At 39.2% G+C, this 261,008-nt stretch overlaps 18 protein-coding genes across 25 annotated transcripts; 7 read left to right on the forward strand and 11 right to left on the reverse strand.

Annotated features, from left to right (window-relative positions):
* Positions 1-2,565: 2,565 nt before the first annotated feature.
* On the reverse strand, positions 2,566-14,181 carry LOC139952395 (carboxypeptidase D-like). The gene is made up of 8 exons (XM_071951509.1): positions 13,535-14,181; positions 10,062-10,162; positions 9,151-9,329; positions 8,365-8,549; positions 6,222-6,413; positions 5,016-5,168; positions 4,201-4,355; positions 2,566-2,849 (listed from the first exon to the last, which is right to left on the reverse strand). Exons 1-8 carry the CDS (start codon positions 13,710-13,712, stop codon positions 2,655-2,657), a joined length of 1,338 nt encoding a protein of 445 aa, XP_071807610.1. The 5' UTR covers positions 13,713-14,181; the 3' UTR covers positions 2,566-2,654.
* A 2,499-nt stretch (positions 14,182-16,680) lies between these two features.
* Positions 16,681-45,550, reverse strand: LOC139952118 (voltage-dependent calcium channel subunit alpha-2/delta-3-like). Its single transcript, XM_071951080.1, has 23 exons — positions 45,244-45,550; positions 42,808-43,352; positions 41,689-41,838; positions 40,895-41,031; positions 40,048-40,200; positions 39,441-39,605; positions 39,114-39,242; positions 38,393-38,521; positions 36,879-37,000; positions 35,193-35,296; positions 34,787-35,043; positions 33,514-33,658; positions 31,905-32,051; positions 31,113-31,223; positions 29,912-30,020; positions 29,316-29,541; positions 28,231-28,386; positions 27,052-27,260; positions 26,542-26,743; positions 25,075-25,285; positions 24,106-24,244; positions 23,333-23,495; positions 16,681-22,263 (listed from the first exon to the last, which is right to left on the reverse strand). The coding sequence occupies exons 2-23, from the start codon at positions 43,003-43,005 to the stop codon at positions 22,053-22,055; spliced, it is 3,573 nt and encodes a 1,190-aa protein (XP_071807181.1). The 5' UTR covers positions 43,006-43,352; positions 45,244-45,550; the 3' UTR covers positions 16,681-22,052.
* A 2,379-nt stretch (positions 45,551-47,929) lies between these two features.
* On the reverse strand, positions 47,930-57,230 carry LOC139952122 (L-threonine 3-dehydrogenase, mitochondrial-like). The gene is made up of 8 exons (XM_071951086.1): positions 57,128-57,230; positions 55,026-55,188; positions 54,407-54,520; positions 53,275-53,390; positions 52,654-52,860; positions 52,160-52,250; positions 51,288-51,554; positions 47,930-50,752 (listed from the first exon to the last, which is right to left on the reverse strand). The coding sequence occupies exons 2-8, from the start codon at positions 55,183-55,185 to the stop codon at positions 50,589-50,591; spliced, it is 1,119 nt and encodes a 372-aa protein (XP_071807187.1). The 5' UTR covers positions 55,186-55,188; positions 57,128-57,230; the 3' UTR covers positions 47,930-50,588.
* A 1,052-nt stretch (positions 57,231-58,282) lies between these two features.
* Positions 58,283-72,560, forward strand: LOC139952372 (XK-related protein 6-like). 2 transcript variants are annotated; one of them, XM_071951484.1, is made up of 5 exons: positions 58,283-58,443; positions 60,138-60,678; positions 61,094-61,310; positions 64,122-64,306; positions 65,831-72,560. In XM_071951484.1, exons 2-5 carry the CDS (start codon positions 60,186-60,188, stop codon positions 66,781-66,783), a joined length of 1,848 nt encoding a protein of 615 aa, XP_071807585.1. In that variant the 5' UTR covers positions 58,283-58,443; positions 60,138-60,185; the 3' UTR covers positions 66,784-72,560. The 2 variants fall into 2 exon arrangements, with proteins under 2 accessions (XP_071807585.1, XP_071807586.1); XM_071951485.1 differs by lacking the exon at positions 58,283-58,443 and adding an exon at positions 58,503-58,540.
* A 1,755-nt stretch (positions 72,561-74,315) lies between these two features.
* LOC139952574 (intraflagellar transport protein 172 homolog) lies at positions 74,316-113,366 on the forward strand. The gene is made up of 38 exons (XM_071951755.1): positions 74,316-74,449; positions 75,618-75,761; positions 76,178-76,290; positions 77,740-77,925; positions 79,428-79,730; positions 80,232-80,355; positions 80,653-80,811; positions 81,828-81,980; positions 82,587-82,690; positions 83,235-83,433; positions 83,933-84,100; positions 84,839-84,975; positions 85,223-85,415; positions 86,009-86,101; positions 86,683-86,760; positions 87,653-87,901; positions 88,769-88,847; positions 89,825-89,945; positions 90,244-90,388; positions 91,298-91,387; positions 92,074-92,171; positions 92,895-93,030; positions 93,789-93,905; positions 94,389-94,531; positions 95,230-95,388; positions 96,748-96,928; positions 98,169-98,278; positions 99,304-99,439; positions 100,183-100,281; positions 102,075-102,248; positions 103,079-103,282; positions 104,570-104,680; positions 105,834-105,953; positions 106,509-106,664; positions 108,109-108,207; positions 110,716-110,869; positions 111,221-111,312; positions 111,876-113,366. The coding sequence occupies exons 1-38, from the start codon at positions 74,411-74,413 to the stop codon at positions 111,963-111,965; spliced, it is 5,256 nt and encodes a 1,751-aa protein (XP_071807856.1). The 5' UTR covers positions 74,316-74,410; the 3' UTR covers positions 111,966-113,366.
* Positions 113,367-113,538: 172 nt separating this feature from the next.
* On the reverse strand, positions 113,539-123,192 carry LOC139952575 (monocarboxylate transporter 7-like). 3 transcript variants are annotated; one of them, XM_071951758.1, is made up of 8 exons: positions 122,976-123,192; positions 122,101-122,296; positions 120,411-120,707; positions 118,949-119,409; positions 118,161-118,386; positions 115,197-115,340; positions 114,564-114,744; positions 113,539-114,174 (listed from the first exon to the last, which is right to left on the reverse strand). In XM_071951758.1, the coding sequence occupies exons 2-7, from the start codon at positions 122,246-122,248 to the stop codon at positions 114,566-114,568; spliced, it is 1,455 nt and encodes a 484-aa protein (XP_071807859.1). In that variant the 5' UTR covers positions 122,249-122,296; positions 122,976-123,192; the 3' UTR covers positions 113,539-114,174; positions 114,564-114,565. The 3 variants fall into 3 exon arrangements, with proteins under 3 accessions (XP_071807859.1, XP_071807857.1, XP_071807858.1); XM_071951756.1 differs by having other exon boundaries at positions 113,539-114,744; XM_071951757.1 differs by lacking the exon at positions 122,976-123,192 and having other exon boundaries at positions 113,539-114,744; positions 122,101-122,718.
* A 755-nt stretch (positions 123,193-123,947) lies between these two features.
* On the forward strand, positions 123,948-126,501 carry LOC139952448 (uncharacterized). The gene is made up of 2 exons (XM_071951582.1): positions 123,948-125,686; positions 125,867-126,501. Exons 1-2 carry the CDS (start codon positions 125,633-125,635, stop codon positions 126,170-126,172), a joined length of 360 nt encoding a protein of 119 aa, XP_071807683.1. The 5' UTR covers positions 123,948-125,632; the 3' UTR covers positions 126,173-126,501.
* Positions 126,502-130,497: 3,996 nt separating this feature from the next.
* Positions 130,498-145,945, forward strand: LOC139952576 (stathmin-2-like). The gene is made up of 5 exons (XM_071951759.1): positions 130,498-130,603; positions 135,668-135,774; positions 139,680-139,828; positions 140,441-140,632; positions 143,431-145,945. Exons 2-5 carry the CDS (start codon positions 135,750-135,752, stop codon positions 143,527-143,529), a joined length of 465 nt encoding a protein of 154 aa, XP_071807860.1. The 5' UTR covers positions 130,498-130,603; positions 135,668-135,749; the 3' UTR covers positions 143,530-145,945.
* A 6,250-nt stretch (positions 145,946-152,195) lies between these two features.
* LOC139952328 (adenosine 5'-monophosphoramidase HINT3-like) lies at positions 152,196-158,547 on the forward strand. The gene is made up of 5 exons (XM_071951433.1): positions 152,196-152,495; positions 153,358-153,475; positions 154,742-154,808; positions 155,458-155,584; positions 157,009-158,547. Exons 1-5 carry the CDS (start codon positions 152,370-152,372, stop codon positions 157,141-157,143), a joined length of 573 nt encoding a protein of 190 aa, XP_071807534.1. The 5' UTR covers positions 152,196-152,369; the 3' UTR covers positions 157,144-158,547.
* Positions 158,548-158,899: 352 nt separating this feature from the next.
* Positions 158,900-164,429, reverse strand: LOC139952505 (NXPE family member 3-like). Its single transcript, XM_071951654.1, has 5 exons — positions 163,871-164,429; positions 162,216-162,281; positions 160,590-161,278; positions 160,131-160,183; positions 158,900-159,687 (listed from the first exon to the last, which is right to left on the reverse strand). Exons 1-5 carry the CDS (start codon positions 164,063-164,065, stop codon positions 158,900-158,902), a joined length of 1,791 nt encoding a protein of 596 aa, XP_071807755.1. The 5' UTR covers positions 164,066-164,429.
* A 2,850-nt stretch (positions 164,430-167,279) lies between these two features.
* On the reverse strand, positions 167,280-181,875 carry LOC139952383 (uncharacterized). Of its 2 annotated transcripts, none has more exons than XM_071951498.1 (9): positions 181,746-181,875; positions 179,840-179,927; positions 178,325-178,546; positions 175,832-175,909; positions 173,937-174,236; positions 172,946-173,146; positions 170,655-171,662; positions 170,163-170,247; positions 167,280-169,071 (listed from the first exon to the last, which is right to left on the reverse strand). In XM_071951498.1, exons 1-9 carry the CDS (start codon positions 181,761-181,763, stop codon positions 168,759-168,761), a joined length of 2,313 nt encoding a protein of 770 aa, XP_071807599.1. In that variant the 5' UTR covers positions 181,764-181,875; the 3' UTR covers positions 167,280-168,758. The 2 variants fall into 2 exon arrangements, with proteins under 2 accessions (XP_071807599.1, XP_071807598.1); XM_071951497.1 differs by having other exon boundaries at positions 179,831-179,927.
* Positions 181,876-186,587: 4,712 nt separating this feature from the next.
* On the reverse strand, positions 186,588-195,621 carry LOC139952327 (uncharacterized). The gene is made up of 10 exons (XM_071951432.1): positions 195,230-195,621; positions 194,488-194,581; positions 193,457-193,690; positions 192,212-192,298; positions 191,212-191,314; positions 190,537-190,757; positions 189,336-189,539; positions 188,504-188,599; positions 188,051-188,135; positions 186,588-187,477 (listed from the first exon to the last, which is right to left on the reverse strand). Exons 2-10 carry the CDS (start codon positions 194,567-194,569, stop codon positions 187,186-187,188), a joined length of 1,404 nt encoding a protein of 467 aa, XP_071807533.1. The 5' UTR covers positions 194,570-194,581; positions 195,230-195,621; the 3' UTR covers positions 186,588-187,185.
* Positions 195,622-197,878: 2,257 nt separating this feature from the next.
* LOC139952708 (snaclec 3-like) lies at positions 197,879-198,592 on the forward strand. Its single transcript, XM_071951911.1, has one exon. The coding sequence runs from the start codon at positions 197,879-197,881 to the stop codon at positions 198,590-198,592; it is 714 nt and encodes a 237-aa protein (XP_071808012.1).
* A 2,696-nt stretch (positions 198,593-201,288) lies between these two features.
* On the forward strand, positions 201,289-213,062 carry LOC139952435 (tRNA selenocysteine 1-associated protein 1-like). Its single transcript, XM_071951565.1, has 9 exons — positions 201,289-201,424; positions 202,660-202,757; positions 203,740-203,842; positions 204,891-204,964; positions 206,263-206,378; positions 206,863-207,016; positions 207,459-207,645; positions 208,342-208,408; positions 210,830-213,062. Exons 1-9 carry the CDS (start codon positions 201,380-201,382, stop codon positions 210,970-210,972), a joined length of 987 nt encoding a protein of 328 aa, XP_071807666.1. The 5' UTR covers positions 201,289-201,379; the 3' UTR covers positions 210,973-213,062.
* A 126-nt stretch (positions 213,063-213,188) lies between these two features.
* On the reverse strand, positions 213,189-222,315 carry LOC139952434 (PCNA-interacting partner-like). Of its 4 annotated transcripts, none has more exons than XM_071951562.1 (10): positions 222,206-222,315; positions 221,189-221,541; positions 220,245-220,550; positions 219,441-219,653; positions 218,387-218,551; positions 217,445-217,602; positions 216,190-216,355; positions 215,555-215,727; positions 215,165-215,237; positions 213,189-214,592 (listed from the first exon to the last, which is right to left on the reverse strand). In XM_071951562.1, the coding sequence occupies exons 2-10, from the start codon at positions 221,501-221,503 to the stop codon at positions 214,083-214,085; spliced, it is 2,079 nt and encodes a 692-aa protein (XP_071807663.1). In that variant the 5' UTR covers positions 221,504-221,541; positions 222,206-222,315; the 3' UTR covers positions 213,189-214,082. The 4 variants fall into 4 exon arrangements, with proteins under 4 accessions (XP_071807663.1, XP_071807662.1, XP_071807665.1 ...); XM_071951561.1 differs by having other exon boundaries at positions 221,189-221,546; XM_071951564.1 differs by lacking the exon at positions 222,206-222,315 and adding an exon at positions 221,975-222,104 and having other exon boundaries at positions 221,189-221,546.
* A 23,968-nt stretch (positions 222,316-246,283) lies between these two features.
* LOC139952709 (uncharacterized) lies at positions 246,284-246,934 on the reverse strand. The gene has a single exon (XM_071951912.1). It carries the CDS (start codon positions 246,932-246,934, stop codon positions 246,284-246,286), a length of 651 nt encoding a protein of 216 aa, XP_071808013.1.
* Positions 246,935-251,783: 4,849 nt separating this feature from the next.
* LOC139952745 (uncharacterized) lies at positions 251,784-252,629 on the reverse strand. Its single transcript, XM_071951967.1, has one exon. It carries the CDS (start codon positions 252,491-252,493, stop codon positions 251,840-251,842), a length of 654 nt encoding a protein of 217 aa, XP_071808068.1. The 5' UTR covers positions 252,494-252,629; the 3' UTR covers positions 251,784-251,839.
* Positions 252,630-256,183: 3,554 nt separating this feature from the next.
* Positions 256,184-256,953, reverse strand: LOC139952710 (uncharacterized). Its single transcript, XM_071951913.1, has one exon. The coding sequence runs from the start codon at positions 256,832-256,834 to the stop codon at positions 256,184-256,186; it is 651 nt and encodes a 216-aa protein (XP_071808014.1). The 5' UTR covers positions 256,835-256,953.
* Positions 256,954-261,008: the final 4,055 nt, after the last annotated feature.

A 261,008-nucleotide genomic window follows, 5' to 3' on the forward strand; every position in this document is an offset into this window, starting at 1 on the left:
GAGAAAGAAGTAATTTTCCATGAATTTGATTTCGAGACCTCACATTTAGAATTTGAGGTCTCGAAATCAAGCATCTGAAAGCACACAACTTCGTGTTACAAGGGTGTTTTTCTTTTATTATTGTCTCGCAATTTCGACGACCGATTGAGCTCAAATTTTCACAGGTTTGATGCATATGATGAGATACACCAAGTGAGAAGACTGGTCTTTGACAATTACCAATAGTGTCCACTGTCTTTAAATAAGAATGAGAAGTTCTAAGGCTTAGTTATCTGTTTTTAAGTTGAGTAACTCTGCATAGGTCAAGTTTGAAGTGGTAGCCAGCCAAATCCTTGAGCTCCCATCCATCAGGGTCTTTAAGGGGACGGTTGGAGCAAACAAGCCACTTCCCAACTTTTTACTTGCACCTTGTACAATAAAATGCACCTGCAACACTTGGCAGCAGCGGTCCTTGGCGTTTACATCACGACTGAATGAATATGCCAAGTAGCAAAGTAGAAGTAGAGGTGTGAGGTAGTAGGTTTAACCTCTTAGCCTCGTTCACCAATTTCTTCATACATCTGGGAGCGAACATAATTCCACTTAATTTTGTTCAAGGTTATTGGGGTTTTTGTCCACCGTTTGCATTTGTAAAGCTTCGTTTCGTGAACAATATTTTAAATGTAGGGCAGTGTTTGCATTTGGTCAGGGTCTGCAATGTAGAAAAAAATTAAACCAATACTTAAAGGTACTGGACACTATTGGCAATTACTCAAAATATTGTTTAGCATAAACACTTACTTGGTAACAAGCAATAGAGAGCTGTTGATAGTATAAAACATTTTGAGAAACGGCTCCCTCTGAATAACGTAGTTTTAGAGAAAGAAGTAACTTTCCATGAATTTGATTTCGAGACCTCAGCAGGGTGTTTTTTCTTCCATTATTATCTCGCAACTTCGACGACCAATTGATTTCGATTTTTCACAGGTTTTTGTTGTAATGCATATGTTGAGATACGCCAAGTGAGAAGACTGGTCTTTGACAATTACCAAAGGTGTTCTATCCCTCTAATTCAAACAGCCCCTTGGTATGTCATATTTAATCAAAGAAAAATCAAAAGGAATACACATTATGAGAAACGTAACTGACATTAACGCTTTTCATGTTCAAATTTTGGTGTGTAACAACTGATAATCTTTTTACATAGCCACATGACTTCCCAAAATGCCTTGTAAGCAAAAGCTGTCGCACTAACTTGTAACCAAGTAAGTTTTTAATATTCAAATCAAGGGTGTCCATGGAGTAGCTTTGAGCGCTGTTATTTTCTTCAAGCTCGATGGGTTTTTACATTAAAGGCAGTGGACACTATTGGTAATTACTCAAAATAATTATTAGCATAAAACCTTTCTTGGTGACGAGTAATGGGGAGAGGTTGGTAGTATAAAACATTGTGAGAAACGGCTCCCTCTGAAGTGCCATAGTTTTCGAGAAAGAAGTATTATTTTCCACGAATTTGATTTTGAGACCTCAGATTTAGAACTTGAGGTCTTGAAATCAACTATTACTAAACGCACACAACTTCGTGTGACAAGGGTGTTTTTCTTTCATTATTATCCCGCAAGTTTGATGACCGATTGAGTTCAAATTTTCACAGATTTGTTATTTTGTGCATAATTATGTTGAGATACACCAAGTGAGAACACAGGTCTTTGACAAATAGTGTCCAGTGTCTTTAAACCAAACCTGATCATTTTGTTATCCTCTGCTTTTAATTTCATGGAGTATTTTTGAGAGCTGTTATTTCCTTCAAGCTCGATGGGTTTTTACATTAAATGTTTATCAACATGTGGGAGTATAACGATCGTAATGAATCCCTTCCTGGTGACGTCATCACAGCTACTTGAATGATGGTTTTGGCACGGGAAGCCGACTCGAATCTTGGCAGCTTGGTGGAACCCATGCTGTGCAAGCAGGGATTGGTTTGGAAATGTAACAATTGGCTGCCAAGCAGTGCTACAAACCTTGATCATGCTGCCTCCATCTTGGTCATGTTCCTCGATCATATCAAATAACAATGATGAATGCTAATAACCATTTTGCAAATAGGAACCAGACTGTTTTGTTCTTCCAGCCTCGGTTTGGTTACATTGATATCAATGGAAGAAATTAAAGATGGCTACCCCATGATACAAAGGTCTAATGATGTTCACAGTCACAAACAGCATGAGGGGAGTCTGTATTAATGTGTCACATTATTCACAGTCTGGTGACGCCACCGTAGTGTCTTGCCGAAGCAGCAGTGCTCTATTTCATATCTCGGGTATACCGCGATGGTCTCAACTTTCGGTCACTAAACTCCGCTAAAACACTGCAAAAGATGATAACGCCGTGCGTTTATGTGAACCCGTTGGCAACAACATTTCGCATGTAATTTATTTAGTTCTTAAAAGATATTAAAAAATAATAATCTAATGAATAACATAAGTTGAACATATTTTTTAGTACGGAGGAGTATGACTTTAAGTTTTAATTTAATATAAAAATTCAATACTATTTAGACAAAATTCGAACTCAACTGCTTAATTTTATTACACATCGTGATTCAAAAATGTAATGCTTAAAACAAAATCACTCTATTAAAGTCAGTCTTTTTATGCAAACCAACATTGCTGTCATCATATCAACAAGTTGAGAAAATAACTTGACAAAAACAGGGTTGCCGTGGTGACTATTGATTGATGATGTAAACAAGCTGCAGATGAGGTAGATGAGGCGACTAGGGACAAGTCTACGATGACGACATCGTCTGGATTCACGCTTGCTGAAACACTGATGTTCACCGACTCGCTGACGTAGCCGTCCTTGGAAACCTTGACACGGGTATAAAAGCAATAAATGAAATGAAAATAAATCCATGAATTGTACACTGTAATAACAGTGTTCAGAATTTCAGCATTGTATCTAAAAAAATTAGCTGTGTACCCACTTTTTTCACATGTAGAACCGTAAACATCTGTGTGTGTTTGAGCAGTTGTCAAAATGATAAACATGTTTATCATTTAAAGGCAGTGGACACTATTGGTAGTTACTCAAAATAATTATTAGCAAGAAACCTTTCTTGGTGACGAGTAATGGGTAGAGGTTAATGGTATAAAACACTGTGCGAAACGGCTCCCTCTGAAGTGCCATAGTTTTGAGAAAGAAGTAATTTTCCACGAATTTGATTTCAATACGATCAGATTTAGAACTTGAGGTCTCGAAATCAACCATCTAAACGCACACAACTTCGTGTGACAAGTGTGTTTTTTCCTTTCATTATTATCTCGCAAGTTCGATGACCGATTGAGCTCAAATTTTCACAGGTTTGTTATTTTATGCATATGTTGAGAAACACCAAGTGTGAAGGCTAGTCTTTGACAATTACCAGTAGTGTCCACTGTCTTTAAAGGCAGTGGACATAATGTACATGTATCTTTATTAATATGTTAAATTTGCATTGTGTATAGAACTAGCACTGCCTATGACTAACGGTCAATCTCAGTGGTTCATTTGGAATAAACTGCTCTATAAATGCAAAGGTGGTGGGTTCAAAACCCCACGTGAGTAGCCTGGGTTTTTACCACAGAATTTGGGAAAGTACCGGGTACGGTGCCTACACACACATCGGTGTAAGGGCAAAACTAAACTATCTATATATTAAAAGTCTCATGTCCAATGGGCCTCAATAATCATTGGAGAAGAAAAGGGGATAAAGCAAGCTAATAATTCAAGACACTGAGGTCGATTTCACAAAGGTAGTCCTAACTTAGGACTAATCCTAAGCAATGCTAAGAGATAGGACTGGTCCTAACTTAGGACCAGTCCCTCATCCTAACTTAGGACTGGTCCTATCTCTTAACATTGCCTAGGACTAGTCCTAAGTTAGGACTACCTTTGTGAAATCCACCCCTGGACACTCAGATGCTTGATTTCGAGACCTCAAAATGCTAAATCTGAGATCTCGAAATCAAATTCGTGTAAAACTACATCTTTCTTGAAAACTACGTCACTTCAGAGGGAGCCGTTTCTCACAATGTTTTATACTTTCAACCTCTCCCTATTACTCGTAACCAAGTGAGGTTTTATGCTAATAACTATTTTGAGTAATTACCAATAGTGTCCGCTGCCTTTAAAGGGAGGTGGGGTCCATTTGTAAAAAGTTTTTTTTTAAGTGAAACTCACATGTAAAGTAAATGTTCCTTCAGGCAAAAGCTTCCAGTATTCTCCTAAAGAAGTAGTCGAGGAGGGGTATGGTGGAACTGGCTGCCCAGCCAGCGAAACAAGGGCGCCCTCTATTGGTTCACCCGTGTCGTTATCGGTCACAATCCCTTTCACGCCTGCAAAAACAACACACACTGATGTCATTGATATCCTAGACAAGACTATTCAAACTAAAGAGGGGATCGGGTTCTAGAGTTGTTTGGCTTTTTGTTTGTTTCTTTGTTTAGGGTATTTTAACACCTTAGAATGTGTTTGTTATCTTGATTGATGTTGAGGTGTTGGGTTGTTCGGGGTTTTGTTTGTTTCTTTGTTTGTTTGTTTTTTAGGGGCTTACAAACATTTTCACTTATATACTTTGTGCACCAAATTGTACAGATATACAGACCCAGATCAAACCCTCTGAGAAGTGGCCGGAGCCATCTGTACGGGCTTTCAGATGTCTTGCCGACAGCCGGTGCTATATTCCGAAGTTTCCAAAACTCGTCCCCTTTCAATCAAACTTTTTGGCTTATTATTATAAAACCATAACTTTTGGAACCTTCCCACATTGTGTGTAATTCCCGGACCCAATTTCATAGAGCTGCTCAATCAGGAAAAACAAATTCTGCTAAGCAGAAATGAGCAGGATACCAGTCACAAATTGTACACACGACAGTGTGGTTTAGCTGCAGGTAACCTTATTCTGGTAAGCAAGATTTTGTTGTGCTAAGCTAATTTGTTTGCTTAAGCAGCTCCGTAAGAATGGGCCCTGCTGTTACTCCCTAACAGATACTTACCTCTGTGGACTTGTTGGAGAACTGCTAGCATGGATCGGCGATTCTCATTCCAGAACTCTGGTAGACCTGAGACATTGGGGTACTTGCAGCAAGATAACTCCACTAGTATTGCCATGCAGCCATGGTAAATGTAGTTATAATCCTGCATGCTACCTAGGGTAAAAGTAATTATGAATTCGGGTAAGAACTGGTTCAATTAATTATGAATCTGAATCTGAATTATACAGTTGGAATAGCATCCCAATGGAAACATCACACCAATTTTGTTGTCATTGAAGAAATTTCATGGTTGTTGTTTTTTAGACGTGGGAGGAAACCCCCTTTAGGGAAAACTCACGCAGTCATCCAAGATGGGGACTGAAAATAAACAATCCACATGCAATACTCCAGTCCGGATATCGAACCGGGTACACAGAGGTGGAAGGCAGGGGACTGGAATTGGTTACACGGGTGGGATTCGCAACCAAGATCTTTGCAATTCTAGAGCAATGTCATACCAACTGGACCACCGAGATTGCCAAGGCCCAATTTCATAGAGCTGCTTAAGCACAAAATTTCGCTTAAAGCCATTGGACCCTTTCGGTTCAGAAAAAAAAAAAAGTTCACAGATTTACAAATAACTTACAGGGTTTACAGAAGGCAATGGTGAAAGACTTCTCTTGAAATATTAGTTCATGAAATGCTTTAATTTTTGAGAAAACAGCAAAACAATATAAATTCTCGTTAACGAGAATTACGCATTTATTTTTAACACATGTCATGACACGGCGAAACGCGCGGAAACAAGGGTGGGGTTTTCCGTTGTTTTCTCCTGACTCCGATGACCGATTAGGCCTAAATTTTCACAGGTTTGTTATTTGATATAGAAGTTGTGGTACACAAAGTGTGGGCCTTGGACAACACTGTTTACCGAAAGGGTCCAATGGCTTTAAGCAAAAAAATCCTTGCTTAGTAAAATCAGATTACCGGCCAAGACTCCACTCAATTATTGTGCTAAGTAAACAACAGCTAAATACAAGTCACAAGCAATGTATATGGCATGACATATTGGCCAGTAACATGTGTAAAATAAGCGAGCTATTTTCGTGCTTAAGCAATTTTTTGCTTAAGCAGCTCTATGAAATTGGCCACAGGTAGCTATAGATAGTTCGATTCCTATGTTTTGGCAGCGGGTACTATCTATTTGTATTATTATTCTTGTTTTACCTTTAACAATGTACCAGTCAGCTCCGTTGGTAATCCCACCTTCAAACCCTTCACCGTCCCACCCATCGCATCGGTTCTCTTGCTTGAGGTGCATTCTGGGATGGTTCTGGGCATAGGCCGAGCTCATCTCCCTGTAGAAGGCATCATCGGGGCTTATACTGTACGGGGACGAGTCTGATGGGTCACGGTCCTCTGCGAGGCAGGGGTGGGATGAACGAATGTCACGGTTAAAATTATTGGCGGCTTCGGCTTTGGACTCGGCTTCGGGCTCTGTTCTCTCGTCTGAAGCTCTACAGCACGCTCATTGCCAAAATAACCGCAGGCCAAGCTAGCCTGAGCTGAATTCAAAGCCAAAGCCGTGGTTTCGAAAAGGGCGTATGCACTGACGTCATCAATCCGCCATCTTAGAGGCCTTGTCACACGAGGCAAGTTTTATTTGCAGACCACTTTGGTAGCATGCACCCCACATGTTATTTCTCAAACAACTTCTAACGATTCCCAAGAAAATCATGAAAACATTCAAGTGTGATTGGATTTTCTTCTTTGAGATTGCCTGGAACTGTTGACCGTAAACTACCTCGTGTGACATGGCCCTTAGAGGTAAACCGATGATGTAACAAAACAAACTTGCTGATGTTTACGCGCGGCACAAAGAATTGACCAATGAACAGCCTCCTTTTGACCTCTAGTAAAATGATTTCATATGCGTATTAAAGGTCACTGATCTGCATAAACCTTTATCACGCCGTCACCATCTTGGTCATGTTCCCTGTTTCCAGTAACCGTAATGAATGCTAACATTCATTGCGCATGGCACCAGACTAGTTTCAAGTAACCGCAATGAATGCTAACATTCATTGCGCATGGCACCAGACTAATATTTCGTCCAGCCTGAGTTTGGTTACAATGAATTGGAATGGAGTTAAATCAGGATGATCACACCGTGATGACGGTCTATAGGGTATATTGCCTTAAGTCTTCGACATGCGTCACACATTACACATAACAGACTCTTTGGTTAAGAAGAGTTAAGTTCTGACGAGCAGTTATCCCCATTATATAGCTTGTCAACTGCATGGTGGCCAAAAATGGTTTTACCAGAGTTTGGTGGATCGGCCCAATTTAAAACTTACAATCTTTTTCGAGCATTATTTGGTTTGTACCTATTCTTTACTTTGTACCTAGAATGCTTGTCAGAAAATGAGCAGTTCAACAATCTCACTAAAAATGTGTGTGAGGCTCGTATTTTAATCTTCGTACAAAGTGTTGCATACGACTTGTCTTCTTCATGTCGTTCACATTAAATGCACACGGCTTAGACCTTAAGACCAAAGCATACTGTAACCTTTACAGAGGATTATCATGCTGTGATGCATTCACATGTTATGTGTTTATTATTAATATTGTGTATCTTTCGTGTTCAATGCTTGACTGCTTTGTTGGATGAACGTGATCATTGAAGCAGACGGAGAAAGTCACGAATCACGAGTAGTGTCTACGAATCCCGATGTGTTGCATGAATTATGTGACGTGGGGAGATTGAGAAAGTTCGGTGTCCCAAAGGAATATTTTCATTAAGAGCTTACATCAATTCATTAAGAGCTTACATCAATCTGTTCTGAGTATATAAGGGTATCTGACACATGTTATGCCTTGCCGGATGACTTTGGTTGTGTTCTACTACAAATAGGTACATTTTATTTCGGATTTGGTTCACTTACTTCATTGTACAGCCCTTTAATACCAAGCAGTGGTGCAATTAGCAGCCACTTCTGGCGTGTCACCCGCCCCAACCCACCAAAAAGAGAGGGGGAAATGTGCACAAATAGGTGCGAGACCAGAATAAACATTCGGGTGTTTTATTTGAATGGCGTCCAGCAACCACGTGTCAACAAATAAAACTGGTCCATTTATGTTTAAACGCCCCAAATACAAAGCTTCCAATCCCGCTGGTATGCGTTTTCGAACCACCGGTTTATTTCGGCTAAGTAAGGCAAGTCCGAATTGGCGGCTACAGTAACGGCTACGACTGTTGCCAAGAGTGTTGCTAGGGTTGTCCTATATACTTCAACGCATTATGACGCTGTAATCTAGCCGTAGCTGTAGCTGTAGCCAACAATTCGGACTCGGCCTATCCACCCACCTGGAAGCACGTTGTCGAATGGGTAGTTAGCCACAAGGGCGCCACCATGAAAGTTGACTGTGAGAGCAAACTGGATACTTTGGATCCATTCCATGATGGCAAGTGTCTCCGGCTCTCTGACGATATCGTCCGGCTCGAAGAAATCCGGGAAGTTACGGTTGAGATCGCGCCCTCTTGCGTTATTCCTACACATACAAATTAATAAGAAGACGTTGAAAATCATGCTATAAATACAGCAACATGTTATTTATCAGTCAGGGTTTCATCAAAAGTTACACTATTGCAACTGCTGGTCCCACTCATTGTTTGCTTATAGGGAAAAATTTAGCTAAACAGTATTTTGGTAGTATTTCCTTTTTGTACATTAATTATTTTCTGGACCGCAGTAACGTTTTTTAGACTGTGTATTCCATTTAGGGATTACAAAGTGTGAACTCCTGTTTTTCGGCGATATCTCAACAACGCGACCACCTTTTGAAATTAATTATTAAGATGTTAGTTATTTACATCTACAAACTATAGAATACAGGGCCACACTCGGCGAAAGCCCTAACCCTAACCCTAACCCTAATGGCCTAACCCTAATGGCCTAACCCTAACCCTAACCCTAACCCTAACCCTAAACCTAACCCCAACCCTAACCCTCGCCTAACCCTATATAACCATGCTAACCCTAACCCTGGGGTGGCCCTGTTTTCTATAATTTATTGTACCCTACAATCAAACGGCTCGAAAAACCAGGGTATCCTTTTGCCTTTTATAAAAGTCAAGTGAGGACGCTCTTACCTGCCGATACTCCCAAAGCAGCTGTCTGTTTCAGTAGCCATCTCGAGTCCGTCCGGGTTCATAGAGGGCAGTATATGGATCCTCGTATTGTCCATGAGATTCATAACTTCACTGTCCATGGCTTCATAGCTCACGAGTAGATACTCGATAAAATGAAGCAGAATCTCTTTACCAACAACCTGTAATGGGATGTTTAAAAAATAATTAAGTTATGCTCAGTGCTTAAATGCACTGGGGTGGATTTCACAAAGAGTTAGGACTAGTCTTATCTCGAGTTAGGACCAGTTACTCATCTTAACTTAGGACTATACATGCAATTTGTATATCTCCTAGGACTAGTCCTAAGTTAGGACTAGTCCTAACTCTTTGTGAAATCGACCCCACAATTGGTAAATGCTCAAGATTATTATAAGCATAACCTTACTTGGTAACGAGCAATGGAGAGTTGTTGATGGTGTACAAAATTGTGAGAAACGGCTCCCTCTGAAGTAACGTAGTTTTTGAGAAAAAGGTAATTTCTCACTAAAATATTTGAATTGAATTCGAGACCTCAGCAGCTTAGGTCACGAGTTCACGGCATCTGAAAGCACACAACTTGTGCGATAAGGGTGTTTTACCTTCCATTGTTCTCTTGAAAATTCGATGACCAATAATTTAGTCCAAATTTTCACAGAGTGTCCTCTAGCAACGGTTAATCCCCGTTCATCTTCACCTTTCACCTAGATTAATAAGCAGACGAGTGTACGCCGGGCAGCTGCCAAACGTTACCTCGGACCAATCAAGACACATAGAAAGCTTACGTAGCTGAACGGTTATCCAATGAAATTCCTGGTTCTGAAAAGCAAGTACCTGTCACAGGGGATCAGTCTATCTAGTACTAGTCAACCCAATCGTCCGTTTAAACCACTCACCTCGTTCCCATGCATGTTGCCAATGAACTTCGCGTCAGGTCTTCGGGGTACGATCGCGTCTGGTTTGTCGCCTGCGATCGCAATAACCCAAAGGTCTCTGCCTATAAGGATAACATTATAAGACCAATTATTGACTGGCACCCCAAGTAATGCGAGACTTTGGAACGCTAGGTGGTAGCAAACTTAACAGGTAAATTTCCATTGTAAACATTTTCTGTGCAGCCGCACGTGGCCCTTTTCGAAACCATGGCTTCGGTTTTGGATTCGGCTTGAGGCTCTCGCCTTAAGCCCCCAGCCCTTGGTATGCAAAGCACGCGTCAATTGTCAAGAAAACAGCCGGCGGGGCCAAGCAAGCCTGAGCCGATCCAAAGCCGAAGCCGTCGTTTTGAAAGGGCCTATAATGAGTCTGCCGGTAAGTCCGCTGCCTCCTACATACGTGTCTCCCATTGGCAGGATCAGAAAATTAACCGGTTGTCATTAACTAAAAGCAATGCGAGTCAGGTATGCTCTTCATGGAGGAAGGAAAATTCCTCATAAGGCTTAACATGAAAGTCACTCTAACAAAATAGACATGAGGGCTAACTCATTTGCATGCAGTTGGTCTCCCGTTTCTTTTAGGTAAAATAAACAGGAGGGTTATGGAGAAAGGGCAGGGAACCCGACGTCATGGGGAGGGGGGAAGTAGACCGTTCAGCGTCAAACCAATATCGGGTGGATGGTATAACTCATGATACCTCACTCATAATTGGCGGCATATTGCGCCACAGCACCGTGCAAACCATTACATGATGGTGATTATGTTGGTACTGGAATTGGTCTCAAACTTTAAGCTCAACATTAGCCTTGTCCAAGACTCTTTACGCAAGCACCGATCCGCTCTGAATTCAGCACGTGGAGTTTTCGGCTTCGTTGTACGAGGTTGAAAAACCTAGAAAAACCATGCTTCGACCCCACGGTATCAAGTACTGTATTTAGTACCGGGCCAGGGGTGGATTTCACAAAGAGTTAGGACTAGTCTTATCTTATCTCGAGTTAGGACGAGTTACACGTCCTCCCTTAGGACCAGCTATACGTTTTTATGTCTCCATAGGACTAGTCCCAACTCTTTGTGAAATCCACCCCAGTACATGTATCTCTATGCAGCGGGCCGCCGGTGCTTGCGTAAAGAGCCTTGCCCCCGATTTCACGAAGCGCTGCGACGCGTCGCAAGTGCAAGTTGCGACCGGTTACACGTCGCGTAAGTTGCGAACTCGTCGCAGCCGCGTAGTGTCTTGTAGGTCTGCGACGCATCGCAAACCCTACGATGCGTCGCTACTTGCGATGAGTTTCGTGAAATCGGGGGCTGGACAAGGATAGCTGAACACTTGCAGGGAACTACTGAACGCGAAGCGCCTTGCGTGCAACAGAGGGATTGATTATGAGCACTATTATATAAAGACACCTCTGTTTTTGATTTTTTTTAACAACCGACTTCATGTACCAGTGCTTTTCAAATTTTAATAAGAATACTATTTTAGCACCCATTTCAATAAAACAAAATAAAGGTGTTTTTGCATTTCTTCAACTCCCAAACTAAACATGGTTTGAACGAGTGTACACTTCAAGACAGTTTATCATCTAAGAGTGCACTTTTTGGTGACCTATATAAAAAACACGCTAGTAGGGAGGTCTTTGGAAATTGACCCAGATATGTTTTCAACTGATAATTACATTACAAGAAAAAAATGCGCATCCAGCTGTGAAATCATGGATCAACAGTAAAAACTTCTGTTGACCTTCAAAGCTACATGATTCGATTTAATACATGGATCAGAACTGCTTTAATTCCCTAAACACGTGTTTCAGCCCTACATGAAGTGTGGACCTCATAACAAAATCATGTCAACATAAAAGAGGGACTTCAAACACTGGACTTAAGGAACACGTTGGCTTGGATCGGTCGAGTTTGTCTTTGAAAAGAGTTTGTAACCGTTTGTTATAAAATGCATATTGTGGTTGGACAGATGTTTTTAAAAAGAATACAATGATCCACACAAATTTGCACAAACGTATGCATTACCTTTAAGGAACAAGACCAACGTCCATTTTGAAACCATGGTATGACGTCATGAATTGAAATCGACTATGCACAAGAATTGTTATGGTAATCTCGTCGGGGTGGGGATCGTGTGAATTGGTGGTTTGTGCAGATCCATAGTAGGCATGGGCGTCAATCAGGGGTGGGACAGGGGGGACATGTCCCCCTCCCCCACCTTTTGGAGGGTGGGGGACACAATATCAAATGTCCCCCCCACCTTTTTGACCACCTTTATCATGAAGCCCAAGTTTTGCACTGTGTAAGACGAAACCATGTGTCCCTGTTTGGGCATTAATCCTGTGGGCAAAGGATGACACAATTTTTCGAAGGGTGAAGGACACTATATCAAAATTGTCCCCCCTCAAAATTGGCCCTAGATTGCATCACAGAGCATCTAAAATGCAAAATTTCCCCGGGCCCTTAATCGGGCCCGCACCTCACGACGTAAAGGCTTCCCACACGCATGGTCCATCGTTGACAGATTTGCACCTCCCCCCCCCCTGAAAGAGTGGAAGGAACGTGAACCCCCATCCCATTTTCGAAGGGTGGGGGACACAGTATCAACTGTTCCCAGTGACCACCTTTATCATGAAACTCATGTTTTGCACTGTGGAACTGTGGAGCACTGGAACACAATATTCCCATTGTTCTGTTTCGTTTGCCATTTGGCCGCTAAATGGCCTAAAGATTGCACCACAGAGCATCTAAAAATTCAAAATTTTCCCGGGCCCTTGAGCGGGCCCGGACCCATGCCGTAAAGGTTTCGCATTTGCGTGCTCACTCTTTGGCAGATTTGTCCCCTAAAATTCGTGTCATAGATCAACACCTGAACATGCTGTTAACCAAAAAGATTCTACTGCTGCTCACATTTTACAAATGTTCTGTGCCATTCTGTATGCCTCTTATTGGCCTTAAATTGCACCTCAGAGCATCTAGAATGCAAAATTTTCCCGAGCCCTTAGGCCCGGACCCAAGGCCGTAAAAGGCTTCGCGTTCCGCTTTATAGCAGGCTCCATCTTTAATACCCACCAGGGATGAACTGCCGTCTGAGCATTATAATGCAGAAACAAAATGGATATTACTAAGCTATAATTGAGTTGTTTTTTAGGTACAATAACCATGATAGCAAAAATAGGTGCATCATAGCTTGAAATAGGCACTAAATCTGAGAGGGGAGAACATCACCCCTCAGACTCCATTGATTGCACCAGAGAGCATCTACGGACTACAAAATTCCCACGCCGTAAATGTTATGTCCCCCCCCCCCCACCTTTCAAGACGGATTGACGCCCCTGATAGTAGGTAAAACTAATTTGCACGGGTACCTGACCATTTTCCCCTCCAACCTCGGTTTGATTGTGTATAGCTGTTTACAATACCTGTATGCATAACTCACCCTCAACTGACTTCCCTATGCTGTAAAGATGCGTTGTATTGTTGTACGTATTCGCAAGTGACGTCATAATTGACGTCAGCTCGTCAAAGTCGTGGTACTTGTGCTGGACGAACGGAAACGCATATAATCCGGAAGTGAAAAACGCAACGACGAGTATCAAGTTGCCACAGAGGTCCATGTTGATTATTGTCCCCGTAGGCTGCTAGCAGCGCGGCTATAGATGTCGAAGCCCCGGGCTCGGTAAGCGTTTCTCTCGGTATGGGGGTTGCGGTCATCAAACCCCAATCGTCTTAGTCTCGGTGCGCACTGGTAGAGCGATAATTGACGACTGACTTATCGAATTAAATCGAGTGAACATAATAAAAACATGATATTGATAACCGGAATGCATGTCACACTGGCCCATAAATCCGCTCAAAGGTTGATCCGTATCGAACTAGTCACATAAAGTCGTTCTAAATAGAACTTATATTGCTCTATGATATAACCATGGACCATTGATGCAGGTTGACACTGGTAGAGAGCCGCATAAATGCACCCTTATGCACCATGGGCGGATCAGCTAAGCTCACCCTACTTTATATAATGGGTTCCATAACATATCAGGGCCCGTGTAATAAAAAGAACAGGCATATCACACGCAGTGCAGACCCTTGTTTATATTTCTTTCGGGATAACAATAGAAGATGTGGCGTCTAGCTGTGCGAGGCACCAACGAATCAATATGCCACGATGCATTTTATGTTGATGTTTCGTTTACCCTGATGCGCTGTTAGAAGGCAACCCGGAGTAAGACTACACAGCGGCGTAATGTACCATGTCTAATCATGGAATTTATTCCTCCATGGTCTGATCATGGTCTGATAATTATGGGGGCAGGGGTAGACCTCCCCCCCCCCCCCCCATCCCCAATATTCGCATACTTTGACACCATTTTCCTCTTGTACATAATCACCTCCTGTTCCTTGCTCTATGTACAGATCATATACAGATGTATTCCTACTAGCCATTAAAGTCCTCTCCAGAGGGCCCAATTTCATAGAGCTGCTAAGCACAAAAATTTGCTTAACACGAAATTTCTTCCTTGATAAAAACAGGATTTCCAACCAAATTTCCACCTGATTTTTCAGGATAAGCAAACAGCTGAATACCAGTAATAAGCAATATGTAACATATGGAAATTTGGTTGGTAATCCTGTTTTTATCAAGGAAGAAATTTCATGGTCAAGTTGTTAGACTGTAGGACTTGCAATCACAAGGTTGTGGGTTCGAATCCCCCAGTTAACCGATGATTTCACAATGACTAGAATAAATGTTATCGTCTAGTTACTGAATCACAATTTCTTGATTTGTGTAATTCATAATCATAGACGTTAAACCAATGTTTGTATGAGAGAGATTGGCTGTTGCCAGCTTGGTGTTTATATCCATTTGTGAGAGTTTGCCGAGTTCCCTTGATGGGAAGATCATTTTAACAAACATCAACAACAAATTTTAGTGCTTAGCAGCTCTATAAAATTGGGCCCAGATGTATCCCTACTAGCCCTTAAAATCCTCTACAGGTCCTGAAATTCTTTAAGCACACAATGCTGACACAGTAGGACTCTAATGTCATTGACTGAGCAACCAATAGGTGAATGCATGGTCACCAGAACATGCCGAACCGCACTAAAGGCCGAGTTATAGTCGGTCGCGCGATGGTCGGGCGTCGGAAATCTTGACGCGCGATCATAAAAAGACACGGTTTTTAGGCCTCAGTCTTAGGATCGCGCGCAAGATTTCTATCGCACGACCATCGCGCGACCGACTACAAACCGGCCTTAAAGCTACGTGAATTTATTTTGTGCACTTAAAGAAGCCTGGAACACGTTGCCTTGGATCGGTCGTGTTGGTCTTTGAAAAGCGTTTGTAACCGTTTGCTATAAAATGCATATTGTTATAAAGATGATTTAAAAGTAGAATATAATGATCCACACAAATTTGCCTCGAAACTGCGTGGTTTTCCTTTTACTTTGCGAACAAACACAATCGGCCGTTTACGGGAGTCCAAAATTTGCCATGCTCCCATAAATGGCCGACCGTGTTAATGGACGAGGTAAAAGGAAAACCACGCAATTTCGAGTGATACTTGTGTGGATCATTTCATCTACTTTTAAAATATCTTTCTAATCATATATGCATTTTATAACAATGAGTTACAAACACCTTTCAAAGACCAACTCGACCGATCCAAGGCAACTTGTTCCTTTAAAAAGAAATTACTTTTCATTTGAGGCCATGACACATAGAATACAGAGGGTATACCCCCCCCCCTTACTAGTCCCTTACTTTCATACAAATTTGCCATTTGTCTACAGAAGTATCCCCTCAAAATCATCTAATACTAATGCCGACACATAGGAGATCGTGCGCGTATCCTATCCAGCACCAAAATGTCATAGTTACGACCAAGTGTGTGCAGATAATTACCCACGTTCGTCCTGGTAAAAAAAAAACGCCACGCACCGGGGTCGACCCAGGGGAGCTAAACGAACGCACCCAATAAGTGAAATGGCGTTCATTCCAGTTCACTAGACCATGCAGAATCATGACTAACGTCACGTGAATTTCTTTTGTGCACTTAAAAAGAGTTACTTTCTATCAGGGGCCACATAGAATGCAGCACATTCCTTTTCCATAGAAAAACACTAAATTAGAGACGATTGATATCTAGGCCTAAGTATTAGATAGCTCGAAGCTAGACTTGACTCAAGTCCCAATCCCATGCCATCCCCAGGAAACTACTGTTTTGTGATGCTCTGCATTCCAAAACCTGTTCCACATTTTGACGGCGAGCGCGCACTGTACTGTATGCTACGGGTTGTTTCATAGTAAGATGAGGTCATACCGGTAGGTTAGAGACCTCTCACACGAGAATGGGACTTGAATCAAGTCTAGCTCGAAGCCGGCATTTGACCCCAGCGCAAGGATTCTATACGCTAAAGGTGTTTGGCCTAAAAAAAATATCACTTTTACGTTGTATTGAATCTTGAATGAATAAAGAGCTGCTAAAATATAAATATACACACGTCATAGGAAGAAACCAGAAAGTGGTAACTCTTAGTATTACTATGTAGTTAATGTTTAATGGAAAACCATTATCACAATATTGCATATTTTCTAACACATAAACTTATCTATAAGTTTAAACTTGGCAACAAATTTAATGAACTAAAAAAAGTGGACAAGAATGTGACATTTCAAAAACATTTCAGAATAAAACTCCCGAGAATTAAATCAAGTTCAAGCGGCGAAAGTTAAGCTGTCTACTGCTGACCTTAACCCAAAACGTAAATGTAAACGTAAAATGTAAGTCTAGCCAACGTAAATGATGATGTACACATTGCTACCGGTTAAATAACACAAAACGTAAGTGATCGGTAATGGTCGACTTTGTTCAAGGGCCATGTCCGAAACGGCAACTTCGACCCGGTTCATACTTCATGCGAATGCGAATGCGAGGCGAATGTTGACGTCACAAAATTCGCAACCAATATTTCGCAGCAGTTCAGCTACGGCAAGATCGCGCGTCTGCTTATTCTTCAACACTGGCATACGAGATGATCTACAATAAATCCCGGCCATTTCTCGTTGGTCCCCCTGCCCCCTTTCAATGTTGGTTCTCATTGTTGCACGATCTTCTTCTGCGTTCCAGTCAACATTGAGCGGGGAGGGGGAGAGATTATCAGGGGAAGTGGACAGGGGGTGGCCGAAGCATTTTGGCCGGGATTGTAGCCCCGATAGCTGTAGCCGAAGTCGCCGTTTCGGACACGGCCGTTTTAACGTTTTGTAAATTTATATTAGTCTAACCCATGGCATTTACGAACATTTTAGGGGCGAGAATCGTTTCTGACAAAAAGGTATACGACTCGACTAAATTTTTTGTAAATCCACTTTTGAAACCCTGGATTTGTTGATTTTAGCTTAAGGAACAATATCATCAGCTCTACCGATCTAGAAATCTTTTTATAGTTAATTCAGATCTAAACAAAAGATGTTGTTTTTTTTCGCTATATAAGCTGTTGACAAACAGTCTGAATTAATATAAAAGTTTTTTAAGACTTCAAACAAAATTCTCATCCCTGTTTAAAAACTTGGGTGCGGTGTCCTTTATTGGACGGCCATCAAAAAAACACATTTGTCTTTAAGTTGTACAAATTAATACACGCAAAAGGTGTTTTGTAAAACTGCCAACTATGGAATCTTTCACGGGTTGAATTGCGTGTTTTTCAAAACATCGGACGGGTTACACAAACTAATGACGTACCAGAAGTTGGTCTAATATATCTCATTGACGCTATATTGCGTAACAAGCAGTTTGCACCCGCGCCCTGCCGGCCCTGTAGCTAGTAATAACTGCAAACATTTTAGGTCTACTCATGAATTTTAAAAACATGGTACAAAATCGTTTAAAGAATTGCTGTATATCCATAAAACATTATGTATGGCATTTCTCCTTTTTGTGACTAGTAAATTACGGCTTTCAAAAGTATCAAACGGTATAGTACAAAACTACTACATATAATATACTCATGATATACTTAAGATTTTAAAACTATGTATGACACTGCTCTAGATGCAAAGGTCGTGGGTTCGAATCCCACCCGAGTAAAAAATGCCTGTGATTTTTTTTCACAGGACTCGGGAAAGTACTGAGTATACAGTGCTACACACATCGGTGTATATGGGTAAAAACCAGAAATTAATATAATATAACAGATTCACACAGATCCATGTTTGATTGGTAGTGTGTCATCCCATAATATTCTCATATGTACACTACCGTGACGCTCCAAATTCAATATAGGAGTCCTATAATAAATTGATAAATAAAGTACGCTTTGCAGCGCCGTTTCCAAACTTGTATCTTTGAGAGAGAAAACCACAAATGACCAAGACATCTGACTCTGGTGTACATGAAAAAAAAAAAGTAAGTATACTGCCGTCGATTTCACAAAACTCTTCCTAACTTAAGACTAATCTCAGGACTTTAGGACGAGTCCCAACCCTGCACTGTAGCAGAGTTAAGATTAATCCTAAGTTAGGACGGGTTACTCGTCCTACATCAAGATAATACGAGTCCTAACTCTTAATGAAATCGACCCCTGGATCTTTAAGTACTTAAAATTTGTTTTTGGGGGTTGAACAAAGAATCGACCAGAGTGGGATTCGAACCAACGACCACGTTAATCCGGAGGTCGTTGATTCGAATCCCACTCTAGTCAATTCTTTGTTCAACCCCAAAAATCATTTCAAAATTTACCCAGTCAGTTTCCCTTGTGGTTTATATTAATACTTAAAAATTGTTCAACTTTGAAAATGATTAGGGACTGTCTGGCACAAAAACAAAACTAGAACAGCATGATTAATTTCCCATTTCCTCATAATGATTATTTTGATAAATAGCAGGACAAGTTCTTAATTTGGTAATTACTCAAAACAAAATAATATTAATTTTCGTCTCATGACCACCGAGACGAAAATTACTTTCATGACATTGTTTTACTAATTTCTCAAAAAGTACATCACCTCAGCAAGTAATATTTTCAGGGAAGCTTTCTACTACCATTGTCTTCAAACTGTGTAAGTTTAGTGTAAATCTGTGGACATTGTGTTTTTTGTCCCTAAAAAATACATAGACCCTTTAAAAACTGACTTGGTAACGAGCATTGGAGAGTTATTTTATGCTTATGTTGGGATACACCAAGTGAGAAGACTGGCCTTTGACAATTACCAAACGTGTACCTTCCAAAAAAGGTAAGTGACTAAACAGCTGACACATATTAATTCATTTAAATAATAATGTAATGCAATGCATAATTTCTTCTCGATACAGGCATAAATAATGATATAAATACACAAGAAAACACAACAAATTATTCTACCCATGCTACTAAATCAACAAGAAACACATTTCCATATTTCAGCTATCATATATTAACATCTAAAATATACTAGTGAATGAACATCTTTGAAATACTTGTTTAACATTTTTCGTGCTATATATACAAAATACTTTCACTGTAAATCTCTTCGTCTACTTCCAAAAACATCAATTTTCTTTTATACCAAAAAAAAGAAAAAGTGCCCTAAAATACTGAAGACATGGTTATTGCAACATTCATGAAAAGTGAAACAACTTTAACATACAAATAAATATTTCACTGGCCTATAGACCTTATGCACATGATGTCATATTAATAGGGTGCCCTCACCTAGAGGTGAAACAAGCGGCCACTCATTAGCCAAACCTGTGCGCAGCGCATGCAAGAGGTGTCGTGGCCGAGTGGATAAGAGCACCGAACTCAAGCTCTGATGCTTCTGTTCAGCAGAGTGTGAATTCTGATCCCGGTCGTGATACTTGTGTCCCTGAGCAAGACACTTAACTATGGGTGCGTTCCATTAGCTTCCCTGGGTCGACCCCAGTATACCATGGGTTGAATGGGGAATCAGCTCATTCAGCACATGGTATAGTCGGGCGCTTTTGTTATTGACTTGTTCAGCCCATAGTATAGACGGTCGCTTTTGTTATTGACTAACTTACACTTGGTGGTCGGGGTACCATGCCAATGAAAAACAGCATGCTGCCATATCAGTTGATGATGTCATCATTAGCCAATCACCCGTGCAAGAAAACCATTCTGTCTAATAGTTGACTTTTTCGTAATGTGAAATTTGGATTAACGGTGGAAATCGCTGTATCCTGACTGGACTAGGTACGCTCCTGTCTCGCTTTTAACATTTCCAGGTAGAATATGAAATAATCTATCAATACATACTAATTGGGGACTGTTGCCGACATTCATAATATGAAAATGTTCTGTGTTTTTGTGACTTGTTTTCTCTGTTTTGAAAACCATTTTTTACGTACAAATTTCTCTTTTTAAAGTTTGAGTCGCACCGATTGTTTTTACACATAACGACAGATATGCTCTTCATTTCAGTGTACTTTTACATTATTTCTGTCAATACTTTTCAAATAAGGCCGAATAAGACTGAATTTTAGAAGCCCTTTTGACTAATTAGTCTTCAAACCGAGGTGACGCATGAAAAATCATGCCTACTCTCGCAGATAAATCACTAAGGAGACTTATTCAATGGAGTGTTCTGCAGGTAGACTGCAGGGAGTGCAGGGGTAAATGGGTAGGGCAGAAATGGTTCTTTTGATTGATTTAGTCGTGTAGCACATATTAATAATGCACACAGGCTGTATACTCCACAGGGAGCTGTAATGGTTTAAGGAATAATCTAAGGCTCAGCGACCAGGTGTTAAAATGTTGGAAGTGCTTTGAGACGCCCCTTGGGTGTGAAAAGCGCTATATAAAAACTGGTTATTATTTATGATTGATTTGTATCATTTTACCTCTAAGATGTTGGCTGGGTGACATCAATGCATTTAGGTCTATTGAAAGAGTTAAACAAACAGGGCAGGCAAGAATAGCTTAAGTTAATACTGGACTTGACTTTTAATGAAACTTAAAGGAACATTACAGAATTGGTTTTTGCTAACAAAACATTTGCTGGCAGTGTAAGCACTCTATGTAATCCATTATATAAACTGACAAACATGTGGAAGTTTGAGATCGATCGGCCATCTGGGTCACGAGAGAATAGTGAAAAACCGATTACAAATTTTGCATTGCATCAATGCCAAAACAAAAATGAATAAATCGTCCCTGAGCGATAAACTCAAAATGCGAAATTAGATTATTTATTTCTCATTAAGTATGACATTTCAGACAGAAATATTTCAAGCTATGTTTTCTACAATCATCATCATTAGACCGTGTAAGTTTTATGTAAATCTGTGATCTTCAAGATCTTTGTTTCTTACCAATTCTGTAACGTTCCTTTAAGTTAGTACTGAACTTGACTGTGATTTCAACTTTAAAAACTGAACATAATCATTGTGACTCAATTAAGTATCTAGTAGATCAAGGTGTTTGGTTTTTCATTTATCTGACAAAAATTTATTCATTTTTATTGCACTTAATTAAAATTGACTATAACAATGTTACCCTGTATGTGTGAACAAAAAATGAAGAATAGTTTAATTGCACACTGCATTGAGTTGATCTGATGTTTTTTAGCATTGATCTGATGTTTTTTAGCATTGATTTGGGAAACAAAATAGTCACAAAGAATGCACCACAAGACATGGCATGTTAGGCTGGTAACCGTTGCATGCTTAGCTAGATTTTTCTGTGCTGCAACAATCCTTTGAAAATGGGACTAGGAACAAATTTCATAGAACTGCTTAAGAACAATAAAACAACTAAGCGCAAGAAAATTATGCTTACCAGATCAAGATTACCAGCCAATACCACATCACATGTACAATCTCATCTGCTCATTCCTGCTTAGCAGAAAATTTCTAAGCAATATTTTCTGTTAACCAGCTCAATAAGCTACGATGGATTCAAGGTATTTTGTGCTGTTAGAAGAAAAAAAAACGGACAAACCTAAGTACCTCGGTTCATCAGCCCAACAGCCAAACCATGGTCAACACATTCACAACGAGGGCGCTCCACGCCATCTCACTGCTCCTTGGCGCCCCGGAGATGTAGGTACAGTTCGTGATCTCATAGTTGGTCGGGGTTGGGCATCTGTTCTGGCTCGCCAGTGACGCAGCGACGTCTTCGTGAGCGCAGGTTCCATTGATAATGCGGAAAGCTCCAGTGGCTGAAACTCTGCAAGGAGTAAGAAAAAAAGATCATGGAAGTTATGAGAGGGTTTACGATTGGCAGTCAACATTAATGGAAAATAAAAACTATTGGTGAGAGTAGAAGTCTACGGCGGCTTTTGATAGTAAAAGCACTTTGAGAAAAACATATCACTTTGGAGTATTGTCATTACATGCATAAATTTTAATGCCCGTAACACTGCTCAGATTGTGTGTTCCTTCTAGGAATTATTCTTCCAGCATGGACATTACTCCTGCCGACTACGCCATAATTTTTGTAGCAGTGTCGTGGCCGAGCGGTTAAGAGCACCGAATTCAAACTTTGGTGTTTCTGATCAGCAGAGTGTGGGTTCGAATCCCCAGCCGTAACACTGTGTCCTTGAGCAAGATACTTAACCATTGCTTCGTCCTTCGGATGGGACGTAAAGCCGTTGGTCCCATGTGTTGTGTAATGCATGTAAAAGAACCCAGTGCACTTATCGAAGAGAGAAGGGGTTCGCCCCTGTGTTCCTGGTTGTGGCTGCTTAATGCGCCGTAGCACCTTGTAAACCCTTATAAGGTGCTAACTAATTGGGTCTCAGAATTCATCACTGCAATTACCTATCTTTCTCAAAGTTTGTATAAACTCAGCGCCTTGAGTACTTTGTTTGGTAGATACGTGCGCTATATAAGGCTTCGATATTATATTATTATTATTATTATTATTCGCTCTGCATTTTTGCCGATATCTCAAAAGAGTGAACACCATTTGAAATTTGTACAAGTATTATATTTATTATTTAAATGTCACAAGTACAAACAAAAGGGGGACAAAAGGAGGTCCAGATTGCAGGGCCCAATTTCATGGCTCTGCTTACCGCCGAATTCTGCACTTACGATCGCAATTCCCCGCTTACGTGCAAGCGTCAAATTTCTGCGCTAGCCTTGGTAAGCGTAGAATGCCTAGTAAAGTGAAGTACGCACGCGCAGAAGCCCTGAAATACGCTTGCCGTAAGCACAGAATTCCCTGCTTCCGTAAGCGTCGATTCTGTGCTTACGGTAAGGAGAGCCATGAAATTTGGCCCAGATGAGCTCACCTGTTTGTGATTTTGCAGTTGAAGTTAAAGTACATGCTCTCTTTGTTGTTTCTCCAATTCTCCACAACAAGGAGGAAGAGGTTGGTCTTGGGAAGAGATGTGACGTAGTAGAACCCCGACTTACACGATCCCGAGATGTTGCCAATGATCATACCGCTTGGTTCTACAACACAAACAGGGAATGCCAGTTAAGCCGTGTTCGCACTGGATAACTTTTTGGGGTAACTTTTCCACGACGCCAGGTAACCCGTGTTCGCACTGGATAACTTTTTTGGGTAACTTTACCACGCCGCCAGGTAACATTCCGACGGGTTAATTTTCCCATTGTTTACTGCCTTGGATCTAATCGACACAAGTTGAAGTTCCAGAGCAATAAACAGCGCACAAAAGGTGCCATTTTAATGCGCGGGATCTAGGTCGGTGACAGTTCACTGGATTTTCTGGCCCAGTTAAACTGACCTGGTCCAATCTTCCTGGGCACCTTTGGCTCGGTTAAACTACCCACGCGGCGTGGTTATAAGTAACCTGTGAGGAAAGTTACCTGGGCTGTTCACACTGGACAAAAATCTTCTTGAGTCCTAAATGGATGATATGGGGTGGATTTCACAAAGGTAGTCCTAACTTAGGACTAGTCCGAGGCAATGCTAAGAGATAGGACCAGTCCTAAGTTAGGATGAGTTACTAGTCCTAACTTAGGACCAGTCCTATCTCTTAGCATTGCCTAGGACTAGTCCTAAGTTAGGACTACCTTTGTGAAATCCACCCCTGCTTACCTAGAACAGAGCTGTTTGCCTGGTAGCCCACCACGTCTTGAATGCAGCCGAACTTACTGGAGAAACTTGGGATAGGCCCTTTGTTCTTGTAATAATCATCCAGCTCCTCTGGGGTCTTGGCAATGCCTTTTAGATTCACCTGAGAGAGCAAAATAAGACATTGAAATAACATCCTATTCATTTTAAAAAGATGCAAATCACTGTTTCTTCCAAAATATTACGAAACAAGTCTATGTCATCCCGGAACAAGGAGTGCGTTTTGGCGACCCCAACCAAAAACTGTTTCTGACGTCACAACCAAAACGGTAACCGAGCTCACAACTTGGTTGTCGTTCAGTCTGAACAGCAGAACCAACGACCAACAACCGAAACAGTTTTTGGTTGGGGTCGCCAAAACGCACTCCTGAATTACCCTCTGCTGCCCACTGGTCTTGGCCTTAGTGCCCCTTCAAAATGTTCTCATAGACATTAGGATTTTAAAGTGGAAGTGCCCTGAGCAAATTGAAAAGGGCCTTGCCCTCACAAAGATGAAACTCCATGCCTGCATCTACCTAAGCTATCATTGCCAATGCTTAAACTGAAACTTACTCAGCAAATTATTTCTCTTTATAAGCAAAAGTTTGTACCGGTACTTATTTGCATTATCAACAATGGCCAAGTCCGAACCTTATTCCCAGTGGTGTAACAGGTATCGTCAGGCCATGTTTACCCAAGTTGCCTTGCTCAGTGGTAACCCTTAAAATTGCGTAATTTAAATATGCGTATACATATGGCAGAGTTTTACCCAGTTTGTGGTCGATGCACTCTGCTCAGACGCTCAAGCACGGCAGCGCACAAACGAGGCATATACTCATACAGCAACTGTTCCCCTCTTATTCGAATGACCCAATTCAAATAAAAAATTTACCCAGTCAATACCCTTGTGGACTATTACTTTATAATTCCACGCCACGACACTCAACCACTTACTCTGGGGGCTGATGCGGACAGACTGCAAGACCCTTGGAAATCGATGGTCTCCTTACGGATGAAGAACCGATGTTTGTAGATGAGCTCCCTCATGATCTCGCCTTCCTTCTTACCGAGCGAGACGCGGTTGTACTTGGCCGTGTCTAAATCACTGACGTTGATGAACTCTGGGTCGATCACAATGTTGGCTGCGTTGTCAAACAGGTAGCACCTGGGATGGCAATAACATCAATTAATTCTGGTTGTGAAGCCAAGGACTCTCAGAAAAGCGAACTTAATAATAATAACAATAATAATAGTAGCTAGTTTTTATATAGCGCATTTCATAACTAAAAGAAATACCAATACGCTTTACAAAAAAAACAAAAGACAAAAAAAAAAATTAAGCAACCAATAAACAATAAATACACTTACAATACGCAAACAAAAGGGTTAAACTGAACAGTAGGCAATAGAAAACAAATGTGATTTAAGCAGAGTTTTGAATTGTTCTATGCTCTGTGGAGAACGGATGTAGCCGGGAAGAGAGTTCCAAAGTTGGGGGGCGGCACTAGAGAAAGTCCTTGAACCGAAGGATTTAGTTTGAAAACCCATGCAGTCAGGTAGGGACTGAAAAACCAATCCACATATTGCCCAGCAGGATTTGAATCAGGATCCTAGAAGTGTTCAGGTTTCCATGGTCCAGTGTTTAGACTGCAGGACTTGCAATCATAAGGTTATGGGTCTGAATCCTACCAAGCTATCCGTTGATTTCACAATGAGTAGAATGAGTATTGTTACTGGATCACAATTACTTAATTTGAGCAACTCATAATCTAAATGTTACACCAACGTTTGTATGAGAGAGAATAATAATAATAATAATAATAATAAGCATTTATATAGCTCCATCTATCTAGACAACTAATCCGAGGCGCTGGAGAGGAAAAGAAACCGAAACAAAGAAGTTTATACAAAGAAAAGGATCAAAAGAGTGCCTAATTATCGTGACTTAGGAAACAAATAGGTTTTTAGTTGCAATTTAAATGTGTCTAATGAAGAAGTGGTAGAGTATTCCAGAGGGTAGAATGGCTGTTGCCAGCTTGGCGTTTATTTCCCCTTGTGGGAGTTTGCCAAGTTCCCTTGGCGGAAAGAACATTATAAACACCGTTTCAGACAGGTACAGTCCAAAGTGGTGCCGAACCAAATTCTAAAGAAAGTACATACAAAGTTTGATGTCTGGATCAATTAGGAGCGACGAAAGATCGACGGTTGCAGTTGTTCGTAGCGACTCTGGAGTGCCTTGGTTTTGAAAAGTTGATTTTGTAGTGACCCAAACCTGACCCAAAATGTTATGCTTAGTTTGCCTGTCTAAAACCAGCATTTATTTGGGTCGACCTAGAGTCGCTCCTAACAATAGTAGGTTCGGCACAACTCGTAGCGCACCTGTCTGAATTGAGTGATAGACAGACAGACAGGGACACCCACCTTGTCATGCAGCCGGATTCCCCGTCAGGACACGGGTATTCATCAAGACAGGAGAGTGGCATGTCTCGGTCCTGCATGATCTTAAAGACATTCTTGTGGAAGTCTTCATACAGGATGTCTAGGGAAGTCACAGCTTCTACCTTGACCGAGGCGCAGCGTGTGAAGTCCGACAGCCCGGGCCTCTGACTCCTGTAACATCGAACTGTCAGATGAAAGAAAACAAGATTGGTTATTTAGGTATATTGTGGAAGTGTCATGGCCGAGCGGTTAAGAGCACTGAATGCAATCTCTGGTGTTTCTGATCAGCAGTGTGTGGGTTTTGATCCCTAGCCGTGACACTTGTTAAGTCCAGTTCATACTTCATGTGAATGCTTCGTGCAAAGCAAATTTTCTTGCGTCACATTTGGAAAGAGAGCGTGTACCGGGTTTTGCGTAACCGAATTTCGCTTAGCATTCCCAATCGCAGGAAGTATGAACCGTGCTTAAGAGGAATAATACTAGTGTCTTTACCTGAGACGCAGTCATCATCCGTACTGCACTGACATCCTCCAGGTTTCTGTCCCTCTATTTTATCACATTCCTCATCGGCAATGATGGGCATTCCTTCAAAGACTGCTTGAGACACGCTGATGATTTTCCCGACGCCCGCCGAGTCCATGTAGGCCGTTGAGATTGAAGTCTTGTCCGAATTGACTATCACACGATGGTACCATGGTCTCCTGCGAAACGTGTTCAAACGCAACATGTATCAGGATTCAAACTCGAGGGTTGTTTCCATACAAGAAGCTACGATTGTTACTATTATCTTTGGTATTATTTCCTGAGACAAAAGTAGGAACACTGAGTATAAGGGCTAACCTACATAGATTTTATGGTTGTTTAATCACATTTCTTTCTGGGGTATTTTTTTAAAGACACTGGACACTATTGGTAATTGCCAAAGACCAGGGCCCAATTTCATAGCGCTGCTTAGCGGCCGATTTTGTGCTTACTGTGCAATTTCTATTTCATAGCGCTGCTAACCGTAAGCACACGAAAAGGCATGCTAACCTTCCGGTGCTTACCGCACAAAAATAAACGACTTCACAATGCAAATCCACGGTAAACACGCAATATGGCCGCCCAATTTTTCTGCTAACCTGTGAAATACGCTAAGGCTTAAGCAAATTTTTCTGCTACAGAAAGCACGCAAATTTGCTTACCGTTAAGCAGCGCTATGAAATTGGGCCCAGTCTTCTCACTTTGCATTTCTCAATATATGCATGAAATAACAAACCTGTGAAAATTTGAGCTCAATTGGTCATCACAGTTGCGAGATAATAATGAAAGAAAAAACACCCTTGTCACACGAAGTTGTGTGCGTTTAGATGGTTGATTTCGAGACCTCAAATTCTAAATCTGAGGTCTTGAAAACAAATTCGTGGAAAATTACTTCTTTCTCAAAAACTATATGTCACTTCAGTCTCACAATATGTTACATGTATATCATCAACCTCTCCCCATTACTCGTCGCCAAGTAAGGTTTTATGCTAATAATTATTTTGAGTAATAACCATAGTGTCCACTGCCTTTAAGGGCAAATCAAATGGAAATCGGACAAAACCAGGAACAATTCTACGCCTGACCAACCAACTAGATTGTTTTTTCTGCATGTACAGCAAAACCCCATTCATTTTCGTCTTAACATACTTGGTTGGGTCGTAGTAACGCTTTGACCTGTGACCTGGGTAAGTTCGAAACACTCCACTGCGGCAACCGATGTAAGTCCACTTCACATCGGCCAGCGTCTTCTTGTTTCGATTCCTCCAAATCTTCTCGATTTGAGAAGTGATGAGAACGTCAGCCCTGATGGAAACAAATTAAAAGTATTTTTAATAATTCAATATTTCAATATTAGTAATTTTGGTTTTTCCCATATACACTGATGTGAAAATCACAGAGCAATGTTTTCAGGAATGTCACATGTACACACATGTACATGTACATGTAAACCAGTACTGGGGTTCGATTTCACAAAGAGTATAGGACTCGTCTTATCTCGAGTTAGGATGAGTAACTCATTCTAACTTAGGATTAATCTTAAGGTCTGCATGCTACAGTGCAGGGTTGGGACTCGTCCTAAGTCCTAAGATTAGTCTGAAGTTAGGAAGAGTTTTTTGGAAATTGACGGCTGGTCAATTCCTTGTTCAGTGTACAGTCTAAAATAATTTTTGTCTCCCGAGACAACAATAGTTCGTGCGACATTGTTTTACTTAATTTCTCAAAAACAGAAGCTTTTAACCCCTAATTACCTTCAAACAATGTATGTTTAATGTAAATCTGTGGACATTATGCTTTGTGTAGTACAAAAGGAACCAAACCCTTTAACAGTTTAAAGGCACTGGGCACTATTGGTAATATCTCAAAATAATTATTAGCATAAAACCTTACTTGGTAACGAGTAATGGAGAGATGTTGATAGTATAAAACATTGTGAGAAATGGCTCCCTCTGAGGTTACGTACTTTTTGAGAAAGAAGTAATTTTCCACGAATTTGATTTTGAGACCTCAGATTTAGGATTCAAGGTCTTCAAATTAAACATAAGCACACAACTTCGTATGACAAGGGTGTTTTTTCTTTCATTATTATCTCTCAACTTCGACGACCAATTGAGCTCAAATTTTCACAGGTTTGTTATTTTATGAATATGCTGACAAACACCAAGTGAGAAGGCTGGTCTTTGACAATTATGAATAGTGTCCACAGTGAATTTAAACAAAACATATTGAAATACCTGATGTGTTTTTGAACGAGCGAGTTCGGACAACCGACATCTTCCTCTTTACTGTTGATGAACTCATGGGCTTTGACCGTTTTCATGGCTAGGTCATCATCAACGAGGTATGAGTTAGGATCGCAGTAACATCTCGGGGCCAAGAAGAAACTGGAGTACAGGTACGAGACTCGGAGATCCGGGTACTTGGGTTCGTCGTGAAACACTTCAATCTTCTCAAATTGACCTGAAGGCAGAGACAACCAATGTTAAAGGCAGTGGACACTATTGGTAATTACTCAAAATAATTATTAGAACGAAAACCTTACTTTGGAATGAGTAATGGAGAGTTGTTGATAGTATAAAACATTGTGAGAAACAACTCCCTCCGAAGTGACGTTGTTTTCGAGAAAGAAGTAATTTTCCACAAACTGATTTCAGGTTTTAGTTTTGTTAGAGCATTTATAAACGAGAAGAGCAATCTTAAAATGGATTCGTTCTCTAATTGGTAGCCAATGAAGTTCCCTAAGTGATGGGGTAATGGTCTCTCAAGGGTGTGGAACATACTAAACATTTTTTAATCTTAACATTTAAAAATGAAATTGTAGCTGCATTACCGGGCAGCTTCCTCCTGGCTAATGAACTGTTGTATTCTTTAAGTAAGTTGAAGATGCTAGTCCCTGGAAGGTGAGAACGATCCTCAGGCTCCCTGGCTATGCGGAATATCTGGTAAGACACAAAACATGTACATGTATATCTTTAAAGGCAGTGGACACTATTGGTAATTACTCAAAATAATTATAAGCATAAAACCTCACTTGGTAACGAGTAAGGGGGAGAGGTTGGTAGAATAAAACATTGTGAGAAACGGCTCCCTCTGAAGTGACGTAGTTTTCGAGAAAGAAGTAATTTTCCATGAATTTGATTTCGAGACCTCAGATTCAGAATGTGAGGTCTAGAAATCAACCATCTAAAAGCACACAACCTCGTGTGACAAGGGCGGTTGTTTTTTTATTATATTGCAACTTCGACGACCAATTGGGCTCAAATTTTCACTGGTTTGTTATTTATGCATATATGTTGAAATACACCAAGTGAGAAGACTGGTCTTTTACTATAACCAATAGTGTCCAGTGTCTTTAAGGCTCTATATACAATAGACTCTTCCCATGAAATGTGTTAATTGCAGATAGCGCGTGCACACTAATATTTTGGGTGGCAAAATGAAGGAACATCGCGCTGTTTTCTACACAGCTTATGGGTGCGTGTCGCAGATGCAATTGTGCGTCTGCTTAGTGCATATCTCTATGGCGTTGGCTTAGTAATAGAGTCTGTACGCATGCGTGAATGTAATAGCAAATTTCATGGGTAGGGTCCATTGGTAATGACTTAAAATTCATGGCAATACAAACTCACTGTGTAAGAAGTACAACTACATGTACAACCCACTTCGGTTGGTAAACTATGTCCAAATAAAATAAAAACATACTTATCGTCCTTCCTTTTGAAGAAAGAAGGGAGGGTTTTTTTTTCTTTTCTCTTCCAAAAATGGCCACTTGATACATTTTTTTAAGAAAACCGGCTGAGCTTTTCTCGCAACTTAACTTTTTTTGTCTAAGATCATTGATAAGTATCTACTTTTTTTTGTAAGAAAAAGGGGAAAAAAAGAGGCCCCCTCAAAATGTTTTTCATTTTATTTGGGTTACTTACTGCTTGCCCTGATACTACACACCAATTTGGTTAGTAAGCAGCTTTCAATATCTATTACTTGTAGCCGCTTTTTGTTCTCCTTTTTTTTTCAATAATGTTTTGACAAACCTCATCTGTCTTGGCCAGGCTGAAGGCAAAAGAATAATCCGTCTTGTCCAGGTGAGTGTAGAAGTACGTAGCAGGCATCACCTGTCTCTTCACACCATCCGAGAAACTCCCCTAGAGTACATGGAATAAAGGGAGGCAAGTGTAGAACACATCAACTCTAAGCAGATGTAGATTGAAATCTTGTATCAGGGCCCAGTTTCTTACAGTTAAGCAGAATTTAAGCTTTATAGGTTTATACAGCTGTTAAGCTGAAAATTTTGCTAAGCAAAATTTCTAGACTAAGCAAGAAGAGACCGAGGAACCAGTCGCAGCAGTAGTGACTGTTGACATAGTAACTGTACAGGGCCCAATTTCATGGCTCTGCTTACAGTAAGCACGGAATGGGCGCTTATAGAAGCAGGGAATTCTGTGCTTACGGCAAGCGTTTTTCACAGGTTAGCGGCAAATTTTGGCTTCTGTGCGTGCGTACTCCACGTTACTAGGCATTTTGGGCTTACAAGGCTAGCGCAGAAATTCGGCGCTTGCTTGTAAGCGGGGAATCATGATCGTAAGCGCAGAATTCGGTGGTAAGCAGAGACATGAAATTGGGCCCAGTATCAATTCTCAGATTGTGTGTATTCCAATTATGAATTATACATGTACTTCCTGCATGGACATACATTGTTACCGCTCCAATTTTCAGCAATATCTCCTAAGCGCAATCACCTTTTTAAATGAACTCTTCCCACATGTTATCTACATTTATATAATATTCAAACAACTGAACACTATGCTTTGCCATATTATAATTACCTTAGGCACACCACGCTGTGCATTTTGTATTTCAATATGGCCCGTCTCTCCCTTGAGCATAGCATCAATAACGTCGCTGAATTCCTTGGGCTCACCTTCAGGCTGCTCTAGCTGTCTGATTGGAACAAGAATGGGATCCTCAACAAGCTGTGTTGTAAAGAAAATCACAAGAAATTTGATAAAAAATATAAAAAACAGAAACGAAATTGGTGCTTTAAAGGATTTGGGTACTTTTTCAAAATGTCCATGGATTTACATTAAATTTACAGGGTTTGAAGATAATAATAGTGGAAAGCTTCCCTTCAAATATTACTCACAGAGGTGCTGTAGTTTTTGAGAATTGAGTAAAACAATGTCATGAAAGTACATTTGTACATGCTTAAAATAAATTTTGTCTCATGAGACAAAAATTATTTTCATGACATTGTTTTACTCATTTCCCAAAGAATACAGCACCTCAGCACGTAATATTTTCAGGGAAGCTTTCTACTATCATTATCTTCAAACTGTGTAAGTTTAGTGTAAATCTGTGGACATTGTGTTTTTTGTCCTACAAAAAGTACATACCCCCTTTAAGGGACTGGATACTGTTGGTAATTACTAAAAAATATGAAAAATCATACTTGGTAACGAGTAATGAAGAATTTTGGATATTATAAAACATTATAAGAAACTATTCTCTCTGATGTAATGCAGTTTTTGAGGAAGAGGTAAATTTTACTAAATTATTTGAACTGAGTCTTTTTCAGCCATCTGTAAAGCACACAAATTTTTTCAATAAGGGTGTTTATTCTTTCATGTATTCTTGCAATTTTGATGACCTATAGAGCCCAAATGTTCTTACATGTAGGTTTGTTGATTTACGCATGTTGGGATACATAAGTGAGAATACTGGTATTTGACCATTACAAAGTGTCAAGTAGAGTGTCATGGCCGAATGGTTAAGAGCATCGAATTCAAGTTCTGATGCCAAGTCACCGGAGTGTGGGTTCGAATCCCGGTCGTGACACTTGTGTCCTTGAGCAAGATACTTTACTATAATTGCTTCTCTTCACCCAGGGGTATAAATGGGTACCTGCGAGGGTAGAGGTTGATATTGTGTATGAAAAAGCCACAAGCGCCTTACAGGCAGCTCAGGGCTGTATACTCCCAAGGGAGCTGAGAAACATTACAGGGATGTTATTGGCCCCATGACTAGGGCACTAATGTAATGAGCATTGATATGGTTGTTGTAAAATGGCTATATTTATAATAAGGGCCTTTACAGGTAAAGTCATAGAATGGTAAATACTCCACAAATAAGTGACCATAAAAACTTACTTGGTAAGGAGCTATGGAGCTGATGATTGTGTAAACTATTTTGAGTCCCTACAAGCACAATTTAGCCACCAATGGATCAAGGAAACAAAAACAAGAACACATCATGAGGCTGCCTTCGATTTCACAAAACTCTTCCTAACTTAAGACTAATCTTAAGACTTAGGACGAGTCCCAACCCTGCACTGTAGCATGCAGACCTTAAGATTAATCCGAAGTTAGGACGAGCTACTCGTCCTATCATGAGATAAGACAAGTCCTAACTCTTTGTGAAATCGACCCCAGGACTCACATTACTGCTGGGTTTCAACAGCGGGTGGAAGATTGTTCCTCCGTAGTTGTCAATCAGGAAAGCGTAGACGGAGCCCCACTGTTCATTCACAATCAAGTTTTCAATCTCCTCCAGGGTACAATCAACACCGACCACGCCCAGAAGTCTGAAAAGAAATGGAATGCATTCAAAGGTTGTAGCTACGGCAAACTGAATGCCGGCTAATTTTGTCGGTCAAGGGGCAGCGTCCTCCGAAGCTGAAGGGGTAAGTTTTTGATTGATATTGAAGAGATATTGCTTTGATGATTTATGAGCTCCCAAATCTCTCTTCTGCCGATCTAGTGAAAGAGTCACTGTCGGAGGAAAATACAGTCTGAAGAAACGGAAACGGAATGCATTCAAAGGTTGTAGCTACGACAAATTGAATTTCGGCTAATTTTGTCGGTCAAGGGGCAGCGTCCTCCGAAGCTGAAGGGGTTAGTTTTTGATTGATATTGAAGAGATATTGCTTTGATGATTTATGAGCTCCCAAATCTCTCTTCTGCCTATCTAGTGAAAGAGTCACTGTGGGAGGCAAAAACAGTCTGAAGACAAACGGAATGCATTCAAGGTTGTAGCTACGGCAAATTGAATGTCGGCTAATTTTGTCGGTCAAGGGGCAGCCTCCTCCGAAGCTGAAGGGTTTAGTTTTTGATTGATATTGAAGAGATATTGCTTTGATGATTTATGAGCTCCCAAATCTCTCTTCTGCCGATCTAGTGAAAGAGTCACTGTGGGAGGCAAAAACAGTCTGAAGACAAACGGAATGCATTCAAGGTTGTAGCTACGGCAAATTGAATGCCGGCTAATTTTGTCGGTCAAGGGGCAGCGTCCTCCGAAGCTGAAGGGTTTAGTTTTTGATTGATATTGCTTTGATGATTTATGAGCTCCCAAAGCTCTCTTCTGTCCATCTAGTGAAAGAGTCATTGTCAGAGGCAAAAACATTTGCAGGAGAGAGCAATATCATATAGAGAAATATGCATTGTAATAACTGATTTAGTGGCGTGTGGTGGCCATACGGTTAAAGAAACATTACAGAATTGGTAAGAAAAAATATTGTCTAAGATCTGAGGTTTACATAAAACTTACACGGTCAAATAATGATCCTGAATGAAAACATCCCTTGAAATATTTCTGTCTGAAATGTCATAATTGATGAGAAATAAATAAAACTCCGTTTGGAGTTCATCGCTCAGTAAGTGTGTTATTAACTATTTTTTAATCGATAGCTAGATAACATTGGATGTAAACTTACTTTCCAGTTCTGTCACTCAGGACGGGAATAGCATGAGTGACCATCTGCTTCAGACCGAAGGCGTCGATGTAAGGGGCAGTCCACTTCCCCTGGGTCGTCTTCTGAGAATTGGAGGACAAGAAGTTGAAGTAGTCCCGCATCTTACCGATCAGGTTCTCTCCATCGGTCAACTTCTTAAAGTAGCCGCGATTCTTGCAGGCCAGATGTCCGGGGAAGTTTTCCCCGTCGTCGATTGTGCCGTAGCTGAAGATCCTAGCCTGGTTCACATAAAAATAGCAATTCAAAAACAGTTAATAATAACAAACAGAAATCTGTATTATAATGTGATTAATTCGTGCTGCTTTTATAATTCTGTCTACACCCTCTTTTGCACTCTTCCGAACATTTCCAACCACTTTTAACTTACCCTTGGCTCTGCAACAGCGTTTAACTCCTTGACTTTGTCCCACACTTTTGACCATTCGTATTTGCAAATGGGTCCAGGTACATAACCGCTCCGAGTGTAATAACCTTGAAACAATAAAAACAAGAAATGAATTGTTATGTTTGCTTAAAGGGAAGGTACACGTTTGGTAATCAATCCTAAATTAAAGAGTTTTCAAATTTATTTTAAATTCTATGCAAGTTCACTCCAAAAGCCCGGATATTATTAACAATAATAAGGGAATAAAAGAGTAGCGACAAGGTCTTAACCGGCAGGGTCGTGGGCGTGCGATAAAGGCCTGCACGACCACGACCATGCAAAGTTTTAAACCGCGGTTTAAGAACACATCGCTTGTGGAAGATTAACGTGGGATATAGGCTAATGGCTGCGAGTATGTAAGGGCGGTTGATCTAGGTATTATATTCTATATCTATTGCGTTCATGAGCTTGTGCGCCCAATACGTGGAAGCCAGCCGGTCATAAACAGCTCCAGCTGGTCATTATCAACCATATAAACACCCCCCATGTGAGGCGCTCTCCACCAATATGAGTAGCAAAACTGTCTGGGGTATGAATGAGGGCCTTTATCACACGGCAACGACCCTACCCATTTTAAACAACCGTTTAAGAACTCGTCGCTACCCTTTTATTCCCTTATTTATAATGTGCCAGTATCCTTCTTAAAGCCATTATACACTTTCGGTACAGAAAAAATAATTAAAAGTTCACAGATTTACAAATAGCTTACAGGGTTTACAGAAGGTAATGGCGAAAGACTTCTCCCGAAATACTATTCCATGAAATGCTTTACTTTTTCAGAAAACATTAAAACAATATCAATTCTCGATATCAAGAATTAGGGATTTATTTTAAACACATGTCATGACACGGCGAAACGTGCAGAAACAAGGGTGATGGGTTTTCCCGTTATTTTCTCCCGACTCCGATGACCAATTGAGCCTAAATTTCCACAGGTTTGTTATTTTATATATAAGTTGTGATACACGAAGTGAGGGCCTTCGACAATACTGTTTACCCAAAGTGTCTAATGGCTTTAAGATGCTCATGGCACAGTGACACATCAGAAGAAAGGAATTATTATGGAATCCTCGTTAGGTGAGTCTTGAGGGAAGTTTTGAACAAAGCTTGTGATGATAAAAGTTCTATATAACCGGCTAGTCATTCAAGTATGAAGGGGCAGCAGAAGTAAATGATCTTTCACCCCATGATATATTAATATTATAATAATAATAACCAGTTTTTATAAAGCGCTTTTCACACATGAAGGGCATCTCAACGCGCTTCCAACATTATTACCCTGGTCACTGGGCCTTAATTCATTCCTCAAACCATCTCAGCTCCCTAGGGAGTATGCAGCCTGTGAAACATTAATATGCACTACTCTAAATGAATCACAAGAACCATCTCTGCCCTCACAGGTTCCCATTTACCCCTGGGTGGAGAGAAGCAATTGTAGTTAAGTATCTTGCTCAGGGACACAAGTGTAACGAGCGTGATTCAAACCCACTAAACATCTGCTGAGGAGAAACACCAGAGCTTGATTTTGGTGCGCTTATCACAGCTTGGACACGACACCCTCAGGGGTTTCCATAAAAAGATTTTTTTGTTTGGTCTGAACAACATTTTGCTCTACGCTAAATAACATACCTGGGCCGCAACGAACTCGTTCACCGTCCGTATCTTTGCCGTCCGTCACCAAGATGATTATGGCTTGACAGCCTGTGCGAGATTTACCAGACAGCAACTCAAAGGCTTTCTCAAATCCACGTCTGATCAAAAATTTTGAAAGAAATCGTCACAGATGATTAAAGGCAATGGACACTAATGGTAATTACTCAAAATAATTATTAGCATAAAACCTAACTTGTAAACGAGTAATGGGGAGAGGTTGATAGTATAAAACATTGTGAGAAACGGCTCCCTCTGAAGTGACGTAGTTTTCGAGACAGAAGTAATTTTCCACAGATTTGATTTCGAGACCTCAAGTTCAGAATTTGGGGTCTCGAAATCAAGCATCTGAAAGCACACAACTTCATGTGACAAGGGTGTTTTTTCTTTCAAAGTTATCTCACAATTCTGACGACCAATCGAGCTCAAATTTTCACAGGTTTGATATTTTATGCATATGTTGAGATACACCAAGTGAGAAGAATGCGCTTTAACATTTACTCATAGTGTCCATTGTCTTTAAGGTGTTGGTGTTGGTGGGCAAATGGAGGAGAGAGCAAACATTTGATAACAGAACTTTTCAAAGTTTCCCTGGCAATGAAACTGCAAGGAGTTAATCACAGAGAAACTGTTTAATCTGAGTATTAGAGCACAACATACATTTTGTTTGTCAAGTGATTTTAAAGATGCTATGTCAGATTTTTGGCCGATTTTACCCCAAAAATTTGTTTTTGATGGGGGTCGAGAAAGTTACAAGCTTTCATTTGAGCCATTGCTCAAAAAGTCAGCTGAGCCGCCAATTATCAGTAGCAGTGAAATAAAGTGCTTAAAGTTAGTTTTTGTCAGGATCCCTACAATGTCGGGATCCCGACAATATATCACGTGACCAATTCTTATGTGATTTATAAGAAACATGGTTCCTGACCATTAAAAGTAAAAGTTTTTTTTTTTTCCGTTAGAACGGGTGATACTCTGAAAATACCATTCACTCAAAACAACCCTATTTTTTAATGTTTGGGGCCAAAAATCTGACATAGCATCTTTAACTTGGCAAGAAGGGTATCATTTTATGAATAACAGTTTGCTGATGTTGCAGTTATCTCAATGTTATTTACATATAAATTAACAATCTGAGTGTCATTGATGAATAAAAAGTGCTTTAGTTTGTCAACTATAAGGTCTTCCGGGGAGTACATGTACACACACCTCATTTGCACAGTTTTATCTTTGATATTCTGCCACTTCTGTGCGCCGTGGTTTTATGTTGATTTTGAGTTGGGTTATAACAACTCCTTTAAAGGTCTTATTGTCCGTAATGGATATGATGTTTGTGTTGGTAATGTGTTCCAGTCTTTAATAATTATTTTGGGTATGAATGAATATAACCCCAGAAGTGATAACACAATATTTTTAGAGCGCCCTCACGTGGTCAAAAATACGGCGGATTGCTTCCTATCAAAAACAAAAATTTAAATGCTGAACAATATTCTCACTTGAGTTCGCTTGTTCCATCTGGAATCAGGGCCTGCGTCTTCTCCTTTAAGTCTTTACGATGAGCCGTGGTTGCCGGTACAAGACGGTCATCTTTACAACTTAAGACAGTTGTGTTAAACGGATGCCATCTTTTAATATAAAAGATACAAATTGAAATTGGTTTATGTTATATCAATGATCGATCGTGTTTGTCAATTCATTACTAATAGACTACCTACTGGACCTTTTTCATGAAGTATGCTAATTACATTCACGCATGTTTTTCAGAATAAGCAAACAACAGGTGAATACCAGTTACAAGCTAAATGCAACGAGTAGAAATTTGGTTGGCAATCCTGGTTTAATCAAGGAAGAAATTTCATGCTAAGCAACATTGTTGTGCTTAGCAGCTTTATGAAATTGGGCCCAGTCCACGACTTGCCACAAGGTCAACGTGGTCAAGCGGTCAGACGGCAGGACTTGCAATCACAAGGTTGTGGGTTCGAATCCCCCAGCTGACCGCTGATTTCACAATGACTAGAATAAATATTGTCGTCTACTTAATGAATCTCAATTTCTTGATTTGTGTAATTCATAATCATAGACGTTAAACCAATGTTTGCAAGAGAGATTGGCTGTTGCCAGCTTGGTGTTTTATATCCCTTGTGGCAGCTTGCCGAGTTCTGGGAAGATCATTCAAACAAACAATCAATTCTTGTAAAAAATATCAAGTTAACTTACTTTCCGAAAGCATCCCAGTGACTAGCTCTGGCACAGATGACGTTGACGTAGTCCTGCTTGGTCAGAGTATCTAAGATGATCCTGACGACAGACACTGCAATGTCAAACTTCTTTCCTTTCATAGAGTAACTGTCCACAGAATAGAATACAGGAATTACATCAGTTTGGTTTACTTGGGTGTTTTTTCCACTCATAGCGCAGCAAAGATTGTTGTATGTGGGTTTTGAATGAGATACTGCATAAACTCAAAAGCAGGACAACCACTTAAAGCCATCGGCATTTGTTTTTCATCTAATCTTATTACAATGAAAATAGACAATAACTAACCTGCAATCCAGTACAATAACCACATCTTTGGGGTCGCTAGTTGCTGCAATATACCATGCTCTGACACGTGGGTCGTAGTCATTGTAAAACCCTGCAAAATTACGATTCCACTCTCGACCAGGGAACTTCCGCAAGACTCCTTCAACTGAACCAAAATACTGCCACCTGCAACAAACAAAGAAATAATAATAACTGGTTCTCACATTTTACAATAAAATAACCGTATCAATGTGCTTTTCATTAGTTATAACATTCCTTTAATCTTTCTCAGCTCCCGGGGGAGTATACAGCCCTGAGCTGCAGTGGCCTTCCAATAGCGTTTTCATACACAATTTCAACTTCTATCCTCGCAGGTATGCATTTATACCACTGGGTGAAGAGAAGCAGTTATAGTATAGCATCTTGCACGGACCCAACTGACCAGGATCCGAGCCCACACACCAATATCTTAACCACCAGAACTTGAGTTTGATGCTCTTAGCAACTAAGCCATGGACACCCAACAATCAAGTTGCAGAGAATAAGCATTATTTATTAAAAAATTCAATTTAAAGTTTAACAAAATCTACACTGATGCGTAAGTTCTAAAGAATTCTAAACTGTTTACCTCAACTGTTGATCTTGTTCAAAGTTGCTGATAAAGACTTCATCCAGATCCTTGGTGTAATACACAGCGTTTATAGTATCCTTGCTGTCCCTTGGTACCTCGTCTGATATTTTCACTGTACTTGACGTCTTGCTGACTGCCTGTCGAAAGTACCTTAAGGGCAAAAAAAAGCAAAAATAACGGTCACCAAATCTTTATTCGAACCATAGAAATAGAACCCAGAGAGCGCTGGAGCATCATCGTGCATGCAATTTCGTTGTGAGACCATTTTTAAGGGCGCGCCTACTCCATTTTTTTTGCCATAGTCATGAACAATGACCAATGAAAACATGTAGAAACGATGCCATTTTGCCATACCCACGTGTCACGCAATGATCATTGGCCATACCGTACGGCCACGCGTGTCACGCATGTCATGCAATGATCATTATGCCCCATACATGCAGTATCAATACTGCCGCGTCCACAGACGAAACAGAGGCCAGCCAAGCTCAGCGTTCCCCAGGATATATTTCTGTGATTCAAACCAACCAAAGTCCCCATTAACACCTTGACTGTTAATGACAAGTGTGCTCCGGCTAGACTTTAGTTACCCTTGGTCCAGTGGTTCGACTGCAAGACTTGCAATCACAAGGTTGTGGGTTAGAATCCTACCAAGCTAACCGCTGATTTCACAACGACTAGAATAGGTACTGTCGTCTAGTTACTGAATCACAGACTCACATTTTGACACCTGTCTTTAAGAAAATATTCCTATTTGATCAAGCGCCTTGAGCACTTTAATGTTGGATGGATACTAATAATATTTGTTAGCAAAGAATATTGTTGGGGCCAGATGCAAACTTACGTATTGTAGCTCAGTTCAGGCAGGCGTCCAGGTATGTCCGAGTCTCTATAAAACGCATTAGGAATCCCGGTAAGAGACGTGTATGGATTCTTGCCCATGCTGACATCGTGGAGTCGCTTGACTTCATCGGCAATACGCTGCAAAATTACAAAAATATTTAGTGGGTTATGAAAGCTACATGTATTAATTGCTTATAGTGGAAGACTTTTAGACAGTCCTGTTTCACAGTATTGCGTGTGCTCAGACCTACTGCGCAATATTGAGCATGCGCGCACGCTCATAGCCGCAAAAAAGGACTGTTATGTCTCCTGTGCCAGCGCATGAAAGTAGGATCTATATTTTAGGAGTAAGGTGCAATTCATAACAATCTATAAAAAAAATTATTATGCCACCCAAAATGTTGCTGTACTTTACTACACTTTTCCCAACTTGCATGCCTCAAACTTCACAGCAATTTCCCTCTGGTAAAGGGACACTTCTATCGGGAAAACATAAATTTGTGTCCGAACCTTGCAAAGGACACCACGGCAAAAAAAGCACAGGGCAAAGGGTTCCAGTCGCTTACTACACTTTCGCCAACTTGCAGGCCTTGGAACTTCGCTCTTGAAGTGGCATGGCATTTTTCCTCTGGTAAAGGGACACTTCTATGAGGAAAATGCAAGTTTGTATTGGAACCTTGCAGAGGGCACCACAGCAAAAGAGACACAGGGCAATACAGCAATTGCTGTGGGTGCAGTGGGTTATTTTGAGGCCCTAAACCTGGCACATGTGTAACCCCTTCCCCTGCCCCTCACCCTAGCTGCTTCTTCTTTCTTATTGAAGTAATCATCCAGAAGCTCTCGGACTTTGGCGACGATTTCCGTGGCATTCTTTTTCTGCAGAATGTAGTCGGCCTTGTCGTAGAAACTCTGTGTGTATTCAGTCTTCAGTCCATCGCTACACAACTAAATGCAAAGACATGGAAGAGACAAACTTTTTATGAGGTTGAGGTTTTGAAGAAAGAGAGGGGGAAAATGTTAACATTTGCTGTAATTTGAACAAAAAGTAAAGTCTGTCACATGCCAATATGGCTCATCATGCCAGGGTCTTGACAAACGAATGCGAACTTTTCTATTCCCTTGGACAAGGATGCCAGTCCATTGCAGGTTACTCCCCGGCTCTCCTGTCTATCCATTTGTACCCCCGTTTTCATTTTGCAAAGGGCACTTCCAGTGCTCTTGGTGAGCAGTGAGATTTTAACTCTTCAAGTCTAAGGGGAAACTTTTGAAGGGGCACCAAGGCCACGACCTGGGGCAACAGAAGCCATGGCCGCCACGACCTCACTTGATATTTGCATCAATATAAAAAATATTTCCCATTATTTGGTGTCCTTTGGCATCTAGAATCAGTTAGTTTCCAAATCCGTGTAAACAAATAAAAATAAACAAAATAAACAAAATATCTAAATTGGCTCAACATGTAATTCAAATAATCTACTTGTACTTGGTATAGTTAGGCTAAATAAAAAACAATACCAGTTGATCGTCCGGATTTTTCAAAAAAGAGGGGGACGAGGGCCTTATTATTTACTATATATTTTTTTTTTTCAAGATGGCCGCTTAGTATTTCAACTCAAACAGGCCACCAATTCTTCAGTTTGAACCCATTGCAAACTTATTTTACACCCATTTGTTGCACGAGGACCTGTGTTAACACTAATACTGTATTAGTATTAACAGGGTCGGATTTGTGAAAAGGTTTGCTGGTACTTTGATAGGCATTCACTATTATTGTTTTATGAAACAGACGGTCACACGTGTTCGAGAGCATCACGTTGGATTCGGAAGAAGCTCCTAGGCCAGTCCTTTTGAAAAGATGGAGTTTTAAAATGAGGGCGAGGACGATCAACTGGTATATTTTTTTTTTGGCCTTACCTGCAATATGTAGTTCTGAATGAGTGTTGCCCAGTTCTGGACATGCCCAGTGAGTCTTCCCCCGTCATTCTCTCCCGCGTAGCTGTAACGTGGCTCCTCAAGATTCGGCTCGTTGTAGTTGACAGCTTCCAGTGTGGGTGTGATCAACACGGCCAAGAAGCCAAAACAAATCAAAACACTTTTCTCCACGGAAACCATCTTGGAGAGTTCACGCGACCAAGTTATCTTTAAATATGGTCAACTGGAAAATCTTTACATTTATGTCGTAAAATCAATTGACCTTTTTTCAATTGATACCTTCTTGATATAAACTTACTTTTCTAGAAAACTAAGAATACTTGTAACTGGCAAGGATCAATGGCTATTGCACAAAAGAAAAGATTTATTAAAAATAATTGATGTTCACATTATGATTGACTGTCCATCATTTTTAATGGGTTGTCACAGCATGGTTGCACTCTCTTGAAGTGGTTCTTTTCCTTTTCATTTGCTGAAAAGTGGCGTTGCTTAACTTTCAAAATTTGGTTGTCATCTCAAAACAATGCCTAAATAAGGGAAGAAATGAAAAAGTAATAGTCATGAATGTACTGTATAAATCAAGACTGATTATAAGGGTTTGAGAAACATTAAATTTGCTTTGCTTTAAGGCAATATACACTTTTGGTTAGTTGTCAAAGACCAGTATCCTCACTTGGTGTATCAACAACAGTTGTTGCGTCGTACAAAGAGAAGTCATGAGCAAGAGACCAGTAAAGTAGCCTAGCAGAAATACTAGCTACATTGTAGACCCCCAAATTTACTTTTTTTCAATCATAGTGGCGTGTCGTGGATAAGAGCACTGGACACAAGCTCTGGTGTTTCTGTTCAACAGAGTGTGGGTTCGAGAGTCGTGACACTAGAGTACTTAAGCAAGACACTTAGCCATTATTGCTGCGTTCTTCGAATGGGACGTAAAGCAGTTTGGTCCTGTGTGTTGTGTAATGCTCATAAAAGAACCCAGAGCACTTATCATTTATCAAAAAAAGAAAGGCAAGGGGCTCGCCCCGGTGTTCCTGGTCTGATCGGCAGCATATTGCGCCACATCACCATGTATAGACTAATCCTACGAAACAAAATTGGTAGCGCCCTCTATTAAAAATTCCCAACTGCAGTGTCTTTTTTGCACAATCCAGGCATTGAAGACACCGCAGCAAATGGCGCGCGGTGCTCAACACTTGCCCGCCCGGTGCTCAACACTTGCCCGTCGGATTGGTCTATAGCATAGGCCAATCCGACGCCCACTGGGCACGCAAGTGTTGAGCACCGGGCGGGCAAGTGTTGAGCACCGCGCGCCATTTGCTGTACCCATATAGAGCTAGCTCTATAGGGTGCTATATAAAACTGAGTAAGTCTCACACTTCAAAGTTCAACACTGTACGTATAGTTCCACAGGTACCTTGCAGAAAACAATAAATGAGCACTTTGATACGTCTCTACTATTAGTATTTTTAAGAGTAAACTTCAAGCTATGGATATAGGTAACATCATCAGGGGGGCTCACTTCATGTAAATCATTGCTGCTCAGTCACTAGCTGCACGTGTACATCCCGATATGTGGAGATTGTGCAGCAAACCACCAGAACCAGAACCAGAACCCCCTAGCTAGGGGCGGGGTGTGACTGTGATAAAGCGCTAGATAAAACGTTTATAGCCCAGTGGCGGCGGGTTGTGCAGTAAAGACGGATAATCTTCCGGTCGTCTCATAGCAGGCTGATGCCCTGATCCCAATCCCATATTTCTAGGAGTACCCCAATTATTAACATTATAAATAATTTATATTATCAGTTTATCAAAGTTAAATTAGCAATTAGCATTAACTTTAAACATGTTCTTAAAAAGGTAGGCCCTATTTTATAAGCCTATTCGCACGATTGCAGCTTCGCGGCGCATGTCTGTCGTTAACTGTTACTGCTGACAATGCAATTTGTAAATCTCCCGTGACCTTTTGACAGACATGCCCAGCTGCAACTGCGAATAGGCTTCTAAATTGCTACTTTATACATGCTTTATAGTACTTCAATACTCGGCAGGATCCGTACATTTCAGGTCTAGTATAGACTAAATAGACCCAGTGACTGGGGCGCTAAATTCCGGAAAAGTTTCCGTATGGCGCCACCACTTTTTCATTCAAAATAAAATAATATAGTATCTAATTTACCTGATTGATATATCCCTTTTTGTAAAAATATGTGAAAAAGTGGTGGCGCCATACGGAAAGTTACCCTAAATTCCTTTTTTCGAAATTTTGACATTATTATAAAAATATTATATTTTATATAATATTATCGGGGGATTATCAAAATTTCTAAAAAAAGAATCTAGCGCCCCAGACACTGGGCCTAGGTCTAGTATTAGGATGGGACGGCTGTGAAAACCATGATTCAACCATTACGTTACCTTCATTAATGGAGATTAGTCAGTTCTCTTTAATTGGTTTGAGCTTGACGGATGTCTCTCATATCAATCTCTCCTGCTCATGCTCAATCGTCCGCCATGATTGATTGATTTGATGAATAACAAAAAAATACCATCAGCAGTTAGATCCATTTTCTGTAGGGTTACTGGTCCACAAATATCCTGTACTTTATAATCATTTTGCAGACATTCTTGCCACATACATTGTCGAATTGCTCTAGTCTAAGCGATCTTTTTGCGGTGCTTTTTCTCCACAAAATGTATTTCTGCTGCCGCAGAAAATTGTTGACCTTAGTTCACCGCGAAGTAATTGATTACTTTACGGCTGTTTTATGTCCGATTGCCATTGACCACATGGGGGCGCATTTCCGTGCATTATGTTTGACCGCGTGAGGGCGTGTGTGAACCAAAGTTGCATTTTTATGCGAAACTGTAATTTGACTTACAAAAGCACTTGCACTTTTACCGAATTAATTAAGAACTTTGGGAAGTCATGCCAAAAAGATCCCCGATTGGGTTTGTTCATTCGCCCGGCGAAAAGGTGAATCACTCGGGTAAAATAGTACAAAACTTTAATCTGCCTTGGCGGGTGCAAATTAGTCAATCACACCAAGGCGAATTAGTAAATCGCCCGCCGCGCTATTTTTGGTAACAATGTAACCAAATTTGTTGATCTGTAAAAAAAAAAAAAAACTAATTATGATAGGTATTTTATTAATTGAAAATTTGCAGAAAATGTAGCACTTGGTTGAAACATCTTTTAATCCGATTGGGTGTTTTACTAACATTCGGCCGACCATGTAACCAAGGCGGTTTGTTTATCAACAAAAGAAAGGTCTAACATCTGGGGTGGATTTCACAAAGAGTTTAGTTTTATCTCGAGTTAGGACGAGTTACTCGTCCTAACTTAGGACTAGCTATGCGTGTTTTGTATCTCCTAGGACTAGTCCTAAGTTAGGACTAGTCCTAACTCTTTGTGAAATCGACCCCTGACGTCACACTTCGAGGCTCAAAAGTAACGCCAGAGAGTGGCCCCCGGCCATAGGTCAATGAGGAGATGTTTGTCAGCTGCACCCACACACTATACTCGGACCAATCAAAACACAGATGTAAAGCTACGTCACTGCATGTTTATCCAATGGCATCTTGTATTCAATTAAATCACCCAGTTTTGAAAAGCAAGTATACACTTTTCATCCTCCAAGGCTTGCGGATGAGATAGAGGACTGAAACGTAGCATCTAGCTTGGGTGGACACACGATAAAGAAGACGATAGCAGTGGACACCAATGATAATTACTCAAAATAATTATTAGCATAAAACCTTACTTGGTAACGAGTAATGGGTAGAGGTTGATAGCATAAAACATTGTGAGAAACGGCTCCCTCTGAAGTGACGTAGTTTTCGAGAAAGAAGTTATTTTCCACGAAGTTGATTTTGAGACCTTATTTAGAAAGCTCTCGAAATCAAGCATCTGAAAGCACACAACTTCGTGTGTGACAAGGGAGTTTTTTCTTTCATTATTATCTCGCAACTTCGATGACCGATTAAGCTCAAATTTTCACAGGTTTCTTATTTTATGCATATGTTGAGATACAGCAAGTGAGAAGACTGGTCTTTGAAAATACCAATAGTGTCCAGTGTCTGTGAAGTAGATGCACACACGCTGTTTCTGAAAAACATTGTGGTTTCGAAAAGGGACTACTATCTATGTATCAAACAACTTTACAAAGGTCATGTTTTCATTATATTACATTATCTGTTTATTTTAAAAACACCCTATCAAGCACTACAACAATAGCTTTTAAATTAATATTTTTCAAAAATACTTCGAAAGAACAAAACTAACTCTGTACATCCATTGCATTGACTAAATTCAGAAAGACTAATGTTATTACACCACTGTTTTTTGCTCTTAGAATTATGGCTTGACCCTACATATTATATCCATAACCATCAATATCTGGACATGACTGTTTTAAGGAAACAGTTTAAGGGGCATAGGTGTCCACCATTATTTCAAGAGGAGCACTTCTGACCAATTAAAAATGAAGCTTCCGTTTGCATTTCTCCTGTTTAAAATAAACACCATTTTCATTGCTCTTGTTATTAATTATAAAATATCTGACTAGAGTGTAAAAACAAGTACATCATCAGCGTGTAAATGGGGAAATGGTTTTTAACAACATTGAAATTATCAGTTAAAGCTTATAGTTTACTCTGGTATTTTTTTATATTTTATCTCAAAGGTCCAGGTTTCAAATGTAAAAAAGCCAATCTTGGGAAACACCAAGTGAGGATAGTGGTCTTTGACAAATACCAGAAGTATACCCGACCTTGAAGCCCTTTGAACAGGCTCTGCTAGTGCTTAAAGGAACACATTGCCTTGGATCGGTCGAGTTGGTCTTTGAAAAGCGTTTGTAACCGTTTTTTATAAAATGCATATGGGTAGAAAGATGTTGTAAAAGTAGAATACAATGATCCACACAAACATGCCTCAAAAATGCGTGGTTTTCTTTTTACCTCGTCGACTAACACGTCGGCCATTTATGGGGGTCAAAATTTTGACTCCCATAAATGGCCGACCGTGTTAGTTCGCACAGTAGAAGGAAAACCACGCAATTTCGAGGCAAACTTGTGTGGATTATTGTATTCTACTTTTAAAACATCTTTCCAACCATAGCAGTATATAAAAAACGGTTACAAACGCTTTTGTTTTGACCAACTCGTCCGATCCAAGGCAACGTGTTCCTTTAAGTCAGAGCACGGAGGCCATTTTAGAAAATATTGTTTGTATTTTACACCATTGGTCATTCTATTCGTAAACAGTTTGCAATAGCCCTTTTTTCACATTTGAACACCAACAGTTGGTGAATAAACAAGTTGCTTTCCACCCTGTTTTTCCATCAGTTTTAGTTTGCCATTTGTAATACAACTTGTATAGCTTGTTATAAAACTACAAAAGAATTATCCAGAGGGTTAGTATTGTTTTGTGCAAGTTCAATACACATGTATATGGTATCCAAGGTAACCATTGGGTTGCTCAGACCAAAGCCTGACTTTATCATAGGACAGGGGAGAGGGGAAAGGGGACCAGTCTAATAAATTATTGCAACAAAAAGTGCAAAACATATTCTACTGTGTGTTAAGATATATTTACACCAAAAAAAAAACCAATTGTTTGCAGAAAAAGAGTCAAAGGTACAAAGCTTTCCAAAGTGAACGTTGTACCTTTAACTTGAACAACAACATTAGAAAACAGCTGCATTCATTTAATATGGACAGCTCTGGAATAAACGGAAGGCAAGTCAGATGTTTCTACAATGTATTTAAAAAAAAAAAACATCAGTTAAAAGCTAAAATAAGTCTGAAAGCCTATGCATTATTTCATTCACAGCAAGACATATTCAAACTGTATGGACGTTTATTGTTTAGAAAAACGACCTTGAAATATTTTTTTTTTAGAAAAATGTTTTACTTGAAATATCCTATGAAGCTCCATTCTACTTATTAAATAAACAAGATATCTGACAAGTTGACTTATTAAAGGCAGTGGACACTATTGGTAATTACTCAAAATTACTGGTAGCATAAAACCTTACTTGGTAATGAGTAATGGGAAGAGGTTGATAGTGAAAAACATTGAGAGAAACGGCTCCCTCTGAAGTAACGTAATTTTTTGAGAAAGAAGTAATTTTCCACGAATTTGAGGTCTCGAAATCAACCATCTGAAAGCACACAACTTCGTGTGACAGCGTGTTTTTTTCTTTCATAGTTATCTCGCAACTTCAACGACCAATTGAGCTCAAGCATGTTGAGCTTGTGCATGTTGAGATACACCGGGTGAGAAGACTGGTCTTTGACAATTAGCCACTTCGGAATGTCAGCTGCGCATGTCTGTTACTGCTGACAACGCATTTTGTCTATCTCACCTAACCTTTGGACAATACCAGCGGGTATTGTCAAAAGATTACGGGAGATAGACAAAATCGGTTGTCAGCAGTAACAGACATGCGCCGCTGACATTCCGAAGTGGCTTATTAATATTACCAATAGTGTCCACTACCAATAGTGTCCACTGTCTTTAAACCGGTTCAGGTTCACATAGCAAGCACCCTTGTCTACAGGTGTCCTCAGGCTTGCGAGCTGCAGTGATTAAGTTAACTTATGAGACATCATTGGTTTCCAACCCAGAAATATAATAAATAAACAATAATTAAAATTATACAAATAATTCTGTAGCAGCAGTAAGTGGACGTAGAAAAAATAAATTATATTGTTTTCTGGATAGTAAAGTGGTATGACACTCCTGGAGTAAATAAATGTATTTTCAGTAAACAAAATGTTAATAAAACCCCAAAACAAAATCTCAAATATCAGCAACAACACTTTTTTCAACAGTGGCCTGATCTGAGTATAATTATGCGGAAAAACAGCTGGCAAAGTTATGTAACACATCTACTAGTATGTACATGATAAAGTTAAAACATTAATGGCACTTATAGCCTTATTGTATATAAAATATACTGTTATGGCACAAATACTGCTTGCTAGTGAATATGACTCAAAACATACCCAGGGCCCAATAGCTATTTTCGTGCTTAAGCACATTTTGGCTTAAGCAGCTCCATGAAATTGGCCCCAGGGCCCAATTTCAGTAAGCATATTTGCGTGCTTACTGTAGCAGAAAAATTTGCTTAAGCCATAGCGTATTTCACAAGTTAGCAGAAAAATTGGGCGGCCATACTGCGTATTCACTGTGGATTTGCATTCTGACGTCATTTATTTTCATGCGGTAAGCACCGGAAGGTTAGCATGCCTTTTTGTGTGCTTACAGTTAGCAGCGCTATGAAATAGAAATTGCACAGTAAGCACAAAATTGGCCGTTAAGCGCGGCGCCATGAAATTGGCCCCAGGTCACAGCGCTTGATATCAGTCACATGTATGCCTTCTGACAACAGCAAAGAAGAGAAAACTCTGATGGTTTGGCCACATCACCACAGCCAAGGAAACACTGGTAAGTATTACCCTCCCATGGCTCTATGGAGGGTGCTCGAAAGTGAGGGCATCCAAGGCGAATCTGGATTGATGACATCAAGGACTGGACGGCGAAAAGGACTGGGAAGAGTGGAGCCAAATCATCAAGAGTGCAGGGCAACGGCCGCAAGACTATGGGACATAAAGTTGAAAACTTCCCATGATAGACATGAGGCCTGATGCTTCACGAAGGCGGTCCCCTTCATGCAGGGTGTTGGTTGAGTTATCAATATTTCACTTTATCATAACAAGTTTTTTCTTATACCCCATACCTCTGTTCAGCTGTAGCTCTACCTTGTTTGTGAAAGTGGCGCTTCAATACCTGGTGAGACACCGAGACGTTGACCGACTACTTCAAGCATAATTCTGACCAGTGCATTCAGGTCATAATGATGGGTCCAGCCCCAGTCGTTTCTTGCTCCAGAGTCGTCAAATCTCTGCGGCCAGGAATCAGCTGAAAAGGATCAAATAACGAGATCAAGTTATAGGAAGATCCATTTGTGGAAATAATAATACTTAAGTTGAAAACAGAACCATGATCTAAATCTTATGTAAACGCCTGCCTATCAGTGTTAACACCAAAAGGCGTAATGCAGCTTTTGCCGCCATGTCACACGGGGCAAACTACAGGCAATGCTAGCTACCAAGCAATCTCGATAGTCAAGTTGTTAAGACACTGCTCTAGAATTGAAAAAGTGGGGTACGAATCAAACCCAAGTAATATGCCTGTAGTTTTCTTCACAGAGCTCAGAAGTATACGGTGCTAACACGCATTGGTATGTGTAAAACCAAAATTAGTATAAATTTATAGGCAATCTCCAAGAAGAAAAGCCACTCACATTTCAATGTTCACCTAGTTTTCTTGTAAGCGGTAAGACGATGTTTGAAAAAATTACTACCAAAGTGGTCGTGTAGCATGCACTGCAGTTGGTTGCCCCCAAGTTGCCTCATGTGACAAGGCCCCAAGGCTCATTCGAAACTCTTCTTACCTATCGCTTGTCGTGCATCGTGTTCATAGACTACTTCAAGTCCTGGCACAAACTTCCGAATCTCAGCCGCTAGTTCCTCGGGTGTGAAGCTCATGGCTGCAATGTTGTATGTTCGCAGTTTCAGCTTCTTTGGTGAGACTTCCAGCATTTCTACAATTCCACGCAGACAATCCTCGATGTAGATCATTGGAAGGATAGTGTCAGGTTTCAAGTAGCACTTGTAGGCACCCGACGAGAGTGCTTCGTCAAAAATCGAAACTGCGTAATCTGAAAGCATAAACGAAACAAATGTTGTAACTCGTCCTAACTTTGGACTAGCCTTAAAGCCAGTGGACACTATGGGTAAATGTTAAAGACCAGTCTTCTCACTTGCTGTATCTCAACATATGCATAAAATAACAAACCTGTGAGAATTTCAGCTCGATTGGTGGTTGGAGTTGCGAGATAACTAAGAAAGAAAAAACACCCTTGTCACACGAAGTTGTGTGCTTTCAGATGCTTGATTTAGAGACCTCAATTTCTAAACTTGAAGTCTCAAAATCAAATTCATGGAAAATAACTTCTTTCTCGAAAACTACTCTACTTCAGAGGGAGCCGTTTCTCACAATGTTTTATACTACCAACCTCTCCCCATTACTCGTTACCAAGTGAGGTTTTATGCTAATATTTATTTTGAGTAATTACCAATAGTAACCACTGCCTTTAAAGTTTTTAATACCTCCTAGGACTAGTGCTAAAGACTAGTCTTTACTCATTTTTTAATTGATGGCATTAGTGTAAAATGCATTGATATGGTTATTGTAAAATGTGCTATATATGAACTAGTTATTAATTCTTTGTATAAGGAAATGTTTTTGTTGAAAGCCACTGACCTGTCGTTCCACCCCCTGGGGTTGTATCACCGGAAATCACTCCAGGAAGTCTCAGGGATCGGAAGTCAACATCAAAGCGGTGGTGGTAATACTGAAAGTAAAAATAAACAATTCTTTATCACAAACCAATTCTGAAAGTTTGCAATATTGTCTTGGCCCAATTTCACAAGCTGTTACGCAGAAAATTATGCTTAGCAAATTTCCTGGATACGCAAGAAGTGACCGGGGTACCAGTCACAGAAAGAAATAACAATATTGTTTAACATTAACTGTCATTACTTCATTCATTATTTACAGGTTATATGAAATAAGTAGTTTTTTGTTTCCTCCTCCGAGTTATTTTCATCTTAAATACTTTTTCTTCTTGCAGCCCTTTACCAAGAGCGTCTTTTAGCCTTATTTGGCGCGAAATTGCTTTAAAAAAAAAAAAATCTTTGGAGGAAAGATCTTGTTCGACCAAACAAATCTAAAAAAAATTAGGTACAGACACACACCTCTCCAAGAAGCTCAGCATGGACTTTTGAAACACCATATATTGTCCTTGGCCTCTGTATGGTCAAATCTGGTGTTGGATTGCGTGGAGATTCCGGCCCGAAAGCTCCGATCGTACTTGGACAGAAGATGCGTAGCTGGTACATCTTGGCAAGCTCCATGACGTTGTGAAGACCCTGTATATTCACCTTGATTGCAAGTGGTACATCCTGAGTGAAGAAAACAAGGTCAGGTATTATGTTAGTAGCATGGTGTAAGTGGCATTTAGGGTGGCATGGTTGGCTTGTGCGTAAAGCGTTCGCCTCTCACCAAGGTGACTCCGGTTCGATTCCCAGACGGGGCCACATGTGAGTTGAGTTGTGCGTTGATTCTCTGCTGTGCCACAAGGGTTTTCCACACCATCTGGTTTTCCTCCCTCAGGAAAAAAATCAAACACTTTCGATATTGGCTGTGCTCCGTGGTCATAATGCCCTTGAATGCCAGCTTCTCAAACATGTGTAGTCGCGTCCTTCGCAATTCAGCTCTTAGCTGCGAGTAAGGATGATAAGCCCCCCAAATTATAAGTGATGCTTGAAACTTTGCATGGTTTTTAGCAGTTTTCCTCTTTGTGCACATTCTCTCACCTGTTCTCCTACTGCACTAAGCAGGGCACTGAAATGAACCAGCCAATCGATGCGCTCTGTCACAATCAATTGCTGTAGGTTCTTGAAGTCTAAAACATCCGCAAAGTAGTACGGCCCTGGAATTCAAAATGTGAAGTGAAATCCTTTTAAAATCCTGAAGACCAATAAAACGGGAGACATTGAGAATATATTGATTTAAAAGGGGAGGGTCATAGTACGGTTTTTCGACCCCTTCAAACTTGTCAATCCTATACATGTATGTAAAATGAGTAGGGTAGATGGCCTTAGCTTTCGATACAATCCAGACCCTCTTCAAACATTCACAGGCAAAAACAAGTACAAACAAAACTAACCCATGAAAATTTCATTTCAAAAGGCAGCGTTTTTGAGATACCGCCGAGTGAATATGTCAACACAGGAAGAAAAATCCCTAAAGGAACTCACATATTGTAACATTTCTTATTATCATTTCTGTGGGTTGGTGTCCGTTGCGAATGCTGCAACCAGAGATGCAGATTGTACCCTCTGTCACCTCGGTAAAGGAGGATGGATGCAACGCTCTTGATAAAAATACCATGACATTTTTTTGCTGTTTTCTCAGCAAGTCAGAGTAAAAACTGTATCTATCTAAAACTGTCACAGGTGACTTTTACTGCATCTTTCTTGATAAAAAACCAACAACTTATTACCAAACAAAAGAAGTCGTCGTCAGAGTTGTAGCTAGACCAATTTTAGTGGTGGGCAATAAATAACATTTTTTGGAAGTCTACCGAGGGCAAGGGGATCAACAAAATGATTTGTGTTTAATTATGGGGACATTATTGCTGAAGTGGGGCCAGGTTCCCTAACTGTTCGTGTTATGGGGCCATGCAATAAGTTGAATGGCCTTTTGATTGTGTTCTTTCTCTGTGACATTTGATTCTCCTCATCATTATCTGTAACTCAGATCAATGCAAAGTGGACAATATTTGAAATCTGCGCTGGGTGGCATTATGTATGTTTTTCAGAGTGCTGGGCAAAAATTGTGAGTCCTGGGCAGGCCGACCCGGCATCGCCCACCGTGGCTTCAACACTGGTCGTTGTAACACTAATTCAGACGTTATTGAAATTTGAACGTCTTACTTTTACCTACCACTTTGAAGAATGTGTTTCGGTGCTTTAATGATGTCAGACATAATGACATTATCTCGTCCGTATTTATTGCGAAGGACTTTGGCGAGTCCCTGTCCTAGTTGACCCAAGGCACCTGATGGGACACAAAGCAAACATTAAATAACTTGGGAAAACTAAAAATAACTTTTCGTCGACAGTAGCTAAAGTCGACAGTATCTCATACAGCTCTGTGGGAAAGTATCTCTGATACAAAATTATTTTGTTTGGCATAATACAATTATTTTGTTTGGCATAATAAAATTAGTTTGTTTGGCAAAACAAAATTAGTTAGTTTGGCAAAATAAAATACGATGCACGAAAATAAGAATACACTAACACGGTGAATGTAATAATAATAATAATTTACATTTATATAGCGCATTATAAATAATAATAAAGACTTGTAACGGCGCATATATATCCACCCTGCTGGGTGCTCAAGGCGCAGTAAGGAAAAGAAAAAAAACAGTCACAACAAAATTAGTCCATGAAAACCTGTGACATGAGATAAATTTGAGAGGAGATTTGAAAAAGAAATGGAAACAGTTGTCAAACACCAATGGAAAGAAACCAGAGAAGTTAAATAAATGCTGAAATACCTGTGATAAGAACTCGTGGATTGTCCAGTGTTGAAGATCCACCGAATTCCTGCCAATGTGGTAACGTTGTGGATAGACATCGAATGTAACTACACTGACTTCCGCGATGTGACAGTTTTAAAACTGCACTGACAGTCCTCTGGAACAGAGCTGCCATCATTGACTGTCAAAGATAAACACAAAACAAACTGGATTATTAAACCTTTATTAAAACTTAAATACTTTCGTCCTTCAGATGGGACGTAAAGCTGTTGGTCCCATGTGTTGCGCAACACATGTAAAAGAACCCAGTGCACTTATCGAAAAGAGAAGGGGTTCGCCCCGGTGTTCCTGGCTGTGGCTGCTGTATGTGCCATATAGCACCTTGTAAACCCTTATCAGGTGCTACATAATTGGGTCTCAGAATTCCACACTGCAATAACCTATCTATCTGAAAGTTTGTATATTATTATACTCAGCGCCTTGAGTAGTAGTACCTTGTTTGGTGTTGGTAGATATGTGTGCTATGTAAGACTTTGATATTATTATTATTACTTTTCCGTGCATTCTGGGTTTTTACCAATGTATTTTTGACAATATAATAATATTTCTTGCCTTTTAACTTTATTGTTAATTTCTATTTGATGTATTTGTTAACACAACTTGATGTTGGCATGTGCAATTCAGTTTTTAACTGCCATTGAATTTAATCTTTATGCCAAGTAAATGCCTAAACCACAAGGGAAACTGACTGGGTAGGTTTTAAAAACAGTTTGGGGTTTTGAACAATATGCAGAACTTGAACCAATGACCTAAAGATGAACACCAGCACACTACCAACTGAGCCATCTACCCTAGCCCGTTGTTGACAGTCTCCCAATTAGTCAACATTTGTTCAGGGTGCCAGTCAGAAGCCATTCTTATCTTTAAAGCACCTTTAGAATCCACACAATTGCAAACATCTCCAATTACTGAATACATAAAGCTATCATTGTGCAAACACTGCAAACTCATTATTGGGTAATCCCCAAAGCCAGAGTACATTGACATGTAGGTCCCAATGTAACTTTTAAATTTTTTTTTATTTTTATGCTGAATTTCCACAATAATTTAAAGCAATTTTTATAAGGGCTTTACACAGCCCGTATCAAAGCGCTTTGACATTTCCCTAATCAATGGGGCATAATCCATTCATTAAACCATGGAGGAGGAATAAGAACTTATTTCCTCCGTGCTTAAACTATGTTAGTTACGATAACGTAACCCTCCTGCTGACCTGCCGTCGGCAGGAGGGTTTTGTTATCGCAACTACAACTATGTCAGCTCCCTGGGGAGTATAGGGGTCTACAGCCGGTGCTGTGAATTACCGCGCTCCAAGCTAAATATTCACATAAACCATGTCTGCCCTCACAGGTACCCTTTTTACCCCTGGGTGGAGAGAAGCAATTATGGTTTTAATAAGTGTCTTGCTCAAGGACACAAGTGCCACGACCGGGATTAGAAGCCACATCCCAATGACTTAACCACCAGAACTTGAGTCCGAGGCTCTTATCCACTCGGCCACGACGACACCCCAACTGTAGTTGGGATGGAAAAGTTTCCGTATGGCGCCACCACTTTTTCATTCGAAATAAAATAATATAGTATCTAATTTACCTGATTGATATATCCCTTTTTGTAAAAATGAGTGAAAAAGTGGTGGCGCCATACGGAAAGTTATCCATTGTTATAATTCAGTAAAGTTGTTAAAACAGATAAAGTAGACGGTGAACCAGCATGCTCATCTAGCCCCGAGTCTTTGATTGAAGAGGTCAATTTGCTGGGGTGAGATGACTGGCGACGCATCAACTCGGCCGGACATGTCGGGTGGATGGGCCGGGTGGGACGCCCCGGCGCACGCCCCCACGGCGGCCGGCGGCAGAGCAGGAGAGAGACATAGAAAGAAACATCGCCCTCGTGACAACAATTTTATTTCTCACCCCGACCGCACTTCAACAACTCAGGACTTCGCTGGGTTGAGACAATTCGAAACAATAATTACAAATTAGAGAATCTATATGTATAAACACGAAACTTCTTCATCATACCATGGATCAATAAACTTGCTCCATGATCATACTTACCAAAATAAGGAACTTTCAATTGTCAACAATTTTACGATTTACGACTATAACTATCTTCTCCATGCACACCACCAAGCAAGACCGCTGCTATGCTGCAAAGATTATTAGCCTTATTAGCAAAGATTAGCTACGCATGCGCAGTTAATATTATTTTGTCTGGTAATTCGACTTCATTCTTTATTGATAACACACGTATGTCTTTGACAGACTATAAGGCCAAGCCCCCAAGAACAAACCAATAAAAAGCCACAAAGAAATAGCCCATTCATAACGTGTGTGGGCCGGGCGGGAGGGGGAGGGGGGAGGGGGCATAATACAATGTTAATTTATAACATTGTTATATGACAAGTGATGGCCTCAGTGTGTGATGTCTTCTTACTTTTATCATGTTTTTATGTTTCACTGTTTTGTGGTTAAATTCATTTTGTAACCCCCGAATTCAGGCATTGCACTCATCCAGGACAAAATGCGTCATCTCTCGAGTTTATTTCAGCTGTTTTACTCATGAGGAGTTTCAACATCTTGATTCTTGTGATGTATTTTTTATGCAGTTTTGTTTTTCAATTGGTTCAGTTTGATTCCATTGTGGTTTGTGTTTTTTTATTATTAATTAATATAATTTACTTCCAGTTGTTTATTTATGACTGTGTGTTTAACTGTTTTGTGTATTGCATAATACGCAATGCCAATATTGCATGTATTGCCTTCCTTGATTTGAATTTCTTGAATTTCCTTGAATTTCCTTGTGTTTCCTTGAATTGAATTAATTGAATTGAACTGAATTAAATTGAATTTGTAAGGGTGATAGTTTCTAAGATTTATCTTTTGGTGGGCATAATTCTTCTCTATATTTTATTTTATTTTATTTTATGATCTACTACATAACAAAATATTTTCCTCTCTTAAAAAATCGAATAAAAATTAGCTAAACATATTTATGAATCAAACAAAAATCAAAGGATTCGCATTTTACTTCTTTTAACAAATACCACAAACCATCCATTTTAATAGAGCTACTCAAGCCACTCCCCTCCCCAAACGCTCTAGACTACGAAAATACGACATGTAACAGCCGTCGCTTTTGAGTGCAATTAGAAACCGCTTGAGGGCGTGATCCTGTCTCTGGCGCCGATAAAAATAGATGGACGGCTGGTTTGCTGGGTGACTGACGTGCAGTGTGATGACACACCAGTCTGTAATGTATTTGCTTTGGTTCGCTTGTTATTAAATCGTAACTTGCCGATGCCACAATTACAACACAACTTGAGTTCTAAGAGGGGTTTCTCTACGTTGGCTTCTTTTGTTAGTTAGGACAGGTGAGCAAAGTTGTGCAAAATGTTTGTTTGATCGTTTATTGATAAAAAGCAGCTTGCACTTTGCAGCAGGCAGGCAGAACATGCAGGAGGTACCGAGGTATGTTTTGTGATGTGTGAGAGGATTGAGTGGTGAGGTGACAACTTGAACTTTGTGTTGACAATTCAGTCCGTCATATCTGTGCTGTGGTCACTAGCCCTGGTAGGACGTCAGTCAGTGCCACTGCACTGACGTCCTGGGTATAAAGGTTCTTTACAATGCGAACACAAATTCGACTACAATTTTCATTATTTTTTACCTGATTTGAGAAGTTGAAATTCCGTTCATATATTCTTAGTGTCCCTTAGTACATTTTCAATTAGTGAACACCTCACAATTATATCCATGGAAGAAATTATTGCCGAAAATAAGCAGAAGTTCTGCACGAGCGATGTGATCATCATGTACCTATTTATAGTGTGAGCTAAAGTGCGCATGGCTTTGAGTATAGTGCCGTTATTGGCCATACGGCGGGTGCAATCAATGAATATGACCCTTTTTAAATTTGCGCAAGCCAGTCGTGCGTTCAAAAAAAGCAGAGGAAAATGAAGTTTGCGCCGTAAAAAAAATGCAGCATGCGCAAATTAAGAAAGACTGTCACATCTCCACCCGCCACGAGAGGTCGGTAGTGATCAATGCAAGAAAGTGTTTACAAGCAAGTCCGTTCTCGACGTGCGAGTGGGAAATGTCAATTTCAATTTTCTTTTCACAAAATATGAACACCAAAGGAGAAAAATCAACAATTTTAAATAAAACGATCTTGGAGTTCCAACTACAAGGAACATGTGAGTAAAAGTTCAGCTTCCTGAGTTAAGTAGATATATTTTTAAAAAAATTTTACAATTTTTTTCGCAATGGTACGGAACCTTTATACCCTGGACTCCGTCGCGTTGCCTGCAACGGAGGAGTCCAACCTGGGCTACTGTGGTCACATGAGGTTTACTCTACTCCTGAGTCATGTGAATCCTAGAACTATGAGTATGAATTGATGAGTGAGGTTCGTTCCGCTATCTCTGGTCTGGGAGACGACATTAGTACACACATTACGTCTGTGTTTGTTAGTTAGTTCATGTAGTCATGGTAGTGTGTGTTAGTTAGAATCTAACTTAGATAATCTTCCCATATCAAGGGAACTCAGCAAAACTCCCACAACAAGGGGACAAACGCCAAGCTCATGGGGGAGTCGTACAAAGTTTACAACAAAAGGGTATAACTTTCCGTGTAGCGCCAGCACTTCTTTACTCATTTTTACAAAAAGGGATATCTCATTGAGGTTTATTAGATTATTTTACTAGTTATTTCATTTCTAATAAAAAAAATTGGTGGTGCCATATGGAAACTCTTCCCATAGAAACATTTGTAACAATAACATCATCTGACTGGAGTAGGAGGAATACGTTTGATTATGAATTGCACAAATCAATAAATTGTGATTCAGTAACATTAACAAGACAGCAATATTTATATTCTATCTAGTCATTGTGTTTACAGTGGTTAGCTTGGGGATTCGAACCCACAACCTTGTGTGATTGAAGTCTTGCAGTTTAACCACTTGACGACAGTCAAACTGCCCATTCAGTTTCATTGGGTCATGTGCCTCGATTGTCATCTGAAATTGTAAATTGATCAGTCATTTTCTTGATTTTTTTTTCCCCAGATAACTTTGGTGCAGTTTTGGGCATGTCAAAGAATTGATTAGATCATAATGAGTAGTTCGAGGGGAAAACCTTCCCAGAAATATGATGATCACTCACCAACCCCTGCAACTGGTGCCAGTGGCCCCTCACCACACCCCTCTGGTCCCACACCACGGCGAGAAAATCCCCCAACACACCATGCTGATCCCCTACCACACCCTGCTAAACCCTCACCACACCCAACTGGACCCTCACCACACCCAAGTGGACCCTCACCATACCCAACTGGACCCTCACCACACCCAACTGGACCCTCACCACACCCAAGTGGACCCTCGCCACACCCAACTGGACCCTCACCACGCCCAAGTGGACCCTCACCACACCCAACTGGTACCTCACCACACCCCGTCAACCCCTCAGTGAATCAACAGCAGCAGCAAGTAAAGCCCAAAAAGAAGGTCGTTGTGATCAAGCGCTATTTTGTCATTCTGGAATCGCTGTTCTTATTTGCTGGGATGGTGACCTACATGGCTGATCTAATTACGGATATAGTCGTTGGTAAGAAACAGATCAGGGCTCAGTTTTTTTAAAGCTTTTAACCATGACAAATACTTGCTCAGCAAAAAAAGGTTACCACCAGCCAGAAAACCATACAATTACCATTACTGCAACTGGTTCCTCGATCATTTCTTGCTTAGCTCCAAAAATTGCTAAGCAGAATTTTCTGCTTAACTTTATGAAACTGAGCCCAGTTTTCATACTATTTAGGTCATGTGTCATTTTATAGTTGCTGTTCGTTTAGTTTACTGGTACATTACTGTAAGCTTATTGGGAAAGAAAACACAAGTTTTCAAAAAACAAAAATACAAAAGATTTTAGCAAATGACACATTTTGCGTAGCATTTTGCCGAACAAGGGAAATTGTTCACTGTACAGGGTACTAAAAAAAAACTGTTTCCTGCCTTTGATCTAGGTTTTCAATACATCCTGCTTCACGATTACTTCTGGAGTGGTCTGACATTCGCCTTCGTCATCATTCCTTCAATAACCATCCAGTACTTCAGCTTTCGATGGTTCGTCATCGACTCTCAACACAGTCCCAAACCAAAGCATGTCTCGTTTCTGAAACGGATATGGGATTGGTTCGTGTGGTTGATTGTGCACATTCTGCAGCTTGGAGCGTTGAAAAGGTACAAAGTTAGTCTTGTTTCAAAGACCATGGTGTTTGTGTTTGTAGTGTCCAATACACTCCAACACACCATTGAGCATCAGCACTTGTGTACTGTTCAATATTGTGTTGGAGTGGATTGGACACTACTAACTACAGCGCACACACACACAACCAATGGTCAGATGTTAGTGCACCGTACACTGTATGTTTTTAATGAATAAACATAGAGGGAACTTTTTAATTCTGTTCCACGGATCCCACGTCGGGATGTCGGTGGGAAAATAACACTGGTCACAGCGTCTTATATGTTTGTACAACAAGTGTGTTCAGTTTGCCATGTACATGTAGATCTGAATGTTGGTTTTGTGTACGCACGAACATAGGTCTTGAAAACAAGACTAGTACAATGTTCTATAGAGAAGATGAGATTTCATTTATTTAATAAAAGGTATTTCCCTCTTGATGTCAGGTTTTGAAATTAACGGTCGCAGAGTAGCCAAATATGGGCGAGTCAAATCGCTTGTTCACTAGCCCACCGCGTGAGTGAAAACATTATTCCTTGTCACAATAAATGAGGATAGGGAGGTAAAAACCCAGATACATGTAGATTGTTTTTTTGTACGTGTGTAAAGTTGTTGGACAAGTCTTGATATTTGCTAGATTTCAAAAATATTTCTGAAATAACCTGGAGTCCTTTCAAAAATATGTATAAGCCAAGTCCAAACATAATTTGTATTCATCCGGATAGTTTGTATGCACTGGGTGTAAGACAAATGGTCCCACTATCTCACAGGATATTACAGTTACATGTACATACACTGGAAAAGTAACTTTGTCTGGATTAAAGTGAAATTCATGATTAAAGGAACACGTTGCCTTGAATCGTTCAAGTTGGTCTTTGAAAAGCATTTGTAACCGTTTGTTATAATAATAATAATAATAATACCATTTATATAGCGCCTTTTCCTAAGGTAACAAAGGTTATAAAATGCATTGATCAGAAAGATATTTTAAAAGAATATAATGATCCACACAAGTACGACTCCAAATTGCGTGGTTTTCCTATTACCTCGTGGACTAACACGGTCGGCCATTTATGGGAGTCAAATTTTTGACAGACTTCCAGATTTCAGATCGTATTAGTTTGCAAAGTAAAATGAAAACCACGCAATTTTGAGGAAAATTTGTGTGGATCATTATATTCTACTTTTAAAACATCTTTCTAGTCATGCATTTTAAAACAAACGGTTACAATTTCTTTTTAAAAACTAACTCGACCGATCCAAGGCATCGAGTTCCTTTAATGGTTAACAGGCATGCTCAAATTTAAAAAAAAAACTTATTTTAACAAACTTTCCCTTCTACATGAATAACACAGTTAGCGGTGCATGACGCAACCTAATCATCTTTACCCTACAGTGAGGGCTGCTGTCAGCATATGCTGGCGTATTGTATTATAGATATCTATTACTGCTGTGTACAGCCAGTAATAAACTCTGCAGTCATGGCAGCCGTCGATTTCACCAAGCTCTTCCTCACTTATTATTTTATTATTATTTATTCGGCATAGAAACACATACAAAGCACAAACATATACAGTACAAAACAAAAGCCAGGGACATATGCCTGGAATTAAAAGAGTTTACCTAAAAACTGTAGCGCGAAGGCCTCCAATTCCAATATCCCTGGCCATATATTAAAAATCTAACTTAGGGTTAATCTTAGGACTTGGGACGAGTTAAGTTCCGCATCTATAGACGTTAGGACGCATTGAACCCATCGTCATTACTCGAGATAGGATTAATCCTAGCGTTTCGTGAAATCGGCTGCAGGGTTTGTCAAATGAGATACTATTATACGTATATGTACATATTTCTGTATGTATTTGGTTTGCGGTAACACCATGTGTGTATCTACTTGGTGGGTAGATTCTGTTCTTTTGAGAACTTGTCTTGCTTTATATTCTACTACCGGACGCTATTGGTACTTGTCAAAGACCAGTCTTCTCACTTGGTGTATCTCAACATATGCATAAAATAACAAACCTGTGAAATGTTGAGCTCAATTGGTCGTAGAAGTTACGAGATAATAATGAAAGAAAAAAAAACCTTGTCACACAAAGTTGTGTGCTTTCAGATGCTTGATTTCGAGACCTTAAAATCTAAATCTGAGGTCTCAAAATCAAATTCGCGGAAAATTTCTACTTTCTCGAAAAACTACGTCACTTCATCAGAGGGAGCCGTTTCTCACAATGTTTTATACTATCAACCTCTTCCCATTACTCGTTACCAAGTAAGGTTTTATGCTATTAATTATTTTGAGTAATTACCAAACTTGTACCTTCCCTTTCATACAGTGTCTATAATTGCACCTTGTAGATACTGGCGAACCATTAAGTACTGTAGGAAGAGTCACGAGCACATCCTAAATACTAATAGTGCTAGTTATAATGTAACCGCTTTAATACAGTGTCTATAATTGCACCTTGTAGATACTGGCGAACCATTAAGTACTGTAGGAAGAGTCACGAGCACATCCTAAATACTAATAGTGCTAGTTATAATGTAACCGCTTTAATACAGTGTCTATAATTGCACCTTGTAGATACTGGCGAACCATTAAGTACTGTAGGAAGAGTCACGAGCACATCCTAAATACTAATAGTGCTAGTTATAATGTAACCGCTTTAATACAGTGTCTATAATTGCACCTTGTAGATACTGGCGAACCATTAAGTACTGTAGGAAGAGTCACGAGCACATCCTAAATACTAATAGTGCTAGTTATAATGTAACAGCTTTAATACAGTGTCTATAATTGCACCTTGTAGATACTGGCGAACCATTAAGTACTGTTGGAGGAGTCACGAGCATCCTGATTACTACGACCTGAGTGTATACGAGTATCGAGACATCACCATGCTCAGGCTTCTAGAAGCCTTCATGGAGGCTGCACCACAGCTTGTTCTACAGGTGTACATCATGACCCAGCAATCGGACATCTACTGGCTGACGGGTAATATTAATAATAATAATAATAATAATAATAATAATAATAATAATAATAATAATAATAATAATAATAATAATAATAATAATAATAATAATAATAATAATAATAATAAACCGTTCTTTTAAAGCGCATTACACACGGAGTCCCAATGCGCTGTACAAAGTCAGAAAGAAAAAACAGACAAAACTAGTTGGAGTTTAACAAGTGAGTTCTGAGAAGGCGTTTGAATTTATCCAGAGTTTTAGCGTCTTTGATGTTGCGGTGGAGTTTGTTCCAAAGAGTAGGAGAAAACGTAGAAAATGCACGCTGGCCGTAAGACTTAGTAGAAGCGGATGAACAGGCAAGTAGAGATTGTGATTGAGAGCGGAGATTTCGAGAAGGCTGGTATTTGTGAACAAGTTCTTGCAAGTGAGGTTCTTATAATTATAGCGCTTTATCACACCCCTAGGGGCGTATCGAAGTGCTTGGTATTTTGTCCTGCAAGGTATGTGGATGGAGCTATGTATTGAAGTATGAGACATATTCATTTATACATGTAGCACTCATGAAAATGGTGTGCAAGGTGATGTGGTGGAATAGGCTGCTGATCAGACCAGGAACATCGGGGTGACCCCCTTCTCTTTACGATAAGTGCACTGGGTTCTTTTTACATGCAATACACAACACACGGGACCAATGCCTTTACGTCCTGTTGATGGTCATAGCAATAATGGTTAAGTGTCTTTATGAAAGACACAAGTATCAGGACTGGGACTCGAGCCTAAGCTTGGGCGATATCACGATATTATCGAATATCGCGATATTGATTTGGACACGATTTCGATAACGGATGGATTTGGTTTTAATCGAAATATCGATAGATCGCGATGTATTGCGATGTATCGCGATAATCGCAATTTTTCGATATATCGATTAAATATCGCGATGTATTTGCTTGCTGAGACATCTTGCAACCCATAGGTTTGGAGTAAAACCAGAAGAATAGGTCATTAGAACACCTCTCTTATGCTAGCACTGTCTCTTCTACAACTTTCACTTGGAGTTTTAAGACTGATGGTGTCAAATTTCATTAATCGCGATTATATCGAATATCGTGATATATTGTCGGCGATATATCGTGAATAAAATAAATCGATATCGCCCAAGCTTACTCGAGCCAACTCATACGCCATAGTTGTGGTATAGTTGACAAGTTACATGTAGGGCTAGATGTACAGTTGACTCTCAATGTTAAAACAAGGTCGATGGGACTGGCTAAAATTACCTCGTAAACAGAAATGTTAATGTTAGAGGAAGGAAAATCAAAGAATGACAAAGCAAAATGAGATTCGTGACTTGAGGATGTACTCTTTATAGGCCGAATCTCTTCGTAACAGTGCTCTTTATAATGACAGCAGACTGTAATATTTTCTGGAACAATTCAGGGTCTAAGAAAGGCAAATGCTTTCCTTAATTTGTTGTTCCTTAATTTGTATTGTGCATGAACGATTTTAATTGTGTGCTGATTTGTTTCTCTTTTGGCAACAGTCTCCTCTGCGATCATCTCACTAGCCTCCCTCTCCTGGGGTCTAGAGGCTTACCACAAAGCCCTCCGAGAATCCTGCAGCAATAAGAATAATCTCGGCTACGTGGGTCTCACCTTCAGAATCATCTGGCGTACCTTCACCATAACGGCACGGGTTATCTCACTGGCCTTGTTCGCGTCCTACTACAAGTGGTTGATCTTCCCATTAATAGGTATCCACTGGGTAGGGATGACACTGTGGCTGGTCTATCAAGACACAGACTTCTGCACGACGAGACTCGAGGAGGTACTCTTCGACGCCGTCATCGGCATCATCCACATCTTCTGTTTCTTCAACATGAAGGAGGGACGCACTCGCTACAGAGCGGTCTTCTTCTACACCATCATCTTCGTGGAGAACACGATCATGTTTGCATTGTGGTATCACCACGACGGACAACAGAGGGGGTACGGTCTTCCAGCGCTCGTCTTTGTCTGGGGCGGATTCTTCTTGGGACTCGTCGTGATGTTGTTTTATTACCGCTGCCTGCATCCCAACGGGAACATCCGCCTATGGGGTGGGGGACCACCCATAAAACCAAACTGGAAACCGGTACTTCAAGTTGATGGTTCCACTGTGCATGCTTACGATAATCCCGGGCGGGACGAAGTTGATGGACCGATCCCGTGGTCGGATATCATCATCCCGGCTGCCACGAGGGGTTGTCATGGCAATCTGTTCACAAAAAGAGGAAGACGATATTGTTACTGGAGAACTGAAGATGGCACGTGTCCTTGCGAGGAGCCACTACCCAACGGTGATCTCAGGGCGACTACTGTGCAGCCGGGCGTGACGGTTGCAGATCCTATGATGATTCGAATCACTGATCAGGAGAATGGAAGATGTGACTGCAACGGAGAGACCCTAAACTGCTGTGATAAGAACGGAAAACCAAGGATAGAAACCCTTCTGTAAATACGCATGGTTTTAAGACAAGATTTAGAATCAATTTAAAATTGTCTGGGTTGAAAAAAGGCACCTAATAAAACCATATCAAGTTAAAGGTATCTAGTTAAAGGTATTTTATTGGATTGAAAAATATAACATTTAATTTTAGTCTAAAAGCTTACTAACTATAAAGTTCATACTAGAATTTTTGACATTTATCCCTCTGAATATGAACTCATTTATATCCTTGAGATAACTATCTGGAAACCTAAAAACCAAACGCAACAGCTGATATGGTTGTTGCAGACAAATGTTTAGTTTTGCATGCAGGAAAAGTGCATGTTTTTGTCACTCTTTCTCCTGACCGACACAAAAGATAAAGCCCACATTTTCACAGTTATTTAATAAGGGAATCAATGTGTGGTGAAGAAGTTTTCCACTAGTGGTTTAATCCCAATGAGGCCTGGTTCTTGATAATTTTACCGAGACGAAGTCGAGGCAAATTGATTCCCATTCATAAATACCTTTTCGGTCAAAAACTTCAACACTTTTTGGTCAAAAAGTTAAATAAATGCAAAAATTATAATTGTTCCATGATTTCTTTCAACACAACAACACCCCTCCAGCTATGAAATGGTAAAGCCCCCCGCCGCCCTTAGGGTAAACAACTCCTTATAAGGGAATGCTGTGCGCGTCGCGCGTATCGCGTGATGTGGCACAACTGTTTCAGCCGTTGCTCTCGACCAATAGCAATGAAGAAACTGTCTTATAAGAACAGGTGCGAGGTCGCGTGTCACGCCCATGAATTAACACTTTTTACCGGTCATAAACAAAGGTTTATACACACCCAATTGACGCGCTCTCCACCAATAGGAAAAGCGAAACTGTCTGAGGTATTTATAAATGGTTGATAACACAAAACTCTGTCTGCGACTATTTTGTTAGCTCCACCAATCCTGTGTTATAAAAATTCATCATGTGTGTAATACATTACAAGTACAAGTACATCTGCAATTTTTTATTTAGTTTGTTTTCAGAGTTGAAACAAAAATTTGTGCAAATGTAGATTTTCTTATTTTTATCAGTAAGGCCAGTTTTCAAAAAAATGTAGATACATAATAATCCATAAATAGTAATAATTTAACCGGTATATAATTATGCATGGAATAGCGGTTTTGTGTGTAGTTTTTTTATGTGAGGTCTACCAAATTGTTAGTCAGTATACTGGAAAATTTACAACCAGAATAACTGTTTTTTTTTATGGGGGACTCATGATCAAAGCATGCCTGTGGTTGTACATGGAGTTATTAAAGGCAGTGGACACTATTGGTAATTACTCAAAATAATTATTAGCGTAAAACATTACTTGGTAATGAGTAATGGGGAGAGGTTGGTAGTATAAAACATTGTGAGAAACGGCTCCCTCTAAAGTGGAGTAGTTTTCGAGAAAGAAGTAATTTTCCGCGAATTTGATTTTGAGACCTCAGAATTAGATTTTTGAGGTCTCGAAATCCAGCATCTGAAAGCACACAACAACATGTGACAAGGGTGTTTTTTCTTTCATTATTATCTCGCAACTTCGACGACCAACTGAGCTCAAATTTTCACAGGTTTGTTATTTTATGCATATGTTGAGATGCACCAAGTGAAAACACTGGTCTTTGACAATTACCAATAGTGTGCAGTGTCTTTAAAGCCATTGGACCCTTTCGGTAAACAGTATTGTCCAAGGCCCACACTTCGTGTATCACAACTTCTATATCAAATAACAAACCTGTGGAAATCTAGGCTCAATCGGACATCGGAGTCGGGAGAAAATAACGGGAAAACTTACTCCTGTTTTCGCGCGTTTCGCCGTGTCATGACATGTGTTTATAACAAATCCGTAATTCTCGTTAACGAGAATTTATATTGTTTTACCGTTTTTTCAAAAAGTAAAGCATTTCATGGACTAATATTTCAAGAGAAGTCTTTCACCATTACCTTCTGTAAACCCTGTAAATTATTTGTAAATCTGTGAACTTTTTTTTTTTTTTTCTGTACCGAAAGGGTCCAATGGCTTTAACTCTCACCCAGTTCCTGCATTTGTGCGTGCTCTCTCAATAGGTTTCATATGGATGGAACCCCATGTGTGTAATAACCTGGTGATATTTATCCAGGTTCTATGATGATACTTATTTGCATAATCATAATTATTCATTAATTTTCAAATGGAGCTCAGATGTAAAACTTAAAGTTATTTTGTTTCCTTTGGATGAAATGTCATACTCCTGTACATAACATTCCCTATTCTACTCTCATTGACTCTTACCTCAGCTTAAAGGGAAGGTATTCGTTTGGTAATTTCTCTCGCAACTATTGGCAATAAAAACTTACTCATTGATCAGAAGTTCATCAGCTTTCGATAATAAACAGCATTTTGAGAATTAGTTCACTTCAAATTAATGTGGTTATGGAAAAAGATATTATAATTTATGGTAAAAAATTGAATCTGAGAAACGGTAATTGTTGGATACGTTTGTCATAATTTATTGTGCATTCCAATTACGGATTGTTCTTCCTGCATGGCGAACATCACCACTATGGATTTGTTGGTGATATCTCCAAAAATGCAACCTTTTTGGAATGATATTTTCCAGGTTAGTTTTATATTGTACAATATATAATAATCTACATTGTATATAGAGGATTAAACCAATTGATCTGATCCCAAAACCAAAGGTATACTTTCCCTTACAAAACCTGTATCTATTATTCCAATATTTAAATAAATTATTTTTGGATGAGAAAGGCATTGTATATGATGTACAAACAAACAAACATTGTGTGTGAGAAATTGTTGATCTGTGAAAAAGAGAGCACACATAACAGCTTGAATAACTTCTAAGCAAAATTGATCATGAAATGCAATTTTTTGGCGACATGGACTGTTAAGTTTGACAACCTTGGTTGGCAAAAGTACTGGCTGCCTTCACAGCAAAAAAAGAAAGAAAATTGTTTTTATTTGTTTTTAAGCAATGCTACCAAATCACCAAATCAATATTGATAGCTATACCAAAATCAAAAAGTACATGAAGTGATACTCAATGCCAGTCATAGTCCGTATTGAATAACCCCTTTGTTGCTATGAAAGTGGCCATCTTGCAGGGTAGGCTGTATATATGCACATCTAAACGCCTACATGTACATCAATGAGGCATGCAGCAAGCATTGTTCCCGGTTTGATTTCTATGGCACGCAAATGTATACGCACAAACCAATCACAAGAACCATCTCTGCCCTCACAGGTACCCATTTACTCCTGGGTGGAGAGAAGCAATTATAGTTAAGTGTCTTGCTCAGAGACACAAGTGTCACGACCGGGATTCGAACTCACACTTGATGAACAGAAGCATCAAAGCTTGAGTTCGGTGCCCTTATCCACTCGGCCACGACACCCCATGTTGTGGGCAGGTATTACGTCATATTCGATACGGTCTGTAGGCTGAAGACATCTTTGTTCAACTCCTCTGATTAGGCAATGAAATTGGGGGTGGGGGGTGGGGATACACTTCAATTTAAAGGAACCATACTATTTTCTGTCCTTCTAGTGTTGCTTCATGTGTGTACTGCTCTATGATGTTATTTTGTGATTCATTTTATCCTGTTATAAATAATAATACATTTTTAAATAATTTTATCGCTTAATTTTTTTGTTTAGAGTAACATGTTGTATTGTTGAACCAAACTATGTTTCCTTCATACTTTATGATGTTATTTTGTGATTCATTTTATCTTGTTATTAATAACATACATTTTAAAATTAATTTGTCGCTTAATTATTTTTTTAGAGTAACATGTTGTATTGTTGCTTATAATGTACAGGTATTTGGTGCTGACTTTTTTTTTTTTTTTATGTGCGGAATGAGGTGCGTTGATATTTGACTATAAATATAAGTAAACCAAGAAATTTCCAGAACGACTAATCTAGCATGTACATCTATATTTTATTAAAGGGATTGTACACTATTGTTATTTTAACTAAGTAATTGTTGTATTGGAATTTTGATTTAAAGGGCACTGGACAACAAAGGTAATTACTATTTTTGCATATTTTGAAATATGCCAAGTTTGAATACTGGTCTTTGACAATTACCAAAGGTGACTGTCCAGGGGTCGATTTCACAAAGAGTTAGGACTAGTCCTAACTTAGGACTAGTCCTAGGAGATATACAAATTGCATGGATAGTCCTAAGTTAGGACGAGTAACTGGTCCTAACTCGAGATAAGACTAGTCCTAACTCTTTGTGAAATCCACCCCAGTGCCTTTAAGAGAAGAATAAAGGAAACTGTTTCTATATAGTCTGATGAATTCAAATATAAGCGATTTAATGCGACTACCGGTACATGTAAGCAAGTCAATAAGTCATACCAGATATTATTCTAATGGCTTACTGTGCTACCCAAAACAACATAGTACACATTCTCTACATAAACAAAACAAATGTTGAAATTTGTCCAGAATCAAGTCATTTAAGTCGTGTTATTTGATAAGATAAAAAAAATATCGCAGCCAAACGCTCAATTGCAGTCAAATTACAAAGAGATAACGAATAATAATACACACTTCAAAGAGTTAAAAATACAAGAGAAAAAGTCAAATAATGTAATACTCAAGGCCGCCCTTACCCATGCACAATGTTGGTAAACGTTTGTGTAAGAAAAGTGGGAAAAGTTTCCGTATGGCGCCACCACTTTTTCATTCGATATGAAATAATATAGTATCTAATTTACCTGATTGATATATCCCTTTTTGTAAAAAAGTGTGAAAAAGTGGTGGCTCCGTACGGAAAGTTATCCGAAAAGTGTTATTAATTGTCACTGGTGTTAGTGTGTATTTATGTAAGTATGACAGCAACACAATTACACTTGTAAAAAACAAAAATGAAAAACAAAGAACTAGAATTATTAACATGTGCAATATACTGTGCACTTATATATTTGATTGTATGAGAAGGGACATGTACAAGTTTGTCCAACAAAACTTGAGTGTTTACTTTGGGATGAATGTGGGCGTATTCAATGTTGTCTTATGTTAAAAAAAAAAAAATTGAAACAAAAGACCACAATACTAAGGTTTATACCAGCCAAACTACCATTCACATAATGTGCAATTTGTGACTGGTTTGTTTCTGCCCATTTCTGCTGAGCTCAAAACTGTTAAGCAATTGTTTTCTGCTTAAGCAGCTCTTTTGGGCCCTGCAGGTTTTAACAAGAGAACACAAAAAGGATGCTTTTCAAATTATATGCAGCATGTTTACATCAATAGTTTTTAAAAGCTTAACATTGGCATTCATTTACAGGATCTGAGGCTTTTTTTTTATTTGTTCATCAAATAAGTTTTAAAAATAATATGTACATTTTCTAAGATTCCTAACCCTTTTTATTTGTATGTTATTGTTAATTTGTTTGTTTGTAAACAGATGCTTCTGTTGTTTACTCACGGCTGGGTATCAAAATAATTGTATTTGTTAACTTGTGGAGATACACATCAAGGCGTATTTTAACATAACTAGCTTAACCAATCAGAGTGAAAGAAAACCTTAATACTATCATTGTGAAACTACATGTAGTTATATATTCATTTTTTATGATAATTCTTAATTATGTTAGTCCTTTTATTTATAGGAGTTAAAATCACAGAAATTAATCAAAACTTACAACAAGGTTTTTCAGGAGATGAAATAATTACTGATGTTGTAATGCATTGTGGTGAATACTTCCAAACATACCAAAAGAAATTAAATTATTATAAAAACAAAACAATGATGATAACATTAAAACAAAAATGATGTATCTTTTTGAAATTAATTTGTCATAATGTTTTGACTTTGTGAGTATTGACTGTCTAATATGCAGATAGAATGCAATTTCAGACTACTGGAATTCGAAATATAACAATGGCGAACTTGATTTACTACCCCCCCCCCCCCCCCCCCCCCCTTCAGATTGTCTGAAATGCTATGGGCCTAGACCATGAAAGCGATGACTCAGTCACATGTTTGTTACTTCATGTATTATAATTGGGTCACACAAAGTTCGGGAATAATGGTCCTTCATCACGATCGACACATTGTAAAAGGGAAAGAAAACGTGAGGTAAACATTTCCTTTTTCTTGTGCATTTAACAAGACGCATCTACCTAGAAAATAATAATGTTTCGGCAATACTCGGTACTTTCCATACATCAAGACAGTTTGTTTTCCTGTCCTGGTGTGTAATCAGTGATCCCGTAATAAATATTGGCTAATGAAAGCTTGATATTATAATGCTAATAGCATATTTTTGTTATGATTTTGTTTCCTAATAGATTTTTTGTTTTTTGCGAAAGGGGGAAAGGGAAACAAAACTTTTAAAAACTCGGTTAGTTCACCTTGAAAATCTCATTAATTCTGGTTGGTGGTCCAGGGACGGGCTTCAGCAGAGCAATCCTGCAGCGGGTCCATTTTAAAACTGGTTTCATTGTTTTGCATCTCTAGCCCCTAAGTATTATCATTAAAAGTCACACCTCGGGCGATATGATTTCCCATTATGAAACAAAACTTTTAAACACCTTTTTTAACTTTTAACTTTAACTAACTTTTAAAGTAGGTCTGCTGTGAAAAAGTACATGGAGAGTGTTATGATTTGGGATTACGTAACTTTGAACTGCAAGAGTTACAATAAGTCCTCAAAAGTCTCAAGCCATTTTGAGAAAATAATTGTTATTCATAATATTTCAAAAACTAGGCCCTATGGTTACAGAGTTGCAAGAATGATTGTTGATGCACAATGTTTTAGATGTTACTTGTAATGATGATTAATAATTATACACATTGCAATTGAAGTTGAATTAAGTTGAATAAAGTAAAATGTAGGCCCCTAATTTTTCACGGTCAGCCATCCTCTTGCTGTCTTTTCTTTGGTCATGGGACATGATGAAACATTCAGGCGGGATTTTCCCAGCTAACTTCCCGCCACTTCTGCTTCCTGTTGCTCATAACAAAAGCGCATTATGTTTCATCGGTCTATTGTGTCTTATTCGAAAGTTATTTTTAGTCGATAGTTGTTTTTTCCTTTAAAGGCCGGCACTAAACTGTCAAAGTCTGCCTCTCACTTGGGTGACTACGCATATCCCACCAGTAGGCCTAATAATATCAAAATAATCTGTATGGACCCCGGCGATAAGTTGAAGGGGAATAGTAAAAGAAAAAACACCCTTGTTGCACAACATTAATTTGTGTGCTTACAGATGCATTAAAGGGCTTCAGACCTTAAGTCTTTTATCAGCTTCAAATAAGTTGAACAGATAGGGACCGTTCAAATTCGAACGCCAAGTGTCAATGATTGACTTATTTTTTGCATTGAGTTGGGCGGTCCTTTTAAATTAATCTGCTTGCGCCCTCTTTTGAACCATCCTTCCTCGCCTCCTCAGCTCATTTCAATGTTCCATGGTAACATGTGCGTTAAATACGTCGTGGGTACCAGGCAAAATCGCTCTAACTTGCTCCATGAAACTGTCGTCGGGTTTGTGAAAAAAAGTAAATTCCTCTGTAAAACCTGCAAGCGGTAACTGGGAACGTAACCAAAAGAGACCAAAACCATAGAATTTAGTTAATATTTATGATTAAAAACGATGCAGTTGAAGCACATGAAGTGTCTGCTGACACCACAGGTAAATATGCAGCATTTGTAAATGGTTTCTGTGGATTTTGTTGTCGTTTTAACAAATTTCGTAGGTAGTTAACGACGCCGTGGACGTTGTCAACGATGTTGGCATCCGATGTTTATGCTGCTTTATTTCGGGAATTATTTCTTTAAAATGTTAATAGTTTTCGCCGTATGTTCGCCGATGTTTATGCTGCTTTATTTCGGGAATTATTTCTTTAAAATATTAATAGTTTTCGCCGTATTAAAAAATCACGGTTATCGCAATCTGCAATATTTAAATAAAGGTTTCTTTGTAATAAAAGTGCTTTATTATAATTGACTGTTACTTTTTGATTATTTTAAATAAAATTAAATAAAACAATACAATACTGGTAACTAACTGTCTGTCAGTGGTGTCTCTGTGTCAAAAAATAATAGGGAAAAAAATAAACAGTGGGGCTTTTCTCAATCAAACCCCAGCTTAGGCTTCGGCTCAGGCTCCGCGGCACTGCTCCAAAATACAGGTTTTTCTTTTGGCACCTTATCCCTCTGGCTGTTGACATCACTCTCCCACAACATCCCAGTTTACTGTTTAGCCCAAATGGGGCTGTAATCGATTAAGTTATTAACAAACCAAGAACCAAGAAAAGGCCAGCTGCATACACAGCGTGCAGAGCCTATAAATAAGCAGGAGCCCTAGCCGAGGTTTGAGAAAGGCCCATGCATAGGAGACGTGATTGTTAATATTAACGAGTACGTCTTGAGTCAACATACATGTATTGTCACTGTCAGTAATGACTTCTACAACTTACAAAAACTAAATAGAAAATACGTTGTGGTTGTAACCAGCACTAGCTTTGCTGACCGCCACAAAGACTAAAAATATAACTTTAGTGAATAAACTGCATCAACAATTATGGAAAACTTTCCGTATCCTGCCAGTTACCTGCCACCACTTTTTTCACTCGTTATTTTGTAAAGGATTGTCTCATTTGAGTAATGAATGAAAAAGTGGTTGCTGATATGGACAATTTTCCGAAATTATATTAAAATGAACAGAACCCCCCCTCCCCAAAAAAAACCCCAACAATTTGTGTGTCTTTTTGTTCACCCTGTTGTCCATGATTAAAACAAATTACTTTTCTACCAATTATTATTATTAATAATTAATTTTCCAAAATTTGCCTTTCTAGGATGGTGCAGCAAAGATCACAGCCCTTGCCTGGGCGCCAAACAATACCAAGATGGCTGTGTGTACAGTGGATCGGGTTGTACTTCTCTACGATGAACACGGAGAACGGAAGGACAAGTTTTCAACCAAACCATCTGATTCCAAGGTACATGGTAGTGGATATGATTGTCGGTACTGCATGCAGGGCGTGGTTTTTACGCTGGATTTCAGTGTTGGGCCAGTACACTCAAGACAGGAGAAGTCCGGTGGGCTTGTTATTTAACATCTTTGTCTCAAAAGAATGATGTTCAAATGTAGAGTTTGAGTCTCACAAATATTTTTCAATCCTGCCCAGTATCGGCCATAAAACAGAAATAAGTGTTAAATGATGGACTAATTTTGCCAAAAGAAACCCAAATCTCATCATCAAATGATAATGTTTTTACGTCACAATAATTTTATTGTACCCTTTTCCAAATTTGTATGCATGAAAGAGAAAACAAAGGTAGGGGGAGGGGAGGGGTTGGTGAAACAGCAATAAAACCTGACTTCTAAAACAGTGATTTATGTTCTTTCCTGCAGTACGGCAAGAAAAGCTACACAGTGAAAGCTCTTGCATTTTCACCGGATTCTACCAAAATAGCCGTCGGACAAACGGACAACATAATTTATGTCTACAAAATTGGAGACGATTGGTGAGTAACTTACAACGGGTATTTTTCTAAACATTAAAACGCCATTTCCTGAAACACTTTCATGACATTCACTGAGCCACTGTGTTGAAATAAAGCCTTGTTCAAAAGATTCCTACTCCCTCATGGTGTGTTGTGGCCGAGCGGATACGAGAACCGGACTCAAACCCTGGGATTCTGTTCAGCAGAATGTGGCACTTAAATAAGACACTTAACTATTATTGCTGCGTCCATCGGATGGGACGTAAAGCCGTTGGTCCCTCATGCTGTGAAACGCATGATACAGAAGGACCCAGTGCATTATCGAAAAGAGAATGGGTTCGTCCCGATGTTCCTGGTTTGATTGGCAGCATATTGTGTCACAACACCTTGTAAACCATTACATGGTACAATTTAAAGGAATTGGTCTCATACTTGAAAAGGAACAGGTTGCCTTGGATCGGACGAGTTGGTCTATAAAAAGCATTTTTAACCGTTTGTTATAAATGTTGTAAAAGTAGAATACAATGATCCACACAAATGTGCCTCGAAATTGCGTGGTTTCCCCTTTACTTTGCGAACTAACATGGTCGGCCATAAATTTGACTCCCATAAATGGCCGGCCGTGTTAGTCGACGAAGTAAAAGGAAAACCGTGCAATTTCGAGGCACATTTGTGTGGATCATTGTATTCTACTTTTACAACATCTTTTGTCAACCATGCATTTTAAAACAAACGGTTAAAAACGCTTTTTGTAGACCAACTCGTTCGATCCAAGGCAACGTGTTCCTTTAAAACACATAGCTCCACAATACCTTGGAGGAAATTACTTAATGTTAAAGTGCCACTGAGTGACGGGTCTGAGCGCTATGCAAAGTTATATTTCTGCTGGGTGTATTTCCACACTGCAAACTTCTAGTTCTTTATTTCTATACTAATTAAAACAAACTGTAGGTGTATTAGTGCATGAAACAACTCTTTAAAAAAGATAAGGAGCAGTTCCAAACATCCTAAAGGGGAGTGTCGTGGCCGAGCGGTTAAGAGCACCGAATTCAAACTCTAGTGTTTCTGATCAGCAGAGTGTGGGTTCGAATCCCGAGACGTGACACTTGTGTCCTTAAGCAAGACACTTAACCACTTGCTTCGTCCTTCGGATGGGACGTAAAGCCGTTGGTCCCATGTGTTGTGTAAATGCATAAAGAACCCAGTGCACTTATCGAAAAGAGCAGGGGTTCGCCCCGGTGTTCCTGGCTGGATTGGCAGCATATTGCGCCACAGAACCATGTAAACCATTACATGGTGCTTAAGGATTAGGTCTTATATCTCAAAAATTCGCCCCACTCTTTGCAGTAATAAAACCTGGCGCTTTGTATCCTTTGGCAAAAGGCGCGTTATAAATACGGTTATTATTATTATCAAAAGGGCATTTTGTGATTTGTTCTTCCCTCATTTTTGTTTTCATTTTTTATTTAGGGATTCTAAGAAGTTGATTTGCAATAAGTTTGTGCAGCAGAGTGCAGTGACCTGCATGGTGTGGCCGCCAGATAATAACATCGTCTTTGGTCTGGCTGATGGCAAGGTTCGCATTGCCAATGTTAAGAACAACAAATCCTCCACTGTGTATGGGACGGATTCTTACGTCGTCTCTCTGGCTCCAAAGTGAGTATTTTGTTATTCCCTAAAATAGAACAAAATCATGTTTACTTCAAGGTATAGGGGCTGTGTCTTAAAGGGAAGGTACAAGTTTGGTACATGTAATTTTCAAAGACCAGTCTTTTCAATTGGTGTATCCCATCAAACCATAAAATAACAAGCCTGTGAAAATTTGGGCTCAATTGGTCATCAAAGTTGCATGGAAATGATGAAAGAAAAAACACCCTTGTTGGACGAATTTGTGTGCTTTCAGATAAGAATAAAAGACTTCAAAATGAAGCTAGAAGTCTTTCATTATTTTAGTGAGAAATTACCTCTTTCTCAAAAACTATGTTACTTCAGAGCGAGTCATTTCCCACAATGTTTTATACTATCAACAGCTCTCCAATGCTCGTTACCAAGTCAGTTTTTAAGTTAATATTTGTTTTGAGTAATTACCAAACGTGTACCTTCCCTTTAATGATCAGTTCGAGTTACCAAACGAATCCGATGAAAGCCAGTTTAGAAACTTCCAAGTTGATGTGGTTTAAAGCACCTCAACTTTTGAGTTGCAATCCTTAATGTAAAATGTTTAAAGGCAGTGGACACTATTGGTAATTGTCACAGTTGGTGTATCTCAACATATTATGCAGAAAAATAACAAACCTGTGAAAATTTGAGCTCAATCGGTCATCGAACTTGCGAGATAATAATGAAAGAAAAAAACACCCTTGTCGCACGAAGTTGTGTGCGTTTAGATGGTTGATTTCGAGACCTCAAGTTCTACATCTGAGGTCTCGAAATCAAATTCGTGTAAAATTACCTCTTTCTCGAAAAACTATGGCACTTCAGAGGGAGCCGTTTCTCACAATGTTTCATATCATCAACCTCTCTCCCCATTACTCGCCACCAAGAAAGGTTTTATGCTAATAATTATTTTGAATAATTACCAATAGTGTCCACTGCCTTTAACCACTTGTGTTTTCATGAATCAGCCTCAAATTTTACACACGACCACCGGCCCTATGCCAGTGATTTCAGTGTCGGGCCAGTGTATCTCAAGACAGGACATGTCCAGTGGTCCAGTTTTTTTATCAATTCATTATCTTTGTCTGAAAAGCATGATGAGTTTGAGTCTCACAAATAATTTCAATCCTGATTTGTATCACCCACAGTGTCTGTTCAAACAACGGTTTTAGATGATAAAAACATTGTTCTCGTTTTGATTCATATTTCTTTTTTATATTGCTTTTAATTTTCCGTAACATTCTTAAATATTTACGTAATTTTTATATCGTAATTTTATCATGTGATTTTATGTTTACTTTTAACATGTTAGTTTGTTCGCAGGGCCCAAATGGAAACCATGTTTTTTTTCACTGATTTGGCTCACCGTGGGTAAATAATGGAACTAAATAAATACAAAATGTTTAGGTCTTGTAAGTAAAACCCTGGTCCAGTAATTTTTTTCTCCCCAAACTGGAGCCCTGTGAGCATGATAAATTTTTCCCCCCGCTTCCAATTTACAGCATGTCAGGTAAAGGCATCCTCTCTGGTCATGCCGACGGGTCAGTCGTCCGCTTCTTCTTCGAGGACGAAGGCACCGGCGAATCTCAGGGCAAGATCTGCACCCATCCGTGCCCGCCTTACGCCCTGTGCTGGGCGGGGAGTAGCATTGTGGCGGCCGGGTGCGATAAGAGAATCACCGTGTATGGCAAAGAGGGTCGGGTCAATCAGCAGTTTGACTACAGTCGGGACGCTGACGAGCATGAGTTTACTGTGGCTGTAAATAGCCCTAGTGGACAATCGGTTGTGGTGGGAAGTTATGACAGGTAAGAATTCATACACAAATTGTTTAATAGAATTCTTCAGAACGACCTATAGAGCTCTTTAGAACTTTATAAAGCCACCGGTTTTATATAGAAACTTTAAAGATGTCTAAACTGTTTTCTATAGAATTTCTACAGACGTAGAAGGTCTTTTCACCATTTTGTAATAATTTTCCAATCGTATTGAAAGGTTGAATCCATTACAGGAAAAGTCCATGAAAGAATTTCCAAGGTTTGGCCAGGGTAATAATGTTTGAAGCGCAGTCATCATTCTTTGGAACTGCCCAAGCCTACATCCGTATGGACTGTAAAGGGGGTAACCCTGTTCCAGCCCTAAGAGTAGACGGCAACAGCCTCTGGAAAAAATAATTGTAGCCCACACCTCGTTGTGTGTCTGGCAACTTGCAAAAACAAAAAAAAAAGAAAAAAAAAGAAAAGAAATTGCGCTATATAACTGTATAAGAGCTGTTATTGACATTTTCTGTAATGTTCCCATCTTTGCAGATTAAGGGTGTTCAACTGGGCCCCTCGTCGTGGCATCTGGGAAGAGGCTAAGATGAAAGAGATTAAAAACCTGTATACAATCACAGCCTTAGCTTGGAAGAAAGATGGCTCCCGTCTTGTAGCCGTAAGTAACAAGGTTTTGAGGTTTTCTTACAGAAATGCATATCCTTCTAGAAATGAAGTTTTGTAGTAACATCAGGGTTGTCCACAGGTTTTGAAGTAGCAGGTGAACAAATATCAGTAGCCTGGTTTATCAAAGTACTGAGCTAGCGCGAAGTGTAACAGCGTGGGGGCGGAGACCCGCCCAAGGGCCCCGGGAATATTTTTTGCAAACACTGGAATTAATAGAATGGGTAGATTGCCCCTTATAGGCAACCTTCATTAATTTATGTTTTTTTTGTTTTGGTCTGTATTTGTGCAGGGTACTTTGTGCGGTGGAGTGGAACTGTTTGATTGCTGTCTCCGTCGAGCCATTTACAAGAACAAGTTTGAGATGACTTACGTCGGTCTCTCTCAGGTTATCGTCAAGAATCTATCATCGGGAACTCGTGTTGTGCTCAAATCACACTATGGATATGAGGTTAGTACTGAAGGATGGGTTTTAAAGTTTTTTTTTAAGTGAGGCTCCAGCTTCAAATTCAGGGCCCAATTTTATGGCGCTGCTTAACGGTAAGCAAATTTGCGTGCTTACTGTAGCAGAAAAATGTGCTTAAGCCTTAGCATTTTTCACAAGTTAGCAGAAAAATTGGGCGGCCATATTGCGTGTTTACCGTGGACTTGCGTTGTGTAACATTTATTTTTGTGCGGTAAGCACCGGAAGGTTAGCATGCCTTTTTCGGTGCTTACTGTTAGCACCACTATGAAATAGAAAGTGCACAGTAAGCACAAAATCGGCCGCTCAGCAGCGCTATGAAATTGGGCCCAGTTCTGTGTTCCACTCATTTTCCAATAGATGGACAAATTGTTGCGTGTCATTGCCGAGTGGTCTACACACGTAGGTTACCGGACCCAAGCTCAGGTGTTGTCAGCAGCAGAGTGTGGGTTTGAATCCCGGTCATGACACTTGTGCCCTTGAGCAAAGCACTTAACCATGAGAGCTTTGTAAGAAGTTGGGAAGCTTGTGACATCATTTGCAAGGGGTCTATAAATCATTCTTAATTGCTAAGAAATTTTGATGTCACAATAAAAACCACTACGGTAATTAATAGTGAAAACTCATCTTAGGATGTATTTTATCTCTTCGTGAAATCAGGCACTGTATACCCTGTTTATCTTTTTCAATTTAATTCAATTCAATTCAAGAATACATTTATTTCCATACTCTCATAAAAGAATAGGAACAGTTACATGTATTACGGAGTAAAGCAAAACATATATTTAAGTAAGAGTAAACATAAATAAATAGAGTACAGGGTCGTTTTGTTAAGCATGAGCTTGTAAAAAACAGCCAGACAGACAAGAAAACAAGACAACCAGACAGACAGACAGACAAACAGATAAAAGGACAGATGAACATAGTACATGATACAACAAGTTCATAATAAAAGCGACAAGATGGCAGAACATTTCACATTTTTTGTTTGTTTGTTTGATTAGGTGGATGAAGTTCGCATTCTCGGCAAAGATCGCTACCTGGTTGCGCACACCACTGATACCATACTCCTTGGTGACCTAACGTCCAATAAACTCAGTGAGGTGCCGTGGCAGAACACGGGAGGAAACGAAAAGTTCTTCTTCGAGAATGAAAGCGTAAGTTTTGATCCTTAACGATGCTTCAATTTTGTCATTCAATCCATTTCTTTTTTTTAAGGTATATTATACAGGATTGGTACAGGTGACAAATTAGTCGCAGACAGTGTTTTCATGTTTTTTGTGATCAACCATACACATGAAATTGACAAACCTATGAAAAGTTTGGCTTAAAGGCAGTGGACACTATTGGTAAATTACTCAAAATAATTATTAGCATAAAACCTTACTTGGTGACGAGTAATGGTGAGAGGTTGATAGTATCAAACTCTGAAGTGGAGTAGTTTTCGAGAAAGAAGTGATTTTCCACGAATTTGATTTTGAGACCTCAGATTTAGAATTTGAGGTCTCGAAATCAAGCATTGAAAGTGGTTTTCTTTTCTTTCATTATTCTCGCAACCCTGACAACCAATTAAACTCCAATTTTCACAGGTTTATTTTGTTATGCATATGTTGAGATACAGCAAGTGAGAAGACTGGTCTTTGACAATTACCAATAGTGTCCAGTGTCTTTAATCTGTTGTGTGATTGGGGCAGAAATGGGACTGCAGCAGTCTATGATAACTTAGCTTGATTGATACTGGGGTTTTTCTTCTTTCTTTTCAGGTTTGTATGATTTTCAACGCTGGTGAGCTGAGTCTGGTGGAGTACGGAAGCAATGAGATCTTAGGATGTGTGCGCACTGAGTTTATGAATCCTCATCTCATTAGGTAAGAGTTCGGAAGGAAATTGCTTCAATCCCGGCAATATTTCCTTGGGTCTCCGCAATAAAAAGCCTTTTCTTCTATTTTCTTCTTACGCCCTACTCTGCAAGCAATGAATGGAGGCTCTAAAACCATGTCACCCCTCACCGAGACTCTCTCTCTCATCAGTCCAGTGGCGCAAATTGCGCTGCGGTGATCATCACAAGTTCATGCCAACCATTTTGATCTGCTGCTAAACTCGCTGCAGCTGCCGTACCCTGTCCAGTCCACTTCTTTATGTCGTTCGTCCATGATGTTGCTGGACGACTGCTCCTTCTCTTTCCCTGACTGACCCCTGGATTATTTCTTTTTCAAAAACCTCCTAGACGCATGACGTGTCCATAGAAACGTAGACTACCGAGACAACCAACTTGAAATTGGGTCCTGAAATTTGTGGGCTTCGCACAAGCTTTGAGTGTCACTAAGTAATGGATATGACCGCTATTTAAGAAGCCACTGATATTCTTTTTCTTCTTCTCATTCTTCTTCTTCTTCTTCTTCTTCTTCTTAGCGTGCGTCTAAATGAGCGCAAGCAGCTAGGCATCGAGGACAACAAGAAGATGGCCTACCTAGTAGACCTCAAGACCATCGCAGTGACTGATCTCATCATGGGGTTCAATGTGGCCACGCTGACCCACGACTCCAAGATCGACTGGCTGGAGCTGAACGAGACGGGACACAAGCTGCTCTTCCGAGACAAGAGACTCAGGGTGAGTATTAAGGTTGCCCCCTGATCACGTTTGCTGTTGATGCCATTTTTTTTTCCTTTTGAACTTTTTCTTTGTATAGTCCTCTGAGTGTTTGCGCGACAGTGTGGCATTTGCACATCAGACATTTAATTTTGTTTTTGTTTTTGTACTTGCTAATTATGGATAACACCAAACAAATTCTTTATCCCGATGCAAATTTAACATCTATTTAAATCGTTGCTGTACCCGCTGCTAAAACATAGGATTCCAACTGTCTCTAGCTACCGGGCAATCTCGGTGGTCTATTTCATAAGAAATCTGTTCCAGATTGGCAAAGGTCAAGGGTTCAAAGTCCCACCTGAGTAATATGCTTTTGACTTTTGTTTAAAGAATTTGGGAAAGTACAAAGCATACATTGCTAACACACATTTTGTACGGGTAAACCAAAATTTCTATTCTTAATCCCTGATGCAAATTTAACATCTGATAAATAAATTTGACTTTTTTTGTATGATCCTAGCTGCACCTGTTTGACATTGACAGTCAGACCAAGACCACTATTCTCAACTATTCCAGTTACATCCAATGGGTACCTCAGAGTGATGTAGTGGTCGCACAGAATAGAGGTAGTCTGTGTGTATGGTATAACATTGACCATCCTGAACGATGCACCATGTTCAACATCAAGGTGAGATAGTAATAATAATAATGAAGACTCGTAATGCGCACAGATCCACCCTGTTGGATTGTCAAGAAGCTGTAAACGAAAAACAAGCAAAAGAAAAACAGAGATGAATAAATAAGTCCTGGAAAACCTGTGACATAAGATAAGTTTTTTGAGAAGAGATTTGAATTTTGTGCTACAAAGACAAGATCTAAGATTAAGTGGTAGAGAGTTCCAGATGCGTGGTGCAGCTGAAGAAAAAGACCTGCATGTATCACCCCAGGAGTTTCGAGACTTGTATTCATTGAGGAGAAACATGGTATTGGATCTAAGATTTCTTGACGGAGTGTAAACTTGAAGTAGTTCTGAGATATAGTGGGGAGCCTTGCCGTTAAGTGCTTTGTGGACAATGAGCATCAGGTGAAGATGATTCGTTGAGAGATAGGGAGCCAGTAAAGTTGTTTCAGTGAAGTATTGAAGTGAGACACTGTTTGTTGCAGGAGTCGTGCGTTGTTCTCAGAATGGCTGATTTTATTTCATTTTGTAAAGTAATTTCTAAACAATAATAATAATTAACAATATTATTGCGCCCCTTACATAATTATGATCAGAAGCACCCAAGATTCCAAAATGCACAGAATGGAAGAAAAAGATAAGGAAACAAGACTGGTCACCTGCCCAAATAATTTGGAGTAGTCCATTAAGTATCTTAATTAAAATGTTGTAGACTAAAACCGTTCCTAATGATTTAAAACATCGCAGGGAGACATCGTTGATCTGGAGAGAGCCAATGGTAAGACCGATGTGATCGTGAACGAGGGTGTGGCAACCATTTCCTACACGTTGGATGAGGGTCTCATTGAGTTTGGTACCGCTATCGATGATGGAGACTTCACAAGGTAAAGAAGTCGGGGAAATATACCTTGAGCTTTGAACTTTCTCGAGCAGAAAAAAACACTACCCAAACTGTGAAGAACTGTCACCAAAACAATGTTCAGTAAACAAGTTGTATTTGCTCATTTAACAATTAACATCTACATACATATATAGGATTAAAACATTCAAACGGTTTTAAAAAACCAAAGGTATTCTTTGCCTTTAGAAATCAACAGAAATAATAATTGAAATTTTTGTCTTCGTCATCAGGGCTGTTGCTTTCCTAGAAACTTTAGAAATGACCAACGAGACGGAAGCCATGTGGAAGACCTTGAGTCGACTCTCCCTGGAGGCTAAGCAGCTTCACATTGCTGAGCGTTGTTACGCTGCCCTCGGTGATGTCGCAAAGGCCAGATATTTACGCAATGTGAACAAGATGGCTGCCGAGATGGCACAGGAAATAGTAAGCCAGATTATTTTTTCAAAAGTCACATACCCATTCCAGAAGAATTAGTTGTCATGCTAAGCGAAGAATAAGAAAGCTTATTTGGTTATAAGCCAAAAGTTTATGTGCATGAAATGTGAGTTGTCTGGTTCCTGCTTTCAACCACATTGGATATTAACAAAATAGTGAGACCACCAACATAGATTTACCTAGTCAGTTTCCTTTGTGGTTTTTCATTTTATATCATAAACAAAAAGTTGCATCCCCTGACTGCCACTTCCCAGGTTGTATTTTAAATTTGGGTGTGATCCCTGGCTACACGGCAGTTGACGGTTGTATGGCTTCTGACTGGCACCCCCGTACAAAGCTATTGAAAAAATATGGAGATTGCCAACATATGGCTAGATAGCTCAGTTGGTAGAGCGCCGGCATGTTAATCCGGAGGTCTTTGGTTCAAATACTACTCTTGTAAATTTTTCTTTGTTCAACCCCAATTCCCATTATTTTAGTGACTCTCTAATGAAGAAACTTCCCAAATGTTTGATTGTAGTAATTTAATGTAAATGTGAGAAGTGGCAGTTGAATTTATTTTCTGTGTGTGTTTATTCCAGGGGGGTGATGGCACCAGTCACTACACTGTAAGAGCCAAGCTGGCCGTGTTGAACAAGGACTTCAAAGAAGCAGAGTCGGTCTATCTTGAACAGGTAACGTTAGTGGCACCTCCTCCGTTTGTCCATCTTTTGTTTGTTCTGTAACTGGTTGGCAACTGGTACCTTAGCACACACCAACTTCTCCCCTTATCCCTGACCTTTACTGGCTCAGAATCTCTCAAAGGATACAGTTTAAAATTCTGACACTTGCTTTTAAGTCTCTTCACAACAAGGCTCCGCAGTACCTCACTGAGTTACCCCATATCCACCATTCTGCCTACAATCTGCACTCATATGCACACACTCTGGAACTCTATACCTCCTGCATTAGCCATTGTGACTTCCACTTCACAGTTCAAAAAGCATATTAAAACACACTTGTTTATCTAATATCTTTCTTCTGTGGTTTTCATTTGGTTTGTTGAATCGTTATGCACCCGCCGGAAAAGGCGCTTTACTAAATGCTGTTATGATTTATTATATACATTTACACACCGACACACACACTCTGTGTGGACGTTTTTATGTTTTAGTTGAGAAAAGGGACATTTTTGAATCCATTCCTGTTGGTGTTAAATATTCTGTTAAGCATACTTATTTTTAAAGTTTTGAATTGTTTTTTTTTTCCTTTTCAGAATGCCATTGATGAAGCCATGGAAATGTACCAAGAACTTCACAAATGGGATGAGGCTATAGCAGTGGCTGAAGCTAAGGTAAAAGATCTTTCAATGTCATCAAGCTAATATTAAGGCACTTGACACTTGGGTTATTACTCAAAATAATTGTTAGCATAAAAACTTACTTGGTAATTAGCAATGGGGAGCTGTTGATAGTATAAACATTGTGAGAAACTACTCCCTCTGGAGTAACATAGTTTTTGAGAAAGAGGTAATTTCTACTAAAATATTTGAACCTGAGAAAGACTTCAGGCCTGAAGCCTTTCTCAGGCATCTGGAAAGCACACAAACTCGTGCAACAAGGGTGTTTTTTCTGTCATTATTTTCTTGCAACTTCGATGACCAATTGAGCACAAATGTTCACAGGTTCGTTATTTTATGCGTATGTTGGGATATATACACTAAGTAGGAATACTGGTCTTTGACAATTACCAAACGTGTCCAGTGCCTTTAAAGGAAACTGCATCTGAAAAAAAACCCAGATGATTTTGGTTGTTACTCACAAAACTGTGTGTGGTTTTTCACAATTTTCTTCTGACTCGCACAACGGATTAAGTCCAAATTTTCACAGGTTTGTTATATTATGCAGATGGTTGATCACACAAAACCAGCTCTACAAATTTCTTTCATTCGATCGACTTCCACCAGACATTGTGATGGCTTTCCAAATGTTCCTGTCAAGTATGCAATGGGAGACTTTTTTTACGGTCCTTTTATAGTGCGCATGCTCAGACCTACGCGCGCAATAATGAGCATGCATGGGCACGCTCAGAGCCGCATAAAAGGACCACCGTGTCTGCTGCCACCAGCGTCTCAAAAGTCTCCTATTGCCTGTGTCCTCGTAGGTCAGGCTGGAATCTTTAACAAATTTAATTTAGTTTAATTTAACATACTCAATACAAAAAAAATCATTTTGTTTTAACCCCAGGGTCACCCAGAGCTTGAGAGTCTCCGTCGTAACTATTACCAGTGGTTGATGGATACCAGTCAAGAAGAGAAGGCTGGTGAGATGAAGGAAAATGAAGGGGACCACCACGCTGCTATCAATCTCTACATGAAGGCTGGTATGCCTGCACGGGCAGCTAGACTGGCTACCAGTCGAGGGGACCTGATGGAGAATCGAGATTTGATTCAGAGGATTGCGGCGGCACTCATCAAGGGGGAGTTTTATGAACGGGTGAGTAGATCAATTCATTTAGTTTTTATTTCAAATCTTTAGACATTTTCACAGAGAATCTAAGTTAAACAGGGGCCATCAAGGTTATAAAAAAAGTATGTAAAACTGTGATCTTGAGATGTGTACAACTAAAATGCGACGGGTTCACAAGGAGACACGCACACGATTTTATAAGATGAACTTTGTACGCGCGTTGAATGTGAAGTACACGTCGTGTGTGTTGATAAACACACGCTTTGCGATGCTGTTTTTTGTCAACTTACAAAATGGTCGCATGTGCGCAAGCCAATGCTGTCTTTAAAGGCCAGTGCGCTCTCAAGTTCTAATATATAACTCTATCGTACAACCAGACCCCTGCCAACAACTTATTTTGCTAGAAAACAATATCTTCAAGGTGAATTTAGCCTTTGAATTTAAGTTTTCTGTTGCTTGAGAAAGCCTGTTTCACACTTGGTTGAGCATTCAGAGAAAAAAAGTTTTAAATTATAGGGGCCTATGTAGTTTTATACCAGATGATTGGATATGTGTTAAATGTGTCTTTAACCTGAATCAAATACAATTGTTGTATTTGTTGTAATTTTTATTTATTAAAACCACAAATCGTTGCCCAAGGGCCAAATTGCATGTGACTTGTACATATAAATATATTAAAAATATAACATTTAGACAAACATATCAAAACAACAACTAAAACAAAAAAAGATATTTACTTAAAATTTATTTTAAGATATTTATTTAAGTGTTAATAAAATTTGCCCATTACATTGGAAATCATAGCATTTTGAAAATGGCCTATGCATGTATGTAGTTCTCTTCTTTCTTCCATGTGTTTGACTTTTCTCATCTGCAATATTTTTCATCGTTTAGGCTGGTGACTTGTTTGAGAAAACTAGAGATGAGCAAAGAGCCATGGAGTGCTATCGAAGAGGAAAGTCATTCAGACGAGGTAAGTGTATGGTGTTTGAACAGTTTCCCTAAAACGTGGTGTTCCGTTTTCAGACAGGATTAGTGTTGGTCAGTGATGACTTTTTAAAACCCTGTTAAAGGCAGTGGACACTATTGGTAATTGTCAAAGACTAGCCTTCACAGTTGGTGTATCTCAACATATGCATAAAATAGCAAACCTGTGAAAAATTTGAGCTCAATCGGTCATCCAAGTTGCGAGATAATAATGAAAGAAAAATAACCCTTGTCACACGAAGTTGTGTGCGTTTAGATGGTTGATTTCGAGACCTCAAGTTCTAAATCTGAGGTCTCAAAATCAAATTCGTGGAAAATTACTTCTTTCTCGAAAACTATGGCACTTCAGAGGGAGCCGTTTCTCAAAATGTTTTATACCATCAACCTCTCCCCATGCTCGTCACCAAGAAAGGTTTTATGCCAATAATTATTTTGAGTAATTACCAATAGTGTCCACTGCCTTTAAAGCTGGTAACACTAAGTCATGGCACATTTAAATTATTTCACTGTTTTCTCCAATGGGCAGTGCATTACGGTAGTCAAGGTCCTTGATATCCCAGACTGGACTATTCCACGTATCTAAGAGGGGGATCAGGTCCCAGAGATTTTTGTATTTCTACTCCGTGTTTCATGCACAACAGAGTACAGACATACAGATCTAACCCTCTGATAAGTAGAGCCATCTGTTCTTGGTAGCAGGCTTCCAGATGTCTTGCTGACAGCCTGTCCTAAATTCTGAGGTTTGTTTAACCCCCACCAGCGTCAATCAGATTTGATGGCTTACCCTGCAGCAAGGTTCGACTATAGTTACTGTCTCCCTAGTAACTTACTAGGGAGACCGTAACTATAGTTGAACCTTGCTGCATTTGTGTATTTTCTGGGGTGACTTTCACACTTAAGGAACTGAAAGAGTTATCTTAGATGCATTAAACAAAAATTAAACAAAAATCTTGTTGTTTTCAGCGGTGGAGCTTGCACGTCTGTCTTACCCGAGTGAAGTTGTGCGTCTTGAGGAGGAATGGGGAGATTATTTGGTTTCTCAGAAGCAGATGGATGCGGCCATTAATCACTACATAGAGGCTGGGTGAGTTCAGAAATATCGATTAATTGATATGAGTCGTCTTGTATTCATTGCACAGGGAAAAAAGTTGTTGTTAATAATAAAGATAAAGATACGGATGCTGCCATCAACAAAAGCATTGAAGCTGAGCGATGTATGCGGAAATATTGATTGATTGATATGATTGAGTATTGGATTCATAAATAGCGAGGATAACAGGTACAGTGTGAAAAGGGCTAAAGTGTGACGTCACAATACAAATCAATTTATCAATGTTATTTATGTGATTATCGTATTTGACCTTCTTCTTATTCAACCACAGTTGCTCGCAGAAGGCCATCGAGTCTGCCATTAGTTCCCACCAATGGCACAAGGCAATACAGATCATTGAAATTCAAGAGCCGTCTACCGGTGAGAAATACTACCCTAAGATTGCTAAGCATTATGCAACCGTCCGTAACTTTGAGGTAAGTACGTCGTCTGTAAAGAGCCTTTACAGAATTAAATGAGAAGAGACTAGAATCAAAATGAGAGCACGATTTTATCATCTAAACTGTTTCATTGGAACAACACTAAGAGAATATTTATCTCAACTGTTTTATAAGTGATAGTCAGCAAGATTTAAAGACATTTGTGAGACTCGAACTCAACATTCGAAAATCATTCTTTAGAGACAGAGATTATTAATTTTGTTTTTTACCCATACACCGATGTGTGTTAGCACTGTATACTCAGTACTTTCTTGAGTCCTGTGAAAAAATATCACATGCATGTTATTCAGGTGGGATTCGAACCCACGACCCTTGCAATTCCAGAGCAGTGTCTTACCATCTAGACTACCGAGGTTGCCCGGCAGCTAGAGGCAGTTCGAATCCTATGTTTTGGCAGCGGGTACCGCAACGATATAATAGATGTTAAATTTGCATCGGGGATAAAGAATATTAATTTTGGTTTTTACCCATACACCGATGTGTGTAAGCACTGTATACTCAGTACTTTCCCGAGTCCTGTGAAAAAAATATCACATGCATGTTACTTGGGTGGGATTCGAACCCACGACCCAATTCCAGTCTTACCATCTAGACTACCGAGGTAGTATGTGATATTTTTTTCACAGGACTTGGGGAAGTACTGAGTATACAGTGCTTACACACATCGGTGTATGGGTAAAAACCAAAATTAATATTCTTTATATCCCCGATGCAAATTTAACATCTATTATAGAGACAGAGATGTAAAAAAAGACCACCGGACTGGTCCCGTCTTTAGCTTACTTGCCGACACTGAAATCACTGGTTAGGGGGTAGTGGTCCAGCGTATTTATTGAGCCCTGCGGTGATGTTGTAAATTTTTCTCTTGTTGATTTGAATGTTCAGATGGCGGAGCGGTACTATGTCCAAGCTGGGATGACCAAGGAGGCCATAGACATGTACACTGCTGCTGGCAAATGGGAAGCTGCACATAAGGTAAACGATTACATGCAACGAGCAACAAACAAAGAGATTTAGTTTGAAGCCATTGCACCCTTTCAGTTCAGGAAAAAAAAGAGTTCACAGATTTACAAATAACATACAGGGTTTACAGAAGGCAATGGTGAAAGACTTCTCTTGAAATATTATTCCATGAAATGCTTTACTTTTTGAGAAAACAGCAAAACAATATAAATTCTCGTTAACGAGAATAACAGATTTATTTTAAACACATGTCATGACACGGCGAAACGCGCGGAAACAAGGGTGGGTTTTACCGTTGTTTTCTCCTGACTCCGATGACCGATTGAGCGTTAGGTCCAAAACCTACTTGGTAACAAGCAATAGAGAACTGTTGATAGTATAAAACATTGTGAGAAAAAGATCCTTCTGAAGTAATGTAGTTTTAAGTCAAAAATTACATTTTGAGAAAAGTAAGTACAGAGATAAGCTGTTTTGCTATTAAAACGTTTTAAAGTGTAAAAGAGATTGAGCTTATATTCACATCCATACATAGTTTGCCTTTGAAACTTTAAAATTGTAAAAAACGACCTCAATTTACCCAGAAATGATCTTTTAGAAAACAATTTTTTTTATTGAGTTAGGCTGTTTTGCCATTTAAGGGCCGACATGACCCCTCAATTGTATATTTGACGCATTCAATGTTGTTTTGTTGTGAACAGCTTGCAGTGACCTGTATGAAGGGGGAGGACGTAGCCGTGCTGTACGTCACCCAGGCGCAGCAGCTCGAGAGTCAGGGTAAATTCAGAGAGGCCGAAAGGTAAGACCACAAACCACCCTAAAACTCCTTGGCATACTGGCAAATCTTCTTGAACTTGCATCAACATTTCAGGACGTTTTTTTTCTGGAGGACGTTTTGTTTTCTTCAAATCTTTGCAAAAACACTGGACTATTCAAAGCTAATTATTCAAAGCATATTAAATAAAACATCCTTGAATTTAACATTTTCACTGACAAAGTAATACTCCTTGGAAAGTTAAGACCCTTTAGTTACTGAAATCCAGTGGCGTCATGTTTCAAATTTTTGCTCGGGAAAAGGTAAAGAATGAACTTAAACATTCCTGTACAAAAATGTAGAGACCCGTGTCATCGGATGTGTTTGGATGTTGACAAATATAGCACTGGAAGTTTATTAAATGCATTGGCAATTTTTGACGTCAGGTTATATTATAGAGACTTATAATTTTTCTCCCCAATCACACGAGTACGCCATCTATAGGTAAATGAGTATATCATGTAAAATACCCTATATATGCACTAGTTAGTATTATAATTTTGTATTATTATTATTTTTTGTTTTTGCGGGGTGGGGGGGTGGGGGCGACAGAATCTCCTGCTACACTGGTCATGTATCAGTCACCTTTTATTCAATGAAACCGAATACTTGACCAAACAGTTGAGTGGCTGACTACAAACACCTCAGACCCTTTTCAAGCATTTCCATCTTGCCAAATTGGTGTTTGACCGATTGCTGTCATTCCAGATTGTACCTGACTGTGGACGAACCAGACCTAGCCATCACCATGTACAAGAAACAGCGTCAGTTTGATCACATGATCCGTCTGGTCAAACAGTACCATCCAGACTTACTGCAGGATACACATCTACATCTGGCTAAGGTAAGAGATTAAGGACAAAAGTGTCATGACTGGGATTCGAACCCAACACTCTGCTGATGAGAAACACCAGAGCTTGAGTATGGTGCTCTTAACGGATTGACCACGACATGCCTGATAATCTGACATTACAAATATGTAACAATTATAGTAAATTTATAAATGTAGGGTCATAGATTGGTAGATACTCCACAAAATAATGACACTATAAACTTACTTGATGTGAAGCGCTGCAGCTGTTGATAGTATACATTATTTTGAGAAAGGATTCCCTTTGAAGTAATACTGGATAATTGCTCATCCAAAAACATTTGAATCTGAGAAACGTTCATCCATGGACCGTTTCTCAGAACTCTGAGGGTTGGTATCCAATCGTGAATGCTGCACCCAGACTAAAGCCCGGTTCATACTTCCTGCGAATGCGAATGCAATACGAATGTTGACGTCACAAATTCGCAACAAATAATTTGCAACAGTTGAGTTGTGTTCAATTCGCATCACATTCGAAGGAAGTATGAACCAGGCTTTATGCAGTTGCTACCTACTACCCCCCACTAAAGATAGATGGAATTGACATTCTAGCAAAATTGACATTCTGCGAAACTTCTGTGGCAGTCATTGTTTTCTCAGAAATTAGACACTGTAATGAGCTGAAAGTTTCACATGTAACTTTTATTGTATCTTTCTTGTTTTTGCCTATTTTACCTATAAATCAGCATTTTGTTGACAATAATCCTACCTTTCACATGAATGTATTGCAGGAATTGGAAGGAGACCAGGCGTTCCGCCAAGCTGAGCATCACTACATTGAGGCAAGAGATTGGAAAGCTGCTATCAACATGTACAGAACTCAGGATCTCTGGGACGAGGCATACAGGGTGAGTAATCACACTATGAATTGACTACTTCAAGTAACAAACTCACTTAAAGGCAGTGGACACTATTGGTAATTACTTAAAACAATTATTAGCATAAAACCTTACTTGGTGACGAGTAATGGGGAGAGGTTGATGGTATAAAACATTGTGACTAACAGCTCCCTCTGAAGTGCCATAGTTTTCAAGAAAGAAGTAATTTTCCACGAATTTGATTTCGAGACCTCAGATTTAGAACTTGAGGTCTCGAAATCAACCACCTAAACGCACACAGCTTCGTGTGACAAAGGTTTTTTTTTTCTTTTCATTATTATCTCGCAACCCTGACGACCGATTGAGCTCAAGCTTTCACAGGTTTGTTAATTATGCACATGTTGAGATACACCAACTCTGAAGGCTAGTCTTTGACAATTACCAATAGTGTCTAGTGTCTTTAGGTCTCGTTTTTGAGCTGATGTTAAACTTGTTTGATTTTGACTGTTCCAGGTTGCCAAGGCCCATGGTGTTGCCAACACTGCCAAGCAGGTGGCTTACCTATGGGCTAAGAGCCTGGGAGGAGACTCGGCCGTCAAACTCCTCACTAAGTTTGGGTTGCTGGAGTCGGCCATCGATTACGCCACTGAGAACTGGTGAGTACATGAGCTCTGGAATGTTTACAAAGATTTGTTGTATTTATGAACATAATTATAGCACCTTTAACCAGTTTTAATGCAGCTGACCATGCCAGAAACACCAGGGCAAACCCCCTCTTGGAGCGATTATGCACTGTTTTTTTGGGTCATACACTACACACTACACAGGATCTCTGGCTTTCATTAAATCAGAAGGGTGAACCAATAATGGTTCAGTCTCTTGCTGAAGAACACAAGTGTTAAGACCAGGCTCCAATATCATACGCAGCTAAGCATTTTACATGCACAACCTTTGGCTGGGATCCTGCTTACCTTTGCTTAGCACAGAATTATTAAGCAATTCGGGCCCATGACTCGAACCCACACTTTGCTGATCAGAAATGCGAGAGCTTGAGTCCAGTGCGCTTGCTCGCCCATAAGAAATACGTAAACAAAATAAAATGTTTCTCTCTCTACTCTCTCTCTCTCCATCACTTCTCTACTTGGGCGTTTTCTTTTCATCTGCAAAAAGTTATGTTTTTGTCCGTTTTTTCTTCTATAATCCTAAATAAGCTTTTTCTTGGTTTGAAGGACCTTTCTGTCCTCCCGTGTATTCCGTTACCAGGAAGAAAAAAACATGGAAACTTTTCAAATAAACATCACTGAACACTGAATTGATTCTAACTCATATCCCGTCTCCCATTCTTTTTTTGTAGTGCATTTGACTTTGCGTTTGATCTGGCCCGAACGGCTATGAAGAACAAGATGCCAGATATCAGCTTGAAGCACGCTATGTTCCTTGAAGACGAAGGCAAATACCCAGAGGCTGAGGCTGAATTCATCAAAGCCAGCAAGCCCAAGGAGGCTGTCCTCATGTAAGTCATTGTGGGATTATTTATTACTATTTTTATGAGATATCGCCCAAGTCACAAGGCCGGACGGCCACTTTAAAGGCAGTGGACACTATTGGTAATTGTCAAAGACAAGCCTTCACAGTTGGTGTATATCAACATATGCATCAAATAACAAACCTGCGAAAATTTGAGCTCAATCGGTCATCGAACTTGCGAGAGAAAAAAACACCCTTGTCACAGGAAGTTGTGTGTGTTTGGATGGTTGATTTCGAGACTTCAAGTTCTTAATCTGAGGTCTTGAAATCAAATTCGTGGAAAATTACTTCTTTCTCGAAAACTACGTCACTTCAGAGGGAGCTGTTTCCTCACAGTGTTTTATACCACCAACCTCTCCCCATCACTCGTTACCAAGTAAGGTTTTTTGCTAATAATTATTTTGAGTAATTACCAATAGTGTCCACTGCCTTTAAGGGGAGGGCTATACTAAACTGGTTTGGGCTATCGACCCAAGTCAACTGTCACCAGGGACACATTGCTACCTACCTACTCCTGGGGCTGAATGGGGGTTTCCCCCCGGTGACAGTCCGTAAGGATGTAGGAACGGTAATCATTCATTACAGAAGCCTGGTTGGTAGAGCTGAATGCAATACCTTCCCAGCTTTTACGAAGCAATTGTGGTGAAGTGCCTCTCCGCAAGGACACAAGTGTCCTGACCGGGAATCGAACCCACACTCTACTGCTGACAACACTGGTATACCTTTGGTTTAATCCAATGGGTGCGTTCGTTTAGCTTCCCTGGGTCAACCAAGGTCTGCCCCGGTATGTTCTTTAGCTTTGACGGGGTTCACCCGAGTCAGCCCCCAGTGCCCTGCTTGTGGAGTGGGTCACTTGGGGGTGACCTGAGGTGCATGCCGTCACCACGAGAGGGCGAGTGTGATCGTTCGATATAGCTCTTGTCAGGGGCTCACCCGAGTGAGTTCCGCGGGGTCGACCCAGGGAAGCTAAACGAACGCACCCTATATAAATGTAGATGTATACAACAAAGCATACAAGTGAACAATTCATTTTAAAACGTGGTCGTGTTTAAATTTTTGAGATGTTGCTGAAAATCCGAATCGATGTCCATGCAGGAAGAATAGGCCCTATTAGGAATACACAATTCGAAAAAGCGTTTCTTTTACCATGATTCTATTTTTTTAGCAAAAAATTACTTTAAACTAAAGTATTTGAAATAACAGAATCATGTAAAAGCAAAACTCTGTTGTTCATTTGGTCCCGGAAGTTCCACCACTTGCACGTCTATTGGAACTTTGGAATGTTGGCAGCTAGAGAAATACAAAATGAATATAATATTAACCACTGACTGTCTTTGATCTGTAGGTACGTACACAACCAGGATTGGGACTCTGCGCAGCGTATAGCTGAAGAATACGATCCTGACAGTGTAACAGACGTCCTGATTGGTCAGGCCAGGTACGCGTTTGACCAGAAAGAATATCAACGGTGTGAAGCGTTCCTGCTCAGGGCTCAGCGACCGGAACTTGCCATCAAATATTACAAAGTAAGTGGTTTAAATAATATTATGTTGCATTACAAGGTAAAAAGTAAGAAATTGCAGATTAAAGGAACACGTTGCCTTGGATCGGACGAGTTGGTCAAAACAAAAGCGTTTGTAACCGTTTTTTATAAAATGCATATGGTTGGAAAGATGTTTTAAAAGTAGAATACAATGATCCACACAAGTTTGCCTCGAAATTGCGTGGTTTTCCTTCTACTGTGCGAACTAACATGGTCGGCCATTTATGGGAGTCAAAATTTTGACCCCCATAAATGGCCGACGTGTTAGTCGACGAGGTAAAAGGAAAACCACGCAATTTTGAGGCATGTTTGTGTGGATCATTGTATTCTACTTTTACAACATCTTTCTACCCATGTGCATTTTATAACAAACGGTTACAAACGCTTTTCAAAGACCAACTCGACCGATCCAAGGCAACGTGTTCCTTTAAAGATAACAAAAATAGCAACATTGTAATACAGTAATACAGGAGTGCAGACATTTAGATGAAATTACAAAAACAAAAAGAGGTCTAGTGGTTAGACTGCAGGACTTGCAATCACAAGGTTGTGGGTTTGAATCCTACCAAGTTAATCGTTGATTTCACAATGACTAGAATAAGTATTGTTGTCTAGTTACTGAATCACAATTTCTTGATTTGTTCTATTTATAATCATACACATTAAAACCAATGTTGCCAGCTTGGTGTTTATATCCCCTTGCTTGAGTTTGCCGAGTTACCATGACGGGAAGATCATCAAACTAACAAATAAACAATAATAATGACAGTAGCGGCAGTACAGTTAATTACGATCCTATAAGCTAAAGTAGTAGTCCAAGTCTATTTTCTATACTATCCGCCCTGGTAATAGTTAAAAACAGGATAGTTCTTTTCAGAACTGAGAAGTCTCCCGAACCCGAACACCTAGTAGATTAAATAAAACAAGACAGTTCTCTAAGTACAAACTCTACCTGGCAAGTAGATACACACATGGTGTTACCGCAAACCAAATATAAAGCAAGACAGTTCTCTAAGAACAAACTCTACCTGGCAAGTAGATACACACATGGTGTTACCGCAAACCAAATATGAAGCAAGACAGTTCTCTAAGAACAAACTCTACCTGCCAAGTAGATACACACATGGTGCTACCGCAAACCAAATATACATTGATACCTCACCATGCAATGGCTCAAATCATATATAATAATAATGACACCATGTTTTTTTTTTCTTGTACAGCAATCTAACATGTGGCAGGATGCATTGAGGGTTTGCAAGGAATATGTACCACACAAACTGCAACAACTACAAGATGAATACGACAGAGAGGTTCTTAACAAGGGATCCAGGTATCTACACCTTCTTTCATCTTATTTATTCATTTATTTAAAGGCAGTGTACACTATTGGTAATTACTCAAAATAATTATTATCATAAAACCTTTCTACATTACCAGTAATGGGGAGAGGTTGATAGTATAAAACATTGTGACTAACAGCTCCCTCTGAAGTGACGTAGTTTTTGAGAAAGAAGTAATTTTCCACAAATTTGATTTTGAGACCTCAGATTTAGAATTTGAGGTGTCGAAATCAAGCATCTGAAAGCACACAACTTTGTGTGGCCATGGTGCAACAAGGTTTTTTTTCTTTCATTATTATCTCGCAACTCTGACGACCGATTGAGCTCAAGTTTTCACAGGTTAGTTTATTTATGCATAGTTGAGATACACCAAGTGAGAATGGTCTTTGACAGTTACCAATATTGTCCAGTGTCTTTAATATTAAAAGGTTGCATCCTCTTAAGGGGATCCCCTGGCTGCTGCTTCCAAGGTTGTATCAATTGTTAACTTAGGTTTTATCCCTGGCCATACCGGCACTCTACCAACTATGAGCTGTCTAGCCTTGTGTTGGTGGTCTCCCTACTTTGTCAATATCTTCATTCAAGAGTGCCAGTCCAGAAGCCATAATATGAACCATTACCTGCCTTCCGTGTGGCCAGGGATCACACCCAAGTTTACGATACAACCTGGAAAGCTTTGTCCTTCGGATGGGGCGTAAAGCCGTTGGCCCCGTGTGTTGTGTAACGCAAGTAAAAGAACCCAGTGCACTTATCGAAAAGAGGAGGGGTTCACCCCGGTGTTCCTGGTTTGATTGGCAGCATATTGCACCACAGCACCTTGTAAACCATTACATGGTGCTATGTAAAAGGAGTAGGTCTCATAACTAAAAAACATAGTCCCACATACCTTGCAGGAAAATTGCAGGAAAATACTGTATGTAAAAGCGCCTTGAGCATCACTGAGTGACGGATATGCGCGCTAATTTAGAAGCCACAACTGTTATTAATATTTGCTCTCTGTGTGTCTCATGTACAGTGGTGCAGATGCCCTAGTCGGTCAGGCCAAGGAGTGGGAGGCATCCGGGGAGTACAGCCGAGCCGTGGATTGCTACCTCAAGGTCACTACACAACAGACTAATGATGATAAGGTCCTGGTAGCCTGCTGGACAAAGGTAAACACTGATTAACCGATAGGTTAAGCCTGAGTAGGATTTGGTTAAGGCTGGTTGGCCAGTAGTTAAGGCTGGTTGACCGGTAGTTATTGCTGGTTGATAGTTAAGGCTGGTTGACCGATAGTTAAGGCTGGTTGACCGGTAGTTATGGCTGGTTGATAGATAAGGCTGGTTGACCGGTAGTTATGGCTGGTTGATATTGATAGTTATCGCTGGTTGACCGATAGTTAAGGCTGGTTGGCAGACAGTTAGGGCTGGTTGGACGATTGTTAAGACTGGTTGACCGATAGTTTAGGCTGGTTGGCAGACAGTTAGGGCTGGTTGGACGATTGTTAAGACTGGTTGACCGATAGTTAAGGCTGGTTGGGCAATATTTGAGACTTGTTAAACAGCTTAAAGCTGGGTGATTGATAGTTAAAACTGTTGACAAGCTTAAGGCTGGTTGACCAATACTATAAGACTGTTGACCAGCAAAGACTGGTTACTAATAGTTAAGACTGGTTGAACAGCTTAAGGCTGGTTGACCAGTTTATTAAGGCTGGTTGGGCGATAGTTAGGACTGTTGACCAGCAAGATTGAGTAACAGCTAGGACTGGTTGACCGATAGTTTAAACTGTTGAGGTTCTTGTTGCTGATTGGAATTGCTTTCTGATTACTGACTTTGTTTATATATTTATTATAATCACCATATTATTCAAAAGAACCGTTGATGATTTGTAAAATCTTTGATCTTTGAACTTCAGGCCGCAGATTTATCACAGAAATTCTTGGATACGTCCAAAGCGCTGAGCGTTGTACGTATTGTAGGACCACGACTCGCAGACAACCAAAAGTACAAGGAGGTAAGTTCAAGTAAAATGGCCACTCTTATTAGTGGTCTGGGTTCTTTTATATGCACTACCAATCTTAGTATTCTGGACCTACGGCTATTAAGAACAGCTCTTAACATCCACTGGAGTCAACATATGACCAACAAAGTCCTATATGGGAACCTACCCAAGCTCTCAACAAAAATCATACAGAGACGCTATTAAGAACAGCTCTTAACATCCACTGGAGTCAACATATGACCAACAAAGTCCTATATGGGAACCTACCCAAGCTCTCAACAAAAATCATACAGAGACGCTATTAAGAACAGCTCTTAACATCCACTGGAGTCAACATATGACCAACAAAGTCCTATATGGGAACCTACCCAAGCTCTCAACAAAAATCATACAGAGACGCTATTAAGAACAGCTCTTAACATCCACTGGAGTCAACATATGACCAACAAAGTCCTTTATGGGAACCTACCCAAGCTAACAACAAAAATCATACAGAGACGCTATTAAGAACAGCTCTTAACATCCACTGGAGTCAACATATGACCAACAAAGTCCTATATGGGAACCTACCTAAGCTAACAACAAAAATCATACAGAGACGCTATTAAGAACAGCTCTTAACATCCACTGGAGTCAACATATGACCAACAAAGTCCTATATGGGAACCTACCCAAGCTAACAACAAAAATCATACAGAGACGCTATTAAGAACAGCTCTTAACATCTACTGGAGTCAACATATGACCAACAAAGTCCAATATGGGAACCTACCCAAGCTAACAACAAAAATCAGACAGAGAAGGATGCGATTTGCTGGCCACTGCTTCAGGAGCAAAGACGAACCAGTGTCCAATATTGTTTTGTGGACCCCTAAGCATGGGAGGAGGAAACCTGATAGACCGGCACTAACTTACACTGACATTCTTAAAATGGGCATGGGTCTGGAATCGGCACGTTTCAAGTCGGCAATTGCGGACATAAAGGCATGGTGATTCGAGGACATCACTCGACTTAAGCAAGCAAGTAAGCAAGCAAGCACGCCTTAATAACCCACCCGAAAGACAAAGCAATTCTGGGAAAGAAGCTTTCTCAAAGACGCAAGTGCCACGAACGGGATTGAACCCACACTCTGATGATCAAAAAACGCCACGAGCTTGAGTCCAGGGGCCAATTTCATAGAGCTGCTTAAGCAAAAAATTTGCTTAAGCACGAAAATAGCTCGCTTATTTTACACATGTTACTGGCCAAAATTTCCTGCCATATACATTGCTTATGACTAGTATTAAGCTGTTGTTTACTTAGCATTACAATTGAGTGGAGTCTTGGCCGGTAACCTGATTTTACTAAGCAATGAAATTTTTGCTTAAGCAAAAATTTTTGCTTAAGCAGCTCTATGAAATTAGGCCCTGTGCTGCTAACCACTCGAGCCACAAAAGTATCCTTTGGCAATCTGTATGTTGATTTCTTTACCTTGCTTGACACAATATGTTCAAAAGAACCATTGATGATTTGTAAAATCAACGCTCAGCATCCGACACTACTCGCCTCATGGAACCTAACTCAATCAAGCTTCTTAAGTCGGCCTCAAGTCGCACATTCTCACATTTTGCTCCACACACCTGGAATGTACTCTCCACCTCAATCAGGAAATCCGACTCTCTTCGAACATTTAAGAAGTGTATCAAACATTCTCTGTATCCGATCTAATGCACTGCGTTCTTGACGTAGTGGCGCTATATAAATGCCCTATATGTATGTATGTATGTAATGTGTAATCTCCTTATCCCAAATACTTGATGCACAGGCGGCAGAGATGTACCTGACTGTGGACATGATCAAGGAGGCCATCGACATCTTGATGGAAGGCGGGGAGTGGAGCAAGGCCAAGAAGGTAGCCAAGGAGTTAGAACCTCGTTATGAGAGCTACGTTGACACCAAGTACAAAGAGCATCTCAAGAACGAAGGCCAGGCGGAGTCGGTAAGTCTTTCTGAGACAATTATTTGTTCCTCCAGTTTTTGGAAGAGGCGTGATATCCTAAAATGCCTTAAATCAGATTTTCAGTTTTGTTCTCAGGAAAATCAGGTTTTTGATTTTGATTTTTAAGATGTTAAATTTAAGATGTTAAATAGATGTTAAATTTGCATCGGGGATAAAGAATATTAATTTTGGTTTTTACCCATACACCGATGTGTGTTAGCACTGTATACTCAGTACTTTCCCGAGTCCTGTGAAAAAATATCACAGGCATGTTATTCGGGTGGGATTCGAACCCACGACCCTTGCAATTCTAGAGCAGTGTCTTACCAACTAGACTACCGAGGTTGCCCGGTAGCTAGAGGCAGCATAATTTTGTTGTGCTTAGCTTGTGCCTTGGCAGCTCTATGAAATTGGACCCTGGTAGATTTGAGGGGCATACAGTTGCAGTATCGGGTATTAAAGAATGTCATTAAAAACTAGATTAATGTTGGTCAATGAAGACCAGATAACCAGAAGATCTTCACTGGAGCTTTACCCTTAAGGCCGTGTCGCACTGCAGTGATAACGAAAACGAAAACGATCACGTTGCAAAGACAACGCATTCTATTGGTTAAATTACTCCCTGCAGAATACGCACACGCTCATTCAATAGAATGCTCTTTGCGTCGTTATCGTTATCGTTCTCGTTTATCGCTGCAGTGGGACCGGGCCTTAATGGTCTATAGTAACAGTTAATGGCTGGCCCAAAGGTGCTGCTACTACAAGCTGACTAAAACAACAAGTTCTTCTTCATCAAATCAGACCCTGATACCTATTCCTTTCCGTTTCAGTTGATCGGTGTTGATGTGATTGCCGCTCTGGACATGTATGCCGGCCGCGGTGAGTGGGACAAGTGTATCGAGACGGCTGAGAAACAAGGCTTCAAAGTGTTGCACAAGTACATCGCTCTGTACGCTACTCACCTCATCAAGGAGAATCGTATCCAGAAGGCGCTAGATCTGTATGTGCAGCATGGGGCACCAGCTAATCCACAGGTACTGGGCCAAAACATTTGTTTTCAATATTTTGTTCCCTCTCTTCCTACCTTTGATTTTGTGGTGTGTTTCCAACCTCTTGTTGTTAAAGGCACTGGACACTATTGGTAATTACTCAAAGTAATTGTTAGCATAAAAACTTACTCGGTAACAAGCAACGGAGAGCTGTTGATAGTATAAAACATTGTGAGAAATGGCTCCCTCTGAAGTAACGTAGTTTTCGAGAAATAAGTAATTTTCCACGAATTTGATTTCGAGGCCTCAGAATTAGATTTTGAGGTCCCTAAATCAAGCATCAGAACTCACACAACTTCGTGTGACAAGGGTGTTTTTTTCTTTCATTATTATCTCGCTACTTCGATGACCAATTGAGTTCAAATTTTCACAGATTGTTTTGTGCATATGTTGAGGTACACCAAGTGAGAAGACTGGTCTTTGACAATTACCAAAAGTGTCCAGTGTCTTTAAGCAAGCTCCCTTCCTTTACCCCCCCCCACTCCTCCCTGTATCCCTCCTCTTTTTTCAAGCCCTGCTTTTTCTGTGCTTTCAGCAGTTAAACTGATAAAAACAGATCATTCGGTTACACCTTCACACACTTATTCTTGTGAAAGTAAGCTGCAGCAGGGTTTGGAACCTCTATAAACATGTTTAATGTTTCTTTCATTATCGTGTGTTGGCAGTTGAAAAACCAATGGGTTGTTCAAAGTTTTGGCGGCCATCTTGAAAAAAAACAGACAAAAAACCTCCTCCCGCCTCCCCTTTTTTCAGGAACCCGGAAGCTAAACATGTTGTGTTTTTTTTTACTCTGCCTTACGTATGTTAACGGTACATGAGATTTGTGAGATGGAAATGTACATCAGGGAATCGAAAATGATATTCGTCTTCTGACGATGACTAGAGCAAGCTAGTCAAAACAAAGAGACCAACTCAAGAACTGACTCCGCGGTAGTGCAGTTAATTACGATCCTGTAAGCTAAAGTAGTAGTCCCAGCCAATTTTCTGTACCTTCCACCCGGGTAGTAGTTAAAAAGCAGGACAGTTCTTTTCAGAACTGAGAAGTCTCCCGAACATCCGATAAATCTACTTCGCGGTAGTAGAATAAAGAAAGACAGTTCTCTAAGAACAAACTCTACCTGGCAAGTAGATACACACATGGTGTCACCGCAAACCAAATAATTATATATTGATATTTGTATTAATATGAACGTTGTTTTTCGTTGACTAACCAAATAATTATATACTGATAAGTGTATTAATGTGAAAGTTGTTTTTCATTGACTGTTTCAGAACTACAATATCTACAAGCGTATCGTTGTGGAGATGTTAGCTAACCCAGATATGAACCAGGCTAGTGCTTACCGTAACTGGGCAGACCTCAGGGATGTACTCCTCAACCTAGTAAGTCTAGGGTCTTAAGACAGAATTTCAATTTATAGTTTGTCCCAGTTTTGTGTTTGTAGGGTCGTAGATTGTTAGGTACACCAAACAATCTGGAAGAGTTGAAACGAGCTGAAAGATTTGCTGCAAAAACAGGGCGGTGATGTCAAAATTCGCATTCGCATGAAGAATGAACCGAGCTGAAAGCTTTTTTTCTCCCATTCAAAGAGAGACATAAGATACTGGAATTCGTGCTCTGTAATATCCCTTTTCCAGGCATTACTGTGTAGTTCTCGATTCCAGACCTTTGTCCATTCATTATTCAAATGTGGCAAACAATAATGGACATGCTGCCACCATTGTTTTATCATTGTATTCAGCTTAATTGGAGATAAGTCCAAGTGTTCCCAATTATATTGCCCGTTCCATACGGCCAAAGTTCTGCGATACAGTGAGTGCCTACTCATTTTTTCTCACAAGAGAGAACAACAAATCACGGTGCCTAGTTTGAGAACCTTTGTTGTCTTTTTATGTCAAGTCAGAGGGGTTGCATTTTGGCAACAATATTTTCTTTCCTTTTCTATAATATTTCCATAGGAAAAACGATTACTCAAGAAGCTCCACATATACAGTGTAATAATAATAATAATAATAATAATAATAATAATAATAATAATAATAATAATAATAATAATATAATAATATAATAATAATAATAGTGGCTTCTTATATAGCGCTCAGGTCCGTCACGCAGTGATGCTCATGGCGCTTCAACATTATTACCCCTGGTCACTGAGCCTTAAATCATTCCTTAAACCATCTTAGCTCCCTGTGGAGTATACAGCCTGTGCCGCCAAATATGTAACGCAATCAAGGCTAATCAATCACAATAACCAACTGTGCCCTCACAGGTACCCATTTACCCCTGGGTGGAGAGAAGCAATTATAGTGAAGTTTCCTTCTCAGAGACACAAGTGTCACCACCGGGATTCAAACCCACACTCCGCTGAACAGAATCACCAGAGCTTGAATTCGGTGCTCTTATCCGCTCGGCCACGACACCCCAATAGGGTAACACCGCGCTTGGGCATGGCAAATTTTTACTTATGTGAAGTGGCTAAACCTAAAGCTTTCCTAACTTAATTAATCCTCTCTCTCTCTCTTGTCCTAATAGTGTGAAGACCTGACCAAGTCCTCAGACGCTAACAGTGCTCAACATACAGAGTTTGAGTCAATGTTAACCATCTGTCACTACTGTGCTACACGCAGTACGTGCATGGGCACACAGAACCTGGTAAGAAACTGGGAAGCAATCTAAGAAAGAAGCGAATTGTTAATTTTACTTGCACCTACAAAGTTTTTGGTATGGCAGATTTTAAAGTTTGTATTGTCATAAATGTATCAGTCTGGTGTGGTAATGCTAGCGATCACAATTAGTTTAATGGTCAAAGAAGTTACATTCACACACTCAAAAATATGTTACATATTTAAAGAAATTTATCTTCTTATCCCTGATGCAAAAATATCTATTAGATCACAAATGACAAATTTAGTCAAATAGTTGCAAAAACTATATTAGTAAAACCGTCTTAACAAAAATCTGGTATTAGCAAACTCTCAACAAATAAAAACATTAACATCATGCAGAATATTTTATTTCTGATGTATTGATCAATGTAACACACAAAACTGTGTAACAAGCGTAATGTGACACCAACTAATTCCAGACTTCAAAAGCTAAATTAAAAAAAACCTTTCTTTTCACCCACAAACTGTCCATTAGCAAACTGTCCCACAAACATCCTTAGGCAGCGCATCATTATTTCTATTTTTTTGTTTTACTTCACAGGAGGGTCTTGCTGCTAAGTTGTCCATCTCTCTTCTGCGTCACACTGACATCGTACCTGCTGACAAGGCATTCTTTGAGGCAGGGATGCACGCTCGATCTCAAGGAATGCTCAACATGGCCTTCGTTTTCCTCAACAGATTCCTGGATCTCACAGAGGTAAGCGTGCTTTTTTTTTTAGCCACAATCAATCAATCAATCAATCAATCAATCAATCAATCAATCAATCAATCAATTAATCAATCAATCAATCAATCAATCAATCAACTGCAGAGACAGCAAGGGTAGGTTGCGCCGATCTCCTGTGTCCACGTCCTACAGCCTCACGCCACATGTGGTCGATTTCGCTAATAAGCCGGCTAAGTTGTTGGGCCCAGATGATCGTGGGCGGCCTTTAGGTCTCTTCCAGCCAGGAGCCGATGCTAGGCCTCCCCTGGAGTTGATGGTGATACTTAGAGCTTTAAACCACAAAGACCCCTCTAAATCCATCAAAATCCAACAGTGGAGGTTGCATCACTCTAAAATGTCATGTCATGCTAATCTTTTGCTCAGCTCTTTTGCAGTTGGTACATTTTTTCTATTTTAGCCTGTATTGTATGTATTTTGATGTAATTGTTTGTATTTTGATGTGATTTTTATTGATTGTATTTTGATGTGATTTTTATTGTTTATATTTTGATGACATTTGTAATTGAATTGTTATTGTAATCTGTGCATTCAAACAACCTTAGATGGAGTTCGTACACTGAACATGTCATAGTTTATCATCATTAATGATATTGTTGATTGATTGTATCTTCAGACTCTGTACTTTTTCCTCAATTTGGGTTTTTGAAATTGTCCTCTACACTATTTACTCTTTAACTCTTGAACTCTTTACCATTAATATCCAAACTACAGAATCTGTGCACATTTTCAAAATATTGCTATTGACTGACTCTATTTATTGTGTTGATCAACTTGTTTGTGTTAATGTGTCCTTGTATAATTTGATAATCTTAAGTTCTTGTAATGTAAGCTTTTCTTAAATTTTCCTTTTTTCCATCACCTCAGAATATGTTTGGCTATAAATAGATGACGCTTTACAAATGTGTTATCATCATCAGTTAGTATTATTATTAGTAGTGGAGTATTTTTTTTAATAACGCTTTCTCTTCAAACCCCACGTAACCTATTGCACATAATACATGTAATAATGAATGAAATACAACAAAAATGCTTGAACTTAAAAAAAAGAAACAAATTGTTTTATTTAGTTGCGCTTTTCTTTTAACTCCACCAGGGGTCGAAATTGCCACTAGCCCGCTAGCCCGGGACTACCAGATTTACATCCGGGCTACTGATTTTTCCAGTTTGATAGCCCGACAGGCTAGTTGAATAATAATGCAAAAATCATCATCACAAACAATAAAGAACTATGTTATTGGTGTATTGTAAAGTTTGAGCCGTGACGCGAGACATAACGTGGCTTTTGGGCTACCAAAATCTAATCAGGGCTACTAAAAATTATTGGTCACTAGCCCTGCTGACTACCATGGAAATACACTTAATTTCGACCCCTGTCCACGTAACCTATTTCACATGTTTTTTTGTTTTTTTTCAGGCCATAGAGGAGGGCAGTCTGGATATGTTGGACAACACAGACTTCCAGGAAACTGACATCCCATTTGAGGTTCCGCTTCCCGAACGTCAACACGTTCCGGTAAGGAAAATAAAACAACGAATCAAGACGTCTCAAAGTTTCCCAAATCAGTAGACCCTTCCCATGAATATGCTAATTACCTTCACGCATGCGTACTGACACTATTGGTTGTTAAACGCCATAGAGATGTGCACTAAGCAGATGCGCAAACGCATCTGTGTCACGCCACAATCATCCCCATACAAAAAGGTGCAATGTTCCTTGATTTTGCCAACCAAAGTGTTACTGCGCACGAGTGACATGCAACTTACACATTTCGTGGAAAGGGTCTATTTTAATTAAAACGGAGCAAAGATTGAGAATAAGTTAAAAACTCAATTAGCAGAGAGACTTGACCAAGTAGTCTTGTCTTGTGGACGATTTACAAGTTTGTTTTTTTGTCAAATGTTGTTTAGAATCCTGGCCTGGTCGGTCACAAAGCGCGTGTCCTTCTCCTTTACTGTACTCCCTTTGTACTATTAGATGGGCCATCACACCCTAGGTCCTGTGTGCTAGAATGGGTATTGCACATAAGCTTGACATGAGACTGGGATACAACTTTATAAAAGACGATTTTATAACACCCCTTGCAAGTATTCTGCCTGCTCATTGGTTTAGAGCGCGTCACATGACATGTCTTAGTTTTGCTAGACGACGGCCGTGTGATAGTGCGTCGGTTTGCCATGCGCTAGTCCGAAGACTCGCAGACGGCGTGCAGTACCCAGACGTCCGTTGCATGTACGAGGATGATAAATTAATAGTCTGTAACCATTTCGGATTGCACGACACACTACATGCAGCACAGTAAAAGTGTTTGCAATCTGTATTCGCGTCGTCTGTGGATTGTAGCATTCAGGTCTGTAACTTAATAATAATAGTTCAGTATTTAGAAATGTTTGGGGTGTTGTAAAACAAATATTGACTGCTTTTACTCGTGCAAAGGTTAAAAACTATGACTCCCTCGGTGATCCCCGTAGCATTCTATTTTCCCTCGGCTTCACCTCGGGAAAATAGAACGCTCCGGGGATCACCTCGGGAGTCATAGTTTTAACCATAGCACTCGAAGCAGTCAATATTTGTATACAAGTATAAGCTTGGGCGGTCCCTTCGGTTACCCGGTTCTACCCGGTTCCAAATTGAAAACCGGACTTGCGGTTCCACTCTTCTGTGGAACCGGGTACCCGCTTTTGTCGGTTCCAATTTTAAAAGACCGAGTCCCAATTATAAAAGGCTCTGTTGAGCCGATCCTGCGACGAACCGGCTCTAGAAATTGAGGCTTGATGTTGAAAGCGGTGACCGCAGATACAGTGTGCAAAGGCTTCAAGCCGACATGAGTATCAACTATCACATGTGGCTGCATACACAGTGCACACACGTAGGCATCTTCTACAACCACCACATGTACATGTATAGACAGCACGTTGTGATTGGCTGCCGATATATCCATATTCATAAAAGCTAGCCCCGCGCACAAAAACACAGTGCTGTAGGTATGTATGTACAGGCATGTACCGGCATGTACAGGCATAGTACACTTGTATGTACAGAGACGACACACTGCATGCACTACGGATGTACTGCACTACTGATGTACTGCACTACGGATGTACTACACTACGGACATACTGCTACACAACGATCGTACTGCCGGCTAAATCAAAGACTTGTTTAAATCATAGAGTAAGGACAGAGCAGGGAAAATAGGTGCTCGGTGGCACGATGTCTGATCATTGGGGTGGGTATTCTGGTATTTTCGTTAAAAATAGATCGGCTCCAATTGTGTGTGTGTGAGCTCGAAACCGATGTCTGATTAACTTGGTTATTTTCAGTTCAAATAGATCGGCTCATTTGTGTGTGTGTGTGAGCTCTGGACGGGCGGCTTATGTTTTTTATTGAATTGGAACCGGGTATGTCTCAGAACCGAGCTTTTTTTCGGAACCGGAACCGAGCCCCAAAATTCTGGAACCGCCCAAGCTTATACAAGTACCCCTACAAATTATTATATTTCTCTGATAAAAAGATGATTTAAACACATAACAATACTCAGAGAGAGCTCTAGGACATTTTCCTCTCAAAGTTAACAGTATTCGGAGCATGGCAAAAGCCATGCTCACTATTCATAATTTGGCCCCTGTATATCGCCAAGACCTCATCATAGCACTTTGTACAGCTACATGTACCCGACGCCTTCGCTCTTCTTCAGTTGCTCATTTCCAGCTTTCCCCAGGACCCCGCGCCATGACACGCTATGGCGATCGCGCCTTTTCAGTTATAGCTCCAACACTTTGGAACAAGCTACCCACCCACATTCAAGTAGCTCCTTCATTGGACACTTTTAAATCTCAACTTAGAACCCATCTGTTTTGTCAATCTGGTTATAGCGCTTAGAAACTTCCGTATTTAGCGCTCTATAATGTTGCAATTTTTATTATTATTGTTTCAAAATAGAGAGAAATACAAACATGCTTTCTCTTGCTCATTACCAGAAGTTGATAATGAAAGTTAAACTGATTTAATTTGTCATTTTAGGAGGATAAGAAAGAGGAAGTCAAGGAGTGGGTGTTGGCCGTTTCTATGGACCAGAAAGTAGAGCAGTCCTTGGACCACGACGAGAGAGATACTTACGTCGCTTCCCTCGTTGCTGCAAACACAAACATCAAATCATTGCCTTGTGTTATCACAGGTGAGACAGACGGACTTCTTAGGGATCCCATGAATAATAATATTTATAACAATTAAATGATATAGGATTTGAGGCATTGTATGGTGAGGTTTCAATATATATTTGGTTGGCGGGAACACCATGTGTGTATCTGCTTGCCAGGTAGAGTTTGTGCTGGGAGAATTGTCTGTCTTTATTCTACTACCGCGGAGTAGATTTATCGGATGTTTGGGAGACTTCTCAGTTCTGTAAAGAACTGTCCTGCTTTTTATCTACTACCCAGGCGGTAGGTATTATACCCTTCCATTATTTGAAACAGAATGGTTAATATTTTAACAGCTTTAATTGGCCTTTGTTTTCACTTTCCCGTAGGTTATCCTGTGCTGCGTAACAAACTCGAGTTCAAACAGTCGGGGAAAGCTGCCAACAAAGATGACTGGAATAAATTCCTCATGGCTACAAAGGTAAATGTAATTATATAAAGACCATTACATAATTTCATAGAGCTGCTTACGCAGAAACTATTGCTATGCTTAAAGGCAGTGGACACTATTGGTAATTACTCAAAATAATTATTAGCATAAAACCTTACTTGGAAACAAGTAATGGGGAGAGGTTGATAGTACAAAACATTGTGTAAAACAGCTCCATCTGAAGTGACGTTGTTTTCGAGAAAGAAGTATTTTTCCACGAATTTGATTTTGAGACCTCAGAATGAGATTTTGAGGTTTCGAAACCAACCATCTAAACGCACACAACTTTGTGTGACAAGGTTATTTTTTCTTTCATCGTTTAATTTTGCAACTTTGACCACCAATTGAGCTCAAATTGTCACAGGTTTGTTATTTTATGCATATGTTGACATACACCAAGTGAGCAGACGATGTACAGTGCCTTTAAACTTTGAGAAACTGAAGTACCCAAATCAGGGCAAGGTAATTGTACCATTGTTAAGTTTTAATTTCACCTGATCTCGAAAAACCTAAATGTTAATCGCCGTTTTTGTTGCTGTTTTTTTTCTTATCAGATGTCCCACAGCCCCGACTGTCAAGACGTACTGAAGTTTGTTGGTCAATGGTGTGGTGCAGCACCCAACCCCAGCTACACATTCCAATGATCAAGTGGAAGTATGGACTGATCAAGTGTCACTATGGACTGGTCAGGAGGCAATGTGGACCGGTCAAGTGGCAGTTATTGACTTGTCAAGATTTTATAAAGTTGAGAGAATGCTGAGAAGATGTATTGACTGTTTAATGGGATTAGTTGAAGTTGCACCCCTATATACTGGTCTAGAAAGTACACAATTTCATGTGAATATCATGGACACATCAATAACAGTCTTGAATGTGAGGATGACAAAAAAAAAAAAGGCTGGTTTCATTGTGAGCATTGCATGCTAACAAAACCTTTATAGTCGGGAAATAAGACGTAGGATGGCCTACAACCCTAGTACATGTATATGTATTTAATTATACGTGCACATGTACTTCAATAGACCCTTCCCATGAAATATGTAAATTGCACATAGCGCCTGCGCACTAACATTTTGGTTGGCAAAATGAGGGAACATCACGCTGTTTTGTACACGGCTAATGGGTGCGTGATGCAGACGCGTTTGCGCGTCTGCTTAGTGCACAACTCTATGGCGTTTGCCAACCAACAGGGTCTGTACGCATGCGTGAATGTGATTAGCATATTTCACGGGAAGGGTCCATTTTCACTGGGTTGTTATTTCATGTGTATGTTGGGTCAAATAAAGTGAAGATTCTGCTCTTGGATAATAGTTGGCTGCTTGCTGTACTTATACTAGAGAAGCAACCTTCTATACTAATTCATCCCACACAGGCTTTTCATGCGATAGAAACTGATTTTTTTTCTGGATCGACTGGGAACCAAAAGTGTGTGTGTGTGGTTCGTTTAAAAACTGTTAAGGGTGTAAATTTTGTGTATGAGTAAACTAGTGACAAACATAGGTGTGTACAGGTTTTGCTCTCTGCTGACCTCTTTTCATGGAGCTGCTTAAAGGCAGTGGACACTATTGGTAATTACTAAAAAAAAACAAATTGGCATAAAACCTTACTTGGTAACAAGTAATGGGGAGAGGTTGATAGTATAAACCATTGTGAGAAGCGGCTCCCCTGAAGTGATGTAGTTTTCGAGTAAAGAAGTAATTTTCCACAAATTTGATTTTGAGACCTCAGATTTAGACTTTGAGGTCATGAAATCAAGCATCTGAATACACACAACTTCGTGTGACGAGGGTGTTGAGATACACCAAGTGAGAAGATTGGTCTTGACAATAACAAATAGTGTCCACTGTCTCTAAGCACAAAAAGTAGCTAAAGCACAACCCAATTTATAGTACGCTTACCAGAATAAGGTTACCAGTCAAGTCGTGTGTATAATTTTCGACTGGTATCCAGCTCATAATTAAGTTAAGCATTTTTAAGCATTTTTTTTTTCTGCTGAAGCAGTTCTGTGAAAATGGACCCAGGCATTTATATAATTGAAATTTACATATGACAAATTAAATTTTAAATAACTGGATCCTTTGACAAATCTGATTTTAAGATTTTGATTTTATCTTTATTAGTGTAATTATTGGTTTTTGTTTCTGATCCAATAACATTTAATGATACAATCAACAAAATACAGTTTTGACACTGTATTCAGGTATATAAATAAATCAATTTAAACAAATTAGATAAATAAATGGAAGTTAATATTGTATAATTAATGCAATGTTTCCTTTGTATATATTTGACGTCAGATCTGACGTCACACTTTGAAGCTCATGAACAATGCCAGATAACTGCCTGGCAGGATGCTGCTAGATGTACCCTTCGACCTCGCATTCATTTCACGCGGAGATTCACAGTCAATTCATAGTTCATGTACATGTACATAATATTACAAGATGCACTATGTGCACAAGCTGGTCACAGAGCGATCAAAAGTACATCACATCTGACTATGATCATAACAAAGATATATAAAACGTAAGTCATTGCACGTTCATCCAATGAAATCGTTGTTAATGAAATCATTGTAAACAATGAAATCGTTGGGCCTGTAAGACCAGTGCCTGTCTTTATGCTTGCAGAAAACAAGACAGGAGACCAGACCAGAAAGTTGGTGGTGGGCCATGACTTAAGGGAGCTGACTTACACTTCCAGACTGGTGAATTACGCCAGTGATCTGCCATTGAGTCCACGTCCATGATCACCTTTTGACCTTGCATCTATAGATGATGTGACCTGTGACATCGCATGTTTACAAAAGAGCCACAGAGCCTGGACTTCCTGCGGGCAGGATTTGTACACAGCCTAATGGAAGAAATCATACAATATTATATTTTATGGAGATTTCGCGGTCTAATTCTTATCAACTTTTGATATGATGAAAGGGGCCATCTCAAAACTTGTCCAGCTCTTACTTTCATAATTCTTTGATTATGTGGAAATTATTACACAAAATGTCAACTTTCCCATAGGACCTGTGTAGTATTGTGCCTGCGAGTATGAAAGAATGTACACAAGGTCACACTTATTGTAAACAAAGTTCACATTGTCTATTCACATAGCCTTCATGGTTCTGGAGATTCGCAGTTAAATCTGACGTACACATAAACAAATACCCAAATCCTTTTCGAATTGGGACAAGGGGCCATGCCAGACTAAGGGAGCGTGTGTGTTGTGGCAAAAGAATTTCATACGGCTATACGGCGTCGATCTCGGGCTTTTGGTATCTTGAAGTTGACGCCAAAACACATCTCCGTCCTTGGAGCACACATGGGCATAGGGATAACATCCCACACTGGATTGCAGCAATAAACCAGAGGCAGGCACCAATGTAATGGGATGTTGTGTACGATCCAGTCAGGTCGAATGGCAAATCTGCATGCAGAAAGAAGGAAGACAGTCCATGCACAAAATATCTGTTAAATCATGGCCATCGCTATAATAATAATAATAATAGTTTCTTGTTTCGTGCACGCCCGTCACTCGGTAACGCTCATTACATGGAACATACAGTTTTTCCTGCATTTGAACTGTGGACTGAAAATGGTTTACAAGGTGCTGTGGCGCTATATTTTGCCAATCATACCAGACACATCGGGGCGAACCCCTTCCCTTTTCGATAAATGCACTGATATCCTTACGTGCGGATCCGTAATAAACATATTAAATTGTGTATTTTTTTTGCCGCCGTAATGGGCTTTCAAAACAAAACATAAACATATTAAATTGTGTATTTTTTGCCGCCATAATGGGCTTTCAAAACAAATCTACATGGCGTAAACGGTGTATGGGGCTAGTAGTTAGGAAAACGTTTCATGAGAAAATACCTGAACAAGCAGCCGTTAGAAGACTTCCGATCCCAAACGATGCTATGGCTGATGAGACAATGGTGGAGCAACCTGGGCGGTGCAGGGCAGACAGGGCACACGGTACCATGATAGAGTGCACCACACCCCTCAAAGAACCGGCAACTATGTATGTAAATAAGAAGTCAATATATCACCTGGAATTCTGACCGTGAAAGATTCAACTTAAAGATACAGCCGTCGATTTCACAAAACTCTTCATAGCCTAAGACTAATCTTAGGACTTGGGACGAGTCCGAACCCTGCACTGTAGCATGGTGGACCTTAAGATTAATCCTAAGTTAGGAAGAGTTACTCGTCCTAACTCGAGATAAGACGAGTCCTAACTCTTTGTGAAATCGACCCCTGGACACAATTGGTAATTACTGGACACTGTTGATAAAATATTTTCTTGGTAGCGAGCAATGGATAATATAAAACAATCAGAGAAACGACACCTCTGGTGACGGAGTTTATTTAGAAAGAGGTAATACATTATCACTAAAATAATACCTTCTACACAAAATTTGCAATTCTCTTGCAACTCCGATGACCAATATTGAATCCAGGTTTTCACTGAGCTGCTTTTTATGCATTACTTTTGTTTTAACCGTGACAGCCCCTGTACAACTTGTAACTTTTGTGTATGTCTAAAGATTTAAAATAAAAATAAAATAAATAAATGAATAAATATGTTGGGACAGGGCCTACACCGAGCACTGGTCTTTAACAATTACCAAATGTGTCCGGTTCCTTTAGGGAGACGTTGCCTTGTTTCAGGCGAGTTGGTCTATAAAAAGCGTTTGAAACCGTTTGTTATAAAATGCATTCAAAGATGTTTTTTAAGTAGAATATATATATTTACACAACAAAATATGAAACTGCGTGTTTTACTTTGTGAACCACAAGGCCGTCCGATTTGTGTTGACTCCACAAATTGACGACATTGGTCGGTTGGGTATTTGTTCTTCTTCTATTTCGTATGACGACGCTCTGTTTTCTCCCTTAGTTGGGCGCACCAAGACAATTGAACTAAGTGAGCTTACGGGAGTGCCATAGTGGGGTCATTTACTCAGTTGAACAATGGACTCCATGAAGGAGTTCTTTGTTCAACATGGATCTCATAAAATAATTCTTTAGAAAAAAGGGAATAATAGAACAACCAAATCAGGACCCCAAATCAGGATCCATAAGGTTTGTGTTCAAGTCTACGGCATGGGCTACACACACATCAACTTTCGGCGAAGGTATACAGTTTCGATGGGTCTATAATGCAAAACCTGTGCCGTAACTAAATTGTTTATGACGCACTTATAATACTGTGAGCACATCAAAATCATGAATATGCTTACCAGAAAGTTACCAGCCAAAATAGCCATCCCAAAATGTACTATTTGTGACTGGTATCCTCAATTTTTGAGCAGAACTATAATAAGCAGATATCCGTATGAAATGTACTCTCGAAATTATTCCGTTATTTTCATACAAAAATTAATAGTTTCAACAAATTTACATATTTAGGTTGTCTGCTGGCAAGAACACTTGAACCGTAGCGTTGTCATAAGACCCGTGTTATTATTATTCCTCTCATGTACGTAGTTTTGGTACAAAATTTAACAGTTCGAATCTAACCACTGACTTCACAATGAGTGGTTGACTAGAACAATTTGCCGTTTAGTTGAAGGTTGAAGTGTGCAATTAATAAAAAAAAGGGACTTTAACCAATGTTTGTTTTCATAGATTGGCTTTTGCCAGCTGGTGTATACCCCCATTGTGTAAGCATTGCTGTATTACCTTGTTTGGGAAGATCATCTATCTATACAAACAAACGAACGCAACAATCAAACTTAATATTTGTTCTGCAGGGTAATGGTATCACGTTTTATCTGTGGTGTTTTGTAATAGGGGAATAAACGAGGCCTTGAACGTTCATACTTATTCTACCTCGAAACCGGCAGGGTCATGGCCGTGCGATAAAAGACCGAGCCGAAAGGCGAGGGCCTTCGGCTCCAATTGTTGAAGCGCTGCCGTCGATTTCACAAAACTCTTCCTAACTGAAGACTAATCTTAGGACTTAGGACGAGTCCCAACCCTGCACTGTAGGCGTGCAGACCTTAAGATTAATCCCAAGTTAAGACGAGTTACTCGTCCTAACTCGACATAAGACGAGTTCTAACTCTTTGTGAAATCGACGGCTGGGCGTTGTGCAAGGGGCTTTGAACTATATCGCACGATAAAGCATGTCCACGTGATCTCATCTTGACCAATCAGAATGAACGAACTGTCCCGGGTATTTATGAACAATTGCTTTTAAACGTGTACTCTTTTGAATGAAGAATGAAATACGTGAGAACAGAATTGTCCTAGCCTTTTGTCAAGGCCCTGGTGGCTTGGACAACTTTGTTGTAGATATCCGCGATCCCAAGCGCGGCTGAAAGAGAAGACCACGACTCTCGCGCATGGGTGATCTCCCGTTCCAGTCGCTCCGTAGACTTCACTCAAGTCCCATTTCCAGTCCCATCGCCTAAGTTTTGCGCGCCCGGCCTCCCCCAAACTGTGCCGCACCGCGGGATAGGTCCGCAACAGCTATACATCTTTGGGACCACTATAGCTTCCTTTTATTTGCAAGCAGTGGCACTATAGTGTAAGTATGCTTGGACCTCTTGCACGAAAATAGGACTTGCATAAAGTCTAGTCGCTCCGCTGCCTTACCAAGCTGTCCAACCACGGTACCTTGACAAAGGCTATCGCCGAATTCTCTACTTATATTACGTGTAAGTGCCGAAGGCCTGGGTGAGCTGACTGGTTAGCGTAGAACGCCTCGATAACCCTTGAAATACGCTTGACGTATTAAGCACAGAATTCCCAGCTTCCGTAAGCGCCGATTTGTTATTTTAATTTCTATTTTGACGGTAAGCAGAGCCACGTTGGGCCTAGATTGTTTACCTATTGCGTAAACAGTAATAACGGGCGCTGAAGGCCACAATCCAATGACGAAAGACATGGAGGTACCGATAACGCAACAAATCATCAAGACATTAATCTGACGGATCGGTAGATGGTCGCCCAGTGCAGCAGTCAGAATCCTACCCACCAACTCACAGACACCAAGAATACTGATCTTAACGGAGGCCTCTTCGGTTGTCAAACCTTCTTGGATGAGATAATTCCCCTGGAGGAAAAAAAAAAGATTTTATAAAAGAAAAGAGTGTTTGCATTATAAAAGAAAAATGAAAGAAGGCAAAAAGCTCTGACATCTGTTACTTTTCTCAGGACACTGGACACTATTGATAAGTGTCCAAGACCAGTCTTCTCACGAAATTAAACTCGTGGGAAATTACTTCTTTCTCGGAAACTACGTTCAGAGGGAGCCGTTACTCACAAGGTGTTATACTATCAACAGCTCTCCATAAGTAAGGTATATTTTATTACTTTGAGTATTTTGAGTAATTATTACCAAACGTGTTCATTGCCTCTATAAACGTGTTCATTGTCTCTCTTTTTTTTAGTATTCTCTTGTTTAAATTGCTGTGGTTTTAACCATTTGTACATAATCCGCCTTGTCATTTTGTCAAGTAATCTTTATATTTTTAATTTATTGTATCTTGTATATTTCTCTTAATATTTTTATATGGAGCTGGTCTGCTATAGTAATTGCCTGCAAAGGATGATTAAAGTTTTGTTAATTGAATTGAATTGAATTGAATTGAATATGTAAGAAAAATAAGACTTACTAAACTGATAACATTAAACGTCATGCTGATTGAGCAACACGTTGCGGCTGTCATGTACATCCAGAATCCTGGCGTGATAATTATCCGCCCCAAGGGCGACCTCATCGTCTCAGTCTCACACGTAACCTCTACATCTTTGGGCAATGGTTCTAACTCCTGAGTATTCGAGGCACCTTCTTTAAAGCTCTCATCTTCGAGATTCCCCAACTCAGAATATTGTTTTAGTTGGATAGCTTCGACTTGTTCTTTCTCATCTGTTGTGGTTTCACCGTCTTTGATGTTTTTGTAACCGGCTTGGACTCCATCCTCTCTGGGGATGTTCTGAGACTGTTCGGGTGGTTTGTATGTAAATGAACACGGAATGCCGATGAGTAGCATGGTCCCCGCCATTACTCTATACATCCACCTCCAGCCGATGGATTCTAAGGCGAGAGTTACCAGGGGAATGATTGCCATCAGAGCTGTGGGTATAATGTTATAAATTATTATATCACGAGAATACTTGGGTGTCATTGCTGATGAGTGGTCTAAGTATCGAATTCAAACTCTGGTGGATAAGTCATCAGAGTGGGGGTTCGAATCCCGGTGATGACAAGTGGATCCTTGAGTAAGAAGCGTTAGTGTTTATTTTTCTCTTCATACCAATATGAAAACCTGAAGCGAGGGTAGAGGTATGACAAATCCAGTGGAGTTCGTGGCTGTAGCTGTATACTCCCCAGGGAGCTGAGAAGGATTTTAGTATAGGAATGTACTTGGTCAAATGATGGGCAATATTGTGGGTGCGTTCCTTTAGCTTCCCTGGGTCGACCCCGGTCTGCCCAGGTTCGTTCGAATAGCTTTGACGGGGCTCATCCGGGTCAGCCCCCAGTGCCCTGCTTGTGGAGTGGGTCACTTGGGGGTGACCTGAGGTGCATGCCGTCACCACGAGAGGGCGAGTGTGATCGTTCGATTAGCTCTTGTCAGGGGCTCACCCGAGTGAGCACTGCGGGGTCGACCCAGGGAAGCTAAACGAACGCACCCATTAAGGCACATAATAGACGGCTGCTGTAATTGCGCTCAAGAACTTAGGGTAATAGATTATAGACAGACTATTATCATCAGATTTACGGACTATACCTTATTAATGTAACAACTTTATTTTATTACTGATGGCTGCCATGTCATCAAGATGGTTTAAAATGGGACAATTATTAGTATCCACTTTGTCTAGTACCCTTAAAGTGCACAAGTGTCCATTTAGGACATTGCTTTCCAAGTTGAAAACGTTCCCGGTTGAAATAAAGGTGGTAACAGCTTTCCGATCCCACAACAGTCAGTCAAAACCAAGTGAATGATCTTTATAGCAGGAGGTATAATTATGGGACCACTGTTATATACAAACAGACACACAAACAAACAAACTAACAAACAAACAAACAAACAGACAGACAGACAGACAAACTAACTAACTATACTAACTTACAAATCGTGTTGGCGATACCTATCATAGCCGTGGTTAAAATGTTAAACCTTTTCACAAAGTACGCCACTATCAAGCCGTAGACGGGCGCATGGAAGGTAGAACAGCCCACGGCAAAGATGACGCCGTAGGTAAGGTAGATGACCCAGAGTGATGTAGCGAAAGTAGACCCAAATAGAGCTACCGACGAGGTTATAACACCTACAAATGAGACGCTGGTATGTGTGAACCGATCACATAACTTCACAATCAATGGACTTGGTATGGAGAAAAAGAACCACGCCAACGATGGTATCCAAGCTGGGAAGAAGAGGAAAAACAATAACTAGACATTAGTGTTTTTCCTTTGGATGAACAAAAGGTTTCCCGTTTTTATCCTATTACAGATTTGAAACAGTAGGTGTCCCAAGCTGTGTAACGTTACGCAAGCAAAAACTTGAACGCGAACGTGAGAAAATTGTGTTGTTTCTGGGTGACGTCGCCACTCATGGGCTTCATTGCAGTCTCATTTTTGGCTGGAGGTGGTGTTTTATTCACAAAACCTTCATTTCGACTGCTTTCTTCATTCATCCTGAACTTTGACCATGGCTTGATCTTGATATATTATACAATTTCCCAAGCAAATATTAATAAACCTGTGAAAATGTGGACTCATTGGTTATCTAAGTTTTACGAGAACAACGAAGGACAAAAAACACCCGTTGTGTGCTTGCCTTTTGTTTAGATGCATAATATAATAGAAGGCTTCAGCTGAAATGAAGCCTTTTATTATCTGAGTGAGAAGTTCCTCTTTCTCAAGAAGGCTTCAGCTGAAATGAAGCCTTTTATTATCTGAGTGAGAAGTTCCTCTTTCTCAAAAAGTAACTACGCTACTTTAGAGGGAGTTGAACTCCTCCGTGATGAAGTAATGGTACAATTGTTTACCAAGTAATTAACAATGTGTATATCATAAACGAACTTGAAGCTGAACTAAGTTGAAGGGAAGTTTGAGATTGTTTGAATCAATATGAAAGGTTCTGGAGTTGAACTCCTCCGTAAAGAGTTAATCAATCGTTATCACCAAGCATTTTATTTAAAGTTGGGGTGTTATAACCGAAACTGAATGTGAAAGGATTCACTAGTCGAACCAAGAGAGTTGAACATAATTTTCGTTAAGTTATTTATTTAAAATAAATGTAATTTTCTTGTATTCATAAGTCGCTTTCTTTTCAGTCGTTTCGATTATTTCTTGTCTGTGGTTTCAGTGGTGTTAGTTTTTGAACCGGGGTCACCATTTGCAAAAGTTCACGAGAGATTTAAGGATAGGTGTTTGCTAAAGTCGAATAATGGTGACACCGTTTCTCACAATGTTTTATACTGTGCTCCCCATTACTCGTTAGCAAGTAAGGTTTTTGTATTATACAATAATGGTTTGTTTTAATCTGAATATTTTTTTTTTAATGTCGACAACATTCAAATTTCGGAATCTCAAATGACTCTGATCGGTCTCGAAATCAAATTCGTGGAAAATTACTTCTTTCTCAAAAACTATACGTTATAACTTCAGAGGGAGCCGTTTCTTACAATGTTTTATACTATCAACAGCTCCCCATTTTTTGTTACAAACTAAGTTTTTATGCTAACGATTATTGTGAGTAATACATAGGGTCGAGTGCATTTAACAAGTAAATATATCGAAACAATTAGGCCTTACCAACAGCAGAAGCAGACGTGTTGAACTGTCGTTGTATTTCAATATAGACGAGGACGAAAGAGTTGAGTATCGAGTAACAAACCATGAGATGAAGGGCACCGCAGAAAGTCACTACCCAGCCCCACGAAGATTCCAATCTCAGATTCATCTCTATGACTTTAAAGTGGTGGTGTCAACATGAGATCAGCACGCGAATCTAATAATAACAGTAATAATTTTATGTTTGAGAGAGTGCTTTATTTTCCTTTGTTTTCCTTCCCACGAGTGCCTTCTGCAATTCAGCAAATGCAGCCAGGTAGGTATTTTACAAGCTAATTAAATTTACGGCGTTCCAGCTGGTCGATCCAGATTATGCACATAATTTATATGCGGTCATGAAACTCGTGGTCGAGAGACAGAACGAGTTTTCAGTGATAAGCTAAAAACATATCATCGAAGATTCGGCTTACACTTCTTGCTCTTTGCTCAGATGATGGCTTAATTACATAACTCCGTTTGAATTGATCGATTTGAGCATTTAAAGACAGTGGACACTTGGTAATTGTCAAAGACCAGCCTTCTCATTTGGTGTATCTCAACATGTGCATAAAATACAAACCTGTGAAAATTTGAGCCCAATTGGACGTCGTGTAGTTGCGAGATAATAATCAAAGAAAAAACACCCTTGTCACACGAAATTGTGTGCTTTTAGATGCTTGATTTCGAGACCTCAAATTCTAAACTTGAGGTCTCGAAATCAAATTCGTGGAAAATTACTTCGTTCTCGAAGACTATGCCACTTCAGATGGAGCCGTTTCTCACAATGTTTTATACTACCAATCTCTCCCCATTACCCGTTACCAAGTAAGGTTTTAATAATTATTTTGAGTAATTACCAATAGTGTCCTCTGCCTTATAAAGCATCACTTGGGAATAGGTTGAGTTTGAGTAGGCTATACTAGGACTCATGAGATCATGTCATTCATCATCGTTGTTTTGTCCGACGGCACGCACACTTGAGGAGAACATGAGGAGAATAAGCAGGGGTACGTTGTTATTTCACATCATGTGAAATGTACTATATCCATGCTCTGCATTCGTTGTCGGTCTTGATATAGACATTTGACAAAAACACAACGTTGTATTGTAAACGGTCGTCTGTGCGTTGTGCATGCTGTGTGTATGTGGTGAACAAACATCACATGCGTAAAACATACCTCCATGGAAAAACCCGTTGATCTCTATTGTTGTCAATATTATAGAGATCAATGCGTAAAACCATAGGGCTACAGTAAAACATAGAGCTACAGTAAAACCATAAGGCTATTATGTAACTCTGGGTATTTCCAAGGTCGACCCTGCGTGTAAAGCCGGAGCTACCGCGCATGCGTTCAAGAAAAAAAGACACACACGAGATGCAGAAGCTTATCAAGATTTCCTTCTATGTTGGATTTGGTGTTAAAAAACTTTTTATAACTTTGCTGTTTACAGATCACCGGGCACTGTGGGACCCGCGCAGTGTGGAGTACTGTAACAGGGCCAAGAGGGAGGCCACCCTGTCCAGCCTCGTGGCTGAATTGGGCAGCAGCAGCAATGGAGTGCCATTCACAGGTATACATAAATATACAACAACAGCTTTCAACTGAACAGTAAAATTAGGTTGTCGTATGGTTAAAAAAAAACAAGCTCACATTTTATAGCTGTTGTATCCAATTGTATTTATTTTATATTCAATAATTGAACCCTGCATGGATTCAGGAAAACCACCAGGATGAAAAATTAAACAATTAATTATAAAGAAGAAAGGGAAAAACAATCCCCAAAAGTAACAACTGAAGAGAGCGTAGCAATAATAAAAACTGAATTGCCAAAATAAAATTAAACAACTAAATAAATAAATTAAAGAGTTCATTTGTAACTGACATAAAGTCATAATAAAACCATTGGATCTCTATCTGTTAAGTTATTTATTTCTGTTCTTACTAAAAAAAAATAGATGATTGCAGGTCTGATACTTTTTGAAAGAGTATGGCAGTTTTTCCAAATTAATAACAAATTCTAGGGGCACCCTATTGGAAGGGGCATGGAGGCAATTCCCCTCTTTGTTCTCTATCATGTTAAGTATCAGACCTGTGATCACTATAGATGCATGTCTAATACTTGTGATAAAACAAAACCAATTGTTTTAATACGATTTAGTTTCTCTGTAAGTGTTATTCAGCAACCAACTCTGGCCCTTTCAGAAATCATGGCTTCAGCTTTCGGCCCAGCTATACTTGAGTATGAGTGCTGTACAAAAAAAAAGTACATGTCTTAAAACCGACTGAATGAGCCGAACCCAAACAAATTCACAAACAAATTGTTTTTACTTGTTGTTTGTTTGTATTATTACCTAATATTTGAAGGAACATTACAGAAGTGATAAGAAAAATACTTCAAACTTACATGCCGGACTATAATGATAGTAGAAATATCCCTTATAATATTTCTGTCTAAAATGTCATACTTGATAAAAAAAAAAATTACACTTTTTTTTTCGTCTGTATTTATCTTTCAGTGTCATCGGTTTTACTTTTTTCTCTCGACCCAGATGACCAATCGATCTCAAACAAGTTTCAGCAACTGTTTGGTAGAAAACAAAAAAAAAACTCTGTAATGTTCCCTTATAGGTGCAAACATTTTGTTGTATTATACATTGCAAAGTATTAAAAAGTGTTGTTAACCAGTTGAACTGCATGGTGTTTTGTTTAATCTTATTCATTTATCGAAGATTTCTTGACTAATGTTATTCTGTCTACCATCATATTGTTCACATTGTTGTCTACCGCTTGAAGCACTGAGGAAGACGAATAAAAAGTAAGGAAGGAACTACATGTACATCAATATTTGTTTGTATGTAACTTACAGTTTCAAACTTCAACATTATACATTAGCTGGTATCAATCTGCCTTTACAAACTGCATGACATGGGAATAAATTGCATTCAAGTTGAAAAAGGCATACCTGGTCGACTGAAAAGAATGAAAATGTCCCATACTGAAACAGTAAACTTTAAGAAAGATATTATTACATCGTTACATATGGTTCTAAAAGTGAAGCTGTAATGTATAAAATAAGACAAAAACACTTGAACACAAAACAAAACAATTGACCTACCGAAAAGATAACCCTCAAACAGGTAAACAAATATTTCAATGGTAGTAAATTTAAAACACTCTTCAAAATTCACAGCAAAGCCCAGTTTATCCACCTGTAGCATCATAGAAATAAAAACCGTTCTGTTTATTTTGTACAATTATTAAACAAATATGAATGATTAACAGATCATACTAAAATTTATGCAAAACATAACCTCCCCAGATTAAGTAACCCAAAACTAGTTTCATGTGAAGTGTCATATCTTTATTTGATCACGACAGTAAAGGATGTCAAAGAAAGGTTTAAAAACCTTAGGACCACGTTCTCCAGGGAAGTCAAACGAACGAACCAAACAACCAAATCTGGCAGTGGTACAGACGATCTGTACCAGAGTCGCTGGGGCCATTTCGGGAGGATGGCCTTCCTAAGGGACTCGATCAAGGCTGGGAAAAGCCACGATACACTGGAGGTAATAATATAACACAATTCAAAAGGAGATGAGTAGCACATTTTGGTTTGAAAATTTTGATATTATTGTGACTTTCGATAACGTTAATTTAACAGTAGGGCCTACAGTATAGTTTTCCTCCATGCATAGATCCACTTGTTTTCTTTCAAATTCGAGAAAGAGTGTTTCCTTTGTTTTTAGAATGAAGGTTCAATCAGTGAAACTGCTCAAACGGCTGAAACACTGCAACCCACTGTACAGCCGAGCCCGAGTACAAAGCCAAAACCGACAAAGAAGAGAAAGATGGACGCAACGGCAAGAGATACTTTGATGGAGGAAGCCATCAAAGTCATGACAAGCAAAGTAGAAGACAAGGCAGACGACGCTGAGGACTTCTTCGCGCGTCATGTAGCCATGTCACTCCGAAGACTTCCGCTGAATGCAAGAGAGCATGCAAAATTAGAAATCCAACAGGTCTTGCTCAAGTTCTGTGTTGTTGAGGATTAGTAGCAATATGGAGAGGCAAACTAGCTTGAATTTAAATACATGAAAATTAAGTAATTTGGCTGCTCATTTGCTGAGCTTGACAGAGAAAAAATATACCAGAATTACAATTTAGAGTGAAAAGGTTTGGTATTTTTTTTGTAACGCGTCCTCGGATGTACATTAAACTTACAAAGTTTGAAGGAAGACTTGCTGAGGTCTGTAGCTTTTGAAAAATTAGTAAAACATTGGCACGAAGTTAGCTATCATCTCAGTTTTAGCTTGTAAAGCGTATTACCTTAACTGGTAAGCACATTTTACGTGCTAATACAAAAAAAAGGTCTTGAGATGAACAATAGTTTTCGTGATTTGTTTCACCCATTTAAAAACAAAAAATACAGCACCTAAGCAAGTAAGGGAATCTGTGGACATAAACAGTACACATTTATGTACTCTAAAATGTTTTTTTTTGTCCTGCAAAAATTACCCAAAGCCTTGGCACATTGGTATTTTGTCAAAGACCAGTATTCTCACAAGGTGTATTCCAACATAGCATAACCGGTGAAAATTTGAGCAGCTCATTGGTCATTGAGTTTGAAAGTGAAACTATTCAAATTTTCGTTCAATATTCCAAATATTCTAACGACACTTCAAAAGATGCGCCCTTGCTTCTTACTGTACGACGCGGGAAGGGGAGACCGGCCCGCTAAGTAGTAGCGGGCGAACATTATAAAGATACAATAATCAGATGACGTCCAGTATAAAAGATGGATCTACATGTATTTACTCAATAATCTTAAAAGTATAGCAGTGCACAGTGCATAAAAAGCATTCAATATCCCACTTAATATTTACAACCCAACCTAAACTCAACATGGTTTATGAGACACAACCGTTGCAAATCACTCGGATATACATTTTTTTTTCTGAATAGCATAAAACAACTAAATACTCCATAGGCGGACTGAACACCGAGGTTTTAATTTTAAAACTTCATACAAGAAAGGCAAACTGAATGATATAGTCTCGGCGAGACACTTTCAAATCTGTTTGCTTTGAAATCCGGTTTTTGTTACCAATATCTCACTTTAACCTTTTACAAACTGTGATTACCATGGCCTTATAAAACATTAACCTGCCAACTCACTGCACCATCATTCGACATAAAATAACTTTCAAACTCCTTCCGTACATCCTTAGCTTCAGCGGAGTAGAAATTCGACCCACCTAAATTTACCGAGAGCATAGATTGAGATGGAAGATCTCCTCTCCATGATCCTGGTACAACGGTCCCACTTTGGACGTCTTCGTGGTCAATTATGTCAGCCGGGGAGTAAATATGACGTGTTGCTGACGTACTGCGCAGATAGTTGTGAAGACAACACGATGCCAACACCACTTTTTCTACTTTCTCCGGAGCCAGATTGATTGGAGCCCTGAAGACTCTCCATCTGTTAGCAAGAATACCAAATGCATTTTCAACGCATCTTCTTGCCCTTGACAATCTGTTCAAGAAAAAAACGGACACAAAGTTATTTAAAAACGCATTTCATAATTGTCATCAAAGTTGCGTCAACAAAAGTTGCCTCGACGTTGCCAGAAAAAAAATTCTGGTTGCCAGTAAATTGCCCCGTGTGACAAGGACTTATTAATAATCAACCTCCGTCATTTAGCCGATTGCGAGTTTGGGCGCGTGATAGAATGTGGGGCGATTTTCGTGGCTGAGATGCAGAAGAATAACCGCGGTCTAAAGGCCGGTTTATAGTCGGTCGCGTGATGGTCGCGCGACGGAAATCTTGCGCGCAATCCTAATACTGAGGCCTAAAAATCGTGTCTTTTTCATAGATATAAAATTTAAATAACTAGATCGGCCGCGCATACATACGCGCCATTGCCTGTGTAGAAAAAGTTTTTGTTCGCCATGGACGCGGTAAAAAATTCACGTTCGAAAGGCGACGCGCGAAAATGAACACGGGAGATAGGCCTTTGACGCGCTATACATGTCACGTGCTGACGGCAAAGAGTCACGTGCTGACGGCAACGCACAGAAAATGTACACGGGAGATAGGCAATGGCGGCCCCCATGCCAGAACCCGCGTATGTACGCGCGGCCGATCTAGTTATTCTATTCTATATCTATGGTCTTTTTATGATCGCGCGTCAATATTTCCGACGCCCGACCATCGCGCGACCGACTATAACTCGGCCTTAAGACTTGAATCAAGTCTATGCTTGACCCCATAAACGCAGACAAGCAACCTTGGAGCGCATGAGAACGTGTGGTCAAGATCGTTGATGGACGTGTGGTCAATATCAGTTTTCCTGACAGTTGGCACAATATTGTAGAATACTCTTACAAATACTATGAAACTATAAATAGAAAGTGGCCAGACTAACATAGTTTGTTGTATTCCTTGTAATGCGCAGTAGAGTATAGGTCACTGCGCAATATAAGTGTCCGTATTTACTGTTATTAAGGCCGTGTCCGAAACGGCGACTTTGGCTACAGCTACGGCTAGATCGCGCGCGTCTGCCTATTCTTCAACACTGGTAGACGCGCTGATCTAGACGTAGCTGTAGCCGAAGTCGTCGTTTCGGACACGGCCTAATAAGCCTATTCGCTATTGCAGCTGCGCATGTCCGTTACTGCTGACAACGCAATTTGTTTATCTCCCGTGACCTTTTGACAATACCCGGGTTTATTGTCAAAAGGTCACGGGAGATAAACAAATTGCGTTGTCAGCAGTAACGGACATGCGCAGCTGCAATAGCGAATAGGCTTATTGCCGAAAACCCTCCCGATACACATCAGTATAATATAAGCCTTTTTGAGATAACAAACACAAAGCGAACACAATGCTACAACACTAAAATGTTTGGGTCAATGTGTGTGTACACACAGACCCAAACCAAACAGTACACTCCTATCACGTCCGCCATACCTCAAAAAGGCTTAGAGAACCCACCGTGCAGTTTCTGCGTCTATCGACATCAACTTGATTTCAAGATGAGATCGCTATTCTCCTCTGGATGCAGAGCATCAGCAGCCACGAAAAACTCACGCACCCCCGCAATCGTAGACTTGACTCAAGTCCCAATCCCGTGCCATCCCCAGGAAACAACTGTTTTGTGATGCTCTGCATTCCAAAACCTGTTCCGCATGCGAGAATTCTCGGGACCACATTTTGACGGCGAGCGCGCACTGTATATACTGTATGCTACGGGTTGTTTCATAGTAAGTTGTGGTAATAGCTTAGGGACCTTTCACACGAGAATGTGACTTGAATCAAGTCTACCGCAATCGTAGGATGACGGAGGTAGTCTAACAACAAGAGGGCGCTATTTAAGTAATTGTGGCCAAGGTAGACTAATTTTGCCACGATCGCTGACCGTAAGGTAAAAACAAATCATTCCCCAAATCTACACTAGAACCGATGTGTTTAAAGACACTGGGGTGGATTTCACAAAGAGTTAGGAATAGTCTTATCTCGAGTTAGGACCAGTTACTCGTCCTAAGTTAGGACTATCAATGTAATTTGTATAATATCTCCTAGGACTAGTCCTAAGTTAGGACTAGTCCTAAAAGTTAGGAGGCCTAACTCTGAGGGTGCCGTTTCTTGCAATGTTTTATACCATCAACCTCTCCCCATTACTCATCACCAAGAAAGGTTGTATGCTAATCATTATTTTGAGTAATTACCAATAGTGTCCACTGCCTTTAAACCTTCCTTTACCTAACTGTTACTTTTTATAATAAATTATGAGCAAACCCATACTTGTCTTAAAATGGTGGGATTCCCCCGCGGGTTTTACTAAAGTCTGGGGAGACATAAAAACATGGACATTACTCTAATGGGATTACCCACGACCTTGGACCCGAATAGTAATAATATTACTTGCGTAGTTTCTTATAAGAATAGTTGGTTTGTTTGAACTGTGTCGAGATCCTTTGGACTTTCTTTTGACACTGGAAAAACATGGAAATGCTTGAATAGTTTTGCTGAAATGAAGTTTTATTAAGGCTAGGCCTAAGCCTAGGCCACAACTATGTTTGTGAGAGAAAACAGAAGGCGTTTAATGCTAACAATACAGATCGATTTTGTTGTTACATTATTGCATGTTTTCTTTAGAACAGGACACAAACCCACATATTACATCCGCCTTGTTCTGGTGCCCATCTCATGTATTTGCTTGTCGTAAAAATTATTTTGCTGAGCAGTATTGATTTGAATAATCTAAAACAATGTTCACGCGAAGATTTATGCTCAAAAACAAAAATGCATGCGCGCCTATACCGCCCTCTGTTGAGAAGCATTACGCGATTCCAACACCCTCCAATCGAATCATTTGAAAACAATCACGTGGTAACGTTAACTGGATGCCGCGAATAAATCAGTGGAACGTCATTTTCATTTTTCCCACATTCGGATTGTGTGTGTTGCGTGCTAAGGGAAGGTGAGTTTCGCAAAATACCCTTTTTGTTTCTTTTACCTCATTGTAAATTGTCTAGAATTTGTGATTTTGGTTGTGCCTGTGATGTTTCAACCGTGTAATACACAATGCATAATCTGGGGGTGTATTGTTGGCTCCATGGTGGGGTTTTTTTGTGGGTAAACTACGCCCGTATTGGGGTTCGGTCTTGACTGACTGGCCGTGGGATGAATGCCCGAGTTACGCCCGCGAATGACAGTTTTTATACGGTCGGCATGGTCATCATGGATCGTAGTTGGTGTCGGCCTGGCCTGCAGGCATGGTGGATGAAGAATTATACTGGACAAAAAAAGCAACTTGGTTCTGTAAATTGCTTCACTTCAGTCTGATTTCCGTCTTGTTTGCTCCTTCTTTTAATTTAAAATCTGAATCTTATTCTTCAATTCAAGTTCAAGTAGAAACACTGGAGACATTTTGATTTGAGTGATGTCATGTTAATGCTAATTTTAATGGGAAAACGTTCCGTATCTTGCCACCATGATTTGTTCACTCATTTTTACAACAACAAAAAAGAAAATCATTTGAGTTATAAAATAATTCATCTTGCCTATGTTCATAAATTAAAATGATAAATGAATGAAAAAATGTTAGCAGGGAACGTTTTCATGGAAATTTAATGATTTTTTTTTGTTTTTTTTGTAGGTCTTATTAAAAATCCAAACTGATCGAGGTATCCCTTTTCGTAAAAATGAATGAAAAAATGGTCGCATGAAACAAAGTTTGAACCCCCAAAACACTATATGTGTTTGTAATGTGTGTGATGTTTTAACAAGGCCGACACAAATGTACAAATATAAAACAAGCAGGCTTAGATGGTTTTTTTTTTCTTTTGGAACCTGTCTTTATCTTCAATCCCTTTATCTTCGATCGGGAAATTCTTTTCCTAGTTTTGATTATAGCCTTTGCTGTTTGAGTGGCCCTTTTAAATTAAAGTTCTACAGACAGCTAGAACAAGTACAACCATGTCTGCTTGTTATTGTTTTACTTTTAAAGAAAACTGTTTTATATAATCTTTGTGAAATTTGTAATACATTGTAGCTTTTTACATAGCTTCCCTTATAATTATTGTATACAATTTAGTTCTCTGAAACCCAATTTAGCATGAACTACATTTTGACCCAAATTTCATACCAACCGTTTTTAACCCTGCTAAAAACACAGTGTTACAAAAAATACAAAATACAGGCAAAATTTAGGTATATCTAAACATGTTAACGTTTTTAAGATGAGAAGGGTTATTTTGCACCACTTTTAACCCTAAAATGTGATTTAATTGTCTCTCAATAAATTTTGTTTCTTTATCATTGGTGTTTTTCAATTATGCAGAAATGGAGAGGGTGGGGTATATTCTTGCCACATATACATGTCTGTGCAGTAATTTTAATATTAATATATATTGGTTTGCGGTAACACCATGTGTGTATATCTACTTGCCAGGTAGAGTTGTTCTTAGGGAACTGTCTTGCTTATATTCTACTGCCGTGGAGTAGAAAATCGGAGGTTCGGGAGACTTCTCAGTTCTGAAAAGAACTGTCCTGCTTTATAACTATTACCAGGGCGGATGGTATAGAAATTTGACTGGACTACTACTTTAGCTTATAGGATCGTAATAACTGTAGTGCCGCGGAGTCAGTTCGGAATTGGTCTCAACGTTTCGACTAGCTTGCTCTAGTCATCGTCAGGAGACTTAATATTCCAAAGATCATGATTTGTCTCAGATGTGGATGTTTTCAAATCCTCAAGTCAGATGTCCTGATTGGATCCCTACCATTGATCCTGACTCTTTGTTTGTGAGGTTGTTTAATTGAGTAATGCGCACCCAAACAAACTGGTAACTGAATTTAAAACCTCAGCTGCTGATTGAATGTAAACTTTGAATTAAGCAATACACTTACAGGGAACCATTTCTACTTTTGGATGTAGCAGATTTTTTTTTAGTGATGTGAAATAATTTTATGCACATTGAACTAGCAACGATGAGTAACGGACACATTTTGTATAGCATTTTGTTCTGCCATAGGAGGGAATTCATGCATGACAACATTTCTTTAGGTTTCATGCTGCACTCCCAAAACTTTCATAATTTTAACCACAATGCTCTGTGCATCAACAGGAGAATTTTGTGTTACTTGGCTATATCATCAGTTCTTTCTTTATGTACATGTACCTGTAGCATAGGCTTACTCGTGTTAGCAATCTACTCGTACATGGTTGTACACGTGCACATAACGTGTCTCGGATCGTTCCCGGAAGATTTGCCTAAATGGTCCACACTACCTGAGCTCATGAATACATTCATGTCCCCATGATCAACGCTGACTGTCCCCCTCATCTTAGAGTGCCACAGCCCGTTGGGCAATGAAAGGTGTCTCACATTCAGCGGCCAGGGGGGGGGGGGGGGGTGAATCATGTGGATGTAATAGTTAACCAGTGATGATGATGGAGGATGACATGGCCTGAGTCAATCAGGTATGAGTAAGACGTTTTACAAGTCATTCACCAAGGAGGAGGACACATCGAAGACATGGACACATCCTATTGAAAGAACAGTCTTCTCACTTGGTGTCAATGAACATGTATTAAAAAAATCAAACCTAAGAAAATTTGAGCTCAATTGGTCATCGAAGGTGCGAGATGAGAAAAAAAAGTTGTTGCACGATGTTGTGTGCTTTCAGATGCTTGATTTCAAGACCTCAAATTCTAATTATGAGGTCTCAAAATCAAATTCATGGAAAATTACTTCTTTCTCGAAAACTACGTCACTTCAGAGGGAACCGTTTTTACAAAATGTTTTATACTAATAATTATTTTGAGAACTTATCAATAGTATCCACTGCCTTTGGGTCTGTGTCATGATAAAGATTGTTTTAGATTTGAAAATCGGTAGTATTATCACCAGCCAAAAATGTTGACACCGTCCATGCTTGGGTAGAAATAGTGCAGAGGAAGACTCATGAATTTATTATTTGAATTCATTTGTTTTTACAAAGTTAAAAGAATTTTCTGCAAAGTTTAATAATTGTCGGTATCGTCCAGGCTTTCTTGGGTAGAAAGGAAGACTCGTGTTTCAAGAAAATTTATTATTTGAATTATTTATTTATTATTACAAAGTAATGTCTGCATGAAGTGTGTTGCTGTTTAGTAGCGGGTAGGTTTTATATTCTTCCTTTTTAGAACCCTTTCATAATTTTAGTAAATGTTAGTTTAATAATCCTTGAAGGATATTTTTCCTGCGTGGACATTATGTTCGCTTATGATTTTTGGCGACTCAAAACGGCGGACCACATTTTTAAACGAAATTTTCACATGTTCTGCTCCAAAAATATATATTATGTCAGTTGATGGCTAACATAATAATACATTTTTATAGATCTGGGGCCCAATTTCATAGAGCTGCAAGGACAAAAATTTGCTTAAGCATGGAATTTTGACCTTCATAAAAACAGGATTTCTAACAAAATTTCCATGTGATTTTCAGGATAAGCAAACAACAGCTGAATATCAGTACAGGCAATAATTGTTTACGTATCAAATGGAAATTTTGTTGGGTATCATGTTTTTTTGTCAAAGGAAGAAATTTCATGCTTATCAATTTTTGTGCTTAGCAGCTCTATGAAATTGGGCCCTGTATGTAATATTTATAGTACACAAAATACATGCATAGAATAGTATCGTAGTGTGTTGGAATGCCGATGATCATAATCACGTCCCAGACCTCGCAACAATTCTGTAAATTTATCTCCCATGAGAACAGAGTAAGATCCTTCATCATGTCCTCCTCTACTCTCTACTCCTTGCTACATCTGCATAATTATGCAGACTACCTCACTCTCAGACAAAGAGTCGGTTGCCAAACGAACCCGAGTCAACCGCATTTCTAATGCGAGACGGGGCACTCGACAAACCCCTATCGCTGCTTGCTGCGTCAAACAGAGAGACCTACATTGACTCTCTTTATACCCACGCAGCAAGGCCAGATATTCTGATCCGTACTGTATATAATGATATATGGTTTGACATAATATAATGCATGCAGTGGGGGTTAGTGAGGAAAAGAGTCTGAGAGTAGCTGTCAATTTTGCCTTGCTCGTTTCTGTCGAGGGATCCAGAGGTCTGTGCTCGTTTTCTGTGAGGGATTCAGTCAGAGGTCTGTTCAGATATTCCTGTTCTCCTTTATGTTGGCATTGATTGTTTTTTTTCCTAGTAGGGGAAAATGTTTTGTAACATGTAGCTTAGGGTAGTGTCACTACTGTCTTGAGTCTGTTTTCTGAAACCATACTGTTTCATACTGTTTCGATCTGTAATGCATATGTAAATGAGTACACATTTAGCATACACTGTGTTGTCGTCACTGAAATTATCTGTGCTTAACTTTTGGAGTTGTGTTAATACTGCAAAGATCACAGTACACTCGTACACAGTCATGACAGAGTAAAATACAGTGAATGTAGAAAATTATACTTGGATAACTTTAAGTGTGATCATCTTTGCAAGGCTTTATACTCATTTCTTACAGGTCTTGAGAATTGTTCACCTCTTAAATTATTTATAGGGCTAGGGGGATTTCATCTCGGAGGAGCAACGTGTTTATTTGGCCATGCTCATCTTAACAACCTGTTGCCGCAATTTTATTTTTCAGCGGCTCATACATGTTAACTGATCAATACATAGATCTACGGACTCAAAATTAACACTGTGGGCCAGTGATTTTTGCACAAAAACACGGCTTGATCCAAGTCGCAAGCACTTCCATTTTTCAATATATTTTGAATTGAATAAAATACCTAATTTTTTGTTTTTGTTTGTGAAAAAGTGTTGGCTGCAAGTATGAATCTGATGAATGTGTTTCAATTCTGCTGCAATTGAAGTTGAAGTTCAAGTACACTTTTGAGATAGATCCCCATTAATGCTCTTCCGAAAAACTCATTTAGATTCTCTAGTCTTGTAAAATAACTTCAGGAGCTAACCTATTTCATAAGTTAATATTATATATTTTAAAACTGGTATCTTTGATTGTTTTGTTTCTAGATTCCAATCAGTGTAAAAATAGCAGCTGTTGTGACTTCAGTGCCTTACGTTAACATCTCTTCATCTTACAAGATTTCATTAAATGCAGACTGCAGACATGCCTTCAGGTAAGATCACTGCTTGATACCGTACTTCTCAACAATTCACAATGATTGAGAGAGTTTAATAAGGGAAGAAGCAAGTAAAAAAAAAAGAGATTGTGTCCTGACGATGACTAGAGCAAGCTAGTCGAAATGTTGAGACCAATTCAAGAACTGACTCCCCGATAGTAATTATGATCCTAGATAAGCTAAAGTAGTAGTCCCAGCCTATTTCTATATTGTTTTCCATCCACCTAGGTATAAGCAGGACAGTTCTTTTCAGAACTGAGATGTCTCCCGACACCCGAACAATCAACTCCGCGGTAGTAGAATAAAGCAAGACATTTCTCTAAGAACAAACTCTACCTGGCAAATGGCAAGTAGATACACACATGGTGTTACCGCAAACCAAATAAAAAAAAAAAGTTTCATTTCAGAAGAAGCTCTTTTTGTAATTATCAAAATAAAACGCATTAAAATCTCAAGGATTTTTTTTTTTCGTCGAGTGAAAATGGTTTTAGTATTGAAATTGTTTTTTCTTTCACTCCTGACTTCTAAACTTGCAGACTTTTTTAGTCAATTGCGAAAGTGTTAAAACAACTAGATTAAATTTAAAACGGGTTAAATGCGTCACATTTTTACCTGAGCTGATTACAAAATACAAATTAATTACAATTGGTCAACTTGACTGGTAAGCAGTTAGAAATTAGCAAATTATTTTAGTCATCTATTTTTTGTTTTTCAGTTATTTAGAGCTCCCATTTGGCTTTAAGTTTTTTCTAATTTTTTTTTTAGTTCAAAGCACTTGCACTAAAAATGTAGACGTTGCAGATTTGTGAAACAATAAGGAATATTATTTGACACAAAGTTAGGTGTGCAGAGCAAGTATTCTTTAATTATCATACTGACAATTTTAGAAATTTCCTGTTTTTATGTTGACTGTGTTCCTTCTTTCTTATCCCTCGGCCTCGTCTGAGGAAGAAGGAAGAAATAGCCTCGAGCAAAGATACAAAAATTTCCCCCTGTAGAATTACATTTTAAAACTAAGTAAACCAGCACGTACTAGTACCACGGATTCTCTACAGACATAATTCCCTGATGATGATTTCCACTGTATTTATGCAGCCCACACTCGGAATAGCCATAAATGGCAATTATGATGTGGACCCACAGAAACACATTAAAATCTCAAGGCATGCAGTTTTTTTCTCGATCCTCTCCCTGTCGGGTGAGGACAGTAGAAATGAGGGTGAAATTTGATCAGTGATAAATGGACTCTGTTTATGCACGGCAGAATCGATGGCAAACTACTAGAAACCATACAGTTATATTTTAGTTATGTTGTAGTGTGTATGATACATTTGTCATTAGTGTGTTTATAGAAGACAAGTGTACTGATAAACTGATGGGGTGGAGAAAACAACAATTCCACATTGTAATTTTGTCTATAGTGCTTTTAAAGGTTTTCATCTCCTAGCTTTTTTGTACACTTGTCAGTTTAGTCATTACAGAACTCTGTATACAAAAGGCCTACATACATGTATGAATGTCCTGTCAGTTTAGTTTTAGCAATGTCACTGAAAGTGAAAAAGCAATATGTATGTTCATGTACCAGTCGCCCATCCTTGCGAGTTTAATGTCGGGGGACTGAACATTTAAGAGTGCTCAGTACACACGTTACAAAAGGTAGAAATAAGGGTTTGTGAAATGGCCGGATTGGGGTGCGTAATGTGTACGTGACTGACATGTATTTTATTGTCTGGACTCTCTGTACGCTCATTGTGGAATTTGAACATGAATTATGCTCGGGGGGGGGGGGGGGGGGGGGGAGGCGGGAAAGGTCTCTTTGGCCCTGAAACGGAGTCCTCCACTCGCCTACACAGTCATGATGAGTGGGATGGCAGTCTGAATACATTTGTCATTATAATTGTCTGCCATTTGGCAAATGAACTAGTGTTGTGCTTTTAGGGACCTCCAGCAAAAGTTAGATGCACTGACTCAATGGTAATTTAAGAATGGTTTGTACATTAGTTTATATTCAAGTACGTTGCACATATATTTTTGTATTACGTAGACATCATGCACTGTACTGCTGGCCAACGAGAGTAAAAGACAAACATTTGTACTGTGTTTTGTACACATAATATTATGCACATTCGTGAAGCAGTGCTCATGTTAAAGCCTCCCCCCCCCCACCCCAATGCAAGAGAGAGGAGGGGATCACTTCAGAGAATGTGACGTTTCAAAATACTGATAGTAATTGATTGAAATAGGGATATTTTTTCTCTTTTTTTTTCTTAATTTTTATTTTGCCAGTGAATATCAATCATGTTTGCATGAGAAATTCATAAATGGACAATCCGGCAGTCTTTTGTCTCATTTTTATACATAATACCTCAAAGTGTTGTATATCTTGAACAGAAACAAATTAAATTGCATTGATTTTGATATACAAGTACCTTTCAATGCTATTAAATAATACTTACAAAATAAGACAAATCTTCAAAAAGAACCAGTTAAATGCATGTTTTAAATTGCAGGAATTTAGTCTTTCCATTTTGATTATGGGTTTGTAGAAACAAATCTGGCCCACTCCAGGAAAAAAAATGCAGTCTTGTAGATTCCTCAAATAAAATACATTTAAATCTTCAAATAAAAACAGTTAAATTCAGGGTTAGCTGTGAGCCAGAAAGTTGTTTTCTCATTTTTCATTCTGGTTTTGTAAAAATAAATCTTGCCCATTCCAGTAAAAATATAGTTCAAGTCTTGTGGTAGATTTCGTCCCCAAATTGGAGCCCCTAATCATAGTTGTCTCAACACAGCCCCACTGCATCTGTGGCATAATCCAATTACAGAATTACATGCATTAATCCAATTACAGAATTACATGCATGGAAGGTTTCATGTTTAATTAGCTGACGATTCAGTCATGTGTGATTCATCTCTCAGAACAAATATTAGGGATTCCTGATTAGGGTTTCACTATTTTCACAACAATTATTCACTCTGGTTATTGAACTGTGCAAAAAATTAAATTATTAATCTCAGAGATGATTATAATTTTGTTTCTTTATAGTTTGTTTTGAATTGAACATGTGCAAACTGCCACTGCCGTGCCTCATCAGCGTCTGGAAGACTTTAGGGGAAAATTAAAATGTTATTTTGTTTCTTCAAAGCTTGTTTGAATTGAACGTTGCCTTTATTTAGATCTACATTTTGTGGCTTGAAAGCTGTCGCACCTTTAGTCACAGGCAACCACAATTGAAGTATTGAAGGCTGTCACAATAGTGTCACACCTTAGTCACATGCATGGTTAGCATGTTTCATAATTTCTTTAGAACTGACGGTTAGATGGTACACTGTACGCAGTGTACACTAAATGTACATGATAGATAGTCAAGCTAAATGAAACGTTTGTTGAAACTATTTTTTTTTTTAAATTGAGAAGCAAGCTAAAACAGGTCAACAGGGATGAACACCACAAAATGTTGTTATCAATTTAACTAAGACATAATCTTGTTTAAAATTTTGGCAACTTCCTCTCTGATAAGTATCATAAAAGGGTTAATAATATAATGCCTCTCAATAAACAACTTGACTTTAAACCCCTTTTCTCAGGTTTTTTTCTCTTATTACAACTCTTGGTGTTTCTACATTGTACTTTCGCAACCTTTTGAACCAAACAGTAATAAAGAATAGATTATGCCAACAATTTTTAAAATACCTGGGTTGACAAATTACTAATTTTGATATATTAATTTTGGTTTTTACCCATACACCGTCGGTGTTAGCACTGTGTACTCAGTACTTTCCCCCGAGTCCTGTGAACAAATATCACAGGCATCACTCGGGTGGGATTTGAACCCACGACCCTTGCAATTCTAGAGCAGTGTCTTACCAATATATTAATTATAAAATTTCACTCGTTGCAGAAATCAAGAAATCGTCTGGAATGGCGTTTGAATTGGTCTTCAAGGAGCCGTCCAAGGATGCGATCAGGAGTCCAATCCAGTCGCCTCCAAAACAGATCTCCTTGGAGGAGCTCAAGCTGAAACAGGAGAAGGCGGAGGAGAGGAGAAAGGTACATTGTACATTGTTTTGTGCCTATTGTTTCCTGAGAACAGGGCCCAATTTCATAAAGCCTGTAGATGCAAGCACAAAAATTTGCTTGGCATGAAATTTCTTCCTTAATAAAAGCAAGATTACCAGGATAAGGAAACAACAGCTGAATACCAGTATCAAGCAATATACAACAAATGGAAATTTGTTTGGTAATCTTGTTTTTATCAAGGAAGAAATTTCATGCTGAGCAAATTTTTGTGCTTACAGGCTTTATGAAATTGGGATCAGAAGACTCCTGGGCCCAATTTTTGTGGCTCTGCGTACCTCCGATCACGATTCCCCCCTCTTGTCAAGTGCTGAACTTCTGCGCTAGCCTAGTAATGTGGGCACACACGCGCAGAAGCCAAAATTCCCAGCTAACTCGTGAGCTACATTTGTACGCTTGCCGTAAGCACATAACTCCCTGCTTGCGTAAGTGCCGATTCTGGACCCGAAGTAAACAGAGCCATGAAATTGGACCCAGTTGTCTTACCGTCCAGTGTACACCCCCGCTCCCCAACACGCACAAATAATGTGCAGGTCAAACAGTGTTTCAAAACTGTTTTCATCCGTTCTTCCTTCCCACCGTCAGCAAACGGAGAAAGAGCTGAAAGAGAACCTCGCCAAGCAACACAGTCTCATCCAGGCCGCCAAGGCTAAGCAGGAGGAGTATAACAACACCTTCAAGCAGTCGACGTCAGAGAAGATAAAAGAGAAAGAGCAGAAGCTTAAAGAACAGAGAGAGGCCCAGCAAAAGTTGAGGGAGCAGAAGAAGATCGAGTTGGTGAGTCTATTTGTTGACCCGTTTCTTCCAAGTAAATGCTCCCTAGTCAATTTCCCCATGTGTTTCTTACATTTTAGGCAACGCAACATTTACACGCTCTCGGCCTAGTCACACGAGACAACTTTTGCAGGCAGCTTGGAGGCATTTGCAGTGTGTGCTGCAGGACCGCTTTGGTAGCACATGAGTCATTTTTACAATGTTTTACGATCTCCAAGAAAAAAACATGTGTGAATGGATTCTCTTCTTTGAAATCGCCTAAAACTGGTAGCCTGTAAATTGCCTCGTGTGACATGGCCCTTACTGAGGAACTCTCTTTAAAAGTGGTGAGTGTGGTAGAGATTTGCTGCGGGTGACGTTGGCGCCAAGGGTACAACCGACAACTCTCCCTGATTCTGCAGAAAGTTCCCTGAAAACAAAACAAGTCTGTCCATGTTCTGATGAACAATTTTGAAAATCTTCCTGATTTGATGGAAAATGTTTCCCGTTGATGGCTAGCAGTCAAAATCCATTTATACACATAATGTAATTCATTATTCAGGGTTCAAAATCAACAGTCTGTCCGCTAGTCTGAGATGAATAATAATGGCAATCAACTTGAGGGGTTACGATTTAAGAGCTTTTAGTTTTCATATTTTACTAACAGATTTATTTTTTTTTAGTATTATGTCTATTATAATGCAATAAATTTGACTACAAGTGTTGGAATATCAGACGCATTTGTTCAAGAATTTTCTGATTTCATATGTGAATTTGTATTTATTAGTTTTTCACTTTTAAAATGAGCAATGGGTGTCAAGTAAAATTGAATGCAATACAAAATGACACCTTTATACATTGTATAATAAGTTAAATACATTCATTTCTTATTGTGCAGTGTGCACACATCCCCGTTGAAGTCAATTTTTCTTTGCTCATTTTGTTCCTTCAGCCCCCGATTTCACCAAGCGCTGCGACGCGTCGCAAGGGCGAGTTGCGACCGGTTACACGTCGTAAGTTGCGAACTCGTCGCAGCCGCGTAGTGTCTTATAGGTCTGCGACGCATCGCAAACCCTACGATGCGTCGCAACTTGCGATGAGTTTCGTGAAATCGGGGGCAGGACTACTAGTGCTGTGCATAATTTAGTCTAAACCTTAAAAAAAAATTATATATCAGGAACTTTCAAATTTCAAAAACAAACTCTAATCGAACGATTATTTAATCCATTGAAAATGGCATCCTTGGAAAGTGGCTAGCAATCACAAAAAAATGCATTGAACTGCATTATAACTAGGGGAAATTGTGCATCAGGATGTGTAATAGCTACATTTCAGAAAATAAGACCACTGGGGGTGCAAAAAAACCCTTCAATATTAAGGTGTTAGCATCTTGCTGGATTTGCTGCGACATAGTAGCATGTGTATGCGAGCAAGATGCAAATAATATGATTCAACGTGTCGAGCATTCAGCTGGAGTCGAAAGGTTAAGACACATGCAGACAGACTGTTCAGTGAAAGAAATAAGGGGGGGGCTGTGATGCCATTTTTCAATGAGTCATCCTCCACACTGAGTGCGTCTCTAGGCAGCCAGTCCTGCATATTCAATGTTACCACTGTCTCGCATTTAGTCACATGCCAGACGAGGTTTTTAAAGACGGAGCGAACACAAAAAATGTAATTTATGTCGCGGTGTGTCTCTCATCACTAGTACGTGCATCAGGGGATTTTTAAAGGTTTTTTCTTTCTGCTGTCATTATTGTTTACATTCTTGAAAAGTTTTGTCTTCAAATGATCGGATTGTGAAGTGTGTTTAAAAATAATATATGAGGGAAAATAATGTATTTGAAAATAATATGAGAAGAAAATGTTTGCGTTCATAAATCAAGAATTGTCTGATAGTTTGTATCTGTGTTTTTGTTTCTTGTCCCCTCGTCTGTTTTGTCTGGGTTTTTTTGTCTTGTCTCTGTTGTCCTATTTAGCTTCTCAAACACAAATAATGTATTTGAAAATAATATGAGAAGAAAATGTTTGCATTCATAAATCAAGAATTGTCTGATAATTTGTATAGCACCCTGTGTTTTTGTTTCTTGTTCCCTTTTCTGTTTTGTCTGTTTTTTTTTGTCTTGTCTCTTGTCCTAAGGCTTCTCCAACACAAGCACAGGTCTGCTTATTTATCTGGGTGTGCCTCCTGCCCTAATAAGTGTTCCATGTTTACTTAAAGGCACTGTACACGTTTGGTAATTGTCAAAGACCAGTGTTTTCACTTGGTGTATCCCATCATTTATAAGCATAAAATAACAAACCTGTAAATGTTTGGGCTCGATTGGTCATCAAAGTTGCCAGAAAATGATAAAAGAAAAAACTCCCTTGATGGACGAATTTGTTTGCTTTCAGATAGAAATAAAAGACTTCTAGCTAGAAGTATTTTAATATTTTAATGAGAAATTACCTCTTTCTCAAAAACTACATTACTTCAGAGGGAGTCGTTTCCAAGAATGTTTTATACTATCCACAGCTCTCCAATGCTCGTTACCAAGTCAATTTTTAAGTTAATATTTGTTTTGAGTAATTACCAAACGTGTACCTTCCCTTAAATTATGATATTAATTTGTACATGCCTCTGAAAATGTCTCTGAATCATATTGAAGAAGGCTGTTTACTTGTTTGTGTTCAAAGGAGACAAAAGGGACATTCCAATTTTTCATTGATTGATGTGACAAAGATCTTTTTCTTCCTCCTTTTACAAATAGTGTAATATGATCTGACCAATTGTCTTTGATATTTTGAGCTGACAGAAACAAAATCTGCTTTTTCTCTTACAGGAAGAACAACTGTCGAAGGTCCGCGCAAATGCAGCAAAAATAAAAGAGAGTGGTGAAGCAGAGACCATGTGTACAGCCGACTCTACCAGAGCACAGTAGTTCTATCTAGCCAGCACTTCACATTAAACCTGCCTTTCATGCCCTCTCCCTCCAGATATTCTATCATCACCTGCGCGGGGAAAACAAAAATAAAACACACAAACAATTTCAGCGAAAAACATTTTGTTAGTTTGCAAACACGTAAATTTATGTATACATGTCAGATTGTTTGTAATGTGGAACTGGAAAACTTCCCCCATAATCTGAATTTGGTTCGATGGCTGTATGACTTTCATAGCGCGAGATAAATGCGTGAAGATTTGTTTTTTCGAACTATGCCCAATCGCTTGTCTTGGTCTATTTGCAAACTGGCCGTGACAGGCCTGCTTATTAAAAGAACTCACATTATTTTTTGGCGTGCCTTATCAATGTACAGGGGCAATCAGTGTTGATGGTTTTTTGGAAACTGAATATTTAATTGTGCCATATTATGTAGCGCAGTTTGTTTGCTGTTTTGTACTCGATGTTCAATCCACGTGTAAGGTGCTTCATTAAAGGATTGGGGTACTTTTTGTAATACAAAACATAATGTCCACAGATTTACACCGCTTGAAGATGATGATAGTAGATAGCTTACCATAAAATATTAGTTGCTGAGGTGCTGTAGTTTTTGAGAAAGGAGTAAAATAATGTTACTTAAATACGTTTTACATGCTGAAATAATTTTAGTGACTTGTTTTACTCATTTCTCAAAAACTACAACACCTCGGCAAGTAATATTTTAGGGGAAGCTTTTTCTACCATCATTTTTTTCAAACTGTGTGAGTTTGATGTAAATCTGTGGACATTGTGTTTTGTGTCCTACAAAAAATACCTAGACCCTTTAATCAGCAATTCAAGGTGATTTTTTAATTGACATATTTTTTTATGGGAAGGTATACTGAAATTGCACATGCCCCCTGAGTCAATACAACATCTAAGGGACACACTGTACTGGGTGTGGCATATGGCATTATTTGAAAAACCTTCTGAATTTTTTTTGTAGAGGGGGGGGGGGGGGGGAGTATGACTGAAGGAAAAAAAACCAAGTAGTCTGCAGGAAGGGATTTGTTTGAAAGGGTGTTGCAGCTTTTTATTTGGTCAGAAAATGAAACATACAGCCTCCAGGCTTCCAGTGTTGTGGTGCTGCAACGGTTTCTGCTTGCTCGGAGCAACTATGGAAGTGAAATTGTAGCAGGTTTTTAAGAAGCTGCTGCACCATCGTCAGCTTTGTGCTTCGCCATAATTTATGCTAAAGCTGTTGCCTAGGCATAAACATGAGCATGAAAAATAAAGGGGAGCACTGGTTATGGTTGAGTTTTAAAACACTTGTATGGGTTCGTCCACGGAGCACGAATGGACTTGAAATGCAATGGCTTTCATTTCTTGGCGATCAAGTGAATTGTACTTGTACTGTTTTTGTGTGCAATTTTTTGCATCTCATAGCACAACATGCTCGGGCTGCATGCTTTTGCAAGACTTTAAGACTAGGGCCATTAATTACAAACAAAAAATCTCGCAACTGCAGGTTGACTTGGCATTATATGATATTGTAAATGTAAGCTTCACTCATGTATATGATAAAACCTTAAAAACCTATACTAATTGCTCGAGTATGGGAAGTTTCTATTGTACGGTAATTGTCCGCATCACCTGCATTCACAAAATATAGTCACAAACAATGTAAAAATGCACTTTAGTATTGACGTATATCACAGTAGGTTGTTTATTAGTAGTGTTGAATATCAATGGTAGTGTTTACAGTAAAAACCCATAGCATCAACAAGCTCTATATTCTGAGCATATACCCACAGCAAGTTTAGCTAATATTGAAAAAATGTAAAGTTTAAAAACCTGAATGTGTCGTCACGTCCTGGACGTGGGAGATGTCATGGGATTTATTATGAATGGAGCTATCCTGTGACTATGTTAGTGTGTGAAATTGTATACCAGATATAATCCACAAATAAGTCTCACTGATAATACATTATCATTATCTTTAATAAACTGCAGCCATAAAAGCACAGGAGTCTATACATTATTCCATCATCGGGAAGTCAAATCATCTCCTGTCCTTGGGCACCTGGCGGCTCGGTGACCGCTCTTTATTACGGCACCCCTATATTCCGAAACCTCCCTTGAAACTTACAAGCTAGGTTAGGGTTAGCATTATGCAGTAGCAGGGGTGTGATATTTCAGACTTTTGTCTGAATTCAGAGTTTTAAAACTCTGGGAAAAAAAGAAAGAAAGCAAGCTATACTTTTCTCTGAATTATCTACTTATCTATCACTGATTCTCCAAAGCTCCTTTGTAACTCTGAGAGTTTAACAAATATAGTGGAATTGTCATCACTTCAATGTACCTCCTAAGATCAGGGCCCAATTTCATGGAGCTGCTTAAGCACAAAAAGTAGCTAAGCACAAGAAATTATGCTTACCAGAAAAGGGTTACCATGTCACATGTACAATTCGTGACTGGTATCCTGCTCATTTCTGCCAAGCAGAAAAGTGTTAAGCAATATTTTCTTCTTATAAGCAGCTCTATGAAATTGGGCCCTGGAGCCAAGTTTCAGATTTTGTTTTTGGTGTCAGCAGTGACTCTCGACCCTGGGTTAGGAGTATGAATAGGAAAATACACAAGGGTGTCGGAACATAGGGGTGTTGGAACATAGCTGTGTAACCTATGGTTCTGTTCCCTTATCTTGAATGTATTGGTGTCCCATCTTTATCTGATCATAAGTCAAAACTGCCATGCATCACTGTAACATGTAAGGAAGTCAACTTCTGTCCATCATTAGTCGAGCCCCCGGAGTGGCAATTCTTGACCCCTCGGAGTTGTAATCCTTGACCATCCTTGACCACTATTTAGTAACTATAATATTACCCAGTAGAAAGAGTAGCGTATAAGTATTGTGAAGTGTGTTCTATTGTAGGTGTGTTTGCCTAAAAAAATATTATTAAAGAAAAAACAAATGATTCGCATAAATGTTAATTATTTTGATACAAAAATATAAATGTACGTACTAAAAATGACTTATGAATATTAATTAAGCTGTTGACATCCATTGTTTCAGTCTGTGCTGCCATGACGGTTTTTCACAGTGTACTTTATGAGAGCCGATCTGGATATTTTTGCATGCTGGTGTTTAAATGTTGGTCTACTTCAGACCCCATATCTAGAACAATTTATTTTCTTGTTTTTGCCAGGTGCACATCCAGAAAATTGTGTAGTGTGTAACTCGCATAGCAGTGTCTTTTAAAGTCAGTTTTTGGTTGTTATATTATTGCCTTATTGTTTGAAGAATTTCTTTTATATTTAAATTGTAAGTATTTATTTCCACGTTCTTCCAAATTTTGTACAAATGAATGATTTTGTTAGTATGTTACATGAATATGTTCAATAGAAAGAAACAAAACTATATTTTGAAAGGATCTGGGTACTTTCTCTAAATGTCCACGATTTTTATTAAACTTACAGGGTTTGAAGATTATGATAGTGGAAAGCTTCCCTTTAAATATTACTTACTGAGGTGCTGTTGTTTTTGAGAAATGAGTAAAACAAGTCACAAAATAATGTTTGTCTCAAGAACACACAATTATTTCGGCATGTAAAATCCCATTAATCAGTTATAAATAGCATAACTGGTTTATACGTTCTACATGCTAGAACTGAGACAAAAATTATTTGTTTTACTCATTTCTCAAAAACTACAGCACCTCAGTAAGGCATATTTCAAGGGAAGCTTTCTACTATCAATATCTTCAAACTGTGTAAGTTTAATGTAAATCTGTGGACATTGTGTTCTGTGTTAGGAAAAAGTACAAAGACCCTGCATTAGTCATGCATTTGTCTGACCTAGCACTGTGTTAAAATACACTATCAATTAAAATCTTGAAGAAACGACACTGGGTATGGACCCATTGCATAATGCGCAGCCTGCATATACGCGTGCCTCCTGTCCTCCATTTTGTGGGTTTAAAATGTGCACAAAAGTATTGTACTCATGTTTACACACCAATGTGCGTGTAAACACGTGTACCATCCTTTTGTGCATGTTTCATTGCGACGCGCAAATTGGAGGACGGGGACGCGCATGCAAGTGCGCTGCGCATTGTGCAATGGGTCTTTAGATAGTGGGTCAAGTCCAATTCTTATACAAATATTATAACCAAATTATATGCAGATGTACACTCTGCTGGACCGCAAAAAATATTAGATAGAAACGTTAGAAAATGAAAGTTTGAAAAATTAATTTTGTATTCATTTATTATTATTTATTCAGAGAAAGCTGATGCCAAAAAAAGTATAGAAAAGTGGTGTTTCTTATTATTTGTCTTCATGTATTTTTGTTAAAGTTTACATCTATTCATTTATTTATTTATTTATTTATGATTTGTTTGAAGGGGAAGTGGATGCAGTTTAAAACCTGAAAAGGGGCAGAATTGTATTAAGTATTTCTCTCCAAGTGGTGTTTATTAAGTAACAATCTAAGAAACTTTTAAATCTTGTTCTGCCATATATCAACACAATCTGTTATTATTTGTACAAGCCTTTTGAAGTTCGTATTTTTGTGTTGTTTCATTTCCATAGGGTGCGTTCGTTTAGCTTCCCTGGGTCGACCCTGGTGTGTGGCATTTTCTTTTTCCAGGACGAACGTGTGCAGATAATTACCCACGTTCATCCTAGAAGAAAAAAAAAATGCCACATACCGGGGTCGACCCAGGGAAGCTTAACGAACGCACCCACTGTGTTTGGTGTGAAGCGCGTAGTATACATTGTCAGAGGCTGCTTTCTTTGTTTTGCTAGCGATGAACCAAAATGCATCACTTGAAATATTTGCAATTTTTGTTACATTATATATTGTTGGCACCTTTAATTTATCAACATTCCATTTGGCATTATTTATTTAGTACATTTATTTAACCACATATTTATTTTGTTTTGTACAAAAAGCTGCTATATTTAAACACAGAGGCAATCCCTCTTTAAATGATTACAAAATACAGCACATTTCTGGAAGGTTTTCTTTGGGCCAATTTAAACAGCATTTCCAAACCTGCCATTTTCTATGAGAAAAATGTGACTTGCTAAAAAGGATTGTATGAGCAACATACCACAATGGGGTGATAATTTTAGCTTCATGCAAAATTAATCCAACAGATACCCAACAAGTTATCTAAACTGTCATTTTGGATATTAATTACCTTTGTTCAATCCTGCAAGTGGAAGCATGTTATAATGTCTGATTACAGTAAATAATATAAACAGTACCAATGGCTGCAGAGTTTCCCACCTTAAGTTTACAGAATTCATTTATAAATATTGTACTTGCCAGACATGTGCTTGGTTGTTAATAAAGCGTTTAAAATAACTTGAAAGTGTGTGTTTATTTGTTTGTTTAGATTGTATACCCATGGAACTCGACAACACCCCCCCTCCCCAAAACAACCAAGCTGGCAACAGCCAGTCTCTCCATTACATAATGATAGTGGAAAGCTTCCCTTCAAATATATTACTAACTAAGGTGGTGTAGTTTTTGAGAAATTAATGAGTAAAACAAGTCACAAAAGAGTTTTGGTCTCAAACTAAGTTTAATGTATATCTGTGGACATTGTGTTTTTTTGTTAGGAAAAAGTACATATACACTTTAACATGACTGTAATGCACAAATCAAGGAATTGTTGATTAACTAGACTTCATCTTGCCGTTGTGAAATCAATGGTTAGCTTGGTAGGATTCGAACCCACAATATTGTAATTGGAAGTCCTGGAGTGTAACCACTGAACCATGGTGACCAAGCATATAATATAGACTTTAATCACGCTGTCACCATCTTGGTCATGTTCTCTGTATCAAATAACAGTAATGGGTGCTAATATGGAACCAGGCCATTTTCCCCTTCCAGTCTCGGTTTGGAGTATATTGATTTCAATGGGAGAAATTGCCATGATCAAATTGTCCATTAATCTAAAAAGTGAAAAGGGAAGAAAGTGAATGAAACACAAATTTTTAACAGAAAATTGCCTCTATTTAGACATCTGCTCTAGCAAGATGCTCTATGCAAAAGGTCCTGTGTTCGAATCCCACCCGAGTGATTTGCCTGTGGACTCTTTGTTTAAACAGCTACCTGAGCGGAATGTTTTCAACAGAAATGGTATTTTTGCTTGTTTATAATGCACTTGTTCACCATTTTAATGTAATTTTGATATGTGTACACTTCTGAACTTTTCGTAATTATCGATTGAAAAATCAGGCCCCTACCTAAAGGTTTTTTGAAAAACTAAAAACACTTCTGCCGTTGAGAGCGGGCGTCAAAGGACAATGCTGCTGACGTCATTTGTGGGAGTTTGCTTTGTTATACATCCACGCTGCAACAAAGCGGCTTTATCTACTTATGACGTTTTGAGAGTGATTACGTAACAGGGGTTTTCGCAAATCTCGCAGAAAAGCTGTGGATAAGGGCATACAAAATGATTGTTTTTTTTTACACAATTGAAACCTATTTATAATCATATGACTCGATTTCCTTATTCATAGAAAACATTTTAAGTGGAGTTCAGCAAAGTTCACGACTTGACATTTTCGTTCAAGTAGGTCTTTAAAGGGAAGGTACACTCAAAGACCAGTCTTCTCACTTGGTGTATCCCATCATAACCATAAAATAACAAGCCTGTGAAAATTTGGGCTCAATATTGGTCATCGAAGTTGCGAGAAAATGATGAAAGAAAAACACCCTTGTCGAACGAATTTGTGTGCTTTCAGGTAAGAATAAGAGACTTCTAGCTAGAAGTATGTTATTATTTGTGTGAGAAATTACCTCTTTCTCAAAATCTGCGCTACTTCAGAGTGAGCCGTTTCTCACAATGTTTTATACTATCAACAGCTCTCCATTACTCATTACCAAGTAAGTTTTTATGATAATATTTGTTTTGAGTAATTACCAAACGTGTACGTGTAACAGAACTCGGGAAATTACCGAGTATTTAATACACATCGGTACAAGGGTACAAACCAAATTACTCTTTATTATCGCCGATGCAAGAAACAGATATAGTTACGAAGTTAGACCCCAACCGACATGAACCATCCAGTCACCACCTTTAATATTATTTTGTCATGTTGGTTAATATGGGGATTATGTAGGAGGTGGATGCATCGGAAATATATGTATTTGAGGTCTTGTCTTTGTCTTAAATGACGACTGAATGGCGAATGGATTTGTTTTAAATTTTATTCATACAATCTATGGAGGTCTAAAAACAAAACAATGATAATTGTTGTGAATGGTGATATTCTTTATCACGGCACGCAACTTCGCTTTCTGTTGAGTCTTGAAACCCGTTTCCATCATTTCATTTTCGAAGTTATGTTAATTTATTATGACGTGCGCTGATCGCTCGTCCCCACCCTGTTTTTCAATGTACCCGTCTCCAGACAGCACTCCAAACTGGTCATTTCCAATCGTTGGGTGCGCCCTATTCTCAGATCAAAGTTTTCTAACCCTCTACAGGGAGAAAGATTCTGAATGATAGTTGCCCGTTTTGCTTAGATGAGATGAGCATAATCGCACAAAAAAAAATGATGTTTTGGGAAAAATGTTCTGGCATGATTGATCTGTTGGAATTTGAGAATGGAATGACTACATAGTTTTGTATTGATTACTTTTTTTTTTTACTACTTTCCTCAAAATTTTTATTATTTTTGGTCCCTGCCTGCGGGCCAAGTCCTTGTCCGTCTCTCGGGAAATGTACAAGAGCAGTATCATAAAGGCACTGGAAACAAAGACCAGTATTCTCACTTGGTGTATCTCTCAACATCTTTAAAGATGCTATGTCAGATTTTTGGCCCCAAACATTAAAAAATAGATTTTTTTGAGTGAATGGTATTTCAAAGAGTATCACCCGCTCAAACGAAAAAAAGTTTAACTCTTACTTTTAATGATCAGGAACCTTGACAAAAATTTAAAACGTTTCTTATAAAACACATAAGAATTGGTCACGTAATATTATTGTCGGGATCCCGACAACAACTAATTTTGAGCACTTTATTGCACTGCTACTTATAATTGGCGGACTTTTTCGAGCAATGGCTCAAATGAAAGCTTGTAACTTTCTCGACCCCCAGCAAAATACCTATTGAATTTTAAATCAAAATTTTTGGGTCGAATCGGCCAAAAATCTGACAGATCATCTTTAAAATTACAAACCTGTGAAAATTTGCACTCAATTGGTCGTCAAAGTTGCGAGAGAATAATTGAAGAAAAAACCCACCTTTGTCGCACAATCTGTGCTTTCAGCCAGATGCTTGAATTCGAGACCTAGCTCCTTAGCTGAGGTCTCGAATTCAATTAAAATATTTAAAATAATGTTTTGGGTTGAACAAAGAAAAATTGGCTAGAGTGGGATTCGAACCAACGAACTCGGGACGCCCCGTACTATATAGCCCACCTTGTTGAGATGTTAATGGCTCCGCTTTTAACACTGGTCTCATCACTGTCACCATTAATGCTTAACAACTTTATGTAGCAATACTTTGTGTTTAGCAAGTTTTTGTGCTTTAATGAAGTTATTTGGACCCTTGAGCAAATAATATGGGTCCATCACATCACACATCACACAGAAAACCCTTTCAAGTGTCAGTCATAGAGCTATGTGTCAGTACATGACATCAGTTGACCGCGTTGACGGTTAAATGACTGAAACTTAAAATTCGGCGCTACAAGCAGACTGGACCATGGACTGACTGGCTCGTCTGTAGTGTTGTTTTACGGCTCCAAAAAATGGTAATGTTTACTTCCTGTGTGTAGTCTGTCGGCTGATAGGGGTTTGTCGTTACCCGAGTTTATAGAAAGATACAGAACAATGGACGATTTAGCTAAGAAGTTTGAGTCAGAAATTATAACTAAAGGTAAAGAACCAGTCACGAAGAAAGACTGCATTTTCTGTAAACTATCGAAGGGGGAGATACCGACCACAATCCTTTTCAAGGTAAAAAAAACTATTCTTGTGAAGTTATTTATCTTTTTTTATTTCATTTCGTATTGTCTTTGCATTTGCCAGCTGCATTGCATAAAATTAATATTTCTTCAGTTTGTGGAGGAGGGATTTATTAAATAAGAGCGCCACAATCTCGAGCTCTGGTGTTAGTCATCAGCCAGAGTGGGGGTTCGAATCCTGACATCCAGCCTATTGTTTGACATTAACAATAACATGTAGACTAGTAGTAGACATGATTCATAAGCTGTGTTGTAGGTCCCTTGTGTTCAAAGGGTTGGTAGTAGTGCATGTAAAGGAACACAGAATATTGTGGAAGAGTAGGGTTACGACATGCAGACGTAACTTCATTTTAGTAAGGCTTCCCTACTGTACACTGTATGAGGTTGGTTTCCGCTATCGTCTTCACAACTGATGAGTGATAGCAGAATTAACCTTATTACTTCTAGAAGTAAAGCGTCCCTACCTAGACCCAAGTAGGCCTATCTGGGGCGCTGTGTGTATTTATACTCCTTTATTAAAAAATTAATAAGGATGACACCCCAGTTACTGGGTCTGGGGTTAACCTACTTCAAGAAACTACGGTATTTAAGGCTCCCTCGTGAGCCTTAGGCTATAGTTTATAGAAGTAGGGTAAATCCATGTGTTTTGTTCACACATTAGCAAGCACCCTTGCTCACAGATTCCTCAGGCTTGCTAAATGTAGCTTTAGTGATTAAGTTCACTTATGACCTTGAGGCCTACTTAGTTTTAAAAACAGATGGAGAAATGTATTACAATACTAATAATAGATGTATGGGTAAAAACCAAAATTAATAATACTAATAATACTTTCACCATTTTTCTAACCTTCTAGAATAGTGAAGTGACGGTTTTCTATGATCATAAACCAGCGGCAAAGGAACATCTTCTCATCATTCCAAATAGTCACCATGGTAACGCGAAGACATTGAAAAAAGAAGACCTCCCCATGGGTAATTATCAATCAATTAAATCTCCCTTGCATTGGCCGCCATCATTGGGTGCCCGGGCATCTGATTAGTGATTAGCTTCCCTGGGTCGACCCCGGTCTGCCCCCGGTACGTTCGAACAGCTTTGACGTCATTCCAGGGGCTCACCCGGGTCAGCCCCAAGTGCCCTGCTTGTGTAGTGCGCCACTTGGGGCTGGCCCCAGGTTTGCATGAGGTCACCACGAGAGGGTGAGTGATCGTTCGATTAGCTCAATTGTCAGGGGCATACCCGAGTGAGCACCGTGGGGTCGACCCAGGGAAGCTAATCGAACGCACCCATTGAGGAACAGTCCATACATGAAAGGCTGAGAGGTATGCGTAGCATGAAGGCCTACACGTTTCCATTTTTGTTCCGACATCAAAGATGGTGGTCAATAGAGTCAAGTGCAATCCATCTCTTGGTAGTGTAGCTTGGATTTGTTGTCTTGAGGTGAACTTGACCTCTTTGGACTCAACCTTGTTTGGGCTCCCAAAGCACAAGCTCGCTGACTGGAAGCTCAGCTTGAAAAGAGCAGTGCCCTACGAACTTGACTCCGACCTCTGGCCCAGTTTTTTTGCATGAACCTTAGGGAACTCGACAGAAACAGTCTCATTCCTATAGGAAGACCGCCAACATAGGGCTAGATAGGGATAGCCCAGATGCCAGTATGTTAAAGGAACACATTGCCTTGAATCGGACGAGTTGGTCTATAAAAAGCGTTAGTAACCATTTGTTATGAAATGCATATGGTTAGAAAGATGTTTTAAAAGTAGAATTTAATGATCCACACAAGTATCACTAAAAATTACACGGTTTTCCATTTACGTCGCGAACCAACATGATCGGCCATTTATGGGAGTCAAAAATTTGACTCCCATAAATGGCCGACCGTGTTAGTCGACGAGGTAAAAAGAAAACCACGCAATTTCGAGGCATGTTTGTGTGGATCATTGTATTCTACTTTTACAACATCTTTCTACCCAATGCATTTTATAACAAACGGTTACAGGACAATTTTCAAAGACCAACTCGACCGATCCAAGGCAATGTGTTCCTTTAATCCGGAGGTCGTTGCTTCACATCCCTTTCTAGTCAATTTCTCTTTGTTCAACCCAAAATCTTTTCAAATCCATCAGAGGTTTTTGTTTCCCTAGGCAATGAAAAAAAAATTAACTGCATTAATGTTTAAAATTGATAATCCTAGCGGATGAACTACTTTGTTTGGTGATGTCATTGTTGTTTTATTTCAGTGGAATATCTTCATGCAGTGGGGCAAGGAGTCTTAGAACAGAAAGGAGGAAGTATTGACGATGCAAGGTAATTAAGGTACACAACAAAAGATGGTTGGCGATACGGTGAAAATTTGTTGTCAATCATGAAGTGGTGTCATTGCTGATGAGAGATTAAGAGCACCGAACTCAAGCTCTGGTGTTTCTGATCAGCAGAGTGTGGGTTCAAGCCCCGGTCTTGACTCAAGCTCTGGTGTTTCTGATCAGCAGAGTGTGGGTTCGAGCCCTGGTCTTGACTCAAGCTCTGGTGTTTCTGATCAGCAGAGTGTGGGTTCGAGCCCCGATCTTGACACAAACTCTCGTGTTTCTGATCAGCAGAGTGTGGGTTCGAGCCCCGATCTTGACTAAAGCTCTGGTGTTTCCAATCAGCAGAGTCATGGGTTCGAAACCTGTTGAGGTTGTTTTGATGATCTTCCCATCGAGGGAACTCGGCAAACTCTCACAGGGGGATATCAACACCAAGCTGGCAACAGCCAATCTCACTAATACAAACATTGGTTGAATGTATTATACCCATTAAAATTACTTGAAAAGGGAAAATAGAAATAGCTTCAACTTACCAACCAAAACGACCTATGGTATAAAATGCGAAACATGGTTAACGGCCTGACGTTTCGACCCTTGCAGAGTCTTTCTCGAAGGCTAAAACTACTTGACTTTGACATTCTTCTTTTCAGATCAGGGTTCCATTGGCCCCCATTCAACACAGTAGATCACCTACACCTCCACATACTATACCCAGTCAGCGAGATGAAGTTCATGGGGAGGCAGATGTACAGGAACAACTCGCCATGGTTCGCAACGGTAAGCTCTTCATCTGGGGTTTTGAATTAACATGCTTTCCATTGCCCTGGTCTTGGCCTTGGTGCCCCCTTTCCCCACAGACTTTAAGATTTTCCAATGGAAGTGCCCTTTTATACAAAATGAAAATGGCCTTGCCCTTTTTAGGAGGAAATTCCAGGCCTGGATCAGATTCGCTTTCTACACCTTGGTGACCTGTTTTGAATCCGACCTTAGAGCGTTGTCACATGAGGCAACTTTTACAGGCAACCAACTGCACTGCATGCTACAGGACCATTTTATGTGAACATTCAAATGTGACTGCCTTTTCTTCTTTGAGGTTGCCTGGAACTTGTTGCCTGTAAACTGCCTTGTGTTACATGGCCTTTAATACACCTCGGTCTCACAAGTGGGTATGCATACATCCTAAGGTTTTTAAAGACCCTCTCCCTCACTCGCCCCCAAAGTAGTACTTAAAGACACTGGACACTATTGATTATCGTCAAAGACCAGTCCTCTCACTTGGTGTATCTCAATGTATGCATAAAATAACAAACCTGTGAAAATTTGAGCTCAATCGGTCATCGAAGTTGCGAGATAATAATGGAAAAAAAACACCCTGGTTATTGCCTTTCATGATATATGACAATTTTTATTTTTTATTTTGTGAATCACAGTGATATTTATTGATATTAATGTGTATTCAACTCATTGTGGTATTCATTCTCTGTACGCGTCTTTGGTTGATGTTGATGCTTTTGTAAGCCATTATTCATCGATGTTTGCCATTTATTTGTCTTATTTAAGATGTTTATTTGTCTTAATTATGTAAGATGACAACAAGTACTTATGTTTTCTATTTATTTGTCTTTTGTAAGATCAAAACAAGTATATTATGTTTGCTATATTTACTGGTCTTGCGTATTTCACAAGTACATGTTTTCTATTTATTTGTCTTTTGCAAAGTCACAAGTGCATACTGTGAATGATTTCTTTGTCCTATATAATATGTAAGATCACAACATATACTTGTTTGCTATTTATTTGTCTTAAATGTAAGATCAGAATAAGTATATCAATTGCTATTTAATTGTCTTATATAAGATCACAACAAGTATATAATTTGCTAATTAAGAGTTTTGTTAATCGGCCACAACAAGTATATAAATTGCTATTTAATTGTCTCAATATAAGATCAGAACAAGTATATAATTTGCTATTTATTTTTTTTGTTAATAGGCCAAAACAAGTATATTTGCTATTTAATTGTCTTATATAAGATTACAACAAGTGTATTATTTGCTATTTATTTATGTTAATAGACCACAACAAGTATATTTGCTATTTAATTGTGTTAAGATCACAACAAGTATTATTTGCTATAATATTACACACCTGTTAAATGTATAGCTCTCTAATAAAGTATCAAAATATTTTTTGGTTTCCAGTATGAATGGTTGATACAGCATCTTAAGGACCTCCCAGATGCCCCGAGTCAAAACCCATCTAAGGTAAGAGCGCCGTCCCAAGAGGCTGATGAGGTAGATGCTTCAGGAGAATCAGGGAGTGGGACAGCAATATGAATCAAAATCATCCAGTTAGAATCCACCAGACAAAGAAAGTACAATTAATCCCTCACCACACGTACAAAAATAGAATTAGAATAACTAAATAAATAATTAAACAAACAAAGCAAACACCCCAACAAACAAACATAATAATTAACAACAACAAAATTAAAAGTTAATCATTGTTATGTATATTTTTGTTTTACTATCTGTACAGCGTCTAGAAAGGTTTATATATTAGCTTTGTACAAAATATGAAATCAACTTTACAAATGAGTTGCAGCAGTAACCAATGCCGGTCGTGTAGTTTTTAACAGTGGTTGGGCATTGCAGGGTTAGAGGCACTGGACACTATTGGTAATTGTCAAAGACTTTTCACAGTTGGTGTATCTCAACATAATTATGCATTAAATAACAAACCTGTGAAAATTTGAGCTTAATTGGTCGTCGAAGTTGCGAGATAATAGTGAAAGAAAAAATCTACCCTTGTCACACTAAGTTGTGTGCTTTCAGATGCTTGATTTTGAGACCTCAAATTCTAAATCTTAGGTCTCGAAATCAAATTCGTGGAAAATTACTTTTTATGCTAATAATTATTTTGAGTAATTACCAATAGTGTCCACTGCCTTTAAGGTACAAGTTTCCCCGATTTGTTCCTGCCATTGTCTTTCACGGCTGCAAGGCAGCAATGGTCACAAATGCATTATTACCAAGAAGTTTTCTCTTTGCAAGGTATGAAGCTTTGTAAGGTAGAAATTGTAAGAGTTGAGTTTGAAGGTTTAAAGGTTTACCGGTAACCCGGTGATTAAAATATCTGTGTCTATCGCCAGATTTTTTAGCTTTAAACCAATCTTTTCTGTTTTTTAATTTACTTCCCAAACGTGCAATGTATAACTTGAATTGCTAATAGAAAACAAGAATTAACTTGTAAAATTTTATTTCAGGTATTAAAATTTGGAAAAGTTAAATTATATTAACCTTTTTTTCAAGATTATTAAAAGTGTTAAAGGTATTAGGTGAAACAAAGTTGTATATTTTAAAACAAGTTTAGACACAACAATGGACTATTGCAATTCCCAGCAATTTTTTTAAAGAGTGTGTAACAGTTTTGTCAAATTAAAACGAGTATAGTCAAAAATGGTCCTTTTATGTTGTTGTTTAGTTTGGTTCGGCTCATGACAAGATCGACACTCCAAAGTCGTTCAAAACGACTGCAACAGTCTTTCGACTTTATCAGCATCCCAGTCGCTGTTTAAGATGTCAAACTTTTCATGTTCTAAGAAGTTGGTTCGGCGCGTGACTCTTGAAGGCCCGTCTAGAAAAACGTCTTTCAGACAAAAAAGTGATGCAACTTTCATAAGTATACAAGATTTTTTTAAATGTTATATAATTTATTTTGAGTTTAAATCCATTGGACACTTTCGGTAAACAGTATTGTCCAAAGGCCCACACTTCGTGTATCAAAACTTATATATAAAAATAACAAACCTGTGAAAATTTAGGCTCAATCGGTCATCGGAGTCGGGAGGAAATAACGGGAAAACCCACCCCTGTTTCCGCACGTTTCGCCGTGCCATGACATGTGTTAAAAATAAACCCGTAATTCTCGATAATCAAGAATTGACAATTGTTTTAATGTTTTCTCAAAAAGTAAAGCATTCCATGGAATAATATTTCAAGAGAAGTCTTTCACCATTACCTTCTGTAAACCCTGTAAGTAATTTGATGATCTGTGAACTCTTTTTTTCTGTCCCGAAAGTGTATAATGGCTTTAATCTTTATCTTTTTTACAGGCATATGACAACAACCAATTAACTTCTTCCTCAACGACTTCCCAGGGCATGTGCATATTCTGTTTCCCATATGCTAGCCCCATCTGCCATATATCATAATAATATAGACCAGTACCTCGAAATGTCTCTTTCAGAATCGAACCCAAGTTCCAAAGAGTATAATCATTTGCATAAACTTTCTGTGCGAGAATAGAGTGGTCCCTGGCGTGTGCACCCTTAATGACCATAGGGACGTCAGGGCATCGCTCCCGGAACCGTAAAACCGCCTCTTTGAGGAGTTGCGTGCGCTCGACGTAGCTTTCTGTAGACCACTGAGTAAAGTGTCCCCATGGACAAAAGATGATGATAAAATTGTGACAAGAATCGCTCGGTATGTTATCAAGGAAATCAACTTCGTAAAGAGTTTCGTTTAAGGTTGTTTTGACGGCTGTGACGAGACGAGGGTGACTTCGAAAGCTCATCTCTAAATCTTCGTTCTTGTAGTCCATACTTATCCTTGCATGTTCCTCTTTGTCTAAAGTGTTCCATTCGGTATAACCGATTCTCTTCATGAGAACTTTATACCAGGATCTCACGTTTGAATCCCCCAATATGAACACGTGCTTGTGACGTAGGCAGCCTTTGACAGCCTGTACGTCATCCCATCTGCGGACATTACATTGGAGGTGGTGCCACTCGTCGTTGAGCCAGAACCCATCGTTCATAAGGGGCTCGTCGTTCGGCCTGCAGTCTGGTGCTTGATGTTTGGTTATATTATTTTTTGATTCTGTGGGTATAATTGAGGGGAAACAGTGGGTTAAAATCTTATATCTATAAAGGTTAAAACAATGTAAATTGTTGACGTTACAATCACTCAAGGTTTTCATCTTTTCTGACCCCAAATCACGCTCGCGCCACAAAATTTAAATCAACAAATCGCGGTAAATGCCCTCACTTTGTAACGTTAGCAGCTCGCCAATTTTAAGCCCCGCCTTGGGGACGCTTGGTGGCAGCAGACTTACTAGGTAAAATCCATTGTTCTCGGTAATGTGCGCAGGCTCAGAACTACGTAAAAATGGAAATTTACCTGGTAAGTCTGCTGCCACCTAGCGTTCCAAAGTCTTCAAATGCACTGCAGCCGTGTTTACAGTGTAAAGAACAATCTATGACTAATTAACTACGAGTCCCATGTCTATGCATATTATATAATAATATTTTTAAAATACTTACTTAAGATGTCTATTGTTTTCGGACCTCTTGTAAGCGTTGCCATGTAGTTCTCACTGGTGAGAGAAAAAAACCTCAAATTAAAATATACCGGGTATACCGGTAGTCGATCGGTCACAGCGCCTCATCAAAAGCGCTTAATAGATGGGATGGGCTAACAGGGCCCATTTTGGAAAAGTATGGGAAGCCATAAATTAATACAAAATACCCTATCGTAAAAATGACTTCGATTACGTAACCCGGTAAGTCTCGCGCGTATTCAAACACTTTTTGGGACCACGTTGTTAACGCGTGTAGAAAAATGTTCGCTCACTTGATGGAGTTCCCCGAAAATTCGCGAGATTTGCACGCTAGCTATAGTAGGGCTTTTTGCGCGCCATCTTGATCAAACTCTGGGGTTTGTGCTTACGTTTATGTTTGGTTTGATGTTTTCATATAGGTCTATACTGTTACTGAACTTACCCCTGAAATAAACGCTTGTCTTTTCCAATAAATAAGTTGTTCATTATACCAGTGACGTCACCATTCATCTTAACAGTTTTGAAGTCCACGCACTTCAATTTCTCTGGCAACTTGCAGTAAAGAGCCGTCGACCCAGTGGCCTTCGGGTTGTAGTCGATCCTGCAGAGGTTTGGTGACGTCACTCTCCTCAAAAGAAAACACGAAGTGATTTCTGTGATTCTCTGTCCGTCCAGGGTGCTCGCGCCAGAAAACTCGCCGTCCCAAAATGCAAGCCTCTCCGATGGCCAGTATTTTGTTCTTAGCCATGTAGTGGCTTCGCTCGTAGCAGCTAGTGTCATGTGAACGTAGGCAATCCCTTCCCACCCTGCGTAAAAGAACACACTATAAGTTCCGTTTTTGTGATCCACAACCTTTCCAGCAGTGCGCCCTCCCTTGGCCGGGTATGAACCAACGTCCGTTGTTAGAACTGGAAACCAGAAATCGCCACCAGTGACTTGGTTCCTCCCTTCGGCATCTTTCGCTTGGATGATAAAATGTGCCGTGTCGCCAACGTGAAGCTCACTATTAGTGAGGCTGTAGGTCGAGTGGAGGGCACTAGTCACCCCTAGGTTTCGTAGGTTTTGCTTCAAGGTTTTGACTCCGCCCGAGTTGGTAGTCGGTTGATGATGAACCACTGTTGGTGACGGAATCTGTTGGATATCAAAGGAATAACAATATTCATCCTCGTGACTCATTTCCGTTTGGTAACGCCAGTATAACACTGTTAACAAGGCCCCCTGGTCATAGTTCATAAGTTAATTTTGTTTCTCCCTGGCATGTGTTGCTGGCTGTATTGTTATTCCCTTCGATCATCGTCTTGCTCTGTTCTGTATTATTGTCATGGGAATGCCGAAAATAGGCGCGGTGTTACGGCCAAACTTTGGTCATGACCCGAATTAAGACTAATAATGTATACAATTATTCTAAAGCCTACAGGTTGAAGATAATATTAGTGGTTTTGTAGTAGGCATCCTGCTAAATTATTTCGTCTATTTGAAATCAAAATGTAGAACAATCTCAAAAACTCTTCTGAGGAGCAGTTTTTGACATTCACATTTCTGTGATGGCCGTATTATTTTGTATGTGAATGCTGTGGTCGGGGAGATTCCTTATAGTACGTCACCCGATACTCGACATTTCTGTTGGTAGTTACCAACAAAACAGGGTCAAATTTCCACAGCTCTTACTAACAACGATTACTACCTCGTCTCCCAGGTTAACATGAGTATACATCAGTACCTATAGTAACATATTACAAATCTGAAATGTCTGTGCGTTGATTATACCTTTAAAACCTTTATCAAGATCTAGAGTTGTGGTGTTTTGTTTTTAAGGGACTGACAATATTATTGGCACGGGGAGAACCTATGGATGCGTTCGTTTAGCTTCCCTGGGTCGACCCCGGTGTGTGGCGTTTTTTTTCCAGGATGAATGTGTGCAGATAATTACCCACGTTCGTCCTGGAAAAAAAAACCGCCACACACCGGGGTCGACCCAGGGGAGCAGAACGAACGCACCCTATATATCACTCCTGGGTTATCATAGGGATAATTCCCAATGCAACTACCTGACTATCATTATGCTTACCTTTGTGATCGCCGTCTGATCTTGTCTTTTTCGAGGAGTATGTGTATGTGCTCGATAGAAACATGTCTGGACATTTAAGAGAAAAAAAAGTCAAGATAATTAGGACAACAGGATTAAATGCAGTGGACACTTTTGGTAATTGTCAAAGACTAGTCTTCAAAGTTGGTGTATCTCAACATATGCATAAAATAACAAACCTGTGAAAATTTGAGCTCAATCGGTCATCAAAGTTGCGAGATAATAATGAAAGAAGAAAACCCCTTGTCACATGAAGTTGTGTGCGTATAGATGGTTGATTTCGTGAAATCAAATTCGTGGAAAATTACTTCTTTCTCCAAAATTATGGCACTTCAGAGGGAGCTGTTTCTCACAATGTTTTATACCACCAACCTCTCCCCATACTCGTCACCAAGCAAGGTTTTATGCTAATAATTATTTTGAGTAATTACCAATAGTGTCCACTGCCTTTAAGTAAAGGAAGTCATATATTCTTCTCCTTATACACTTATTAGGCCTATTATGGCAATATTAAACTTTCCACCCTCATTCGCACGCTAATGCAAAATAAAAGTGTAGCGGGAGACTTTTCCATTGTTTTCGTAGTTCTTAACATGCGCATAATTCTGAGAACAATTGCTTTATCCGGTAAGTCTGCTGCCACCTATCGTTACAGAAAGTCTTTTATTGAGCTTAAACAGCTCTTAGTCATAACAACCACTCATAAACGCCCGTGTGTACTTAGTGAGGTCATTTTGCATTAGAGATAAAGCGTGTCGTGGCCGAGCAGCAGCGAATAAGAGCGCCGGACTCAAGCTGTGACGTTTCTGATCAGCAGAGTGTGGTTCGAATCCCGGCCATGTGTCCGTAAGTAAGACACTTATCCGTTACTGCTGCGTCCGTTATTACTAAGGATGGGACGTCAAGCCAATGGTCCCGTGTGTTGTGCACGCACATATCGAAAAGAGAAGGGGGTTCTCCCCGGTGTTCCTGGTGTAATTGGCAGCATATTGCGCCACAGAACCTTCCATTACATGGTGTTAATGAGTAGGTCTCATATTTAAAACGTAGTCCCTCACTTCATTTCAGGTAATTTATACTGAATGTTCGCTTAGCCCCAGCGGCAAGTCTATTTACCCAGGACCGCTGGGATGGGCTAATCGCTGGAACAGATTCTTGTTCAGGAAGTACGTCATGCGTACAGTGCATAGAAATATGTCGCAGTGTGAGTGTGATATGGGACTGCGCATTATTAAACCAATGACAGTGCATGATACGTTTGCCCATCCCAACGCCTTTGGTTAAAGCAAGGCGCTGGGGACGAGCGAATGCTGAGTGTTGAAGCGCCTTTGAGCCTCACTGAGTGAACGGATATGAGCACTATTATTATGGGTGCGTTCGTTTACCTCCCCTGGGTCGACCCCGGTGCGTGGTGTTTTTTTCCCCAGGACGAACGTGGGTAATTATCTGCACACGTTCGTCCTGGATAAAAAAAAAACCGCCACACGTCAGGGTCGACCCAGGGAAGCTAAACGAACGCACCCAGTAATAAGCCACTCTTCCCCCCCCCCCCACTCACACACATAACAAATAAATACAATATATTATGGTTTAAATTTTTTTTTATACAGACTTAGGAACGTTTTCAATGTATTTACCGTCCAAATTAACAGCGTAGATGCAATTGATGAGCAGATGACAAGGATAAGAAAAAGATCGAGTAAGCTTGACCTTCTTAAGAAAGCGACACACTTATCCACCAGCGAGGGACGTCCTCTTGTTGGTGAACTTTGTGGTGTTGCCCAGAACCTCCGCCACACCCTAGTTCGGTACGTAGATGGTGTCATGCTCATCGGTTCAGTGGGAGCCTTTGACCTTGTAACGAGCCTATACCTTGATGACCCAACAATAGGGAGTGCCTCTTCGGCACTTCGGCTGATTTACCGTCCGATCTCCGAACGCTTTCTCCTTCGCTAATACCACTGAGGTGCTCGTTCTCGGTTGACACAAATAGAGACCACTTCATGGCCGAATATCCCCGAACGTGCGCGAGCGGTCCCGAAGTTCTGCCGAATTCTACCAAGGATTTTCAACACAAATTATTATGTAACAAGTAGTAGAATCCAGTGGTTGATTGTCGTAATATTATTTGTTATCACAAAATGTACGTTCGCCGGCTAAACCACACAAGACAGCTCGCAAAAACACAGAATTTCGGCAGAGTTTTTGGCGGCAAAGGCCATTGAAGTTTAAGAATACAATTCCACAGTTTATTGTCTGCTCATACACATCGGGTTGATTTCGATCATAGAATGAGCTCGAATCAGGCTTCAACGGATAGAAAACTGAGTTTATTTTACACGACTCCATTAGCCTATTCTTTATCACCAGTGTGCCGTGTGACCAAGGGGAATTTTAACAATAGATTCCGATAAGGATACCGTTTCATCACCAGCTGGGCGCATCGATTATAATCGGTAATCACAGACATTAGACAAATCGATCCTATATCGAACGCATTCCAATAGAAGAAAGAGCGCTCTGATGTGGGTGGGCGTCATAAGCTTGTAGTTTTCTGTCACATTATTGAACAATCAACCATTGTAGTTTTTACTGATGACAGGAGTAGGGCCGTTATGTAGACACAAGAATATTGATTGTAATCAGGAAGTATTGACAGTGATTAATTAGGTCATATTTTGACCCAAACGTGTAGATTTAAATCTCAAATAAGTTAGAAATAAAATATAGATTCAAGGAATATTATTAATGTACAGAATTGGTTTTGTTAGCAAAACAGTTGCTGGCAGTGAAAGCACTTTATGTAATCCACCATATACATGAACTGACAAACCTGTAGAAGTTCGAAATCGATCGGCCATCTTGGTCACGAGAGAATAGTGAAAAAATTATTACAATTTTTTCATGACATCGATGCAAAACAAAGATGAATAAAGCGCTCACTGAGCGATAAACTCAAAACGCGAAGTTATATTATTTATTTCTCATCAAATTAATATGACATTTCAGACAGAAATATTTCAAGGGATGTTTTCTACTATCCTCATCAAAAGACCGTGTAAGTTTGATATTATGTGATCTTCACGATTTGTGTTTCTTACCAATTCTGTAACGTTCCTTTAAGCTTTCATGAGCCTACGAGTGCACCCAATAAATAAACTCCCCATAGCATAACTGCAAAATGCCAATTATTAAAAGAATACACGAAAAATACTTCGAAGTCTCAGTTTTTTACAGTAAAGGGACAATTGTACATTGACTCTTGACCTTTAATCCTCTGCTCAATTTAATATGGGGAGTCCCTGTGCCCATCGAGTTACTCCCCCTCCAAGCCAAAACACCCTTACGCCAGTGTAATTTTTCCAAACGTCCGAGCTTCAATCTTGAAAAATTTGCCTGCCCTACACCTCTCTGCAAAATAGGACATTGTTTTAGGGCCCAATGTCATCCAAAGTACATCAAGTTGGAAGTCAACATTTCCCAGGTCACAATAATTGGTATGATTGTTTAAGGGTTAGGAAGGGAACTATTCTTTTTTGTTTTTGTTTTCAATAATAATGCCATACCAAGCTTTGTTTTCTTGGTTTTATTTGTACTTTACAACCAATTCAATTCAATTCAATGGGGGACTTTCAGGACGCTTGGTGGCAGCAGACTTACCATGTAAAATCAATTGTTCTTGGTAATGTGCGCATGTTCAGAACTACGTAAACAACTGACATTTACCTGGTAAGTCTGCTGCCACCTAGCGTTCAAAAGTTTTAAAACAGCAACAATATAATAAAAATATCACATGGCACCAATAAATATTTTTAAAATACACCAGAATTAAAATGTCCATCAAAACAGAAAATAAACCAAGGATGACTTGGAAAGAAAATGGGGATGAGAAAGGACTATAGGGGTGGAGATGGGGGAGGAGTGGGAAGACAATACATGGGAACGAGGGAGAGGCCAAAGGTGACATGGATTTGGAAGTACGAAGCAAGTCATCTGTTAACCAATGGTTCCTAGCTGAAAACACCAGGGGATAAGTTAGCCAACTGTTTGGCACAACACTTCATGATACTATGTAAATTTGCATCGGGGATAATTATTGGATGTTATTGGTTTTACTCTAATACACCGATGTGTGCTAGCACTGTATACTCAGTACTTTCCCGAGCTCTGTGAAGAAAAATCACAGACATTATATCCTCTGTGGGGTTCACAGTCTAGTTGGTAATACACTGCTCTAGAATGGCAAAGGTTCGTATTTCAAATTGTTTGGTAGTTTCAATATTTAAAAACAAAACATTATTTTCCTGGATATGAATTTAGATGTAACTGTAGCTCTTAGTACACATTAAATGCTCTTCTTCTTTAAGTCGTACAATGGTTGCACTGCATAATCAATTTACACATTATTAGCATTAAATACAGACTGATATAATTCGATAAAATCCAACTATGAATAAGAATGAGTTTGACAATAGTTTTATGGGCGGCTCTCTTTGATTCATTCAAAGAAAAGAATAGTGCAAGTCTCCCAATAAGATTCGAATAGGACATGAATGCACTGCATGGAAGGAGGGCGTGGCAGGTCATAGTGAGAAGGGGGGGGGGGGCTCCCCGGATGCTCCACTCGCAGCCATGTTTTTCTTTTTAGAAAATAGCGCATAAAAGTACATTATTTTACGTTAAAGGAACACGTTGCCTTGGATCGGTCGAGTTGGTCTTTTAAAAGAGTTTGTAACCGTTTGTTATAAAATGCATATGGTTAGAAAGATGTTTTAAAAGTAGAATACAATGATCCACACAAACATGCCTCGAAATTGCGTGGTTTTCCTTTTACCTCGTCGACTAACACGGTCGGCCATTTATGGGAGTCAAATTTTTGACTCCCATTAATGGCCGACCGTGTTAGTTCGCACAGTAAAAGGAAAACCACGCAATTTCGAGGCATGTTTGTGTGGATCATTGTATTCTACTTTTAAAACATCTTTTCAACCATATGCATTTTATAAAAAAACGGTTACAGTTGCTTTTTATAGACCAACTCGTCCGATCCAAGGCAACGTGTTCCTTTAACACATAAACTATGCAAATCAATGAAGCTGATTGAACGGTTGCAATACTACACCTGCCAGATGTCATAAAAGAAGTGACTCAGATGGTTATATACAAACGCAGCACAACAGATAGAACATGTAACCCTTAACCTTTCCCACCACAAAAGTTTGTTGTATAGTATTTTCATAACTTATTTACAAATATATTTCAATATATTAGTAATAATCTGAATACTGTATAAATTACACAACGAGATTTATAATAATATAGCAATGATTAAAGGCAGTGGACACTATTGGGTATTGTCGAAATCCAGTCTTCTCACTTGGTGTATCTCAACATATGCATAAAATAACAAACCTGTGAAAATTTGAGCTCGATTGGTCGTCTGAGTTGCGAGATAACTATGAAAGAAAAAAAAACGCCCTTGTCACACAAAGTTGTGTGCTTTCAGATGCTTGATTTCGAGACCTCAAGTTCTAAACTTGAGGTCTCGAAATCAAATTCGTGGAAAATTACTTCTTTCTCAAAAAATATGTCGCTTCAGAGGGAGCCGTTTCTCATAATGTTTTATACCATCAACCTCTCCCCATTACTCGTTACCAAGTGAGGTTTTATGCTGATAATTATTTTGAGTAATTACCAATAGTGTCCACTGCCTTTAAATGCAAAATTCTTCTGAAGGGTTAACTTTTAATATAGCTAAAGCTGGGTTTCAAAATACTTTTCTTTCGTTTTTATCTGGGTTGCATTTCATAACGTTGCTGAAGAAATTGCTGTTCAAGCAGTTTTCTGCTAAGCAAAAATGAGCCATCATACACGGAGCGGTGCATGTGACATGGTATTTTTAATTTTGGTAAGCGGATTGTGCTGTGCTTAGCATAGTAAAGCATGTAGCTCTATGAAATCAGGTCTGTGAGAACTGTAGGCCTGTCTGTCAAACGTCGATGTCTGATAATACACGACATCAACCGCTACCCTTGCAGGTACCCACTTATAGTTTTGGTATACCCTTGGGTGTAGACTTGATTCAAGTCCCATTCTCGTGCTAGAGGTCCCTAAGCCTAGGCATACCCGCCGCCGTCAAAATGTTGAACAGGTCGGGGGAATGCTAAGCATCACAAAGCAGTAGTTTTCTGCGATTGGAACGGGATTGGGACTTGAGTCAAGTCTATACATTGGGTGAAGAGAAGCGCATAATTATAACAAAGTATTTTGCTCAAGGACGCAAGTGTCATGACCGGGATTTGAACCCACACTCCGATGGCTAAACCACCAGAACTTGAATTTGATGCTCTTAAACCGCTCGGCCATGACACCCTAAACATTATTTACTTATTCAGTTCACTCAATGACGGATTCAAGATCCCTCACATTCAGGGAAGTCCGGTGCCCCCAGGGAACTCTGTCCGCATGAGATTCGGTCTCCCATGGGAAATCATGGGATGAAGGAGGGTGATTCAATAGAGGGCGCTATTCAGAAGAAGTTTCTACACAGTTTGTCACATTGGGGACAGAATCTCCCGCCAAACCGACAGATTCGTACGTTCCATTTTCCACCCATTGGGAATCGCAACACTGCATCATTATGACGTCGTGTGTCGTTTCGTTATTGTTATTTTCTCCATCGATTCTTGGTCCTCTGTCACCCCGTCGAACAGACGAGTACCGTGGCACGGAGCTTGGGGCCCCACTGTCTTCAAGACGGCAGTGGCCGTTTTCTTGGCCGGAGGCTCTGGCTCGTTTGTCAATTGTGAGACACGAATAGCGTTTCACTCGTCTTTGCCTATAGATAAATTATAAAGTGGATGGTTAAAACCTTACGATGGCCTACCGATGTGCAGCCAGTAGAATGGTAACACATTCGTTAATTTGATCATTTTTTTGCAAAAAAGAGAGAAAAAACTCTTTATCCCCCGACAGGCCCGATCGATGTGGCATATTTGACATTTTTTTTAGGCAGTATGGCTCTTTGCTTTGACTCGGACTATCCAATTAGAAAACACTTTCATAGACTTGTGCACAAAAATACTGCGGTATACGGTGTATAAACACATGTTAACATCACTATAAATTAACAAAACAAAACAAATAAAAAATTGTAATTTGTAAATTGTTTTTCTCAAACAGACAAACTGTCTCTTCGTTATCTGGAAATGTTATTAGCTTTGCAAAAAAGTATGAAATCAATATTATAAAATGATTTCAGCTGGAATAGCTCTTGCTCGAGTGAGACAAAAATATTGTTCATTCTATTTTGATATTTAACATCGATGTCGAATCCAGATATATAAAATTTTGTCAATAATATACTTAAGGCCGAGTTATAGTCGGTCGCGCGATGGTCGGGCGTCGGAAATCTTGACGCGCGATCATAAAAAGACACGGTTTTTAGGCCTCAGTCTTAGGATTGCGCGTAAGATTTCCGTCGCGCGACCGACTATAAACCGGCCATTATATAACCTTCTTGTTTACCCTGTGGGGTATAAACCATTTCGTGTTATACACGTTTGCCGACGGTCTACTTGCTGCAGTAATCGTTGACAGGGCGGGGCATTGCTCTGGGTTTTAATAAATAAGTAGTTTTTACTAATAGGAAACAATGACACAAGACTAGGGAAGCAACTGTACATTTCTGTTGCGCAATTAAAATTTATCAAGATCCGTTTTGTTTCAGGTCCAAGTCAATGATCCGGGTTGGGACACAGTTCAACATTCGACTTCGCGTGTACAAAGAAAGCTATGTGCTTAACAGTTGTCTATGAATACAATGTTTTCCTATTATTTCTACGTCTATGCATTTTGATGAATTATCTATTCCTCGAGGAAGTGTCAGTTTTCTTCCATTATGTATTCACATTGCTGTAATGGGCCTACCTTAAGTGAACGAAACAGAGTATCAACATGGTAGTATGTAGGAGTATGCATATTGCGATGCCAACCACTATCGCGATGATTAGTCCTGTGTGTCAAAACAAACATACAAACAGTAGTAATTAAAGACAGTGGACACTATTGGTAATTGCCAATGACCAGTCTTCTCATTTGGTGTATCTAAACATATGCATAACATAACAACCTGTGAAAATTTGAGCTCGATTGGTCGTCGGAGTCGTGAGATAATAATGAAAGAAAAAAACACCCTTGTTACACAAATGTTTGATACTATCGACCTCTCCCCATTACTCATTACCAAGTAAGGTGTTATGCTAATAATTATTTTGAGTAGTTACCAATAGTGTCCACTGCCTTTAACCACAGCGAGAATTTACCATGTAGTGACCCATTACACAAAATAACAATAAAGCCGAGAGTTAAATGATTTATGTTATGTGGAATAAGGTGTATTGATATCGATTAGAAACTCACCAAGGTTCATCCAGCAATTCTGCCTGTCTTCTGGTACTGGTTCGTGGGTCCCTTTCACTCCTGGTACCGGTGTAGTGACGGTGACAACAGGCACTTGAGTCCCTGGTACAGTGACAGTGTCATGTGTGACCTTTGGTGACAACTTGGTTTCTGATGCATCAACATTTACATTGGGAACAGTTGGGTTCACTTTATACGTTTCTGGCTCAGTGACAGTGACATTAGCGACCCCTGGGGACAAGGGAGTTTCTGGCTTAGTGACAGTGACATCAGCGACCCTTGTGGTCACATTGGTTTCTGGAATAGTGACAGTGGGGCTGGCGACCCTTGGGTACACCAGAGATTCTGGTGCAGTGACAGTGACATTGACGAAGTCTGGAGTCACCTGAGTTTCTGGCGTAGGGAAACTAGTGACAATTGGGGACACGTGAGTTTCTGGTGCAGTGACAATGGCATAATCGACCTCTGAAGTCACCTGAGCTTCTGTTGCCGGGACTTTAGTGATCCTTGGGGACACGTGAGTTCCTAGCTTCGTGACAGTGGGGTTAGAGACCTTTGGGGACACGTGAGTGTTTGGCGCAGTGACAGAGACATTGGTGACCTCTGTGGTCACCTGAGTATCGGGCACACTGACATTAGTGACCCTTGATGACACGCGGGATTCTGTCACAGTGACAGTCGGGTTAGATAATCTTGACGTAGTGACATTGGTGACCTCTGAGGTCACCTGAGTCTCTGGAGCAGTAACAGTTACGTTAGATAATCTCGAGGTGGTGACAGTGACATTGTGGATCATTGGTGTCACGTGAGTTTCTGACACAGTGACATTAGTGAACCCGGGAGTCACTTGAGGTTCTAGCGCAGTGACAGTGACATTGGGAACCCTTTGGGACACATGAGTGTGTGGCACTGTAACTGTAGTGACCATTGGTGACACGTGAGTTGACTCGGGACCATTTGATGGCTTGTCAATAACCATGGCGGTAGTTGTAACCGTTTGCCTCAATTCTTTATAAGTGGAAGAAATACAGAGAATGTTTTTAAAGCTTCATTAAAGCCATCAACAAAATGTATTAGGCTGTATCCGATTTAGCGACTACAGTTACGGCTACGACTTCATCGCATGATGACGCAGCGATCCAGATGTAGCCGTGGCTGTAGCCTTAGCCGTAGCTGTAGCCACTAAGTCGGTACGGCCTCAGATTATCCGATCAGGACAAAGAAGGACAACTAGAAATTCCCAAACTGATTATCAATCTTTGATTGACAGTCAAGCATTATAGGTGGGAAATAAAACAACCCTCACCTAGACTTGATTCAAGCCCCGTTCTCGTGTGAGAGGTCCATATAGCTATTAGTGGTCCAGGTGTGGCGGTTTCAGTCTTCCGCCGTGTTCAGTTTTCCGGGACTCAGTACAGCATAAAAACAATTGACTGCTTTCGCTTGCTGTGCGCAGGCGTCGCATGACGTAATATTACCGTATTTGGTCATTCGGAAAACTGAATAAGGCGGAAAGTTGAAACCGCCACACCTGAACAGGTTTGGGGGAATGCAGAGCAGTTTTCTAGGGATGGCACGGGATTGGGACTTGAGTCGAGTCTACTACCCTTCACCCTGCTAAAGGGCGGTCGGGTGAGGTGGTAATGGTATGTTCCCATGCCTTCTACCTCGGGGGCCCCCGGTTCAAATCCCACTAAGGGCCGGCACTGTGTGGACTAGGTTTTCAGTTCATACCTGACTGCGTTGGTTTTCCCTTGAATAATTCTCTTGGGTTTTTCCACACACATCTAAAACTGTAACTTTCTCCCTTGTCTTTTTTCCATTAGCCTTTTTGAAGTATGGCAGACGTGATAGGAGTGTACTGTATGGTTTGGGTGTATGCACACAAATTTACACAAACCTTATAAAGTGTTGTGTGTTCGCCATATCTCAACAAGGGTTATTGGGTTCTTGGCTAGTACAGTGATTACTCGCTTTTCTGGGAGTCCTTAGCTTCACAACCAGAATTAATAAATGAATGGGAATGATAGTTTGAGTAGAGGGAGAATGAGTCGTGTGCTTTTCGTCCCCAATGACGTCATCCAGCCGCCATCTTAGAGGAAAAACGGTGACGAAACAATTGAAACTCACAGATTTGTACGCGCGGCGCACAGAATTGGCCAACCTCTAGGTGAGGGCGCCCTACTGAAATGACGTCATGTGCATAAGGTGTATTGTGAACAAGTTCTCTGGATTCAACCTCCCTAAATATTATATTATCAGAATAAAATTAACAAATCTTTTTGTCTCACTCGAGCAAGAAGGTAAAGAGCCATTCCAGCTAACATCATCTTGTCCGTTGACACACTGTATGGCTGTTGGTCCAAGTAGCTCATAGCCGATATCGCACCAGAATCTTATAACAGTGCCGAAGTAGAACTCGTCTGCCGCGTGGTCTATGACACGGGTGCCATTCGTTACATTGCCCGGATCCTGGCAGTAGCCAAGAGTCACTATTGGAATAATGAAACCATACAAACAATACTCAAATAGTCAAAGACGTTCACAAGGAAGACAGGTTTCAAAGAAACTTTGACTTGATGAGGTCATTTTGCATCTTCTTTGTTATCTAGACAGACTCTTGGGACTTGCAACTCAAGAAGTAACATGGTTCTTGACTTGTAAATATTAATTGGGATTCATGCAATGGCATCACCGCAGATTAAATGGGTTTAATGAGTCTGAAAATGAATGGCAATAATAATTAACGTGAAAAGAAGCGCAGCAGTAGGCCTATAGTATAATGCATTTTGAGAAACTTCACTTCGAAGTACTGCGGTTATTGGAAAAATTGAATATAAGATACAAACAAGGAATAGTCTTCCTGCGTGGACACATTTGCTCCGGATTTTCGGCGATATCTCAAAAACGCAGCCACCTCTTGAAATGAAATTGTCTAAGTAATTCTATTGCATTATAACTATAGACGATGTGACCTCTGACGTCACACGAAAACCATAACATGGTTCGCGCGCATACCGCCGGGCAAAAAAACCTTTGTGTTTTGGCAGCCAGCTAGAAAGTGTACGCAATCTTACTATGACTACGCAACTCAGTGCCCGGCGAAACATGACGTATATAGTGTTTTGTCAACAGAGGGCGGTTTGAATGTAAACATAGGTCACATCGTCTATACAATCATTTATATAGGATTAAACAAATTGAGCAGTTAAACAAAAACAAAACGACATTCTTTGCATTTAAAACATGAAACTGACAGAATTATCCCACAAACTTGCTTACCGTCATAGACTGCAATCGTTGTATAACCGCCACACTCTTCCCCTGCTGTTTTAACGCAGTTGAAGTCACACATGGCATCCGATCGTCTACGCCCCTCGAATCGACTCAGTCTCAAGTTGAACCAACACACTGACTGTCTCACCCCGAGATACTTAGGGAAGTCCGAATCCTGCCCATAGAGACGTCTACTCTTTTGGACACACGTCCCCACTGACCAGTCGCTGTAGGCTTTGTATGTCCAGAAGATGGGACTGTGTCCGGACGGGTTGAACACATAGAAACATCCTATGTAACCCGGAGCTAAATAGGTTTGGACATGAAGGGAAACAAGGGCATGAAAGACAACAACACCAAAAACACACAACAAAAACCAACAACCTCCTAAACAAAACTCGAAATAAAACTCAACAGCAACAGTAGCAGCAACAGCAGCAACGACAACAACAACAATGACAACAACAAAAACAACAACAATGACAACAACAACAACACCATCAACAACATTGACAACAACAGCAGCAACAACAACAATAACAATAACAACAACAACAACAACAACAACAACAACAACAACAACAACAACAACAACAACAACAACAACAACAACAACAACAACAACAACAACAACAACAACAACAACAACCACCACCACCACCACAACAACAACAACAACAACAACAACAACAACAACAACAACAACCACCACAACAACCACCACCACAACAACAACAACAACAACAACAACAACAACAACAACAACAACAACAACAACAACAACAACAACAACAACAACAACAACAACAACAACAACAACAACAAACACCACAACCACCACAACCACCACAACAACAACAACAACAACAACAACAACAACAACAACAACAACAACAACAACAACAACAACAACAACAACAACAACAACAACAACAACAACAACAACAACAACAACAACAACAACAACAACAACAACAACAACAACAACAACAACAACAACAACAACAACAACAACAACAACAACAACAACAACAACAACAACAACAACAACAACAACAACAACAACAACAACAACAACAACAACAACAACAACATCAACATCAAGAACAACAACAACAACCACCACAACAACAACAACAACAACAACAACAACAACAACAACAACAACAACAACAACAACAACAACAACAACAACAACAACAACATCAAGAACAGCAACAACAACAACAACAACAACCACCACAACAACAACAACAACAACAACAACAACAACAACAACAACAACAACAACAACAACAACAACAACAACAACAACAACAACAACCACCACCACAACAACAACAACAACAACAACAACAACAACAACAACAACAACAACAACAACAACAACAACAACAACAACAACAACAACAACAACAACAACAACAACAACAACAACAACAACAACAACAACAACAACAACAACAACAACAACAACAACAACAACAACAACAACAACAACAACAACAACAACAACAACAACAACAACAACAACAACAACAACAACAACAACAACAACAACAACAACAACAACAACAACAACAACAACATCAACATCAACAACAACAACAACAACAACAACAACAACAACAACAACAACATCAACATCAAGAACAACAACAACAACATCTGCACACGTTTGTTCACTTTTATTTGGGACTCAATTTCGATTGTGGGAATCGAAACCAGCAATGGTGATTATAAAAGGGTGTAATTTTGTTCCTTGATAGACGAAACTAGTATATCTCTGAGAGATTTGTGGCCTATACAATACTATTGTTTTAAATATAAGTAGCCTCACAAATAACTACGATTAACGTGATGTGTCTTTCATTTTAGATTATTTAAGATGACACACTAACCTGAACATTTCACTCCCGCCTGCAATCCCAAACATGAGGTGCCAGGTGACCGACGGCATCTTGATAAACTTGTCTCAGCTGAATAAAATGCACAAGAAAATCTTCATTAACACACTTTGATAATGTGTCAGCGAAATTTTGGGGAGTTTGGTGAAGAGCGGGAAGTAGGGAGGAAGTGTTGTCAAGCGGTTGACACATTAATGTCAACAAGGTTAAACCGATATCAACATTATTGGTGCTCCATTGGGCATTATGGTGTAGGTCTACCCCTCCCTAGTCTTGATATCAAGTCGGTAATTGTTAAGCGCGGTGTGGTCACGGGGACGGTAGAATGTGTGTTAGTAACAAATAGGCAGCGCCTAATGACTTGCCATCAAGTCTAACCCACCCCCACCCCCACCTCTTAAGCATGTGCTTGGAATCTCGATCAAGAAATCTAAGATAATCTGGGGTGGGGTGGGGGGGGGGTACTTCTGTACAAGAATGAAAACAATGAGGGAAATACCCTCTTCCCCCACATCGCCATATCGGCATAGTGTGGTCGAGATCAGACTGGTCCATGCAATTCTTTCTACACAGTCAATTTATTGACAACAACAGCATGATATTTGGAAATGCTATGCCTGACGGTATTGCACAATTGAACTAGCCACCCCGAGCTCAGTTTAGGATGTCCTCACATGACCAGAAAAGGGTAAACAAGGGTGCATTTTGTACATACAAGTGGCATTTCGATACAAGACGAATGGTTGAACAACATTTCCTTTATAGATGTGTTAATGGCTTTAGGAAGATGGTGCGTGACTCCGGTTTTGTTTACTATGTTAACAGGAAACGTAAAGTTTGGTTATCACACTTAGTAAAAACTATTGGTTGGAAGCCGCCATCAGTTTTCGATAGTATAAAGCGTAGGGTGAACACTTCACTTCAGAGTAAAGTGGTTGTGTAGAATATATATTTTAGTTGTTATTGCCCAAAATTTGCATATGAGTAGCGTTACTGCAGTAACACTTCTCATATTGTATATTCCTATGAGGAACTATTCTTCCTGCGTTGGACTTTGCTCCGAAATTTCGGCGACATCTCAAAACGTAGCAACTTTTCAAATGTAGTTTTCATGTAGTTTTTATAAACTATTATAGGGTTGAGAATTTCCAATGGCTCAAAAAACAAAACAAGTGTAAACAAACCGTATGTTTGTGCGTGACTGTGCATTTGCTGAGTCAACCGAGACTGGGAAGGATGGGCAGGGTGTAAGTTTTGTCGGAGTGACACACCTCTCTGGTATTTTTGTGTTTTGTTTCACTTTTGTCTTACTCTATTATGCAGCCAATAATTATGCCTGTTGCTCCCTGGTTTAATAATGTCAAATTGCCATTTCCGTGTGGTTTCCTTGTTTTATTTTTGTTGGCTATAGTGTGTCTCTAATGCTTTGTTAATTTATTACAGATGTTAAAGGCAGTGGACACTATTGGTAATTGTCAAAGACTAGCCTTCACAGTTGGTGTATCTCAACATATGCATAAAATAACAAACCTGTGAAAATTTGAGCTCAATCGGTCATCGAAGTTGCGAGATAATAATGAAAGAAAAATAACCCTTGTCACACAAAGTTGTGTGCTTTTAGATGGTTGATTTCGAGACCTCAAGTTCTAAACCTGAGGTTTCGAAATCAAATTTGTGGAAAATTACTTCGTTCTCGAAAACTATGGCACTTCAGAGGGAGCCGTTTCTCACAATGTTTTACCATCAACCTCTCCCCATTACTCGTCACTAAGAAAGGTTTTATGCCAATAATTGTTTTGAGTAATAACCATAGTGTCCACTGCCTTTAAATTTGCATCGGGGATAAAGAATAATTTATATACTCAGTACACTCTACTTCCCCGAGTCCTCCTGTAAACAAAGTCAGGCATACATCCGAGTAAGCCTGTGCTTTTTTCCACAGGACTCATGAAAGAACTGAGTATATATACAGTGCTTATACATTGGTGTATGGGTAAAAACCAAAATAATAGCCTTGTTAATTGTTGTATCGTAAGTATCAAGACCTCATTTATGTGCATTTTTTGACGGGGTGGGGGACTTTAAGATGTTATATTGGTTTGCGGTAACACCCTCGTGTGTATCTACTTGTCAGCTAGAGTTTATTCTTAGAGAACTGTCTTTCTTCGACTATCGGAGTTGATTTATTGGATATTCGGGAGACTTCTCAGTTCTAAAAAGAACTGTCCTGATTTTTAACTACCATTCCCTGGCGGAAGGTAACGGAAATTGGTTGGGACTACTACTTTAGCTTATAGGATCGTAATTAACTGCACTACCGCGGAGTCAGTTCAGTGAATTGGTCTCAATGTTTCGACTAGCTTGCTCTATGTCATCGTCAGGAGATTTTATATGTTTATCAGTTGTACTATAAAAATTGTGTTTATTTTGTATGTATAAAGTGTCATGCCTAAGAAGCATTATTATCAAGTAGTGCTGTATACTCACTTCCATAGCATTGAAATCCACCGGCAGTGCGAGTCATGTCGTTTTTGTAATGATAGTCCACTGATAGCGTTCCGGGGTAGCCAAGCTCTCTGCAGACTACCTGACCATCTCTGAAATCCCAGTAACTAGCACATACAGGAAGCCACTCGGAGGAGTCGGTGTTCCAGACTTCAACTCTACCGGCGTTTGGGATGGTGTCTGAACCCCCGACCAGGCGGACATCTGTAAAGCAAAACAGTTGGAATTCATCCCCAAGTAAAACGATTGTCTTTATTATATTTAAACATGTAGTGTATACAGAGAAAACGAGCAAGAGATGTTCAGTTTGGGAGGAGGTCACATGCACTTCAAAATCTCAAAAGAAGAAGTATACGAACCGAGATCCGCATCACATAATATAGGACAAAACAATAAGTTGTTTGATCATGATCAAATAAACCAGGGAGGTTTAGTTTCTAAACAGATTTATTGAGCAAACTAATTTTATTCACTGAATATTTCTGACAGTAAGTGTAGAAGTGTTATCTACCTCCATGGTTATAAGGTGGTGACAAAAAGGAAACCTTAAAAACATAATTAAAGTTATTCGGATGTATAACGATTCCAAACACCAGGAAATTGTTACAATAATATTTGTATAAGGCCTTCTATTGTTTGCTGCAATTCATCTCTTCAGAACATCGAAGTTGAATATAGACTATCAGCAAGAATAACATGCTATCATTTAAAGACACTGGACACTATTGGTGATTGTCATAGACTAGCCTTCACAGTTTGTGTATCTCAACATATGCATAAAATAACAAACCTGGGAAAATTTGAGCTCAATCGGTCATCGAACTTGCGAGATAATAATGAAAGGAAAAAACACCCTTGTCACGAAGTTGTGTGCGTTTAGATGGTTGATTTCGAGACCTCAAGTTCTAAATCTGAGGTCTCGAAATCAAATTCGTGGAAAATTACTTCTTTCTCGAAAACTATGGCACTTCAGAGGGAGCCGTTTCTTACAATGTTTTATACCATCGCCCTCTCCCCATTACTCGTCACCAAGAAAGGTTTTATGCTAATAATTATTTTGAGTAATTACCAGTGGTAATTACCAATAGTGTCCACTGCCTTTAACAGGAAGGTAAACGTTTAGCACTCTTAAAATTGATGGCAATGAAACGTTAGACATACACAAGTTTTCGATAGTGTAAAGCATTTTGAGAAATAGTTGTTCGGTTATGCCCCTAAATTTGAAGGTGAGAAACGAACGTAACGGTCGGATACGTTTCCCAGACTGTGTATTCCTATTACGGGTTGTTTTCCTGCGTGGACACTATTCACTCTGGATTTGCGGCGAGGGGCCTATCTCAAAAACGCAACCACCTTTTGTAATGAAATCACACGTTAGTTTTGTTATGCATTATACACTATATGATTAAAACAACGGGAACGGTTCAAATATCTGAAGGTATACTTTGCCTTTAAACTAAAATATTTTGAAGATTATTTTATACAAACCGTATGCACCATTGTCCACAGACTTCGTAAGAATCCATGGGACGAATGACAACCACAGCGCGTGGACAAGAATAAGAGAGCTAACTCTGTCAGTTTCCTGAAGACACAAATAGGCGTGGAAGTAAACAATATTAGTAACAACATTTTAGTAGAAATTAAAAACATTTTAGTAGAAATTAAAAATCAGTGAACAATCATCGTTATAAACGTTAATTATCTGTTTAACTGGAAAAATGTTAAGAGTCTAATGACAAAGAGTCTTTGTCTTAGTAAGGCGAATATACTCCATTGATGTTTCAGTCTATATACAACTATGCAGTTCGAGTTTTCTGCAAACAAATTGGGCGGCGGGAACTATAAGCACTCGAAACCTATTACTTCATGTCCCATCTATAAAGGACTAAGCAATTACAGTACAGTATCTTACACAAGTGCCTCAACCAGGAGTCGAACCCACACTCTCCCCTCAGAAACACCAGAGCTTGAATCCGTTGCTCTTAAAACCGCTCAGCCACGACACACCAATTATGTACTTGTTTGTAAAGCATCATTTTGCTTCAAGTTTGCCTCATCACCTACCCTTTTCATCAGACGGAGGTAGCAAGTAATAAAATAGTCCAGCAAGTGGTTTGGGGGAAGTTAACTCCTTTTCTCAAAAAGCTACATTGGCTCCCGGTGAAAGAGCGCATTCAATTCAAGATATTGGTACATGTGTATAAATGCTTAAATGGACTTGCACCAGCATATCTTTCATCTTGTTTTTCTTTTCACATTCAAACTAGGGCTGGGCTTCGCTCAGCATCAGACAAAACCCGTCTTGCTGAAAATAAACTAAGCAGCAAATCTCTTCAATCCGCTGCATATAAATCATTTTCCTTAGCCGCTCCAGGACTGTGGAACCATCTTCCCATCACCATACGCACCTCAATTTCACTGCCTATTTTTCAAGAAAGCACTTAAAAAACATTTTTTTTCCTTAGTGTCTGTTTATTGCTTTATTGTTCATTTGTTGTATTATTTGCATTGCTATTGTTCGTCTAAAGCGCTGTGGTCTAAATGAAATGGCGCTATATAAAAACCCATTGTATTGTATTGTATTGTATTGTATTGTAATGGGGAAAAATTGGCACACTAAAATTAAAATACATGTATACATACATATGGCGTGTGGTGGTCGAGCGGATAGGAGCACTGGACTCAAGCTTTGGTGTTTCTTATCATCAACAGCGTGTGGGCTCGAGTCCCTGTCGTGGCACTTAAGTCCTAAAGACACCTAACCATTATTGCTGCGTCCTTCGGATGGGACGTTAAACCATTGGTCCCGTGTGTTGTGTAATGCATGTAAAAGACCAAGTTCTCTTTGATCGTAAAGAAAATGGGTTTACCCCGGTGTCACTGGTCTGCCCGGGCAGATTATTGCGCGCCGTCACCTTGCAAACCGTTGAATGGCGATATAAAGGAATAGCTTTCATTATTGCTGCGTCCTTCGGGTGGGACGTTAAGCCGTTGGTCCCGTGTGTTGTTAATGCATGTAAAGGACCAAGTTCTCTTTGATCGTAAAGAAAATGGGTTTACCCCGGTGTCACTGGTCAGCATATTGCGCAACGTCACCTTGCAAACCATTGAATGGCGATATAAAGGAATAGCTTTCATACAAAATGTAGCTCCACATACGTTGCAGGAAAAATACTTGGATATGATAAAGTTCCCATATTTTCTGCAGTTGTTTTTGCACTTTTGCAATTGTCACTGTCTGTTTGTTTTGTTCTTATGTGTGATCAAGGGTTCTCAGTTAGTGGACCTGCGTGCCTGTTTGGGGTTTCCATTTTGGTTTTTTTATTAGTAGTAAAAAATGACGGTGAAAAAAGGTCGAGAAAAAAAAACCCGCCCTAGAACTAAAATTATTATTACTTACCATTAACGCAGACATCATAGTTATTACTGTTGACACTCATCTCTCATCAATTACAGAAGAAAACAAAGTACTTTGGTGATAGAATCGATGAAAAAAATGGCAGACACTTTTTCTAATACAAACACTCTGAGGATGTGCCATATATAATGAGTGTCAATGGTCCGGGAAGTATGTTTTGTTTGAACTAATCGCCTGTTTGTTGATATACACGAAATCCGGTTGGGAAATAAATCAAGATGTAAAGCCAATCTTCAAGCGCAGTCCGCGACCTGCGGATTCGCCAATATACCACTCTGTGCTTAATTTGTCGTCCATTTACGGATTCCTCACCGAGTATGCCTGCTAGTATTAATTAGAAACTGGGTATAGCCCTGTAAAATAACAATAATAGAGAGTTCGTTGTAAGTGTACACGAGCCCATGTGAAAACAAGTGTTCAATATTGTAGGTACGTTGAGGCATTGAGGAATTAAAGGTAGTGTCGAGATTGGTTTTGTTGTCAGTGAATTACTGGTTTAAAGGATTTGGGTACCATTTCAAAATGTCCATAGATTTACATTAAACTTACAGGGTTTAAAGATAATCATAGTGGAAAGCTTCCCTTGAAATATTACTTACTGAGGTGCTGTAGTTTTTGAGAAATTAGTAAAACAATGTCATGACAATTCGTTTGTAAATGCTTATAATAATTTTCGTCTCATGAGACGAAAATTATTTTCATGACATTCTTTTACTCATTTCCCAAAAACTACAGAACCATCGGCAAGTAATATTTTCAGGGAAGCTTTCTACTATCTTCAAACTGTGTAAGTTTAGTGTAAATCTGTGGACATTGTGTTTTTTGTCCTACAAAAGTAACAAACACCCTTTAAACTAAATTATGTTAAAGGATACAATAAAAGTCATCATATGAATGCTTCAGCTGGTTACAGTGTCTACTTGCTGAGAAAACAGCAAAAGACTCTCAGGACATTCTCACAAGAACTTCGAATCCATCCACGTTTAGTGAGGTGACAGCGGGTACCAACTGCATCTCTAGCTGCAGCATTCGCATACGGACACCAACCCACAGAAATCCTGAGAAAAGGTTCATGCGTGAATCGTTTATCAGATTCAAATGTTCTGGGGATGAACAAAATTAACCAAATTCTTAGACAGAAATTTTAGACAGAAATATTTCAAGGGATGTTTTCTATTATCATCACCATTAGACCGTGTAAATTTTATGTAAATCTGTGATCTTCACGATTTTTCTTCCTTACCAATTCTGTACTGTTCCTTTAAATTAAACTTACGCCGTTTGAAGATAATGATGGTAGCAACCTTCCCTTTAAATACTGTTTTTGAAAATTGAGTAAAACAATCTCACAAAAATACGTGCTAAAAATTGTTTCGTGACTTGTTTTACAGATTTCTCAAAAACTACAGCACCTCAGCAAGTATTTTAAGGGAAGCTTTCTATCATCAATACACACTGTGTGAATTCAATGTAAATCTGTGTACATTGTGTTTTGTGTCCTACAAAAACTACCCAGATCCTTTAACACAGAGAAATAGTTCTACTAAGGCAAGGGATGCTGTGTCGTTTCAAGTGCATTTCCTATGGGCTTCTGGTAATGGATTTAGTGAGTTCATGTGGTTGAATAACTTCGAACAGGAAGCCTCAACCCCTCAACCTAATAGGTGTCTATAAACACAAAAATAGATGTGTTTTGTAAGATCAGAAGGGAAATCGAACATACGTTAATATTTACGTGAATATTTGCGATGTGGGTCACAAATTCTGAATATTATGTAATATTTGTGGAGTGGGGCAAATGTCGTACATACACGTAAATACTTCCGTACAATTTTCGCATCACGGCCAAAATCGTAAAAGTTAAAATTTATAAGATAATGATTGCGATTTTAGGCACAAATCGTGGATAATCACGTATAATTATGTACTTTCGATGTCTTTGAGCCGCCATAGTTTTTGAATAGTATTAGCAGGGTGGAATGTTAATAAGTGTCCATTATTTGTTCCGGGTTTTTGTTTTTTTCCGAACGAATTTTGACAGATTATTTTCTGTAATTTTTTTAACAAAAAAGTAATGAGTAGACATGCAGATGCTTTAGCGTGAGCCACTCACAAAATTATTCTGATTCCGATTGTGGTGATCATTTGTGAATGCTGGCACGACATAATATTTGGCCCGAACTATTAATATCATTTTAGAATATAAAGTGAAGGTTCCTCCACTATAAGGAAAAACAGAAGCTAATCTTTCTTCATTAACTTGTGTTGTCTATTTGCCAACAAATGAGTGATGTATTCTTAAAGGGAAGGTAGATTTGGAAATCACTCTTAAACAGCTACCTGAGCGGAATGTTTTCAACAGAAATGGTATTTTTACTTGTTTATAATGCACTTGTTCACCTTATTAATGTAATTTTGATATGTGTACACTTCTGAACTTTTCGTAATTATCGATTGAAAAATCAGGCCCCTACCTAAAGGTTTTTTGAAAAACTAAAAACACTTCTGCCGTTGAGAGCGGGCGTCAAAGGACAATGCCGCTGACGTCATTTGTGGGAGTTTGCTTTGTTATACATCCACGCTGCAACAAAGCGGCTTTATCTACTTATGACGTTTTGAGAGTGTTTACGTAACAGGGGTTTTCGCAAATCTCGCAGAAAAGCTGTGGATAAGGGCATACAAAATGATTGGTTTTTTTTTACACAATTGAAACCTATTTATAATCATATGACTCGATTTCCTTATTCATCGAAAACATTTTAAGTGGAGTTCAGCAAAGTTCACGACTTGACATTTTCGTTCAAGCAGGTCTTTAAAATTAATGGCATCAAAAAGTTACTTGTGGTTAGAACAGCGGCTTCCGATAGTATAAGGAATTTTGAGAGTCGTTTTACTTCAAAGTATATTTGGTTATGAAAACCGATTTTAGTTTTCCCGCAAATTTGAATGATATTATGACAAAAGTTTCTGTCAAATACAAATTTCTTGGACATAACCAATCCGGCAAAACGTATCCTTATTTAGCACAGTATGGAAATAACTATTTTCTTATAGCACTTCGGAAACGTTAACACAATAAGCTGTTTCCTCTTTACCCGGTAATTCAGAATTTTATTATTTACTTTAACATTTTTACAACAATGTCTATATGCGACAACTTTCAAGTACTATCACTTTCAATTACACAATACAAGCAACTTTTATTATTATTATTATTATTATTATTATTATTGGTTTATTAAAACACATTCAAACATCGCAGCTACAAGCTGAATTAAGTTTAAAATACAGAGATTCATAAAAAATCGAAATGTTTAAAAATTACAAAAACAACATTAAGAATTACAATTTGTTTTTAAACATTAAAAGGGCAAACTGGCTAGTGCCAGTAACAAATTAGATAAAACAAATAATTGCACAGCAAGTCACCTTAAAGGAACAAGGCGAAGGGTTGGGGACAAAAGGCAAGCCAGCTGAGTGAACAAAAATCAAGATCTATTGTTACAATCATTCTGACAAAACAAAGTAAAGATTATCGTATAATGCGGCTAAATACTAGAAAAACACTCCTTTTTATGGGGAAGCCAGCTCCGTAAGAACATCACCAATATCTCTTCTCATGGAACGAATGACAACTTTAAGCTGACCAATCACGTACTCTCTTAATGTAAAAGAGTGAAAAAGCACTCTTTCAAGAGCCATATGAAGGACAACTCATTTTCGAGTGGTCTTCCACTCTTTAAGATTGAAGTTTGCATCTTTTTGAGTGATTTTTCACTCTGTCCTGGAGTGAAACCCCTCTAAAAGAGTGAAATAACCACCACTCTTTTTGAAGAGCCATATGATGAGGGTCAGCTCGAAATGTAAAGAGTGGTGTTTTTCACTCCTTTACATTTTGAGAATACTAAATTTAAACTCATTGTCCAATGTCAGTGACTTGGACTCCAATCAAGAGAACTTCTCTATCCCCATTTCATGGAGCTGCTTATAAGAACAATAAGTAGTAAGCACAATACAAACTGTGCTTACCAGATATTACCAACCAAAGTACCATGTCACAATAATGTACAATTTGTGACTGGTACAGACTGGTATCATGCTCCTTTCTGCTTAGAAAATATTTAAAGCCATTGAACACTTTCGGTAAACAGTATTGTCCAGGGCCCACACTTCGTGTATATAAAATAACAAACCTGTGAAAATTTGGGTTCAATCGGTCATCGGAGTCGGGAGAAAACAACTGGAAAACCCACACTTGATTCCGCACGTTTTGCCGTGTCATGACATGTGTTTAAAATAAACCAGTAATTCTCGATATCGAGAATTGATATTGTTTTAGTGTTTTCTCCAAAAGTAAAGCATTTCATGAAATAATATTTCAAGAGAAGGTTTTCACCATTACCTTCTGTAAACCCTGTAAATTATTTGTAAATATGTGAACTTTTAACTTTTTTTTCTGTTCCGAAAGTGTCCAATGGCTTTAAGCATTTTCTGCTGAAGCATCACTTGTTTTAAACTCTGAGTAAATTATTATGTCAAATGAGATTTATATTAATTCAACAATCTTTTCATTAGATATTTAATTGCCCTGTTACGTAGTTTTGCAATGTTTTTTTTTTTTTATAAATTTTATGTTCATGCTTTCAGTGTAGCGTTTACATTTCCGAATAATATTCGTATATTTATACTGTTTGTTATTATTAAGTTAATCAACCAGTAAAAAGTGTATTCCATTTTCTTAAGAATTCCTATGTTGGTCATCGTTTAAGGATTCAAAATTTGGTGGGGTCCATTATTTCACTATCCAACACACACTTCTATTATCAAGTGTGTTCCCCCTCCCCCCCCCCCAAAAAAAAAAAAAAAAAAAAAAAAATATTTTTCCTGCTCAGACATACCGCTCTGTTTTGGGGCGATATCTCAAAAGGGCCACCACCTTTTAAAATTAACTTTTCACAGTTGTATTATAATAATATACTACCAAAACAATCTACATAATAAAAGGGATCGTTCCCTTTAAAGCCCCTGGACACCTTTGTTACTTATCAAAGACCAGTATCCTCAACATGCATAAAATACAAAATCTGTAAACATTTGGATTCAGTTGGTCGTCGAAGTTGCAAGAGAATAATGGAAGAAAAATTACCCTTTTTGCACAAAATAATTTCGGGTGCCTAAAAAGGGCTTCAGGTCTAAAGTCTTTTATTATTTGAGTGAGAAATTACTTCTTCCTCAAAAACTACGTTACTTCAGAGGGAGCCGTTTCTCACAATGTTTTATACTATCAACAGCTCTCCCATTGGTTGTGACCAAGTAAAGCTTTTATGTTAACAATTATTTGATGTATATTGTCTAGCGACTTTATGGAGGAAACTAGAGGGAAAACAACATTCCCCAAAGCAACTGCTACATAGTTATTATTCTATGTAACTTGAAGGTAGTCTGGGTTCGATGGGTATGACGGTTCGTACAGTATGTTGTCTTCCCATCCCACACCATCTGACTGCCTTTTCGTGACGTCATCAGCTACCGCATGGGAATTATTTGCTTCATCTTCTTCATCGTCGATGGTGTGTACATCATAGCTTTCGTTATTATGGGACGTGGTTATCTGCTCTTGGTACGTGTTCCTCGATGGGTAGTGATTAACTCCAGTATCTCTATTAGACGTAGTGCTGGGAGACTGGTCCGAGGTAGACTTGCTAGCACCTCGCCTAGTTTGTTCATAAAATTCAAAAACACAAATTCGAATAAAATTGTCGTATTATGTTATATACACTGGACACTATTGGTAATGCTAGAGTGTCCGGAGCGGACATTATTGCATGGCGAACACAATTGCATCTGACACCGGCGCTCTATACTTTTGGCGGTCTCCCTATAGGTCTTTTAGTCTGACTCGGGGTGCCCGGTAAGAGGGCGTATCACCGGTAGCTGTATACCATGTTGCCAGGGATCACACCCAAGGTAAAATAACGGTTCAATCTGTAAAACCTAATACCGTGACATACAAAGTAATTTGTAAGGAGCCGAACATCCAGTCAGGCTGTGCGTTATCACAAGCCTCGAAGTGTGACGTCAGATGTTCAGGCTATAGTGGCATTCCCTTAATAGAGTCCTCACCAATTACCCGAGTTCATACGCATAGGCCTACCCAGTATTTCGTGACGAAATGAAAAATTTAAATTTTCCAAAAGCCCCAAGACACCCCAAATTGGTTCGATTAATAAACATTGGGCATCAAATTTGCTATTATTATTATTATTATTATCATGTAGGCCTCCTACCTTATCTTTAAACAAACCGAGATTAAGACTGCAACAGTAATGACAACGAAGACTAAGAAAGCACCTCCTAATCCAACAAAAGTACCTGTTATGAACAAGTAAAGTGTAGTGGACTTTTAAATTATTAAACATTTTTTTTGCAAGTTTGTCCCAAAACAAATCTAAAGCCACTCTTGGTTAGAGGATTTGACTGAAAAGGTTATTATGTTATTTAAAATAAAATAAAAAGAAGAAAACATTTTTTTCACGCTGCTGCCATCTTGCATGACGCAAGGGTTGAAGGGCGTTGTTTTAACTACAATGCTTTAATATACCAACAGCTTTTCGGTGCTGTACGTTGTTACGGTCATTAACCGGTGGAGTACACTCTGCGTGTACCTTTTTAATGGTCAAGGATAATGTTGCCCATACCTTATCTGCCATTGGAAATGTTACTTTAAGAATAATTTTCACCTATGTTTGGTTGGCAATGCTCCATGTCGGTTGGTATGGTCGATGGTTGGCCCGTCTCTTGTGTTGTTGTGGTTGACTCAGAAGTTTTTGGTGACTCTGACATCACCAACAATAATGTGCATAAGGAAAGTGAAAAACTAAAAGTGTTATAATTATGCAACAGTCATGATTACCGTAAGGCGCTAGAACAAACGGATATATAAACAACAAAATCAGACCAATATTGATCTGTCCCCCATAATGGAAAATTAACGTTGGCGTTGATGAAGGAGGATTCTTCAATAGAGGGCGCTATCTGAAGTATTTTGTGCATAATTCGCCGTATGGGGGAGGGGGACAACATCTCCTGCCACACCGGGAGTCGAGCCCCGCACTCTGCCGATCCAAAACACCAAAGCGAATGAGCCAGGTGAAGACGATGTGACCTATGTTTACATTCAAACCGCCCTCTGTTGACAAAACAATTTTATACGTCATGTTTCGCCGGGCACCGAGTTGCGTAGTCATGGTAAGATTACAGACACTTTCTAGCTGGCTGACAAAACACAAAGGTTTTGCCTGGCGGTATTCGCGCGAATCATGTTATGGTTTTCGAGTGACGTCAGAGGTCACATCGTCTATTCTTTACCGTTGTACAATCATCACTATTCACGGATAAGTTTTTACACACCTAATTTCACTCCATGGAATACTTTTTAACGCTAGGTGTCAGCAGATGTCTATTGTTTATGTCGTTCTGCGCATGCTCACAACGATCGATGGACCAACGTAGTAAGCAAGTCTGCTGCCACCTAGAGGCACAAAAGGTCTCCCATATGGAGCTTTATCTCACCTAAACACTGAGGCAAAGACGCATTCCAAGCCACACCATAAGGTTGGCTCATTAAACACTGTATGGAGGGCGCCCCCTGTAGGTGAAATCCCGATTCGCACGTAACGTTGATAATGGTTCCGAAGTAGAATTCGTTCACTGGGTGATCATGAATGACTGTACCATTGGGGACGAGTCCAGGATCATCACAATAGCTTAGAGTTACTGAAAAAAAAAGAGATAAAAACCAATAACGTAGGGAGTGCGATTGGTCAAAATGCCCCCCAGCCTCCCCTTCAAACCCTTTCCAGTAGCTAGACTTGCAGACAAGGCGTTAATAAACTGTTGTCTGTGATCTCGCGAGATTACGAGACTCATAGCTCCAATGAAGCAGTGAGAGCAGTAGCCTAGCGCAGAGCGCCCTCTCGCGACATAGTTGCTGGACTCTTGTCTTCCAATATGTTTTATTTCCCTGTGGTGCGTTTTGGCGACTGGAAACAACTATAACCATGTAGGACAGGTCATTTAGTGATCGAAACCTTTCCCAAGAGCTGTTGAGAACTCAATACAGACATTGAAATTGGTGTGTGTTTGTTTGTTTTTACTTTGAGGACCTTGATCTTTTGAGTTTGATCATAGACCTTATCGCAAATACAAATGCGCAAGCGCAGACTGTTGAATGAGGTGCATTGTGGGATAGATATGAATCAAATTTGGATACCAGCTAGACCACAATGCACCTAGTTCCAAGCTTTACGCGCGCGCCCCAGTATTTGCGAAAAGGTCTATACAGTCGCATAGCAATGTTTCAACGTTATAGTTATAACTCTTGTTCTGCACCAGGAAGTTAATTTGAAGTCAGGCCGTGGTTATCTCGTACAAAGCATCGATCTGGGCCAAATTCATGGCTCAGCTAATTACCGCGGAATTCTGTATACTTACGGCCCATCCAATTCTTACATACAGGACGCTAAGAGCAAAAAAAAAACAAAAAAAAACTACCAAACGAACAAACAAACAAGCAAGCAAACACCCCCAACAAACAGACAAACACCCAACCAACAAAAAACAATTAAACAAACAAACAAACAAACAAACACCCCAACAACCCAAACAAACGATGAACAAAACAAACACCCCAACAAACAAACAACCCAAGGAATAAGAAACTGACACTGAGAAACTGACAAGAAAACTATTACCCCCTACTAAGAAAACTTACCATCATATATTGAAAGGCGACCATTATTGCCAGGGTTGGTACCACCGCATATTTGATCAGCATTACCAGTACAGTTCTTGTTGCAAGAGGAGTCGCTTCTTTCACGTTGTACGAAGTTTGGGTTCCTCAGGTTGTACCAGCACTTGTCACCATCCTCAAGACCGGCGTAGAGAGGTGTGGAGCCATTATTCATCATGCCATCTGTACCGTTCCTGGCAATACTTCAAAGATGAGGTCATAACATTCTTATTATTTTTGTGGTCGATGTATTAAAGACAGTGGACACTATTGGAAAATGGCAAAGACCAGTCTTCTCACTTGGTGTATCTCAACATATGCATGAAATAACAAACCTGTGAAAATGTGAGCTCAATATTGGTCGTCGAAGTTGCTAGGTAATAATGAAAGAAAAAACACTCTTGTCACACGAAGTTGTGTGCTTTCATATGCTTGATTTCGAGTAATTTCTCGAAATCAAATTCGTGGAAAATGATTTCTTTCTCGAAAACTACGTTACTTCAGAGGGGGGCCGTTTATAACAATGCTTTATACCATCAACCTCTCACCATTACTCGTTACCAAGTAAGGTTTTATGCTAATAATTATTTTGAGTAATTACCAATAGCGTCCACTGCCTTTAAATGATGACTTAAATAAGAAGCTCATCAACTTTACCTTAAACACAGTTCAATTGTCATATTATTGCTTTTGACTGTATAATTGTGGAAGGTATTTCCTACATTTCCGTGATCCCGGTAGCAGCCGGCATACCCAGGTCCTACATGAAGATAAATCAAATAAACTAGTAGTAAAACAAGAACAAAGGGGGAAAAAACACTATTAGGGAAAAACATACACCCCAACAAACCTTATACGTGCGCTGTATGTAGTCAACCTGTGTTGGCCTACGTTCCTTTGTTTTGTATCACTTAAAAAATCCCCTTCGTTAACAGTGTTGCGTTGAGACCAGTCTTCTCACTTGGTGTATACCACACATGCATAAAATAAAAAACCTGTGAGAATTGGGGTTAATATTGGTCGTCTAAGTTGGAGATCACTATGAAAGAAAAAACACTCTTGTCACACGAAGTTGTGTGCTTTCAGATGGTTGATTTCATCAGAGGGAGCCGTGTCTCACAATGTTTTAAATTATCATTTCAAAATGTGGTTATGTTTTTGAGATACCCCTGAAAATCCAGAGTCGAATATGTCCATGCAGGAAGAATAGCAATACTATCAACAGCTCCCCGCTCTGCTTGTTACCAAGTAGGTGTTTATGCTACGTTTTGAGTAATTGCCAATATTATTGTCCACTGCTTTTAAACCAGTACTCTCACTTGGTGTATCCCAACATGCATAAAATAACAAACCTGTGAAAATTTGGGCTCAATTGGTCTTCGAAAATGCGAGAGAATAATGAAAGAAAAAACACAACTGTTGCCCAACTTAGATGCATAATAGTTAAAAGACTTCAGCTGAGGTATTTTATTAGAGTGAGAAATTACTTATTTCTTAAAAACTACATTACTTCGGAGGGAGCCGTTTCTCACAATGTTTTATACTATCAATAGCTCTCCATTGCTCGTTACCAAGTAAGGTTTTTACGCTATCAATTATTTGATTAATTACCAATAATGTCCAGTGCCTGGAAATCAAGTTAATTGTGTGTGTGTACCTGTGCATATGACACCGGCTGTATTTCCTGCTGGGCATGATTTTTCAGCTGTAACAGTCTTCGGACATCTTGACAGGCTAGGTTCAGCTTGGAAAGAACAACGTAAAATACAGTTCAACAATTCAAATGTTTTTCTCAACGTATCGATTATGAGACTGGGAAGTTATCGATAACTGTAACGGACTGTGGTCGAGTTGTTTAGCATATTTCTACTTCTACTTCTACTTCTACTTCTACTTCTACTTCTACTTCTACTTCTATTTCTATTTCTACTTCTACTTCTACTTCTACTTCTACTTCTACTTCTACTTCTACTTCTACTTCTACTTCTACGTCTAAACTTCTACTTCTATTTCTACTTCTACTTCTACTTCTACTTCTACTTCTACTTCTACTTCTACTTCTACTTCTACTTCTACGTCTAAACTTCTACTTCTACTTCTACTTCTACGTCTAAACTTCTACTTCTACTTCTACTTCTACTTCTACGTCTAAACTTATACTTCTATTTCTACTTCTACTTCTACTTCTACTTCTACTTCTACTTCTACTTCTACTTCTACTTCTACTTCTACTTCTACTTCTACTTCTACTTCTACGTCTAAACTTCTACTTCTACTTCTACTTCTACTTCTACTTCTACGTCTAAACTTCTACTTCTATTTCTACTTCTACTTCTACTTCTACTTCTACTTCTACTTCTACTTCTACTTCTACTTCTACTTCTACTTCTACTTCTACTTCTACTTCTACTTCTACTTCTACTTCTACGTCTAAACTTCTACTTCTACTTCTACTTCTACTTCTACTTCTACTTCTACTTCTACTTCTACTTCTACTTCTACTTCTACTTCTACTTCTACTTCTACTTTTACTTCTACTTCTACTTCTACTTCTACTTCTACTTCTGCTTCTACTTCTACTTCTACTTCTACTTCTACATCTACTTCTACTTCTACTTCTACTTCTACTTCTACTTCTACTTCTACGTCTAAACTTCTACTTCTACTTCTACTTCTACATCTAAACTTCTTTTTCTACTTCAGTCTTCTTCTATATACTTCTACCTTCAAACAAAACTATCTGCTCCACGAAGAAGTACAGCTAATTCGGTTTCGCAAGATGATTTAATTGGTGTGTAGCACGACCAACATGAACATTATTTTGTTATGAACATTTTTAATAAATAAACATTTTGAGTTGTTGTTAAGTGAACAGCAATGATGCCGGAAACTCATCACTTACTTCCAAAGCAGTTATACTGAACCGATGACGAGTTGCTTATATTCCCATCGCCGAAATAAGAATTGCGCCTCACTCGACCTGTCCCCGTAAAACCAAGCTCCCTGCAGACTACCTGAGCATCTTTAAAATCCCACTCGCTATCACAGACAGCAATCCACTCGGACACGTCCGGACTCCAGACCTCAACTCTGCCGGCGTTTGGGACGGTGGCCGGACCACCAGTTAGACGAATACCTAGATGTGAAATAATCTCACAGCGTATAGAGAGTTGTTTCTGAATTCTGATGAAAATCAAAACGGTGTTCAATTTGAGCTTAAAGCCACTAGACACTAACTTTGTCATGGACCACTATTCTCACTTGGTGCGTCCCAACATGTGCAATAACAAACCTGTGAAAATTTGGGTTCAATTGGTCATCGAATTTGCAAAAAAAGACCCTCGTTGCATTACTTTGTGTGCTTTCAGAATGATGCATTATAAAAGGCTTCAGCTGAATTGAGTGAGAAATTAACCCTTTCTAAAACAAATTACGTTTATTCAGAGGGAGCCGTTTCTCACAATGTTTTATACTAATAACAGCTCTCCAATGATCGTAACCAAGTCAGTTTGTCACTTCCAGATATTGTGAGTATATCCAGTAATGGCTTGTGCCTTTAAGACCAGAGACCCGCGCACCAAAATCCCCTTGACTTTTAATCTGAGGTGTGAGACTTATAAACACTTCCCCCACAATCCCACAATCACAAGGAGTCTATTTGATGGAAAATGAGTGCATCACAAAACCCAATTTGACCTATGGATATGATATGAAAGTGGTATGATATGAAAGTGGAATGGTTTATCCTACTTGCTTCACAATGACAGCTCGCTGTGATATATAAATACAATGAGGCCTGCGTGACAGACTACAAATATAAGCATAATGGAAACTATGTTATGAAAGCATTTGGAACTTTATCAAAACGTATATAAATAGGCCTATAACACGGAGCAGAGAAAACAATGGTTCGGAAAGAAACACTTTACAAACCATTTTCACTTTCGCTTCTAACGTTCAACCACACGACTGAAGCAGCAATCGAAACCAACACTGAGTGACGAAACTGCAACATCTTGCCAGATTTCTGAAGAAGAAAAACAAGTAGTTGGGGATACAAAGTTATATATTTGCCCCATAAGTGCAGTTCTTTGAGGTGAAGTGAAGTGTACTGCTGTACTTCCTACCACGTTAGTTTATATTGATATTAATTTGACCTTTCTTGAGTTTCACGTCAATTGTGAAGTTTTCAAATTAAGGTCAGAGAGACACTAGATTGACGACAACCGATATACTGTTTTCAAAGGCTCAAACAAATTATTAGCATAAAACCTTACTCCGAACGAGTAATGGGAAGCTGTTGACAGTATAAAATATTGCGAGAAACGGCTCCCTCTGTAGTAACGAAGTTTAGTTTCGAGAAAGAAGTAATTTTCCACGAATTTGATTTCGAGACCTCAGATGTTGAGGTCTCGAAATCAAGCATCTGAAAGCACACTATACATCGTTACTAACATCGACGACCAATTGAGCTCAAAATTTCACAGGTTTGTTATTTTATGCATATATGTTGAGAAACACCAAGTGAGAAGACTGGTCTTTGATAGTTACAAATAGTGTCTAGTGTCTTTAAAGATCGTATATCCAGCGATTTATTATCCATCCCTGAACTCCCGAAGAAGAAATTAGAACAAAATTGTAACACAAAGATCGTTATAATAACATAGAAACTCACCAGACTTTTGCAGAATTCGTGAAGTGGGTTCAGTGTAGAAACTCCTACATCACTAGTCACCGACCATTATAAGGATCAAAATGGAGTTGTATAAGGAAGTGCTGCGTGGTATTAACTCATGTTTGTTTCACGCTCCATAGAAAATATACAACGACCTTCAAAGCTCGTTTTCAGGTACCACATTATGAGAATTTCCAGTACGCTGCTTTTCAAGGACGTGCTGTTCATGACGTCACATGGTATCCATTCATATAATAAAGTGATTTTTCATAATAATATCATAATACAAATAGTGGCTTCTTACACAGCACACATTTCTGTCACGCAGTTACGTTCAACATTACAAAAGCGAAAAGCAGCAACAATAAACGTACATTTGGGTTAGAGTATGAACGATTTGTACATGACTTTGCTTTTTCTTGGCGATTCTTTACGTTTCTCCTCTCCATATGACGATACGTGAATACGCGAGACCATATGTGAAAATTTGAGCTCAATCGGTCGTCGAAGTAGCGAGATAATAATGAAAGAAAAATACACCCATGTCACACGAAGTTGTGTGCTTTCATATGCTTGATTTCGAGACCTCAAAATCTAATTCTGAGGTCTCGAAATCAAATTCGTGGACAATTACTTCTTTCTCGAAAACTACGTTACTTCAGAGGGAGCCGTTTCTCACAATGTTTTACTATCAATCTCTCCCCATTTCTCGTTATCAAGTAAGGTTTTCTGCTAATATTATTTTCAGTAATACCAATAGTGTCCACTGCCTTAATACTGGTCTGACCTGCTATAATAATAGTTTCCACCACGGCATGATGCAAACAAAAAAAGACACCAAGGCTAGCAAGTGCATCACGTTTGACTTTGCAAAGTGGCATTTCAACCCGGAAGTTCTGAAACAGAAACATACTCGAGTGGAAAACAAAGTACGGATTCCTGTTGTATTAGTTTCATACAACATGTCATTTATTAACGTATTACCAAGTAGGCCTATTGATTACACAGGTGCATGGTGGATAGATGTAGATGTAGTAGTGGTTTGAAAAACAAAGTTATTGAATAATAAATGCAATCAGACAAAAAATAAAATCACAAGTTTATACTTAACAGTCAGGTCGTAGATTGGTAAATAAGTCTCCCGAAACCCCCGAACATCTACTCCGTGGTAGTAGAATTAAAGGAACACGTTGCCTTGGATCGGTCGAGTTGGTCTTTAAAAAAGCGTTTGTAACCGTTTTTTTATAAAATGCATAAAAATGGGCAGAAAGATGTTGTAAAAGTAGAATACAATGATCCACACAAACATGCCTCGAGATTGCCTTGTTTTCGTTTTACCTCGTCGACTAACACGGTCGGCCATTTATGGGAGTGAGATTTTTAGACCAACTCGTCCGATCCAAGGCAACGTATAAATTCTACCTGGCAAGTAGATACACACATGGTGTTACCGCAAACCAAATTATTATAACAAAATATCAGTGAAGAGAAGCGCGCATGCAGTTGTTTAAAGTGTTAAAACTATTTTCTGAGAAAGGATGATTAATTTCGAAGTAATATGATTAAGATAAATACCGATAATAAATGAATATTGAGTAGTATTATTAACCTCATAAAAATTATCAAGAGTTGGGAGACTAAATTGATGGTAAAATTAAAAATTAATTTACTTCGTGACCCAGATAAACGCCATCCGCCTAATTAACTCAGAAATTAATTGGAAAAAGAACAATATCACTCTGTGTGTGACTCTGTGTTCCGTTCGCGAATCAATATAAGTTATTAGATTAAAGACCCTCGACTTACATGCAGTGAAGATCTAGGTCATACGATTCCGTTAAGATTGAAGGACGTGTCCTTTTAAATCAAGAGCTTAATAATACGATCGATACAGCTTCGTGCTATAATAACTAGCTGTTTTCTCTCTGCAGAAATTGTATTGTATTTTTTTCATCTCCAAGCAATGGCTGAGTGTTAATCAAATTTTTCCACAAACCTTCTCACTGCTGAACTGAACTGACGATTTTGTGGTTAGCTCTGAAAAACATATGGAGAGACTAGTCAGGCACCTCGAACTGTTTCAACCTCGTTCACTAATAATTACCAGTACGTAGAGAGTGAGTGCCTTGGTGTCTACAGGTGAGTTTTAAGCAACGGCAACGTGTTCAGCAAACTTTGCCACAAACCTCCTCGCATTCTGAACTGAACTGACGATTTTGTGATGAGCTCTGACAAGAAAACGACGGAACTGTCAGGCGCCGCGAAATGTTTCAACTTTGTTTACTAATACGTAGAAAGTGGGTGCCTTTGTAAAATACGGGGGAAAACTGCATCTGGCACTCTTCTAGAACCAACCTGGTTCACTATTAAATTACTGTTACGTATACAAAGCGAGTGTCTTACAGGCCAGGTATAACATTAAACGTGTTCAGTCACAAAACTTTGCCACAAACGTTCTCACAACTGATGGTTTTGTTATAAGATCTGACAACAGAATACGGGGTGAAAGTGCCTGATACTCGTATAGTAGAAACAATACTATAGAGCTGTTTCAACCTGGTTGAAAAGCTTACTGTTATTTAGAAAGTGAGCGCTCTTGGACTTTCATACCAGGCAAGTTACTGTACTTTGTTTTTTAGCTGCTACAAGATGTTCTGCATTGTGATTTTGATGGTCAGCATCTTACGGGTGCTCCAAGCCGCCTGTCCTCCTGGTTGGATGACTTTGCAAGACTCCTGCTACATCTTACTGCCTCAGAAGATGAATTGGACCGATGCGTTCAGGGTTTGTGATCGGCCTGGAAGCGCCATGGCTATGCCTGAAACACAAATAGAACAAGATTTTATTTGGCGAGAAATGTCTGCACTGAGCATGGGTCTGGTGGATCGCGACCCATTCGAACTTTGGATTGGGTGCAAGAAAGACCTGACCAATCCTGGAAAACTGTCATACCCTGGTAAGAAAGTTGATTCCGACTACACTAATTGGGAGGAAAACCATATTGATGTTATAGACCAGCACTGCATAAGAATGCGAACCGGTTCCAATGGTAAATGGAACGATTTCGATTGTTCCGCTACCTTTTTCGCTGCTTGTGAGATGCGCGTCCCTCGTCCCGTGTACTGCCTGACAGCTGACGATGACGGTAGCTTCACATCTCAGTGTCTGCTCAACCATGACATCAAGAACCTGACAGCTAAGGGAGTCATTGGATGTGGCCAGGCGTGCTGGGCGGAGCCTCGATGCCACTCCTTCAATCTCTGGCAGCAGGGTAAGATGTGTCAGCTTAACAACGTATCCCGCAAGGAGGCTGACGTCACTGATTTCAAGAACGTGGAGGGCTGTTCCTTTGTTGAACTGTAAAGTGATCAACGCAAAGATAAACGGACATGACTGAGATTTCATTTGGATTTATAGAACTTTCCTTTCAAGATGCGTTTTCAAAATAATGCTATGTCATAATGTGTTGCGTGTTCCATAAACACTCCTTGCACAGTGTCAAGCCCGAATGCAATTGCGGTTACGAACTTTGACGTCACAAATTTCGCAACTTCTGCGCAAACATTCTCTGCGGGGGCAACCCTGTGACGTCAAAATTCGTATCGCATTCGCATTCGCAGGAAGTTTGAACCGGGCTCGAGTCTGTATACGAAAACGTCGAGTATGGTATAATCTCACCTACACTGGGTCTCACAACATCGTATGTTTTGAGCGGGTCTATTTAACTCTAAGTACGGTACTTTGTTTACGATTTTCTTATCCGTGTAAGCGGGTATACCGGTAGTTTTTACGATGTCACGCTAGAACCAGTCTAATCCGGGGTTTTTGGTGAAGTGTGTGTAAGCTTTGACGGTGTTACGCTAGATGTCTTGGTTGGTAAAGTGGGTAGCTTAATTTTACAGTGTTGCACTTAGTATTGTCTCATCCGGGTTGGTAAAGTCTGTGTCTTTAGTGTTACACCTGTGTCGATCCGGGTTGGTAAAGTGTGTATCTTTAGTGCTACACGCGTGTTGTCTTTATCTGGGTTGGTAAAGTGTGTAGCTTTAGTGTTACACCTGTGTTGTCTTTATCTGGGTTGGTAAAAGTGTGTAGCTTTAGTGATACACCTGTGTTGTTTTTATCTGGGTTGGTAAAGTGTGTAGCTTTAGTGATACACCTGTGTTGTTTTTATCTGGGTTGGTAAAGTGTGTAGCTTTAGTGTTACACGCGTGTTGTCTTTATCTGGGTTGGTAAAGTGTGTAGCTTTAGTGTTACACCTGTGTTGTCTTTATCTGGGTTGGTAAAGTGTGTAGCTTTAGTGTTCCACCTGTGTTGTTTTATCTGGGTTGGTAAAGTGTGTAGCTTTAGTGTTACACGCGTGTTGTCTTTATCTGGGTTGGTAAAGTGTGTAGCTTTAGTGTTACACGTGTGTTGTCTTTATCTGTGTTGGTAAAGTGTGTAGCTTTAGTGTTACACCTGTTGTCTTCATCTGGGTTGGTAAAGTGTGTAGCTTTAGTGTTACGCCTGTGTTTGTGTTGGCTTATTTGGGTTTGGTACAGTGAGTAGCTTTTACGGTGCTACGCTAGATATTCTTTTGTTGGTAAAGCGGCAACCGGTGGCTTTTACGGTACTTTGTCTCGCAAGACAGTTTTATCTGTTTTGGTGAAGTTTGTAGATTTTACGGTGTGACTCTTGATATTGTCTTAGCTGTACTGTTTTTGTAAGGAGTGTGGCTTTTACGGAGTGTAACGTCCCCAGTGTCCATAAAGCAGGAAAAGCACGGTGTTACACTAGCAAAAGCCATGGTTCGGTAGCACATTACGCTTGACGTTGTCTTATAAGTGGGTAGCCTGAATACGATAATGCACTAATTTATTTTTGTTAATGATAAACTTTGAGTCTCATCACAGCTAGCTCGTATGCCTTTAAAGACACTGGAAACCTGTAATTGTCAAAGACCAGTCTTCAAACTTCGTGTATCTCAACATTATGCACAAAACAACAAACTTGTGAAAATTTGAACTCAATTCGTCGAAGTTGCGAGATAATACTGAAAAAAAAAAACTCCATTGACACAGGGAGTTGTGTGCTTTCATGCTTGATTTCGGGACCTCAAAATCTAATTCTCAGGTCTCGAAATCAAATTCAAATATTTTAGTTGAAAATTACTTCTTTCTCTAAAACTTCACAAGGAGCCGTTTCACAATGTTTTATGCTATCAACAGCTCTCCAGTGCTTGTTACCAAGTAATAGCTAACAATTATTTTGAGTAATTACCAATAGTGTACAGTGCCTTACCCCTTTGTTATTGAAACGAAAAAAGTTGTAGGTCTATCACTCGATGAAGTTTTTAGACAAAGAGATCGATTAAAAAGGTGTATTGATTGGTTGATTGCAACATTATCTCATGTGTTCTTTCTTTTTGGCATTATTTTTCATTGTCAATACAATTTCCTTTTTATTATGAATTCGAATTTCAAAAGAACTCTTAGATGGAAAATTGATTTGGAAATAATGAAGACCAACCATCAACTGTCCGGTATTTCATCTATTGGAGGACAACATGACATTATTAAAAAATAAAAAATTAACATCATTTTGGTCGACATGGCTCCTCAAAGCTGTCAGTGGCGATAGTGGATAGTGTAACGTGGTGCTGATACTAGGCAGGGTACATTACTCAAAACAAGGACAGATTCATGCTAAAAATAAGAGTTTATCATATAGCCATCAATTTCTGTTGACTATTATTAACTTTTTGCGGTCATCGAACGCGTTGTGTATGACAAGTTACAACAAGTGCTTCAACTTTTCAGAAGACTATATAAAACACATTCTATGCTGTAAAGTTGGTCATTGGGAAGTGGCATGTGAATTGCATCGAAAAACCGGAAAGGCTTCTTGAATGGTAGCAAGTCAGTTTCGGGGGAAACACTTTTTATCATCATAGTGCGCCCTCTACTGCACGACTTACCCAGCTTTAGAGATGGCCAAATGACGGTCGTTTGCGGCATTTAACGAAGACATAATGTTGGACTCATTTTGGGTTTGCATTTTTTCATTCGCCACTTATTCAGTCCTATTCTTTGACAGAGAGTTCACATGTGTGTTTTTTACGTTGTTGTTGGTCGTGCAAAGGTGTGAAGTAACAATTTTCAAAACGCATCGAAAATGACAACTTTGCAATGCACAAATCCCAGTCTGTGGATGGGAGACGTAAGTTGATTTGCAATAATAACATTAAAGTTCAATTTAATTGTATATTTGTCTACGAAATGCACAAATGCAGTAGCACAATTCACCAGCCGCACCGGCCTCTCAACAAAATTCGCCCCAAGCAAGCTTGACTGTGTGTTAATTTTACAATTTCGCCCCCTATATAGCAGTAAAAGAAATGAGGGATAACTTTCCGTATTGCGCCACCACTTTTTCACTCATTTTTACAAAAAAGGATATCTCATTGAGGTAAATTAGATACTATATTATTTCATATCGAATGAATAAGTGGTGGCGCCATACGGAAACTTTTCCGAAATGAGTTTCAAAGAAATGACGGGAGTCGTTTTAATTATAGCCGTGCTAACGCTTCATGACTTTTGTAGCCAAGGCATACAAGTTGTTTTTAATTCTAAAATTTGAAAAAAAAGAAACGTGCTTTCAATGGAACTTTAAAGTAGCTGAATACAATTTTAGAATAGAATAGAAAATGATGTCAGACTCAGACTCGGAATGAGATGGAGGTAACTAAAACTAAGAATTTGTTTTTATTTTTTTATCTTCATGACACATGCGTGATGATCAAATAAAAACTAGAATTTTAATTGGACAACTCCTCCATGGTTTAACTGTCTACCACAGCTAGCTAGAGAAGAGTATTGATTGAGAATGAGAATTTTTTGTTGGAATGGGGTTTTCATTAAGCCTCTGCTTTCATTGAAAAATCTAAAAGTCATAAGTAAATAGGTAGTTGCGATAAGGTAACCCGTCGGGAGGAGGGTTACGTTATCTTAGCTAGTTAATAGGACACTTTTCATGTGGCGCCAGGGCACAAAATTAGAAAAGTTTCTGTATCACGCAACCACTTTTTCATTTGATATGAAATAATACAGTATCTAATTTTACCTCTGATGAGATATCCCTTTTTGTAGAAATGGGTGAAAAAGTGGTGGCGTGATACGGAAAGTTATCCCCCAAAACAAGTTTTTTTATCATAGCCTTTTGAATTCTGATTCTGAAGCCTCCATTTAATTTTATGCCTGAAGTCTGAAGTGAGTTCTCATTTTCTCAGTCTCAGGTCAAAGCTATACATGTATCCCCTATAGGCCTAATTATGTGTTTTATGTTAAAAAAAACCTTAAAAAAACAGTCTTGTGTTATCCTACATTACAGTTTACAGTTTTGTCTTGTTGTTTAATTTCATGAACAATTTTCTATTTTTATTTTATTTCCAGCTGGATCCATTTATGGATGAGAATGTAATCCGCAACGCCTTTTCCGCGATGGGTCACACAGTGTCATATATTAAATTTCTTATTGACAAGAAAACGGGGTTAGTATAATGTAGTAGTTCTTGTTTGCATGTGTTGCTGTTGCTGTCAAACGTTTAAAGGAACACGTTGCCTTGGATTGGACGAGTTGGTCTATAAAAAGCATTTGTAACCATTTTTTATAAAATGCATACATGGTTGGAAAGATGTTTTAAAAGTAGAATACAATGATCCACACAAGTTTGCCTTGAATTTGCGTGATTTTCTTTTTACTGTGCGAACTAACACGGTCGGCTATTTATGGTAGTCAAAAATTTGACTCCCATAAATGGCCGACCGTGTTAGTCGACGAGGTAAAAGGAAAACCGTGCAATTTCGAAGCATGTTTGTGTGGATCATTGTATTCTACTTTTACAACATCTTTCTACCCACATGCATTTTATAAAAAAAACTGATTACAACGCTTTTCAAAGACCAACTCGACCGATCCAAGGCAGCAGTTCCTTTAAATTGCACCACGAACTTTCTTCACTGTTGAAACATTCAAGGATTAGATCATTCAGACTTATATCCATTTTCAAAAAAACCTACCATGCCTAGGTGTACCTTAAGAATTAAAAATCCTGTTTTTTTCACAAAAGAAAATAAGTCATGCTCTTTGATCTTCTTCTTCCGCATGGCGGATACTGTTCCCAAAATCTTGGTTGAAATGCCACCTTTTAATGTTAAGAAGGAAATATTGCTTAAAAATTTTCTGCTATTATGCACAAAAAAGCAGGATACCTGTCATAAACTGTACATGTGACATGGAATTTCGGCTGGTAACCTTACTCTGGTAGACATAATTTTTTTGTGCTAAAAGCTACTCTTTGTGCTTTAAAAGCAGCTCTATGAAATTGAACCCTGGACCCCAGTTTCAGAATTGTTTTGGTCAGAAATAACTCGCATCCCTTAATATAAAAAATATTGTTCACCTATGTACAATACGTATGTATAGAACTTTGGATCCATATTATTATTATTTATTTTTTTCATTCACTACAGTCAACCTGCTGCGTACTGCTTTGTGGACTTCGGTGAAACTCAATTAGCTAAGAAAGCCTTTCATGCCTGTAATGGGAACAAGATGCCGGGTGTTTATCCAGTGGTAAGTTGCTTTTTGCTAACTGTTGCCTCGGATCGGTCGAGTTAGTCTTTGAAAAGCGTTTGTAACCGTTTGTTATGAAATGCATATGGTTAGAAAGATGTTTTAAAAGTAGAATATAGTGACATCCACTTAAGTATAACTCGCATGGTTTTCCTTTCACGTCCTTTCGTCCTTTCATGGTCAGCCATTTCATGGAGTCCAAATTTTGACTCCACGAAATGACCGACGATGTTTCTTTGTGTCGTAAAAGGAAACCGTGCAATTTCGAGGCATGTTTGTGTGGATCATTATATACACTGTAAATTTTTCTATCTAACCATGCATTTCATAACAAATGGTTTCAAACTCAACCGATTCATGGCAATGTGTTCCTTTAAAAACTGAAACAAATGTGATGCGATCAAAGTCATTTGTCTGATTTTGTGGTAAATATCGATCAACAAATTAGGCCCTAATTTTCAGATTTTGTAAAACTACCTACACATTTGCCGTTGACAGCGTACGTTAACATGACAATACCTTGATGTTGTTGTTTTGACTTCATTTGTGGGAAGTTGTTTTGTTGTTTGCAACAAAGCGGCTATACAAACCGAGCTCCCACAAATGATGTAACATGAGAGATGACAAACGTGAGTGATGACGACAACAGGCTTTTCGCAAATCTTTCTCTGAAAATCACCGGAGAAGGGTACTTAAAATGATTGTTTTGTTACAGTAAAGGACTGTTTGATCTCATGTGAACTCAATTTCCTTATTGACTGAACACATTTTAAATTAATTTCAGCAAAAAAGCTTTGTTTCTCATTTTTGTTGAAGCTGGTCTTTGATTTTTGTAGTTTCTCTGGTGGGGCTTGATTCTCACTGAACTTGCCAAATCCTCAAAAATCTTAACATGGTTTTACCTGAATTTGATTGATTCAGCGCCTTATATTATTTCACATTGCTAAATGTACAGTGCATACATAACTTAATCTAAGTTGTATTGAGTTTTTGTCCATGTTAATTGACCAAAAACCATTTCTCGCATTTCGATCCATCTTTATGACAGAAAAAGTTCAAGCTCAACTTTGCATTTTCTGGTGGCTGGGCAACAAAAGACATGGGCTCAACTTCTCCACTAACGTGAGTATGAAATAATAACACTGGGTTTTTCGCAGGGTTTGCGGATAACAGTTTCAGTGACTAGCCATTAGGACCAATTGGCTTGTCCATCAGTTTTTTCACTGGTTTATATTTTGGAGGTTCTTTTCAGTAACTTAAAGGAACACCTTGCCTTTGATTGGACGAGTTGGTCTATAAAAAGTGTTTAAACCCGTTTGTTATAAAATGCATATGGTTGGAAAGATGTTTTAAAAGTAGATTACAATGATCCACACAAATTTGCCTCAACATTGCATGGTTTTCCTTTTACTTTGTGAAATAACGCGGTCGGCCATTTATGGGAGTAAAAAATTTGACTCCCATAAATGGCCGACCGTGGTTGTCGATGAGGTGAAAGGAAAACCATGCAATTTCGAGGCGTTTTTGTGTGGATCATTGTTGTCTACTATGTCACCGTTTGGCAGGAGTAGTGGCCGCCGGGCACTAGTCTTTAGAAATTGTGCCTGGTTACAGCGCCCTCTCTTGACATAAACCGTGAACAGCAACTAAAAAACTTCCTTTCTTTTCCAAATATCTTTTCACACTTAACATTTATGACCTTCGGCCTCTGGAAATACATGTAGGTCCCTCTTTTGGTCACTCAAAGTCCCAAGGGGAAAAGCCGTAGATTATAATACCCCTTACAAATATTCTGCCTTTTCATTGGTTTAGAGCGCGTCACATGATACATGTATGTCTTAGTTTTACAAGAAACGGCGGCCGTGTGATAGTGCATTGTTTGCCAGGTGATAGTCCGACGACTATCACACGGCGTGCAGTACCTAGCATCTTGTTTAACCACGTCGAGCCCAATCGGTTGAGCATCTGTGTATCTGAAACGCGCGTACGAGCGTTACGTGTACGAGGATGATAAATAGTCTGTTGGGGTGTTATAAAACAAGTATTGACTGCTGTTACTCATGCTATGGTTAAAACTCTGACTCCCTCGCTGATTCCTCGGAGCGTTCTATTTTCCCTCGGCTGCGCCTCAGGAAATAAATTGCTCCAAGGATCATCACGGGAGTCGTAGTTTTAACCATAGCACTCAAGGCAGTCAATATTTGTATACTAGTTACCTCATTGCCAGTCAATATGTGTATATTATTCAATTGTATGTAGTGTTCTCACTTTTTTACACTGCAGCTGCTTGTGACTTTTGTCTTTTTTTTTTATCTAGTATTGTTTCTTTTTTAATTAGCGCTTTGAGGCCATTTTGTGGCAAAACTGTGCTTTACATGTTTCTTTTTATAATTGTAAAGTTTTCAACTTTTGACTTTCAGATCACACGGCGACTTTTCTATTCACGTTTCCAACCTATCTCCGGATGTTACGGATGACCAACTTCTGGACTACTTCAGTGGATCAGGCAGATTCAAATCAGTTAAAAACGCCACAGGTACAAAAGAAAACCCCACTTATTTTTGTTGAAGTCTTGAAATTTTTGATTTTTATCTTTAATTGCTTCTCTTCACCCGTGGGTTTAAAAGGTGACCTGAAAGGGTAGCGGTTGATATTGCGTTTGAAATTTCTTTTCGGAGTGGCATGGCAGCCCCGTTTTTGATTTCACCAAACTCTTCCTAACTTGGGATTAATCTTAGGGCTTAGGACGAGTTCAGCTCTGTATCCGAAGACGTTAGGGCTTATTGAACCCATCCCAAGTTAGGACGGGTTACTCGTCCTAACTCGAGATAGGATTAACCCAAACGTTTTGTGAAATCGGTTGCAGGGCTGCAAACTCCCCAAGGAGCTGAGAATGATTACAGGAATCATTTATGTTATTGGCACAGTGACCAGGGCACTAAGAAAAGCGCAGTGGTACGTTATTTCAAACTTATTATTATTAGATTTTAACTGTTCTTTCCCACGTCTTCTTTTGTCAGTTGTTAGGGACGGGGCAGTTTCTCGAGGATACGGGTTTGTGCGATTCCAGTTGGACAATGACGTCGTTGAAGCTATCAAATTATTCAACGGAGCAGCAGGTTTGGGGACAAAAGCGATCAGGGTCGGACGAGCAACACCATTCACACCAAAAAGGTAAAACAAAAACTTTCTTTTGGGCTGTGAGATGCAATCTCATTAAGACCTTTTGAGAATCTTGGCGATATCAATGAAAATATAATTATCAGAGAGTCAATTATTTTTATTATTATTTATTTTGAATCCCACCCGAGTAACATGCCTGTGATATTTTTCACAGGACTCGGGAAAGTATACAGTGCTTTATCCCCGATGCAAATTTAACATCTCTTATTATCGTTGCGGTACTCGCTGCCAAAACTAGGATTCGAACCGCCTCTAGCTACCGGGCAACCTCGGGTAGTCTAGTTGGTAAGACACTGCTCTAGAATTGCAAGGGTCGTAGGTTTGAATCTCACCCGAGTAACATGCCTGTGATATTTTTTCACAGGACTCGGGAAAGTACTGAGTATACAGTGCTAACAACCAAAATTAATACTATTTTTATTATTAATTATAGTGGTCCCGCACCCTATCAGCAGCAGCAGCAGCAGCAGCAGCAGCAACATCAGGGAAACTACCCACCACCCCAGCAGTACTATCAGACCCCACAGCAGCAGTCGGCACATCTCTCTGCTCAGTACGATTCTGGGTATGGAGTCAGTTATCACCAGTATAAAGAGTCATCAAACACTGAAACCAATAAGGTATGAGGGATTTGTTTTTAGTGTACAAACATTTTTTTATTTTTAAAGGCAGTGGACACTATTGATAATTACTCAAAATAATTATTAGCATAAAACCTTTCTTGGTGACGAGTAATGGGGAGAGGTTGATTGTATAAAACATTGTGAGAAACGGCTCCCTCTGAAGTGCCATAGGTTTCGAGAAAGAAGTAATTTTCCACGAATTTGATTTCGAGACCTCAGATTTAGAACTTGAGGTCTCAAATTCAACCATCTAAACGCACACAACTTCGTGTGGCAAGGGTGTTTTTTCTTTCATTATTATCTCGCAAGTTCAATGACCGATTGAGCTCAAATTTTCACAGGTTTGTTATTTTATGCATTTGCTGAGATGTACCAACTGTGAAGGCTAGTCTTTGACAATTACCAATAGTGTCCACTGCCTTTAATAGACGTTAAATTTGCATCAGGGATAAAGAATACTCATTTTTGTTTTACTCCTGTATACCTATGTGTGTACGCACTGTATACTCAGTACTTTCCCAATTTCTGTGGAAAAAAAAACAAAAATATGTCTGCTTCAATTTTTCGTTCATTGGTCAAGATTGAGCCTTTTTGTTTACGGGAAATTCGTATATGGGAGCCCACACATGTTGCTGTTTCTGTAATATTGTTTAATGTGTATTTTAACTTGTGTTTGTTTGATTTTTCTTGAAGACGGTGAAGGAATCTGGTGACGCCCCTGTCAGCGCTACTGATGAAGATGAAGAAGATCCATTAGTGGGTAGGTATTGTATGTCAATGTTCTAAAAATAGACCTGATGCACATGATGTAATATCAGTAGGGCGCCCTCTCTCACCACATGTTCATTTGGATGGTTTCGTCATAGTTTTACCTCTAAGATGACGGCTGGGTGACATCAATGCATAAGGTTTATAAACGAGAATGAGTTGCAGTCTGGATGCCGCAGGTATTCTGTGTACCTTTTGTGAAACTGGTTACATTTTTTTCTTATAACCTGAACTCACAATGTAAGGCCACCTTCTCAAGGAAATTTTGAGAGTTTGTTTTTAAGCTTCGGCTTATATTAAGGCATTCCCTTTAAAGGCAAAGTAAACCTTTGGTTTTTGGCCCTGCGATTGTTATATTCTTTTATAAACATTATGCAATAAAACTAACGTGTGAACATTTATTTTCAAATGGTGGTCACATTTTTTTAAGGTACCGCCGAAAATCCTGGGTGAATAATGTTCACTCAGGAAGAAAACCTCTAACCCTACTCTTTTCTATTTTATTGTATTGTTTTTTTAATTTGTCAGAATGTCATTGACTGTGTTATCACATTGTGAAATTTGTTTTGCTATTTATATTTTGTGGTGTATGTTTTTAACTTGTGCAATGTTTAACCCAAGACTTCTCTATCCTTGTGCACTTGCGAGCCAGAATGTCAATTGATTGTATGTTTAACTTGTGAAATGTTTAACCCCATTCTTTTCTTCCCCATTGCAATGGTTTATAATTAATTTTGTCAGAATGTCATTGATTGTGTTGACAATTTGTTTTGTTTTAAAAAATGATTTGTGCAGTGAATTTTATTTTTACCTTAGTGATATTTAACCCCATTCTTTTCTATCCTTGTGCATTTGTTTTTAACTTGCCAGAATGTAAATTGATTATGTTCTCATTTTGCTCATTATATGCAATGAGTTTTATTTGAACTTGTACATTTGTGCTTACTTGACTTCACCAGTGCATTTGTGTATATACAATGTGTCTACTTGTACTACTAATATGACAGTGTAAACTGATACACTATGCAACCCCATTGCAATGGTTTATAATTTGTCTGAATGTCATTGATTGTGCTGAAATTTTGTGTTTAAAAAATGATTTGTGCAATGCATTGTATTTTTCACTTGTGTGATATTTAACCCCATTCTTTTCTATCCTTGTGCATTTGCTTATATTGTGCCAGAATGTCAATTGATTGTGCTCTCAATTTGTTCATAATATGCAATGAGATATATTTTAACTTTGTACATGTGTGCTTATGTGATTTGATCAGTGCATTTCTGTGCATACTATGTGTCTACTTTTACTATTATTATTACAATGTAAACTGATACACTGGTGTAACCCCATTGCATAGTGTCAGCCAGAGGGGTGTCTGGGTTTATTTTGGACACCCAACATGTTGACAAACTGTAAATTTCCAGCATATTTGAGCACCCTTTTACCAAAACCTTGCTTAAACCTTGCCCCACTGTTTAACACATCAGACAACCATTATCCTAAAACTTTGTTACATCTGACCCCTTTTTGTGGAATCTGAACTTTACCATTTCATTCAGCTTCACCTTGTGAAATGGAATAGTCTAGATTTCACCTCTTGATTATTATTCTGCGACATAATACATTGATTTCTGAAATGTGTACAATATCACATGTAGTTATAGATATTGATTGATTTATCAATATTATTATCAATTACTTAATACACATACATTTCTATTTCACTCAGCTTCGCCTGTTGAAATGGATTATTCTGGATTTCATCTTGTGTTTGTCTGTGTCAGTGCCATGAATTTCATCAAATATTTATATTGCTTGATTTATGACAGATTTTGTAGGCCTATACACTTATTTTTATTACAGTTTATGTGACATAATATTCATGTATTATTTTAAGAAAGTATGTATCTAATTAAAATTTGCAACAGTTTTTAGGCGTAATGATATAGTGTAGGCCTAGACTTAACCCACGGCACCCACAGCAACTGTCCTGGGGCCAATTTCATAGCGCCGCTAAGCACAAAAATTTGCTTAGCACGAAATTTTGGCCTCGATAAAAACAAAATTACCAACCAAATTTCCGCGTGGTTTTGAGGATAAACAAACAACAGTTGAATACAAGTAACAAGCAATATGCAAAAAATGGGAAAAAAATTATGGTTTGGAATCCTGTTTTTATCAAGGAAGAAATTTCATGCTTAGCAACTTTGTGTGCTTAGCAGCGCTATGAAATTGGACCCTGTGCTTTTGCTGTGGTGCCCTAAGCAAAGCTTGAATAAAAGTGTAAATTTTCCTCATAGAGTGCCCCTTACTCAAAGAAAATTTGCTTTGTCCCTTCAATAGTGAAACTCAAGGCCTGATACTGCATGTATACACCACCTGATTTGTTTATTGTTTGTCCTTCCACCACAGATCCAGAAATAACGATTGATGTTGATAAGTCCAATCGTCTTATCTTGGAGAGAGGTGAAGAGCTTTACAACGCCTTAGACGACTCGAGGTGGCAGGCTGTCGACAGCATCACAATGACATATGATGATCTCTGTAAAGCATAACTCGTTAATATTAGGGCTTGTTTGTTTGTTTGATCTTCACGTAAAGGGAACTCGGCAAACTCCCACAAGGTGATTTAAACACCAAGCTGGCAACGGCCAATCTCTCTCATGCAAACATAAGTCGGTTTAACGTCTATGATTATGAATTGCACCAAGAAAATAGCGATTCAGTAAATAGACAACAGTACTTATTCTTGTCATTGTGAAATCAGCGGTGAGCTTGGTGGATTCGAACCCACAACCTTGTGCTTGCAAGTCCTGCAGTCTAACATGTCTAAACGATTGACCACGGTGACCAGGGTTGTCAGTTGCCATTGTCCTGTTGTGACCAATGTGGTTCCAGGTTTTCGTTCAACTTGCTCAACGTGGTGACCTAATAGTAGTCTGTGTGGACTTCTTGGAAATTTTCGGCCGTGACCCGACTGGACTCCTTGTCGCTACTGCGTTATTTGTGGTAATTGGGCAGGTATCCAGTTACTTTTTCGCGGAAGTTTAAACCTGGGGCCAGGTTTTGAATCGCAAGCTGATTGCTAATGATACCTTGCACACATCGGGCGGACGCCAGGCCAACAGGTTACAAATAAGCACACAGTTTATCACACAAAGGCAGGACATCAGAATTGGACCCCATTTTTCGTCATGGCAGCATGCGGGACACTTTTTAATTGCGACTGCGATCACTTTAGGCGTGATCAGGAAAACCTGACGTTGGTGGTACGGGCATTAAAATATGCCCACCATAAGTCTGTTTGCGTGTAAATGCCTCATCTTCTGTGAAGTGGTTAAAAAATTACACTTGTTTACTTGTGATTGTGACTGGATCTGTCCCAGTATTTATTTGCCAGCCAGGATATGAATATGAGCCTAATGTTTCTGTATTGAAGGATCACAAAAATGGAAATATCGTCAGTCAGTAGAAACATTCCATTTATAATGCATCACCATGACTACATTTCAGAGACACTGGACACTATTGGTAATTGTCAAAGACCAGTCTTCTCACTTGCTGTATCTCAACATATGCATAAACTAACAAACCTGTGAAAATTTGAGCTCAATCAGTCATTGAACTTGCGAGATAATAATCAAAGAAAAAACACCCTCGTCACACGAAGTAGTGTGCTTTCAGATGCTTGATTTCGAGACCTCAAATTCTAAACTTGAGGTCTCGAAATCAAATTCGTGGAAAAATACTTCTTTCCCAAAAACTACGTTACTTCAGAGGGAGCTGTTTCTAACAATGTTTTGTACTATCAACCTCTCCCAATTACTCAATACCAAGTAAGGTTTGTGATCATAATTATTTTGAGTAATTACCAATAGTGTCCACTGCCTTTAAAGGAAGTTAATTACATTATGGCAAGTTCTGGATTTTTATCTGGGTAGCAAAATACTTTTAGTTTTGTACAAAGTTAAGAAATAAAACAACAGCAAGCCTCAAACACAACATTATGTAGGTAGAGTAGGTAAGATTCAGGAAGGAATATGGGGGAGGGATTTGGACTGATGTAAATGTGGTATTAGTCTTGGTTCCAAGACCTTCACACAGATTTTGTCTCGGCCTCGTGCCAGCTAGCTTTGCGCAAGTCTAATCTCGCGACCATTGGCATGCAGTGCGTTGTATAGCCCACAAGTTCTTGGATTGGTCTGGGTCATCAACCAAATTGAAATCAAGTAGAAAAGCCATCCTCTGTTGGGCTGTCCTGTTACGTCTCGAGTATGAGGTAGTGGCGACTTGGACCCAGACTAATGTGGTATCTGAGTTAGGCTTCTGTCATGGCACTGATTACGAAGGAATTGTTGCGCGTGTGGCCATAAGGAGTACTTTCATTACAGAGCCTACTAGGGACTGACAATTTTCGTGATGTTTTGGTCTGCTAACCTCTGTCTGATATCAATGGAATACAAGATGGCTGCACTTTGCTGAGGATGTATGGTTGGGAACGCTAGTGGTAGAAGACTTGCCATGTAAATGTCCATCATTCGGGTAGTTCCGAGCATGCGCGCATTACCAAGAACAATAGATGTACCAGTTAAGTCTGCTGCCAGCCAGAGTCCCAAAAGTCTCCAATTGCCTCTACAGTTTATGGAATTGTTGCGATATTGGAAGTTAACTACATGTATATTTAAAAGCTTTTCATCAACATGTTTTGTAAAATAAAACACAAAATAAAATGTTCTTGTCTACCTGAGGTTTTTATTTTAAAATGTCTCATTCTCCACAATTTACAAATACACACATATTAAAATTTAAATTCACAATATTAATGGCTAAAAACTTTTACAAGACACTTTGTACAATTAAATTAATAAATAATAAAAATGGGTATTATTTTATACAGCGCCAGTATCTGCCAATTTTGACGTTTTTCACCGGGCCATTATTGTATATATCCTAAAAACTATCTCTGCTTCCTGAGGGAATGTGTAAAGCCTGCCCTGCCAATTATGTAGCTTAAAGTTAAATAACTCCCAAGAACCATAGACCTTATCACAAATACTCGGTACGCGCACAAAAGACGTGAAATGAGGTGCATGCTGGTCTAGCTAGCTATCAAATTTGGTTACTAGCTAGACCAGCATGCACTTCATTCGACAGTTTGCGCTTGCGCAATGGTATTTGCGAAAAGGTCTATCTCTGTCATCACAGGTTGTGTCATCATAATTGTATACTCCTAGGTGAAGGGAAGCAATTATAGTTAATTGTCTTGCTCATCAAGGGTCACAACCAGGATTCGAACCAACACCCCTAATGACTCGGCTGCACTGGATTGTGGCGAGTCTGGTGCAAAATATACCACATGGTCATGAAACACTATAAAGCACACAAAGTTAAAGTGCATGACATTCTGTACTTAAATTATCTTACCAAGAAATTTTTAAATGTTAGTGTCCGGGCCCCTAATTCATAAAGCCTGTACAAATGCTGCTTAGCAGAAACAGGTTACCAGCCAATGTTAAGGTTTATACTGTTGCCTCCAATGTCCCACTCATTTCTTGTTCGACAAAGAAATGTGCTGAGCAGCATTTTCTGCTTAACGGCTTTATAAAATTGGGTCCAAGTCACCTTGCCACATGACTGGGCAAAATTATTGATGTAAGTTCTTACTTCATACTCTAAAGAATTGGTTCAGAGTTTTCTGTCCTTTAACGAGGGTGACTTGTTTCTTCTTCACCCCTCCTGTGTTTTTCTTTGCCTTCTTGCTCGGTTGGCTACTCCCCGTGTCCTCCATTAAAACCCGTTTGACCCTTCTCTTGACCCCGCCCCCTTTCTTGTTGGCGCGTTCAGCGCATACGTTCTCCTTATCCATTGCAGCCTCGGTTGTCTTTCTGCTGCACCCCTTCGGTCTCTTAGGGGTGTGGTCGGTAACGGATAGCGATTGTTGCCGGGCGCTTGGTTGTAGCGGTGTCGGACTCGTCGGCGAGTTAAATTCGTGGGTGATGACTTTGGCCTGTCTGTGTTTCTCGGGTGGCGTCACGGCCCACAACTTGATGAATTGGTCGGTGTTTACTGATTGGTTGATCTGGTTCATATCTTTGTCCTGGAGGGGGTTTCTTTCGGTTGGCTCCGCCCACGCCATGTCAGATTGGTTGCCAAAGCGTTTAGGTTGTTTCACCTCCTGAAAAAGAAAGGTTGAAAGAAATATTACAACTTATTAATTACAGGACCCATAGTGCTGCTTTATGCACAAGAATTTCCTAAGCCTTAAACAATTATGCTTACCAAAATACATGTATTACCAGCCAAAATAATATTTCTCATGTTAAATCTCTGACTGGTATCCTGCTATTTTTTTGCTTTATTTCAACACTGAAAACAAAAACCACTCTGTGGACATGTAGTGTTTCAAGTCTCTACACTTTGTGAACTTCTTTTGTTCTTAGTTCTATACTTGGTATGTACAGTTTAAACATGTCACTTTTACTGTGTGATTGTTTTTGCAGTATTTCATTAATCTGATCAAATAATTTGTAAAAAAATAATAGTGATTTCTTCAAACCTGCTCATAAAAACTTAGTCACAATGTACTTTAAAACATAGAATTGATATGTACCAGTTTGAACTGTGTTCAACTATGTTGAAATGTATACATGTTTTTTGCTGGTTTTCAACTGGTAAGAAGGTTGAACTGGAATTTTGAGCTGGGCAGTACTTGCATGAGTTTGTCACTGTAGTGTTTTAGGATCTCACCTGATTGGGAACATCTATTCTGTCTCTAAGTGACTGGTTTTCAGGAGACTCTTGATCGATAACCTCGGGAGATCTGTGGAAAAAAACAACAACAATGTTTTATCAGACAACAAATTTGCAATATCCAGTGTTGAATCTTTTATGTATAGTTTGAAAACCAGTACAAAATGGCTTTTTTGTTCAATTTTTTTTTAAAGTCCGACTCCTCTTTCTTACTATGTTAAGGTTCTCTCTGTCATGTCACATCGTGTGCCTTGAGCACCTTAGTTTGGTGGATTTGGCGCAACACAAATACTCTGTCTTATCAATAAGTGATTTTGAGGTATTGACAAAAACATAAGGGTGAACAAGTTGCTTGTTTGTTGTTTGCGGGGAGGATGTGTGTCTTACCTGAACTGGGCCAACAGTGATGGCATTCTGACGGGGGTGGCCTGTGTCAGTACGCAGTCACTGAGCATGGTGACAGCGCTATGGGATGTTGGCCTCGTCGTTTCCTGATCAAGGAACGTCTGGATCACTTTGAGGGTCTTACGTCCCAAGACACTACCCCCTTGGTTTGCAGTCTGTTGGGGTGATAGATCGGATTGATGTGTGTTATTTTGAAGTCAATATTTTTCAACAAAATGTAATTATAATACAACCTCATTGAGAGAAGAGAAAAACGGAAGTTTCTGATTTAGCTGTGGGAGGAAAACCCTATGTTATTCTGGGGAAAAAAAAACCTTGCAGTCAAGAAGTAGGGACTGAAGACCCAATCTACATAGTGCCCCCAGGGTTGTAGAGGTGGAAGGCAAGGAAAGATGCCAGTTGGCTAACCCAACTGACCATATATAGCGTCACTCATAAGATGGTTAAAGATATGACATAGTCATGTTCAAAATGCCAAAATACTGTAGTTTTCTATTTATTTTTTTCTTAAAAGCAAGACCACTTAAGACCAAAGTCTTCTACTGCCTCACTGCGGGATGTCACGGGCCATACATGTAGTAGAACACAAAAAACGCAGTTCAAGAAAAAATCTTTACCTTTGGGGGGCTTGTTTGACTGCTCTGATTGTAAGTCGTCATTAGGACGTCAAATTTACTCTTGAACGTCTGACAGACTTTCTCCACAGCGGCTGTCTTGAAGACACTCCCTCTGCACTTACACAGGAGGGCTTTGACGGACACCAATATTTTGTTGATAGAAAGTCTGTATCAGGAAAGATATAAGTAACACATGAGATGAGTGTATTCGGTTGGTTGCCAGTATTTTCAAGGTAATATTAAATAATAGTAACAAGTCCTTATATAGCGCATTTCACAATAAATGTCTCAATGCGCTTTACATTGGTGCTCTGGGCCCAATTTCATAGAGCTGCTAAGCACAAAAATTTGCTTAGCATGAGATTTCTTCCTTGATAAAAACAGGATTGCCAACCAAATTTCCACGTGATTTTCGGGACAAACAAACAACAGCTGAATACCAGTAAAGAGCAACATGCAACAAATGGAAATTTGGTTGGTAATCCTGTTTTTATCAAGGAAGAAATTTCATGCTAAGCAAATTTTTGTGCTTAGCAGCTCTATGAAATTGGGCCCTGGTCATCGAGCCAATAACATTCCTTTAAGCTTCCTCGGCTCCCTGGGGAGTACACAACCTGGGAAAACTTGCGCTCAATAGGCTTTTTTTAACACAACATCAACCTCTACCCTTACAGGTACCCACATTTACCCTGGGTGAAAACAGCACCTTAGACCCCACAGGAACCCCCCCCCCCCCCCATCAAAAGCAGACCCGAGTTTACCTTGAATGACAAACTTGGGTACGTATTTTCCGGTTTGGGAATTAAGCAAGATCTGTCTTGTCTGATTAAAAGTTCATGAGGCGTAAACATGTGGTTTAGGGTGTCACTGAATGGAATTGCACCTTAATCAAACTTGATAAAAAGGACCTGCCCAGTGCGAAGGTTAAAAGTTCTGATAATGGACCAGTAGTTTGTTTGTCTGTCTGTTTGTTTGGTCTTTGTATTGCCCTAAGCATGTACCTTTTTTTATATATTTTGTTATGTAAAGGCAAGCTGCTACAAGCAACCTGGCTTATTTTGGGCCTTGCCTCCACGCGCTTTCCTGCTAGTTTATTCTTATTCAGTGTTTTATATACAATTGAATTGAGGGTTAAAGACACACTTTTTTTTAACCATTTGTAGTACCTTCAAAGGGAGAGTGTTTCTGATTTCTTTCTTAGTGTTTTAGAGAAAAAAGAACGTGCGTGCAGTAGTTTTATATCACAATAACTTACCTAGTATCTGGGACTTCCTCCAGTAGAACTTGCAGTTTCTGAACATTAGTGACAAATTCACTCAGACTCTTGACATTGTCGCCAAGAAAAGCGCCCTCGTTGCCAGGCGCGTAGCTTCTGCCTCCGAGCCTCAGTTTGGTGATGTAGGACACCGCTGTCTGCAGATTCATCATAAACAAAATGTGTCAATTGAGGGCAGTGTTTATAAAGTGTACAATGTCTCCAACAACATAATACTAAATGATGTTTCCTGATCAGGAAATATTTATAAAAGCGTAGTGCCTCCAAAATAGGAAACACTACCAGCATTTCAAAAATGAGAAGACATTTTTCACATCGTTTAGTGTTTCTAAATCAGAAAACAGTATCCTAATTAGGAAACATGTTGCCTTGTTCGTATTCCTTTCCCTGTGGCTCTTTTATACTACTCTATTCCCCCAGGGTTTTTTTTTCCAGGGGAATAACGGCCAGCCCTTTCACACTGGGACTACTTTGACCCTATCTACCCCAGCAAATGTGCATACCCAGGGGTATAGCCACCCCTGCTCTAGAGTAGGGGTAAAAGCGACAAAACCCTGGGGGTATTCTTGAAATGTGCAACTGGAACCCCGTGGCATAGGGACCTTTAAGTGGGGACATTGTGATTTGTGAAAATACGCCAGGGTAACTGTTGGTAAAAATCTCCCGGGGCCTCCCCATTGCTGTATTTTGCCTCGGACTGATGTTACCAAAGCCTACATCCGTATGGACTGTAAAAGGGGCAACCCTGTTTCAGCCCTAGGAGTAGGTGGCAACGGCCTCTGGAAAAACAACAAATGTAGCCAACACCTTGAAGTGGCCTTAAGGCCTTGTGTGTCTGGCGACTTGCTTAAAAAAAAAAAAAAAAAAAAATCCATAGAGATAAAAGATAGGCCTACATTGTGAAAAGGTCTTCATGTTTACCTGATACATGGACATGTTCTTGAGCTTAGCAAGATTCTTGAGTGCTGTGAATCCCTTGTGGTCTAGGCCTGTAGGAGAGTAACTCAAACATCTTGCCAAGGATAGTTCATCTCGAGAGTTGACAAGGAGCCCAAGAAACGAGAGAAAAACTTGATGCACCAGAACCTGATTCAGGGATGAGAAATGTCATACTTTTTACTGATTTCGGAATTGTTTAACTCTGCTTTGTGAATAAAGCAACTGTTGTTTTTCGTCTGATACAAGGTAATCTTGATCTACATTGTACTTCTCTAGCAATGTGAATATCACAAAAGTTCATTGAAATCTGTACTTCCAGGGGTTACCAAAGGTTTGAAACGCCATCATTTTGATGTACCTCCTAAATTTTGGCTGCTCTTTTCAGACTTCGAAGGATCATTTCAGCACCAATAACATGTTTGTATTTATCATAAACCAATTATTATTATATCATACAACTTTGTTTAAGCCCTTGGTCCTACTTTGAAGTCAAGAATCATAACCTAATTAAGTGAAGTTTGCAGTAGCGCCACGTGTAAATCTCTTTTTGGAGGGCTGGTTCTGAAACGTTTCGATCAGTATGCTCTGATCGTCTTCAGAGGAATGCTGGGCTAAAAGTCAGTACTGCCTTGGCTTGATGGTGACAAGCCCAGGTACCAGTAGTAATCTTCAAGGCAGTTCATTAGCAGCATCTAGCAAACAGCATTCTCCTGAAGACGATCAGAGCATACTGATTGAGTTGTCTACAACCAGCCGTCTATTTCACAAAACTCTTCCTAACTTAAGATTAATCTTAGGACTTAGGACGAGTCCCAACCCTGCACTGTAGCATGCAGACCTTAAGATTAATCATAAGTTAGGACGAGTTAATCGTCCTAACTCGAGATAAGACGAGTCCAACCTCCTTGTGAAATCGACGGCAGTTTTTTTTAAGAACGCAACACAACCCAAAAGAGATTCACACATGGTGCTACCACAAACCTCACTTGATTATACCACTTTGTAAATTTTCAAATCCTACGTAACCATAACCTACTTCTGTGGTTGAAACGGGCGATCTTTGCGTCTTGGGTGGTGAAGCCGAGAACGACTTGTTGTCCTCCATGTCTTGCACTGTATCCCAGTCTCTCTGCGTGATATGCAGTTTGATGTTGTCTTCATTAACTTCCTCCAGAGTATCAGTGAGAATGTCAACGTTGATTTCTGTGATGTTCCCCGGCTGGCCACAAAGAAGTCTCAAAATATTTCTCTTTAAAAAACACAAAAAGTGAAGATGAAATGTCAAATTTATATCAAAATAAATGAAAATTTCAGTCCAGACCTCATATAGATGTTTTCAGTATGCCTAAACAGGTATCTTACTTCAAGATCACAGGGCCTGTCAAGTATAAAGTCTACTGGCCCGACTCTAACATTACTGGCCTCAGTCCAGTGTTTAATGGAATCTGACAAAGTGTGAAAGTTCAAATAAATGCTAATTTCAGTGCAGACCTAAAAATATATGTTTTCAGTATTCCCAAACAGGTATCTTACTACAAGATCACAGGGCTTGTCCAGTCATGAGTTTACTGGCCTGACTCTAAAATCACTGGCCCCGGGCCTGCAGTCCATTGTTATTTGTAAGATAAGAAGTGAAAATTATATGAAATAAACAGAAATTTAAGTGTAGACCTCACAAAGATGTTTTCAGAAATCCTAAATATAGTCTACTACGAGACCACAGGGCTTGTCCAGTCATGAGTCTACTGGCCCGATGCTAAGTTCACTGGCCCCGAGCCGGCAGTCCAGTGTTAATTTTGAGCCTGTGATCGGGGAAGTTCAAATTGTCTGTTAAATTTACCTCCAGCACTTCATGGGGCCACTGCAGCACAATCAACCCATGTTGTTCTCTGAACGACTTGAACCAATCCCTATCAGTCTCAATCAGCGTCTCGACCGCATGGTAAACATCCATCATGTCCACCATATTGCAACTCTTGAGAAACGCCTCGTACAGACATCTCACAGGTTCCTCTGATAATGAGAAGCTCTCGGAGCTGTCTTGTGATGAAACGTCAGCGGTGGAAGTCGTTGAAAGTTTTTGATTGTTCAGCTTTCTTAACATTTGCAGAACTTCGCTTGCATCTGTGTCGTAAACATCGTACTTCTGGAAAATATGAATGAAATGAACAAAGTTAGTAACTCTTGATCAAAAAACAACCAACAAGTATGGTGGCATAATAGATGTTAAATTTGCATCGGGGATAAAGAATATTAATTTTGGTTTTTACCCATACACCGATGTGTGTTAGCACTGTATACTCAGTACTTTCCCGAGTCCTGTGAAAAAATATCACAGGCATGTTACTCGGGTGGGATTCGAACCCACGACCCTTGCAATTCTAGAGCAGTGTCTTACCAACTAGACTACCGAGGTTGCCCGGCAGCTAGAGGCAGTTCGAATCCTATGTTTTGGCAGCGGGTACCGCAACGATATAATAGATGTTAAATTTGCATCGGGGATAAAGAAAGTATGGTGGCGAAAACATAAAATAGGGGTCAGGTCTCAGAGTAACTCATGGCACCCACAGTGCTTTTGCAAAGTTCACATATATACAAATTTATATTTTCCTCCTTGAAGTGCTTCTTACTTACCAGATGGAAATTGCTTTGCCCCTTCAAGAGCAAAGTGCAAGGCTGAGGGAGTGAAATTATAAAGTACGTGTACAGTTTGAGAGACTGTTTGTTAGACCTCTTCCCTTTCCCTATGTTTAGACTAAGATGTCTGTTTCTACAAATTCAAACCTGTTTGTTGTGTTCAGCGAGGCAGAGTTGTAGAATAGCCATCTGAGATTCAGCAGACAGTATGGTGTTACCCCCAGTACCCAAAGGTTTTAAACGACGACGATACAACTCAACTAGAAGCTGTGATGGTGATTTGATGACTGGGGACGAAGCACAGGACCTCGCTGTTCCAATGTATGTGAACTCGGAGGGTTGGTCTGGCATTAGCTTCTGAATGGAGCGTGTTATTGAACGGAGATGTGTCTCGCTGTGACCACTCAGGAAGAAAACTGAACTTTGAGCTGTGGTCAAAGTCTGCTCATTGATGGCTGCCATCTTGAATGTGATTTCTTGACCAAAATGATAATGCAAATCTGTGCTGATTTAAAAAATAATAAGAAACGTTTTTTTTTTTTTTAATTAACCTATATACGTAACCATCTCCATGACCATGCCATGACGTAACGTAGTACATTATTATTATAATGTTTTTGTAACATTATACAAACAAACTATAAAGTTAAAATCATGACAAGGAAAGTACAAGAATGGGGAAAAACAGTTACTCTCGTACATAACGTACACGTAGGTACTCAGACGTCTAGTTGCGATAATCGTAACCCTCCTCCCGACGGCCGCCGACTAATCAGGGCTAGTGTACATATGGTAGTGTACGACTGCAGATGTCATTATTTAATTAACAAAAATTCAAAAACCTGAGAGTAGCGCGCCCCCCGCTATAAAAATGCAGTTGGGTACTGAGTCGTTGCACACATGAACTTGAAGTAAAATTAATTAAATATCTACCTCCAGGATTGCACAAAAACGCAGTTGACAATGTTGTCTAAATGTCAGGTTTTTGTAACGTTAGCAAGTTCGTTCGGCCATTGCTACGTTCACACACGACCGTACCACAGAAGAAACTACAGAAACTATACCCTCGCTGCCTACACAACGTATGGTGAAATAAAAGGATATAGAACTAAAAAAAAACCTTAATTCTTAGGCCTACTAAATTATTATAACAAATGTACTTACATTTGTAGTATTATCCGTACTAAATGTCAAAGTACAAAGTACACAGGCAACATACAACAGCTCAGATTGCAGTCCTACGATATTTTGTTTTGAAGGCCCCACCGGTTTCGTGTTTGATGAATAGCCATTTAATCAATAGACCAATCAGATGCAGGCATATTGGGTGACTACATTTTCTAGTGGGGGGGAGGGGAGTTTGGCAGATTATTAACCGGACAAAGATTGTTCGATTTACATTTATAAAAAAGTTGGCTTCTGTCTTCATTATCATGCCACTCTACTACCCACTTAATATATAAGAAAGAGTGTTGTTTGTTTGGCTCAGCAGTCAAGAGAGATGATTTTTAAATTTAGTGGTCTACAGAGGGCGCTATTTGTTTACACACCTGTCACACAGAAAGTTAGGCCCTCGATTTCACGCCTCTCCTGTATTGTAATGTACTTGTTTGGACGATGAAAGCAACAGGCAAGAATGCTGATTCATTTAAAAAAAAGAGTGCTGTGAAATTATTGTCACCCAATAATTAGTTCAATTTAAAAACATTCGAATTTGTGAGATGCAGGAGGAATTTGGTTTCAGTTCGCGAATGCTAGCGCGGTTCTTGTTGATATACCGTGACACTTAAGTTCTGTTGTTGCCGTTTTCACAAAAAAGTTAGACATCGTGTTCATTAGCACATGTGACTTGTATTGTCTTTTTCTTGATAACTTTGCCCCCCCCCCCACCCGCCCCCCCCCAAAAAAAAAAACCCACACAAAAACAACATCGTTATTCCTGCTAATTGATGCCCCTGCGGCGGAGCAATGATCTGTTTATCCTCCATCTTTTAAATAGGCCGTTTAGATTTTTTATTAGCCATAATTACTTGACCCGCGCCCCTAAACTATACATCCTGCCCAGAGTGTCGTTCTGCAAGAGGCGATACTGCGGTCTCAGATTCAAATTTGGGGGCTTAACAACTGATATATTTTCACATAACTTCATCACTTCGAAAAATGTCCTTTTAGGCCTACCATCGAAAGCATGATATACAGGCAACTAACCAAAAGTTTTCATTTACATTTTAGTGCATTATTACCAAACGTGTGCACACCTTCAGTTTAAATCCGGTAGAAATGTGAATTGTTACTTTTTATTGTGTAAAATCTTATCTTGAAATAACCGAAACTGTTTAGGGCCTAACTATTTTGAAAACAACTCGGCTACATTGTGACCGAAGACTTTGATTTCAACTTTTCTTTTTTCACAATTTCTCTCTTGCACTCTGCACTGCTAATACCATTTCCGATGTTCACGGCAGAAGTGGGCGCACTTTTGTTTTACTTCCCAGCTGAGTAAACACTAATTGAACGATCCAATTGTTTGATTGGGAAACAAAATGGCTGAAATAACAAGACGCCCAGTTTCAACGTCTGAGCTAATTGGTTTATTTAGGTCTGGATAATTACAGGACTCAGTATGAAAACGCTAATGATTGGCTTATCCAAAGAAAATCAAATGAAAACTTAAAGGATAATTAAATAATTGGATTTTACCACCAAAACAGTTTCTGGCAGTATAAGCATTTTATGAAATCCACCATACATAACCTAACAAACATGTAGAAATTTTATGTCGATCGGCCATCTGGACCACGAGAAAATAGTGGGGAAAAAACGATTACACATTAATTTTTGATTGGCATCGATTACAAAAAAAATGAGTAAACGCTCAATGAGCGATCGATAAACTCCAAACGGGAAATTAGTTTTATTACATTTATTTATCATCAAAAATAATATGACAATTCAGAAAGAGATATTTCAAGGGATGTTTTCATCCATCATCTTTATCATCAGACCGTGTAAGTTTTTTGTTAACTATCTGCGATCTTGGTCGATTTTTGTTACTTACCAATTCTGTAATATTGTTCCTTTAAAGCCATTGGACCCTTTCGGTAAACAGTATTTTCCTAGGCCCACACTTCGTGTATCACAACTTATTTATAAAATAACAAACCTGTGAAAACTAAGGCTCAATCGATCATCGGAGTCGGGAGAAAATAACGGGAAAACCCACCCTTGTTTCCGCACGTTTCGCCGTGTCATGACATGTGTTTAAAATAAATCCGTAATTCTCGATATCGAGAATTGATATTGTTTTACTGGTTTCTCAAAAAGTAAAGCATTTCATGAAACAATATTTCAAGGGAAGTCTTTCACCACTACCTTCTGTAAACCCTGTAAGTTATTTGTAAATCTGTGAACTTTTATTTTGTTTTTTTCTGTACCGAAAGAGTCCAATGGCTTTAAAGACGGACACTATTTTTAAAGCTTGGTGTATTTCAACATAATGCATAAAATAACAAACCTGTGGACCATTTGAGCCCACTTGGTCGTCGAAGTTGCGAGAGAATAATGAAAGAAAAAACGCCCTTTTGCACAAGTTTGTGCTTTCAGATCCTTATTTCGAGACCTTGAAAGCAAATTCTGTGGTCTAGAAATCAAATTCAAATATTTCAGTGAGAAGTTACATATTTTTGTCAAAAACTACGTCACTTCAGAGGGAGCCGTTTCTCACATTGTTTTATTATACTATCAACAGCTCTCCATTACTCGTTACCAAGTAAGGTTTTATACTAATAATTATTTTGAGGAAATTACCAATTGTGTCCAGATGATATTTCCTGTGAAACCATTATAAACTTACTACTTTGTTTGGTTGAAATTCTTATCCTTAGCAAATAATAGCCGCAGACAAAAGCAAAGAAACCATTTAAGAGCCGAGGTACACCCACTTAAATTGAACACAACATGAACGCATTGGGTAATTATCGGCCTATAGGTTTTCCAGACCCATTTCATTACAAGCACACAACTTCGTGTGACAAGGTTTTTTTCTTCTTTCATAGTTATCTCGCAACTTCGATGACCAATTGAGCTCAAATTTTCACAGGTTTGTTATTTTATGCAAATGTTGAGATACACCAAGTGAGAAGACTGGTCTTTGACAATTATCAATAGTGTCCATTGTCTTTAAGAGACTTCATTGTAATTTTGCGCAATATAAAAACTGTTCATTGTTAGTATTAGTATTATTACTTGTGGCAATGCCGACCAGGTGTATTGCTGCTGAATGCAGAAAAACACTTTTTGAAATGTACCAACTCACGACTTGGACGTACATGTACTTTGCACGTGTGTTTACTATACGCATTGCAGGCAAAGTCTGCCTCGATTGACGTCACAAAAGGGGTAGGCGGAGTCAGCCCCCCAAACAATTTATATATTTTTTAAACATATAAATCGTGACAAACAATTACCAAAAACATTGTTTTATTGTTCGTAAGCATATACTCTTAAGTTTGAAAGAAAAAAAAATCTATTTCCAGGTGACTTTAAACATACACAGTTAAGGATAGTAGAAAGCTTCCCCAAAAATATTTATTACTTGCTGAGGTGCTGTAGTATTTGAGAAATGAGTGAAACAATGTCATGAAAAGAATTTTCGTGTCAGTGATCATGAGGCGAAAATTATTTTAATATGTAAAAAACGTATTTTCATGACATTGTTTTACTCGTTTCTAAAAAACTACAGCACCTCAGCAACTTTGAGGAATGCTTTCTAGCATCATTATCTTTAAACTGTGTAAGTTTAATTTAAATCTGTGGACATTGTGTTTTGTGTTACAAAAAATACCAAAATCCTTTAAAATTAATGGAAATAAAAACTGTATGATACAAGCCTACGACAGCTTTTGATTATTAAAGCATTTTGATATATCGAAGTAATATGGTAGTGAAAAAATTGGCATAATTATATCAGGGTTTTTTTTTCTTCATTTTTTAAACCCGAGAAGCGTCACTGTCAGTAAAGTTTATCAGATTGTTCGTCCTATTAGTATTAGTGATTATTCTTTTTGCGTGGATATCGCTCCGGAATTTCGGCGGTAGGGAAGGTACACGTTTGGTAATTACTCAAAACAAATAATATTAACTTAAAAACTGACTTGGTAACGAGCATTTGAGAGCTGTTGATAGTATAAACATTGTGAGAAACGGCTCCCTCTGAAGTAGCATAGATTTTTAGAAAGGTAATGTCTCACTAAAAAAATAAAAGATTTCTAGCTAGAAGTCTTTTCTGCAAGCACACAAATTCGTCCAACAAGGGTGTTTTTTCTCTCATCATTTTCTCACAACTTCGATGACCAATTAAGCTCAAATTTCCACAGGCTTGTTATTTTGAGCTTATGTTGGGATACACCAAGTGAGAAGACTGGTATTTGACGATTACCAAACGTGTACCATCCCTTCCAGTGGTGAATCCCTATTGACAATGATCTCACGGCAAGTAAATTAAGTTTAGACAAAATTATGAGCAACTAATTATTTTCAAGAGATGTGCAGAAAATAAGGTCAGTTGTGACGTCATTGCAACCCTCTTAATTTCAAAGGTTAAATGCAAGTGGTGCAACTTGCTGTATTTTCTCATGCCTAGCTATTTTAAAATATTGCGTAGAAGTTTGATTTGTTTTTGTTGGGTTGTGTACTGAAACCATAAACAAATAAATACAAATAGAAAAAACTATTTCGATCATAAGGCAATAACCTCAAAAAAAAAAAAAAAACACGACAGACCTCTCTAAAGCATGGGTTACGTTCGGAACATCACAAGACAAACATTTTGCAAATTACTTTTGAATACATTATATCAAATGGTTTCGTTCAAACTATTGTTATTTCTCCACAACGATAAAAATTAAACTAAATTTGCAAAGTCGCAAGATCGCTATCCAATCTTGGTTTCGGGCCACTGCGGTCTCGGAACAGTTTTCGCTTGTTGGTGTCCGGTCTAGAAAGTGGACGTTAAACGTGGGTGTCTGTAGTGCAATACAAAAAACAGTAGTACGTCACTCATAGACTATGCTTTGTGGAAATATTTCCAGGGTTCTTTTTTTTTCACGTGAGGATAGTTTAGGTTTTGGTTTTGTATTGGTGCCCAGCCCTGTACAACAAGGGCTTGATTTCACAGAGAGCTAAAGATTAAATGGAATTCAATACATTATTTCCAGTCAATCGAATCAAATAGAAACAATTTAAGAATAGAGGGTGGGGTCTCCAAAAAGCAGGACTTGTCGAGTAGAGACCCCCGTGACAAGGTTCATACCATATTTTCGAATTTAACGAACTAAATAATACAGCCTATAATTAAACTACGCACTTATAACATGACAAAAAAACGAAGGAAAAAATCAGCCACTAAAAACAAAACTACACAAATCAAGGACCTGTAACCCCCCCCCCCCCCAGCCAGATACTATATAGAGTGGCCCAGTCTAGGATATCAATGATCTATACTCTAAGGATACTTTGGATAAAGCAGGGCAATTTTAATGGCATGTGCCCAAACTGCTGTCGGAAGCAGGACGTCAAACAGGGGGGGGGGGGGGGGGGCAGGAGGACATGTCCCCGGCTTTTCAATCACTTCAGATTAATTTCAAGGGTCAAATAATGCCTCTGAAAAGGCCTAGATTACACCAGAGACCAAAACATTCCCCGGGCGTGTTGGGCCCGAGAGCCCACGCCGTAAATGCTTTGACTAACGATCGATGTTACCCCCATCTTTCAAGACAGACTCACGACCACGGTCAGAATAATTGGACACTATTTGGAACTCGGTCAGGTCTCTAATACCACCCACATGGCTAAAGATGCCAAACGGTAATAACTATAAATTACGAATGCGCACATATCCAAAAGTATAAGATTAACAAATTGTATTGTACATAATTATTATAGTTACTTTGAGTCTTGAATTTGTTTTGTATTATTGCGGGTCCATCAGATTCTTAAGTTCAAGTGACCTAAAAATAGACATTCCACCCACTACGTATATGAACTCAATTCAACCCTGAAGCTCAAGAACAAAGCAATTACATAACAAATTGACACATTCTTAATTAATACATAATCATTCCTAAAATAACCAGTGTATTTATATTTTATTTATATTTAACATTGTTACTCATCGTTAGTTTATTTGGATTAAAAAAAAAAACTAATGAAAGCTCTCAACAGCTTCAACAACAAAATAATTTTAAATCATACAGCCATAAACACTTCCAACCTTCGGAATAATAGAGTGTAGAGACTCGAAACGAAACCATCTGGCCGTATGTTTTTATTGAGTTACTGTTGCCGATGTGTTACGCGATTTTCTAAAACGGTTTCGACGGAAATAACCTGACGAGTGTTCGACGGACAAAGGGGGCATTGTCTTCCGGCTGGCTGGTCGGGGATTCCCCCCTTTGACTGTTGTTCACCCCTTAGCAACGCTTAGGTAAACACTGAAGCAATCAATGCATATGAGATTTCATATTTCATATTATGACGAAAACGCTACCAAATCGGCGCCCAAAACCTGGAATAGACTGAAATTGTCAGTGGCTCAGTTCAGTATAAATACCGCACTTTTTTGACAATGATTAGTACGAACAAGAAAAGGCTCTTAGACTATTGCATCCGCTTAAAAAGGATATTCAAAAGATCAGAGAGTTCATCGAAGATAAAGAAAGCGACAGCGAACGAACAACATGGTGAGTATAGCATTTGTGGCCGGTCGGCTAAATTTGATGTTCATTTCTTAAGTTCAATTCAATTCGATTCATCTCGTTAGATCCCGTTAAAGGGGTAATTCAAATGCCCACATTCAGTAAAACATTAAAACATTGTAACCAATTAAAAACAGGTCATAGGGCTATATACAATTGCAAGAAAAACCACTGACAAGTTGTAATTGTATAAGAAAAGAAACTATCAATGAGTGGACGAACAATTTTAAAACTAACTTTTGGAAGTAAATTTGTGATGCGTTACTGCATGAGTGAGGAGGATGGGTGTCGGTTTGTCGCAGCATAAGGCACTCGCATACGACCAAACCTAGGGACCAGCTGTTGGCAAGCACATCATGAAGCGGATGAAGCATCATTAAGTAGCATAATTCCCCTCTCATCCAGACCCCGCATTGGCTACCAGTTTTGCAACGGATTGAATATAAGAACGCAGTACTCACATATAAATCACTCTCTAACCAAGCTCCAACTTATCTGGGCAACTTTCTCCACACCCGCCAGTCTTTGTATAATTTAAGATCCACTTCAGCTGTTGTATTGAATGCCCCACGATCACGTACCAATGTAGGATCTAAAGCTTTTGCTGCAACTGGGCCAAAATGCTGGAATCGTCTTCCTCAATCTGTTCGTTTAGCCAATTCCCTGAGTTCCTTCAAATCCCAATTAAAAACCCACCTCTATCCTAAGTTACTCTAGATTGAATCATTGTTAATTGCATTGTTTTGTCTGTAAAGCATGTAGTTTATCTTTTGTTTTGTTGCTATGGTATTTCGTTAGCACTTTGTATCGCTTTTGTAAAAAGCGCTTTATAAGTAAGGTTATTATTATTATAATTAGCTTGTCAGCCAGCAGTTAAGTTTGGATTTGTTTAAAGGAACACGTTGCCTTGGATCGGACGAGTTGGTATATAAAAAGCAACTGTAACCGTTTTTTATAAAATGCTTATGGTTGGAACGATGTTTTAAAAGTAGAATACAATGATCCACACAAGTTTGCCTCGAAACTGCGTGGTTTTCCTATTACTGTGTGAAGTAACACGGTCGGCCATTTATGGGAGTCAAAAATTTGACTCCCATAAATGGCCGACCGTGTTAGACGACGAGGTAAAAGGAAAACCGTGCAATTTCGAGGCATGTTTGTGTGTATTCTACTTTTACAGCATTTTTCTACCCATGTGCATTTTACAACAAACGGTTACAAACGCTTTTCAAAGACCAATTCGACCGATCCAAGGCAACGTGTTCCTTTAACACAGTTATGCAGTGCCCAGTACAGTGGTGGTCTGTGAACATTTTTAATAGAGCTTAATTTGACGTTTCGTGCATTATATCGCGAAAGTCTTCATCAGTAGCTAAAGCAGACCGCCAAAACATGCTGATCAAAATGTCGAGTTTCCGTACACAATAGGCCTTAATTCTATTAAGTGTGTGGGAATTTGTATATAATTAATCAAAAAGCTTGTCTTTTCAGGCTATTGTAACTTTGTTAGAACGAGAATATTTATAGAACTTCATAATACTCGAACAAAAGCGGCACCAGTTCATGTTTTCAATCAATAAGGAAATTGAGTTTCATATGAGATTAAACAGATTGTAAATTGTGTATAAAAAAAATCATTTGAAATACCCTTCTCCTGTGATTTTCAGAATAATTCACAAAAAGCCCTCTTAATTACGTCATCACTCACATTACGTCATAGTGTGGGAGTTCCGTTTTGTACAGCCGCTTTGTTGCAGCATGGAAGTATGAGTGCGTTCGCTTAGCTTCCTCGGGTCGACCCCGGTGTGAGGCGTTTTCTTTTTCCAGGACGAACGTGTGCAGATAATTACCCACGTTCGTCCTGGAAAAAAAAATTACTCAAAATAATTATAAGCATAACAACTTACTTGGTATACAACGAGCAATGGAGAGCCGTTGATAGTATACATCATTGTGAGAAACGGTTCCCTCTGAATTAACGTAGTTTTTTTAGTATGAAGTAATTTCTCACAAAAATTATTAGTTAAATTGAACTTTAGGCATCTGAAAGCACAAAACCTCTTGTGACAAGGGTGTTTTTCTTCCATTATTCTCTCGCAACTTCGACGATCAATTGAGTTCAAATTTTCACAGGTCTATTATTTTATGCATATGTTGAGATACACCAAGTGAGAAGACTGGTCTTTGACAATTACCACAGTTGTCCACAGTACCCATTAAAACGTCAAACCGATCAGCACTTTTTCGAAACGCCAAAACCGTGAAATTTAAACTCGAAAGGAACACCGTATGGTAAATTCACACGTGCTCAAGAATGACGTACCTATACGCTATAGTGAAACTAGAAGAAGAATCCTTAGACCAACAAAACGTAGCTAAAACTGTGCGTCTCAAGTGTTTCAGTCTCGAACTTGTGCCAGAAAGTCTCGACCACAGGTATTGGGTTAGCAGTGTAGAACTTTGACTCAACAATCTAAAAAAAATGTATCTAATACCAGAACTTGTATTAGATACCTTATACATGCTAACGTGATCTTAATCTACAAAAAATATTTTCGTATTTTTTTTTTACTCATTTCTCAAAAACTACAGCAGCTTCGCAGGTAATAATTGACGGGAAGATTTCTACTATCATTATCTTGAAACCGCGTGTAAAACTTAATCTGTGGACGTTGTGTTTTGTGACCTACAAAAAAGTGCCCAAAGCCTTTAAGGTCCAAGACGTCATTTGTTTTGTTTCTTTCTTTTTTTTTGCATCAGAATTTAACCGGCATCATCACACTACTAAGCATCTGCATCCTCGTCCTTGCCACTCCATCACTGGCCAGCAAACATCGAGAGAGGAGTAGCACCCGAACCAAGACGAAACGGGATTGCCCCAAGGATAAATCAGACCGACCGGCGAAGAGGCACACCGACGATGACGCCATGAGGTTTATAACCCCCGGCCAGCCAGCCGCCGCTCCACCGACCTGCACCGATTGCAAATGCACGTGGACATTCTACATAGACCAAGATGACAACAGAATACCACGGGAGATGTTCTTCGCGAGCTGCTCCGATGACGACACCGGCTGCGGGCCCGATGACACTTGCCGCAAGACGTACTACACTATGATGGTACTCCGGCGAAGCGATCCATCGGCGAACGTGTGGGAGATGGCGGAGGAGAGCGTACCGACGGCTTGCGTCTGCCGACAGCCTGGCGGGTCGACTACAGACGCAAACTAGTGCAAGGTAGACTGACTGGCACCGTGATGGCTTGCCTAGTTCGGCGTGGTTGAAACCGAAGCCTGGTGAAGATTGAAACATTTCAAAGAGCTGTTCAGAAAATATAAAAAAGGAAACCAAAAACACACAGAAACAGATAACCAGTTGTTATGAAAGTTGCCATAAAATACAGGATAAGTCCGTCCATTTTGACAGAGAAGCACATTTTAAAGGTTTTTTTACTTATTTTTTTTTATGATTCTTACATCATTTTTGAGAAGAGGCTAACGAAATAGATACATAGTTTACAATTTTTTATTTATGAGAAGTGCAATCAACCCCAATAGTAATAACTATTCATTTGAATTTATTATGAATTAGAGAGACAGATTAGAAAGGTTTGTTCTAGACTTTACTCAAGTCCCAATCCCGTGCCAATCTCAGAAAATGATGTTCAGCATGGTTCTGCATCCACCAACTTGTTCCGCACGGGACCCCTGCACGAGAACAGGACTTGAAACAAGTCTAGGTTTGTCCCAGTCAATCTGATCATCTACAACACTCTTCGCACCATAGGTATTTCCTGGGAGACTCCCGGGAGGTAAAACGTTTTTCCGTGAGACGTCCGTGCATGTTCTTGGGAAATAGTACTCCCGGGAGAACGATTGCCGGGTGGCGGTGGGGTTATAAACTCCCGGGATTTTACCGGGAGTTTATTTCCCGGGGAAATGGCTCTATAGTGTGAAAAGGGCTTTGGAGGGGTGTGTTTGAGATTCGTGGAAATATTCATTGTAGGACAAGTATTATTCACAGGTGTATGTTTCTTGCTATTTCGATCAAACTGCATCGGATGGTGTATTTTTGAATTTTTAATGAGCTCTACTATACGCAATAACTTTGAAATTTTAGCTCATTGAACAAAAATACCTCTTTTTGAAAGCATTTATTTTTTTAAATTCAGGGACTTCTATATTTTTATATGTAATAAAATAGTGAAACTTTTGTCTTTGATATACCAAATATATATTTATATATTTATTTATAATATTAAGAGTTTCTTGTATATATTTACACAGTGACGCTCATGACACTCTATAACACTATTAACTATGTCACTATAATGTGCCTTAAAGACCATCTCAGCTCTCTGAGGAGTATGACAGACTGTGCTGTCAAGTTTGCAGTGCATAAGACTCAATCAACGCACAAGAACCATCTCTGCACTCACAGGTACAAATTCACTCCTGGGTGGAGAGAAGCAATTACAGTATAACGCGTCTTTGCTCCAGGGATAATCGGGAATCGAACCCACACCTTGATGACAATAGACCTTTATCACGCTGTCACCATCTTTGTCATGTTCCCTGTTTCCAACAACAGTAATGAATACTAACAATCATTGCTCAAACATGGCACCAGACTATTATTTTGTCCAGCCTCAGTTTGGTTACAATGAGTTGGAATGGAGTAAAATCAAGATGGCCACACCGTGATAAAGGTCTATAACCACCACCTGAGCTTGGACCAGATATTCATTCATTTTTTTTCTTTTTTTTTTTCAAAACCAAAGAAAAAAAAAATCTCTTACAATACTATTTAGCTTACAGATTGAGCGAGATATTTCGAAATAAACTCAGGATACATTAGTGGGGTTCTTACATTTCACAAAAAAACACATTATTGAACAAGTATTGCAGCTGAAACATTTAAGATGGGTAGAACAATATTTTTAAATAATATTACTTTCCTCAGGGATGTTATTGTCTAAAGGAATTACAGTGTTAATAGAGGTAGTTTAGATATATTTTACCAGATCATTTATTTCTATTCTAATTCAGTATTTAAAATAAAGTAAACTAACAATTTTTATATTCAAGAGTAGATTAGTTTAATATCAAGCCAAGGCAGGGTATACTTTTGGTAATAATATTGTCAAAGACCAGTATCCTCACATGCTGTATCCCAACATATGCATACAGTAATATACGTGTAAAAATGTGGGCCCAACAGCCTCATTGGTCATCCACATGTTCCAAAAAAATTATGAACGAAAACATTTCCCTTTTTTTACATGGGATTGTGTACTTTCATACGTCATAGAAAGGCCTCCAGTCGAAGTCTTTCTCAGATTAAAACTGTTGGGGTTGAAAAATGTACCTCTTTCTCGAGAATTACACTTCAAAGTGTGTCTAATAATAATTTATACCATCAACAGCTCTCCAGTGCTTCTTGCCAGGGAATTGTTGTCTGGTCGGTAACTTGTGGAATAATTACCAAAAGTATCTCTGCGTTTAGGTTAAAGGGAAGGTACATGTTTGGTGATTGTCAAAGACCATTCTTCTCACTTGGTGTATCCCATCATAAGCATAAAATAACAAGCCTGTGAAAATTTGGGCTCAATCGGTCATTGAAGTTGCGAGAAAATGATGAAAGAAAATACACCCCTGTTGGACGAATTTGTGTGCTTTCAGATAGGAATAAAAGACTGCTAGCTAGTAGTCTTTTATTATTTAAGTGAGAAATTACCTCTTTCTCAAAAACTACGTTACTTAAGAGGGAGTTGTGTCCCACAATGTCTTATACTATCAACAGCTCTCCAATGCTCGTTACCAAGTCAGTTTTAAGTTAATATTTGTTTTGAGTATAATAACTACTAAACGTGTACCTTCCCTTTAAAGTTTTTCCTAATAATAGTCGGTTTTTATGTGATGAAACTTTAACTCTCTATTATTTGAGGCATTTTATTGAAACGGAAATGTAGTTGCGAAAGATCTTTCCTTTTGTGTGTGGAGGAGTCCGCTATAGATAGATGCAGCTCCATTTTAAACATCTGAAAGATTTGGATATTTTCATGAATTACTTGTATGTTATTTCCAGAATGTCATGGGATTGTAGGTAGTTTTTAGTTCGGTTTTGCCCTGTCGATGTGTAATTTACTGTTATCGTGAAAAATTCTATGGTATCACATATTGTGAATCAAGTAATGATCGTTGTATGATCATAATAATTATGAACGGTATTAAAAACAATAGTAATTTGTTACCAATGCACTCGTGCCTGGTTTTTCCTTTCCATTTTGAAGAATCTTATAAAAATAACTAAAATTTTCGGTTTTTGTTTCGGTGCAGCCTACGTTCGTAGAATGGAATACCTTGATGTTCTAATATCGATGGCTGGCATGGTAGACTTGTGGACAAGTCGTTAATAGTCCCACGCGATGAGAAAGTCGAGTTGTGGCGGTGCTCTCGCGAGATCACTGCTCTCTTGTGAACTGCTGGTTGACGACTTCTCCCCCTAGCTACTGGTGAGAGCAGTAGGCCGTGTCCGAAACGGCGACTTCGGCTACAGCTCCGGCTAGATCACCGCGTCTGCCAGTGTTGAAGAATAGGCAGCAGTGCGCGATCTAGCCGTAGCTGTAGCCGAAGTAACCGTTTCGGACACGGCCGTAGTCTCACGGAGCCAGCAGTCTCGCGAGAATCCCGCGGGAATCGCGGGGAGATTCGGAATAGAGTGGGAACGCTATCACCGCGACAGACATAACGACTTGTTCACAAGTCTATTGGGGTGGTGAAAGATGGTAGAAAGTGAAAGTATGCAACGCCAAAATAACACACGACTTGATCGTTACGCATACTATTGGTACAATATGTTTGACTCTGCCATTCTGATTTCATATTATGACGATTGCTCCCTCTCGCCCCACGCTAGAACAACAACATGTGGGATGACCTTATTGGTATATGTAAACGGAATGACTATAGTTTTAGTAATTTAGCTGATTATAGAGTGTATTCAAAAACGCTTTGCGAAATTCTTCATGAGGTAATACCTTCCTCTGACCCCACCCCCCAACAAAAAAAAAACATTATTAACAAACAAACAACCAGCCAACCACCAACCAACATACCAAGCAAACAAGGTCCTAAAAAAATAATATTAAATACGAAATAACAAGTTAAAGCCATTGGACACTTTCGGTAAACAGTATTGTCCAAAGGCCCACACTTCGTGTATCACAACTGATATAAAAAATAACAAACCTGTGAAAATTTAGGCTCAATCGGTCATCGGAGTCGGGACAAAATAACGGGGAAAACCCACCCTTGTCTCCTAACGTTTCGCCGTGTCATGACATGTGTTTGAAATAAACCCGTAATTCTCGCTAGCGTGAATTGATAATTGTTTTAATGTCTTCTCGAAAAGTAAAGCATTTCATGGAATAATATTTCAAGAGAAGTCTTTCACCATTACCTTCTGTAAACCCTGTAAGTTATTTGTTAATCTGTGAACTTGTTTTTTTCTGTGCCGAAAGTGTATAATGGCTTTAAAAAAAAAAATCGAAAATAAAACTTGCCCTCTCCGTCGGATCTTCTGTCACCCATAATGGGAAATTAACATGGGCTGAAAGAGGATGGTTCAAAAGAGGGCGCTATCAGATAAAACAAAAGTTTGTACACTGTCCGTCATAATGAGGGGGGGGGGGGGGGTGCAGAATCTCCTTCCACACCGGTTCATCTCCTTCCACACCGGTGCGTCTTCTTGAAGATAATGCTCGTCTTGAGAATTCTTCCGAAGACAAGCGGAGTATACTTTTTGAAACTTCGAGACCGCGAAGGTTCTTTTCAAACTTGAGCAAACACTCATTCCATAAGATTTATGCGTGTTTTTTTTACCAAAGTTAGCTAGTATCTGTAATGGTTACTTCTTTTTATCATTATTTAAAGTTGGCCAATGCTCAGCGGTAGAGGTCTCACAACGTTTTAAAACACTGCAACCACAGCGATCAAAGCTGATTTTACATGTGTCTCACAGATCTTATTCGGACCCAGCAATATTATTTAACCAAACAAAATTACGCCGAACACCATGTAGCATTCGAAACGAAACAGTTCACTTTTTTATCCCGGAAATAAGAATATTTTGTTTATTTTCCTGCGTTTAGGATAGTGCAACCTTCATAAAGTGAGGATGGGGGGGGGGGGGCACTCCACTTTCCTATTCAAACGCTTTGGTAGACTGGGCCCCTGTCTTTATATCCGCAAGGATAAAAGACAACTAGGTCCCCGCCGCGAGTGATTCCATTGGATACGTGCAGTGACAAGAGCTTTCCAAATACCTGTTGGTTAAAGGAATATACAGAATCTATTCAGTTTCAAAGTAATCGTCGTACCTTCTTCAAAATTGACTTTCTGTTTTCCCCCGGTAATCTTGTTTTAATTTTCATTCTTACTTGAATGAGGACCCATGGAGGAATTCCTCCATGGAGGACCTAACCACTCGATTGTGCGTGTCTTTGTTGTCCCGTGCCTTGTTGGTCATGAGCTTCGATCTTTGTCTGCTCTGTCTGTATTAACTCCATTGTATCTGTATTGGATCTTTTCTTTGTAGGAGCACTCCCTAACACAAGCTGTGCTTACTTGGTTGTTGCCCCCTGCCCTCCCCCCCCCCCCTCAAATTTTCTGCATTTTGTGTATCACTTTGCTAACATTGTATTTATATTGTTTGAGGAATTGGAAATAAATGTTGTACTGAACTGAACTGAAATAAGGACACGCTGCGAGTCGGCTGCCACACCTGACGTGAAATATGTAGCGGCCGGCAAGGCAGTTTCTTACATAATTTTGTCTTAACCAAATATCTTTTGGTTTAAACTCCATCTTAAAACAAACTAAGATATAAAGCTACATGCAACTAAACACTTTGTATGATATTTGCCAGGGCGCATTTAAATTGTTCTTCGCTAAACATTTGAATTTTCTTTATTTATTATTATTTGTTTAATAAGGATCGAGTAATTTTGTTTATACAATTGTTTACTTGCCTTATTCTTTTTAAAGATATAAACATGTATTTATCAATCTACCTAGAACACTTGCAAGGACTACGAAATACTGATGTTCCGTTTAAACGTTTCACCCCATTTAGTTGGGCTTGCCCCGCCCCTTGGAATCCAGGGTTAATACCATGAAAAGCCCTGTGCTTAGTCACCAACACAATAGCGCAGTGCGTAAGGTGCTGGGACTGTCTCAGCAACTCAGATCATCCGGTCCGGGTTCGAATACCGTCTGTCTCTAATATAGATTCAAGGCTTTTTGCTGCCCCTGATGGGACAGTGTGATTGGGATCTGCCTTGTTTTCTCCCCTAAAGGGACAGGGCCCGCGCAGTGGCTAGGATTCGAGGCAGGGGGGATGTGCTCTGGGTCGGATGCAAATCCTGAAGGGTTCTATATGGCAATGGGGAGGGGCCAGTGTGTGCTATTAACTGAACCGGCGCCTGAATGCCTGACACTTCCGGAGCGTAACCTTTTATTATTTTTTACCAGATTAAATTTGAGTTTATTTTAAGTTATTTTGTTTATTTTTTTGTTACTTCTTATAAGGGGGATTAATATTTTTTATTTACACTTTTTATTTTTATTTTATTTATTGAATGATTTTTGGGGATAGTGCAACAACACAGCAAATGATAGACAAAATATTGCATCACTTTTTAAATTTAGTCGCACTTAATTTTGCTCACTTGAGCAATTAATTGTTGATTTTTGTTGTGGGGCGAGGGGGTGGGGTAAACCATCCTTGTCCACTCCCCCCTGCCAGTAAACCCCTTCTCTCACCCCCTCCCCCACTCAATGTTGACTGGAACGCAGAAGACAGTGCAACAATGAGAACCAACATGGATATGGGGCACCCGGGGCAGGGGGGCAGGGGGCAGGGGGGCCAAACGAGATATGGCTGGGATTGTAGCTTGGCCCGCGGTTGTTTTGACAACTGTTGCGCCTGATTTGCGTTCGTGCTCGGGGCTTCAGACGAGAGACCGGGGGCCGCCGCAAAAGCCGAATCTGGATCCGAAGCCGTGGATTCGAAGAAGGGCATATGAGAAGCCATGTTTTTTTGTTTAAAAAGACACACACAGGGTGCCAGACTAGACTGCACATGGCGTTGTGCTCTATTTAGACCGAGAATGGCGTCCATCAACCAGTGACGTAAAGCACTGGACACTATTTGTAATAGTATACTCAAAATAATGCTTAGCATAAAAACTTACTTGGTAACGAGCAACGGAGAGCTGTTGGTAGTATAAAACATTGTTAGAAACGGCTCCTTATGAGGTAACATGGTTTTGAGAATGAAGTCATTTCTCACTAAAATATTATTTGAATTTAATTCGAGACCTCAGCTTGGGTCTCGAATTCAAGGCATCTGAAAGCACACAACTTGTGCAACAAGGGCGAATTTTCTTCCACTCTCGCAACCTCGACGACCAATTAAAGCTCAAATTTTCACAGGTTTGTTATTTTATGCTTATGTTGAGATACATGTACACCAAGTGAGGAGTTAACCAAAGGTGTCCAGTGCCTCTAAGTCCATGGCCCAATTTCATAGAGCTGCTAAGCACAACAATTTGCTTAGCATGAAATTTCTTCCTTAAGTTGATAAAAATAGGATTACCAACAAAACTTCCATTTGTTGCATATTGCTTGTTACTGTATTCAGCTGATGTGCTGAATCCTGAAAATCATCTGGAATATTCGTTGGTAATCCTGTTTTTATCGAGGCAGAAATTTCATGCTAAGCAAATGTTTGTGCTTAGCAGCTCTAGAAATTGGGCCCAGGTCGCAACTCTCTTACTGCATAGCTCAACCCTACGTGTAATGCCAAACCCGTAGAATTCTGTTGTGGGAGTCAGGAGAAAGTAGTGCTGTTATTTTATAATGGTTTTCTAGTTTTCTCATTGATTATGACTTTTAGAAGGATATATTTTGTAGAAGAAAAGGGTTCTAGTAATAATCAGTAAGCTTTCAGACTGAGAGTAAAAAATCAGACTAAAATTAAACAATAATTTTTTTTAAATCGTTACTAATCCTTTATAATCACATAATTATTGTTCCCTTATATAAAATGCCCCTATTTTTGGCAACAATTTGTAAATAGGCGAATTATTTTGGCCTAATTTTGGATGCTGAAATATAACGTGGCTTTGTAAATGACTCTAAAACCAAAAGAGTAAAATATTGTTGTGTTTATAGACTTAAAGCAATGACGTATTCAGAAATTGTTTGGAAGTGTTGGGTGGGGGTTTCCCCAAAATAAATTCGGATTGCGTTATGCGTTCACAAGCGATCCCCTTGAATGTGACACCACATGCCCAAAATAGTCCCACCATCGAGGTCAGTGACAAGCTATCATTATTAATTTGGCTAAGAATAGTGCACGATGTTACGTTTTCATTGTTTGCTATCCAAGATAACGGGCAAAGGAGGGGGGGGGGGGTGTCTATAGCGGGAAGTCTGCTTTAAATGGATTGTATACGTTTTGGTATTTGGACCCACGTCTGCTGTTTCAATCCAAAAAGGTGTAGATCTATATACCATTACAACTTTAGTGAACATTCTATCTTAAAAGGAGGTAGTGTTTTTTAGATAATGCCGAAAATCATATTATCTTAGAAGAGTCAATACAGCTCATTTAAAGCCATTGGACCCTTTCGGTACAGAAAAAAAAAGTTCACAGATTTACAAATAACTTACAGGGTTTACAGAAGGTAGTGGTGAAATACTTCTCTTGAAATATTATTCCATGAAATGCTTTACTTTTTGAGAAAACAGTAAAACAATTTCAATTCTCGTTAACGAGAATTACGGATTTATTTTAAACACAATGTCGTGACACGGCGAAACGCGCAGATACAAGGGTGGGTTTTCCCATTATTTTCTCCCGACTCCGATGACCGATTAAGCCCAAATTTTCACAGGTTTGTTATTTGATATAGGAGTGATACACGAAGTGTGGGCCTTGGACAATACTGTTTACCGAAAGGGTCCAATGGTCTTAAATTGTGTGTATATCACGTAATAGTAAAGTATACGAATTATGATAAAAGATATAAAGGGTGGAGATGTTTGATTTGGCATTCCCCCTCTTCCCTGCCCATCCCATTATGCTCTTTGCCCCTCCCCCTCCCCACCCCATTAACCCCACCCGTGTAACTACGTCAATGGTTCAAAGAGATTTACCAAATTCGTAGCCTATTAAAAGACTAGTCCCCACTCTATTACATCATCACTGAGGGTCTATGGAGAGGCAGTGATGTATCACATTGCATCAGATCGACAGTGTATTGCTGTATGGGTGGGGATGGAGGGGGATTCCCCTTTGTGTCTGCTAAAAGCTTAAAGGTTTTATACAGTATTGGTCAAGACAAACAACATCATTGTTTAAATTTAGCCTGAGAGCTTACTGATTATGAAGTTCTTAATTATCAGAATGACAATTTGTTTGTGAAATAATGCCCTCTGAAACTAATTCATAATTTGTATTCGCGAAAAAAAACTGTATCTGAAAACCTACATAAACAACCAGTGATACTTGCTGTTCAAGACTGAAAGCTAACTGGTTATGAAGTTCATTTTTAGAACCATTTTTTTTCCTGTGAAATATTTTCCTCCGAAATGAAGTCATAGTTTGAGAAAACCGTGTCTGAAAAGAAAACCCAGCTGTTACAACTTAGGTTTAACGCGTTTACAAGCTGGAAAAATGTGCATGTTTCCATAAATTTTCTCCCGACTAACACAAAGGATGAAGCCCAAATTTTCACAGGTCTGTTGGATGACCAACCCTGTAATTATTATCTTCAAATTATTACAATTCTATACAACTATGACAATCCTCTGTAGCATAAATACTTAAAGGCAGTGGACACTATTGGTAATTACTCAAAATAATTATTAGAAAAAGCATAAAACATTTCTTAAATACGAGTAATGGGGAGAGAATGATAGTATAAAACATTGTGAGAAACGGCTCCCTCTGTAGTGCCATAGTTTTCGAGAAAGAAGTAATTTTCCACGAATTTGTTAGAACTTGAGGTCTCGAAATCAAGCATCTGAACGCACACAACTTCTTGTGACAAGGGTTATTTTTCTTTCACTATTATCTCGCATCTTCGATGACTGATTGAGCTCAAATTTTCACAGGTTTGTTATTTTATGCATATTTATGTTGAGATACACCAACTGCGAAGGCTAGTCTTTGACATTTACCAATAGTGTCCACTGGCTTTAATTGTAAAATTATTATTTTGTTGATAGTATAAAGCATTGTGAGAAATATTTCATTTCGAAGTAATATGGCTGTATGCAAAAATATGTTACATTTTCTCTCCGGATTTTCGTCGATATTCCAAAACCGAGGCAAAAATAGTTAGTTATATCTAAGATTCAAACAATCGAACGGTTCCAAAAAACAAACTTGGTATGAACTTGCCTTTAACTGGTTTAGTTTAAAGTTTAGTTGCATGTATAGACGTTTTTTAATATTTTGTTTGATATCTGTATTGTTGCGTTCGGATACTATTCACATTTAAAGCCATTAGACACTTTCGGAACAGAAAACAAAAATAAAAATTCACAGATTTACAAACAACTTACAGTGTTTACAGAAGGTAATGATGAAAGACTTCTCTTGAAATATTATTCCATGAAATGCTTTACTTTTTGAGAAAACATTAAAACAATTATCAATTCTCGATATCGAGAATTACGGATTTATTTTAAACACATGTCATGACACGGCGAAACGTGCGGAAACAAGGGTGGGTTTTTTCCGTTAGTATTTTCTCCCGACTTCGATGACCAATTGAGCCTAAATTTTCACAGGTTTGTTATTTTATGTATAAGTTGTGATACACGAAGTGTGGAACTTGGACAATACTGTTTACCGAAAGTGTCCAATGGCTTTAAAAGAAGAATAGTAATCATCTTACCTGAAATAACTAATAAAACGGTTCACTTTTATACCACTCAATATACATTCAGTTTCCTTCCTGGTATTTTCAGTTATATTTTAGACAAATATACCGTGGTTCCATTTATAGATATGAGCCTAAACAACTTTGAAAGGGAGAGTTAACACCTTCGCTTCATTTTGTTTATTGACACAAAACAGTATTAAACATAACACAACTGCCTAATATCTAAATACTTTTATTTATTATATCGTTTCATATCAGTGTTAGTTCTAAGACTATATCCACCATTGTATAACAGAATTTTGCCACACATCTGTGTATGGGTAAAAACCAAAATTAAAATATTCTTTATCCCCGATCCAAATTTAACATCTGTTATATCGTTGCGGTATACCCGCTGCCAAAACATTGGATTCGAACTTCCTCTAGCTGCCGGGCAACCTCGGTGGTTATGACACTACTCTAGAACTGCAAAGGTCGTTGGTTCGAATCCCAATCGAGTAATATGCCTGTGATTTTTTTCCACAGGACTCGGGAAAGTACTGAGTATACAGTGCTGACACACAATGGTGTAGTATGGGTAAAACCAAGATTAATGTTCTTGCCTTTTTGGTGCATTACTGATTGCAATGGTTAAACACACCCATTTATCTATCAAAAAACGAAACTATGACATTGCATTGTTTGCCCGAGAGCTTATTACATAATACTGTGATTATGGTATCAATGGTAGGGCTGCTTCCTCTTCGTCCCATAGGACCAATAACATGATAAAAGCAGGCAACTCTTTCAACCCTTTTTCGTCGAGCTGAATTGAAAGCCAGTGGACACTTTCGGTACAGAAAATAAATAAAAAAAAATTACAAATAATTTACAGGGTTTACAGAAGGTAATGGTGAAAGACTTCTCTTGAAATATTATTCCATGACATGCCATAATTTTCGAGAAAACATTAAAACAATATCAGTTCTCGATAGCGAGAATTACGGATTTATTTTAAACACATGTCATGACACGGCGAAACGTGCGGAAACCAAGGGTGGGTTTTCCCGTTATTTTCTCCCGACTCCGATGACCGATTGAGCCTAAATTTTCACAGTTTTGTTATTTTATATATAAGTTGTGATACACGAAGTGTGGGACTTGGACAATACTGTTTACCGAAAGTGTCCAATGGCTTTAAACATTTCTCCTCTGCACATTATTGTCCACAATTATTTCTGATTGCAGTATTTACCTATCGATATAAAACGACTACCGATGTTTCTATACCCACAACACGTGTTCCTTTCTGTTGGACTACTAAGGACCAATCAAAATGACTGTTTGTTTTACACGGGATCAGGCTTACATCATAATCAGAGGGCAAAGGTTGACGCTTGCCTACCATCAGAATTTAGTGTTAAGGGATAATGGAAGAATCCATAAAAGTTAAACTCAGGTGCCAAATAATATGGTTTCGATATTTCTAAGTAATATTATTTAAAAAACAAATTGTAAGTTAGTTCTGATCAATTCTGTGTATTTTTTAAGGAAGTGAAAAAACGTTTGTGTAGTTGTCAAAGACCAGTATCCTAACTTGGCGAACAAAATGACAACATATTGCATAAAATAGCAAGATGTGAAAATTTGGGCTCAATTGGTCATCGAAGTTGCAAGAAATTGAGTGCATGAAAAAGGCTTCATACCCGAGTCTTTCTCATATTCAAACTTTTTTGATAAAGAATTACCTCTTTCCGTAAACTACACTCTACCTGAAAGGATGTCGTTTCCAAAAGAAAAATTAAATAAAAGAAGGGTTTTATGATATCAACAACTCTTAAGTGCCATGAACCTTAAGTTTTTATGCTAATTAATTTCTAGAGTAATCACCAAGGGCATTTACCCTAGCCCCCACCCACCCCCTAAGAATCAAAAAAATGTATTAATCCTTTAGAAATAAAACCACGACAAATGAGAGGCTTTACATAATTTGTGAACTGAAAACCAAATACTTTATTTTTGTTTCATACATTAAAATAAGTAACAAAGGAAGATATTCTTATATTCTTATTTTTGTAGTGATTTTTTTAAGATACTTAAATGTGAGAACTTAAAGGAACACGTTGCCTTGGGTCGGACGAGTTGGTATTTAAAAACCGTTTGAAACAATTTGTTAAAAAATACATATTATGGTCAGAAAGAATATAATGATCCACAAAAGTATCACTCGAAATTGCACGGTTTTTATTTTACGTCGTGAACTAACACCGTCGGCCATTTTGTGGGGTCAATTGGCCGATCGTGTTTCTTCGCGACGTAAAAGGAAAACAGTGCAATTTCAAAGCATGTTTGTATGGATCCTTATTTTCTACTTATAAACTAACCATATGCATTTTATAACAAACGGTTTCAAACGCATTTTCAAAGACCAACTCGACCGATCCAAGGAAACGTGTTCCTTTATTTTCCATCACTTTGCTTTCGAAAAACCAAACACATAATATTTATATATTTATATTTATATTTATTGACCAAACCAACAGCGGACGCGCCGCCAATATTACAGGGAAGGATAAAATACACAATTAAACATAGTCATATAGCCTACATAAAAACAATCAATGTGCATAATGTACAAAGTAAACAATTAAAATAGAAACATCCTATAGAAAAGAAAATTAAAGCATACTTTGAAGGTTAAAGAAATTCAAAATTGTGAACAGAAACAAAGTACATACAACATTATTGCAAACAAATAGTTGTAACTATTTTTTAAAATGAGTCTTTCTCGAAAACCTTCGAAAGCATTTATACCATCGGTCCTTTTGGTTTGAAAGTTGTTTGCAACAGTTAATTCAATGTTCTCAAAAAACAACAACAATAATTAACAGCTAATTTAATTCCACAACCAGCTTTACTTTTTTTTAATGACATCTTGTCGTCTTGTTTTTATTCTGTAATCATAAATACCCTATGACAGTTTTTCTACTCCTATTTGTGGAGAGCGCGTCACGTGGGGGTGTTTAAACGGTTGATAAAGACACAGCTAAAGCTGTTTAAGACCTTGCAGGGTCGTTGCAGAGCGATAAAGTATCACACGGCGACGACCCTGCCGGTTTTAAACGGCTGTTTAAGAACTCGTCGCTACACTTTTATTCCATTATTTACAGACAACAAAAAGTGTTTAAGAAGAATGACTGTTCATTTGATACTCAAATGAATAAACTGAATAATAAAATCCATAGGATTTACTTTTTCATCGATACACCGTATCTAACTTATTAATATTGGTTTGATAGCTTTCTCCCATAGGGAGCTTTTTGCCGTTGATGCAGATTTAAGAAAACTTCTGCACAACTTGAGCAACAACTTCATTTGTACAAATAAATATAACAACCGTAATAAAGCTACAATAAATTACTCTAAATAAATACAGTAAAATAAGGAAAATTTAAATTGACATAAATGGAACGGTATTTTAATTAGTTGAACCACTTTATATGAACAAGGAGTTCAGGGTTGTGATGAAATATTAAAAATGTGAACTGTTCAGCCAATAATGTCTGGAGGTCGGATGGCAGAGCTAACCTTTCGCATACAGGTGCACGCTACTGGTACCTTATACCACTCAAAGTCATATTTCAAGACGCCTTCTACACAGCCATTGTTCCTCAATACTCCCATAGTGTACATCACCTCTCTGCATTCTAAGTCAGGGGATGCTTTGCCAGTGTAGGGATCTAGACAGCCCTGACAGCGACACACAGCCCTGGCGATGACGCTTGGGTACCGGTCTGCATCGTGGTCATCAACGTAGGTCCACGGGCAGGTTGCTGCCGCACTGGTGCTCCAATCTTCATGTACCTCATGCTCGGCCGGACAGGTTGTCGTAGTTGCTACGTCAGGGTAGGGCAGGGCATCAGGGGTAATTGTCTGCCGTTGTTGGATGGTTTGGTTAAATGGAAGTACCCCAAAGGCAGGCTTGTTTGGGTAGAAATGTTCACCGTTGTTAAGCTGCTGGTTGAGTCCGGTCTTTGAACAGTCAGATGCCAAGATACCGCTTTGAGCTGCGTGGTCTACGTCGGATGGAGCGGGCAGCGGGCCGGCCAGTGCCGGTGACGATACGGCAAGCATGACCATGAGGAACCCGCTCAGAGTTACGAGGGACTGCAACCCCAGAGACGACGACTGAAATGACATGTTGCTGCTGCTGAAGGTTTTCTTGAAATAGAATACGATTTTTTCTCAATTGTTCTTGTCACTTCAGTCTCTGGTCTTGCAGATTGCAGATTGGACCAGTTAGGTCTAAGATCAGTTGAATTCGATTTGATTGTGATGTTCCTCGTTTCGCCGACTGCCATTTTATGTTTTTTTGTTGACCGCCAGGGAAGTCCATAATCATGAAAATAGACCATGACGAATTGTTGTATACAGGTCCCCATCACACCCACGCCAAATCCGTGTTGAAAATCCTCTTGTTTACTATCAGACAAAATAAATAAACCTAAAAGAAAATATAACAAAATAGCCCCGTGAGGGAAAACACTTGCATGAGTTTACACTATTTACTCTTGATAAAATAATCCGGCCGCTTCAAATTAAAATCGGTTTAGAGTTCCCTGTTTGACATTGTGTGACGTCATTAATAGAGGATTGTAAACTACAACGCGTGCTTTGTTTAAATAGTTAATAAGGAAACCTTGATTTATACAAATCGATTGCAAAATATTTTACCGTTTTTTGAGAAGGTAGTACCTAGAGAGTTCTATTTTTAGAAGATCATTATAGATGAACATTAATTCCCACGTAAATAAAAATAATAATAAAACCTCTTGATGTATATGGGTGAAGGTTTGTGATATCTCACAAGATAGTCAACGTGCATACAGTAATGTAAAAACATTTAACCTTAAAGACAGTGGACACTATTGGTTATTGTCAAAGACCAGTCTTCTCACTTGGTGAACATATACATAAAATAACCAACCTGTGAAGATTTGAGCTCAATCGGTCATCGAAGTTGCGAGATAAGAATGAAAGAAAAAACACCCTTGTCACACGAAGTTGTGTTCGGATGCTTGGTTTCGAGACCTCCAATTCTTAACTTGAGGTCTCGAAATCAAATGCGTATGGAAAATTACTTCTTTCTCGAAAACTACGACACTTCAATGGGAGCTGTTTCTCACAATGTTTGATACCATCAACCTCTCCCCATTACTCGTTACCAAGTAAGGTTTTATGCTAATAATTATTTTGAGTAATTACCAATAGTGTCCACTGCCTTTAAATACAGCTATAGAAAAGTTAGTCATAGGGCCCTTATTAGTCTTGGTGCAAGACGTTTCTCGTTTCCCTTTCACGCACACCGCGGCCAATAATATTCACTGACAGCGCGCGCACCGACTCACCTGACTTATAGTCCACTCTGTCGGTGAATTGGCCGCGGTGTGCGTGAAAGGGAAACGAGAAACGTTTTGCACCAAGACTAGGCCCTTATGTGACTCTTCCTCTGTGCTGTCACAGAGTCATTGCAGCATTTGTGGCGATCTAGACTTGACTCAAGTCCCAATCCCGTGCCATCCCCAGAAAACTACTGCTTTGTGATGCTCTGCATTCCAAAACCTGTTCCACATTTTGACGGCGAGCGCGCACTGTACTGTATGCTACGGGTTGTTTCATAGTAAGTTGAGGTAATAGCTAGGGACCTCTCACACGAGAATGGGACTTGAATCAAGTCTAGTGGCGATCGGCCTTCAGCCGTCAATTTTTCACCAAACTCTTCCTAACTTAAGATTAATCTTAGGACTTAGGACGAGTTAAATTCCGTATCCATAGACGTTAGGACGCATTGAACCCATCCTAAGTTAGGACGAGTTACTCGTCCTAACTTAGGATTTGATTAATCCTAGCTTTTCGTGAAATCGGCTGCAGGGCTACAAAATTAACACTTGTTGATAGTGAATGGTGTACGCATGTTGTCGCATACATTCAATTAAAAAGATGTATAATAAACAGTAATGGGCGCCGTTGGACAAGCTAGTATAGGCTACTGGTTAAAACACTGTTTTTTGAGTGAGAGTTTATGTTCAGGTAAACTTTGATCTTTGACCTTTCATCTGTCTTACACCAAGACTCAGAGGGCGTACTGGTAGGGGCGTGTGTTAAGCCATTGTCGGGGTGCCCAGAAGACTTAAAGCCATTGGACACTTCCGGTAAACAGTATTGCACAAAGGCCCACACTTCGTGTATCACAACATCTATATAAAATAACAAACCTGTGAAAATTTAGGCTCAATCGGTCATCGGAGTCGGGAGAAAATAACGGGAAAACCCACCCTTGTTTCCCCACGTTTCGCCGTGTCATGACATGTGTTTAAAATAAATCCGTAATTCTCGCTATCGAGAATTGATATTGTTTTAATGTTTTCTCAAAAAGTAAAGCATTTCATGGAATAATATTTCAAGAGAAGTCTTTCACCATTACCTTCTGTAAACCCTGTAAATTAGTTGTAAATCTGTGAACTTTAAAAAAAAATTCCTGTACCGAAAGTGTACAATGGCTTTAACCAAACCCCAAGAAGCTATTCGAACGCTCCCTTTCAAACACAATTCCAGCAGTCAGTCTTTTTTAGACGTCGTGGCCGCATTTCTTTTACCAACCACTGGTCTGAAAAAGTACAGAACAACTTTATGGCACTTTCTCAAAACTATTCCAGGATAAGTTGCGGGAAACAAGGGATAAGGGATAACTCATTGAGGATAAGTTTGGAATGGACCCCCCCCCCCCCCGAATCAATTGTCTGCCAAAATATAAGGCTCAAAACCACAAGAACGTTGACATACTCCTAAATGAGCAGTCGGTGATCTGCCCATAACTGGTAATATCACATCGCCCTTTTTTTGGCAATGTGCGACTGACATGCATTTTGGGCAGTGGCACACTAACCCCTTATGTGATATCAATGAAAGTTTCTATCCCTGCAGACGATGTGACCAATGTTTACGCTCAAACCGCCCTCTGTTGAAAAAAACACTGTATACGTCGTGTTTCGCTGGTGTGGCGGTTTCGACTTTCCGCCGTGTTCAGTTTTCAGAATTACCAAATACGGTAACGTTACGTCATGCGACGTCTGCGCACAGTAAGCGAAAGTAGTCATTGTTGGTGCCGTACTGAGTCCCGGAAAACTGAACACGGCGGAAGACTGAAACCGCTACACCGGCCAAAAAGAGTCGTAGTCATGGTAAGATTGCATACACTTTCTAGCTGGTTGCCTGGCGGTATGCGCGCGAATCATGTTATGATTTTCGTGTGACGTCAGAGGTCACATCGGCACTGAACACGTTTGGTAATTGTCAAAGACCAGTGTTCCCACTTGGTGTATACCACAAATGCATAAAATAACAAGCCTGTGAACATTTGAGCTCAATTGGTCATCGAAGTTGCGAGAAAATGATTAAAAAAAACACCCACCCTTGTTGGACGAATTAGTGTGCTTTTAGATAGGAATAAAAGACTTCTGGCTAGACGTCTGTTATTATTTTAGTGAGAAATTACATCTTTTCTCAAAATGTATGCTACTTCAGAGGGAGCCGTTTCTCACAATGTTTGATACTATCAACAGCTCTCAAATGTTTGTTACCAAGTCAGTTTTTAAGAAAACATTTGTTTTTAGTAATTACCAATATTGTCCAGTGCCTAAAGGCAGTGGACAATCTTGGTAATTGTCAAAGACTAGCCTTCACAGTTGGTGTATCTCAACGTAAGCATGAAATTAAAAAAACTGTGAAAATTTGAGCTCAATCAGTCATCGAACTTGCGAGATAATAATTAAAGAAAAAAACACCCTTGTCTCACGAAGTTGTGTGCGTTTAGATGGTTGATTTCGAGACCTCAAGTTCTAAATCTGAGGTCTCGAAATCAAATTCGTGAAAAATTACGTCCTTCTCTAAAACTATGGCACTTCAGAGGGAGCCGTTTCTCACAATGTGTTATACCATCAACCTCTCCCCATTACTCGTCACTAAGTACGGTTTTATGCCAATAATTATTCTGAGTAATTATTAATAGTGTCCACTGCCTTTAAGGGACATGACGTTTATCCTCTCAGCTTCCATTTGGTCTCAACAATTTAATGGATATCAAATCAAAAAACTACAAAGACAAAACAACACAAAGGACTAAACAAGAAGGAAAAACACTGTTTAGTTCTGTCATCTGTGTAACATTTTAATGTTTAATCCATAGGATTTACATATTTAATTGTGATACACCAACACATGTTTCTTTTTGCTGTTGAAATATATATCCCTTATAAAGAGATGTTCATTGAGTTTCAACTGCAACTGTTAATAGTCTTCGGATAAATAAAGTCATAAAATGTATACTAGAAAAAGCTCAGCTTCACATTTGTGTAATAAATAGCTGTCGCCACGAGGGCAGGGCACATAAATATAAAAACTGTGTATACAAATACATATATTAAAAAAAGTTTCTGTTTTTACACAATAGACATTTAAAGGCAGTGGACACTATTTGTTGTTTCCGAGAAAGAAGTAGTTTTCCGCGCATTTGATTTCGAGACCTCATCATTAGATTTTTAGGGTCTCGAAATCAACCATCTATACGCACACAACTTCGTGACAAGGGTGTTTTTTTTCTTTCATTATTATTATCTCGCAACTTCTACGACCAATTGAGCTAAAATTTTCACAGGTTTGTTATTTTATGCATACGTTGAGATACACAAGGTGAGAAGACTGGTCTTTGATAATTTCCAATAGTGTCCAGTGTCTTTAAACTTAATAAAATCTCTCTAAATATTTTTTAAAATTTCAAAATGAAACATATAGATAAAAACACACGGAAGAGGTCAATAAATTATATAAATAAGATACTTAAAAGTGTCATAAATATAATGAAAGTAATGCTTTTCCACTATATAATACATTTTGCATTAAATCAATAAACCACAGCATTGAAAGCTGGAAAATGTAAACTGTTCAAAATTTAAATTGACATAAATAGAACGGTATTTTAATTAGTTGAACCACTTTAGATGAACAAGGAATTCAGGGTTGTGATGAAATACTAAAAATGTAAACTGTTCAGCCAATAATGTCTGGAGGTCGGATGGCAGAGCTAACCTTTCGCATACAGGTGCACGCTACTGGTACCTTATACCACTCAAAGTCATATTTCAAGACGCCTTCTACACAGCCATTGTTCCTCAATACTCCCATAGTGTACTTCACCTCTCTGCATTCTAAGTCAGGGGATGCTTTGCCAGTGTAGGGATCTAGACAGCCCTGACAGCAACACACAGCCATGGCGATGACGCTTGGGTACCGGTCTGCATCGTGGTCATCAACGTAGGTCCACGGGCAGGTTGCTGCCGCACTGGTGCTCCAATCTTCATGTACCTCATGCTCGGCCGGACAGGTTGTCGTAGTTGCTACGTCAGGGTAGGGCAGGGCATCAGGGGTAATTGTCTGCCGTTGTTGGATGGTTTGGTTAAATGGAAGTACCCCAAAGGCAGGCTTGTTTGGGTAGAAATGTTCACCGTTGTTAAGCTGCTGGTTGAGTCCGGTCTTTGAACAGTCAGATGCCAAGATACCGCTTTGAGCTGCGTGGTCTACGTCGGATGGAGCGGGCAGCGGGCCGGCCAGTGCCGGTGACGATACGGCAAGCATGAACATGAGGAACCCGCTCAGAGTTACGAGGGACTGCAACCCCAGAAACGATGACGACTGAAATGACATGTTGCTGCTGAAGGTTTTCTTGAAATAGAACACGATAATTTCTCAATTGTTCTCGTCACTTCAGTCTCTGGTCTTGCAGATTGTCTGGAATCAGTATTGGACCAGTTAGGTCTAAGATCAGTTGAATTCGATTTGATTGTGATGTTCCTCGTTTCGCCGACTGTCATTTTATGTTTTTTTGTTGACCGCCAGGGAAGTCCATAATCATGAAAATAGACCATGACGAACTGATGTATTTCTATGCTGAGGTCCCCGCACTCCTCCCCAAGCCAAAATCCGTGTTGAGCATCCTCTTGTTTACTATCAGACAAAATAAACAAAACTGAAAACAAAGTTTACCCATGCGGGCAAACACTATGCATGAGTTTACACTTACTATTTACTTTCGATAAAATAATCAGGCGGATTAAAAATAATATCGGTTTAGAGTTCCCTGTTTGACATTTTGTGACATCATTAATAGAGGATTGGTATACTACCACATGTGCTCTGTTTAAAAAAAGTCAATGAGGAAACCTTGATTTATTGAAATCGATTGCAAAATATTTTACCGGACCATTTTTTTGCGAAGGTGGTAGGTCTACCTAGACGGTCACAGAATAACCTTTCCAAACACGTTGGACAGTTATGGAAGACCATCATCCGTTCCAATTTAGAATTAAAAGATAAACCCATCATGTATAATGTGTTGGGGTTGGTAATGTTTAATACGATGGCAATGTGCAGTATTTACCTTTAAAGACAGTGGACACTATTGGTAATTGTCAAAGACCAGTCCTCTCACTTGGTGTATCTCAACATATGCATACAATAACAAACCTGTGAAAGTTTGAGCTCACTTGGTCGTCGAAGTTGCAAGATAATACGTTGGTCCTATTTGCTGAGAGGTGTAGGGACATTTTTTTTCAAGAATGATGCTCAGTCGTTTGTAAAATTACACCGGTGAGGGGGTATTTCCCCTTGCAAGGCAAATATAACTCGACCGACCCAGAGACTCTCCACATTTAATTAGGCAGAGGATTAAAGTTCATGGGTCAATTAATAATTTCCCCTCTACTGTAAAAAAAGCTGTGAGATCTCTAAGTATTTTTCGAGTATTTTTGAACTTTGTGTATGCTATTAGCCTTAAAGGGAGTTTGTTTAGTGGTGTACATCGAGATGGCGTAACTGTTTTAGGGTCTCGTTTGTTTAGCCTCTTTCGGGGTTACTTTGTATATATAAGACGTATTGCGCGTAGCCTCAGGAAAACTATCAGAACGCGCACTCTCGACGATCACAATTCTAGCGCCCAGTCCTTGTAGACGCTGTAGCCGCCATTTATTTGCAAACCACTGGTTCCCAAAAAGCAGTGGGCCTGCAAATACATAGAACGATTTGGGAACCTTCTCAAAACTATTCCAGGATAAGTTGCGGGAAAGTTCATCCAAAAGGGCTTCATCTTTGAGGATAAAATTGGGGATGGATTTATTTCTCCTAGAATTAGTTGTTTGCCAAAAAATATCAACCTCATTTCATATGCAATTAAACGTTGACAGACACCTCACTGAGCAGTCGTTGGTTTGACCATCTGATCAGAGATCTTATCGCCCTTGGTAATGTGCTTGGGACATTCATTTGGGGCAATGCCACACTTCAGTCTCAGTACTTCTGGGAACTCAAAATACCTAAACCTTGACTTGGTTTTTTTTCTTCTTTTTTTAAAATCAAATTCTAACTTTTTTCCAGTTATGATTTTAATACTCTATAGGCTCCCCATACAAACTGGTGGTAAATGTTTGTACATGAAGACAAAGTTCTATAAAAATCACCACTTGTGAATATGGCGAGGCGAGGTAGTTCATGTGGGGACGAGGTTGTACTTGTCTTCACCACGTGCCACGATTATATCGAGATCACTGTGTGTATACATACAATATGGTAACATCAATGACGAAGTTCTCATGTATATGCATTAAAGGATTCGGGTACTTTTTCAAAATGTCCACCGATTTACATTAAACTTACAGGGTTTGAAGATAATGATAGTGGAAAGCTTCCCTTCAAATATTACTAACTAAGGTTGTGTAGTTTTTGAAAAATGAGTAAAACAAGTCACAAAATAGTTTTGGTCCCATGAGACCTAAATTATTTTAGCATGTAAAATCGCCTTAACCAGTTATGATATTATACCAAACCATAGCATAGCTGGTTAATACGTTTTTACATGCTAAAACTGAGACGAAAATTATAACTTTTACTCATTTCTCAAAAACTACAGCACCTCAGTAAGTAAAATTTCAAGGGAAGCTTTCTACTATCATAATCTTCAAACTGTGTAAGTTTAATGTATATCTGTGGATATTGTATTTTTAGTTAGGAAAAGGTACATCCCCTTTAAATGCACTGAACACATTTGTCAAAGACCAGGGATGCTCACTTTGGTGTATCCTTGGTGTATAATATGCATAAAACAACAAAGCTGAGTTTATTTACTCAATTGGTCATCGAAGTTGCAAGAGAATGACGAAAGAAAAAACACCCTTGTTGCATTCCTTGTGTTGCTTTCAGATGCATAATAAAAGGCTTCAGCTGAAGTCTCGTATTATTTTAGTGAGAAATTATACCTCTATCTCAAAAACTACATTACTTCAGAGGGAGCCGTTTCTCACAATGTTTTATACCATCAAAAGCTCTCCATTGCTCGTTACCAAGTAAGTTTTTATGCTAACAACTATTTTGAGTAATTACCAATAGCGTCAAGAGCCTTTAAGGGGCGTGACGTTTTCCCTCTCTGCTTCCATTTGGTCTCAACAATTTAAAAAAAAAACATTACAAAGACAAAAAAAACACAAAGGACTAAACAAGAAGGAAAAAACAGTGTATAGTTCTGTCATCTGTAAGACACTTTAATGTTTAATCCATAGGATTTACATATTTAATTGTGATACACCAACACATGGTTCTTTTTTGCTGTTGAAATATATATCCCTTTTAAAGAGATGTTCATTGAGTTTCAACTGCAACTGTTAATAGTCTTCGAATAAATAAACTCTTAAAATAAAGTGTTTACTAGAAAAAAACTTAGCTTCACGTTTATAGTCTAATACAAATAGCTGCCGCCACGAGGCTGTAGGGCATATAAATAACAAGTGTGTAAAAAAAATACATAAATTAAATAAGGTTTTTGTTTTCACACAGACAAACTGTTTTCACATTAGACATTTAAAGGCAGTGGACACTATTTGTTTACGAGAAGGAAGTAATTTTCCGCGAATTTGATTTCGAGACCTCATAATTAGATTTTGAGGTCTCGAAATCAAGCATCTGAAGGCACACAACTTTGTGACAAGGGTGTTTTTTCTTTCATTATTATCTCGCAACTTCTACGACCAATTGAGCTAAAATTTTCACAGGTTTGTTATTTGATGCATACGTTGAGATACACCAAGTGAGAAGACTGGTCTTTGACAAATACCAATAGTGTCCAGTGTCTTTAAACTTAATAAAATCTCTCTAAATATCTTTTAAAATTTCAAAATAAAACATATAGATAAAAACAGACGGAAGAGGTCAATAAATTATATAAATAAGATACTTAAAAGTGTCATAAATATAATGAAAGTAATGCTTTTCCACTATATAATACATTTTGCATTAAATCAATAAACCACAGTATTGAAAGTGTCATGTAAGCTGGAAAATGTAAACTGTTCAGCCAATAATGTCTGGGGGTCGGATGGCAGTGCTAACCTTTCGCATACAGGTGCACGCTACTGGTACCTTATACCACTCAAAGTCATATTTCAAGACGCCTTCTACACAGCCATTGTTCCTCAATACTCCCATAGTGTACATCACCTCTCTGCATTCTAAGTCAGGGGATGCTTTGCCAGTGTAGGGATCTAGACAGCCCTGACAGCGACACACAGCCCTGGCGATGACGCTTGGGTACCGGTCTGCATCGTGGTCATCAACGTAGGTCCACGGGCAGGTTGCTGCCGCACTGGTGCTCCAATCTTCATGTACCTCATGCTCGGCCGGACAGGTTGTCGTAGTTGCTACGTCAGGGTAGGGCAGGGCATCAGGGGTAATTGTTTGCCGTTGTTGGATGGTTTGGTTAAATGGAAGTACCCCAAAGGCAGGCTTGTTAGGGTAGAAATGTTCACCGTTGTTAAGCTGCTGGTTGAGTCCGGTCTTTGAACAGTCAGATGCCAAGATACCGCTTTGTGCTGCGTGGTCTACGTCGGATGGAGCGGGCAGCGGGCCGGCCAGTGCCGGTGACGAAACGGCAAGCATGAACATAAGGAACCCGCTCAGAGTTACGAGGGACTGCAACCCCAGAGACGACGACTGAAATGACATGTTGCTGCTGCTGAAGGATTTCTTGAAAATAGAATACGATGTTTATCAATTTTGTCTCGTTACTTCAGTCTCTGGTCTTGCAGATTGTCTGGAATCAGTATTGGACCAGTTAGGTCTAAGATCAGTTGAATTCGATTTGATTTTGATGTTCCTCGTTTCGTTGACTGTCTTTTTATGTCTTTTTGTTGACCACCAGGGAAGTCCATAATCATGAAAATAGAACATTACGAATTGTTGTCCCTCGATAAATGTCCCTTACCATCACCTCCGAAATCCGTGTTGAAAATGTATTTGCTTGCTCGTATCAGACAAAATAAACAAAACTAACAGAACGGATTTGCCCGAGCGGGAAAACGCTTGACTTTATGGCACTGTTTACTCTCGATAAAACAATCAGTCGCCTTAAACCAATGAAAGGTTGTACTTCCCTGTTCGGAATTCATGACGTCATTATTGGTGAGTTGGTCTATCCATAGCTCTGTTTAAAAGTCAAAATAATTTAACCTGGATTAATATATATATCGATTGCACAAGTTCTTTGATTGTGTTGAATCTTTTTAATTGAAGTTTACGATTTACAAATAAGCATTACGGCAGTACCGCTTCTCAGATTTAACATTTAAAAGTTGTGGCTTAAAAACATATTTCTTAATAACCACTTTATTATTATTTTTCACAGGACTCGGGAAAGTACTGAGTATACAGTGCTAACACACATGGGTGTATGGGTAAAAACCAAAATTAATATTCTTTATCCCCGATGCAAATTTAACATCTATTAACCACTATATTGTTTTGAAAGATACAAATAAATTAACCAGATAGAATAAAACAATAATATCATACCCATGAGTAAAACCATGTCAAACAATTATTATTCCTCCTTTTTATCACCCATCAGATGTTCTCAAAACAGCTTGATTGTACTAGAACATTCTTTTGTTCTTTCCTTTGACTCTGCATTTATCAGTTTCCCTTAGACTTTGTACACAAATTTTCTTGTGGAGCATCCCAGTCTTTAAAATTCCCCCATGGAGTCCTTTCTGTTTCCTCCTTTTTGTTTAAAGGCAGTGGACACTATAGGTAATTGTCAAAGACCAGTCTTCTCACTTGGTGTACCTCAACATACATGTACACGCTTAAAGACATTGGACACTATTGGTAATTGTCAAAGACCAGTCTTCTCACTTGGTATACCTCAACATAGGCCATATGCGTAAAAAAACAAACCTGTAAACTTTTTAGCTCAATTGCTCGTCGAAGTTGCGAGAGAAATTGGAAGACAAAACGCCCTTGTTGCTTTCAGATGCTTGATTTCGAGACCTCAAAATCTAATTCTGAGGTATCGAAATCAAATTGAAATATTTTAGTGAGAAAATACTCAAAAACTACGTTACTGCAGGAGGAGCCGTTTTTCACAATGTACTATCAACAGCTCTCCATTGCTCGTTACCAAGTAAGTTTCTATGATAACAACTATTTTGAGTAGTTACCAATAGTGTCCAGTGACTTTAATGAGCACACCGTCTGTCACATCCCACAAACAGCCTCTGTTTGAGGTACATACAATAAAACGTACCGCCCACGTGATACACGTTCACACAGCAGATTGGCGTTCGCTGCTGCATGCTGTCCAATTGGGGTCAAATTCCTTTTTGGAAGTCTGTTACTGTTATCACTATCGGAGCAAAGTAAAACAATACTACGTCATCGGTTTGTTTACAATCACACACTCTTTCTACTGTAGACCGTAATTTCAATCCGGGTTTGTGTTTTCCTCTTAAAAAAAAGAAAAAAAATAGAAAACTAAAACCACCACTTCAAAATAAAACTTCTCCTTTTTTTCGAAGAAAAACCAAAGGCGTTTTCTGACGTGCCGAAAGAAGATTCTGTATCGAGGTTTCAACACCTGGGCCAGTATGTAGTGGGATGTAAACACTTATCGGTGACATTTGGGTTAAAGTGGCTGGTCCACCCCTCTCCCGGATAGAGCAACGACGCCCTCCTCAAAGTAAAGTTTTACCTTTGATCAACGGGCACACCAAACATGACCCGATACAGTTGTTTTGCGAGTATCGAAGTCAAAACACATACTTCAGTATAGGTAGTGGGATGTAAACACTTACCAATGACATTTAGGATAAAGGGGCTGGCCCATCTCTACCACGGATAGAGCAACGACTGCCCGTCATCAACGTCAAACGGAAAGCCTTACAATTTTGAATGATGTGAGCTACGGACAGACCAAGCATACACGGCCGAGTTGTTTTGCAAGTTTTGAAGTTTAAACACATACTTCAGTATGTAGGTAGTGAGATGTAAACACTTTTTACATTTGACTTTAAAGAGGCTGGTCCACCCCTCCCCCGGGTAGAGCAACAACTCCCCGCCCTCATCGTTAAGTAAAGTTTACCTTTCTAATTAATGATGTGAGCTATTGGCAGACAAGCATTACCCGACGCATGTGTTTTGCAAGTATCGAAGTTTGCATACATACTTCAGTAATGGAATGAAAACACTTGTTATTGGAGACATTTTGCCTTGTGAAATGTTCCTTGAACAGAAGTTTGGAATCTTTGTATCATTGCTGAAACCAACGATGCACCTAGCCTTGCTCAAGGCAGTCGAATTATTCACTCCGAAAAAAGACCGCCGCTGTATAAAAACCCACCCGTATTCACTGTGCGTAACATCGCACGACACGATGCCCCCGTACACTATCCGCATGCGTCGGCCGTCACGCCTCCGCATGCGGTTAGTGGTACGAGTGCGGATGACTTATGTGCACAGTAGTCGTACGATGTGACAGTGTGTATACTGGTGGGTCATGCGGTGTGATCGCACGCACCACGCACAGGGTATACGGGTGGGTTACAGCGGCGTATTTTCGGAGCGAATAATGCGACTGCCTTGAGCAAGGCTACGATGCACCACGCACCCCACACCCACCACGCACCACGCAACTCGCACCCATTTCGTACCCCAGCAAATAGAGTACAGTTAAAATGGCGGATACGTAAACAGATACTTTACCCACGTTCAAAATCCGATATTTTATTTATTATAAAACATAACTAATCATTCGTTTACAAAAGCGTTGTCAAGAGGTTTGCTTGGGAAGATGTTCCGGAAATAAAAATCCTGAAGAATCCGGGACGTGAGGTGCTTTCCGTCTGGAAAGCACCTCACCTCTTCTGATTCTTTTACGGGTATTTGAGGTCCATAAATTAAAATGTCTGATGTATAAACAAATTATTCCCAAACGAAACTAACTGTTTACTGTTCAATCTGTGTATAAGCAGGAACAAACTTTAACAACCTCATGGACATGGACACACAAGGAAGTTTAAACTAGTATGATATTCAAATTTCAGATTAGTTTGTTTGTTTGTAGAGATAATTACCCATACAGATTTAACCCACGTGTTGCGAGTTACAATTCCATCATAACAGTGTTGTCGGCAATGGGTATAATATTATTTTCAAAACACGGAAACGAGGGTACTTCAAAGCATTTTTATGAACTCGTCATGAGTTATTTCTTAAGAAACTTATCCTCAATGATGTATTTATTGTGGATGAACTTACCTGTTTGTGCGGCCCCTAAAAATGCAGCCCGAGCCCTAAAAAATTGTTGCCCGACCTAAAATTTGCCCCAAACTTTTCCCTAAATGTCGTCTCGACCTAACTGTAGCCCAAAAGTTGTACCTTAAAGGCATTGAACACATTTGGTAATTGTCAAAGACCAGTTTTCTCACTTGGTGTATCTCAACATATGTATAAAAAACTGTGAAAATTTGAATTCAATTGGTCGCCGAAGTTGCAAGAGAAAAGAAACATTAGTCAAATATTTTAGAGAGAAATTACCTTTCTCTCAAAAACTAAGTTACTTCAGAAGGAGCCATTCCTCAAAAATGTTTTAAACTATCATCAGCTCTCCATTACTCGTTGCCAAGTAGGTTTTTATGCTGACAATTATTTTGAGTAATTACCAATAGTGGACACTATTGGTAATTGTCAAAGACCAGTCTTCTCACGTGTATCTCAATATATTATAAAAAACAAACCTGTGAAAATTTGAACTCAATTGGTCGTCGAAGTTGCAAGAGAATGATGAAAGAAACATCACCCTAGTTACACAAGTTGTGTGCTTCCAGATGCCTTGATTTCGATA

The sequence above is a fragment of the Asterias amurensis genome, chromosome 20 (genome assembly GCF_032118995.1).
Source record: "Asterias amurensis chromosome 20, ASM3211899v1".
In the NCBI taxonomy this organism is placed as follows: Eukaryota; Metazoa; Echinodermata; class Asteroidea; order Forcipulatida; family Asteriidae; genus Asterias; species Asterias amurensis.

Excerpts from the sequence above, each read along its gene's own strand:
- LOC139952745 (XM_071951967.1), bottom strand. The coding sequence starts at position 252,493 with ATGTCATTTCAGTCGTCATCGTTTCTGGGGTTGCAGTCCCTCGTAACT.
- LOC139952118 (XM_071951080.1), bottom strand. The coding sequence starts at position 43,005 with ATGGTTTCCGTGGAGAAAAGTGTTTTGATTTGTTTTGGCTTCTTGGCC. Across the intron at positions 31,224-31,904 it reads CACAGCGTGGTGTGCCTAAG|GGGAGTTTCTCGGATGGTGT; the intron begins GTAATTATAATA and ends CATGTACTCTAG. Across the intron at positions 30,021-31,112 it reads GCCTGGCCAAGACAGATGAG|ATATTCCGCATAGCCAGGGA; the intron begins GTTTGTCAAAAC and ends GTGTCTTACCAG.
- LOC139952435 (XM_071951565.1), top strand. The coding sequence starts at position 201,380 with ATGACAACTTTGCAATGCACAAATCCCAGTCTGTGGATGGGAGAC. Across the intron at positions 202,758-203,739 it reads CTTATTGACAAGAAAACGGG|TCAACCTGCTGCGTACTGCT; the intron begins GTTAGTATAATG and ends CATTCACTACAG. Across the intron at positions 204,965-206,262 it reads GGCTCAACTTCTCCACTAAC|ATCACACGGCGACTTTTCTA; the intron begins GTGAGTATGAAA and ends TTTGACTTTCAG.
- LOC139952448 (XM_071951582.1), top strand. The coding sequence starts at position 125,633 with ATGGCCTTCCTAAGGGACTCGATCAAGGCTGGGAAAAGCCACGATACA. Across the intron at positions 125,687-125,866 it reads AAAGCCACGATACACTGGAG|AATGAAGGTTCAATCAGTGA; the intron begins GTAATAATATAA and ends CTTTGTTTTTAG.
- LOC139952574 (XM_071951755.1), top strand. The coding sequence starts at position 74,411 with ATGCAGTTGAAGCACATGAAGTGTCTGCTGACACCACAG. Across the intron at positions 83,434-83,932 it reads TCCGAGACAAGAGACTCAGG|CTGCACCTGTTTGACATTGA; the intron begins GTGAGTATTAAG and ends GTATGATCCTAG. Across the intron at positions 88,848-89,824 it reads AGGAAAGTCATTCAGACGAG|CGGTGGAGCTTGCACGTCTG; the intron begins GTAAGTGTATGG and ends TGTTGTTTTCAG.
- LOC139952575 (XM_071951758.1), bottom strand. The coding sequence starts at position 122,248 with ATGAATCTGAGATTGGAATCTTCGTGGGGCTGGGTAGTGACTTTCTGC. Across the intron at positions 118,387-118,948 it reads CGTTTAATGTTATCAGTTTA|GGGAATTATCTCATCCAAGA; the intron begins GTAAGTCTTATT and ends TTTTTCCTCCAG. Across the intron at positions 115,341-118,160 it reads TATTACTGTTTACGCAATAG|TTGCCGGTTCTTTGAGGGGT; the intron begins GTAAACAATCTA and ends TTACATACATAG.
- LOC139952395 (XM_071951509.1), bottom strand. The coding sequence starts at position 13,712 with ATGGACCTCTGTGGCAACTTGATACTCGTCGTTGCGTTTTTCACTTCC. Across the intron at positions 10,163-13,534 it reads CATAGGGAAGTCAGTTGAGG|GCAGAGACCTTTGGGTTATT; the intron begins GTGAGTTATGCA and ends TTATCCTTATAG. Across the intron at positions 6,414-8,364 it reads ATTCGACAACGTGCTTCCAG|AGGACCGTGACCCATCAGAC; the intron begins GTGGGTGGATAG and ends CCTGCCTCGCAG.
- LOC139952372 (XM_071951484.1), top strand. The coding sequence starts at position 60,186 with ATGAGTAGTTCGAGGGGAAAACCTTCCCAGAAATATGATGATCACTCA. Across the intron at positions 60,679-61,093 it reads AATTACGGATATAGTCGTTG|GTTTTCAATACATCCTGCTT; the intron begins GTAAGAAACAGA and ends CCTTTGATCTAG. Across the intron at positions 61,311-64,121 it reads CAGCTTGGAGCGTTGAAAAG|ATACTGGCGAACCATTAAGT; the intron begins GTACAAAGTTAG and ends TGCACCTTGTAG.
- LOC139952576 (XM_071951759.1), top strand. The coding sequence starts at position 135,750 with ATGCAGACTGCAGACATGCCTTCAG. Across the intron at positions 135,775-139,679 it reads GACTGCAGACATGCCTTCAG|AAATCAAGAAATCGTCTGGA; the intron begins GTAAGATCACTG and ends CACTCGTTGCAG. Across the intron at positions 139,829-140,440 it reads AGGCGGAGGAGAGGAGAAAG|CAAACGGAGAAAGAGCTGAA; the intron begins GTACATTGTACA and ends TCCCACCGTCAG.
- LOC139952505 (XM_071951654.1), bottom strand. The coding sequence starts at position 164,065 with ATGAGCATGACACCATCTACGTACCGAACTAGGGTGTGGCGGAGGTTC. Across the intron at positions 161,279-162,215 it reads ATCAGACGGCGATCACAAAG|ATTCCGTCACCAACAGTGGT; the intron begins GTAAGCATAATG and ends GATATCCAACAG. Across the intron at positions 159,688-160,130 it reads GAAAACAATAGACATCTTAA|AATCAAAAAATAATATAACC; the intron begins GTAAGTATTTTA and ends TTATACCCACAG.
- LOC139952710 (XM_071951913.1), bottom strand. The coding sequence starts at position 256,834 with ATGTCATTTCAGTCGTCGTCTCTGGGGTTGCAGTCCCTCGTAACTCTG.
- LOC139952708 (XM_071951911.1), top strand. The coding sequence starts at position 197,879 with ATGTTCTGCATTGTGATTTTGATGGTCAGCATCTTACGGGTGCTCCAA.
- LOC139952709 (XM_071951912.1), bottom strand. The coding sequence starts at position 246,934 with ATGTCATTTCAGTCGTCGTCTCTGGGGTTGCAGTCCCTCGTAACTCTG.
- LOC139952328 (XM_071951433.1), top strand. The coding sequence starts at position 152,370 with ATGGACGATTTAGCTAAGAAGTTTGAGTCAGAAATTATAACTAAAGGT. Across the intron at positions 152,496-153,357 it reads CGACCACAATCCTTTTCAAG|AATAGTGAAGTGACGGTTTT; the intron begins GTAAAAAAAACT and ends CTAACCTTCTAG. Across the intron at positions 153,476-154,741 it reads AAAAGAAGACCTCCCCATGG|TGGAATATCTTCATGCAGTG; the intron begins GTAATTATCAAT and ends GTTTTATTTCAG.
- LOC139952383 (XM_071951497.1), bottom strand. Across the intron at positions 174,237-175,831 it reads GGCGGGAGTGAAATGTTCAG|CTCCGGGTTACATAGGATGT; the intron begins GTTAGTGTGTCA and ends AAACCTATTTAG. Across the intron at positions 173,147-173,936 it reads AACGATTGCAGTCTATGACG|TGACTCTTGGCTACTGCCAG; the intron begins GTAAGCAAGTTT and ends TTATTCCAATAG.
- LOC139952327 (XM_071951432.1), bottom strand. The coding sequence starts at position 194,569 with ATGTTGCAGTTTCGTCACTCAGTGTTGGTTTCGATTGCTGCTTCAGTC. Across the intron at positions 191,315-192,211 it reads AGCCGGTGTCATATGCACAG|GACCTGGGTATGCCGGCTGC; the intron begins GTACACACACAC and ends ATCTTCATGTAG. Across the intron at positions 188,136-188,503 it reads GCATTGCCAACCAAACATAG|GTACTTTTGTTGGATTAGGA; the intron begins GTGAAAATTATT and ends TGTTCATAACAG.
- LOC139952122 (XM_071951086.1), bottom strand. The coding sequence starts at position 55,185 with ATGATGGCAGCTCTGTTCCAGAGGACTGTCAGTGCAGTTTTAAAACTG. Across the intron at positions 54,521-55,025 it reads TCCACGAGTTCTTATCACAG|GTGCCTTGGGTCAACTAGGA; the intron begins GTATTTCAGCAT and ends GTGTCCCATCAG. Across the intron at positions 51,555-52,159 it reads CCCAGGGGGTGGAACGACAG|ATTACGCAGTTTCGATTTTT; the intron begins GTCAGTGGCTTT and ends TTATGCTTTCAG.
- LOC139952434 (XM_071951562.1), bottom strand. The coding sequence starts at position 221,503 with ATGGCAGCCATCAATGAGCAGACTTTGACCACAGCTCAAAGTTCAGTT. Across the intron at positions 216,356-217,444 it reads GAGGAAGTCCCAGATACTAG|ACTTTCTATCAACAAAATAT; the intron begins GTAAGTTATTGT and ends TTCCTGATACAG. Across the intron at positions 215,728-216,189 it reads GTCAAACAAGCCCCCCAAAG|ACTGCAAACCAAGGGGGTAG; the intron begins GTAAAGATTTTT and ends TCACCCCAACAG.